At 43.7% G+C, this 288,358-nt stretch overlaps 2 protein-coding genes and 2 pseudogenes across 2 annotated transcripts; 3 read left to right on the top strand and 1 right to left on the bottom strand.

Annotated features, from left to right (window-relative positions):
- Window positions 1–119,375: 119,375 nt before the first annotated feature.
- LOC124620039 lies at window positions 119,376–200,971 on the top strand. The gene is made up of 3 exons (XM_047146705.1): window positions 119,376–119,911; window positions 177,290–177,390; window positions 200,505–200,971. The coding sequence occupies exons 1-3, from the start codon at window positions 119,751–119,753 to the stop codon at window positions 200,969–200,971; spliced, it is 729 nt and encodes a 242-aa protein (XP_047002661.1). The 5' UTR covers window positions 119,376–119,750.
- On the top strand, window positions 123,558–123,675 carry LOC124620571 (annotated as a pseudogene).
- A 2,771-nt stretch (window positions 200,972–203,742) lies between the features above and the next one.
- Window positions 203,743–203,860, bottom strand: LOC124621136 (annotated as a pseudogene).
- A 10,225-nt stretch (window positions 203,861–214,085) lies between these two features.
- Window positions 214,086–278,975, top strand: LOC124620038 (formin-like protein 14). Its single transcript, XM_047146704.1, has 6 exons — window positions 214,086–214,639; window positions 222,476–222,625; window positions 230,658–230,850; window positions 241,401–241,549; window positions 258,653–258,811; window positions 277,936–278,975. The coding sequence occupies exons 1-6, from the start codon at window positions 214,086–214,088 to the stop codon at window positions 278,057–278,059; spliced, it is 1,329 nt and encodes a 442-aa protein (XP_047002660.1). The 3' UTR covers window positions 278,060–278,975.
- The last annotated feature ends 9,383 nt before the right edge of the window (window positions 278,976–288,358 follow it).

Genomic DNA, 288,358 nt, shown 5'->3' with positions numbered 1-288,358 from the left:
TTAGTTTACATTGAAATCACCACAGATTAATAACTTCTTCTTTTTGTCTGACAGACAGCATAATAGGGAGTCAAACTTTTGAATGAACAGCTCCCAGTCTCCTAATGGGGACCTGTACACTGTTGCTAATATCAGTATTACACTATCTAGCTGAAGTTCACATGGGCAAACCTCAAAGTGCTGAGCAACACAAAATTTGCTTACTTCTACCGTTTTGCATTTATACCCTTGTTTTATGAAAATGGCAACTCCCCCTTTATCCATCCTAGATACTAAATTATACCCACTTATACTGACACTATCCATGCCCACAGTTAGATGGTGTTGAGACAGACAGAGTATATCAATCTCATTCTTATTTTTGAGATCATCTAAACACACTAATAGCTCATCTACTTTATTTTTTATTCCCCTCGTATTTTGATGAATTAAGTTGATACTGTCCTTAGCTTTACCCCTGTTTACTGTACATGAAGTTTGTTTTATTCTATTTATCTTGATTGTCATTTGTCTGGACTTTGGCTTTAACCTGCTTCGTAGAGTATTGAATGGTGTTTTTTCGAACTTAAATGCTGGACCACTTATTGGGAGACAATAATTTTTTGGAGTATTTTATTTATTGTTCCTTCTTTTGATTTACTTCTGCTGCATTTCATTATAATGCTTGCACCATAAACATACAGCAACACATCTCTTTTATTTGTGTAAGAAGAGCGGCTGTCTCAATATTCAACACTGTTAAACACTAGCAGAAAGCATTGCTTCTGCTTTATCTGAGTGAGATGCAGGTTCTTTTATATGTAGGAAGACCAAGAGTGACCCAGATACCAGATCATGTGAAACACCAGTTGTGATTTGTCCATTCTCAAGAGAAGATGCAAACTGTCTGAGCTTATAACACAAAATTTTGTTTCCTAGTGGGTGAGTGCGAAGTGAACCATTTATACATTACACCTTTAATCTCACAAAATGTCAGTATCTTCAAAAGAAAGTTATCTACACAGTCAAATATCTTAAACTGGTCACAAAAAACCCGATAGGTGTAATTTTGTCACCTGCAAACTGTTAGACACGATTGATGAATTCGTAGTTGGCATGTTCAGTGGGCACACCTTTCTGGAGTCCAAATCGTTTCTCACTCAGAATTTCGTAATTTTTTATATAGTGTAACCCATTATTAAATACATTTCTTTTACCAAAATTTTTAAAGAGGAATTTAGTAGGCGATTGATATCCATCCTAATACCTACACTGAAGAGTAGTCTAACATGGCACAGTTTTAGAGAGTTAATGCTTTCGCTGCTTTCCTTAGTTGCAATGACTTCTGCACTGGAGTCAAAACGATTTTCATTCATAAATTTCTAAATAAGTAGGAGTAGCCGGAACAAAATGGCGCCGAATTTGGTGAATAGGGCATATGATCCAACGATAAATACCCCAGATGCCTCAGATTTCCCGTGGTGGAAGTATGCACATAGACAGGAGATATTTTATTTTTCTTCTGCAGTACAGGCCTCTTCTCACACGTTCCTTTTTATTCAGTTGACCTAAAAGGGGTCAGTTACTGCATACAATTATTTTCAAAACAATCCATAGAAATTCCAGAAATTCCATTCGTTTTTGTCACATGACATCTTGGAAACCACTGTTAAAGCATTTTACTCAGCGCCACATCAATGCTTATTAATCAAAACCCGATCAGACGGGATATTAAACGAAATAATGACTGGTTTGTGGATTGTTCGGCAGAGAAGACGCAGCATGTTATATTGGATGGAGGAAATCGACAAATATATAAGTAACTTGAGGAGTGTTTCATCAACATGTGTTGGAACTCTTGTTATTCACGTTATATATTGATACCCTGGCAGATAATATTAATACTTACCTCAGATTTTTTGCAGATGTTGTAGTTACCTAAACGATCTGAAAAAGTTGCATAAATATCTGACCTGATCTTGGTGATTTCAATGTGTTGCATAGATAAAGAACTTATTTTAAATATTCACAAACATAAAATTATGCACTTCATAAAACTCAGAAACTTAATATCCTTTGACTACAATATTAATTACTCATAATTGGTAACAGTCGACGTATAGGAAATGATGTGGAAAGTTCGCGTAGGAACAACCTTCCGTGAAGCAAGAGTCAGTCTTGACTTTACTGGAAAGATTTATGAGACTAGTTATAAGACATCAATTCGACCCATCCTTGAAAACTATTCAAGTGTCTCGGGCCCATACTAAATAGTACTAACATTGATATTGACGGGCAACACGAATTTTTTTCTTTGGGAGAGCTTCATAGAGATGCCGAAAATCCTGAAATGGCAAACGCTACAGGATGGACGCCACCTGCCCCTTAAAAGCCCACTTAAAAAGTTTCAAGAAGCCGCAATGAGTGAGGAATTAAGGAATACACCACAGCCTCTTACGCAACGATCCCGTAGTGGCTTACAGAGGCACAGAGCCATTTAAGGAGTCTCCCGCCTTCCCAACACGTTTAGAAACAGAATATGTAGTACTATGGAAAGTATTGTCTGCCATTTACTACGCATTGGTTTGCACAGTATGGATGTAAATCAGTGTCTAACAAATACTGGTTCTTGTAATGTGCTGATCCTATTAGTTATTTGACACACCTGTAATTACCTGCCGTGCAGCACCGTATTTTGCACATTTTACGCTTTGTCCTACAGTATTTCGACGTCAATCACGTGAATTATCTTCATGGCGAATACCAAGAATAGCCACCTTTTAATTCAGATACCCATTTCGTAATTGTTAAAAAGATGGAGCCGACTGCCTCTACACTTTACAATTTTAGATGAGTTTCAGATGGAGATAAAACCGTCCAACACAAGAAGTTTTATGCTTGCACGGTATTCCAGTTTGTCCATCTGACCTAAACACACACAAAATGGTTAACACAAACTATTCCGCACACCAGGTTGTCACTTCAGATCCGGTATTGCCCAGCATATATGACACATTAAAAAATAGAGTTATATTGACATCAGTGCCATCTTTGTGCCAGCCGATAAACTCTCACCTTGCCCTCCTACAAAAAAGAAGAATGATTAGGGTTTACTGTACGTTCAACAATGAGGCCTTTGCATACAAAGCTGCCTCAGATTTGGGAAAAATACCAGTCGTGTCGTCCTCATTCGGACCATCACGGCGATTACCCTGCTATATTTAGGGAAATCACAAAAAATACCTAAATGTGGTTGGTCAAACTGGATTTGAATCGCTGTCCTCATATGTGTAAGCCCATATCTTAACCGCTACACCATCTTCCTCATTGGCATCAGAGTCTACATACGATTAACAACTAAACACATCGCCCGTTCAAAAATATTGGAGACTGGTTTTATTCCTGGCGTATTAGCGACGTTAGCACAGTTACTACGGTTGCAACTTGAAGTAACAACTGTGAACAACAGGCATGCATTCGACCAATCAGCTGTGAGCAGGCAGTGTCAAGTAAAGGACATGTGTGCGTCAGCATAGTTGTGTCACAAATCGTAATGAAGCATCGTCTCAAACGGGAGTCTTGAAGATGTTCTCCAGAATGTTTTGAAGAAGAGAAATCTATGTGCAAAGTTCGTCCCGCAAACCTTGACTTACGAACGAAAACGACAACGCGTGGACCTCTGCCGAGACTTGACTGAAATGCAAAACACAGACAACTATTTTCTGGAAAAAATGATGACGGGTGATTGGACTTGGCGCTGCCAATAGGAACTTACCACAAAACGACCAATTGACGACATATCCGACATTCCAGTCCACGTGACGCGCGAGTTGAGAAACATCCCAAAGGACTTTTTGACAGCTTTACACGGTTATATGAACGTTCTGCACGTTTTAATCAAACGGGGAGGACTATGTGGAACACCTGAAACGTTGGAACCACCATCTTAAGAGTTTCTCTGTTCTTCATAAATACAGTCTTGAAACTTCTTGGACTGACGGAATATACAGTGTGTTCCACCTAACTTTGCCACGTCATATTTTTCCGAAATGAAACAAAATATGAAAAATGCAATTGGTCACGAATGTACCCATGTCAGGGGTTCACACAGTGTGGAGGAATACGCAGTTCATAAATGTAAACAAATATCAAATGGCTCAAATGGCTCTGAGCATTATGCGACTTAACTTCTGAAGTCATCAGTCGCCTAGAACGTAGAACTAATTAAACCTAACTAACCTAAGGACATCACACACATCCATGCCCGAGGCAGGATTCGAACCTGCGACCGTAGCGGTCGCTCGGTTCAAGACTGCAGCGCCTTGAACCGCACGGCCACTCCGGCCGGCTAAACAAACATCACTTTCAACACAAGGTCACGTTTCTTTGAATGGCAGGAGTAAGTTTTTTTGAATGAAATGAAAACAAGAGATACAATTAGTAATGGTAGGCTTGGTTTCACTACTCTAAACCTTATATCTTCTGGAATATGTAGATTTTAAATAATGGAAACTGTGCCACAGTTACTGCTGTAGTACCGTAATGCGGGTTGCCTGCACTGTCCTCAAGCCTTTTGTAGGCAACTCTCGCTCTGTGCATTACGGCAGAAACTGTGACGCGCCATTGGCATCCTTCACAGTCTATGTGTTTCAGAAAGTATAAGATTTAGAGCAGTGAAAACAAGTCTGCCGTCACCAATTGTACCACTAGTTTTCATTTCCGTAGAAGAAATGTACGTGTGCCATTAAAAAAAAAAGTAACTTTGTGTTGAAAGTGATGTTTGTTTACATTTCTGGGTTGTGTATTCCTGGCCATTGTGTGAGCCCCTGGCATAGGTACATCTCTGGTCATTTTGCATTTTCCACATCTTCTGTCGTTTCGAGAACATATATGAGGTGAGTCAGGTGGACGCCCAGTATATAAGGTCTGTGTCCCTAGTATCTTCCCTGTTCTGTTAATGGAAGAACTTGTAATTTGATGAGGATAGCCTGGAGGAGAACCAAGATACGGTTCTTTACTGAACGAAATCAGACAGATTAACTAAATCATTTTGTAGTGAGATCTTCTTGTAGGAAATTTCAGTTTTAATACGAAGAATGACACTATTGCTGGTGAGCCGAAAGTTGAACATGAGATATTCGACAAACCAATTTCCCTTACAGGTATGTATTCTGTGTGTTTCAGGAGCAAGCAGCGCTGTCCCGGCCCACGAGGAGGCGACACCGTTCTCCTGCCATCACGTCCGTTCCACCCGTTGTCAGCAAAGAGTGAGTATCGCCATGTGTTCCCAGATTATCAAAAGGTATTATGTGTTAGGATGCCTTTTCTGCAGGTATTTGTAAGGTGTGTAGTCTTATACAAAAGTGAAAATTCACGATAAACCATTCAGACAATAAGGTAATAGAACATTAAATAATATCGATGGCCAGTGGTAGACGACATCATAGAGACTCTTTGAAATAATGCAAAGATACTAATTTCACATGTTGGCTATTTTCGCAGGAAATCAGTATGCTTACGTAGTGCATCCATGCACCATATGTCTTACAAGAATTAAAATACAATTGTTATATTTGCCCAAGAACATCGACATTTAGCCATAGACAATATTTTTAGAATGCCAGAATGTGGGATGATTGTAGAAATCTTTGTTATTTTGGACAGACTTCTACGTGTGTCGGAATGTGGCGGAAGCAGTGCAAGTGCTAAGGGCGTCCCTACCGTTGGGACAGCGCTGGAGTGTGGATGTGACCACTTAACTGGAATAAAATAATATGTTTTAAAAGAGTGATTTTTTATTTAGCCCAGCCAGCTGATTTAAGTGAACAAATATGATGTAACGCTAGTACTGGCAAGATGGTAAGCGAAAACGTCCCTAGAGAGCCAATAAGTTAACAGAAAACAACGACGAGATTTTTCGTAGTCAGCAGGGGTGATTAGCGTTACAGTAATAAAACTTTTTAGAAATGTGATGCCGCAGAACAATGCTGAAGATTAGGTGGGTAGATCGAATAGCTAATGAAGAGATACTGAATCGAAATGGCGAAAGAAAGATATTTATGGAGTAACTTCGCTGGAAGGAGAGATCGATTGATAGGACTCATCCTGAATCGTCAAGGAATCTATCCTGTAAGCAGGTTCAAATGGACGTAGGCTGCGGTAGCTAAGCAGTGATGGAGAGATTTTCACAGGACAGATTAGCGCGTGTACCTGCATCAAACCAGTCTTCGGACTGAAGACCACAAGAACGATGTGTGGAAACCGCTATAAGTAAGGTGAAGTGAGCAAGTGGTAATTAGAGTAATCTGCACTGCACTGCAACCTTGCTGGTATTGCTGATGCTAAAAACCGCTCGGCCATAACGGGGGGTAGTCATTGTTCCGCGGCTCTTATTATTCCCTGTTGCTGCAGAACCAGCAGCGGCGCGATAGCAAACTTCGCCGATAAGCACCGCGCCTATAGCTCTTAACACAGGAAGGGACTAACAGGTGATCACGCGAAGCGTGAACCGTAGCGCCAAGGTCACAGCGGGCGCATCGATCCCCCCCAGCATGTATCCTTCACCTTTACCTGCAACGGTGAGGGAATAATGAAACCTGTCCGCCGCGGCGGTCAGCAAGCAGGCGGGAGAGCTGTTCACCGCAGCGCCGCTTTTCATCCGAAGCCGGCCTCTGCTGACAGGCTAAAATTATCGCCTGCTCGAAAGCCGGCAATCGCCGCTGCCACAAAGACGTTGTGGCTCGGAACCTGCGTCATGTCACCAGCACTGCAGCTCTGCACTGCGCTAAGGGAAGTCCTACTCGTATTCGAAGACTGCAAAACTGGAATGTGACCTTCGATGTAGTATATTCTCCGCACAACATATTCTGCAGCTGATTATACAGGTGCCTTTCCTTGGTAGCGAACAGTTAGTGTATATTCTTTACTATCTGTATAACTATTATTAATTAGAATCAATCTAATACTAGAAATAATCTAATATTTTATTAGAAATAGAGTACATATAGCCACTCCGACTTGTTCAAATGGCTCTGAGCACTATGGAACTTAACATCTGAGGCCATCAGTCCTCTAGAACTTAGAACTACTTACACCTAAGGACAACACACACATCCATGCCCGAGGCAGGATTCGAACCTGCGACCGTAGCGGTCGCGCGGTTCCAGACTGAAGCCCCTAGAACCGCTTGGCCACACCGGCCGGCTATAGCCACTCCGACTGTTTACTATTGTTATTAACGCTTCTAAACATTACACACAGACGCACACACACAAACACACACACAGGTGTTCAACTGTACATTACATCGCTGGCCGTTGTGGCCGAGCGGTTCTAGGCGCTTCAGTCTGGGACCGCGCGACCACTACGGTCGCAGGTTCGAATCCTGCCTCGGGCATGGATGTGTGTGATGTCCTTACGTTAGTTAGGTTTAAGTAGTTCTAAGTCTAGGCGACTGATGGCCTCAGATGTTAAGTCCATAGTGCTCAGAGCCATTTGAACCATTTTTGTACATTACATCACACCAAAAATTATTTACGTGTAGGTTTCAGTCAACTTACATAGCCTCATCTACAATACTAAACCGTTATCCCAGAACCCAGAACACCGAGCGAGGTGGCGCAGTAGTTACGACACTGGAGTCGCATTCGGGAATACGACGGTTCAATCCCGCGTCCGATCATCCTGATTTAGGATTTCTGTGATTTCCCTAAATCGCTCCAGGCAAATTCCGGGATGGCTCCTTTGACACGGCTGACCTCCTTCCCCGTCCTTCCCTAATCCGATGAGACCGATGACCTCGTTGTTTGATCTCTTCCCCAAAACAATCCCAGCCCCCCCCCCCCCCCTGCCAGGATCTAGAACACTTCCAGTTTAGCTATCTATCGTCTCCCACCGGCAACAAAAATGTTATTTCCAATATTTCGCGTAATTTTTGACCTAATTTAAAATTCTGTCATAATCTACTCATTAAGAGGTATAGTATTACGTTAAGACAGTCAGAAACTGTGTCTCTTGGTGCAGCATAACATAAGCCGCGCGCGTAAATATCCAGACTTTATTCAATCAGTATTTGAGAACGAGAGCACGTAGCGACGTGCAACAGACTTTACACGTGTTTTCAAACCTGCACGAAACCTTTTCTACTTGAGATCCTACAGAATAATGAGAGGGAAAAAGTCTTTCGCTTAACACGTTTTTTCTGTTGATTCTATGAAATTCCAGCACAGGTCGTGACGTTTTAATTTATTTCTTCTTTACTAATAACCCCATCCGCAACATATTTTGCAGACAGTATACACATATATCACTTAACGTACTTATTTGAGGACTTACGACGATATAAACATTTACGTGCGTGGAAAAATTAGTTTCTCTTTAAAATGGAGCGCAAATTACTCAAAATATATTTGTACATTGCTTCATAATTAGAGTGCTCAGCGAGTTCGAACAAACTTTCAGCATAATTTCGATCCTTTCCTACACGTTTTCTCTCTTAATGCTTAAAGGGGCGTTCAAAAAGAAACGAGCCAGAGGCATAATTACAGAAACCTCTATGTTAGAAGTTGGCTGTTGAGACGCTTGTCCCACTGTGACACAAGGCGGTGAATGGATGTCTCACAAAATTCCCGGGGCTTCGATGTTAACCAGTTCCACAGGTACAGCTGGACGTCGACGTCCACACGAGTGCAGGAAAGGCAATAATAATAATAATAATAATAATGAGCGTATGGCATTGGTGGCCGGGTGACCCCTCGTGGGGCGGCTCGGTCGCCGCTCCACAAGTTCTTCAACGCCACTCCGGCGACTTGCGAGTGAATGAGGATGAAATACACACAACACCCAGTCATCTCGAGGCAGAGAAAATCCCTGACCCCACCGGGAATCGAACCCGTGACCCCGTGCGAGGGAAGCGAGAACGCTACCGCAAGACCACAAGCCGCGGATGCTGTAAAGGTTATGCTAACATACTTCTTTGACCAAGATGGCCGCCTTCTGATTCACTTCCTGCAGCACGGGCCAAGCGATCAAATCAAAACGACAAGGCAATCTCACCCGTGCGGTTATTCTGCTCCACGACAATGTAAAGCCTCATACGGCCAACACAGTCACGGCACTCCAGCAGAAATTCAAATGGGAGGTTCTCGGCCACCTTCCATACAGTCCGGACCTCTCTCCCCGTGATTACGCCATTTTTGGTCCCCTTAAAAAGGCTCTGAGGAGCAAACGATTCACCTCGGATGACGACGTCCAGCTGTACGTGCGGAACTGGTTAACATCGCAGGCCCGGGAATTTTATGAAATAGCCATTCACCGCCTTGTGTCACAGTCGGACAAGTGTCTCAACAGCCAGGGTTAATACTTCTAACTTGCAGGTACTGGTTTCTGTACTTATGCCCCCGGCTCGTTTCTTTTGAACTCCCCTTATATTTAACTCATTAACTGTTTTATACATGGTAGTTCGATTCTTTAGAGGATGGGGGCCAGAGGCAGAGGGAAGTGGCGGCGGGGGGTTACTGGTTGCATCTAACATACAATGTTCACCATCATGCGTGAATTCCAGAATTACGTACATTATTTTATATTGATGAAAACTGGACATGATGCAAACGGAAGATAAATCACGATAACTAATTATTAGTCTAACGTTTTTACTGTTGTCCAGTGTGGCACTATTCTTTACAATGAATACTGGTTTCTTTCAAACTCTGAACACCTTTAAATTTACAGTAGTTGCGAAGCAACCAGTTAGTTTTATCTGTCGTGCTGTTTTCTTAACTGATTAATACCACAATACATTACAATAAAAAACATTAGATTTTAATTTACTGTGTACGACTTTAAAATTTTGGCCATCGATAGTTGAAACAGCACAATTCAAACTAACAGGAGATTTTAAGAAACCAAATAGAAATTATTTGCTTCTTCTTCCTCTTCGCCACAGGAGCCATATAGTGTATCCACCATGCCTAGTGGGAACAAATGTTCGTTGTAGCACCCTTGATTATTGTATGCCTCAAAATAGGAGCAAAAATTTTCTGGTACATTAAGGTTCAAATACCACTGTTGTCGTGCTATCACTGCCTGTACATATCTACGTTGCTCTCCTGTACCTAGGCTATTTGCCAGTCTTCTGAGCACTTTTTTTGAGCTTTCGTTCTTTGCGCGACAGTCCAGTGTTGGAATCTGACTGCCATATTCTAGTCCTTCGCCTTGCGTGGGCCTTCGTATTTCCTTGAATGTTGCTATGTGCCTTCAGTATTGTGAGTAACGTCATGTTTCCAATAAATTCCACTCTCGTTGCATCTCGCAAAATCTGAGAGAGCAGATAGGAATATTATAGTTACGCTTAACGTGGATTTTTACCCGAAATAAGTCTGATTGACCTACATCATAACAAAACCGTTTGATGCTTTTTTCCATATCTGAGAGCCTCCAACATTGTTATCAGTTCTGTAAATGCAGTAGCAAGTTTGTGCAATCGAAATTGCGTGTTTGGCACACCGATTCAAGCACTTACTGTCGATTGACCAAATTTTGTGCCTTCTGTGTGTAAGGAGCTGATTGTTTTGCGCATGTTGACAAGTTCACATAGCACGTTTTTTATAGTCAACGGAGAAGGTCACCGTGAAGCGTTCATTACTTATTTGAAGTTCAATTATATTATCCGTAAATTCAAGCTGATAGTAGTTCAGAATAACAACTATGATGAGCCATCGGTGAGATGTTTAATTTCATTATATGTTATTGCCCTCTGGGGGAAGTTTACTCAGATTACGCAGCAAGGCATTGTTTACATAGATTATGAATTGAAGATTGATGTGTTACCTAATGTAGGTTGATTCTTGCAAAGAAGACAGCAACCAGCCACTACTAATACTGCTATTTATTTAAGTAAATAGCGCCGTAACCGGTTTCAAACTGACAAGTTCATCATCAGACGGCTGTTCACAAGATTTACAAGATGCAGTTTACATAATCGTCAGTTTTCGATTTTTATTCTTCCACTAGGGTGAAATGTTCTTGGTGTGTTGGTGACCTACGGTAGAAAACAGTGTTAGAAGCGCCCTATATTTGAAAAATACAATCCTGCAACTTCGCAACAAAATTGCGCGGGATTTTCGATGTAAGTACCATAACCACTTAACCTCACGTATTTGTTTACTCTGTGTTTCATAGTTTGGAGGTCGACGATTATGTAAAGTGCATCTTGTAAATCTTGTGAGCAGCCGTTTGATGATGAAATTGTCAGTTCGAAACCGGTTAGGGAGCTTTTTACTTAAATAGCAGTATTAATAGCGGCTGGTTGCTGTCTTCTTCTTTGTAAAAATCAACCTACATTAAGTGTACACAGCCACGGCCTCACCATGACAGTTTTAGACAAAATAGGATGTGTTACTCACTTACCTTATAGGTATCTGTGACGAAAAAAGAACTGCAGTTTCAACGCCTCAGTCTAGAACTGCATAGATGGACATTGTTAAGACCTCTGTGGACGAGTGCACTAGGGCAGGAAAACCCGTCTCGCTAGACAATCACTTCCAGGGCGCTCCTAGTTAGTTCAGTCAACGGAAGAAAATTAGAGGAAAGAATTCGTGTAGTCCCAAATTTTCCTACAGTGTTAGGCTGCTGTGCCATGTAAAACATATTAAAAATCCTGATCAATAAGGTGTGAACATTGTGGTGGGGGTGAAGGGTGGGAGAGGGGGGCAGGAGAGGGAGGGGCTGCGTTTAAAGGGATTTTATGATTTTCTTGAATGCCTTAAAACCGCTGTTGTGACCAACAGCTTTCGTCCAACCACAACTGTAGGTTCTTTGATTGCTATGGAAGAAGGATCAAATGGTTCAAATGGCTCTGAGCACTATGGGACTTGACTTCTGAGGTCATCAGTCCCCTAGAACTTACAACTAATTAAACCTAACTAACCTAAGGACATCACACACATGCATGCCCGAGGCAGAATTCGAACCTGCGACCGTAGCGGTCGCGCGATTCGAGACTGTAGCGCCTAGAACCACTCGGCCACTCCAGCCATCGAAGAAGGGTCATGAAACTACAACACATGAAGCATTAGTTCACATTATTACATAAATGAATAGAATATTTACTTAATTTCGACACAATTCTTTGCCACAGGACTACTGGATAATTTAAAACTATCATGGACTAGTAAAGCATCACTTGATGCATTAATGAACAAACTGTTCTCTTGAGGTACAATGTGCAACATTAACGACACTATAAGTTCATCTGGAAGTTAAGCTACTCATTGGGCCTAGACGATGGTACTGAACTGGGCCAGGCCCCTGCGTGCTTGACACTATACTCACCTCAGTGCGAGAGCGCTGCTACACTGAAGAGGGCGGCGCGCTCTTCTGGAACGCCTACCATTCGTCGTTGCGGATCGTTGCCAGCCTCTCTGATGTCCGTGGCAGCGATTCGCATTGCCAACTTTGATGTGGCACCGCGACCTCTAGGCAATACTACAAACGCTGCTTCTGTGAAACTGTTTCCAACTTCGAAATTAAACTGCATTTCCTACAAAAAGGTCTATTCATTTTCTCTCTGGGACTAATAGTTTCCAAATTGGATTGGATTGGATTGTTTGGGGAAGGAGACCAGACAGCGAGATCATCGGTCTCATCGGATTAGGGAAGTACGGGGAAGGAAGTTGGCCGGGGCCCCTTCAAAGGAACCATCCCGGCATTTGCCTGGAGCGATTTAGGGAAATCACGGAAAACCTAAATCAGGATGGCCGGACGCGGGATTGAACCGTCGTGCTCCCGAGTGCGAGTCCAGTGTGCTAGCTTTCCAAATTGCAAAGGATGGAAAAAATTCTAGGTTATTAAGAATATTGTTCTTACGGTATAAAATTTGTGTTTATCTTTAAATGAAGTAAGTTAAATACTATATGCAGAAGAGCGATAATAAGGGATATATTGTTCCAGGATGTGCGGAGTAGAATTGCAAGGGTGCTCGTGCAGTTCCCCTCTCCATAGGTCTGCAAACTGAAGATCGAGCAGGGGATTCCCCATACTGTCTGCTCCATAACGTTGGAAGAAGCAACTAGAGCGCGCCTTACGAATCACTGGCGAAGTTGGTTGTGTTAATGTTACCAAAATGCGTTAACACTACATAGAAAGCAGATATGAGGTTCTAATAACACCAATGCAATATGTTCCACACTGCTAGAGGGTAAATTGATCCTCAGTCATCCTCTACGACAGCAGTAATTTTCTTCCGGAAAAGGCAACTTCCCCCATCACGAGCGCTGCTCGCTTTTCAGTTTTCAAAAAAATAGTTCAAATGGCTCTGAGCACTATGGGACTTAACATCTGAGGTCATCAGTCCCCTAGAACTTAGACCTACTTACACCTAACTAACCTAAGGAGAGCACACACATTCATGCCCGAGGCAGGATTCGAACCTGCGACCGTAGCGGTCGCGCGGTTCCAGACTGAAGCCCCTAGAACCGCTCGGCCACATCGGCCGGATTTTCAGTTTTCAGACAGTCTATACCTCCCCAGAATTTCCTCTCCAGTTCTCTTACGTGAGCAGACGAAATAACTTCACTGAGCACGTGTTTATACAGTGGAGTTATTTTCACTTTATTAAATGTGAACTTATTCATAGTTCATAATTTTCTATGTAAAATATGTATCTGTAAACGGTATATTCCCAAAGTAGTCCCCATCTGACGCCAAGTGTTGCAAGGGGTCCATGTCAGCGAAAAAGCGATTGGGGTGCATTCGATGTAAATGGGGATCCGCGTGAGTGTACCCCATTTAGGCAGGTCGCAACCAAGATTCCGTTCTCTTCTCACAGAGCTGCAGGTTGCGTCTGTGTACGTCACTGTCTATCTCATCGGCTGAGAGAGAGAGAGAGAGAGGATGGATCTCTTTATCGTCGCTAACCTGCTCACAACACTCTGCGACGTTATGAATTATGCTTTTAACTCCACTCAGTAAAATACTATCACTTACGCTTCTCCGAAGAGTGTGAACAGAATCTGGCGCTGCCCGTCATGGGTGAGGAAACGCTTCGTTAGTCAAGAGATGTATTAATATCCGACTGAACACAACACGAGACAACAATCACTTCTTAACGAGGCAAGGTTCCGTGTTGTATCGCTGAGATTGGCAGCGGCTGGACATAAAACGTGGGCGGCCCGGAGTCGACCGACTTGTATCGACTTCTGCCGACCCAGAACTATGGCGACCTCATTAACCTTTTTGTGAACTGATTACACCTAGGTATCATACAAATATCATGTTGCTTGTGAGTGCTGGAGAAGTGTACCTTAACTATTTTTTATCAGATTATCTTTTTGCAGTGCCTTCGATTGAGATGAGACGAGCCAATCATGAGGGTTGATTGTGATATTATCGGCTATTTACTTAAACAGCTTAATTTTTGCCGCCGGCCGCGGTGGTCTAGCGGTTCTAGGCGCTCAGTCCGGAGCCGCGCTACTGCTACGGTCGCAGGTTCGAATCCTGCCTCGGGCATGGATGTGTGTGATGCCCTTAGGTTAGTTAGGTTTAAGTAGTTCTAAGTTCTAGGGGACTGATGACCATAGATGTTAAGTCCCATAGTGCTCAGAGCCATTTGAACCATTTTTAATTTTTGCCTACAGATAAATAATACGAAACATGGCCGAATGTAAAAAGGAATGTAGACACTACTGTGTTGATTACTAGAAGTTCGGCTTCATTCCATCATTGATGGACAAACGATTACCTACGTCCCATTTACGCAGCAGAGTGTTATGAAACGATGCTATGAAACTGTTCAAGCTGGATGATTTTCTGAGAAGCATCACCCTGATAAGACAGGTTTAGATGGGAAATACAGTACTTTCAGAAACGTCAAAAGACACCCACGGTGGACAGTAAATTCGCTTAAACCTCACAAAGAGATGATTTGTTGGCGCCTTAACAATATCTCGCTACTTATAGCAAAATCAGGAAAACCGCGTAGTATTGGGAGCGATTTAATCTGGCAGCCATTGCAGAGGTTTTAAAAACCGTTATGCAAAAAGCTGATTACGACAAACTCAAAAGAATTTCTTTGAGCAACAGCACAGTTCTAAGGCGTATTGGTTAAATAAGTCATGATTCTGAAAGCATCTTGTGTAATTGTCTGCGAACCACCCATTCCTCCATACGAATTGACTTTACCTGGTAATTGCCTTTCCCGGAAGAACTCTATTGCTGCTTTACTGGATGTTTAAGAATCAATTTCTTCTCTCGTAGCGTAGAATAGTGCGCTGAGAAGTACGTAGATTATGTCCATAAGCTTTACTTACGTTAGTGTTATTAGCAGTTCATATCTGCCTTCCAAGTAGTATTTCCGCTTTTTGTGCAAAGTAAACACTGCTTCCGCCAGTGAATCATAAGGCGCACTTTGGAGGGTGGGTACCGCTTTGTGAAACACCCTGTAGTTGCTCCTAGTGGAGTAGTGGGCTAGACAGAGTGGGAAATTACCTGCTCGATCTTCAGTTTGCAGACCTGTGAAGGCGAGAAGTGCAAAAAAACACAATCCGACTACCTACCTCCCCTTGCACTACTCCTCCACAGATTCCCCGCCTCCCCCCCCCCCCTTTCCACCCTCTCCACCTTGTTGCAGCCTCAGAACACAATTTATCTCTCAGTACCGCTCTACTCCACTTAGACATACCAGATGGATTTAATATTTGCTTTTAAACCACTAAATGTAAAGATAAACATTTATTGTATACCATCAAAACAATATTTTTGATAATCTGCGCTTTTTCCAACCCCTGCAATGCGAGAACTCGTAGTCGTAAAGAAAAAAATGAATGGGCTCTTTTTCGTAAGAAATTTAATGTAATTTAATTTTGTGCTGCGGAACACATCCGTTAGATGCCGCAGTTTTCAAGTTATTCAGGAAAAAAATTTAAAAAAACCTTTAAACGCCGACCATCCTCTCCAATGGCCACATCTCATCGGTCAGGACTTTTAATATGTTGTTGATGGTACTCCTTCCGACCACTGTACAAAAATCTGCGACTAAACGAATTTTTTCCCCACGTCGACGTTTTTTGGTCTTCGTTGACTGGCCTGAAAAGCGCTATCGTAATTGTGGGAGGAACCTCGGAACCTCAGTCTTCTTTGTAGTCATCTGAGGAGCAAGAGTACACAACGGACAAGCAAAGGCTTTGTATAGGATTCGTGAAACGTGACCACACTATGAGATATTGAGTTCTGTGAGAGATCACCAAACTAAGCATTTCTCCGGACCGCTATTAGGGGCCTGTTGTTTTGGTAAGTGTGTGTTTTTAATGTGGGAAAGGCGGGTGAAACTCAAAATCGACAAAAGTTACTAAAAAGTAATTAGATTGGTGGTAATGGTAACTGGAGCTGACCAGTCGAAAGGACATGTCCAATCTGCTAACAAATAATTGGTACTGCTCGAAACCCTAGTTGGCCAACCAAAGCACACATCGCAGGTAAACCTTTGTAGAATGCCAGAGAAAAATTAAACTTAAAACTTTGGCCCTTATAACTGCCCACGTCGGGTTGTGCCGACTCCACTGTAGCTTGAATGGATTTTTAAGTTTGTTTACATGCCCGACTTCTAATTTCACCACACAAGTCTCCAGGATTGAGCAGTTATTGCCCGATGACGACACACAATACAGTTTGTTAAAGCGGAGTTCGCCGTTATTAATTATTTTTTTAGTTTTAATTTTATTAGTCGTACAGAGACTCAACGTTCCTTTGTTTAACAGCGCGTCGTCAAAATAAGTGTGAAATGCTAATTTCTTTGCAATACATAATGTCGACTATTGAGTTAAAGTTCGTACCTATTTTGCCATTTTAGAGGAGAGAAACCTTAAGCGCTTCTGCTTCTATAGTCTCAGTATCAAATGTTCACTAATTTCAATTTACTTCCTATCTCGGTTCAGTATTTAACACAAATTATATATCAATGTCATTTCAGAGATATTATGTCCGTTCCACACTAACGGAATAACACGTAATTGTCATTTGACATCACTTTTATTAATAATCCTTTTTCTTATGACGTAAATGTTAATGAATGATCACTATCTAGGAGGAAAGAGGGATTGATCGTAATCATAAGATAATAGCTTTTAATGAGCCCGCAATCGTGAATTAAATAAAAAGTCACGTTCAAGGATGATATGCGAACAACTTTCGTTACGTCCGTTTCCACGTATCTGTCAAAACTAATCCTGTCGCCCACAATTCAAATTAACACTGACGTTAACCCCTTTTGTCGGAACATCGAATCGTAACTATTATGTGAAAGTTTATTTTAGTCCCCGAATTAATTCCTTTCAGATACGCGCACGACCGAACAGCAGAACGGAACACAAACGATTTCTTTCAAAACCGAACAACGCAATGACGTTACATTACGACAATGTCCGCCCAATGAACATCTCTTTGACTTTGTCTTCTCTACTCTTCTTAATTAAATTATTCCTAATTACAATTTATTCAGCTATTTAACGAAAACATCTAACAAAAAATCAAATAAATTTATCCCATCGTAAAAGATCCGTTATACCCTGTAACTGATGGTAGGATCGTTGAAGCCATCTAGATGGCCAGTCGAGATATTTGTCATGAGCGTAAGCCGTAAGTATTGATCATAGTGACCATTGAAAGATGCCAGGTCCAGTTCAATGTGGCCGCTAGCAAAATGCACACGATAGCTGCCACCCACAAATCCTGCCGTTTCCCACTCACTACATTAAAGCCACGCATTGTCCACATCTGTCATCAATCGGTACTGAGTGATAAGCTGCGCTAACCTACCTCAGTAGTGATCTTCATACCAACATTTGGTTTGTTTCAAAGTCGTTCACAACTATCCGTTAGGAAAATGATCTTGATATTTTTTTCTTGGCAAGCCAGGGACCCAAAGTCATTAAAAATTCTTCTCTTTTGCTCTTTTTTGGTCTTCCAACATTCCTTCATCTTTTAACAACGGCTCTTTTCTTTCTTTAAACACTTCCCACCGGTTCTGTTATTGTTTCTAACTTCCTGTTAGGGCTTCTGCGTGTAGTTGTCCAGGAGAGGGGGACTAGGCCACAGTAAGGATTGAACATCATTCGTCACCAAAATATTTATTTATTTAACAACATATGCTTAAAAGATCAACCAAATCAATTACGAAAAATTTCCTTGTAAGCTTACAACAATTAATTAATTAACACGTTAAGAACGATAAAGATAAGCCTCAAAGGTGATAAAAAAAAGTGTACATCCCCGAACATATCTTGCAGTGTTTATTTTGCATTCCAGTAAGTCTTTAATACACCGTCACACTGACACATTCTGCTGTTAAAACATAAGAAACCGAAAACGTTGTATATGGTTATGTTCACAGACAACAAATGAGCTTTGCGCCTAACTATCACATTTATGGAAGCAAATACTTTCAACAACATTCAGAGCCCAAGAAATTTGTTGCAATTCCTTGAGAACTAATCTCTTATCGCTAAATTTCAATTCCAGTAATGGGGTACCATGTAATTATTAGGACACAGAAACATTTTTAGTACAAACTAATGCGACAGAGAACGATTCAAAAATTTAATGTACTATCTATGCTTCCCCAACCCCCCAGCTACAACAAGAAGAATTTGTTACACAAACAATTTGGCAATTCGGGTTGTATTTTCTGACAACCTATTTACTGATTTACAATTGCGTGGTATCACAGATTGTTAAACAACATTACTTACTAAAGGAATGAAAATTTACTAAAACAATGACCTTAAAATTTACATTCAGTTCCCCAAAAGGACACACACACACACACACACACACACACACACACACACACACATTTCAAAAAATACCTAATTTTTTTTAAAAAAAACAAGACAGGTACAATGTTGTATCAAGAAATTTTTTTGGACACGCGAATGCTGTTGATCAAGAGGGAGCGCAACCGGCGACCTCAGAATCCAACCGGCTGCACCCAGGCACTTACTCAGCACAGAGAGGATATAGACGCTTCCCGGATGGCGCTAGCAACTGCTAGTATTAACTGGCAAAAAAAAAGGATCTTTAAGTTCAACAAATACTCTAATCGCAAATGATCTTTAACCGCTCAATAATGGAATTGAACACAATACGACTAAGAGTGTAATTACACACCCACATATCAATAAAGGGGCACAAACCAAGCCTTCCAGTATTAACAGCAAAAAAAGAATGAAAAACAAACAGTCGGGGCCTTATTACGGAACAGAAACCAAAACCTCAACAAGGAGATCAAACGTTAGCCTGCCGACAGCAATTCAGTTTCAAAAACAAGTTTTGAATGGATCCAGACGGTTGGTTCAAATGGTTCAAATGGCTCTGAGCACTATGGGACTTAACATCTTAGGTCATCAGTCCCCTAGAACTTAGAACTACTTAAACCTAACTAACCTAAGGACATCACACACATCCATGCCCGAGGCAGGATTCGAACCTGCGATCGTAGCAATCCCGCGGTTCCGGACTGCAGCGCTAGAACCGCACGACCACCGCGGCCGGCAGACGGTTGGCAAACGAACTTCCATCACATTAGTAGACAGTACCCTAAATATCAAGAAATAGGCACGAGTCCTTTTCTCCCAGAGTTAACAAGGTAACTAGAAACCACCAAAGCCACTCACAGCAATAACTGACGTAACTTAAACCAAAGTCCACAAAGCTGTCACACACAAGAAGGGAAAACACAGCCTTAGTTACAGGAAATCATAAATTTGCGCTGGTAAAATAAGCAGTTGGTACAAACAAGTGCAGACGTCTTGAACTTGTTCTGAGCGTACCCACAACTGGAGCTTAAGCAAGGACGAAGACTGAGCAGGTATTTTTATAGTTGGATTAGGCGTGAAGGCGGGTAAGGGGCATAAGACGACTGCGACGCACTGAGAAAGACAATGGAAAAGAACATTTCGCGAACCTCACGCCGTCCACAAATTCACTGAGCAGAACTAAGGGACCTCACCAGACGTTAAGACGGCGCGATTTCCTCCTAACAGAGGCGACGCAACCGCGGACTTCCGCAGTAGGAACAGCTTCGGCCGCCTCGTGTCTTCCTGAACCGCCAGGAAGAATCTTGTTCTCGGGGCCCCAAGTGGAATACCAAAGTCCAGTCGGTCGACAGAGAAATCGCACGGCTCCAATGAGAAGACGCCGTGTCAAAACGGCACGCCTTGCGCTAGGGGGAGAGATGGCATGCGGAAGACGTGCCGCGGCCTCTCGACACGGTACGGCTCACCTGCATTCCTCATAAATGTAACACGTTACTTCTAAAAATTCACTGCCTCACAAAGAACGTGAATCGCCTAGAAGATGAGGAGGTCGGATGCCAATTTAACTCTGAACACGGATACACCACCGCCGGCTACGTAAATGATCAGAGTTACAGTTCTCTGTGAGAGAACAGCCACTAGAGTGCATTAGTGACGTTGGTGTGTTGTAGTGTTACCAGGCCTGGTAGGGTGTGTAAGTGGGGTGAATAGCGTCCGGTGTGTAGCGATCACTGTCTGGAACACGGAAAAGCTGCTTACTCTCGTGATACATTGTTACCAGCACATCACAGAGTCAGAAATTGGCCTCATTCTCGGCCTCCAGCTGGCCGTCAAGTCGGTTCGTGCAATATCCAGACTTGTGGTGCATTCAGATGTGACTGTGGCCCGATGTCGAACGGTGTGGGAACGCGAGGGCAGGTGTATTTGTCGTCCAGGTGCCGGTTCGAACACGTCTGACGGGCGTTAGGGAGGTTCGTCATATCGTGTACTGAACACAGCGTTGAATCATGGGTCTTAGGGAAAACAGGAAAAGGTGTGGACGGGGCCTTACTCAGTTGCACGGTAAACACATACACTCTATTTAAGGTAGTAATTTTCAGCAATCATTTTAAAAGGAATTGCTGTAACACAAACTGCACTGATGGCTGAAGGCCTTATTAAGAAAGAATTCAAATTATTTGTCTGCTGAAGGCCACAAGCAATACCACAGACAACACTGACGGCTGAAGGCCTTGTTAAGAAAGAATTCAAATTATTTATCTGCTGAAAGCCACAAGCAAAACCACAGAACTATTAACGGCTGAAGCCTTGAATTACAAATAAGGAAGTTGAAAATATTAAGATAAATTTTAAAACAATCATAAAATTACTGACTGTAACAGAAGCTACACAGACGGCTGAAGGTCTCATTAAGAAAGAATTCAAATTAATTGTCCGCTGAAGGCCACGAGCGATACTTCAGAACAATTAACGGCTGAAGGCCTGAATCACAAATGAGGAAGACAATTAAACGTTAAAAATACCAGACGCAGCTGTAGGGACTTTTTTCAGGTCGATCTTTGGAGCACTGTCTGTGGATCACTCCCTTCTGTATTTGGTCTAATTGTGTCAATTGTTTAAAAATAATATTTGTTTATATTATTCTATTGACTGTGGCCTTCAGCCGACAAATAATTTGAATTCTTCTTAATAAGGCATTCAGCCGACAGTATAGCTTGTGTTACAGTCAATTTTTTAAAATGATTGTTTTAAAAATTATTTTGGTATTTTCAACGTGTAGTTGTCTTCCTCACTTGTAATTCAGGCCTTCAGCCGCTAATTGTTCTGAAGTATTTCATGTGGCTTTTCAGCCGACAAATAATTTTGAATTCTTTCTTAGTAAGACCTTCTGCCGTCAGTGTAGCTTGTGTTACAGTCAGAATTATTTTAAAAAATCATTGTTTTTTTTAATTATTTTCTTAAATAAAGTGTATGCGTTTACTGTGCAACCAACGGTAACTGATTAGGCCCCGTCCGCACCTCTAACCACGTCTCAGTTTAAACTCGATAAAATCATTGCAATTGGCAATGGCTTTATCCGGTTTACATAGAACCTTAATCTTTTGACTGTAAGTAGACGCAGACGTTGTCGCTTTTATTTGTCCGTTTCTAGGCGTGGGCAAATTTCCGATAAGTTCTTTTATTCCTTTGTATACATTGAAGCACCTGAAGATGTAAGTTTAATTTCTCGAAACCGGTCGTGTTCTCCAATAAGGAACTGTAACAGTCGCAGCAGTCTTCTTTATTCAAATCGTGGAATATCTCGGCTGTGTTTCCCTTACCTATAAAGCAGTGTGTACAGACGGCGGAGTCTGGAGTGCTGCCGTGGCCGGGAAGCACGTACTGCTGACGGAGAGCGCCACACTGCCTTCAGCGACGGTCGCTGCGCCGCGCTGCCCCCGATGACCGTCGCCGGTGAACGTGGCGGTGTCCTGGGCAGACACGACCCGCTGTTCCAGTGCTTTGGAGCGGCACAGCAGTGTCACTCCAGGCGGCACGGTGTGCGGAGCCGTCAGGTCTGACCGCACGTCACGGCTAGCAGGGACTCGAGGAACTCTGGCTGCAGAACGGCACATCACGAAGAGCCTGCATCCACGTGTCTTACCTCTCATTTTTCAACAGGACAATGCTTGTCCGCACAAGTCACGTGTCTCTATGAAATGTCTGCGTGATTTTGGCCAGCAAGACCCCCCCCCCCCCACATTTTTCCCCCGATAGCAGATTTGTGGGACCAGACTGGACCTCAACTCCGTCCCAGAGCCAGTACCCAGGATATTATGAATCAGTTACAGCAGTTGTGGGCCAGCTTCCCCTAAGAGACCATACAAAGGTTTTAAGACACCCTCCCCAATCTGCATCCAGTGCAGAAAGGGTATAATGTCATACTGATAAGAGGCGTCATACTGTCAAATTCTTTGTAAATCTGACTCGATACTACAGTCGCTGAAATATCATCACATACCCTCCCAGCCGTGAAGTTTCATTTCGTTTCGTGCCCCCTTCCTGACTGCTTTGCTTTCTCTTCGTCAGGTAGTGCGTTTGGTAGACTTCCTACTACGTCAGTATCTGGTTTAGCGTGTCGCGCAACCGTGACCAACATTCTTAGATGCACTTCCAAGTCGCTAAAATTCAATTAGTTCCTGCTTGCGACATACCGTCATTAACGAAGAATCTCTATTCCTCTCCCTAAGCACCAGCTGCGCGGTCTAGGGCACCTTGCCACGATTCACGCGACTCCCCTCGTCGGAGGTTGGAGTTCTCCCTCGGGAGTGTGTGTGTGTGTTGTCCTTAGCGTAAGTTAGCTAGATTAAGTAGTGTGTAAGCCTAAGGACGATGACCAGAGCAGTTTGGACCCATAGGACCTTACCACCACCACCGCCGCCGCCGCCGCCGCCTAAACACCAGGAGATCTGTCACGCTATTGCCGACCAGAGTGGCCGAGCGGTTCTAGGCGCTTCGGTCTGGAACCGCGAGACCGCTATGGTCGCATGTTCGAATCCTGCTTTGGGCACGGATGTGTGTGATGTCTTTAGATTAGTTAGGTTTAAGTAGTTCTAAGTTCTAGGGGACTCATGACCTCAGATGTTAAGTCCCATTTTGTCAGTCGGCTGTCGCACGTCTTGTAAACCGTACAGCAGTCACCGTTAATTAACGGTATTACGCGTCTATAACTTCTCTTTCCTTACACGAGATATATACAAAAAAAATGGCTCTGAGCACTATGGGACTTAACTTCTAAGGTCATCAGTCCCCTAGAACTTAGAACTACTTAAACCTATCTAACCTAAGGACATCACACACATCCATGCCCGAGGCAGGATTCGAACCTGCGACCGTAGCGGTCACGCGGTTCCAGACTGTAGCGCCTTTAACCGCTTGGCCACACCGGCCGGCGAGAAATATACAGTTGCAACTTATAATAGCCTAGGGTATATACTGAGTGAACATGAAATCCACCGACAAAATTTCGGTCATTCGGAGATATATAGGGTGCTTCCGTAAGAGCGTACAAAAATTTAACAGGATATAGAGGATGATCCACTGAACAAGTTGAGGTAGATAACCTGGTGTCGGGGAAACCAGCTTAAGGAGGCAATAGGAGTAAAATTATATTACTGTGTACTTTTTTATTTACATTAGTTAACTGAAAATACCATCACTGGCACTACGATCGTATCATCTGTACTTTATCTTATAAAATGTGCTGAAACTGACGCCGTCAACCTCAACGCAAGCATGACATCGGCGAATAAGATTCTGACGCACCCGGGCCAATATCCCTGATACGTTTCGAATCACAGCACAGGCAGCCACAATTCTGGCAATTCTTGTTTCCCTGCAGGAAATAGAAAATTTACATGTAAATAAACAGCACAGTACATGTAAACTTGTACGGATGTTACTTGTGAATAAGCTGGAAAACAGTAATGCTAGACAAAGCGGTAGACAAATTTATTTCATATTTCCTTAAGCTGGCAACTCCGACCACAGGTTCCCTACCTCAAATTGTTCAGTGGCGCATTCCCTATGTCGTGTTATATTTTTGCACGCTCTTATGGAAACAGCTTGTATTCTGCGTATTTTGGTGTATGGGATGCGTGGTTTCTGGTTTCCCGTTAATAACGCGAGTATTATTTATCTGTTTTGCTATCGCAGTTCTTTTTCTTGTTGAAAATAGTCAGAAAAGCGAAAAGCCTGCAATATCCAATCACGGAAACGAACAATAACAAAAAAAAGCAGCAACCTTGAGACGGAACTGTGACGTGGTTGGCGCCATTGCGGGGAACAGCTCACCGCAGCCCAGCTGTACCTCTGCCATGCATCCAGTGAACATGAGCTCGCCGTCTGACAACTCTCCATCAGTCAAAATGGTTCAAATGGCTCTGAGCGCTATGGGACTTAACATCTGTGGTCATCAGTCCCCTAGAACTTAGAACTACTTAAACCTAACTCACCTAAGGACATCACACACATCCATGCCCGAGGCAGGATTCGAACCTGCGACCGTAGCCGTCGCGCGGCTCCGGACTGAGCGCCTAGAACCGCTAGACCACCGCGGCCGGCCATCAGTCAAAATGTCCGAAACCGCTGTGTATCGCCATTAAGGTACAACTAACACAGCCAGAAAAACTAATCCGAGACAGGACAGAGAAGAACTGAAGGCAAACTTGAGGGCGAAATATAAAATAGACCTTACTGTTGCCAAACAGCAAGTACCGTGAGTGCGTGGAACAAGTTCGTTTCCAAACAAGAGACACGATGCATGCCGTCGACATTTGCACTGTTGTGCAATATTGTACGTGCTACACAGTTAGAAATGTAATTGGGGGTAAGAAATCAAACTAGATGCAATTAGCACACTATAACAAGCCAGCCGAGACCACGGGTCCCTAATACCACAACGCTCAGATAATATCCCTGAAGAACCTCCAAAATGTGGCCAATACAGTTCGCGTTCAACCTGGAAAGTATCAAAAAAATGGCTCTGAGCACTATGCGACTTAACTTCTGAGGTCATCAGTCGCCTAGAACTTAGAACTAATTAAACCTAACTAACCTAAGGACATCACACACATCCCTGCCCGAGGCAGGATTCGAACCTGCGACCGTAGCGGTCACGCGGTTCCAGACTGAAGCGCCTAGAACCGCACGGTCACACCGGCCGGCCTGGAAAGTATTAATGTACTTTAATATTACCTTGACAAAAAGAGTACCTGTCCAACAGACTTATTCACAATCCCGATATTTGTATCCTTTCTGGATACTCGCTCACTTGCAGACTGTATATGCCTGATAGGTCAACCCACAAATCCGGATCCAAATGCCAACTACACCAGATGGCCCTTCCACACTTGTACGGCTTCCGCATTACGCCACGTTACGGCATTATGGCGTTGTTTCTCACGAAGACTCTCACCGGTCCAACAGCGCAAGAGCTGCTCCACGGTCATACAAATGGTTATCTAAAGAATGATTCTCAGAAACAGTCTGGGACTTGATTTGTTAACAGAGAGACAACAGGATGGCGAACGATAAAGTAATCAAAGGGAGGAAGAGAAGCTATGGACAGCAGAGAATTAATAGATAAGTAACTGAAGTATAGTAGTTGTCAATTTATTGCCAGTTGATGACCCCACTGATGTTGAAGAACGTGGATACGTATTGAGCAGTCAGTTCGGTATTCGACAGTAATATTACCGTATTTAAAAAAGTGTTAAATAACTGAATTTTAAAAAGAAGAAAGTAGTAATCAATTTTTATCCAAGAAAGCAATAATACCGTCATAAAATTGAGTGGACGACGTATTTCTGTTCCCTGTCTATAAACGAACGTATAGCTGCCCTAACATGTGTCTCACAGTTGCCGGTACGCGGTGTACTTGAACATGCACATTACTTAAGGACGCAAATTTTAGTTTTTTGTTTTTTTTTTGGGCGCCTCATAACTGGCTACATATTCAGTGTCCCAAAATAGCGTCACATTCCCGGTCACGAACGCTAATTGATTCAGCTGGCGTGACTGCTAAAAGGAGACCGTTGAATAATTAATGAATTTGTCACCGGCCATGAACTTCGCGCATTTTATCGACAGTCGTACTGGAACAGAAGCCTAGCGATGAGATACTCGTTTAATTTTAAATCAGCCGTTATCTGTAGAAGACTGGTTGTCTGCCTCCACATTTAGAACATTTTTTTTTTAAATTATGTGAGCTCTTACAATCCGAACCAAAGTGAGGATTATGAGAGCACGCAGCAGCAATCTGCTCATAGAACAGACGAATATCTCATCGTTATTGTTTATTTAACAGAATAAATAAAGCCACCTCATATGACGCTCACTGACACTCCCCTACAATGGATTATTTCATTTCACTTCATTTGTTTCTTGAACTAACAGAAACAGCTTACTATTGCTTCGTAAAATACTCAGATGTACACTCACGTGACAAAAATAATGCGACATCGGTACGCACATATACATATTGCGGTAGCGTTACGTACACAAGATATATAAGGGGCGTTCAAAAAGAAACGAGCCGGAGGCATAATCACAGAAACCAGTACCTGTATGTTAAAAGTATTGACCCTGGCTGTTGAGTCACTTGCCCCACTGTGACACAAGGCGGTGAATGGCTGTCTCACAAAATTCCCGGGACTGCGATGTTAACCAGTTCTGCACGTACAGCTGGACGTCGTCGTCCACGCGAATGCAGGAAAGGTTATGCTGACGCTCTTCTTTAACCAAGATGCCGCCTTCTGATTCACTTCCTGCAGCACGGGACAACAGTGAATGTCCAGCTTTACTCGCAATCCTTGACCACCCTTCGCCAAGCGATCAAATCAAAACGACCAGGCAATCTCACCAGTGGGGTCATTCTGCTTCACGACAATGCAAAGTCTCATACGGCCAACACAGTCGCGGCACTCTTGCAGAAATTCAAATGGGAGGTTCTCGGCCATACTCCATACAGTCCGGACTGTGATTACGCCATTTTTGGTCCCATTAAAAAGGCTCTGAGGGGCAAACGATTCACCTCGGACGACGACGTCCGGTTGTACGTGCGGAACTGTTTAACATCGCAGCCCTGGGAATTTTATGAGGCAGCCATTCACCGCTTTGCCTCACAGAGGGACAAGTGCCTCAACAGCCAGGGTCAGTACTTCTAACATAGAGGTACTGGTTTCTGTAATTATGCCTCCGATCCGATTCTTTTTGAACGCTCCTTATATATCTTGTGTACGTAACGCTACCGCAATATGTATATGTGCGTACCGATGTCGCATTATTTTTGTCACGTGAGTGCACATCTGAGTATTTTACGAAGCAAAAGAACAGTGTAATGGCGGAGCTGCCATTTGTACTCAGGTGAGTCATGTGAAAAGGTTTCCCACGTGATTGTGGCCTCTCCTGGGCTCGTGATCATGTCGGTCGGTTGGGCGCTAGACGACTGGAAAACCGTGGTCTGGTTCGAGAGTCAGTTGGAATGAACTGATGGTAGGGTTCGAGTCTGGCGCAGGCCCCATGAAGCCATGGACCCAAGGTGACAACAAGGAACTGTGGCACCTGATGGTGGCTCCATAATGGTGTGGGCTGTGTTTACATTGCCTGGAACCGATCACTGAGTCGAAATGGTTATGTTCGGCTATCTGGGGCCCATTTGGAGCCATTAGTGGACTTCATGTTCCCACGATAATGCGCCTTGTCATGGGCGACTGGTTTGAAGAACGTTCTCGACAATCCGAGCGATTGATGTGCCTACCCTGATCACCTAACATGAATCCCACTGAACATTTATGGAACATAATAGAGATGTAAGTTCGCGTACAAAATCCTGTACCGGCAACATTTTCACAATTATGGACGGCTATAGAGGAAGCATGGTTCAGTATTTCTCAACAGGACTTCCAACGACTTGATGACGTACGCCACGTCGAGATGCTGCACTACGTCGGGCGAAAGGAGGTCCTATACGGTATTAGGAGGTACCCCATGACTTTCGTGACTCAGCATGTATATTACACTATATACTTATCAATAAAATTATCAGAGTTGGGACTAGTAATTAGGGCCACACAATATGCTAACAGACATGCCAAACCTTGTACCGTACATGCAAATTGTAAAAATATTCTCTCACTGCCACTACTTTCAATAATATTGTCGTATTTTGTTGTCCTAGAAGGAAAAATTCATGTCTTTCATTTGAATAACATAGCATAGCCTTTGATATGTTATATCATCTTTAGCGCAAGTTTCTGAGGATGGCCGCATGGAACACGTCAAAAAGGAAAGTTACATGCAACTTGTAGCTGTTACGAAAAACTTCATTAGAGATTCAGGGAAAACTTTCGCGCGAATTTTCATAGCGAAACGTGGAATTGGAAATGGACGAATGGGGTATGAAACTGACCAGCGTGACGTCTGGTTTTGCCAAAAAGGATGTAATTGCTTTAAAGTAAACAGGGTAATTATGAAAAAATTAATGGGTAATCTGAGGAAAAAATGAATATTCCAGGAACAGCTGCTGCTAGCTATGTAAATAAAGTGTCAGAAAGTTCATATCTGCGAAGCCTAATCATTTTGCACTAAAAACTTACTTTGTTTTGAAATTTAATTTAAAAACTTGAAAATTAAAAGAAAAATACACTCAAATGTTCTGTGAACACTGGTAATTTGTTGACAAATCTTGTTCAAAACAAAGCTATATCTTATGTTATAGTTAGTGAATCGTTCCTCGACAGCGGCGAAGCCTGCAATGCGCCCCCCCCCCCTCCCCCCCGACTATCAGCGAACCACAAAGACCCATTCTGCAAGAGACAGGAACTCACCTCGACGGATCCACTTCCTCAAAACGGTTCAAATGGCTCTGAGCACTATGGGACTTAACATGTGAGGTCATCAGTCCCCTATAACTTAGAACTATTTAAACCTAACTAACCTAAGGACATCACACACATCCATACCCAAGGCAGGATTCGAACCTGCGGCCGTAGCGGTCGCGCGGCTGCAGACTGAAGCGCCTAGAACTGCTCGGCCTCAACGGCCTGCCCACTTCCTCCCTCCACATGACAAGTTCTCAGCATTCTTACATTTGTGTCTCAGGATAGTCGACAGTGTAGGCTATATGACGCTCTGAAGCTACCATCGGCTCCAAGAAGTACGAAGTAGTTACGTAGTGTATTTACGTATGCATTAAGTTTACAATGTAATTTCGTTATACGTCCATTTACACATAATTCTTCTTCAATTTTTATAGCGCTATTGAAACCAATTTGTCTGTCGAAATCGATTTAGTGATTACCGATAAACTCCTATAGCCGATTCTTTGAAGAAGCAAACTCGCATGTATAAAGCGTAATACATTCCGAACTACGTGCCGTACAAAGATATAATCTTGCAGGTACATTTACTGGCATATGTTGATGTCTGCAAAATGCGTTGCGAATAGAGTTAGTAGTGAGAAATTAAAAATTTCATGCCTGATGCTGCAGTTTTACTACAAGAACAGCGAAAATGTACTAAGCGATAGACGTTTAACCGTTCATTATTTTGCAAACGATGTCAGCGAGAAAAAGTTTCGTAAACGTTTGAAATTACGTGTGAAATTTGTTGGAAGTCGCTAAGCTTCCTCATTCCCAGATACTGGATAAATGTGTGTGGGTAACTTGTGACCTGTGAGTTGCGCTAGCACGAAACATATGCCTGGTCTCTAACATTAATACCTGACTTATTGTGTTAATCCTTTAACATTAGAATTTACTTTTAGTGAACAGATTACGACCTTATATTAAAATTTTAAATTCAATCATTAATTGTATAAAATACTGTAAACTTTTGTTGTACCTGGAATCCGTTAGGTAGACAACGTTCACAATGCGCCAGGTTAGCCGTTGAGTAGTACAGATATAATTAAAGGGAACATTTGACTGCAAGTAAAGTCATTGTTAGCAGTATCGTGTTCGCTTGCTACTCTCTGTAAGTAACAAGGCAAATATGAACCAACAAGACGTTTGAATTTTTGGTGGACTGAGCTTCAGACCCGTATTCTGCATTTTAATGTATGCCAGTGATGCATATGGAGGAAGTCAACGGACCAGGGAGATATTCGCCGGAGTTATGCAACAATACATATAAGCTCTAAGACAAAAATAAATAAATAAGAAACGACGCATTACGAAGGAATTATCCCAAAAGCACGCAAATCGATAGATGTGATGTACATGTACAGACGAACAAATGATTACAGTTTCAGAAAAAATGGATGATTTTTCCAAGGGAAATAGCTTCACAAGTTTTTGTATCCCGCCTGGAAGGCGGCGCTTGGATCTGCTCCTGCAAACTGAAGGGTAGGCCGAATGAAGAAACCGAGTAGGAGCAGGAGGGGACAAGCACTTCGGTACTGCGATTAAAATATTAGATGTTTACTACAGGCAAAAACAAGTTAATAAATGGTTACATAACTCTGCGTACATCCCGTCGTGAGTAGTACAAGGTCTCAATAGCAAGTCAACACACACTGCAGTTTAAGCGATGTTCCAGGCCGTCTGCTCTCGATGAAATGGACTGACTCTGCAGTCTTACTCGTAGAGCTGAACAGCGCCTGCCAGAGGGCGCTGTCGTCGTTGTCTGTCGTAGTGTCAACTTAACTGGCAGCAACGCCGTGGCATCCTAGCTATCGATATCACACAAACTGAGCAAGTGAATAACACGCTGATCCACCACTGGCCATTATGTAAGCATTTATAAGGCTTGCCATTGATTCATAGAGTTGTTGCATGTCCTCTTGAGGGATATGGTGCAAAATTCTGCCCAATTGGTGAGTTAGACCATCAAAATCTCTTGAAGGCTGGGGGGGGGGGGGGGGCGGGGGGGGGGGGGGAGACTTGCCTATAATGGACCAAATGCTCTCAGTTGGGGAGAGATCCTACGACCTTTCTGGCTAAGGTAGGGTTTGGCCAGTACGAAGACAGGCAGTAGAAACTCTCAGCGTATCCTGACGGCCATTATATTGCTGAAATGCAAGTGCAGGGTGACTTAACATGAAGCGCAACAAAACAGGGCGTGACGTGTCTTCGATGTACCGCTATGCTGTAAGGTTGCCGCGAATGACAACAAAAGGGTGCTGCTATGAAATGATATGGCACACGACCATTACTGTGGGTTATCGGGGCTAGCTCAGTTCTAAGCAGGACTCATCACTGAAGACAATTGTACTCCAGTCAACGAGATTCCAGTCGAAATGTTTCCGATACCACAGTAAACGGGCTTGTTGGTGGACGGAGGTCACTGGCAGTCGACTCCCCCATTCTGTGAGCCGCCTGCCAATCATTCTGTGGTCACTGAAGCACCAGTTGCACGTCGGATCGGTGATAATGATGAATCCGGGGTTCTTGAGTACCTCTCTGACAACTGCCCGGTCCGCTCGTTCTGTGGTCTCGCTAGATCGACCTCTTTCTTCTTGACGCCGTGTTCAGCCAAGGCCTACCCGTTCATGTCAACATCGTCGAATAGTGGCACCGCACCTATTCAAATGTTGAGCGATTCGACGATTACTCCAATTGACTTCTTTGAGCCCAATTGCTTATCGTGTCGCAGGTGATGACATCTGCGTGTATTATCACACGCCTGTTCCGAGACATAGTTACCGTCCAGCTGCGTACACGGAATGAAATTCGCAAATCTTTACGCCCTGGTATCGACATGTCCTCTGTTTACTATCCTTGGCAGCTGCGCGGTAAAAATTGCGCTGCAGCGTCACACATTCATCCATCGGCTGCCAAAGTTTACAAGTTTGCCTTCTCCATCGACACCTGTATGAAGGTCGGTTTGTGAGCAATTTGCGTAACTTCTTCCGTGCTGCGTCGCTTTTTTGTGTTACAGCGTACGGCAAGAAACGAAGAATGAATTGATTGTTGGTGTTAATAACGATTATCCTCCTTTACCTCCTCTGCATTACTGCACATTTGTTCTGTGCATGCAGTACACGTGAGGCGCCTAGTTGTTTCCACTGCACTGTGTGGAATACGAAGGTTCTGTTACAGTTCACTAACCTGCTGTCTTCAAATTGATGTCCCCAGCGCAGAAAACAGCACGGAGGTCGTACGTTCTGTATCTTGAGGATGGAACTGACTTTTAGAGAGGTTCTGTTCTGAAATAATGTTTCACTTCTTTGGGATGCCATTCGCGTATTTAATATAGCCACACGAGAAGAGACGGCCGGAGTGGCCGAGCGGTTCTAGGCGCTTCAGTCTGGAACCGCGCGGCCGCTACGGTCGCAGGTTCGAATCCTGCCTCGGGCATGGATGTGTGTGATGTCCTTAGGTTAGTTAGGTTTAAGTAGTTCTAAGTTCTAGGAGACTGATGACCTGAGATGTTCATAGTGCTCAGAGCCATTTGAACCATTTTTTTACGAAAATGTATCTTTACACTAGTTGTGGCACGTGACTATGCCTCATGACTAGCGGAGTGAATCTTTTAATACTGAATACTGGCAAACACATCCTGCCACAGACACCATGACTGTACATCTCGACTGCCTAATCCAGAGTGACGAACAGGAACTTGAATAAAAATTGGAAACACATCCTACGACAGACAACATATCTGTTCTTCCCAACTGCCTAATCTAGAGTGACGAACAGCCCGAAACACTTCGCGTGCCATACCAGAAAAGGCGTGACCCGAACGCTTCCGAAGTGCTTCGTCTGCAGTTTCGTCAGTGTTTTGTTTTTGATTTAAATTGTTTTTAATAATTCTAAAATGACTGATTGATAGTCAGCTGTTGAGAGATATTTATATTAAAAAGTGAAGTTATTCCAATGAGTAGTTTAACTAATAATAATAACTATACTTCAAAGTTTTGTCGCCCTTGCTCCGAACACAGCAGCCAATCACAGAGCAGTAGCATTATGTAGGCGGTCTTTCTCACGGGAATGGTACCGAATCTAACATCTGTCACAGGTACCTCACACCACATTTCGTCATCTATATATTTCCTGCATCTCCACTGCTCTGGGAACAGCTTATTGGACCCTAATATGATGGCAGACTAAACCAGAAATATTACAAGCGTATTACCATAGACCGATGCTAGTGTTGTTGAAGATAGACATAAAGGACTTACGTTTAGTGAAAAAAAATACGAGCTTACGGAATATCGGACCAGGTTTGTGATTGGATTCAGGATTTCCTAGAAGAAAGAACACAACATGTCATTCTTAACGGTTCAAAATCTGCAGATGTAGAGGTAATTTCGGGAGTACCGCAGGGAAGCGTGATAGGACCTTTATTGTTGACAATATACATAAATGACTTAGTTGACAACATCGGTAGCTCCGTGAGGCTATTTGCAGATGACACGGTTGTCTACAAGAAAGTAGCAACATCAGAAGACTCGTACGTACTCCAGGAGGACCTGCAGAGGATTAATGCATGGTGCGACAGCTGGCAGCTTTCCCTAAACGTAGATAAATGTAATATAATGCGCATACATAGGGGCAGAAATCCATTCCAGTACGATTATGCCATAGGTGGTAAATCATTGGAAGCGGTAACGACCGTAAAATACTTAGGAGTTACTATCCGGAGCGATCTGAAGTGGAATAATCACATAAAACAAATAGTGGGAAAAGCAGGCGCCAGGTTGAGATTCATAGGAAGAATTCTAAGAAAATGTGACTCATCGACGAAAGAAGTAGCTTACAAAACGCTTGTTCGTCCGATTCTTGAGTATTGCTCATCAGTATGGGACCCTTACCAGGTTGGATTAATAGAAGAGATAGACATGATCCAGCGAAAAGCAGCGCGATTCGTCATGGGGACATTTAGTCAGCGCGAGAGCGTTACGGAGATGCTGAACAAGCTCCAGTGGCGGACACTTCAAGAAAGGCGTTACGCAATACGGAGAGGTTTATTATCGAAATTACGAGAGAGCACATTCCGGGAAGAGATGGGCAACATATTACTACCGCCCACATATATCTCGCGTAATGATCACAACGAAAAGATCCGAGAAATTAGAGCAAATACGGAGACTTACAAGCAGTCGTTCTTCCCACGCACAATTCGTGAATGGAACAGGGAAGGGGGGGATCAGATAGTGGTACAATAAGTACCCTCCGCCACACACCGTAAGGTGGCTCGCGGAGTATAGATGTAGATGTAGAAAGGACAAGAACCGAAGAGTTTGGCTCCGAAATGGGGTCAGTTTTGGACAGTGCGTGAGTGGAAGCGAGTGAGTCGTAGACAGTGCGTAAGTAGAACTGGCGTCGATGTACTCCCGCTGTGCCTGCATATGGAGAACGTGTCGTGCATTATGTATGAGGCACGCCCGTGCGTGATGACGAGGAGAGGCCCACACGCCGCGCAAACTGGAGTGCGTGGCAGTGGTAGCAGCCGGCAGATTAGGTCGGTCTCGCTTCCACTCCTGAGGGCACCACCAGCTGACAGCCCATGTAAGTACTTAAACACCGCCAAAGCTGCTTTCCTTGTTAGATCGGAGACCCTCATAACGAAACTCGACCAAAACGTCAGTCGCACTCATTGTGCTGGCAACATTAACCCAGTTCACATCATAGCTATTTAAAGGCACATGTTCCCCGGAAGAGTCGTGCTGCTACATTTTGCCCCTTAAAACATCTCACAACAATCTGGTATCGGAATAACTCAAAACTAACATAGTATAAGTCTCATTAATCAACACTGATTTATTCGTTTATCTTTTATTGTATTCGACTTATATCGATGATACTGTATGGAACGCATCAGTACATATCGAGACTTCTGTAACACAACAAAATCAGACTAATAATTTCTTTCTGAGCAAAAAGGAAGTAGCGGTGATACACAGGACTACCGTGCTATATCATTCGAATTTGTTTGTAAGAGAATCCTAAAATGTGTCCTGGGTTCAAACATTGTGACCTGCCTGAAACCGGCCTCCGTAGCAGAGGTCGCTAACGCACGCCTATACATTGGAGCTTGACTCGGAGGTAAGCCGGTTCGAATCCTGGCTCGTGGAGTATTTTCACTGCCTGTATCTGGCCGGCAAAGGAAAAAGAGATGGTGGCGCACAGTTTCTGATCACCAGACTTCTCGCCTGTGTCCTGGATTAAATCCCAAACCTCTTCACAGTGTATCGTGAAGTGAGGGCATGTGACACAGTTGTTGGTGATGGTTCCGTCGGATGGGAACTTAAAAGCTCGGCGACTCCTCCTCGGGGCTGTTCGAGACGAGTAGACAGTGAGGCACACTGGGTTTCACCCCCTTGCTACAACAGAAACATAACACTACACTACACACGCATCCATTACACTCACCTACACTCTACAGATACAGATAAGACACGATTCCTTCATCTCCGCAAGTAAAGGGGCCAATGTGCACGTAGTAAGTACATCGATTCCAAAAGGTGGCAAGTCCATCCCATCAGATATCCCTGGCAACAATTCCGTGCGACGTTTGCATTTTTCTACCTGCCTGGAACATCCAACCTCCTCCACGAAAATCAATATGTGCTCCTAAAACATGGAACAATCAAAACTCAGCTCTTGAGATAAAATGTCCTCAGTGCTAGGAACAATAGGAACAAGACTGATTGTTTCTAAACTTTCAGCGAGCTTTTCTTTCAGTTCCACAGGGACGTCATCTAAAGAAAATTCCTTCCACAGGTACTCAAAAGCTCAGTCTGCTACTGGAAAAATTTCCTAACAGCTACGACTCATCACTTTGTCTTCGATTGAGTGTCAACCATAAATCTGGCGTGCCCCAGAGGGGTGTAATAGGAATGTTGCTGCTCATCTTATATGCTAATGACATACTGAGAAGTACCAAGTGCACTCTCGACTTTCTGCAATTGACACCGTTATCTATGACGAAATTTTATCCTGTAAAAATTGTGAGACTATCCAGTTAGATCTGCACAAAACGTCAGCCAGTGAAAATTCTGATAGTTTAACCTTACTGTAGGAAAGTTCCTCGTTGTGTACTTCACGAAACGTAGAAGCGTTATACCTTTTAACTATAGGAGTAACTAGTCTCAACTAGTGTCAGCCAAGTCATACAAATATTTGTATTTAGGACTAACAGTGTGTAGAAATACAATCCTGGAAATGGAAAAAAGAACACATTGACACCGGTGTGTCAGACCCACCATACTTGCTCCGGACACTGCGAGAGGGCTGTACAAGCAATGATCACACGCACGGCACAGCGGACACACCAGGAACCGCGGTCTTGGCCGTCGAATGGCGCTAGCTGTGCAGCATTTGTGCACCGCCGCCGTCAGTGTCAGCCAGTTTGCCGTGGCATACGGAGCTCCATCGCAGTCTTTAACACTGGTAGCATGCCGCGACAGCGTGGACGTGAACCGTATGTGCAGTTGACGGACTTTGAGCGAGGGCGTATAGTGGGCATGCGGGAGGCCGGGTGGACGTACCGCCGAATTGCTCAACACGTGGGGCGTGAGGTCTCCACAGTCCATCGATGTTGTCGCCAGTGGTCGGCGGAAGGTGCACGTGCCCGTCGACCTGGGACCGGACCGCAGCGACGCACGGATGCACGCCAAGACCGTAGGATCCTACGCAGTGCCGTAGGGGACCGCACCGCCACTTCCCAGCAAATTAGGGACACTGTTGCTCCTGGGGTATCGGCGAGGACCATTCGCAACCGTCTCCATGAAGTTGGGCTACGGTCCCGCACACCGTTGGGCCGTCTTCCGCTCACGCCCCAACATCGTGCAGCCCGCCTCCAGTGGTGTCGCGACAGGCGTGAATGGAGGGACGAATGGAGACGTGTCGTCTTCAGCGATGAGAGTCGCTTCTGCCTTGGTGCCAATGATGGTCGTATGCGTGTTTGGCGCCGTGCAGGTGAGCGCCACAATCAGGACTGCATACGACCGAGGCACACAGGGCCAACACCCGGCATCATGGTGTGGGGAGCGATCTTCTACACTGGCCGTACACCACTGGTGATCGTCGAGGGGACACTGAATAGTGCACGGTACATCCAAACCGTCATCGAACCCATCGTTCTACCATTCCTAGACCGGCAAGGGAACTTGCTGCTCCAACAGGACAACGCACGTCCGCATGTATCCCGTGCCACCCAACGTGCTCTAGAAGGTGTAAGTCAACTACCCTGGCCAGCAAGATCTCCGGATCTGTCCCCCATTGAGCATGTTTGGGACTGGATGAAGCGTCGTCTCACGCGGTCTGCGCGTCCAGCACGAACGCTGGTCCAACCGAGGCGCCAGGTGGAAATGGCATGGCAAGCCGTTCCACAGGACTACATCCAGCATCTCTACGATCGTCTCCATGGGAGAATAGCAGCCTGCATTGCTGCGAAAGGTGGATATACACTGTACTAATGCCGACATTGTGCATGCTCTGTTGCCTGTGTCTATGTGCCTGTGGTTCTGTCAGTGTGATCATGTGATGTATCTGACCCCAGGAATGTGTCAATAAAGTTTCCTCTTCCTGGGACAATGAATTCACGGTGTTCTTATTTCAATTTCCAGGAGTGTATTAAGGGTCAAGACCACATAGACTCATGGTTGAGGACATAACGTCTTCGTCAAACGGTGATCTTCGTTGGTATATTGAAAAATACCATCACTTATTATTTTTATTCAAGCTGCCACTTTCAACGTAGTTCTTAGGCGATCTTCAGACCCAAGAAGTTAGTACTGTGAAGTGTAGTTTGTCAAGAGGGCGACGATCCTACAGCAAACTCTGTTCGTTAGTTACATGTTCCTTAGAGCATTTGAAGGATTCTTTTATTAAAATTATGTGGAACGAGTCAGTGTACAGGATATGTATACATGATTAATGCTGCATTAATTACTGATGCAACTGCGCTTAGAAACAAGTTTTTCACTTCGTCTAGTTGAGAAACTACACTTTGCAGCACAAGTATTTTTTAGGTATGAAAATGACCGGTGCACCAGAAGAAACCGGTTATCTAAAGAAACAAAACAAACAGCAAGTACCCCAGACGCTATCCTCTATCTTTTTTTTCCATCATGTAGGCTCAGGTGCACGTGAAAAAAAAATGGCGCGCTACGATGCAGTAAACTGCAGGTCGTCTACAAAAAGTTACACGGTCTACGTCTGATTACTGATCAACTTTATGGGCCTCTATCAGGTAGGAGTTGCAGAGAACACTGAATGTGCGCGAAGAAGATGGCCACTGGTTTGTCTGACTGACGAGTGAGTAACATACGTGTCAAAAAATATCAGCTGTAAGACATTCGAAGCAGGGTTTGATATACCTCACGAGAACCTACTTATAAGACTTCAAGAGTCCTCTCTCAGGTAGAAACTACAAATATTCTTGAGCACTTCGTATCCATCCCACAGAGACGGCGCACATGAAATCAGGCAAATAGCAGCTCGTACAGAGGCGCACGACCATTCACTCTTACAACACTCCATCCGTAAGTTGAACGGCTAGGTACTCTAATATATATTGTAATTAAAAAGTACACTCTGTTTTGCTCTTCAATGATTGGCAAAGTGTAAATGTATATGTTGACCACGAATACTTAAAATCACAATAACGGTATAAAAGTAATATCAGCAATACCAACGTAATACAGAGAAAGAATTTGCTTCATTTTACAAAGCTTAGTTATGAGGAGCAAAAGGGATGTCAAATTATGGTGGTTGGATCAGGTAAACGAGAATGAATCGTGCTTTTCAGTACAAATTAGCAAGTAACAGATCCTAATGCACAGATAGAAACAGATAAAGTAGTCATACTTCAACACTTTCTTCTTTACCGCCCCTATAACGCAAATAAATGAACGTAAAGTATTTGTACTGGAAAATGTCAATGTCAGTCATTTGCTAAGGCAAAATCCTTGAAGTCGGTCTTAAATCACCTGCTGTTTCTCATGAATTGCCTTAAGCTGTCGTAGAAGGCTTAATAAAGTTGTCCGTTACTAACTGCTGCACACCTTATTGAACAACACTTAGATCGCTTGCAGTATAAAGATCGATAGTTCGTGTTGGGTCCACTTAAAGCACGCTGTTTGTCTTTTCAGAGAAATTAGTAGCAGTTTTTAAGTGGACTACTTTGTATTGCTTTTCCTTGTAGTTATTTTGCTCTGTGTTGTATTAGGATACCCATAGACATGTTGAGTGGTGCACCACACAGCACCAAAACGACCTTTATCAGACTTTGTCGAGATGTGTACTTGTGTGCTAAATTTAAAGAAGGAAGTAACTTTCGGATGACTTCACCGCCAAGTAACATGGCTCCATTAAACTTGGACCGTAAATAGAAAGAATTGCTACAGCATAGTACAAAAGACAACAGAAATAAATACACAATGAGATAAACAGAAATGACACTTTTATTTAAAGGTAGTACTTACAGTGACATCACGGCGACTAATGGTGTTCTCCTCGACATTACAAGAAGCGGGACATGGTTCTTAATAGGATGTGTGATCATCATAGAAGACAGCGCAAGCTCCGCATGGTGCTCACATGCTTGCCACAAGTTTGGTAAAGAGTTCTTGTCGTAGGACGATCCATTCTTCCGCCAGTGCAGTAGACAACTGTTGGATGCTTGTTAGTACATGTGGACGTCAACCGAGTCAACGGAACGGGCAGGCCAGTGCACTCGCCGAATACCCAGTCGTTCCAAGAGCTGCTCCACCTGCGCCTTTCGGTACCGTCACTTTGTCACCCACAAAGAAAGTGAAGCCAGGCAGGAACGCATCCCCCAAAATATGCACGTGGAGAAACAGTCCAGTGTCATATTGACGCTGACCGGTGAGTGTGTTCGAAGATTTGGAGGTCAGCACGACCATGGAACACTATGCCTCCCCATACCGTACACTTGGACCACCAGAACGATCATGTTCGACAACGCTGGAACTACCGTCATGTGGCGAGAGGTGTGAAACGTAATACGCCCAGGAACATTGTAAAATACGATCATGTTGGTGGCCCTCTTACATCTACTCTACATCTACATCATACTCCGCAAGCTATCTAATGGTGTGTGGCGGAGGGTACTTTCGGTACCACTATCTGATCCCGCCAACCCTGTCCACTCGCGAATAGTGCGTGGGAAGATTGTCGGTAAGCCTCTGTATTGGCTCTAATTTCTCCAATTTTCTCCTCGTGGTTAATACGCGAGATGTATGTGGGGGATTGTAATATGTTGTCCGACTCCTGCTGAAAAGTGCTGTCCCGACATTGAAATAGTAAATGTCTCCGTGATGCACAACGCCTCTCTTGTAACGTCTACCGGTCGAGTTTGTTTAGCATCTCCGTTCGCCAGCTAAACGATCCCGTGACGAAACGCGCCGCTCTTCGTGGGATATTCTCTATTTCCTCTATCAGTCCTACCTGATAGGGATCCCAGACAGATGAACAGTACTCAAGAAGCGGGCAAACAAGCGCCCTGTAAGCCACTTCTTTCGTGGATGAGTTACATTTCCTTAAGATTCTTCCGATGAATCTGAGTCTGGTGTCTGCTTTTCCCAGTACCTGTTTTGTATGGTCATTCCACTTAAGGTCGCTCTGGATAGTTACGCCTAGATATTTTACGGCAGACGCTGTCTCCAGCTGTTTGTCATCAATAGTGTAGCTGTACAGTAGTGAATTTCTTTTCCTATGAATTTATTTACGTTCGGGCTCAACTGGCAGAGTCTGTCCCATTCATCAATTCTCTGCAGGTCGTTCTGCAAATATTTACTATTTTCTGGCGTTGCTTCTTTGGTATAGACACTGCATCATCTGCCAATAGCCTTAACGAGGATCCGACGCATTCTACTAGATCATTTATATATATTAAAAACAGAAACGGTCCTATCACACTTCCCTGTGGTACTCCGGATATTACCTTTACATCTGTCGATTTAGTTCCGTTGAGAGCGACGTGTTGAGTTCTATTCTCCGATACTCCGTAAGCTCGTATTTTCTTTTCTTTTTTTTTTTTTTTTCATCAAACGGCAATGCGGGACGGTGTCAAATGCCTTACTGAAATCAAGGAACCTGGCATCAACCTGAAAGCCGTTGTCCACTGCGCTGAAGATCACAGGGAGGAACACAGCGAACTGAGTTTAGCAGGATGTCTGCGGAATCCATGTTGATTCAAATAGAGCAGATGTTCATTGTCCAAAACCGTGATAATTCTTGAGCATAAAACATGTTCCATAACTCTACAAGATTGACGTCAACGATATAGGATCTGTCCGACGGCCTTTCTTAAAAACGCGAATGACCAGCGCTTTTTTCCAGTCGATAGGTACCTTTCATTGGTCAAGCGATCTACGATAAATTACTGCTAAAAGGGGAGCATGGTGTTTCGCATACTTCTTACGAAGTGAGGAGGCAAAATATAAAATAAAAAAGGGGGCTTTGCTGGCGACGGACGTGCCTTAAGGTCACGCACATATGACACGCGTGGGCGAGCGTTGTCCTGTCGAAGAATGGCACCATGATGCTGCCACCTGAGAGTTTACACACTAGGAGGCACGGTATCAATGATGTACGGCTGGGCGGCCATGGTGGCCGAGCTGTTCTAGGCGCTTCAGTCCGGAACCGCACGACTGCTACGGTCGCAGGTTCGAATCCAGCCTCGGGCATGGATGCGTGTGACGTCCTTAGGTTAGTTAGGTTTAAGTAGTTCTAAGTTCTAGGGGACTGTTGACCTCAGATGTTAAGTCCCATAGTGCTCAGAGCCATTTGAACCAATGTACGGCTGCGCCGCCAGAGTTTCCTCGATCACTGTTAGTCGTGACCTGAAGTCATACCCGCTGGCTGCCCACCCATGATGCCATTAGCATCGCCCCTGTGCCTCTCCAAAACACTGGAAGAATGGGACCACTCTCCAGGCAGCGGCTATAGTCGGCCACGGTGGTGATCTAGGGAAGTGCAGAACCGCGATTTATCGCTGTACGTAGTGTGCCGACGCCTATCAGCACTCCACGCTTTCCCATTAAGGCACCAGTCGGAACGCAGCTGTTTGTGGTGCGGTGTAAACGGCAGCGAAAGAATGGGGCTGTAGTTCCGCGGTCTGGCTGCTGCTAGCCTCCGATCAGTGTCGAGGAACGACACCGGGTGTTGCACGGAGACCTAACTCGCTATCGGATGGCAGCCGCACATGTAGAGAGGCTAAGACCTGCCTGGCGCACGGTACGATGGCCGTCGCTTGTGGTGATCGGGAGTGGTCGGCCGGATCCTCGACGACTGACGAGGGGAAGCCACGACGTTTGGAACGCGGATTCACTGCAAACTTCGTACACTCGTGGTACTCCATGAGGACAACAAAATGTGTAAGCAGCAGCGCGTACTTCTCAAGCATTATTGAGAAAATCGCAAGATAATTTCGGTCGTCAAATATATATACCTGTGCGTGGCCTTTTTTTACCACGAAGCGGCGGCAGCTTGGTAGTTAGCGTTCAAGCCCCGTAATCGCTGGATTGCTGGATCGAGTCCCGTTCGTCAGGTTTTTTTTTTTTTTTATTTTCAACAGATTCATTTTCGTTACTATTTACATTACAATTGATATAATGGGAAAAATACATGTAATCGGATGAACTTTTATCAAATTTACAATGTTATTTGGCAGTCTACAAAGTTTTACAATCACAAATAATATAATATTCATAACTATCGACTAGTAAACGACCAAACGCATAAAGTGATACAGAAAATATATGCTTGTCCGTGATTTGAGAAATCCCTTATACCTGGAAGTACTTGTTACCTCCAAGTTTTGACCGCCACAGACGGCTTTCGAATGATGTACCATTAATCGTCGCTTTCGACATTACGAGTACAAGTTGCAGGATGGTATTTTTCGTAAAAAAACAGGAAAACATAAAGTTAAACGGTGCCAGCTGCATTGAATAAATGCTATGTTTCCGCATAAGCGAGGTCTTTTGAGGTTTTCCGTGCAAAAACAAACCTCGTTAACATTTTCGAAAACCTCTATTTCAGACGATAATTTGGAAACAAACCATGCATAACGCAGCATTTCCTTAAATATCTGCGCTGATAATTGGTCATGCAGTATCGACTGTATTTTAATAGCATCTTCACGAGAAGCAATTTCTCGTTCTCTTTCGATTAAATACGAACAATTTTGAAGACAAGCATACATTTTCAGTATCACTTAATGGATTTGGTCGTTTACCACACGATAGGTATGAATATTATATTATTTCTGATAATAAAAATTTGTAGACTGCCAAATAACATTGTAAAATTCATAAAAGTTCGTCCGTTTACAAATATTTTCCCCATTATATCAATCGTAATATAAATAGTAAAGAAAATGACTGTGTTGTAAATAAAAAAAATGACGAACGGGACTCGATCCAGCGATTACGGGGCTTGAGCGCTAACCACCCGGCTGCCACCGCTTCATGGTAAAAATGGCCGCCCACAGGTATATATTTGACGACTGAAATTATCTTGCGATTTTCTCAATAACGCTTGAGAAGTACGCGCTACTGCTTACACGTTTTGTTGCCCTCACGGAGTACTACGAGTGTACGAAGTTTGCAGTAAACCCGCGTTCCAAACGTCGTGGCCTTCCGTTGTGAGTACACCTGCCTGCCTCCAGGCTACACTGAAGCCCAGCTTCAGCATCCGAATGCCCCTCAAATCTGGGTACTGCACGATTAGACTATCCAGCCGGATGGAGACCAACAGTGAGGCCCCTTTCAAGCTCTGTCAGGTGCTGGTAACACTGCCTCACACAAGTACGTGGCATCCCTGTGTTCTTCACAACGACCAGTCCGCATCTCAACCTGTTCGCGTGCCCTGTTTACCCTTACCGCACTGGTGACAGTACTAAACAGGAACAACAGCAATGAAATCTGGTGGTCATTCTGTGTGTCAGAGAGAACTCCAGCTCTGATCATTCACATACCCACTGGTGGGTTACACTGATGTCCGAATGGTCCAATGGCTCTAAGCTAACATCTGAGGTCATCAGTCCCCTAGACTTAGAACTACTTAAACCTAACTAACCTAAGGACATCACACACATCCATACCCGAGGCAGGATTCGAACCTGCGATCGTAGCAGCAGCGCGGTTCCGGATTGAAGCTCCTAGAACCGCTCGACCACAGCGGTCGGCACTGACGTCCAACTATGCCTGCAGGGGATTCATTTTTTTTTTTTTTTCAGGCAGTGTTGTTGTTGTGGTGGTCTTCAGTCCATAGACTGTTTTGATGCTGCTCCCCATACTAGTCTATCCTGTGTAAGGCTGTTCATCTCCGAGTAACTACTGCAACCTATATCCTTCTGAATCTGCTTAGCGTATTCATCTCTTGGTCTCCCTCTATGATTTTTGACGTCCACGCTTCCATCCACTTCTAAATTGGTGATCCCTTGATGCCTCAGAACGTGTCCTATCAAGGGATCCCTTCTTCTAGTCAAGTTCCTCTCCTCCCCATTTCTATTCAGTACCTCCTCATTAGTTACGTGATTTACCCACCTAATCTTCAGCACTCTTCTATAGCACCACGTTTCGAAAGCTTCTGTTCTCGTCTCGCCTAAAGTATTTGTCGTACATGTTTCACTTCCATATATACGAGGGGCCTTTGAAAAGTCCATGCAAAGTCCGAGAGATGGAACCACCAGAGCTTATCGAGGTTATGTTTAGTTAGTGGCATCTTTGGAAAGAACGCACACCAAAGAATTTCGTGTGGTGATTAAACATTACTTTTTAAAAGGCAAAACGCCTCAGGAGACTAAAGAGAAGCTTGATAAACATTACGGTGACTCTGCACCTACGATTAGAACAGTTTATAAGTGGTTTCAAAATTTTCGGAGTGGTCATATGGGCACAAGTGATGCTGAACGTTCTGGACGCCCTGTGGAGGTTAGGACTCCAGAAACCATTGATAAAATCCATGATACGGTGATGCGTGACAGAAGAGTTAAGGTGTGTGAGATTGCTAGTGCTGTGGGCATCTCGAATGAACGGGTACATAATATTTTGCAAAAACATTTGGACATGAGAAAGCTATCCATAAGATGGGTTCCACGATTGCTCACGCTTGACCAAAAACGGAATCGTGTGAAGTGTTGCAAGGATGGATTGCAGCTTTTCAGGAAGAATCCGTAGGACTTTAAGCGTCGTTTCGTCACTGTGGATCAAACATGAATACATTACTACACTGCTGATACCAAAGAACAATCTAAACAATGGGTTACCAGGGCAGTATCTGCACCAAAAAAGGCCAAGACCATTCCTTCGGCCGGAAAGGTTATGGCGATTGTCTTTCGGGATTCGCAAGAGATAATCCTAATCGAGCATCTGGAAAAGGGTAAAACTATTACAGGTGCATATTATTCATCGTTATTGGACCGTTTGAAAACCGAGCAGCAAGAAAACCACCGGCGGTTGACCCACAAAAAAGTCCTTTTCCATCACAACAGTGCACCAGCACACACCTCAGCAGTTGTGGTCGCAAAATTAATGGAAATAGGATTCCAACTCGTTTAAAATCCCCCCCCCCCCCCAATTCTCCAGACTTGGCTCCCTCGGACTACTATTTGTTCCTCAATTTGAAGAAATGGCTGGCGGGACAAAGATTTTATTCAAACCAGGAGGTGATTGCAGCAACTAATAGCTATTTTGCAGACTTGGACAATTCCTATTATTCGTAAGGGATCAATAAATTAGAACAGCGTTGGACTAAGTGTACAAGTCTAATAGGAGACTACATCTAAAAGTAAAGAAAGGTTTACGCCAAACACGTAAGAAGTTTTTATTTTTGCACGGACTTTTCAAACGCCCCTCGTAACTAGACTCCATAGAAATAGTTTCAGAAAGGACTTCCTGACACTTAAATCTATACTCGACGTTAACAAATTTCTCTTCTTTGGAAAAGGTTTTCCTGCCATTGCCAGTCTACATTTTATACCCTCTCTATTTCGGCCATCATCAGTTATTTTGCTTGCCAGACAGCAAAACCCATTTACTCATACACAGGCAGTGGCTGTTGCGCAATATGGAGTAATCAAATTTTTGTTCACATTCGTGACAAAAGGCTTACAGCAAACTAAACTTGCCAATACTGATACTCAGAGTATAGAAAAATTTTGTCTTCATCATTATCGAGTGCCAGGATTCAGTATGTAGGACTGCTGCCACCTTGCCAGTATTACTGTCAGTCTGGTAACCTACTTTCAGGGCTGCCTCCTCAGTATGGTTCGCTACGTGGTTTCCTCACTGCGTAACTGAGGGTAATGCAGTGCCTTTAAATGACTCCATGTCGCATGACTGTTAAGTGATAAAACGCTATAAATTTGTGCTGAACTAACGGCAAGCGCCTAGATACAGATCTCTGTCGCCCCTCCAAACAGCAGGTGGTGCGCGGCGGCCTTCCTCGTAATGCGCAACAGCCGGCGGAGTGCGTGACTGGGCAGCACGGCAGGGCTGGGCTGGCTGCACGCCTGCAGTGCGGCATCACGGCGGCGGCTGCCCACTTGCCACTCACTCACTGCTGTCTGCTTTCGCAACGAGTGCCGAGGTCACTCTCACGCCCACCGAGCCCTAAGAGGGCCACCCACGAAAACTGGCAGCCAGACACTTGCGACACCCCATTTCGCCTCTAGCGACTACACTGACAAGACACCCCATGCGACATACAGGGGGTGGACAAAAATATGGCGACACCAAATACATAACACACTACCACACCTGACAATGTGTAGAAAACGAGTTAGCGTTGACAACAGCTTCCAGTCGTCTGAGCAGTGATTTATCACCAGGAGGAGGCTCCTGCTCATACAGCATTTTGGTCTGAAGATGACCACAGGGGTGGTCGAAACCGGTTACCAGAATAAATAAATCTGTGATCTAGGCTGATTTTAGTAGTAACCGTTAGTAATAACATTGATCACTGTCTGCTCCCACGATGTATTCTAAAATAGACCACAAAGGTTCGATAAGGTTGAGATCTGGTCACTGTGGTGGCTAGGTGAGATGCGACAGTTCATCCCCGAGCTCCAAAAACCAGTCCTGGACGATGCGAGCTGTGTGAACAGGGGTCCTGTCGTCACGGAACAAAGCATCAAAAAATGGTTCAAATGGCTCTGAGCACTATGGGACTTAACTTCTGAGGTCATCAGTCCCCTAGAACTTAGAACTACTTAAACCTAACTAACCTAAGGACATCACACACACCCATGCCCGAGGCAGGATTCGAACCTGCGACCGCAGCGGTCGCGCGGTTCCAGACTGTAGCGCCTATAACCGCTCGGCCGGCAACAAAGCATCACCATTGCTGAACGAACATTGTACCATGGAATGGCTTTTATCAGTCAAAATGGTCACATGATCCCAGGCAGTAATGCGAACCTTGCAGAATACCATGGCACCCGTGGCATACAACAGTAGGGCCGCCTAAACCATCACTGAAGACCTGCTGCGTTTTATTTTGGGACGTAACCTCATTCACAAGTTGGAAGCAGTGTGCAACAAATCCATCCGAACTAATGACTTTGTTCCTTTGCTGCATACACCAGGTTTTACGTCTTCGGCGTCACGTTGTCTGCCACGTGGACCTGCTTCACTGATGAGTGCCTTTGGGGAATTCCAGCTCACCTTACGGTTCCCTGCGTATGGCGCTCACTTTGTGACGTTTTCGTGCTGACAGGGTCCGCGAGTGCAACATTCACATCATTTTAATTTTTTCATTTTATACGTCCAGTTCCGTAGCACAAAACTGAGGAGCAAATCTGGAAGGTCATGGAACGTGTCAGTACATGAAATTACAACATAAAAGTAATAACAGATAAAATGAAATGTTTATAAACCCCAAAAAATTCAAGGCATAAGTTTATGTAAAAGCAAATAACAATGTAACACTGGAATCAGCTTAATTTTTCAAGGAACTCGTTGACAGAATAGAAGCAGTGACTCCTGAGGAAACTCTTCAGTTTAGATTTGAAAGCGCGTGGATTACTGCTAAGATTTTTGAATTCTTGTGGTAGCTTATTTAAAATGGATGCAGCAGAATACTGCAGGCCTTTCTGCACAGGACTCAAGGAGGTGCGATCCAAATGTAGATTGGATTTCTGCCTACTATCAACTGAGTGAAAGCTGATAAATCTTGGGAATAGACTGACGTTGTTAACAAGAAACGACAGTAAAGAATATATATATTGACAGGCCAATGTCTGAATACCCAAACTAATGAACAGGGCTCGTCTAGAGGTTCGCGAACTTACACCACCTATTGCCCGAACTGTCCGTTTCTGAGCCAAACATATCCTTTGAGAACGGGAAGAGATACCCCAAAATATAATACCATACATCATATGCGAATGAAAATAAGCAATGTAGACTACTTTTCCGTCGAACGATCACTTACTTCAGATACCGTTCGAATAGTAAAAATGGCTGCATTAAGTCTTTAAACAAGATCCTGAACATAGGCTTTCCAATACAGTTTACTATCTATCTCAGCACTTAGAAATTTGAGCTGTTCAGTTTAACTAATCATATGCCCATTCCGTTAAATTAGAAGGTCGGGTTTTGTTGTGTTAGGTGGCGCATGAAAAATCGGCCCCGAGTTCTAGACTACTGATTGTCGCCTACCAATCGTCATCTGTGGTTTCGAAGTTGTTGTTTGCATTAGCTTATTTGTTATTTCTTCAATGCCTAATTATTACATGTTTATCTATTTTGCTCGTAGTGGTCAACAAATCCTGCGTAACTGGCGAGCAGTCTGTACTCGGGGCCGGTTTTTCGTTCACCACCTTATATTATTTCACTGCGATCAGCCACATAACGCTTCAGTTGGCTAAACGAGAGGTTTTGCAGAATCACGAAAATTACAAGTGTGTGAGAATGTTGTTATTAATAAAAACTCTGTACTCCAGGGCGGAGGCAAGTTCCCCCTCTTGGCGCTTTCCATCTTCAGTCACCTATGCTACTAATTTTCAGTTTTTCATAAGAACCGTGTACCAAGCACAAGTGAACGGTGAACGAGTAACAATGAACGGTTCCCAAAAAAGAGCGATCACCAGTGAACTGGTTCCCAAGGATGAACGAGTTTGCCCATCTCAACTACGTACAAAGTAGAGAGCTGTCATTGATTTTTTCTTTTTTTTTTTTTTTTTTGGCGGAAAACCGGAGCATTGTAGATATTCATAGACGCTTGACAGTCCAGGCAAATAAGTAAAAATGGCGGAAAAAAATTATGAAGTTTTGAAACTTTGGGAAAACACTCTTAGGGGATGAAGAAGTAAAAAACATAAAAGTTCCCTCCCCTATCCGGGAGCTTCCCCCTCCCCCACCCCTTGATGTAATTTATTTTCCTTTTTCCAAACTTTACGAAAAACGGTTAATTTAACGAAGTTATCTGTGTGACAGAAAATGTTTCTGGCGAAATTCTACTCAGAGAAGGTCAAATGCATGTTTGGTTGGTTGGGTTGGCTTGTTTTGGGGAAGAGACCAGACAGCGTGGACATCGGTCTCTCGGCTTAGGGAAGGACAGGGCAGGAAGGTAGCCGTGCCCTTTCAAAGGAACCATCCCGGCATTTTCCTGGAGGGACTTAGAGAAATCACGGTAAACCTAAATCAGGATGGCCGGTAGCGGGATTGAATCGTCGTCCTCCAGAATGCGAGTCCAGTGTGCTAACCACTGCGCCACCTCTCTCGGTAAATGCATGTTTAAGCAAGGTAATTAGTTTATGAGTGCTAAAAATTGTAGTTAAAAAAAGTGAAATTATTTTAAAACAGACTTTTATTTATTCGGAACAATTTTGCTTTATAGTCTTTTACTTTAGATTTATGCAACTTAAATAATTGAAATGAAAATCATTTTTCATGAAAATTAAGAATTACTGTAAAACTAACCAACAATTACTTTTATTGCAATATATTTACAATCATATGTACAGCATGTAGACAATGAAAATACCACAATATCTATCAAACAATGTAAATATTTTTTGGCATAAAAACATCACCCAGATCTTCTGTAAAATCACTGCGAGGCACATTAGTGCAGCTTTGTCCACGACAGTTTTTGCACATAGTTGTGCAATGCCAATCAGCCTTCACTCATCCGCACTTTCTTCCGCAGTCTTGAGCGCAGCCGCATGAAATTAGTAACAGTATTTTCTCAGGAGCAGGTGGTAGTTTCATGTGAATCGGGGACAGGGATGAGTTTGATTTCCTCCAGCCCCAGTTCCTGGGATCCAAGTTGTTCCCCAGCCATAGCTGGACTTGTAGGTAAACACGGTTAAGAGTTGAGGCGTCTTGCAATAGTAGTCGGTGGCAAACGAGAGAGTATGAGAGCATCGTTTGCCTGACCCACAAGTACATTAGAATATTTAAATCGAATGGCATTTAAGTTATCATCAGGACTCCCTACTGTTTTTGTGTAGAGAGAGAGAGAGAGAGAGAGTATGAATTTCTCTCCTACTTTTGGAATGGCATCAGAAGAGGAACTAGGATCGTTGAATATCTGTAGAATATTATGAAGTTGGAGATACCGGTTGAATAGTTAGAAAGCTTGCAGCTTTCTTTTCTCAAACAAGGCTGCAAGTGCTGTCGCAACTACTTACTGCATGAAGAAACAGTATTGAATTCTTGCATTCATGAACGAGTGAGGAGTTACGTGTATCTTTAGAACTGTAACACCTTGTTCTAATGTTACGTTATCTTCCTTCATTAGGAATATGTCTGTGTCGTCTGGAGCAAGAGCGAAAAGTAGCACAAGAAGATCTGCATCTTGATCCACTATAATCATTTTCTGGTAAAATTTTAGGCATTTATTGTTTTTGCAACAATTTCAACATCTGCATCGTCATCCGCAATCCTGGTTTCAATACGAAAACTGTCTAGTGTTTGCACAAGCTCTGTAATAAACATTTCCTTATTGCTGAGGTTACTAAGAAAGGCAGATTGTGATTCAACGAATAACGTCTCCTCATTAAAGAAAATTTCTCGTGACGTCCGCTTCATCGTTCGTCTTTGGCGTTCAATAGTTTTTATGTTCAGAGAGCTTTCTGAATATTCGTCAAATACAACAGCAATGTCACCTTTATAATGCCTCTGAGTGTAAGATATTAAGGTTTTATAAATGTCACCAAACGTTCCATTCTCGGGCCATACGTCGTGGTGGATAAGAAATCCTCCTTCTATAACAAAGAACTTAGATTCATTGTTGTCAATATTCCTTTCAGGTACTTGACTGAAAAGATTGTACAGTGACGACTTTTTTGTTTTCTTCGTCAATCCACTGCTGTCAAACAGAGACATTGGTACACTCGATAATTCGTACGTGAAGCACTCCTTTAAATCATCAGGTGAATGAAACGTGCACAGTATTCTCTGAAATAACTGTGTTGTATCTCTTCAGTTATGTTATTTTCAAGCCTAACAGTTGACATACACATTGTCCTAACCATGCTGGATCGCTTAAGCTTCAGAGAACCAGATTTTGGCGAGTCAGTAACTAGTGTTCGAAGAGCCTCTTCACCAACAGACACAGCTTCGTAGCAGTTTACTTCCTGAGAAGCTGCTAATCCAGATCCTAATTAATACAGTCGCACCTTATAAGCAAATGGAGTATGTTGTCGCAACCATAGCTGAAATCTTCTGCGAATTTTCTCAACTTCTATCCTCCCACTCCTCAGTTCAACATATTGACCACTTGAAACCGAATGTAAATTGCAGAACCGTTCCATAGCTTCATATATGTGATGGGCTATTCGTATACCGCAAATCCATCGGTTCAACACACTATCTGTGCAACCTCTTCCATGTGAAACACCTCCAACACCCTTCAGGTTCTCCATAAGAGTTTGTTCTATCGTCATGCTGGTTCATACTCCACACCAATACTTACCAGTGCGTCGAACCGTGAAGAAGCTGTCCTTGGTGAATTTATCGAACTCCGCGGGTTTCACAGTTTCTTTCAGTTTTTCCATGTCCTGAAGGTACAAATGACACGCCTTAGCTTAAGAAAAGTGTCCAGCTACATGGAATACTGGGAGCATAGCTCTCACACATCCTATATGGAGTTCCCAATTCCCCATACGCTCTGCTTGGATGAAATTCAATGCCAAGATGAAAAGCTGAATGTACTGTATCCGTAACTGGAAAATTTTTCCCTCTTTGCTTAATATCATCCTTTGGGTTGTAAAATTTATTTTGCACCTTTTCAATCACTTGATCTTTTTCCAAATGCCGAAAGATGCACCATTTCCACTCATATCAGTAATACACTCTTTCATATGTTGCTCCTCCTCCTCCATGACTGCCGTTTCTTCTAGTATTATGATGGAAAGAGCACACATTACTGCATAGTGAGCTTGAATTGTCCTCTTGTATGCAAGGCCAGAAAGTATACGGGGAACGGAAACTGCAGCATACACAGTCTCCAAACGTCGAGACAGTCCACTGTCTCTCATTAAGAACCCTATTGCTCCTAGAAAAGACATAGTCAAGTGAAAGCCTCCTAATCGAATAACTATATTAGTGAGTAGCTCATTCCCTCCATTAGCCTCCAATGCAACTATATCCTTAGCTTTCATGTAGAGTGGTTTGATCAAACGTCACGATACATGTTTGTTGTGTGATCTTCTTACTCTCCGTGATGGCATAAGTTAAAGCTGTTAAAATAGTGCAATAACCTGTGGGTGGGTTGTTGACGAATGGAAGCGCTAATACATTTGATTGTGTATAAGGTTCTCTAGTTGCAATTTTCTCCATAAAACCTTGTCATGCAGTAATAGAAAGCTCTAAGAACTTTCCTTTCATCCAAGTAAAATCGTGATTGGTAGGCACTGCTGCTTTAGCGAATGATTCTTCTGAGTAGACGTTTTGCAGAACAATTTCTTCAATGCTAACTTTATTCTGCCTTCGGAACGTTAGCAGACTAATTTTCTGGGTACTTGCTGTTTCTGTAGAGCTCAGCATGACAGAGTTTCGTCACTTTCTCACGTTCTATTGCTCTCCCAGTAGTCACATGCCTGATTCCACCCATAGCATGGAATGTACCTTTGCCCGTCATTGTTACAATAGTAAAGCCAGCATTATCGAAATTTAGTTGAATTTACACCCCTCACATTTGTGTGACTTATCGCGTAATTGAAATTTAGCAGATTTCTTTTAGAACTCATGTGTATAACTTCACATTTTTCTTTATCCAGGGTCAATTGCCACTTTTCGCACCATACAGATATCTTATGTAACCATTTTGCAAGTCGTTTTGATCATGTGATTGTTTTACAAGACGGTAAATGACAGCATCACCTGCAAACAATCTAAGACGGCTATTCAGATTGTCTCCTATGTCGTTAATATAGATCAGGGACAATAGAGGGCCTATAACACTTCCTTGGGGAGCGCCGGATATTACTTCTGTTTTACTCGATGACTTTCCGTCTATTACTACGAACTGTGACCTTTCTGACAGGAAATCAAGAATCCAGTCGCACAACTGAGGCGATACTCCATAGGCACGCAGTTTGGTTAGAAGACGCTTGTGAGGAACGGTGTCGAAAGCCTTCTGGAAATCTAAAAATATGGAATCAATTTGACATCCCCTGTCGATAGCACTTATTACTTCATGAATATAAAGAGCTAGTTGTGTTTCACAAGAACGATATTTTCTGAATCCGTGCTGACTATATGTCAATAAATCGATTTCTTCGAGGTACATCATAATGTTCGAATACAGTATACGTTCTAAAACCCTACTGCAAACCGACGTTAGTGATACAGGCCTGTAATTCAGCGGATTACTCCTACTACCCTTTTTGGGTATTGGTGTGACTTGAGCAATTTTCCAGTCTTTAGGTACGGATCTTTCTGTGAGCGAGTGGTTGTATATAATTGCTAAATATGGAGCTATTTTATCAGCATACTCTGAGAGGAACCTGACTGGTATGCAATCTGGAGCGGAGGCCCTGCCTTTATTAAGTGATTTAAGCTGCCTTGTTACACCGAGGATATCTATTTCTATGTTTCTCATCTTGGTAGTTGTTCTTGATTGGAATTCAGGAATATTTACTTCGTCTTATTTGGTGAAGGAGTTTCGGAAAACCGTGTTTAATAACTCTGCTTTAGTGGCACTGTCATCAGTGACACCACCGTTTTTATCGCGCAGTGAAGGTATTGATTGCGTCTTGCCACTGGTGTGCTTTATGTATGACCAGAATCTCTTTGGGTTTTCTGCCAGATTTCGAGACAGAATTTCGTTGTGGAAATTATTAGAAGCATCTGGCATTGAAGTGCGCGCCATATTTCGAACTTCTCTAAAACTGGGGATTTTGCGTTCTTTTAAATTTTCATGCTTTTTTAGTTGCTTCTGCAACAACGATCTGACCCGTTTTTTGTACCATGGGGGATCAGTACCATCACTTATTAATTTATGTGGTATATATCTCTCAATTGCTGTTGATACTATCTCGTTGAAAACATTCCACAACTTTTCTACACTTACATGATCAGATCGGAAGGAGTGAAGACTGTCTCTTAAAAAGGTGTTAAGAGCATTTTTATCAGCTTTTTTAAATATTTATCCTTTGCGTTTCTTTTTGATGGCTGTAGGTGTTACGGTGTTCAGCCTAGCAACAACTGCCTTGTGGTCGCTAATCCCTGTATTCGTCGCAACACTCACTATTTGTCCAGGATTATTTGTAGCTAAAAGGTCAAGTATGGTTTCGCAACCATTTATGCTTCGAGTGGGCTCATAAACTAATTGTTCAAAATAATTTCCTGAGAAAGCATTCAGTACAATTTCGGGTGACGTTTTATGCCTGCCACCGGCTTTAAACGTATAATTTTTCCAGCATATCGAGGGTTCATTGAAGCCATCACCGACTATAATTGTATGATCGGGGTACTTATTTGAAATGAGACTCAAGTTTTCTCTGAACTGTTCAGCAACTATGTCTTCTGAGTCGGGGCGGGGTGGGGGGGGGGGGCGGTCGGGGAGGGGGCGGTAAAACGATCCAATTAATAGATTAGTCCGATTGTCAGGTATAACCTCTACCCATACTATTTCACATGAACTATCTACTTCAATTTCGCTACGAGGCAAACTACCTCTGACAGCAATAGATACTCCACCACCAACTGTATTTAATCTATCCTTTCTGAACACTGTTGGATCGTTTGAAAAAATTTCGGCTGAACTTAATTCCGGCTTTAGCCAGCTCTCTGTACCTACAACTATTTGAGCTTCAGTGCTTTCTATTAGGGCTTGGAGCTCTGGTTCTTTCCCAACACATCTACGACAATTTACAACTACAATACCAATCGTTTCTACAACTACTTTACTGTGTTTTACCTGCTCACTTTTACACGGACGCCCCTTCTGTGGTTCCCTAAGACCCTCTAACCTAAAAAAACCGCCCAGTCCCTTCCACACAGCCCCCGCTCACGTGTAGCGCTTCCTGTGTGTAGTGGACTCCTGACCTATTAAGCGGAACCCGGAAACCCACCACACGATGGCGCAAGTCAAGGAATCTGCAGCCTACACTGACATAGAACCGCCTGAGCCTCTGATTCAGACCCTCCACTCGGCTCTGCACCAAAGTACCACAGTCGGTTCTATCAACAATGCTGCAGATGGTGAGCTCCGCCTTAATCTCGGAAGCAAGACTGGCAGTCTTTACCATTTCCGCTATCCACCCGAAACCAGACAGAATCTGCTCCGAACCAAAGCGACAAACGTCATTGGTACCGACATGAGTCACCACCTGCAGTTGGCTGCACCCTGTACTCTTCATGGCATCCGGAAGCACCCTTTCCACATCCGGAATGACTCCCTCCGGAATGCACACGGAGTGCACACTGGCTTCCTTCTCCTCCTTGGCAGCCATGTTCCTAAGGGGCACCATTACGCGTCTAACGTTGGAGCTCCCAACTACTAGCAAACCCACCCTCTGTGAACGCCCAGATCTTGCGGGACGAGAAGCTTCCTCTGGAACAGCGTGAACGACTGCATCTGGCTCACAGACACCGTCAGCTACAGATAACGTCCGAAAACTGTTCGTCAAACGAATCGGAGAGGCCCTACAATCGGCCCCTCGGAAATTCTTTCGCTGCCTGCCAGACTTTGGAATGATCTCCCACTGCCTGCCGGGGTGGCCGAGCGGTTCTAGGCGCTACAGTCTGAAACCGCGCGACCGCTACGGTCGCAGGTTCGAATCCTGCCTCGGGCATGGATGTGTGTCATGTCCTTAGGTTAGTTAGGTTTAAGTAATTCTGAGTTCTAGGGGACTGATGACCTCAGAAGTTAAGTCCCATAGTGCCCAGAGCCCTTTGATTTTGATCTCCCACTCGACCACGGGCGAGGGGTCAACCTCTGTGCAGGCAGCGCCCGGGGAGGTCACAGCAGTGGACCGATCGGAGGACACGTGGGACGTGCTCGGCGTCCCTCGCCCCTTGGCAGCAGCCTCAAGCTGTGTGACGGAAGCGAACGCAGTCTGAAGCTGTGAGCGAAGGGTCGCCAGCTCAGCTCGCATCTGTACACAACAATCACAGTTCCTATCCATTGCTGCAGTCGCTCCTGTTTGAAGCTCGTAAAAATATATAACAAGCGAACGGTGTACTCGCCTTATTAGCAGCAGGAACTAGCGATGCTCTCTCGCTGACGGTCTAACAGACACTGAGCCGTTCTAACCAAACAAACAAAAGCCTGCACGATACGAGAGTTGACACAACGGTCGATAGCAACAGCGGTACTGTACACTACACTGTTATTGAAATAAAAGGTTGTGCCTACTAAGCACTCGAACACGCAATAAATTACAAAAATAAACTAGTATATACACAGGTAACTGAAAATAAGTCGCTCCTCTTTGAAGCTCGTAAAAATATGTAACAAGCGAACGGTGTACTCGCCTTAGTAGCAGGAACTAGCGGTGCGCTCTCGCTGACGGTCTAACTGACTTAAAATCACTGTGTCTCATTCTGGGAGACATTCATTAACTTTCTGCAACATTCGATCAGTACAAATTGAGATTCCTCTGAACTATCTACAAATATGCATAATTCTTGAAAAGCGGCATCAAAGTTGACACCTTGAGGGCTGCCTCTTTTCCGAACAGAGGAGGGGTTCGACATTAATTTGGCATATAAATCTTGATAATAACGGGCTTCTGCAGCTACTAAACACAAAACACTGTTGATGTGTTCCGCAACCTTTATACCGAAATCATCATTGCGTTTCTCTGCTGTCTCAAGCAACAATCGTTTCACAGTTGAAGAGCGAACTTCAAACACTCCACGCCGTTTGTGCAGTGTTTTTTTTCTTTCTTTTTTTTTTTTTTTTTTTTTTTTTTTTTGTTTCCGCCTCTATGTCACACTTTTTAGCACATATGAAACAGTCTTTTTTTGAACTGAATGGATAAAAGGAAGAGGATCTCAAACTTTTATCGTCTGCTTGTGTTAAAATTCTGATTAATTACTTTCCTTTCCTTATATTACGTTCCTTAATATATTCACGTCGACATACCTTACGCACTTCAATCAATCCAACATTCTGTAGAAGACTATGAGCCCCATCCTTCCCTTCCTTGATGATGCGCCGGCCGCTGTGACGGAGCGGTTCTAGGCGCTTCAGTCCGGAACTGCGTGACCGCTACGGTCGCAGGTTCGAATCCTGCCTCGGGCATGGATGTGTGTGATGTCCTTAGGTTGTTATGTTTAAGTAGTTCTAAGTCTAGGGGACTGCTGACCTCATATGTTTAGTCCTATAGTGCTTGGAGCCATTTTGAACCTTGCTGACGCCTGTCAGTGTTTCCAAGCCCTTCGTCACTATTGATATTTCCTTCCGAAACAGATTTACCACAAACGAAACCAGTAGTAGGGTCCACCATTATTGTTTTCCAAGTCCAGACAAAATAAATGAGACTAAGAAGAAGCACTTCATAACACCACAAACTGATGAATACTGTCTTCAAAACAGAACTCTCTGGCACTACTTTGACAGTTCATAACATTAACTCAACTGAATTGGACACTAGGTAGGAAGAAATGGCAGCGACAATAGTCGTAGGGGAGCGCTGACTGAATGGGTAGGGGAACTTGACCTTTCCATCGTTGGCATGTACTCCTTATTTCAACTATACTGATCGCAAAAGAAATATCTTCAAGTAGAATATATAGGATACTAAATATTTCTATACACTTGATTACGCTTTACATTTAAATACTTTGCTAGGCAGCAAAAACTGCAAACTATTAGTTTAACAGAATTCTATTCCAATTCTTATACCTTAAATACCATTCGTGTAAATAAAAGATGCACAAGATCATTTTCGTATACAGTTTTGCGAGGAATATATTTACTACTAAGAGCTCTGTTCGAAAAATGAGCCTTTTTGCGTGTAAATCTACAATGTGGTACAAATTGACTTTTGGAGGGGATTAAAGGGTGACGCGCCACCCCTACGAAAGGGAACTTTTCTGTCTTATTACTATACGCCGTATGAGTAGTTTACCGAAGTTTCAAAACTTAATAAATTTTCCCCCAATTTTCTGATTTTCTTACTAATTTGCCTGAGGTACGAAGAATGCCTATGGAGACGTGGCAGTAACAAAAGCACGTTGAGTCGTTGTGCGAGACGTCTGTCACCATTGCAACAGAGTCGCCAGCCGGCTGCACACAGCTGTAACTCCTGTAGTGTTGGAACATGTGGACACTCTCATTCAATGTGATCGACTGATCAAAAGTCAAACATCTTGCTGCACAATTTGACGTCTCTGTTGGTAGTGCTGACACATTGTTCCACCAGTTTGGGTGTGTGCCCGCTGTGTTCTAGAACACAGCGGGCACACACCCAAACTGGTGGAACAATGTGTCAGCACCTAAAAGAAGACCATAAAGATCAACGAAGGACCATGTGCGTGGAATTGCTTCCGTGTTGAGAAGCTGATGGTGACACTTTTTGTCGAACATCGTCACAGGCGATGAGATATGGATTCATTAGTTCGAACCCGAAACAAAATGACAATCCATGGAGTGCTGCCACACCATCTCTCCTCCGAAGAAAAAGTTCAAAGCTGCACCCACAGACGGTAAAGTTATGGCGACAATATCTGGAACTCTGAAGGGCGTATTCGTTTGATGTAGTCCCTCGTGGGGCAACCATCAACTCTGAATGGTATTGTGCTACCCTCAGGAAATTGAAGAAATGACTCCAGCGTGTTCGTCGCCGCAGAATGCTAACGATCTTCTGCTTCTCCGTCACAACACAATGCCCCACACCAGTCTGCGCACCCGAGAGGAGCTCACAAAACTTCATTGGACTTTTAATGTTCATCCGTCCTACAGCCCGGATCTCACACCTTCCGATTTCCTTGTGTTTGGTCTAATGAAGGATGTACTCTGCGGGAAACAGTACGTACATGATGGGAGGTTCCTGGTATAGGAAGACGTTGGCTCCAACGTCGACCAGTAGAGCTGGTTCAAATACACTACTGGCCATTAAAATTGCTACACCACGAAGATGACGTGCTACAAGCACGAAATTTAACCGACAGGAAGAAGATGCTGCAAATGATTAGCTTTTCAGAGCATTCACACAAAGTTGACGCCGGTGGCGACACCAACAACGTGCTGACATGAGGAAAGTTTCCAAACGATTTATCATACACAAACAGCAGTGGGCCGGCGTTGCCTGGTGAAACGTTGTTGTGATGCCTCGTGAAAGGAGGAGAAATGCGTACCTTCACGTTTCCGACTTCGATAAAGGTCGGATTGTAGCCTATCGCGATTGCGGTTTATGGTATCGCGACATTGCTGCTCGAGTTAGTCGAGATCCAATGACTGTTAGCAGAATATGGAATCGGTGGGTTCAGGAGGGTAATACGGAACGCTGTGCTGGATCACAACGGCCTCGTATCACTAGCAGTCGAGATGACAGGCATCTTATCCGCATGGCTGTAACGGATCGTGCAGCCACGTCTCGATTCCTGAGTCAACACCTGGGGACGTTTGCAAGACGACAACCATCTGCACGAACAGTTCGACGATGTTTGTAGCACCATGGACTATCAGCTCGAAGACCATGGCTACGGTTACCCTTGACGCTGCATCACAGACAGGAGCGCCTGCGATGGTGTTACTTAACGGCGAACCTGGGTGCACTAATGGCAAAACGTCATTTTTTCGGACGAATCCAGGTTCTGTTTACAGCACATGATGGTCGCATTCGTGTTTGGCGACATCGCGGTGAACTCACACTGGAAGCGTGTATTCGTCATCACCATACTGGCGTATCACCCGGCGTGATGGTGTGGGGTGCCATTGGTTATACGTCTCGGTCACCTCTTGTTCGCATTGACGGCATTTTGAACAGTGGACGTTACATTTCAGATGTGTTACGACCCGTGGCTCTACCCTTCATTCGATCCCTGCGAAACCCTACATTTCAGCAGGATAATGCACGACCGCATGTTGCAGGTCCTGTACGGGCCTTTCTGGATACAGAAAATGTTCGACTGCTGCTCTGGCCAGCAAATTCTCCAGATCTCTCACCAATTGAAAACGTCTGGTCACTGGTGGCCGAGCAACTGGCTCGTCACAATACGCCAGTCAGTACTCTTGATGAACTGTGGTATCGTGTTGAAGCTGCATGGGCAGCTGTACCTGTACACGTCATCCAAGCTCTGTTCGATTCAATGCCCAGGCGTATCAAGGTCCTTATTACGGCCAGAGGTGGTTGTCCTGGGTACTGATTTTTCGGGATCTATGCACCCAAACTGCGTGAAAATGTAATCACATGTCAGTTCTACTATAATATGTTTGTCCAATTAATACCCGTTTATCATCTGCATTTCTTCTTGGTGTAGCAATTTTAATGGCCAGTAGTGTAGCTCTAAGCACTAAGGGACTTAATATCTGTAGTCATCAGTCCCCTAGACTTCGAACTACTTAATCCTAACTAACCTAAGGACATCACACACATTCATGCCCGAGGCAGGATTCGAACCTGCGACCGTCGCAGCAGCGCGGTTCCGGACTGAAGCGCCTAGAACCGCTGGGCCACAACGGCCGTCTACCAGTAGGGTGCTACCACGCGGGCGGTCTGGTTCTCCCAGCGCAGTGGGCGTAAGACCGTCTCACTGAACGGAGATTATGATGGAAAATAGGGTTTTGTAGCCAAAATAGTGGGGCATAATATGGTGTATTGGAATCATGAATAAAACTAGCTGCTTTTAGGAGAAAATGTTTTGCATTATTTATTGAACGCCAGTTTTATTTCAGTCAAAGATATGTAGTAAATGCAGCATGCCCTCTAAAACACATGTATCTGTATTCGAAAATTAGGAATAAATTATCAAATCTGAAAGATATATATTGAACGAAGAAAAATTTAGCTTATGTCAAAAGTCACGTTTCCTGTAGTAAACCTGTTCCGAGCTTTGAGATAATTTACGAGGACGGGCTAAAACGTAATGCCTCTGGTTTTTTTATGTGAAAATATTTAAAGCTTTTTTAATAAAACAGCCTTAGTAATTGATCTGTCCTTATTGAAGATTAACTTTATTAACATTGTGTATCTTTATTCATTAAACGTACATATGTATTTCTGAACATAGTCACCTTGGCAAAGAACACATTTCTCCCGATTAGAAACCAGTTTATTGATACCGTCACGCGCACATGTGCTTGCACCGCATCATCAGTATTAAAATGAAGACCTAGAAGGTATTCTTTATGTTTTGGAAGCAAATGAAAATCAGATGCTACCAAGTCGGGGCTGTATGAAGTATAATCGATGACAGAGAAATCAAGACATCGGATTGTTGTAGATGTTGTCACATGGCTCGTGTGTGGTTTGGCATTGTATGCTGAAGCAGAGGTCGTCCACGTGTGGGCGAGTTTTCCTACAAACTCGACTGCAGCTCGCTGTTCCTCACACACCGCCGTGTTACACGCTAGAGAGTCTATATAGAGGAAGAGAGTGGCCAATGGTGATAGCGTCGCTCATTGGCTGAGAGCCGAGGACGCCATGTTTTTACCAAACTGACGCTGACTTGGCACGAGTATAAATAGGTACTGTGTGTGATTCTGTACTATTGGTTCTCTTCGACGCTTCGAACGTCAATTCCATTGTACAGTTATGTACAGGTTGTAATGCGGAAAGTATTGAAGGACTTTAGCGTGTGCTCTGCCGATTCCATTTATGTAAATTACCTTACAGTCACTCTGTTGCTGGGATCTATGACGATACTTTTAGAGCTTCACAGCAATTTTAGAGGCAAAATTTTTATTTAAAGTGATTTACTGAGTGTTACTAATAATATGAATTACGAAATCATTAAGGAGAGTCAAGAGGAATGCCTGGTTGCTCCGCTGTTGGGTGCAAAAACCGAAGTGAAGATGGATGTACGATGCTCGTTGTAATCCGAACGTCGTGAGTCGGAATCCTATTCAATCTAGGCTTTCTTCAAACGTTATTTTCTAGACTTTGAATGGTTCTTGAGTGATACGATGTATTTTAACATGTATACGGCACCCTAAGTCTACGTGCTTCCGACTGGCGACTCGCACTTGGCTCTGTAGTCTTGGCTATTCACATTACCGTAAATTATAATTATCGTGTGGATATTCAGTTACCTATTTTGAATTACTTTCTGCTGTTTCAGTAGAGTAAATAAGTATTGATATTTTTCCCATTTTCTGTGGTACAGAATTCCTAAAAATGTGTACAGAATGGCGTGTTTTGCCAGCATAAGAAAATGTTATAAGATCGACGTACGCTTAAAATGGATTATGTTGGGACGGAAAGAGACAAAAGTTTACCAATTTCAGCGATGAATATCCGCACGGAAAAATCTGAAATAGCACCATGTACTCTGAGGTACATTAAATGAAACTTCTTTTTCTTATTAATCAGTTGTCCATGTTTGTATAGCATCATAAAATACAGCTGTTGAAATTCGGCAGACATACACACTACTTCACGATACTTCCATTTGCTCACAGATTTTTTAGGCCTATATAAACATAGACGAATGGAATTTGCTTTGATCATGTACCGAGTATTAAGCTAGAAGATCTGCTTTGGTCTCATGCGTCAAGCACATGCCGTAATTTACTCGTGAAGTGGCTAGCTTTCTGCTTGCGTAGCTGACAAATTGCAAGTCCCGCGCGCAATCTGGTAAAAACATGGCGGCCACGGGCCGATTGGCCACTCTCTGGCTCTCTATTGCACGCTACCGTTCGGAGCCATCTAGCGGCAGAGGGTTGCAACTTGAGTCACCGAAGCGGGAAAGTCGACAGAGTAGTATGCAAGACATGTAATACCTCAACCGATATTGAGGACAGAATGCAAAATTCGGAGGCATTACTTTTCAGCAAGGCTTCGTATTACGCATCTTCACACAGGGTTATTCATAAGTAACTCCAAGGTTTCGGAATACGTATTCAAAAGTTGAATACGCAGTATTAATGTTTCACAATATTATTTCTTTAATAATTCGTTATGAACCGGCTTTTGGCTTCTTAGGCCATAGTCAGACAACTTCATACTAAACAGATAATCCACACAACTTCAGCAAGAATTCATAGGTGTAAGAAAACTGTTGTACAAATACACTCCTGGAAATTAAAATAAGAACACCGTGAATTCATTGTCCCAGGAAGGGGAAACTTTATTGACACATTCCTGGGGTCAGATACATCACATGATCACACTGACAGAACCACAGGCACATAGACACAGGCAACAGAGCATGCACAATGTCGGCACTAGTACAGTGTATATCCACCTTTCGCAGCAAAGCAGGCTGCTATTCTCCCATGGAGACGATCGTAGAGATGCTGGATGTAGTCCTGTGGAACGGCTTGCCATGCCATTTCCACCTGGCGCCTCAGTTGGACCAGCGTTCGTGCTGGACGTGCAGACCGCGTGAGACGACGCTTCATCCAGTCCCAAACATGCTCAATGGGGGACAGATCCGGAGATCTTGCTGGCCAGGGTAGTTGACTTACACCTTCTAGAGCACGTTGGGTGGCACGGGATACATGCGGACGTGCATTGTCCTGTTGGAACAGCAAGTTCCCTTGCCGGTCTAGGAATGGTAGAACGATGGGTTCGATGACGGTTTGGATGTACCGTGCACTATTCAGTGTCCCCTCGACGATCACCAGTGGTGTACGGCCAGTGTAAGAGATCGCTCCCCACACCATGATGCCGGGTGTTGGCCCTGTGTGCCTCGGTCGTATGCAGTCTTGATTGTGGCGCTCACCTGCACGGCGCCAAACACGCATACGACCATCATTGGCACCAAGGCAGAAGCGACTCTCATCGCTGAAGACGACACGTCTCCATTCGTCCCTCCATTCACGCCTGTCGCGACACCACTGGAGGCGGGCTGCACGATGTTGGGGCGTGAGCGGAAGACGGCCTAACGGTGTGCGGGACCGTAGCCCAGCTTCATGGAGACGGTTGCGAATGGTCCTCGCCGATACCCCAGGAGCAACAGTGTCCCTAATTTGCTGGGAAGTGGCGGTGCGGTCCCCTACGGCACTGCGTAGGATCCTACGGTCTTGGCGTGCATCCGTGCGTCGCTGCGGTCCGGTCCCAGGTCGACGGGCACGTGCACCTTCCGCCGACCACTGGCGACAACATCGATGTACTGTGGAAACCTCACGCCCCACGTGTTGAGCAATTCGGCGGTACGTCCACCCGGCCTCCCTCATGCCCACTATACGCCCTCGCTCAAAGCCCGTCAACTGCACATACGGTTCACGTCCACGCTGTCGCGGCATGCTACCAGTGTTAAAGACTGCGATGGAGCTCCGTATGCCACGGCAAACTGGCTGACACTGACGGCGGCGGTGCACAAATGCTGCGCAGCTAGCGCCATTCGACGGCCAACACCGCGGTTCCTGGTGTGTCCGCTGTGCCGTGCGTGTGATCATTGCTTGTACAGCCCTCTCGCAGTGTCCGGAGCAAGTATGGTGGGTCTGACACACCGGTGTCAATGTGTTCTTTTTTCCATTTCCAGGAGTGTATATGACATTTTTATGGCTATATCGATAAAAAACACAAATATAATGTAACATCCACAGACTCTGAACAAGAAAATCTTATATTGCAGTATATTCAAATATTGAAACAACAAGAATGTATAAGCGAAAGATGTTGTACAAGTGAGTAATGGCACAGGCTACTATGTCATAGGGTCAAACTAGTGAATGTGATTAGCAGGAGAAAAAAAGGGGGCGCGTTGGTGTGGGTGGGGGGGGGGGGCAAAAAAAGAAGTCTATGGAATGTAGTCGTGGAACAGTTATAACAAGCTTGTTATCTAATGCTGAGAGAAATAATAACCGGCTGCTGCTACTTTAGTAAGGGTGAGGTGTGGAACTGTATTTGGTCATTATGGAACCAGGCCACGATTCTTTGCTTGAGGTTTATTAATGGCCAGACTTTCACGTGATGTTAGTTTTCTGCCTTTAGTTCCTCTACGTTCATTCAGAGCATGTTGAGCGAAGGTGGAATCTCTCTTTTTCAGTCTCCAACTCTTTTCATTCTGTCAGTCAGTCTAGTAGCCTGTGCCATTACTCACTTGTGCAACACACCGAGCGAGGTAGCGCAGTGGTCAGCGCACTGGACTCGCATTTGGGAGGACGACGGTTTAAATCCGCGTCCGGCCATCCTGGTTTAGGTTTTCCGTGATTTCCCTAAATCGCCTCAGGCAAATGCGGGATGGTTCGTTTGAAAGTGCACGGCCGACTTCCTTCCCCATCCTTCCCTAACCCGATGGGACCGATGACCTTGGTGTTCGGTTCCTGCCCCAAACAACCAACCAATCAACCAACGTAATTGCCTTATACATTCATATAGTTTTAATATTTGAATACACTGTAATGTAAGATTTATTTTTTCATTGTCTCTTTAGGCAGTATATCATGCTTGCGTGTTCTATCGATATAGTCATAAAATGTCACATATCTTTGTACAACAATCTTTGTACAGCTATGAATTCTCGCTATTGTTGTGTGGACTATCTCTTTGGTATTAAGTCATATGACGATGGCCTTAGAAGCTGAAAGCCGATTCATAACGAATTATTGAACAAATGTTATTGTGGAATATTAATAGTGTGTATTCAAGTTCTTAATATGTCGATGTTCCTCCCAGAACCGACGGAATATTCCATACATATTTTGGAATGCAACTGCGTGAAACTCAACGTATTCAGTGGATAGAGCATTTATCCAAGTTTTAAATTCACATTACAGGTGCTGAGATGGACACAGTTTGTGATGTGACAAAGGTCAGTACGTGATTGCGACTCACAGAAGTGGCTGCTGCAGTTGCGGGGAAGCAGCAACGACAGTAGCCCGTTTGGGTCACCTGGCCACTGGGTTTCCTGTCTGCAGATGCGATCTACTGTTAGTCGAAACGCCAATACGTAGCCAATGATTTGTCTACGTGATGTGACACGTCTGCCCCCTAGTAGTGTGCTCTTCAACTAAGCTACGAAGTGTTTCACGAATCTACACTTGCAGAGTTACTCTCACTTATGAATAACCATGTATGTTTTATTGCATCCAATGTGTTCTTTCTACATCCACCAACGAAGACATTCATAACGTTGTCACAAAAATCGGAAGCATTACCGTCTCCTATATTTATAAGCTGCTTGCTACATCTTGGCCAGCCCACGTTCTTCAAACTCAGCCACATCCTGCTGCATACGTTGGGGATTTCAATAGTCATCATGAACAGTGGAAGTATAAAGACAATGATGCAAATGGAGAAGCACTAGCAAAATGGGCAGAAGACGAATACTTATACCATGTATTAGATGCTAAGGATCGATTTACGTTTAGATCAGCTGCCTGGAGACGGGAATACAACCCTGACCTGTGTTTCCTCTCGTCCAACAACAGAGACCAACCTCTCATGGCCTCGCGTAGAGTTCTGCCCGACTTTCCGCACCGTCCAATCATAATAGAGGTAGGAACTCAAATTCCCCTAATTACTTCTATTCCTCGCCCACCATGGAATTTTAAAAAAGCCAATTGGACTGGGTTCTCCACAGATGTGGACAAATGTTTGGGATGGATACCGCCTACTAGCAAAAATTACCAAAGATTTGATGCTGCCATGATAAGCACGGCCAAGAAGCACATACCAAGAGGGTACTGCAAAGAATACATCCCTGGATGGTCCCAAACCAGCGAAGAACTATACCAGAGTTTCCGTGAATCCGGAGATCAGGAAATAGCGGATGAAACGCTTCATATCTTGGATGCTGCCAGAAGACAAAAGTGGACGGAAACTGTAGAAAGCCTCAATTTCCAAACATCTAGCAGGCAAGTATGGTCACTGCTGAGAAAACTAGGTAGCAGCCCACCAGCACAACGACAAAAAGCAGCTGTAAGACCAAATGCCATAGCCGCACATCTAGTTAACACGCCTAGGACACCAAATGATAAAACGCATACAATCCAACCGAAGCGAGAACCCAAAATCTTAAAAAAATGAAGCCACAGAAACTGAATACTCTCGCCCTTTCTCTAGCGAAAACATTTCTGCGTAAAGTGTTGAACGTTTAATATGTTCTGTAGCTGTTGCGGCATTACGTACAATTCATTCACACTCGTACACGTATTTAGCTGTTACTCGTCTTAGTACACAAATGACATTCATTTGTTGTACTATTGTAACTGTGATCGTGGGCTGCGAAATTTTACTGTATTCAGGTGCCCATTATAAGTGCTAGTTTGATACTATGTATGTATGTGTGTGTGTGTGTGTGTGTGTGTGTGTGTGTGTGTGTGTGTGTGTGTTTGTGTGTCAGAGTGCGTGCTTATACACTGAAGAGCCGAAGAAACTGGTGTACCTGCCTAATATGGTGTAGGGTAGCCGCGAGCAGGCAGAAGTGCCGCAACACGACGTGACATGGACTCGACTATGTCTGAAGTAGTGCTGCAGGGAACTAACACCATGAATGTTGCACGGCTGTCCATAAATCCGTAAGAGTACGAAGAGGTGGAGATCTCTTCCCAACAGCGCTTTGCAAGGCTTCCCAAATATGCTCAATAATGTTCATGTCTGGGGAGTCTGTTGGCCAGCGGAGGGTTTAAACTCAGAAGTGTGTTCCTGGAGCCACTCTCTAGCAATTCTGGACGTGTGAGGAGTCGCATTGTCCTGCTGGAATTGCCCAAGTCCGTCAGAATGCGCAATGGACATGAATGTATGCAGGTGATCAGACAGCATGCTTAGGTATATGTCACCTGAAAGGGTCGTATCTAGATGTATCAGGAGTCTCATATCACTCCAACTGCACACGCTTCACACCATTACAGAGCCTCCACTAGCTTGAAGAGTCCCCTGCGGACATGCAGGGTCCATGGATTCATGAGATCGTCTCCATACCCGTACAAGCCCATCAATTTGAAACGAGACTCGTCCGATCAGGAAACATGTTTCCAGTCACCAAAAGTCCAATGTCGGTGTTGTCGGACCCAGTCGAGGCGTAAAGCTTTGTGTCGTGCAGTCATCAAGGGTACACGAGTGGGCCTTCGGCTCCGAAAGCCCATATCGATGATGTTTCGTAGAATGGTTTACACGCTGACACTCGTTGGTGACCCCGCATTGAAATCAGCAGGAATTTGTGAAGGGGCTGCACCTCTGTGGCGTTGAACGATTCTCTTCAGTCGTCGTTGGTCCCGTTCTTGCACTATCTTAATCCGGCCGCAGCGATGTCGGAGATTGGATGTTTTACCGGGTCTTCACGGTACACTCGTGAAATGGTCGTACGGGAAGATCCCCCCTTCATCGCTACCTCGGAGATGCTGTGCCCTATCGCTCGTGCGCCGACTATAAGACCACGTTCAGACTCACTTACATCTTGATAACCTGCCATTGTATCAGCAGTAACCGACCTAACAACTGCGCCAAACACTTGTTGTCTTACATGGGCGTTGCGACCGCAGCGACCTATTCTGCCTGTTTACACATCTCTGTATTTGAATACACGTACCTACAGAAGTTCCTTTGGTGCTTCAATGTATGATAACACTTCACTGAGAGTGCCCTAATAACATGTTTGTACATCGGGTGATATACAAGTTGTAATTCCTGTGGTAATGAAACAGATGTATCTGCATACAATCTTTGTGAAAATGTTTATCGTTACCCGTGAATTAGATTAATGGCTCTCGCTGGAGACGTGGTCTACTTCCAGCGGTTTGAGAGGTCAAAGTTCGCGCAGCGGTCATTTGCCGGCTTATTTTGTTCCGCTTGAGTTATCGCAGTTGCCACGCGGGAGCTCATACACGGCCGCCGGCCAGTATTTGCATGCGGAGCGTAATGCACGACTAACGACGTTTTATCGCAGGATCGGTCGTTGCCGCTAGGCAGCAGAAGACTGCATTACCATCTTACACGTCCGGTAGCGAGGAGTTCCATGAATAAGTACAGTATCTGAAATCTTAAACGCGTTCTGTTCACTCAGAGATGAGATCGCATGGCGACTTCCTGTACTTCCACCACCAACAGAAATACGGCACAACCGCGATTTCAGCACTTGAGGGCAAATGTGGAGCAATGTTGCCGACTGGATTCAGTCACGAAAGGTACCGTTGCCTTTTTCCGCAATTTCATTATTTACTCTGAAAGTATCCGGTCGCCAGTAATGCCTGGCGCTCAAGATTTCCTGAGTTGCAGTAACTAGAGCAGGGCCGGCCAGAAATTCTGCACGCGTGCGGTGCTCTTGCACATGTGCAACTTCCGGGCCACAGCGTGCACGCCGCAGCCGTCAGCGTTCATGCAGTTCATGTTTCTATGCACAGATGTCGCTCCTCTGTTACACAAAATGCGTTATTGACACCTCGTATGTATATCACAACCTGGGCTGTAACTGTAAGAACTGTTGCTTCATCGAGCGCAACAGAGAAAGCAACAAAGTATTTAGCCTTATTTATTAGCTGCCTGTGCAGATCGCCGCCCGTGGCACTGATACGTCTTGTCACTGTTTGTTTGGATCGTCTGATTTCTTGAGACCTGCTAACGTTCGTGGGACACACAAGTTCTGCAGCATCAGTCAGACACCCTTTCACAAACTCCCCTTCGGAAAAGGGTTTCCCAGATTGTGCAATTCTTAATGGGATTTTAAAACCTGCTCGCAGTGAAGATTTAGAGTGGTTGTCTTTCTGGAAAATTGAAAACAGTACATTGTACAGCGTACAGTAAAACAGACATAAATGTAACACAAGAAACTAAGAGTTCAAGAAGTATCAGTTACTTTGACGTTCAGTAAAATCGAGTTGATGTGTGTCATCCATTTTCTGAAGGACATTTAACTTTCCTTGCCGTTCTTCACTGTTGAGTACACTACACTCGTTTTTGTGATATGTACTACAAAAAAGAATTGCAGTTCCCAGTCATTTTTAAACGACTGAGAACATAGATCTCCCGTCCTTTGCTTTTTCACAGTACTTGCCATTTCTCAGTACTTCTCTGTTAAGGTTACGGTCACCAGGGATAAACGAGACTGGATATGTTGCGTTCTTACTTGTACCACAGGGAAGTGGAGTCGCCGCCGTTCATGTCTAATAACAGATGTCGCTGTCGCACACGAGCGCACATGTACAGCACTTCCGCACGTCTGCACACTGTGCAGCGTTTGGCCGGCCCTGAACTAGAGGAACCAAGCAAATCAATAACACTCTCCCTTCTGCTACTATACTATGCAGGGTCATACTTTTGTGACTAATTAGTCGTCTCTAGAAGGCGTAGCAGTGCTTCTTTTTAAGTAGACACACACACAAACACACACACAAAGCAGAGACATTTGCATGTACAAATGTAAATGAAAGGCAATGGCTAATTTTTTGCCTATGGTTTCGTCCAGTTACGCATATGTCACATACTTTCAGCCAAATTACCGTAAGTAAAAACCAACAAATTGTTAACGACCAGTTTTTCAATCTTTAAAGCAAACCAAATTGTAAATATCATTAACGACAGAGCAATGACAGTGCCTACTTCAATAAAGCGAAACGCATCTTGTGAGAAAGATACACGTTTTCTTGTAGTTGTAACAACAGAACAATTTTAAAGCAACTACGGACAATATGGCCACACATATGCGTTTCTTCCATGAGTGATCAAGCTCATTTTCTCTGTTGTTTCGGCAGATATTTTCAATTTCGTTTTGCAATGTTTAGCTGAATTGAGCCCAAAAAATAGTGATCAACACTTCTTTCATGTGACGCCCATTGACGACGGAAAGGGTCGGTTTGGTCCCCTTACGGACAAAATGACTTTTAAAGAGAAATTTTACGTAATAGGGGGGCCAAATTTGCCTAGTGCTATATTCCTTAATTGATGTATATTAACAGGAACAGTAAAACGTGAGGAGTAACGAGTCCACCAGCAGCGCCATGGCCGCCATGCAGCAGCGCTACTCAGTCGCTGCTGTAGTACTGGTCATTCTTGGTGTTTTAATCTTCCTATTAATATGCATCGATTAAAGGAATATCGCACTAGGCAAATTTGGGAATGCTCTCACTAGGGGTGTTCCACTACTTTTGATCAGACAGTGGCCGGCCACTGTGGCCGGCCGAGCGGTTCTAGGTCCTTCAGCCTGGAACCGCGCGACCGCTACGGTCGTAGGTTCAAATCCTGCCTTGGGCATGGATGTGTGTGATAGCCTTAGATTAGTTAGGTTTACGTAGTTCTAAGTCTAGGGGATTGGTGACCTCATATGTTAAGTCCCATAGTGCTTAGAGCCATTTGAACCATTTCAGACAGTGTACACACCTATCGTACCGTTTCTCTGCGATACATCCTCATTTCCTACCATTCCAATTACTTCTCAGCACCCTCGTCTAACATCACATCTCTGACGTTTTGACTCTCCGTTTGTTCGATTTTCCCACAGTCCATAATTTTCTGTGGCTAGGATCGAGGTTTTTTTCGCCAGTTTCTGGCTCATATGCCGCTGCCCTCCCACGACTTCGTGTCTTGTGCCAAACTCTCCATCCCAGATCAGCACTTATACAGGGTGACAATTATTGAACAACGTGAAATAAAGTCATCAAAACTTCTGAACGGTTTGCGTTAGGACGTTCAAACAGCGGGGTTGGCCGTGGGAATTTTGATGTGAATATGGTTTGGTTTAGTGACGAGGCCCACTTTCATTTGGATGGGTTCGTCAGTAAGTAAAATTGGCGCACTTGGGGGACTGAGAATCCCCATTTCACGACCGAGAAGTCGCTTCACCTTTAACGGATGACTGTGTGGTGTGCAGTGTCCAGTCGCGGAATAGTCGGCGCTATATCCCTTTAGATTAGATTAGATTAGTTTTTCGTTCCATAGATCCTTGCTGAGGAGATCCTCGTGGATGTAGAACATGTCAATAATTTTTTTAAGCTGAAATAACAATGCTAATAGTATGAATATCTACAATACATCATTTGTTTCTATTAAAAAATTCGTCAATGGAGTAGAAGGAGTTGGCCACTAGTAAGTCTTTCGGGCTCCTTTTAAACTGATCTTTATTTGAAACTAATTTTTTTATGTTTGTGGGCAAATTATTGAAGATGAGTGTTCCTGAGTAGTGGACCCCTTTTTGAACTAAAGTAAGTGCTTCTAAGTCCTTGTGCAGATCATTTTTGTTGTTGGTATTGTATGTATGAACTGAGCTGTTTGTTGGAAAGAGAGATATATTATTTAGAGCAAATTTCATTAAGGAGTAAACATTCTGAGAGGCAGCATTTAGTATACCCAGATCTTTGAAGAGGTTTCTATGGAAAGCCTTAGAAGGGCTGCCCTGGGCCACCAGTGGAGGAACATCTTATCTCCTCAATCATTTAAAAAGCACGGCGACGGCAACTTATCCCCGAAGTTATTTCTTGCAGTCCTTGAGATGGGAAAATTCTGTGAAACAGGAGGAGGAGGTTAGTGTTTAACGTCCCGTCGACAACTACACTACTGGCCATTAAAATTTCTACACCAAGAAGAAATGCAGATGGTAAACGGGTAATCATTGGACAAATATATCGTACTAGAAGTGACATGTGATTACATTTTCACGCGATGTGGGTGCATAGATCCTGAGAAATCAGTACCCAGAACAACCACCTCTGACCATAATAACGGCCTTGATACGCCTGGGCATTAAGTCAAACAGAGCTTGGATGGCGTGTACAGGTACAGCTGCACATGCAGCTTCAGCACGATACTACAGTTCATCAAGAGTAGTGACTGGCGTATTGTGACGAGCCAGATCCTCGGTCACCACTGACCAGACGTTTTCAGTTGGGAAGAGATCTGGAAAATGTGCTGGCCAGGGCAGCAGTCGAACATTTCCTGTATCCAGAAAGGCCCGTACAGGGCCTGCAACATGCAGTCGTGCATTATCCTGCTGAAATGTAGGGTTTCGCAGGGATCGAATGAAGGGTAGAGCCATGGGTCGTAACACATCTGAAATGTAACGTCCACTGTTCAAAGTGGCGTCAATGCGAACAAGAGGTGACCGAGACGTGTAACCAATGGCACCCCATACCATCATGACGCGTCATACGTCAGTATGGCGATGACGAATACACGCTTCCAATGTGCGTTCACCGCGATGTCGCCAAACACGGATGCGATCACCATGATGCTGTAAACAGAACCTGGATTCATCCGAAAAAATGACGTTTTGCCATTCGTGCACCCAGGTTCGTCGTTGATTACACCATCGCAGGCGCTCCTGTCTGTGATGCGGCGTCAGGGGCAATCGCAGCCATGGTCTCCGAGCTGATAGTCCATGCTGCTGCAAACGTCGTCGAACTGTTGTCTTGCAAACGTCCTCATCTGTTGACTCAGGGATCGAGACGTGGCTGCACGATCCATTACACCCAGGCGGATAAGTTGCCTGTCATCTCGACTGCTAGTGATACGAGGCCGTTGGGATCCAGCACGGCGTTCCGTATTACCCTCCTGATCCCACCTATTCCATATCATGCTGACAGTCATTGGATCTCGACCAACGCGAGCAGCACTGTCGCGATACGATAAACCGCAATCACGATAGCCTACAACCGACCTTTAGCAGAGTCGGAAACGTGATGGTACGCATTTCTCCTCCTTACACGAGACATCACAACAACGTTTCACCAGGCAACGTCGGTCAACTGCTGTTTGTGCATGAGAAATCGGTTGGAAACTTTCCTCATGTCAGCACGTTGTAGGCGTCGCCACCGGCGCCAACCTTGTATGAATGCTCTGAAAAGTTAATCATTTGCATATCGCAGTATCTTCTTCCTGTCGGTTAAATTTCGCGTTGTAGCACGTCGTCTTCGTGGTGTAGCAATTTTAATGGCCAGTAGTGTAGGTTATCAGAGACGGAGCACAAGTTCGTATAAGGCAAGGATGGGAAGGAAAACGGCCGTGATGTTTCGAAGGAACCATCCCCGCATTTCCATAAAGCGATTTAGGGAAATCACGGAAATCCCAAATCAGGACGGCCGGAGCCGTGTTTGAGTCGTCGTCCTCCAGAATGCGAGTCCAGTGTGATAACAACTGCGCTACCTCCCTCGGCGTATATGGAAGAAAAGAGGAATTAGAATAAACGAGAAAAGACTCAGTAACTCGAGATGTGCAGGCGATGTAGTAGTGCTAGCCGCCATTGTGAGAGAACTGCTGTCTGTGATGGTAGAGCGAGTGCCAGGTACGAGAGGTGCGCATGACAACAAATAACCTGTTTTTATTAAACAACATAGAAACCCAAGCGCTAAAGTGAATACCCAACGAAGAGGCGAGTGACAGAATTACTGTTTTACAATAAGCATAAAAAACAATGACGCCCAAAACGTTGAATCTTTTAAAACGATACAAATGGGATCTCTCAGGAATTTTATAATGACCTTGCATAACGACCCCCAAAATACAAACTGATTTAAACAATACAAGATACCATTACTCAGGAAGTTGCTCAACCCTTTCAAAAATTCATTAAATAAGATCGAGCCAAGAACTAAATTAAGGAAATAACCTGGCACCCGCATTCGCTTAAAACATAACGCTCTCAAACAGTTTAAATATCAAGTTAACAATTACACTAGTCACTTCAAATCGGCCCCCACGTTAAATGTGACAGAAACTCAGTTTAAATAAAGAGGGCCAGCAACGTATACAAAGATCAAAATTAATCTTAGCAGCAACTGACATTGTTGAATGTTCTCGAATTAAGGCATACTGACAGTCATCCAGAGGGCAACACAAGATAATGCCAGCCTCTTAAGGGGGGTAGGACGTCAAACGGGCCGACTTGGAGCAGGAGAGACACCACAGGACATTTCAATTTCCAGTGTCTATACTTTTACAAAGAAATTCATAAAACTTTGTCATCATGACCAGGAAGGATTCAGAATTCACACTCATAGCAGTGGAAGTTCTAAAACATAACGAAGTAGTTTCTTTTACGTGTGAAATTTCATCATTTTTTTCACCTACTAATGGCAGCATTTGCTGCTATAGGTACACTTTTCTTCATAAGTAAGAGAAATTCTTAGATGAATTTTGCACAGCGTACAAACCATACTTAAAGGTGTGTGAAACTCTAGAATTTTCCAAATCTATTCAAAATTGTGGTAAAAATTGAGGTAATTAACTATAAAATTTATGTTTTTGCTAAACATGAAGTTTAAAATATAACAGTTCATTCGTTTTTTCATAAATTAAATAAATTCTAGAGTTTCATACACCTGTGAGTATGGTATGTATGCTGTGAAAATTCATCGAAGAATCTCTGTAACTTATGAAGAAAAGTGTACCTATAGCAACAAATACAGTCATTAGTAAATGAAAAAAATTGTTAAAGTTTCGGACGTAAAAAATTTATTTTGTTATGTTTTCGAACTTCCACTGCAATGGGTGTGAATCCTGAATCCTTCCTGGTGATGCTGACAACGTTTTATGAATTTATTTGAAAAAGTATGGACACTGGAAATTAAAATGTCCTGTGATGCCTCTCCTGCTCCAAGTCGGCCCGTTTGACGTCCTACCCCCCCCCCCCCCCCCCCCTTAACGTCAATTAGTGATAAATGGCTGCAGTCTGAAACGTGCACATCTTCGTTGTGTGATTAAAAGCCATCATCAGTAACACAGTGCAGCTTGGCACTGTCCAACTTTCCAGTACGCCAAAACTCGCATACAGACAAGAGGAACAGAGCAGGCTAACGTACCGACGCCTTATCCTGGGTGGTGGATCCGTTAACGACTCGCAGTTCACGTCGAGCCGGCACCTCCGGCGAGACGCGCCCTCGCAGTGCGATCTGCCTCTGCCGGGTTCCGTGGGCTGCCGCCACACAGGAACCGAACTGAGAACACACCAGAAGGAAGGCGGCAGCGCCGGAGCGCCCCGTTGACACGTGTGGCCTACTACAAGTGGACGCTTCCTTGGCGACGCGCGCTGGCTTCGGCGGCGCTGTTAGGCGGGCGTTCAAACCAGCTCGCGCCCGTGACGCAATCGAAACGTTACACACTCCTCTGTAAAAGATTTATCCGGTACCTGTGAAAAAGTCGCCATTAAAATACAGGGTGTTTATAAACGAATATCGGGGTTTCAAGGCTTTATAATATTCATTGTATTAAACTTACAGTTATAAATGATATGTCAAATGAAAAAACAACTCAAACAGTTTTACCAAGAACCTTATAAATGTTCAATGTGAGCACCATTGTCGCACGTCACACATCAAACCTATAGCCGAGCTCTTCCCAAACGTTAATAAGTGTGTCTTCAGTGATTGTAGCAACAGCTGCTTAAATCCGGTTTCTTAATACAGGGAGGTCTGCTGGTAGCGGAGGCACGTACACTCTATCTTTGATGAAGCACCAAAGGAAAAAATCGCATGGCGTTAGATCGGGTGACCGTGGAGGCCATGGAAAGCAAGTCCTGTCATTGGACCTTTCTAGCGCTTGGGTACAGTGAAGTTCAACCAATTGCGGCGGAAACATTGCGCGCTGCGCATGCACACTGGTGCCAAACACAACTGTTTGAGTTACTCTTTCATCTGACATATCACTTATAACTGTAAATTTTATGTATTAAATATTATAAAGCGGTAAAACCCCGATATTCATTTATAAACACCCTGTAAATTAGCCCGAAATAAATATTATAAACAACAAGTGCGTTACTGCAAGACAAAGGTAATGTGTTTCATTGGGCCGTTAATCGATATCCGAGGAGATTGAAAACCTGATTAAAACCGAATCTAGGTCCGTTTGACGGATTAAGAAAGAGACGCAACCGTTTTTTTTTAAATCTAATGTCCCATAAAATTTTGAGAACAGGTTGTTCTCGAACAATGTATCTTTCCCGTACAAACATATGGCTTTGAAACTTGGATTTTGAACGAGTTTGTCCGAAGAAGACTTTGAACAGCGCAGAGAGCTATGTAAAGGTCACTGCTAGGTCTCAAAAGATCGGAAAATAAGTTGAGACATAACAGCGTTCAGGATGTTGTGGAAAGGGTAACGAAACTAAAATGAAAATGGTCACGACATATCGTACGAAAATGGCGTAACACGGACAAAGCCAGTGCTAGAGATAAGTCAAGTGGAATACGGAGGTCACAAGGCAGACCACCCGACGGCCGGAGTAAAGAGCTGAAGAAAGTCGCAGGCTACAACTGGCAGAGAACTGTGGGAGACAGAGCGGCACAGAAACAGTGACTGAAATTGTACTTGTTAGCATAAGATCGAAGAAGTAAAGGCTGAATTAGGTGAACCGTTTACACACTGAAGATCCAAAGAAAATAGTACACCTGCATAATATAATGTAGTACCCCCGCGAGCACGCAGAAGCGCCGCAACACCACGTGGCATGTAGTCGACTAATGTCAGAAGTAGTGCTGGAGGAAATTGACACCATGAATCCTGAAGGGCTCTCCGTAAGAGTACGAGGGGGTGGAAATCTCTTCTGAACAGCACGTTGCAAGGCATCCCAGATATGCTCAATAACGTTCATGTCTACATCTACATTTATACTCCGCAACGGTGTGTGGCGGAGGGCACTTTACGTGCCACTGTCATTACCCCCTATTCCTGTTACAGTCGCGTATGGTTCGCGGGAAGAACGACTGTCTGAAAGCCTCCGTGCGCGCTCTAATCTCTCTAATTTTACATTCGTGATCTCCTCGGGAGGTATAAGTAGGGGGAAGCAATATATTCGATACCTCATCCAGAAACGCACCCTCTCGAAACCTGGCGAGCAAGCTACACCGCGATGCAGAGCGCCTCTCTTGCAGAGTCTGCCACTTGAGTTTGTTAAACATCTCCGTAACGCTATCACGGATACCAAATAACCCTGTGACGAAACGCGCCGCTCTTCTTTGGATTTTCTCTATCTCCTCCGTCAACCCGATCTGGTACGGATCCCACACTGATGAGCAATACTCAAGTATAGGTCGAACGATTGTTTTGTAAGCCACCTCCTTTGTTGATGGACTACATTTTCTAAGGACTCTCCCAATGAATCTCAACCTGGTACCCGCCTTACCAACAATTAATTTTATATGATCATTCCACTTCAAATCGTTCCTCACGCATACTCCCAGATATTTTAAGAAGCAACTGCTACCAGTGTTTGTTCCGCTATCATATAATCATACAATAAAGGATCCTTCTTTCTATGTATTCGCAATACATTACATTTGTCTATGTTAAGGGTCAGTTGCCACTCCCTGCACCAAGTGCCTATCCGCTGCAGATCTTCCTGCATTTCGCTACAATTTTCTAATGCTGCAACTTCTCTGTATACTACAGCATCATCCGCGAAAAGCCGCATGGGACTTCCGACACTATCTACTAGGTCATTTATATATATTGTGAAAAGCAATGGTCCCATAACACACCCCTGTGGCACGCCAGAGGTTACTTTAGCGTCTGTAGACATCTCTCCATTGATAACAACATGCTGTGTTCTGTTTGCTAAAAACTCTTCAATCCAGCCACACAGCTGGTCTGATATTCCGTAGGCTCTTACTTTGTTTATCAGGCGACAGTGCGGAACTGTATCGAACGCCTTCCGGAAGTCAAGGAAAATAGCATCTACCTGGGAGCCTGTATCTAATATTTTCTGGGTCTCATGAACAAATAAAGCGAGTTGGGTCTCACACGATCGCTGTTTCCGGAATCCATGTTGATTCCTACATAGTAGATTCTGGGTTTCCAAAAACGACATGACACTCGAGCAAAAAACATGTTCTAAAATTCTACAACAGATCGACGTCAGAGATATAGGTCTATAGTTTTGCGCATCTGCTCGACGACCCTTCTTGAAGACTAGGACTATCTGTGCTCTTTTCCAATCATTTGGAACCTTCCGTTCCTCTAGAGACTTGCGGTACACGGCTGTTAGAAGGGGGGCAAGTTCTTTCGCGTACTCTGTGTAGAATCGAATTGGTATCCCGTCAGGTCCAGTGGACTTTCCTCTGTTGAGTGATTCCAGTTGCTTTTCTATTCCTTGGACACTTATTTCGATGTCAGCCATTTTTTCGTTTGTGCGAGGATTTAGAGAAGGAACTGCAGTGCGGTCTTCCTCTGTGAAACAGCTTTGGAAAAAGGTGTTTAGTATTTCAGTTTTATGCGTGTCTTCCTCTGTTTCAATGCCATCATCATCCCTGAGTGTCTGGATATGCTGTTTCGAGCCACTTACTGATTTAACGTAAGACCAGAACTTCCTAGGATTTTCTGTCAAGTCGGTACATAGAATTTTAATTTCGAATTCACTGAACGCTTCACGCATAGCCCTCCTTACGCTAACTTTGACATCGTTTAGCTTCTGTTTGTCTGAGAGGTTTTGGCTGCGTTTAAACTTAGAGTGAAGCTCTCTTTGCTTTCGCAGTAGTTTCCTAACTTTGTTGTTGTACCACGGTGGGTTTTTCCCGTCCCTCACAGTTTTACTCGGCACGTACCTGTCTAAAACGCATTTTACGATTGCCTTGACCTTTTTCCATAAACACTCAACATTGTCAGTGTCGGAACAGAAATTTACGTTTTGATCTGTTAGGTAGTCTGAAATCTGCCTTCTATTACTCTTGCTAAATAGATAAACCTTCCTCCCTTTTTTTATATTCCTACTAACTTCCATATTCAGGGATGCTGCAACGGCCTTATGATCACTGATTCCCTGTTCTGTACATACAGAGTCGAAAAGTTCGGGTCTGTTTGTTATCAGTAGGTCCAAGATGTTATCTCCACGAGTCGGTTCTCTGTTTAATTGCTCGAGGTAATTTTCGGATAGTGCACTCAGTATAATGTCACTCGATGCTCTGTCCCTACCACCCATCCTAAACATCTGAGTGTCCCAGTCTATATCTGGGGAGTTTGGTGGCCAGCGAAGTGTTTAAAGTCAGAAGAGTGTTTCTGAATGTGTGGGGTGTTGCATTGTCCTCCTTCAATTTTCCAAGTCCTTCGGAATGCAAAATGGACATAAATGGATGCAGGTGATCAGACAGCATGCTTACGTACGTGTCACCTGTCAGGGTCGCATCTACACGTACCAGGGGTCCCATATCGCTCCAAATGCACACGCCTCACACCATTGCAGAGCCCCCACAAGCTTGAACAGTCACCCGTGACATGCAGGGTGCATGGATTCATGAGGTTGTCTCCATACCCGTACATGTCCATCCGCTCGATACAATTTGAAACGAGGCTCGTCCGACCAGGCAACATGTATCCAGTCACCAACAGTCCAATGTCGGTATTATGGGCCCAGGTGAGACGTAAAGCTTTGTGTCGTGCAGTCATCAAGGGTACACGAGTGGGCTTTCGGCTCCGAAAGCTCATATCGATCATGTTTCGTTGAAAGGTTCGCACGCTAACACTTGTTGATGGCGCAGCACTGAAATCTGCAGCAGTTTGCGGTGGGATTGCACTTCTGTCACGTTGAACGATTCTCCTCAGTCGTCGTTGGCCCCGTTTTTGCAGGATCTTCTTCCGGCCACAGCGAGTCGGAGATTTGATGTTTTACCCGATTACTGATATTCATGGTACACTCATGAATGGTCGTACGGGAAAATGCCCACTTCATAGCTGTCTCGGAGATGTTGTGTCCCATCGCTCGTGCACCAACTATAGCACCACGTTCAAACTTACTTAAATCTTGATAACTTGCCCTTGTAGCAGCAGTGACCGATCTAACAACTGCGCCAGACAATTGTTGTGTTATATAGACGATGCCGACCGCACAGCCGTATTCTGCGTGTTTACATATCTCGGTATTTGAATACGTACGCCTATACCAGTTCCTTTGGCGCTTCAGTGTAGAAAGGATGGATTGCTAACTGACGATATCGTAGAGTAGTAATCTCTATGTAGTGAGTTACTAACCTATCCTTTTCACAATATTTTTGACATAGACACACACTAAAGACCAACGCCAACTTGGAATTTTATTATTTTTTTTCGTTTCATTCCCCCATGTGACGTTGGGCTGGCAGCAGCGATACAGCAGATTTTCAGTCTACATAATAATGTAAAGTTTTAAAACATAGAAAGATGAACAAAAGATGATTTTTGAAAATTACTGGATGACACTGATGCTGTGGAGTTGGTGTTTTACGGCGAGCTGCTGGGAGGCGACGAGTTGCAGCAGATGATGATACTGATGTGGCGTCTGCTTGACGACCAGCTCCAGGTACGAGACTGTGGTAGCGTGATGGAGAGTGAAATAAAAGGTGAGGACAGGGAGCTGTCATTGAAGTTACGGAGAACAAGAAAAGTTGTCGGTCCGGTTGTGAAAGCGGTGGAGATGGAAGGGATATTGGCTGCTGTGGGTTGGAGGGGCTGCTCAAGGGTGGGATGAAATGCATTAAACTGGGGTGTCTACTCGGGAAAAGAGGAAGTGACAGTACTTCAGGGAATATGTGGCAGTGGCGTTTCAATGAAATATGGAGTGGGCCTGCCAGGGTAACCTGACAGAGGATACATGAAAGTTCAAAAGGATGGATGTTTTGAGCACAGTGGTGATGAAAAAGTATGATGTCTTCAGCAGTAGGTATAGGATGTTGGGAGTTGTTTGGAGGAGTGGCGTGTCAATAGGGCGACTGGAGACGGTCAGTTCAGGGGAAGATGTTTGACTGTACACTTGTAGGAGTAAGTGAGATGGGACTGGTTGCAAGTATTGCAGGTGGATGGGCCCAGAGGTTGGGACAGTGTTGGTATGGATGGTTGGCTTTGCAGTGACAGGTAGGAGGATTTTCGCAGCCAGAAGTTAAATGATCGTTGTAGATGATGCATTTGCCGCAACGGTAGGCTAGGGTTTCGGATTGAGAAGGCTGAACTTTATGTTTGCGATGATAGGTGAAGGCTCCATTCTGAAGGTGATCTATAATTAAGGGAACTTTGAAAGAGATGTGCATGAGGAATGTAGGACCAGATGTTGATGAAGTAGAAGGGCTTTTCGGATATGGGAGTCAGGATTGGAATTTATCTCCCACTCAACTTGCACCACTGTGGTCTCGGTGTCCACTTCTTGATCACAGCATTAAGAGCTGGTTGGCGGCGGAGGGAGGGGGGGGGGGGGAGCAAGTTTGCCTGGGTCGTGGTGGGCTGAGTGAGAGCAGGGAGGGAGGCATGTGGACCAAAGGTGATGGAATGTACTCTTGTAGTAGGTGGGTTCCGAAGTCAGGATCAGAGGCTTTTATGATTACGGAGTCTTTTCAGGGTAAGAGATGTGATATGTTGAGGTTTGAAAGGTACTTTTTTATTTCGAGGGGAAGTGTTTTAGAGTTGAGTAATTTGGTACTGGTATGTGCTGAAATGAAGGAACGTGTTGTAGGAGATGTCTTGGGTGAAATGGAAGTGGACTCCATAGATTCTGGCGTGTGGGGCTGAATGGGCAGCAGTTGACTATCAGAGATAGGTGAGATATCTACACTTGGTGGTTGGCAGGGATCGTTTGAGAATGGGGTGTCACAGGATATTGACGACATTTTGTACCACTTTTCTTAGTTTTCTTGCCTGGAGCTAGTTGGGTTGAAGCTGATGCAGATGCTCCTGACGCAGCCACAGCTTTGGTATATGTTGTTGGTACTGGTCTGGTTGTTCCTGGGGTAGGTGTGGCTGGTGCTTCTGCTTCTTGATCCAGATGTAATGATGACAGCGGTGGCAATAGAGTAGTAGTAGGGACTGATGGAGCAGCTGGCAGGTGCAGTTCTGACATTGATGACAGAAGTGACAGTGGTGGTGACAGCACCGGTGGCAATGGAGCTTTAGTATATGCTGAAGTTATGACATCGATAAATCAGGAGTTAATTAGGTCTGAGGATGTAGTGTGTGAGAGTGGGAAGGTGGATGATGTTGTCGGAATGGTGCGGAAGGAAGGAAAGGAGGGAAGAGCAGGAGGGGTCAGCGAGTAGGGAGTAAAGGAGTAAGTGGAGGTGGGTGTGGAGTACAGGTGCGGGTAGATGACTGTTGATGTCATAGTTGTAGGTTCACACAACGTCAAATGAGGGTGGCGATGGTGGTGACTTGATGATGGATGATTAGACTGGTAGTGAAGATGTGGGGCTGGTGATCACTGGCGCCGTTCAGCAGTAAGGGCAAGGACTGCTCGAATGTGCTGACAGACAATGAGGACTGGCAGCAATGCAGGACGGGCAGTAAAGACTGGCAGTAACGGCGCCGTCTGGCAGTGAGGGGATGATGATGACGGTAGCGAGGACTGGCAGCAATGGCCATATCTGGCAGTGGAGGCGATGACGATGATGGACAGCAGAGCCTGCGGGCAATAATGAAGACGTAGACGGCGTCGGCTGGAAACGTATCCCTAAGGAATTTCAACACTGAGAGCCGCCGAGGTAGTTGTTATTCCCAATTAAAAGAGGAATTTCAACAGTCAGATGCCAGCGGGTAGCTTAAGTATCTAAGTCCAGGCGACTTCTTTGTAATGTGAGTGCCAGACCAAACCTTGAAGTGAATCAGTACATTTATTAGTGGAAATCATATCAAAATCTTTACAGTAGTTCCTGACATTAACCTTAACATACAGATTGAAAAACGAAGTTCGTGATTTTAATTTATAATATGTAGAAGTACTGGTCAAGCTTCGCTGCTGCCTGTAGTTGCAGCGATTGTTTGCTGCTTTTGCCGCCAGATACCGCATCCTCCCTAGCTGACCATCTCGTAGCTCCCACGACTGCCGTGAAATGCCACTACAGACACCAGTTAAATATGGAACAGGCAGCAATACATACGTCATACATTCATCATTACTACAAACAATAAATTATTACACTATTGGCCATTTAAATTTCTTCAGCAAGAAGAAATGCAGATGATAAACGGGTATTCATTGGACAAATATATTATACTAGAACTGACATGTGATTACATTTTCACGCAATTTTGGTGCATAGATCCTGAGAAACCAGTACCCAGAACAACCACCTCTGGCCGTAATAACGACCTTGATACGCCTGGGCATTGAGTCAAACAGAGCTTGGATGGCGTGTACAGGTACAGCTGCCCATGCAGCTTCAGCACTATACCACAGTTCATCAAGAGTAGTGACTGGCGTATTGTGGCGAGCCAGTTGCTCGGCCACCATTGACCAGACGTTTTCAGTTGGTGAGAGATCTGGAGAATGTGCTGGCCAGGGCAGCAATCGAACGTTTTCTGTATCCAGAAAGGCCCGTACAGGAGCTGCAACATGCGGTCGTGTATTATCCTGCTGAAATGTAGGGTTTCGCAGGGATCGAATGAAAGGTAGAGCCACAGGTCGTAACACATGTGAAATGTAACGTCCACTGTTCAAAGCACCGTCAATGCGAACAAGAGGTGACAGAGACGTGTAACCAATGGCACCCCATACCATCACGCCTGGCGATACGCCAGTATGGTGATGACGAATACACGCTTCCAATGTGCGTTCACCGCGATGTCGCCAAACATTGATGCGACCATCATGGTGCTGCAAACAGAACCTGGATTCATCCGAAAAAATGACGTTTTGCCATTCGTGGTCCCAGGTTCGTCGTTGAGTACCCCATCGCAGGCACTCTGTGATGCAGCGTCAAGGGTAACCGCAGCCATGGTCTCCGAGCTGATATTCCATGCTGCTGCAAACGTCGTCGAACTGTTCGTGCAGATGGTTGTTGTCTTGCAAACGTCCCCATCTGTTGACTCAGGGATCGAGACGTGGCTGCACGATCCGTTACAGCCATGCGGATAAGATCCCTGTCATCTCGGCTGCTAGTGATACGAGGCCGTTGGGATCCAGCACGGCGTTCCGTATTACCCTCCTGAACCAACCGATTCCATATTCTGCTGACAGTCATTGGATCTTGACCAACGCGAGCAGCAATGTCGCGATACCATAAACCGCAATCGCGATAGGCTACAATCTGACCTTTATCAAAGTCGGAAACGTGATGGTACGCATTTCTCCTCCTTACACGAGGCATCACAACAACGTTTCACCAGGCAACGCCGGTCAACTGCTGTTTGTGTATGAGGAATCGGTTGGAAACTTTCCTCAAGTCAGCACGTTGTAGGTGTCGCCACCGGCGCCAGCCTTGTGTGAATACTCTGAAAAGCTAATCATTTGCATATCACAGTATCTTCTTCCTATCGGTTAAATTTCGCGTCTGTAGCACGTCATCTTCGTGGTGTAGCAATTTTAATGGCCAGTAGTGTAATACAAGCCTTCCTTGTGAATCGCCTATCTATTAGTGAAAATGTTAGTGGAATCAACGTCTGCGTAGACCAAGCGCATATTGCGACATAAACTGAAATTCGTTTTATTTGTGCAGCTCCTAAAATATTTAATACCGTACACTTATAAATTTGCAGTTATTTTAATGTAGCAAGATGTTTAATAATGAAGAATTAGCTGACAATTTACCAAGTGAAGGTAACGGATAAAGAACAGTAAAATTCATCATTTGAAAAATCCAAGAGCTGCATTGTACTACAGTCTCCACTCGTAAGGATGGTGCGGGCTCCTGCAGATCAGGTCTTTTAAAGAGTCTTGGCCCTTCTCAACCGAGAACCAGGCGACATGGCAGTGCAGCAGAGGGATTTCCAGTTGGGAACAAATGGGAGGAGCTACCAGTTACGACTTTTGCCTTACAACGAAGAGGAGTCTCCAGGAAACCGTCATGTGAAATGGGTGATTATAACAATTTTTTAATTAAAATTATAGTAGTTCAAAAGAAAAACGCCTTTCGTATGCTGCACATTAAGTTGTTTTTCATTTATCTTCTCTATGTCCTGAAACATTACATGGTTTTTCTCTTTTGCACATAAAAGTTATCATTTCCACATATAGGTTAAAGATGTAAAACAGTTCATTGATGTTTTTTATAATAAAATGGAAAAGTGCTTAAAAATCAATGCCTAGTTCATGATTTTTAAGCCAAACAGATTTCTCTTAGGTGACAAACTGGCTGAAAGTTTGCAGTTCTTCTTTCGGGCACTGTTTGCAACGTATAGCACATTAACTGCCATTTTCTGTTGTGTAGTGCAATTCATCTCTGTAAGTGTTGCCAACATTCTCGGATTTTACTTTCAATTGTTTTTTCTGTCATTATACGTGTTCTGATGTAAGTTGTGTGTGTGTGTGTGTGTGTGTGTTCTTTTTTCACATTCCTTTATTATTGAGAGAGAAATATTTGTGATCATCTATTTGGATTACTGTCTATTATACGATCAAGCAGTGTAAACGCCGAGTAGTTAGTCACATTCACTTAGTCATTTAGTAGTATCTTCCTTCTTTTCATCCTTTTTTTTGTATATGTGATAATTTTCTTGTAATATTTTCATGTCTTTCACTCCTATAGTATGTTTGTGATTATTTTATCTTAAGTGATCTGTATAAGCTGAGTGGCTCCTCCCATATTTCCATGCTCTGGTATGTTCTTTATCCCGTGTGTCAGGTGTACTGCTGTTTTGTCCTAGATATCGTCCATCACACTGATCATGTAACAGACAGTAATCCCAATAGATGATCACAAACCCCATTTCTCTCCCAAGAATGAAATTGTACGTGAAAAAAATAAAAAAATAATAAAGTAGTACACAAAGAGAGAGAGAGAGAAAGAGAGAGAGAGAGAGAGAGAGAGAGAGAGAACTTACATCAGCACACAGATAGTCAGAGAAAAAAAATTGAAAGCAAAACCTGAGAAAATTGGCAACACTCACAGAAACGAATCACGCTATACACATATAAAATGGCACTTAAAGTGTTATTCGTTGAAAACAGCGACCAAAAGGAAAACTGCAAACTTTCAATCAGTTTTCCACCTGAGAGAAACCTGTTTGACTTAACAGACGCTGCTTTTTAACCACTTTTCGATTTTATTATAAAAATCTTATTGAATTGCTTTAAATCTATAGCCTATATGTGGAAACTATAAGCTGTATGTGCAAACCAAAAAAAATCCCAGAATATTTCAGGACACCCACTGAAGAAGCCTTCTAAGGCAAACGTGTCTGGTGCACAAGAGAAATGAAAATGCAAAAGGAATTTCTCCATTGAGCTATTGTAATTTATAGACAGCGGCAGCGAAAAGGGCCAGCACGAGAAAATTGTTATTTTAAGATTATGACATACCACCGTGAACATCCAGAAATGTCCTCCTATCAAGCCTTTACCACTAACATGTTCGGAAGGACAACTCCGTTTCTCGACGGCGCCTATGAAGCACAGCGAGTGCTGCATCGCGGGCCTGTCTGCCTTTAGGAGACCAGTGCTCTTAGAGACGACAGACTCTTCTTCCAGCATCTCTCGCCTCGTCGAAACACATACTAATAGTGAAAGAAAATGTAAACCTGTTCAGTTGGGAGGTGGGACTGAACACCACAAGGCTTTCTTCGGCGTGGTACTACTGAAGGTGGGCGTTTTCAACTGATCGCGCTTACACGGCCAGTTATAAGAGGGGAGGGGTGAGAGGGGGGGTGGAGGAACCAGCGCTCGTGCATTTAGAACTATATACAAATCATCAAAAAGATAAAAGAGGTAACATTATTAGCAAAATTATCAGGACCTGCTACAAATTAAGGCTTAATTTCGACTAATCAAGTTGGTTTGTAGAATATGTGAGACTGGATACATACAATCAGACTATCAGAAAAACGTCATCCACACAAAAGTTGAGTGGCTCTCGCCATATTTCCATGCTCTGATATGTTCTTTGTTCCCGGTGATTTGTCCTACATATCTCTCATCACATTGATCGTATAAAAGACACTAATCTCAATAGATGATCACATATACCAAGTCTCTCCCAAGAATATAAATGCGAAAACATCTTACAGTTAGCTTAAAAACTTCAGTATCAAAATTTCTGACAAGAATGATATGCAGAAGAATCGCAAGATAAATTTAGGACCTGTTAGATGACGATTAGTTAGGCTTTAGAAAAGATAAAGGCACCGCAGAGGCAGTCCGGATGTTGCGTTTGATAATAGAAGGAAGACTTAAGATAAACTGAGAAGCGTCTTTCGGATTTATCGACAAAGATAAAGCATTCGACATGTGAGATGGTGCAATATGTCCGCAATTCTGAGAAAAGTAGGAGTAACCTATAAGGAAAGACGGGTAGTAAACAGTATGTACAAAAACGAAAAAGGAATAATAAGAATGGAAGACCAAGAAGCAAGTTCTCAGATTACAAAAGATGTAAGAAAGGGACACAGTCATTCTCCACGACAGTTCAGTCTTCACATCGACGAAGGAAAGGAAATATTCAGGAATGGGATTAAAATACTGGGTGAAAGGATATCTTTAATAATATTCCATGTCGACATTGCTATCCTGAGTGAAGGTGAAGAAGAATTTCAGGACCTGCAGAACTAAATGAACAGTCTATTGAGTACATGATATAGATAGATGGTAAACCGAAGCAAAACTAACGCAATGATGAGTAGCGAACCAAAAGGTAGATGAAGTTAAGGAATTCTGCTGCCTTGAAAGACAACAGAAAAAAGCCACAATGGCCAAAGCAACCAAGAAACAAAAAATAGACTAGCACAAAAAAAGAGAGCCCCCCCCCCTACACGATGAAAATAGGTCTACTATTTATCAAACAGCAACCTTAATTTCAGCAAAAGAAATTCTAAGACTGTACGTTTGGAATATAGTGAATCATGAATTCTGAGAAAACAGCAGAAGAAACAGAATCGTGGCGTCTGAGATGTGGTGCTATAGAAATACGTTTAAAATTCGGTGGACTACACTGACAAGGAGGAGGAACAAGCAGATACGACATGTGCTGAGACATTAGGAGATAACTTACTTGATACTATAGGCAGCTGTAGAGAATGAGAGGGGCAAGACAGGGACTGGAACATATCTAACAACTCATTAAGGATTATATGTGCACGTGCTCTTCAGAAGACAAAAACGATAGTGAACAAGACAGTTTCTACAAAGACCTAGAATCAATATATGAAGAAGCACCTTTGTACGATGTGGAAGTATTCTTAGGTGATGCCAGTGCCTAAGTAGAAAAGAGGTCTTTCTGAGACCCTACACAAGACCCTGAAATCTACACGATTCCTCCAACAACAATGGAATGAGACTAGTCCATCTGGCAACTTCGAAAAACCTTACGGTTGTGAGTACATACTTCCCTCCAAAAACATTTATAAGATAACTTGTAAATCACCCGATTAAAACATTCAGAACAGAACAGACCACATGTTAGCACATGCTACATACAGAAGTGTTATTGAGAAGGTAAAATCTCAAAGGTGCAGAAATAGGATCAGACCACTGTCTTGTGCGCGTAATTACTCGTGAAAGGATACAATGCGGAAACTGCAGGAGAAGAGAAGTAGTCCGGAAAATAAACACAGATCCAGGAGTCAGATATGCAATTCAAATTCGAAACAGATTTGCTGCCCTGGAAAAAGACGGAGATTATGTAGACAAATTATAGTTCGAACTGGAGATAGAAGTCAAACACGACGCAGATGAGATGCTGAAACAGTCAGAGAGGAGGAGGAGGAGCAGAGGATTGTTTGCGATAGGTGTAGAGATGCAGACAATAAGAGGAAAGCGGCTGAAAGATTATGGCTGAAAAACGAACAAGATTATAGAACAAAGCCGGGATAGACGGAAGCAGCTAGAGCAACAAGAAAAGTCCTCCGAACAGAAAAGCAAGAGCGTATAAACAGGAAGATAGCACTGGCAGGAAAGGAGCGAACAGTAGCCAATACAAGAGACGTTTAGGGGACAGTCAGGTTCTTCAAGAAAGGATCTAACTCCATGCCCAATGTAGATCCAGTGAGATACAACAGCTACAGAGGAATTGTCTTACTATGCACAGCTTATAAGATCCTTAACAAGTTGTTGCTGAAGCGGCTAACACTATCCAAGATTCCAACAATCAGTATTTAGAAAGGTAAAAATCAACCGTAGACCAACTACAATAATAAATCAAATGCTACCAAAGAGCTGGAATTTCGCAGAGATATTCACTGTCATTTTGTTGACTTCCAAAAGCGTATGACAGTGTGAACAGGCAAGCAAAATGGCAAGAACTGGAGGAGCACAGGTTCCAAGAAAGATAATAAAACTAACACAAGCGTGTATACAAGAGACAACATGCACAGTGAAAGTGAATGGAAAGGTGTCAGAGAAGTTCGAGGTGAAGACTAGAGCTAGGCAGGGAGACAGACTTTCTTTTATTTAATCTGGCTCTGGAAAGAGCTCTGAGAAAAGAATCTAGCCTGGAGATAGGAATACAGATGGGTAGAAGAATCAATACTCTGACCTATGCGGATGATGCAGTTTTAACAGCACAGAATGAGCAAGATCTGGTTCAGATGGCAAGGGTGTTGATGGAAAAGGCAATGGGAGCAGGCTTGAAGATAAATATGGATAAGCCCAAATACGTCGTGGAGAGAAGAAAGAACAATAACAGATCTTTAAATGTAGATGACAGACTTTTTGAAAGGGTAAAAGAGGTCAGATATCTTGGGGCAGTACTCAGTGAAAGGAATGGGACAGACCAGGAAATAATGGCGAGAATTCAAGCAGGGAACAGGCCAAGGCTTGCACTCGGACAGCTGCTCAAGTCCCTACTCGAATCGATGTCCACGAAGGTTAAGACCTGCAGGACAGTAACCCAACCTGCCGTCCTATGCAGAGTAGATACCTGCACTCTAACACAAAAAGTAGACTGACAACTCCTGACAGTTGAAGAAGATGTTCTGAGACAGATTTCTGGACCATTCAATGATAGAGACGACTGAATAAAAGGGTAAAATCGCGAACTGCAGGACTGGTATAAATCGCTGGTCAATATGGTTGTGATTAGTGAGAGGAGACTGAAGTGTCATGGCCACGTAATGCGTCAAGAAGAAGACGTCAGAGGCAACAGTTCTCGGCTGAGATGGATTGACAGGATCAGAGGGGATATGAACACGACGGAACTGGCTGGAGACGGATACATGTACCGAGGAAGATGGAGGAGGCTATGTGGCGAGGCTAAAGACCGTCTGTCTACGGTTTGCGTGGCCAACGTGGTAAGTAAGTGAGGTGCAAGTCCTGTTCTGGGATGAAAAGCCAGGTACAATAGAGGAAGTCGTGGCGGAACGCACAAAACCAGTCAGAAGACTGGCGACCGAAAGAAAAAGTCTACTTAGCCGGCGAGCCACATCGTTTGTAGTTCATCTTGGATCCAGAGTCTCATGTGAAGAGAAACGTCTGATAGGGCACACCCAAGGCTTAGAAAAAGAACAACAGTAACTTCAGTTGGCTGCTGTTGTTGCATATCATGGCATGGCTCTTGCACATAATTACTAAGGAACGTGTTATCCTGGTATATCCTTAAAAAAAAGAGAAAGTATTCTCATTGTGTGTAATATTCCTTCAAACTTTGTCGTTGCAGTCCTCAATTTTCCTGTACAAATGAACTCGCTCATCTAAGCAACACACTTTTATCGAGATCTGAAGATGGGAAGCATGCTTACCGAAACCGGCAATCGACAATAAACGTTGTTTACAAACGATCTTGGCTAAAAAGTTCATCTTCTCTCAAGTCATACACAAGTGCTTCTAATGTGTCATTAAAGTTTCATGCTATTTCCATACTCTCATAAATCTTATGCTATTTTCAGGCAGTCTTAAATGATAGATCGCAGAGGAGTGTCAAATGTTACGGATGTGCGAGCTGTGTGGAGTGTTGTTCCCAGGAGACACACCTTCAGGTGGTTTGGTTACTATTTATAACGTCTTAGCCAAGTAATGATTTTGTATTGTTGTTTGTCTCTTTCACATCAGGTTAATTACCATAATTTTGGTATTGAAAGTTGTTCACTGTGTCCATTGAACTGTTTCTACGTATCATAATAGTTTAAATGGTGATTAAACTTCATTGTTTTCCTGTGACAAAGTTTTATCATCTTAATAGTTTCTTACATCTGTGGCAGTGTCTGTTAATTGAAAATTGCAGAGAGTATGCGAAAACTGATAAAAGAAGAAAATACAAGTGTTTGGAATGATGGGTGGACCGAGGGGAGGTTCTTCGCAGAAGTGGTAAGGAAAGGAATGTGCGGAGAACAAGAAGGCGGGACCGATGATAGGACACGAGGTAAGACACCAGGGAATAGCTTCCATGTTACTAGAGGGATTCGGAGTCCCTGTTAAAGCACGTCCCACTGTAATTGCCTAGTTAAGTTAGGTCAAAGCTTGAAGGAAGACAAGTACATGTTTTTCGTGTCGTCATTCTTCTGACTTTTGTTTGATGCGCCCCCCTCCACTCCACGACGTCCACACCTGTACCAAACATTTCATCTCAGAGAAGCAATTATGCCCAACGATCTCAATTATGTTCCAACATCTTTCTTAGCCTATAGTTTCTATCCTTTAAAGTTCCCTCTAGTAAAAGCTATTCCCTGATGTCTTACCTCGTGTCCTATCATCGGTCCCGCCTTCTTGTTCTCTGCACATTCCTTTCCTTACCACTTCTACGAAGAACCTCCCCTCGGTCCACCCATCTTTCCAAACACTTGTACTTTCTTCTTTTATCAGTTTTCGCATACTCTACGATTCACTTCCATACAACGCGGTGCTCCGAACGAACAGTCTCCGAAATTTCTTCCTGGTATTGAGGTCGATGTTTAATCCTGCCAAACTTCTTTTGTCCAAGAAAGCCCACTTTACCTGTGCTAGTCTGTTTCTTTTTTGCATTTAATGGCCCCCTTGCTTTTCCCGTCACGTGCTATTTTGTTTCGAAGACTACAAAATTCCATCGCTTCATCTACTTCCAATTCTTCCTCCCGTACGGATAGCAATACCATCGTCGGATCTTATCACTGATACCATTTTGACCTTGAATTTTAATACCTGCCCTGAAACTTCCTGTCATTTCTCTTAGTCTTCTTCGATGTTCATTTGGAACTGAACAGTATAGAACAAAGACTACCACCCTGTCTTACACCTTTGTAAAACGAGCACTTATTTGTTCTAATTGCCTCCTCTTGCCGGCCGATGTGGCCGAGCGGCTCTAGGCGCTTCAGTCTGTAACCGCTCGACCGCTACGCTCGCAGGTTCGAATCCTGCCTCGGGCATGGATGTGTGTAATGTCCTTAGGTTAGTTAGTTTTAAGTAGTTCTAAGTTCTAGGGGACTGATGACCTCAAATGTTAAGTCCCTTAGTGATCAGAGCCATTTGAACCACTTTTTTGCCCCCTCTTGGTTCCTGTATGTATTATTATATACTACCCAACTTTCCCCATAGCTTACTCCTGCTTTTCTCAGAATTTCAAACATCTTGCACCATTTTACATTGTCCAAAGCTTTTTCTAGGGCGACATATTCTATGAACATGACTTGTTTTTTACTAACTCTTGACCATTCCCAAATCCGAATCGATCGTCGCCTGACAGGTTCTGACGCTTCTTTTCCATTCTTCGGTGTATTATTCTTGTCAGCAACAGCGATGTATGAACAGTTTTGCTGACTCTGTGTTGCGAGACTTCATGCATTTTTTTGTCCTTGCTTTCTTCGCGAGTTGTTTTTCCGAGGGCAGGCTTCAATAGTCGTTTTGTTGCATTTCCCCCAACGATTTTAGAAATTCTGAAGTTATGTTATCTGTCCTGTTACTTCAGCTTTCTTTCTTTGCAAGTTCTGATAAACTCTAAGACTGAACCTAATATGACTTCCTAATTAACATCAATTTCTCCTTTTATAATGCAGCAGACAGTTCCTCATCCTCACACAGGACTTCAGTGTGCTCTTCCCGCCCGTCCGCTCTCTCTTCTGTGGTAAACAGCGGAATTCCTGTTGCACTCTTAATGTTGATTCCATTGCTTTTAATTTCACGGGAGATTCTTTTAACTATTCTGTATGTTGAATCTGTCCTTCCGACAATCTTATCCACCTCTATTTCTTCAAACTTTTGCTGCAACCATTTCACGTTCGCTTCCCTGCAGTTCCTATTGAATTCATTCCTTACTGATTTTTAGTGCTCTATTCCTGTAGCCCCCCCACCCCCACCCCACCCCATGGACCTTGCCGTTGGTGGGGAGGCTTGCGTGCCTCAGCGATACAGATATCCGTACCGTAGGTACAACCAAAACGGAAGGGTATCTATTGAGAGGCCAGACAAACGTGTGGTTCCTCAAGAGGGGCAGCAGCCTTTTCAGTAGTTGCAGGGGCAACAGTCTGGATGATTGACTGATCTGGCCTTGTAACACTAACCAAAACGGCCTTGCTGTGCTGGTACTGCGAACTGTTGAAAGCAAGGGAAAACTACAGCCGTAATTTTTCCCGAGGGCATGCAGCTTTACTGTATGGTTAATGATGATGGCGTCCTCTTGGCTAAAATATTCCGGAGGTAAAATAGTCCCCCATTCGGATCCCCGGGCGGGGACTACTCAGGAGGACGTCGTTATTAGGAGAAAGAAAACTGGCGTTCTACGGATCGGAGCGTGGAATGTCAGATCCCTCAATCGGGCAGGTAGATGAGAAAATTTAAAAAAGGGAAATGGATAGGTAAAGGTAGATATAGTGGGAGTTAGTGAAGTTCAGTGGCAGGGGGAACAAGACTTCTGGTCAGGTGAATACAGGGTTATAAATACAAAATCAAATAACGGTAATGCAGGAGTAGGTTTAATAATGAATAAAAAAATAGGAACGCGGATAACCTACTACGAACAGCATTGTGAACACATTATTCTAGCCAAAATACAAACGAAGCCCACGCCTAGCACAGTATACAAGTTTATATGCCAACTAGCTCCGATAAAAGCGATAAAAGCAATTATTCAGATAGTTAAGGGAGACGAAAATTTAATAGTCATGGGGGACTGGAATTCGATTGTAGGAAAACGAAGAGAAGGAAAAGTAGTAGGTGAATATAGACTGGGGTAAAGAATGAAAGAGGAAAGCGCCTGGTAGAATTTTGCACAGGGCATAACTTAATCATAGCTAACACTTGATTTAAGAATCATGAAAGAAGACTGTGTAGTGGAGGAGGCCTGGAGACACTGGAAGGTTTCAGATAGATTATATAATGGTAAGACAGAGATTTAGGAACCAGGTTTTAAATTGTAAGACATTTCCCGGAGCAGATGTGGATTCCAACCAAAATTTATTGGTTATGAACTGTAGATTAAAACTGAAGAAACTGCAAAAAGGTAGGAATTTAAGGAGATGGGACCTGGATAAACTGGAAGATCCAGAGATTGTAAAGAGTTTCAGAGAGAGTAATACGGAACGATTGACAAGAACTGGGGAAAGAAATACAGTAGAAGAAGAATGGTGAGCAAGATATATGAGACAAGCGAAATACCCTTACACTTCAAGAAGTATATAATAATTCCAATCACCAAGCAGGTGTGAAAATTACCGACCTATTAGTTTAAAAAGTCACGGCTGCAAAATACTAACCCGAATTCTTTACAGACGAATGGTAACACTCGTAAACGCCGACATCGTGGAAGATCGGTTTGGATTCCGTAGAAATGTTGGAACACGTGAGGCAATCTGACCCTATGACCTAACGTAGAAGGTAGTTTAAGGAAAGCCAAACCTACTTTTCTAGCATTGGTTGACTTAGAAAAAGCTATTGACGTGGTTGACTGGAATACTTCTGAAGGTGGCAGAGGTAAAATACAGGGAGCGAAAGGCTATTTACAATTTGTACACAAACCAGATGGCAGTTATAAGAGTCGAGGGGCATGAAAGGGAAGCATTGGTTGAGAAGGGAGTGAGACAAGTTTGTAGCCTATCCCCGATGTTATTCAATCTGTACATTGAACAGCAGTAAAGGAAACCAAGAAAAAATAGGAGTACGAATTAAAATCCACGGAGAAGAAATAAAAACATTGAGGTTTGTAATGACATTGTAATTCTGTCAGAAACAGCAAAGGACTTGGAAGAACAGTTGGACGGAATAGATAGTGTCTTCAAAGGTTGATATATGATGAACGTCAACAAAAGCAAAACTAGGATAATTGAATGTGGTCGAATTAAATCAGATGATGCTGAGGGAATTACATTAGTGAATGAGACAAAGTAGTAGAAGAGTTTTGTTATTTAGGAAGTAAAATAACCTAGGATGGTCGATGAAGAGAGGATATAAAATGTGGACTGGCGATGCCAAGAAAAGTGTTTCTGAAGAAGAGAAATTTGTTAACATCGAGTATAAGTTTAATTGTCACGACATTTTAGTATTTTCTTCTTTCCTTGAGCATTTGAAGTATTTTTTACGTTACCCAAGGTTTCTCCGCAATTACCTGGCTTGTATCCGTATTTTTCTGTCCATTTTCTGAGATTGCCCTTTTTAGGGATATCCATTCCTCTCTAGCTGAACTCTTTCTGTGGTACTGACTAGCGCTGTATCTGCAACCTCAAAGAACTTCAAAAACACATTTTCATTCCTCAGTATCACAATATCTACTTCCGTACACGCTGATTCCTCCAAACGATTCTCTCATACTTCAATATACTTTTCATCATTACTAAGCTGTAATATCTGCTTCTGGATACGCCTTATAATCCCATATTTGATTATGGAATCTTTGTATGACCATGTTGTTACCCGGTTGACCATCACATATTTCCTCCTCCTGCGGTTCTTGAACAGTGTACTTGTCGTCACTACCTAAATTAATTTTAGGACTCAACTTGTATTTCTCCTCTACCTTTTCTACAATCGAGCCCATAGTATACCGTAACTTTGTCCTCCGTTTCTTCAACTCAGCGATCCAACGATTATTAGATTTTAATCTCGCTTTACATATTGTTTTTATCCTTTCAGTGTTCTCATATATATATATATATATTCTCTCATCATCATCATCTTCTGCTAGTGACGACGGAACGTGTACCTAAACTATTGTTGTTGGCGTTGCGGTCGGTTCTGATGAGAAGAATCTTGTCACCGAACTGTTTACAGTCCACTGCTCTGCCTTCCTATTCACAAAGGATCATACTTCCGTTATATCATCTTCCATTGCTGTTGATACTACTCTTTATTCACCTGACTACAAATACTTATTTTCGTTCCATTTCATTTTACTGACCCCCACTATATCTAAATTGAATACTCGCATTTCCGTTTTCAGGTTTTCTAGGTTCCCTACCACTTGCAGACTTATGACATTCCACGCTCCGCTTCGTCAAATGTTCGTTGAGGTTTCGTTGGTTATTCAATCTTTTTCTCACAGTTACCTCCCAGATGGTAGTCCCCTCGCGGATACCTGACAGGGGAGTAACCCGATATCTTTTGTCAGTGTAGAGATCATTATGACACTTCTTCAGTTATAGACCACGTATCGTGCGGATACACATTCTGTTTAATGCAGTGATATCCATTGTCTATTTTATTTTCATGCAGTGATCATTGTTGACTGTTCCGCCATTTGGTGCAGATTCCAAAAGCATGGTCAAGAGGGTGCCTTTAACCACTGATCGCTATTCTGCCCTCTTTGACAACCTCATTGTTGGTGATTTTTCTTAGAAATTTATGATCGTTATTCTGCCCTCTTTGAAAAACCCATTGTTGGTGATTTTTCTTAGAAATTTAATCATTAACTTCGCCGAACCGAGGATTTTTTCCGTCCTTTTTCTAGTGGTAGTAAAAGTCAAAGAGATAGACCTCTGGAGTTCGCAGCAAAGACGTACTGCCTCCATCACCACCGTACTTACTAAAACACTGTTGTTTGTACAAACTTTTTGGTTGTGCACACTTTTAACTTTCATGAAAGAGTCACTGTGTCGCCAGAGCGATTGTGTCATAGTGGAAGAGATCTCGTCTGTTAGAAAACCCATGTATAGTCTGCCTTTAATTTTAATTCAGGTGAAAATATATGGCGTTAATAATCAATAATATTGGTTAACAGATTCGCAAGAAAGGTCCACACGTTCATGTCGTCCAGCAGTTAATACCCATAGGAAGAACCACCATGGCCGATTCCTCCATCGGGGAGAAACATGGACTTACAGCTCATCTGCCAGCGCTGCATAAAAAGAGCCCGCTTAATATCTGCAACTCGCCGTACTTATATGTATTATAAAGGCTCCTTTGAAAAAAAATTTTTTCTTTAGTACTACTGCTACTAGGCTAATTACTGTTTAGCTCTACAGGACCTTTATACTGAAATGTTTCCCACACCACCTTGTATTGTCTTTCTATGCGTGTGAGTAACTGTACGTTCACTGTTGTGGGTAAATACATACAGCGTACACAGGGCGATGTGTGAAACTGATAGCGCTTACACGCTTCCGCTTCCGCTCCAGATGCTGCAGATACCGTGTTGAGCTGAAAGTGGTAACCAAAGTACGGAGAAATATTCTTCGGGGCTCTGTTGAATAGCAATCAGATTGCTTTCAGTTCTGAGAAATGTCCAGGTACTATTGTGGATTTGAATGATCCATGAAGTGACTTCTTTTCCGAAGAAAACATCGAACTATTTCACTAGAACTGAACGCTCCCGTCGGAACTGTTCTCAAGCTGGTATTTATTATTAAATCACAGTAGAAGCGTACGCTGGGTGTAGAATAATACGTACCTTCTTTAAATGAACAATATTTTATTGTTCTATTAACTGATTTCCTTCCATATACACATATATTTTACAATGTGAATCAAAACTCGCAATGGCGTCGATTTTTACATCACAAGAATGGCTCTCTTCTAGTAAAATTTTCTCTTAAGAAGAACAAAAGCTCTATATCCTAAGAATAATTATGTGAGCGCAAACAGCCACAGAGTAATAAACAATATCTTTGTCTCTCTCTCTCTCTCTCTCTCTCTCTCGCACTGTCACAGCAAGTTACGCTGCCCGAAACATCACAGTATTAAGAACCACACGGACACTGAGTATCTGTTATCTTACAGTGCTGGCTTGAGGTCGCAACTGACACGTGGTCTGTAAACGAACTGATCATGTTGATTCCGAGCTATCAGAGGCTGTGGAACTTAAAAGGTACATGGTAGAACATGTAATCCCGAAAAAAATTATTCGGAAATGTCTTAACGAGCATGTGAGAAACTGCAATGAAAAATAGCTGAAAATATTAAAAGTAATAAGAGTTTGAAGGGTGCAAATTGTGTTTCATCACTTAATGTGACAAATGATCAAATAAGACTTCAAATAAAGAAAATTTTACAACTACTTCAAGATTTAACTGCTTATGTAGCTCACGATATGAATCAGAAATGCATACTCAATAATAAAAGTAGCTTTCTCTAAGTAATGCCAGATGAGGTTCTATTAAACCATCGACACATGAAGGAAGGAAAAGTGCCATTAGATGGTGGTGTCTCGATAAAAATTGGATGTCTAAGGAAAAAGTAATAAACAGTAACTTATAAATTTTTATCACAGAATTTCTTGTAAGAAGACGATTCCATAGAATGCAGTATTTTATGTATTCCATAATGAAGAAAACAGACATTACCGCCAGTATAGAAAATATATTGCCTTTTAATCGGGAAAGGAATTATCTGCCCCTAGAAGTGCATGTAACGGAATAGTCCACTCGAAAATCACAATTGAAATTATTGAAACTTAACAATGAATCTGAATTAACCAATGGCCTGAGATTCACAAATTTTGAGAAAGCAATTGACTCAATCGATGTTACAATACTGCGGAATATGTGCGTCGTTTATGGAGTCTCCAGTAGACTTCATCACTATGGCGAAGATTTGGAAGTAATCCATACGAGAACATCAAAATCATTCTCAGCAGTCCTACAGGAAGTTTTCATATAATTAAACTGTATAAATGGAAAAATAATGTGTTTAATAGAACGTTTTGAACCAAATTCGGGCCGCGCGAGATAACCGCACTGTATGAGTAGCCTTGTCACGGTCCGTGCGGCTCCCCACGTCAGGGGTTCGAGTCCTTCCTCGGACATGGGTGTGTTTGTTGTCCATAGCGTAAGTTAGTTTAAGTTAGATTAAGTAGTGTGTAGGCTTAGGGACCGATGACCTCAGCAGTTTGGTCCCATAAGTCCTTCCCACAAATTTCCATTCACCAAATTCGATTTGGTCATAAAACTGTACTGTTTGCCTTTCAGTACAGATAAACTCCAATTAAAATGGTAAGAGCACAATAGAACAATTTTAAAAGTTGTCAAGAAAGTCAGTAACAAAGAAGTAAAAATAGTGTATAGCCAATATATAGGAAAGAAAATAGTGCAAATTAGCAGTGAAGTCGAAAGAGTTTCTTCATTTAGGGCAGATGAAGGCAACGATTGGACTGACAAAAAAGGTAACAAAAAGGGGTGCGGAACTGGTCTGGAAGTCTTTTAGGTTAATAGTGATATCAAAAACAAACTTCCAAATCGTTTGAATCGAAATGTCTCCAATCAGCGTGTATTTTCAGTTTTAATTTACGGTAACCATCTTTACAGGGTGACGACATTCGTAATGTACCGGAAAATTTATGCACAAGGTGAATAAATAATAAGTAGTACACCGCTTTGCGACCCAAAGTTTCCGTTCCAAAGTATCCTACTCCAGACCAATATTATTATTAATTTTCAATTTTCAATATTTCTGTTTTCCGTAAAGTTACGGATTTCTGTGCTTCTTCTTACTGAAAAGTATAGCCCCAATCGAAGTTTACCTGCTATTATGTGTAATTTAGACGTATACGTTCTGGGCACACTTGTTGGTACTGCCTTCGTTCTTCTTTTGTAAGTTCGATACAGCTGTATTGATCTTCCACGTTCAGTAGTTAGCATATTACATAACACAGCATAGAGTTAGAAGCATGTATGCTAGAATTTTTCTTATTCTTACGTGACGGAACCGCTTGTCGTTTCCTCTTCCATTCACTTATTCTTGTATCGATAGACATACTTATTTTGCTGAAGTCCGCGGCAGATTCTAACAACTGTTATTAACTTTCTATATCGAAGGAAGAGAACATTTCGTATCAGGGAGAGAGTGTCTGATTGTTGATTACTTTCTATATCGAAGGAAGAGAACGTTTCGCATCAGAGAGAGGGAGTCTGGCTGTCCCACAAAAGAGAAAATCAAACCGGTATTAATCCACTAGGTATTTTGAAAAAGCTACGGGGTTATATCCGTGGTGGGCGTTGCACCGAGGCTAGCGTTTTATGATCTGAGAGTGGTCGGTGACGGCTGCAATCGGTCACTTCGTTTTGACATTAGTGAGTGTGCGGGACAATAAAATGTTGTAACCTTCCGTCGGAGGTTCGAGTCCTCCCTCGGGCATGGCTGTGTGTGTTGTCCTTAGTGTCAGTTAGTTTGAGTTAGATTAAGTAGTGCGTAAGCTTAGGGACCGATGAGCTGAGCAGTTTGGTCCCTTAAGCCCTTACCACAAATTTCCAATTTCCAATTGTTGTAACAACAATCACTGTTCGTCTCTAGTTTGGCTTAAATGCCGTTCTTTCCGAAATAGTTTAAAAAAAAAGTTCTGCAATAGAGGACGAAACAACAGAGCAACCAAAGGACAAAATCTGTATAAGAAGTATCGCAGAAAGAAACGACACCTTGAAATGTTACTTGCTTACCTCATGTCGCTAAATAATCTCTGTGTAATGTCCATTGCACTTAAATAGTGCACATGTCAGACGACAGCAGACAACGTTCAGTCCACTTCTTCAATACGCCATAACATGGACATACATTTCGAAACACGTACGCGCTTTCTCTCTGTGATTCTAGTCACATGCGTATCACACTCTGTACTAATTTTTCTTCTTCTTGGGTCGGTCAATTAAGTACCATGTGCCAATTCCAATTCCTTATTCGTTGTTCTTTTATTCCTGTGCTTTATTTATCTATTTTTTCTACCTGTTTTCTGAACAATTCAGATCATTTTTTTTCGCTCTCCTGGCTTGTAATCATTCGATATTACGTACTTTTCTAAACACATCTTCGTCAGTTGTTTCTTCAACTTTTATATTATTTTTTCCTAAATCATTTTTTTACTTTGTGGGTCCAATTTCTTATTGACATTTTATCCTACAAATATGAAGATCTTTTTGGTTAATCTACTGCCTTGCATTCGATATAAATGTCCAAAAAATTTGTCTTGTTTTTCTCGTTACTTCTGATATGTTTGCTATGTTACGATAAATGTCATCGATACTTTGTAATTTCCAACCTTCCATAGTTTTTCGTCGGCCTAATATTTCCTAGTGATTCGTTTTTCTAATATTTTTGATTTATCTAAATTATATTTTAATGCTAGACATTCACTTGCATGTAGATCATTCGAATACACTACTGCATTTAAGGCCTTACGTTTGCAGTTTTCAACAGGCACTGTTTTATTGCAAATGTTTTTATTTATACCATATGCCCTTCCCATTTTTTTCATCGTTTCTGATATAGAAGCTTTTTTCAAACCATGTTCTTGGATTACCTCCCAAAGATATTTAAATTTTTTAACCTTCTCTGTTCGCCAATATCTGTTTTTAGAAATTTTTGTGCGTTTTTAATGTCCGTTAAAAACTCTTTTTTCTTCCTGAATTCCTAAACTGTTCCTAACGGCTATTTCTCGTACAAAAGTAATTTGCATTACAGCAGATGTCACATTTTAGGAAATATACCAAAGTCATCCGCAAATGCGAGACAGTTTACTCTAGCCGCGCGGAGTGTCCGCGCGGATAGAGGTGCCATGTCACTGACTGGGTGGCCCCTCCCATCGGAGGTTCGAAAAAAATGGTTCAAATGGCTCTGAGCAATATGGGACTTAACTTCCGAGGTCATCAGTCCCCTAGAACTTAGAACTACTTAAACCTAACTAACCTAAGGACATCACACACATCCATGCCCGAGGCAGGAATCGAACCTGCGACCGTAGCGGTCGCGCGGTTCCAGACTGCAGCGCCTAGAACCGCTCGGCCACCTCGGCCGGCCGGAGCTTCTAGTCCTCCCTCGGGCATGGGTGTGTGTGTTGTTCTTAGCATAAGTTAGTTTAAGTAGTGTGTAAGTCTAGGGACCGATGACCTCAGCAGTTTGGTCGCTAAGAAATTCACACACATTTGAACAGTTTATTATAATAATTTTGTTGGCTGGTCCCGGCGGAGGTTCAAGTCCTCCTTCGGGCATGGGTGTGTGTGTTTGTCCTTAGGATAATTTAGGTTAAGTAGTGTGTACCCTTAGGGACTGATGACCTTAGCAGTTAAGTCCCGTAAGCTTAAAAAAAAAAAAAAAAAAAAAAAAAAAAAAAACTAATTTGGTTTCCTACCCCGAACTTCTATCCATTCAGTTTTTCATTCCAAATTTTCTGTGTTCTGTCTAAGACACAGTTAAAAAGAACTAATAATAGGCTATTACTTTGCGGTACACCTGTGGTTATTTTGAAGGGATGAGATATTTTTCCAAAAAATTCAACTTCAAGGATTGTGTCCGTGTATCACGAACGTCATTTAGAAATTTAGACTTTACACCAAATTCTCGGTTTATTTTATCGATAGTTTCTCTGTCAACAGACCCAAAGGCCTATTTGAAATCAATAAACATTGCTACAGTGTCTTATGAAATCCGTAACCTGTAGCGAACGACTAATTTCATATTAAATATTTGTTCAGAAAATGATCTGTCCTTCCTAAGACCAATTTTATTTTTGCCTAAATGACTGTCCAGTGCTGTTTCAACTCTAAAACTAGAATCTTGGAAAGTATTTTATGTGCAGCTGGAAATATTTTTTTTTTTTTTTTTTTTTGAGTTGTTAACGTCTTGTTTATTGCCTTTCTTATGAACTCTTCCTTATGCTTCTCATCTGAATTTTATTTTAGTTGGAAAAAATATCATTTCTTCAGGGTTATGCAATTTTCATAATATTCACAAACCCATGCTTGGTTCCATCCTACGCTGCCAAATAACAACAGATCTTTGTAGCATACAGTAACAAAAATGCAATATTTACAAATATTTCTCTCCAGTCTGTACACTTAGCTTGAATGCAATGTGGGATCATCCTGCTGCCACGCCAACCTACAATTCGTGAGCGCTTTCTGTTATTAAGGAGACTTGTTTATCCCAGGTCACAACCTTCCCGTCATATATTAGGTCACGTATTTTAAAACATATAAATGTCGTCCCGAACGAAGAAACATTACCTCACAAATGTGGAGAACATCATTGCCATCCGAAGTCACCAATGCTCCATTCCAGAGTTTTCCGTAACTGTCGGATAGACGGCTCCAAACTACAGTACTGGCCATTAAAATTGCTGCACCACGAAGATGACGTGCTACAGACGCAGGAAGAAAATGCTGTGATATGCAAATGATTAGCTTTTCAGAGCATTCACACTAGGTTGGCCCCGGTGGCGACACTTACAACGTGCTGACATGAGGAAAGTTTCCAACCGATTGCTCATACACAAACAGCAGTTGACCGGCGTTGCCTGGTGAAACGTTGTTGTGATGCCTCGTGTAAGGAGGAGAAATGCGTACCATCACGTTTCCGACTTTGATAAAGGTCGGATTGTAGTCTATCACGATTGCCGTTTATCGTTTCGCGACATTGCTGCTCGCGTTGGTAGAGATCCAATGACTGTTAGCAGAATATGGAATCGGTGGGTTCAAGAGAGTAATACGGGACGCCGTGCTGGATCCCAACGGCCTCGTATCACTAGCAGTCGAGATGACAGGCATCTTATCCGCATGGCTGTAAGCGATCGTGCAGCCACGTCTCGATCCCTGAGTCAACAGATGGGGACGTCTGCAAGACAACAAGCATCTGCACGATCAGTTCGACGACGTTTGCAGCAGCATGGACTATCACCTCGGAGACCATGGCTGCGGTTACCCTTGACGCTGCATCACAGACAGGAGCGCCTGCGATGGTGTACTCAACGACGAACCTGGGTGCGCGAATGGCAAAACGTCATTTTTTCGGATGAATCCAGGTCCTGTTTACAGCATCATGATGGTCGCATCCGTGTTTGGCGACATAGCGGTGAGGGCACATTGGAAGCGTGTATTCGTCATCGCCATACTGGCGTATCACCCGGAATGATGGTATGGAGTGCCATTGGTTACACGTCTCGGTCACCTCTTTGTTCGCATTGACGGCACTTTGAAGAGTGGACGTTACATTTCAGATGTGTTACGACCCATGGCTCTACCCTTCATTCGATCCCTGCGAAACCCTACATTTCGGCAGGATAATGCACGACCGCATGTTGCAGGTCCTGTACGGGCCTTTCTGGATACAGAAAACGTTCGACTGCTGCCCTGGCCAGCACATTCTCCAGATCTCTCACCAATTGAAAACGTCTGGTCAATGGTAGCTGAGCAACTGGCTCGTCAGAATACGCCAGTGACTGCCCTTGATGAACTGTGGTACCGTGTTGAAGCTGCATGGGCAGCTGTGCTTGTACACGCCATCCAAGCTCTGTTTGACTCAACGCCCAGGCGTATCATGGCCGTTATTACGGCCAGAGGTGGTGTTCTGGGTACTGATTTCTCAGGATCTATGCACCTAAATTGCGTGAAAATGTACTCACATGTCAGTTCTAGTATAATATATTTGTCCAATGAATACCCGTTTATCATCTGCATTTCTTCTTGGTGTAGCAATTTTAAAGGCCAGTAGTGTACATACGGTCAGCTCTATCGTCTTGTTAGCCGACACATAGACAAAATGCAGGACGTTGCTGTATTTCCTCTACACTCTTAAAGGACTTGATCGAGTAGCCGGAATACTGAAGACAAACCAGTGCACGGAAACGTATCGTTTACGCCTAATGGAATGAATACGTAACGCCATGTACACGGTTTGAACAGCGATATGGAAACTCGGATCAAAATACGTGCTTGGACGTAATTGCAGATGATAGCCAGGCCTGCAGGTTGCTCATTTGTTCTTGACCACGGATGGCGTCTCTGTAGTTCAGGTGTCAGTCGTGGTCAGAATAGTGGCCTGTGTAATTGTGAGTGCTTTATATCGAAGCTAAGTGGCTTCGAAAATGGGCAGTGTGTTGGTACTCATAAGGTAGGCGCTTCCGTAACCAAGGTAGCCGAACTGTTTGCTGTTTCAAGAGGCACTCTATCGAAGATCTATACGGCATATAGGAAAAGCGGAAGAACATCATTCGTTAACTCACAGCTCGGACGAAAGTCTGTGTGTTCCGTTGTCGTGACGCACAACAATTAAAGAGGATTCCGGGGAGAAATAAGTGGACGACAGACGCAAAAGACACTGCAGAGCTGATTGTCGTCCTCGGGCACCCTGACATCCCCAAAGCGACACCAGGTGACCTGCGTAAGCTGGGAACTGCAGGGTGACTTGGAACTCCAAAACCACTCGTCAGCGATGCAAACGCCCGTGAAAGGGAAACACGTGGTGTCGAAGGCGTAAAAAGTGGACTACGGAAGAATTGTTGGCAGTCGTTTGGTCGGGTGAGCCTTGTTTCACACTTCTGGCCGATATTACGTCTCAAGAGTAAAACATGGAGGAGGTTTGGTGAAGATTTGGGCACCCATATCGTGGTCCTCATGGTCCCCATGGGTACTTAACAAGGTCGCATTGCTGCCGCGGATTCCGTAACCATTCTGGATGACCAGATCCATCCCACGGTACAATTCCCGAATGGTGATGCTGCGTTCCAAGACGGCAGGGCTGCATCGTCCATGACTTGTTTTGTGAGCACCAGGATGCATTTCTCCATCTCCTCTGGCCGCCACACTCACTAGAACTCAATATTATCGAGGCTTTGTGTTCTGCTTTGGAAGGAAGAGTCTGTGACCGCTGTCTTCGTTACCTGAACTTGCCGCTATTTTACTGAAATAATGGTGTGGAATTTCCTTGAAAACCATACAGGACCTATAAATACGTATTCCGAGACGACCGCAAGCTGTTTCGAATGACAATTTTGCTGCAGCATATCGGGCGTGGTGATGTATTGCGTTTTTGGTGATTCTATATTATTGTCCACCCCCTGTGTATGATTATCACAAATCAGCTAGGTGAAGGAGCTTAACTCCTGCAGTTATTACTTTTTGAACAGGTAATGCCTCTGGCACTTCATCCCAAACCACAGCCGTGGGTGTGACAGACTTCCCTCTCAGTTTTAGTGCATTTCCCTAACAAGTGTAGGAAAAGTTTCAGGGAGAATATTAACAAGCGTTACATAGCTGTCGTTTTCTTCTCGTTGTTGTTGTTGTTGTTGTGGTCTTCAGTCCTGAGACTGGTTTTCTTCTCGACAGCCATAAAAAGTGCTTCGTTCGCTGTTTTGAAACTTGCGCCACTATCCCGATTGATCCAGAAGCTAACACTACCGACTGTGTAACAAAATTACGTGTCCCTCTGTGTACTGTCATTTGCCAAAAGTCTCGTTACATCATGAACTGCTCACAAAATGAAAAGGTTGTTACATCTTCCTGCAGTAATCCTGCACAATCTACTTGTTCACTCTGCAAGCCACCTTACGGCGCACGGCGGAAGGTTCTGGTAGCACTGCCTTCCCCTCCTTCCCCGCTACATTCATAAAGGGCGTGCGGAAAGAACGGTTGTCTGTAAACCTGCGCATGAGCTGCAGTTTCTCTGATTTACATGTTGTGATTATGTGTGGGAGGAAGTAATACGTTTTCCGTTCCTTCCTGAACGTTCTCTCTCGAAATTTGAACAGTAAAGGTCTGCGTGATACGAAACGCCTGCCACTGGAACATCTTGAAGACCTCCGTAACGCTCTCGCTCCAAGTGAACGGTCCCGTCACGAAACGCTCAACTCTTCGTTGGATGTTCTCTATCTTCGCTAATGATCCAACAAGGTGAGATTCCCAGATTGATGAACAGTATTCAAGAATCGGCCCAAGAAGTGTTTTGTAACCCACTTGTTTCTTGGGTGAATTAGATATCCTTAAGATTCTTCCACTGAGTATCGGTCTGCTATATGATTTCTTGCAGTTTCTCTTTATGTAGACACTCCACTCTGGCCCGTTACCAAAGGTTACCCATAGGTATTTTACGGCAGTTATGGTTTACAGTGGTTTGTCGTATATTTTGTAATTGTGTAAGTGTACTGTTCTGTGTATCTTCATCTATTTACGCGTAATTTTCCACTTGTTCTTCTACTGCATGTGCTTCCTTCATTTTTCAGTCTCGTTATTAGATGAGCACTGTTACTTGGGAGGCGGCAATGTTAGCGGTAGCTTGTGGCCGGATATCGTTCCCAAAGCCATCAATTCCCCTCGGGACAGAGAACAAATATATATATTTGTGTATGGAGAGATTATAACACACAACTTGTATGAAAAACCTGCTTGGCAAGAAAGAACCAATAAAATACAAAAGTTCAATAACTAACATGGTCTATGCACAGTAAGAACTATCAATTCAAACAAAATTAAAACAGTACAATACGGTGGTTCAGCCAGAGGTAACATAAGCAAGCTAGACTCTTTTTAAAGTCACTCAGAGAAACAGAATCGACAAAATACAAAACTTAGAGGGAAGAATACCTAGAACATGCATAAATAAAAAATACCAGAAGGAAGGACAGTGGCGGATAGTGCCGAATGAAGTAGTGTACAGGGAACTGGAGCCCATAACAGATACTATACGTGAGATACATAGTGAGGAGACCAGAAACCAGAATAGCGAGAAAAATTATGCAGAAACTGTAGAATCTGAAGCAACAAGTAGGATGGATCAAGGAAATTAAAGAGTATATGGGAGAACTAGATATAACCTTGGATGATGTGCAAAACAAGACAGAAAATCTCGAGAAACTCAAAGACAAGAAAGTAAGATTTAAACCAAAAGTAGACAAACGACACACAATGGAAAGGGTATTTACAGGTGAGGAAAGATAGGAAAGATCAGAACGAATGAAAAGATACTGGGCAGCTGAGAAAGAACGAAACATGTGCTTCTTGACGAAGAGGACCAGGAAATGATTGACCAAAGTGGTCCAATGAGGCCGTAAAAGCAAATAATAATTACACTACTGGCCATTAAAATTGCTACACCAACAAGAAATGCAGATGGTAAACGGGTATTCATTGTGCAAACATATTATACTATAACTGACATGTGATTACATTTTCACGCAATTTTATCCTGAGAAATCAGTACCCAGAACAACTGGTCGTAATAACGGCCTTGATACGCCTGGGCATTGAGTCGAACAGAGCTTGGATGGTGTGTACAGGCACAGTTGCCTATGCAGCTCCAACACGATACCACAGTTCATCAAGAGTTGTGATTGGCGTATTGTGACGAGTCAGTTGCTCGGCCACCATAAACAAGACATTTTCAGTTGGTGAGAGATCTGGAGAATGTGCTGGCCAGGGCAGCAGTCGAACATTTTCTGTATCCAGAAAGGCCCGTACAGGACCTGCAACATGCGGTCGTACATTATCCAGTTGAAATGTAGGGTTTCGCAGGGATCGAATGAAGGGTAGAGCCAGGGGTCGTAACACATCTGAAATGTAACGTCCACTGTTCAAAGTGCCGTCAATGCGAACAAGAGGTGACCGAGACGTGTAATCAATGGTACCCCATACCATCACGCCGGGTGATACGCCAGTATGGCGATGGCTAATACACGCTTGCAATGTACGTTCACGGCGATGTCGCCTAACACGGGTGCGACCATCATGATGCTGTAAACAGAACCTGGATTCATCCGAAAAAATGACGTTTTGCCATTCGTGCACCCAGGTTCGTCGTTGAGTACACCATCGCAGGCGCTCCTGTCTGTGATGCAGCGTCAAGGGTAACCGCAGCCACGGTCTCAGAGCTGATAGTCCATCCTCCTGCAAACTTCGTCGAACTGTTCGTGCCGATGGTTGTTGCCTTGCAAACGTCCACATCTGTTGACTCACGGATCGAGACGTGGCTGCACGATCGCTTACAGCCATGCGGGTAAGATGCCTGTCATCTCGACTGCTAGTGATACGAGGCCGTTGGGATGCAGCACAGCGTTCCGTATTACGCTTCTGAGCCCACCGATTCCATATTCTGCTAATAGTTAACGGATCTCGACCAACGCGAGGAGTAATGTCGCGATACGATAAACCGCAATCGCGATAGGCTACAATCCGACCTTTATCAAAGTCGGAAACGTGATGGTACGCATTTCTCCTCCTTACACGAGGCATCACAACAACGTTTCACCAGGCAACGCCGGTCAACCGCTGTTTGTGTATGAGAAATCGGTTGGAAACTTTCCTCATGTCAGCACGTTGTAGGTGTCGCCACCGGTGCCAACCTTGTGTGAATGCTCCGAAAAGCTAATAATTTGCATATCACAGCATCATCTTCCTGTCGGTTAAATTTCGCGTCTGTAGCACGTCATCTTCGTGGTGTAGCAATTTTAATGGCCAGTAGTGTATATATGAATGCAACGTCCAGGCGCTAGCAGCGTCACTTGGCCAGGAATAACTGCTAGTCAGGCTCGCGTACGGTGAAGTGAGCCTACTGTCCGTGTGTAGAATGGGGAAGGCGCGCGATCTATCTGAGTTTGACCGAGGACAGATTGTGATGGTCCGGAGGCTCGGCGCGAGCTTTTCTGAAAACTGCACGGCTTGTCGGATGTTCGAGGAATGCTGCGGAGAGTGCCTTAACACGTGGCGTAACCAAGGTGAAACCACGTCCAGACGCCGAGGGGTCGGGCGGCCACTGCTCATTACAGATGTCGGACGTCGCAGGCGGGGCAGACTGGTAAAACACGACAGGCAGCTAACATCGGCGGAACTAAGATCTGACTATAATGCCGGGCAGAATACAAGTGTGTCTGAACATACAGTGTATTGTACACTCCTAACGATACGCCTCCGCAGCCGACGATTCATGCATGTGTCAATGTAACACCACGACATCGGCAACCACGACTGAAATGGACACGTGATCATCGACACTGGACTTGGGAGCAGTAGCAGAGCATTGCATGGTCTGATGTATCCTTCTTCATCATGCCGACGGGAAGGCACTAATCCATCTTCTCCCAGGGGAACAGCTCCTTGACACCTGTACTGCGAGGCGGAGATAAGCTGGCAGCGGCTTCATTATGCTCTGGGGAACATTCACGTCTGCACCCGTAAGTCTAGAGGAGCTCGTGCAAGGCACCATCACAGCCAAAGAGTATCGTACACTGGTTGCAGACCACGTACACCCCTTCACGACGATCATGTTGCCCGACGGCAGTGGCATTTTTAGACAAGATAATGCGCCATTTCACAAGGCCAGGAGTGTGAGGGAATGGTTCGAGGACCACAGTGGCGAGTTGCAATTGATGTGCTGGCCCTCAACTCCCCAGATCTGAACCAGATTGAAGACAACTTGGATGTGACTGAATGTGACGTCAGAGCTAATCGCCCCTCTGCCCGGCATTTACGGGAATTAGGTGACTTCCGTGTGCAGATGCGATGCCAGCACTCTCCAGCGACCTACCAAGGCCTCATTGCTTTCATTCCATGACGCTGTTATCCGTGCCAAAGGCGGACATAGTGGCTATTACGATGCGAACGTAAGGACAATACAACGCCCAGTCCCGGAGCGGAGTAAATCACCGACCCGGCCGGGAATCGAACACGGGCCCTTTTGCTTAGCAATGCGCAGCGATGACCACGCAGCCACCGAGGCGGACAGACGACAGAATTTGTGTGGCACATCTATCTGTCTGCGTCTAGAGTAAATCTCCTATTCAAATATGGGAACGTTTTTGAAACTTTTGCGTAGCGTGTACCCGAGGCGGGCCTTGGATAGCAGAGCGGTATTCACCTAGCTGGACGTGGGAAACCGCCTAAAACCCACGTCCAGGCCGGCAGGCTCCGCATCCCTCGTCGTCAATCCCCGACGCGTATTCGACTAGGGGCAGGCTCGCCTACCCGAATCCCGTAAGCGGCTCGTTAACGCTCCCGGCTATCCGGACGTATTTGAATTTACGCGCAACAGTTACATTTACGAGGGCTGCCCAGAAAGTAAGTTACGATCGGTCGCGAAATGGAAACGACTATGAAAATCCGATAAAGCTTTGCAAAGATGTGTTGGGCAGTGTCTCTAGTATGACTCTAGGTAGAATTATGTCGCTCTTTTCATTCCTGAGCTCCTAGTGAGGGCGTAAAGATGTTATAGAAAATAGTGTATCCCGCCAAGTACGAGGGCCGGGTGAGAATTTTCCCCTGAAGCTATGCAACCAACATTACATAACTGTCGTGCGGTTTCTTCTTCAAGACAGTTCTCAGACTCATTCTGCAGGGGCAATGAAGATGTTCCTGCATCGTTTCAATTGGAAATGTTTGGTTACCCACAACACAGCCCGTAATTGTCTCCCACTGAGTTTCATCTCTGCTCAAACGAACCGCTGGCTATGAAGACAACATTTTGGCACAGACAACGAGCTTTAGGCCAGCGTAGAGAATTGACGGAAAGCACTGGCGGCTGCCTTATGATGAGGGTATTGGAAAGTTGGTACAACGCTACGACGAATGTCTGAGTCAGAACGGCGACTACGTAGAGAAGTAGCTGAAAGGTGTAGCTAACTGTTACAAATGAAACATATCTTATTTTCACTGTGATTTTCATTTCGCGATCAATCGTAACTTACTTTCTGGTTAAAGGCGCTGCAGTCTGGAACCGCAAGACCGCTACGGTCGCAGGTTCGAATCCTGCCTCGGGCATGGATGTTTGTGATGTCCTTAGGTTAGTTAGGTTTAACTAGTTCTAAGTTCTAGGGGACTAATGACCTCAGCAGTTGAGTCCCATAGTGCTCAGAGCCATTTGAACCATTTTTTACTTTCTGGCAGCCCTCGTATTTGCGGTCGGGGTCACTGCGAGCCCCTGCAGCTGCTGTCTGCAGCTCGGCTGACATTTCGTTACAGGCTTCAAGCGTTGCTGCCTTCCTACAGAAAACTGCATCCTCTGCGAACTTCGAACACTTCACGTATAAGTGAAAATCACTTCACAGTGTACAATGTTCTATTATTTGTAGCCGGTGGGGATCTCAAAAGAAAAGCATATACAAACATCACATCACAAAGAAAGGAAAGTTTGGTAGGTTAATAGGTTTGTAGCACCACACAATTACAAGAATAGACCCAGTTCGCTGTTTAATGAACTTAGTCCTTTGCATTTTAGCTTAAGAGAGCGCCATGATGCTTTTTAGGGTCCACAGAGTCGGTTTAGTCTCATCTGCTTCATCATCAGCCGGCTACTCCTCTTTTTTAATCTTCATATCTACTGATTCCTCTTGTACGTGTTCGTCAAATCTCTCTTTTGACTCGATCTTGCATTTTTCGTCTTTCATCTTGCACACCATCTCCGGGAGTTCAATTTTGCACTATTTTCGCTTTCCCCAGAGCTAATTCCATGATTTCCTCCAAAAAAAAAAAAAAAAAAATTTGACCTGCTTCTTTCCTTTCGTTTTACAGTCTGTTCTATTGTATCCAGTTAACCATACAAGAGCCATTCCCATTACTTTCAGAAACAGTTTGACGTCTGGTTGTAGCACGTACTTAGCTGTTATATTCCCTGGATTGCTTTTGTTTAAGACGCTATTATATTCTGGGAGAGTTGCACATTTCTTGTATTTTACTTGGTTCGTATATTTTAAAAAGCAAGAGTTTCTCTCCTCTTTAGCAACGACGATGTTTTAGAGCATAAAAATAATAAGAAAGACAACAAAATGTTACACTTATGATAGCAGGGACGTACTTTGATGTTTTGGTGCTGTACAGATTAGTTCTTATCCCTGAAAACAGCGACGTGTAGTATAAATGATTTTTTGAACCTATATCCAGCGTCTAATTTTTTAAAAAAACATTAAAATGTTCTTGCAATTTGAGTTTCTCTTGGTTGCCTTATCTACAATCCAGGATCTCCGCGTCAGCAGTCAACTGTACTAACTACTCGTAGTATACCAAGCAGTTGGCTTAGCTATACTAGTTGGGGTGCAGGAGAAACAGTGAGATGACTATAGGGTAGAAAGCGCCGAACTGACAGACACTCAGAGCTAGGGACGGCGCCATTGTGGAGCTACGTCCGTAAAACCGCAGTTAATCAGCGACGAGTGCGCGGTGAAGGTGTTGTAAGTAGGCTGTCTAGATTCTTATGTTGGTAACGCCACGTAGCGCTCTGTATGAAAATCGCTGACTGTGCTGTGTACGCCTGTGGCGTGGAATATTCACTATTGTAGTGTTGGGCAGTTGGCTGTGAACAGCGCGTAGCGTTGTGCAGTTGGAGGTGAGCCGCCAGCAGTGGTGGATGTGGGGAGAGAGATGGCAGAGTTCTGAGAGCGGACGATCTGGAAATGTGTCCGTCAGAAAAAGGAAATTTCTAAGACTGGATGTCATGAACTGGTATATATATATTATGACTTTTGAAGACTGTTAAGGTAAATACATTGTTTGTTCTCCATCAAAATCTTTCATTTGCTAACTATGCCTATCAGTAGTTAGTGCCTTCAGTAGTTAAAATCTTTTATTTAGCTGGCAGTACTGGCGCTCGCTGTATTGCAGTAGTTCGAGTAACGAAGATTTTTGTGAGGTGAGTAATTCATGTAAGGTATAGGTTATTGTGAGTCAGGGCAATTCTTTTGTAGGGATTATTGAAAGTCAGATTCCGTTGCGCTAAAAAAAAGAAATATTGTGTGTCAGTTTAGAGTTGATCAGAATAGGTAAAGAGAGAAATGTCTGAGTACGTTCAGTTTTGCTCAGCTGTTTCAAAATCAAATAACGTAGAGGTTTTCCAGCACTGTCATTTATAAATTTTTCTAAGGGGATGTTTCAGTGTGTGCATTTAACTTGCCTCGGTCAGTATCTTTCGTGTTTAAGCTGAACAGCAAAGAACTAAGAAAACTTTCACTTTCTACTCGTGGCTGGTGACGTTAAACGGGACTTTATTTCCAGTAAACATTGGACAAGTATTGACTATTATACACTATCTGATCAAAAGTATCCGGACACCTATTGGTGGACATTAACACACTGAGGTGACAGAAGTCATGGCATAGCAATATGCACATGTACAGATGGCGGTATGGCGGTGGTGTCGCGTACACAGGGTATAAAAGGACAGTCCATTGGCGGAGCTGTCATTTGTGCTCATGTGATTCGTGTGAAAAGGTTTCCCACCTGATTATGGCTGCATGTCGGGAATTGACAGACATTGAACGTGGAATGGTAGTTGGGACTAGGCGCTTGGGACATTCCATTTCGGAATTCCTTAGGGGTTTCAATATTCCGAGATCCACAGTGTCAAGAGTGTGCTGAGAAACCAAATTTCAGGCATTACCTCTCACCATAGACAACGCAGTGGCCGACGGCCTTCACTTAACGACCGAGAGAGCGGAATTTACCTAGAGTTGCCAGTGTTAAACGGACAAGCAACACTGCGTGAAATAAGCGCAGAAATCAGTGTAGGACGTACGACGAAGTATCCGTTAGAACAGTGTGGCGGAATTTGGCGTTAATGAACTATGGCAACAGACGACGAACACTAACAGCGCGACACTAACTGCAGCTCTTCGCCTGGGCTCGTGACCATATTAGTAGGACCTTAGACGACTGGAAAACCGTGGTCTCGTCAGATGAGTCCCGATTTCATTTGGTAAGATCTGATGATAGGGTTCGAGTGTGCAGCAGACCCCACAAAGCCATAGATCCAAGTTATCAACAAGGCACTGTGCCTTGCAAACAAGCTGACGGTGCCTCCATAATTATGTGGTCCACGTCTACATGGAATGAACTGCGTCCTCTGGCCCGAGTGAACCGATCATTGACTGGTAATGATAATGTTCGGCTACTTGGAGACCACTTCCAGCTATACCGGGACTTCATGTTCCCAAACAACGATGGCCTTTTATGGATGACAGTGAGCTTTGTCACTGGGCGACAACTGTTCGAGACGAGAGTGGTTTGAAGAAAATTCTCGATAGTTCGAGCGAAACATCTGGCCACCCAGACCACTCGACATGAATCCGATCGAAAATTTGTGGGACATAATGCAGAGGTCCGTTGGTTCACAAGATCCGGCACCGGTAACACTTTCGCAATTTTGGACGTCTATAGAGACAGCATGGGTCAGTATTTCTGCAGGGGACTTGCAACGACTTGTTGAGTCCATGTCACGTCAAGTTGCCGCAGTACATCGGGCAAAATGAGGCGCGACACGATGTTAGGAGGTATGCCATGACTTGTATGACATCAGTGTACGGGGAGTATTCATCTTTCTCCTTTATGCTCAGTGCATAGCTGCTCGCTGCGATTAGTTCCTGGCAGCTCTCGCGGCCTACCGACCTCGTCCACCCAGCCTGCTGTTTCTCTTCAACTAAGTAATGTAGAGTCATGATTGGGTACTACGGTGCTATAGTTTTATACTTGACATGGCCAAACTTTGGCACGTAATAGTTTAGTGTCAATAGCTTCTGGGGAAGGCCAAATTTGGCTGAAACTTAGGTAAAGATTTATTTCTATTTGCAACTGAGACTGACTTGTTATATGTTTAATTGTCACAGTTGTTGACGGGGCTACACGATGTTAAAAGTTCTTAAGTTCTAATATGAAAACAAGCCTACATGTGTAGAAGTCCTGCCACTTTATTGCCTGACGTAGCAACCAGTAGGTGACAGACGTTAGCATAGTAAGCGTATATTTAACTTAGGATTAAGGGAAAAAAATTTTCTTCTAATAGAAGATTTACTGACTAAGGAGCAAAAGACCGTGCGTGGCTATGTAAATAGCTCACTGGAAATGGCCTCTTTCTAATCTGTTACCCGGATTGGGCTACAAATAGGGCTGACAACACATCTCAGATTCCTCCATCGTGAGTATCTGCACCTGTCTACTATTTCAGCGGTACACCAGTTCGTTGCGTAGCAAACGACAGTGTTTTTGAGGTTTCCTGGTTGTCGTCGAACTATCGTAAAAAGCCATACTAACAAACCCGTTTTCTGCAGATCAATGTGCTGTTTCTATGAGAATATATAGACAGTTTTAAAAAAGTGTCAAATATTTCTACAGCAGGTAGACTTGATTAAAATTAAAATCGTCCGTGACAGACTCATAAGGGCCATACACTTCATCAAACAGATTAACAAGCACTGTATATCTACGATTTTTGCGACACGAATTACCAGCGGTAATGGAGAATGTGGCCGAGAGGTTCTAGGCGCTTGAATCCGGAACCGCGCTGCTGCTACGGTCGCAGGTTCGAATCCTGCCTCGGGCATGGATATGTATCATGTCCTTAGGTTAGTTAGGTTTAAGCAGTTCTAAGTTCTAGGGGATTGATGATCTGCCGGCCGAAGTGGCCGAGCGGTTCTAGGCGCTACAGTCTGGAAACGGGCGACCGCTACTGTCGCAGGTTCGAATCCTGTCTCGGGCATGGATGTGTGTCATGTCCTTAGGTTAGTTAGGTTTAAGTAGTTCTAAGTTCTAGGGGACTGATGATCTCAGAAGTTAAGTCCCATAGTGCCCAGAGCCATTTGAACTGATGACCTCAGATGTTAAGTACCATAGTGCTTAGAGCCATTTGAACCATTTGACCAGCACCAGCCCCTGTAGGAATATGTGACACCTTTCTTTGAGACGCCCTGCACTCACAGCACGTAAATTATAACACGAGAACCATGTGATGCCGACTGAACTGCGTACGACATAATCCAATATGGCTTTTCCCGGAGCTGTGCTTGTGACGTAGAAAACGACCATACACGTCAGTGGCCACGTTCCTTTCCACTCTGCGGGAATCTGACGTGTCTGATTCTCCTTTCCACTCTACGTGAAATTCCACTCTGTGACATCGCAAAACTCGTCCCACTGCACGGGCGCTTCCCCCTTGACGTCCCGTCAGTGTCGGCTTTAACTGGCAGACGTGTGAAGAGCGAGAACGTCGTCCGCGCGCTGGGGCGCCGGTGCCCTCCCGCCCCCACCTCCGCCCCTCCGAGCAACACGGCGTGCTTGCGTGGGTGGCGGCGGCGGCCGCGTGTCACGTGACCCGCCGACGCCGACGCCGGCTTCCGTCGCGACGGCGCGGCCGTGCGTCAGTCAGCTGCGACGCCCGCACCGGGATGCCCGCAGCCGGAAGCCGGGCGAGGAGGCGAGAAACAGACGACACCTGCCCGAAGCAACGCCAGCTACGCCCTGCAGTCTATGCCGGTGCGACGGACGAACCTCAGCAGTTCTCGCAAATCTATTGCCACAGTGGTGTTTCCAGATACTGAAAGGCAAAAATCTCCCATGTAATTCATTACTTACTGTGCAGGCTCGCAGTTATTTCAACGCATCTGGACGCTGAACGACCAACGACTCTGGAAGACTGCAGGATGGCGAGGTGACACGGCTCAGGATTCTCACATGGAAGCACATTTCCGAAACCACTTGCTGTCACTACTCTATGGCGCGCACACTTCTCTTGTACCAATACAGTCCAAGCAGATCTTCTGAACTTACCATATCCGCTCGATTGAGAGTCGTATAAAAACCCGCCAGTAATTGAGAGTTACGAACTACACATCGAGCAAGAGACGCCTCCAGATGACAGCTACTGTGAGATGTGTTTCGCTAGTGTAATCTGCACGCAAAGGTGTCACTTCTCTTGGGAATCGTATAATATTTTCGTACCCCCTGTCGGTTCATCTGCTAGTGTCTGTAATTTCAGCCAGTGACGGATAATCGTTTGATTTAAGCTTTTCCATCTGAGAACATGAGTGAACAACCCAACGATAATACCGTATCATTCGTTGGAGAAACCTACGGAGCTACGTAAAATTCTCAACAACGGAGGTGACAATCAGTGATACTAGCGTGTGTTTTCGTGGCGCCGGTCCGCTGGAGGAACGAGCAGAACTACGTAAAATTGTCCTGATCGACGCAGTAGACAGTCAGTGCTTTTCACGCGTGTGTGTGGCCGTGGCGACTGTTCGCTGGAGAATCTTCCAGACGAACATACAATTGTTTTGGTCGACACAGTAGACGAGCAGTGTCTCTCACGAGCGTGTGTTTGTGGCTACTGCTCCCTGGAGTAACGTGCGGAACTACGTTTAGCCGGTGCGTGTGAGACGTGCGCTGGCCGTCGTAGCGCGACGCCGGGACGTCGGCATGCTGGCGGCGGCGCTCTGCTGCCGCTGGCGCCACCGCCGGCATCGGCGCGTCGCCTTCCTCAAGAAGTCGCAGGTGTTTCCGGTGACGCCCGCCAAGGCAGGCGGAGACGACGCCAACAACAACATGGGCCACGGCGTGGGCGAGCCGCCGCCGCACAGGTATACAGCAGCCGTCCACACACACCACCTGCCGCCCGCCCGCACTCGGCCGGCCGCCATCGATCGCGCGTTGACGTCACGTGACGCCACGCCATGCCGCGCCGCGCTCTTTGCCACGGCACCGCTCGCGCACGCCACGCGTCCACTCGATACCCCCGCTCGAGCCAACCACTCTGACAGACTCTTGCGCGCGCGTGTCGGATTTGGTTGTGGTAACTGAAGCGAGAGCACCTCTTCAGAAGAGGATCTTCACTACAGGATGAAATTTTCACTCTACGGCAGAGTGTGCGCTGTGAAACTGTGTGCCGGACGGAGACTCGAACTCGGGACCATTGCCTTTCGCGGGCAAGTACCGACAGAGCTACCAAAGCACGACTCACGACCCGTCCTTACAGCTGCAATTCTGCCAGTACCTCGTCTCCTACCTTCCAAACTTCACAGAAGCTCTCCTGCAGAACTTGCAAAATGGTTCAAATGGCTCTGAGCACTATGGGACTTCTGAGGTCATCAGTCCCCTAGAGCTTAGAACTACTTAAAACTAACCTAAGGACATGACACACGTCCATGCCCGAGGCAGGATTCGAAACTGAGACCGTAGTGGTCGCGCGGTTCCAGACTATAGCGCCTAGAACCGCTCGGCCACCCCGGCCGGTCTGGAGCCGGGCGACCGCTCCGGTCGCAGGTTCGAATCCGCCTCGCGCATGGATGTGTGTGATGTCCTTAGGTTAATTAGGTTTAAGTAGTTCCAAGTTCTAGGGGACTGATGACCTTAGACGTTAAGTCCCATAGTGCTCAGAGCCATTTGAACCAACCCCGGCCGGCGCAGAACTTGCAGAACTAGCGCTCTTAGACGAAAGGATATTTCGGAGACATGGCTTAGCCACAACTTGGGGGATGTTTCCAGAATGAAATTTCACTTTGCAGCAGAGTGTGCGCCGATATGAAAATTCGTGTCAGGTTAAAATTGGTGGTCGTGCTTGGGTAGCTCAGGTGGTAGAGTACTTTCCCGCGAAAGACAAAGGTCCCGAGTTCGAGTATCGGTCCGGCACACAGTTTTAATCTGCCAGGAAGTTTCACACCAGCGCACTGGGAATATCCCCTAGGCTGTGACTAAGCCATGTCTCCGAAATATCCTTTCTTTCAGGAGAGCTGGTTCTCCAAAGTCTGCAGGAGAGATTCTGTGAAGTTTGGAAGGTAGGAGACGAGGTACTGGCGGAAGTGAAGCTGTGAGGACGGGTCGTGAGTCGTGCTTGGGTAGCTCAGTCGGTACAGCATTGGTCAGCGAAAGGTAAACATCCTGAGTTCGAGTCTCGGTCCGGCACACAGTTTTAATCCGCCAGGAAGTTTCACGACATTCACTGCATGCATATCCTCTTCCTCCGTCATTTCGGCTATCTAGTGACCGCGTCAATTCGACCGTCTCCTTCCACGTGCTTCAACTGCCGCCCTGTGTTCCCGCACTCGTTTCCGGCGCTGGTATTTTCTCTCTCGGACCCACGCATTCCTTGCCTTCAGCGTCGGCCTTTCCTGGAAATCTTTGAGTATTCTTAGTTTTTCCTTAAACGGATCTCGCTCCTGCATGAATTTAGGAGAAATTCCCACTTCTCTTACATCTTTTACAACTTCTGTGAACCCTGCCCCTTTGCTTTCTTATCCTGAAAGAACGTTAACGTATTACTGCATCCGTCGTAGGCTCATTCGCGTCACATGGCCAAAAAGGCAGTCCTTCTTTTCCGAATCGTGTCACATACCTTCTCCACTTGCTTATATGGGTGAATTGGGGGGGGGGGGAGGTACATGCTTTGAGGGATGATAATATTGTTGATCCTGTACAAAAAATTGCAAATAAACTTATATCCTTTTCTTAACCGCACACAGCATACAACTGTTTGAAAATCAGGGGCATCAGTCGCATATTCTTCTTCACCACACTCACATGCGGATACATCCGCACCAACATTAGGCTACGTAGTGTTGTCTTTACAGATCATTCGTCAGAAACCACGTGTTTTTCCTCAACATATACATTGACTTAGTTGGCCCGCTGCTTCCAGCAGTAGGATTCCAGCCTATCTTCACGAAAATTGACTTGTACACCATGTGCGCTCATTCCTCCAGTTACTGACATTTCGACAAAAACATCAGCCAAGACTTTCTTTATTACATGCAACTTCTCGCTCGTATTTTACACGCACGTACTCAAGCCCAACCACAGCGGTAGCACCAGTTCCCAACAGCCCGTCGAAGTTAAGTGCTGATGGGCTTGAATACAACTTCGACTGGTGACCGTCCGGGTCTGACCGAGCGCTGTTGGCAATCAGGGTGCACTCAGCCATTGTGATACCGATTGAGAAACTGCTTGACAGAGAAGTAGCGGCTCCGGTCACGAAAACTGACGACGGCGAGGAGAGCGGTGTGCTGACTACATCCTCCTCCATGTCGGCGTCCGGTGACGCCCATCGGCCGAGGATGACATGCGGGTCTGTCGGTACCGTTAGGCCTTTAGTAAGGGCTGTATGCTTGAGTTCAGATCAAGAACACAGCAACTGTCAAAAGGAGCTGCAAAATGCACTGCAGTCACGGTGGAGTTTTTGAACGTCAGTTGTGAGGAAATGTACACATTTAAACAAAACATTAGATCACAATATATCATTTATTATCATCTACATTTCTTCAGTTCCCCATTGTTTTCATTAGTTTCCTCGGAAACTGTTTAGAACTAGACATACGTTCATCTGACGTTTTTTGTTCAAAATCACTAAATACTGTAACCCATAAGAGCATGTACCTTTCCACCCAACACACACCGTGCGGTTCGTAGTTCTGTCGCTGTTTATTATATACGACCCGGAATTTTTCTCAAAATCTTTCTTTCTTTGGCCTCAAATTTATTGTAAGAGTCCCTGCCCCATAGAGAGCTCTAGTCGAACAACAGTGGATTAGTGTCTAATTTTGATGTTTGGGGGTATTAATCACTTGTTGTAGGTGACTTTAGCTAGTTAACAGACCACTTCCATAATTTTAACGTATGACACGAAGGTTTCCGTCTCTGACAGGTTATCCTTCATTCATTCATCTAGGTATTTAAACTTTTCTACCTGTTTAACTTTACCCAGTCCTACCTACGGTTCTCTTGGCGCTGATTTTGTTTGTCATAAACTGCACGTTCTCAGAAGAGATTTAAAGCCCCGCCTTCGTTGCCTGTGTCTTCAGTTGTTGAAGTTGTTTTGCTGCCGCATGTATGGAGCGTGAAAGATGGGTAGATTATCTGTAAAGCCTTGACAGTCGATTGTAAGATTCATATACTTGTAGTCTAGCTTTACCCCATTTTCTACCCCTGAATTGTCCATTTCTTTCCACCATTCTCGGAAGACTTTTCCAGAAAAAAAAATCCAGTTGTAGAGCAGAGGCGATAGTTGAGCTCCTTGTCTCGCTCCTGTCGTGGTTTGAAAGGCAGCAGACAACTCTCCTCTGAACCTCACTTTCAAGGTCGTGTTAGTCGCGGTTTGCTGAATAATCACTTCTGTTTCGTTATCTAAGACACTCTCTTCAAGAATTTAAAATAAGGTGGTTCGATCACTTGAGTCTAAGGCCTTTCTGAAATCGACAAAGATGATCACGAATTTCCCGTTCCTTAGTTTCAGATGCCAACGGCCTTGCCGCAGTGGTAACACCGGTTCCCGTCAGATCACCGAAGTTAAGCGCTGTCGGGCTGGGCTAGCGCTTGGATGGGTAATCATCCGGTCTGCCGAGCGCTGTTGGCAAGCGGGATCCAGTCAGCCCTTGTGAGGCAAACTGAGGAGCTACTTGATTGAGAAGTAGCGGCTCCGGTGGTCTCGCAAACTGACATACGGCCTGGAGAGCGGTGTGCTGACCACATGCCCCTCCATATCCGCATCCAGTGACGCCTGTGGGCTGAGGATGACACGGAGGCCGGTCGGTACCGTTGGGCTTTCATGGCCTTTTCGGGAGGAGTTTTGTTTAGTTTCAAATATGAAAGGATGGACTTCAGTTTCATAATCTGCTGAGTAGATTCCTAATCTGCTGAAACCCGTTTGGTATTACATCATTGAAATATGTTAATTTCTCTCTTCCATGGAGTACTACTCCAATAGTACTCCCCCCCCCCCCCCCCCCCCCCCCCACCGCCACCATTTTCGTCAACGGACATTCTCTACAAACCGATGTGCCGCGCGTATTTTGCATTGTACTACACGTTAGACTTTCTTCGCATTTCATTCGTGTATGTAGCGAGATTGCAGTGACTGCTTAAATGCCTCCTTGAGTGCTATAATTACTCTAATTTTGTTTTCGTAGTCCCTAACAAAACGATATGCAGGGGCACACGATCTGGTCAAAGGCATCCGAACACCTGTTGACAGACGTTAATATGGGGTGGGTCGAACATCGCCTTCACGATGACCTGAACTCTGCCAAGGACGCTTCCAGTTACGTGTCTGAATGTCTGTGGAGGAATGGCGGCCCATTCTACCTCAAGGGCCGAAATCAGAGAACGTAGTGGTGTTCTAAGCTGCTGTCCGAAGAGAAGTCGACGTCCTAACACATCTCATTGCGTTCATCTACATCTACATTTATACTCCGAAAGCCACCAAACGGTGTGTGGCGGAGGGCGCTTTACGTGCCACTGTCATTACCTCCCTTTCCTGTTCCAGTCGCGTGTGGTTCGCGGGAAGAACGGCTGCCGGAAATCCTCCGTGCGCGCTCGAATCTCTCTGATTTTACATTCGTGATCTCGGGAAGTATAAGTAGGGGGAAGCAATATATTCGATACCTCATCCAGAAACGCACCCTCTCGAAACCTGGACAGCAAGCTACACCGCAATGCAGGGCGCCTCTCTTGCAGAGTCTGCCACTTGAGTTTGCTAAACATCTCCATAACGCTATCATGCTTACCATATAACCCTGTGACGAAACGCGCCGCTCTTCTTTGGATCTTCTCTATCTCCTCTGTCAACCCGACCTGATACGGATCCCACACTGATGAGCAATACTGAAGTATAGGTCGAACGAGTGCCTTATAGGCCACCTCCTTTGCTGGTGGACTACATTTTCTAAGGACTCTCCCAATGAATCTCAACCTGGCACCCGCCTTACCAACAATAAATTTTATATGATCATTCCACTTCAAATCGTTCCGTACGCATACTCACAGATATTTTACAGAAGTGGGGACTCGACTCAGGGCAGGCTAGACCATTTTAAGAATGTTGTTACTGCCCACAAACCACTGCCTCACAGATACTGTGTCATAGGGTGCATTGTCCTGCTGACACAATAATTGTATCTGAACTGCTGCCGTCCGGAGTGGCCAAGCGGTTCTAGGCGCTTCAGTCTGGAACCGCACGACCGCTACGGTCGCAGGTTCGAATCCTGCCTCGGGCATCGATGTGTGTGATGTCCTTAGGTTTGTTAGGTTTAAGTAGTTCTAAGTTCTAGGGGACTGATGACATCAGCTGTTAGTGCTCAGAGCCATTTGAACCATTTGAACTGTAGCTCTAGTATACGCAGTACGCATTGCTGTGAAATGTGTTCACGTCCTTTCGCATTTAGCGTTTTCTTAATAGCAATAAGGGGACCACACCCTAACCACAAAAACACCCTCACCTCCTCGTACCTCACTGTTGGCAGTTTACACGATCACAGGTTACTTTCTCCAGGAATTCGCCAAGGCCACATACTTCCATGGAATTGGTGCTGTATATAGCGTGGTTCAAATCACTCGTTTCCAGTCATCCACCGTCAATTGTGTCTTTCTTTACGCCACCTCAAGCGTCGCTCAGCACTGGCTACAGAAATGTGTGGCTTACGAGGAGCTGGTCGTCCATTGAATACATTCTTTTGAACCCCATACGCACAGTCACTGTGCTAAATGGACTGCCGGCAGCAGTTTGGAATTCACGAGTGATTCCTTCCACTGATTTCATGTGATTCTTTCCAACCACCCATCGCGACGCTCGACGGTGGCTGTCCGTCAGTTATTGATGTCTTCCTTGGTCTTGGTTTAACTGTGGTTGTCCCCTCGCGTCTCCACTTCACAGTCACATCACCTACAGTGGTACTAGGCGGCTTTAGAAGGACTGAAATATCCCTGATGGATTTGTTACTTGGTGGAATCCAGTGACTAGTCCACAATCTACAGTAATTCACTGATCTCTCGTGACCGAACCGTCCTGCGGTTGTTGCTTGTTTACTGACAGCACAGTACTCACCGCATCCTTTTACACTGGCAGCTGCGCCCTCGTGACACCTGGTGGTCGGTTCCGCGTTACGCGGGAGTCTCCTGATACTTTTCATCAGGTAGTGTACACGCTCTACAAACCGCTGCGCAGTGCGTACATAGCATGTTAAGATTTCTTCCAGGTCCACTCTGCTTCCATACATTGCGAACCGCTGAGAAGTACATGGCGTTTCAAAAAGGACTTTACAACTTTAAAAATTCATATAAATTTATTGAAAGAAGATACAGAGCAGAGTTTAGTGTTATTTTGTAGGGAAACACACCAAGTTTTTTTTTTACTTTACACTAAACGTGTTGTATGTAGCTTCCGTTGGTTATCCTGCTCACATACCATCGGAGTCAATTTTTTCCCAAACTCGCTGTAGCATTGCAGGTGTAGCCTGCTCAGTGGCGGTGTAAATTCTTTCTCTAAGTTCAGGTAGAGAAGCCAGCGCAGAAGGTTCAAACACGATATCCTTGATGAACCCCCACAAAAAAATGGAGTAGTGTCAGGTCTGGGGAACGTGGGGGCCATGCAATTGGCGGATCACGACCTATCCATTGACCTGGAAAGCCGTCACTGAGAAAATCTCGGACGTCAGCCAAATAGTGGGGTGGTGCACCATCTTGTATGAAGTAAACATTTTGTTCTTGGTCATCCACATTGATCTGTGGAATCAAAAATTGTTGTAACTTATCCAGGAACACTATCTCGTTGATGGTTCTCTCACGGAAGAAAAGGGGCCGAACATTTTGTTCTTGCTCAATGCACAAAAAACGTTCAGTTTAGGGCTATCACGAACATGTTGCAATGTTTGTTGTGGATTTTCACTGTCCCAAATCCTACAGCTGTTGTGTTAACCTTGCCACTTAAGTGAAAAGTCAACTCGTCAGAAAATATGATTTTGTCCAAGAAATTTTCATCCTCATGTAATCGATTTCACGTACCCGTACAGAAGTTCTTGTGAGCAATTTTATCAGTGTCTTTTATTGCTTGTACGATCGTCAGTCTGTACGTTTTCAAATGCAAACAGTTTCTCAACGCTCGCCAAACAGTCGTATGTGGGATTTGCAGTTCGCGAGATACACTCCGGGTCGATTTCGTAGGACCGTCGACAAAACGAAGTCTCACTCGCTCAACGGCGTCGTCAAATGTGCTTGGACGACCTAAAGATTTTCCACGTCTTGCCGATCACCCTGTTTCTACAAAACATTTATGCCAATCATAAATTATAGGCCTACTAGGAGGATCTTTAGCATACTTAGTAGGGAAATTACGCTGAACTGTTGTCGCCGACTTCGATTCTTCAAACCAAAACACACAGCTAGCACTCTCGGGTCCAGTGAAGGCAGTCATCTTTAACGCAACTGCCGCTAACGCTCCTTATGGTGCGATTCGGCACTAGCGAACTACGCGAGACAAAACTTGATGTATTTCCCTACAAATCGACACTGCAATCACATCTGTAGGTACTATGAATTAATTTATATGGATTTTCAAAGTTGTAAAGTTCTTTTTGAAACACCCTGTATTTGGCGGAGGTTATTTTCCTAACTACCACATATGAGGGTTTCGCCCCATTCCATTCCTGCATATAGCGCGCGTACAATGCCTGGTTAAATGCGTCTCTGTGGGTGCAGAGAGGAAAAAAAAAAGTGGTCCGAAGCGGTCAGAAGACAGGAAGAAAAAACATAGTGAACAGACAGAGCACTGCAAGAAAAGAAAAGAACACGAATGATGAATTGAAGTTGACACACTGTTCTTAATTGGCCCATCCAAGACAAAAGAAAAAAAAGATCAGTATAGCTTGTGTTACAGATATGACTAGAATCATAGATCGAAAGAACATGCGAGTTTCCAAAATAAAGTCCATGTTATGGCGTGTGTCTCCAAAATAACGTCCATTTTATGGCGTGTTATAGAGGAACGCTGAACGATGTTATCGTCGTCTAAAAGGTGTAAACAGCGCAACGGGCAGACGATGGCGATTTTTTAACGGAATGCACGACGAATGCAACACTTTATCGTGTCATTTCCTTCTGTGATACTGCTTATACAGATTATGTCCTCTGGCTGTTCTGTTGTTTGGTCCTTTATGCAGAACAAACTTATTTGAAACTACTTTGCAGGGATGATGTTTAAGTCAAACTAGGGATGCAACAGTGATTGTTGTTACAACAGTTTATTATCCGGCACATTTGCACTAACTTCTAAATGAAACGACCGGTGTGAAACGTCATCAACTAGTCTCAGATCATAAACAATTGCCGCGGTTCAGACCCACCACTGCGAAAAACCACGCAGATTTTTTTAAAAATACCTAGCGGCTTAATAACAGTTTGATTTTCTCATTTTTATGACAGCCCTATCCACACTCCACGTGATGTAAAAGGTTTTCCTTCGATATAGCTGATTAGCAGCAGTCATCCGCACGCGAGCAAAGTAAGTGTGCCTACGGATAGTCGAGAATCGGACACCAGGACAATACGCGCTTCGATCACACAAGAATAAGGAAAGTTCTGTCTGATTTTAAGCTTCTCCGATTAATGGACTGTTTGTATGTTTCTGGTATTTTCGGGTGTCCAGCAGGGCGCAGTCTTTTCGTAATATGATGTTTCTTGAATGGACTGTTTGTGTGTTGGTAGTATTTTCAGGTGTCCAACCGGGTGAAGTCTTTTCGTAACACGATATTTCCGTCACACGTGCTTCTTAATCTGATCTTGTTTTCGCAGTCCTTCGGAAGGACTGTAGTACATTCCCAGATTCCTCACATGACTTTGTTTTTTGGAACTATGTAAGTAGGCTTTCGCAGACCTGGTACGTCTAACTAGGAATGTCTGCCACTTCAGGTTTTCCGGCATTTTCGTGACGTTATCTCCACAGTCAAACAAACCTGTCTCCAGTCACATGGTCCTCCTCGTTATACATTCAATGCCCAAAGGCCCAATGTTAGTCCTATTTCGGATAGGCTCCACACACTAGTGTAATATTCTAGGATGGGTTGCACTAGAATTTTGTAAGCAATCTCATTTTTAGATTGATCACATTTTCCCAGTACGAAAAACACTGTACACTCATTTTCATTTTTCACATGAGGGAACAAACAAATGTCGTTAGGCGATAAATCAGGCGAATATAAGCAGTGAGACATTACTTCGATTTTTCCTTCATGAGTCTCGTAGAGGCACGGGATGAACGGCTGCTTAAGTGTTTCTTTGCGTGCTGCAATTATTCGAGAAAAAAGAACACCTCTGTAAACAGAGTTTTCACGTATAACCATTTTAATTAATTCAGCTGTTCGTCCTTTGTGAAACACTATATATTGTATTAACTAAACGAGACCCCTTTTGCCCTTGTTTCGACCTGTTTCGTGTTATAAACCCGCTTCCCAGTACGTAACTTAGTCCAAGGATGGCAACCAAACGAAAACTAAGACAAATGAACTTCCTAATCTGTCAAGTGACGACTGTTGTCTGCTTTGACACCGTTACATTAGTATTGGACAACATTTACTGTAACTATGAATAAGCTTACACTGGAGTAAAGCTATGTGCGCAAGAGTGGTATTTGTACGATGAACTGTTTACAAATAAAGACACCAAGGTACCCCTCCTATGCAGAAGCTGCAACATTATCTAAAAGAATGAATAATCGAACTGAGTCTTCTCATTCCACTTCTAATGTTCTAAAAATGGCAGTAAAGTATATTCCCTTTGTTAAAAAAATCTCTTATGTTTTGATAAATATACTCAAGTAGCATTTAGTTGTAACTCTAGCCTTGTTGAAACTGTGGTCTTTTCCTCTACTAAGATTTGTGTCGGTTGTCTAAATTTGTTCCGCAGCTGTGTGTTTCAGAAACATTTACTTCTAAAAACCACTTTTGAAAATACCCTACAGTATGATGCAACCAAGGAAGAGGGACAAAAGTCATATCTGACTGTGATTGCCTCAACTTCTTAAGCAATTGTCTACCGCAGCATTCCATTTTTTTGAGTGGATCCGTTAAAAAGTAAATCTTTAAAAGCCAGCTTCCTTTATTCGTGCTCGTGAACAAATATTGTATCCCTAAAATAGGGATAACGTTGCTCTCATCCGAATCGACAGCAAACCGACACCGACAAAGATAGTTCGGGTACACATGACAACGCGGCAAGCCGAAGAGGAAGAGGTAGGAAGAGTGTATGAGGATATTGAACGGGTAATTCAGTACATAAAGGGAGATGAAAATCTAATAGTCATGAATGATTGGAATTCGGTTGTAGGGGAAGGTATAGAAGAAAGGATTACGTGAGAATATGGGCTTGGTACTAGTAATGGGAGAGGAGGAAGACTGAGTTTTGCAATAGATTTCAGCTAATAATAGCGAATATTCTGTTCCAGAATCACAAGAGGAGAAGCTATACTTGGAAAAGACCAGGTGATACGGGCAGATTTCAGTCAGATTACATCATGTTCAAATAGAGATTCCGAAATCAGACACTGGATTGTAAGGCATACACAGGGGAAGATATAGACTCAGGTCACAGTTTAGTGGTGATGAGAGTAGGTTGAAGTTTAAGTGACAAATCAGGAAGAGTCAACATGCAAAGAAGTGGGATACGGAAGTGCTAAGGAATGAAGAGATACGCTTTAAGTTCTCTGAGGATATAGATATTGCAATAAGCCATAGCTCAGTAGGCAGTTCAGTTGAAGAGGAATGGATATTTCTAAAAAGTATAATAACAAAGTTGGAAACAAAAATATTGGTAAAAAGAAGGTAACTGCAAAAACCATGGGTAACTGCGAAAAACTTAAAAATACTTAAAACATGTTTAGGGAAATTCAGGAAGACAGAAATACAAGCCACTTAGGAACGAAGTAAATAAGAAGTGCAGGGAAGCTAAGGAGAAATGGCTGCATGAGAAAGTGAAGAAATCTAAAAATAAATTACTGTCGCAAGGATTGACTCACCATACAGAAAAGTCAAAACAACCTTCCGTGAGTTGTCTGATTAGGTCCCTTATGAATTCACACACATTTGAACATTTCAACTTGCCTGATAATGTGGCAGAAGAAGAAACAGTAGTTGATATGGAAGAGATAAGTGATCCAGTATCATAATCAGAATTTAAAAGAGCTTTGGAAGGCTTAAGATCGAATATGACAGAAGGGGTGGATTACATTCCATCAGAATTTCTATAATCATTAGGGGAAGTGGTAACAAAACAACTATTCACGTTGGTGTGTAGAATGTATGAGTCTGGCGGCACACCATCTGACTTTTGGAAAAATATCCTCCACACAATTCCGAAGACTACAAGAGCTTACAAGGCGAGAATAACACTGAACAACAAATTTGAAGTGAAAGTGTATAAATTGCATGATTTTGAGTTAGTTCTGTTTATTTCAGTACAAAATCATCATCTACTTAAATATTTAGCTCTAGTTTTTTAAAAGTAATCTACATTTTTGTATAAATAACTCACTATCTAAATATGCATTCATGTTCCAAGATTCAGCATAACAAATTTTAAGTGATTAATTACTTGAACTATGTTATATGTTATGCATTGACAAATTTCAGTGCCATTCTGGAAGTACAACAGTAAAATATTAAGAAAAAACGAAGATAATATTACGTGAATGAAAATACTTTGTAAGTCTACTTTGTACCAGAACTATATAAAGCACAAAAGAAAAATTACATATTTTGTTCAGAGATAAATTCAGAAGACTACCGTTTTCGCTTGGCTTGACGTTTATACACACACTCGGGAACATACCTTATGACAGTCCAGCAGCAATCTCCTAAAATAGTAAGGCTCCACTTTCCGGCATACCTCGTCACAAATGTGGCAATATCTTGATGAAATCGCTCCCCATTTTCATCACTTACTGCACCACAGTCTTTGGGGAAGAAATCAAGATGACTATGTAAGAAACGCATTTTCAGTGACATGTTGCAACGACGAACCACGTTTTTCATAAAATGAAAACATGTTATCTACAATCTCCTTGTAATTTATTGCTCGTTGTTTCCCTAAGAACTGTAAACAGACTGTCTTAAAACATTCCCATGCATGCTTCTCATCACCTTGTATGATTCCATCAAAAGTATGGCCTCCAAAGAGCTCTCGAATCTGTGGGCCTACAGAGATGCCCTCCTTTACTTTGGCATCACTTAAATAAGGGAATTTTTGCCTTAAGTACTTAAACGCGTCACCATCTTTGTTTATTCCTTTAACAAAGTTTTTCATGAGACCCAACTTGATGTTGCAAGGGCAGGAGCAGAATCTTTTTAGGGTCTACTAGAGGTTCACTCTTAATGTTCTTTATACTTGGTTGAAGAGATTTTCTGATGGGATATTGTAACCTCCCCACCGTAATTTTAAAAGAAAAAAAATACAATACTTAATACAAATGGGAACCAAGTGTAACCTCCCCACAAAAATTTTAAAAGAAAAGGACGATACTAATTAGAAATGCTGATGGACATGGCTCTATGCGTAACCTGCCTACAATCAAATGTACTGACAATGGCAACAAATGTGAAATTCGCAATCTGACTCAATTATAAATCCTTCAAAAAATTAAAGTCCATTCAGTGACAAGAAAATTCAATTAAACCGAAATATCGGTTTTTCGCCCTGTGTAAAAACAATCAGAATTAAAGTCTTACCTCAGAATAAATGGATGTCACATATCTGCTCTTGTTGTTGTGCACCACTTGGAGGAACTACATTGCAAATAATAATATTCTCCTTTTTTTTTGTAATTCTAGTGAAATTTTTCTTCAAAAGGAAGTGGAATGAAATGGGAAGTGCAACGAGATCTTTAGTTCAAAAAAAAAAAATTAAACTTTTGAGAAAATGCTTTTGAAATAAAAAATTATTATTGGGACACTTGTTGGAGAATAATTACAATAAATAAAATTTTTCATTATCTAATGATTATATTAATTAACAGTATACCTTATCCTTATTCCTCATCTTGACCATTGTTGCCGACCGCCTACATCACACAACCGCACTGGGCTGCTACTACTGACCGACCGCTCTGCATGACGACTACAGACTGAGTACTGCTCTCAACTAGACAGAGCTACAGACTCGCAACGACTGACTGACTGCTACTCTGCATAGCGACAACTAACTCGCAAAGACTACTACTGACTGAGAACCGCTCGCAACACTCGCGCGGTCAAGCGCATACTCTCTGGTCACAGATGCTACAATGCCTCGCCATCGCTGCTGCGTTACATACGTGTTTCATAACCCTCCACTCGGGGGGCAAAAATTTGGCAGCGATGGTGAGTCATTTGGACTTGCCAAGCGCGGCAAAATTTTTCTTTAATTAACAAAATCCTACAACTTACAGAATATTTAAATGTTGTGCACACGCACTAAGTACAAAATATATCAGACAAGGACAAAATGTGAATACTAAACATAGTAGCAAATCAGAAAAAAGTATATACAAACTTTTTGACAGATAAAGTGCACAGGCACTGAAAAAATTCTTTAGCATATGCAGAACAAATAAACAGACTGGCAAGAATAATTAGATGTAGTACATAAAGTAAATGTTGTGCACACGCACTAAGTACAAAATATATCAGACAAAGACAAAATGTGAGTACAAAACATAGTAGCAAATCAGAAAAGTATATACAAATTATTTGACAGATAACAAAGTGCACAGGCACTGAAAAAATTCTTTAGCATATTCAGAACAAATAAACAGACTGGCAAAAAATATTATGTTGACAAGTGTACATGCACTGAAAAATGTCTTTAGCATTTTCACAACAAATAAACATAATGGCAAAAAAAAAATTCATGTCCAAAGTGCACATGCACTGAAAAATGTCTTTAGTATTTTCACAACAAATAAACATAATGGCAAACATCATGTCGACCAGTGACATAAGTGTACTCACACTGGAGTTTAGCGAATCGAAAAATGTATAACCTATGAACATAAATGATGTTACCAAAAAAAATTTTTTCTTTATGTGACAAGAATCAGGATAGGAAAGGGAAGGATTGCATCATGGTTGTAGCACTTTAGATTGCACACAGCTGCTCTGAAAGTCCATATCTTTCCACAGTAGTACAACACCAAGTGACACAACTTGAAGTTCTTTTCCCATCAGAATTTATCAGTGTAGCCAAGACACTGAACTGTCGTAGTAATGTTCCATGTTTTCATTTTGGCAGTACATTAGGTACACCAAACAGTGGGACCATAATAATGTCTTCATCGCTCATGGTGGTGGACAGCATGTCGTGTCAACACCACACTCTTACAAGGCACACCAACGTAGAATTAGTGCAAAACCAAATATAGTGCTCCATGATCACTGGGATAAACAGGACAAATGGACATTGCAGTAATTCAGGGTAGTCAGCTTATGAGGTGAAGGACATCAAGTCACATAATATTGACAATTACAGTCTTCATTGATAGTTCGTGGCATTCATAGCCCAGTTATTGAACATTTCTGTACCAAGTATGTAGTATTACAGAAAAATGTTCATTAATTGTTTTACATAGAATCAGTAGCCTTCTTTTCCTGGTTACAAAATATTATGAAATAATCGCATTCTTTTCAGTTACAGAGTATAATTAAGAATCATTAACCGTTTCCTAATTACAGTTAATTAATCATTTGTCTTTAATTAATCATTTGTCTAATTACAGTTAATTAATCATTTGTATAATTACAGTTAATTAATCATTTGTCGTTAATTAATCATTTGTCTAATTACAGTTAATTAATTAATCATTTGTCATTTCAATATACTAAGAATTATTAGCCTTAATTAATTACAAAGCATTATTAAACAGTACCATAGTTAATTAATTATGTGTCATTCCAATCTATTAAGAATCATTAGTCTTTTCCTAATTACAAAGCATTATGAAACAGTCACATTTATTTCCAATTACAAAGTATGAACATTGAAAACAAGAGTTAATTAATGGCATAATTAATAACAATTTCGTTGATTGACAATAATTATTGGCACTCAGTGGCCATCAAGTATTGAATAGAATAAAACATAGTTCATCATTCAGTATTATTCAGATCATTACAAAGTCATTATTAAAAATCAGTTAATTACAGTCAAATCATTAGTAATCACAGGCATTACAATAAACAGTGGCAGTTATTAGCTAGTGACAAAGCATTATTTTGAATATAGTCTCATTAAGAGGTCATTACTCGAGTGACATGCTATTCAGAGTTGATCAGTATTATTCAGAATTATCATAAACTAGTGACATTATGTGGGACTGGTAATACATTTTTTTGGTAGCAATGCATTGCGTTGGGATCGATAATTAATTGCTGAGGCATAATACTTTTTGCTTTTGACCTATTGCTGCAAATGAGGATAGGTAACGTCATTCGTCATGAGTCAGCTGTAGCAAGATTATGTAACAAGGCAGTACATGTGATCACATTTATAAATGATAAACACAAATGGGTAAAAAATATAAAAATGCAAGTACTAGAACAGGTATAATAAGTAACAGGTTTAGTAAGTGTCATGAAAAACTTCTCCTGGAAAAAATACAAAAACGGATTATTGACCTGAAAGAAGAAACGCACACTATGCTGAAAAGTAGTGAACTTCGAATTAACAAGTAGTGAAATGTGTATAAAATGTGTTCCATAGCTGTCCTTTCCAAAACTTTCCGTCATCCTACTATGCAATGTAACACCTGCTGTCAAAGCAAACCGCAACAAATACTTAAATAACTACGTGGCATAAAGAAAAAAACTTCATTATCCATATCATCATAACTTCACCATTATCATCACCTGTAAAGAAAAACTTCATTATTCATAATACCATTTCCTTCATCATTATTCATCAGTATTCACTATCATCTGCAAAAAATCACTTCATTACTCATTACATAACTATTCCTTATCTCTAGCATATTTCATCACTAAAACTAAGATGTGTAGTTCTCTCTGACAGCCTGCATCAATCACCTTGTATTCTGAAAGAAAAAATTAGTTAAGACTGCTATTCTGTGATGAGTATAGTATAGTCTTGTTAATGCTTGTTAATCCTGATCCCTTTACTCTTCCTCATAAAGTTATTGCATCTCCTTTCGTTTATTCCGTAGGTGAAATTCCCATTTATGTTAAATTTATTTCTTAGAATCATCATTCCTTTCTGAAATTGATGAACAAAGATTAATGTCTTGCATTTAAATCCTATACCCACTAAATAATGACTGGTTTATGGTGACACAATTAACCATACAGCATAACATGACAGAAAACGTAATATGTCCAAGACATTGACAGTGTTCGGATGCGAAAAAATGTACACAGAATAATACAATGCAGTAGCAAAAAAAATGTGAAACAGTCACGATGTTGAGATGTCATAAGGCAAAAAAAAAAAAAATGTCAAAGTCGACTGTTGTGTGTTATATCTTAACTATTTCACAATACATACAAACAAAACTGGAGTACAGTCACATACACAAAAAAATGGAAAATGTGCACGGTCTGATGTGTAACGACAAGAAAAGCGACCTGCTAACCTTACCTTGCCGGGCACTTGCCAAGAAAAAAATACGATAATCATCAATAAGTAGTCACATAAATATAATTGCAGAAATAGTCGTAAATGTGTAAATTCATCTGGAAAAATATGCACGGTCTGATGTGTAACGACAAGAAAAGCGACCTGCTAACCTTACCTTGCCGGGCACTTGCCAAGAAAAAAAAATACGATAATCATCAATAAGTAGTCACATAAATATAATTGCAGAAATAGGCGTAAATGTGTAAATTCATCTGGAAAAATATGCACGGTCTGATGTGTAACGACAAGAAAAGCGACCTGCTAACCTTACCTTGCCGGGCACTTGCCAAGAAAAAAAATACGATAATCATCAATAATTAGTCGGGTGAATTAATTGCATTAGTAAATGGCATCATAGTGTGTTGAATCATACAGTGGTTTCACTCAATAAACGGTTTAATGTTTGAGATATGGTGATTGCCTTTCGATTTTCTGGTTCTCAAAGTTTCGACGTGTACAACATTGGGGTGAGGGATACTGCGAATCCGATACGGACCTGCGTATAGAAGTTCAAATTTACTGCACTTACCTTTTAATTTGCTGGATAAATAGTGTGTACGTACTAATATCTTCTGTCCAACGTGAAAGTCGCGGCGTGTACAAACCTGTTTTTGCTGTCTTCTCCGGCGCTCTGCGGCACGTTTGATGTTGTTCAGCGCAATGTCAATTATTTCGTGGTGTCGTAGGCGACGATTTTTGGGGAATTCTATTAATTCTTTAATTTTGTTCGGTGGTTCAACGTTTTTCAGTATAACAGTCGGAGATAGCATAGTGGATTCATTTGGAATGGAATTAATTACATCTTGGAATGAGAGTATGTGTGTATCCCAATCAATATGTCTTTTGTGGCAGTATATTCTGCACAGCTTACCAATTTCCTTCATTAATCTTTCACAAGGGTTCGAAGAAGCGTGGTACTTGGATATATAGATCGGAGAAATGTTTCTAGCTCGTAACATGCGTGTCCATACACTACTACGAAATTGAGATCCATTATCAGAAATTACTTTCATTACATGCCCTACATGAAATAGAAAATGTTTTACAAATGCTTTCGAAACAGTTTTAGCAGTAGCTTTGCGTAACGGAGTGAAAGTAACAAATTTTGAAGTGAGCTCAACAGCGACAAAAATGTAGCAAAAACCTCTGTTAGTTCTCGGAATCGGACCAAAAATATCTACTGCGGCCATGTGTCTTAATTTCACAGGTATAATGGGATATAAAGGAGGAATATGTGAAGTGGTGTCTGATTTAGCTTTCTGGCAAATTTTACAAGACGCTAAAACTCGTCGTATACGTTTTTCCATGTTGGTAAAATAACAGTTCTGTCTCAGTATAAGAAAACATTTTCGTGCTCCGTAATGTGCGTAACTTAAATGAGTGTACCAAATTAGTTTGTTAACCAGTTCGTCAGGAATGCATAATAACCAAATGTTGCTGTCAGGATGAGAGCGGCGAAACAGAATGTCATTGCGTACAGTGTAGTGGTTCCTAATCGTAACATTTTTCCTATCTTGCCAAAGGTGTTTAATTTCTTTCCACACATTGTCCTTATTTTGTTCTTGTGCTATGTCCTGTAATGACGATGAAATAAAATTTTCAAATGCAACCTGCTGAATGTACATGACACTGAAATTTGCTTTGCAGAAGTTGGTTGCTACGTCTTGCTGATTGTTACTGAGAGAACGCGATAGTGCGTCTGCTATAACATTTTGCGTACCGGGAATGTGAACTATTGTAAAATTAAATTCCTGTAAATATAGTTTCCATCTGCTTAACCTGTCGTGAGTGAATTTAGCTGAAAGTAAAATTGTATCGCTCTATGGTCTGTGTAGACGGTGGTATGTCTGCCGTAAAGAAAGTGCCTAAATCTCGTGAAAGCCCATACAACACACAATGTTTCTAATTCTGTAACGGAGTAATTTCGCTCAGCAGGTGACAGAATGCGACTTGCAAATGCGATGTTTTTAATTACTGTAGAGCCATCTTGTTCTATTTCCTGGAAAATATGTACGCCTAAAGCGGTGTTAGAACTGTCGGTGGCAATGGAAAAATTTCTGATAAGATCTGGGTGCGATAAAACTGGAGCATTCAACAGAGCATGTTTCAAATAACATTCTCGTGAGCAAAATTCTGCGTGTCAAAAGTAATGTTTGCGTTACTGTAATATGCAATCTGTGCTGTATCTGGTCAAAATCTATCGTACGTGCTGTTATTTACGGGAGAATATTGTGGCATATCCACTATATGAACTGTTCTGTTATTTCTTACTGACGTGTTACGCTATAGATGACACCTATTGTTTGGATCATTCATGATAATGTGTTGTTGCTGATGTTCTTGCTGCTGAAAAGATCGACTGTTATTAAATGTACGCTGAAAATTGTACTCGTTATTTTTACGTCTGTCAAGATAGTAATTTCTATACGGCGTATTGCTATGCGAGTTGAAATAGTGTGTTGTTTGTACGTAGTTATTTCTTTGCTGCCATGCGTTACTATTTGTTGGAGCTGGGACTATACGTGCACGCGGCGAAACATTAAAGTTTGGTTGACCTTGTAAACTGCATTGTTGGTTAGGTATGCTAAGCGGCTGACTTTCATGCTATTGTGGTGAAAAACATCTATTGTTACAAAAATATGGTTCCTATTGCTGATAATTTTACACATACTGATGATTACGATTTTATCTGTAATTAAAATTACGGCGGTACTGGAGTGCCTACTGAAAATTGTCACATTCGGTAAAAGATTTGTCGTATCCGGTTTTCATTACATACGTTTCTTAATACTAGGTAGAGCAATAGTTAAAGAGCAGTTTGGATAGATATAAAGGATAGTAGAAGAAAAGGCAGCAGTGCAGAAAACTAAAGATGAAACAGCACTACTACAGCTCGGGGCCCTATGCTCGCTACGGCACATATTCATTAAAGCGTAATGAATCCCCTGAGGTCCATTACGCACTGCAAATAAATTTTAGCTTTTGCGTTGCACGCAATAGCGGTAAAAATTCAAAAGCAAATAGTTGTATCCATGTTAATTCTAGTTTCCTCATTACAGGCAATGCTGATGAAAATACAATAGCAATTTGTCGCTTCAGGTTCAAAGCTAGTTTCTCCATTACAGATAATAGCGGTGAAAGTACAAAAATAAATTGTCGTATACAGTGCAAATCGTGTATCTGTGTTCTGCCATTATTAAATTCCTTACATTTTCTTACAAATGCAAACTGCTTATTATCAACGTTCTCGTCACTGAATTTGAGAACACGTTCGGGTTTGTGTGTGAATCTGTTCGTCTCTGTCATTTCGGTTTTCAAGTTGCGTAGCTTTTCAGATTTTAATTCGCGTGGCTTTTCGGATTTTAAGTCGCGTAGTTGCTGTAAATTGCTCACATTATACACGCTGCGTGACTCTGACACATGTTCATAAAGTGGCGTCTGTTGTGTATTATTAACAGAAGTGTTTTTCATTTCTGTTACTTCTTGTTGTAAATTTGATAACTTCCTACGTAACGTGTTGTTAGATGAATCGATTTCATTAATTGTCAGCTGTAAATTTTGAAATTCAGGTGTTTGGATAAAAGAAACCGGTGCAGTATCGTCTGATTTATTGTCATTAGTATTTTCGATAACATCAATACGACTGGCCAATTCATCACATTTTTCAGTCAGTATTTTAACCTGATCATCGGTTTTAGAATCAGACGCATTAATCTGTTTTTGCAACTTGCGCGTAGTTTCGCTCAGTTTTTTAACATCAGCTTTGATGACATCGCAATCCTGTGTTAGATCTAGTTGTTCGAATCTATCTGTCACTGTTTGAATATTTACTGTGTGTGTATCTGTTTTTGCTTTAAGATCAGAAATTTCATCCTGTAATTCCGCGTTCAATTGTTCTATGGTATTAATTTTGTCGGACACTGTAGTAATATTATTGTCTACATACGTCTTCGCTTTCGCGAATATTTTACGTTTGTCCTCTTGTCTCTGTGCAGTGATTGTTTCCATGACTTGTCGTTTTACTTTGTTTTGATCTTGAATAAATCTGCGGAAACGCGTATTACTGTTCTGTATGTGCTGACTAAAGCGCTCGTTAATCTGAGTGTACTGCTGTTCGAATTTCGCGTCTATCTTTGCGTCCATAGTGCGCGAAAGTTCTACCGTCATTGCTTTAAACTCGTCCCGTAATTGTGCAGCTTTTTCAGAGCATTGTTTAGCGACTCCGCTAATTTCGTCTCTGAGTGTTTCTGTTGCGACTGTTTGCATTTCTCTTAATTCTTGCGCAACAGATTTAATTTCTTCGCTATTTTTTTGTGAACACGCCTCAATTTCCGCGCGCAATTGTTCCTTAGTGTCATGGCACTGCGCGGCAACGTCTCTAATTTGTTCACTAAGCTGTCTGTTATCTTCCCTAAGTTGTTTGAAATTTTCACTCTGTTGTTTATTATCTTCCCTAAGTTGTTTAAAATCTTCACTCTGTTGTCTGAAATTTTCCCGCAAAAATGCCATAATTGGATCCGAGCCAAAATTACCATTTCTATTATCTGTACTGTTCAATAGTGGATCTGGAATTGTTTCACTTTCTGTAACCATTTGGTCATTCTGAAATTTACAAAAAGGTTTGTCAGTCAAATGTATACTATCAGTCATTGTTTCGGAATTAAATACATCTGTCCTACTTTGTGTGATCTGTTCATTTTCATTAGACAGATTTGACTGTACATTACTTGAATTTTCCAAATCGGGTGTGTTAAGCTCTACAGCGCTCATTACCATAGAGCATTCTGCGTCATCAATTGTCGTCAAGTTAACAGACGAGACAATTGAGTTCGTTTGTTCATCATTAAGGTGACAGTCATCATTAGTGGTTGGAATGCACTGATTGTTAGTGAACGCAGGATTGTCATCATTACGTTGCGTATCACAATTACTATCGGTCACGTTGTTTAAGTCGGTAATTTCATTCACAATACTTCGCGATACACTATTCACAGTCTTTCGCGGCATTTTTACAATAGTCAAAATTTTTCACAAAGCAAATAAGCACAAAGCAAAAGCAACACACAAATACAACAAAGCAGCAAATTGCCGTTGACCTGTAGAAAGAAAGTCACAATATTATTAAAAGCGTTGCGCCAAATCCTAATTATCTAAGCAAATAAGAGCAGATATCTGACTGTCGCTCAAAAGACTCTCAACGAAATACGATCCTGGACTGGGTGTCGCCAAGTGTAACCTCCCCACAAAAATTTTAAAAGAAAAGGACGATACTAATTAGAAATGCTGATGGACATGGCTCTATGCGTAACCTGCCTACAATCAAATGTACTGACAATGGCAACAAATGTGAAATTCGCAATCTGACTCAATTATAAATCCTTCAAAAAATTAAAGTCCATTCAGTGACAAGAAAATTCAATTAAACCGAAATATCGGTTTTTCGCCCTGTGTAAAAACAATCAGAATTAAAGTCTTACCTCAGAATAAATGGATGTCACATATCTGCTCTTGTTGTTGTGCACCACTTGGAGGAACTACATTGCAAATAATAATATTCTCCTTTTTTTTTGTAATTCTAGTGAAATTTTTCTTCAAAAGGAAGTGGAATGAAATGGGAAGTGCAACGAGATCTTTAGTTCAAAAAAAAAAAATTAAACTTTTGAGAAAATGCTTTTGAAATAAAAAATTATTATTGGGACACTTGTTGGAGAATAATTACAATAAATAAAATTTTTCATTATCTAATGATTATATTAATTAACAGTATACCTTATCCTTATTCCTCATCTTGACCATTGTTGCCGACCGCCTACATCACACAACCGCACTGGGCTGCTACTACTGACCGACCGCTCTGCATGACGACTACAGACTGAGTACTGCTCTCAACTAGACAGAGCTACAGACTCGCAACGACTGACTGACTGCTACTCTGCATAGCGACAACTAACTCGCAAAGACTACTACTGACTGAGAACCGCTCGCAACACTCGCGCGGTCAAGCGCATACTCTCTGGTCACAGATGCTACAATGCCTCGCCATCGCTGCTGCGTTACATACGTGTTTCAATATTCATGTTTAATGTAATGAAATGCACGAGCTCGGCTATCCCATTCACAGAGAAAGCAGCAATATTTGGTATACCCTAACTGCATACCGTATAGCAGTGCAACCACTTTCAACTCACCAAAAATCTGTCATTGAGAGTCATTATGCTCGATGGCTTCTAGTAAAATTTTCATGTTTTGGTAACTGGAATAGAAGGTAGCTCATTACCACGAGGTAAAAGCACTGCTCTTAAACTCAACTTTGACGAATCAATAAAGAGTCTCCACTCATCATGGTTGTAATTAATTCTCAGAGCCTCCATTAGACCATTTATGTCTACACATGCCACAAGACTATCTTCTGCTCTCTTCTGCGGTAGAATGAAACATTTGCATTGCTTTCCAGAAACTTGCACTGCTACCATCTTGGTGCTAAAATCTCAGCCCTAGCTTTAGAGAGCTACAAATCTCTAATGAGCTCATTTAACTCATTTTGAGACAATTTTTGTGAATCATCAATTGATGATATATTTGGAAGAAACTCTGGATCTTGTTATGTGCATGGTTCAGGACATTCAGAATCCCCATCAGAAGTAATCTCGTACATTGTCGGTGGTTCACGTTTTGGCAGTCCTTCCCCATGTAGAACTGGTCGTATAGCAGATGGAATGTTAGGATAGATCACTGTCCGCTTCTTCTTCGTAGATATTCCCTTCTTGATAAAAGGAGCCATACAAAAGTAGCAGTGACTGACATGGTTAGTTGGCTCACGCCAGATCATGCGCACTGCAAAGGGCATAGAACTCCTTTCCCATGCATCCAATTCCTGAGGTTGCTGGCACAACTGTTGCATCTACATCTACATCTACATCCATACTCCGCAAGCCACCTGACGGTGTGTGGCGGAGGGTACCTTGAGTACCTCTATCGGTTCTCCCTTCTATTCCAGTCTCGTATTGTTCGTGGAAAGAAGGATTGTCGGTATGCCTCTGTGTGGGCTCTAATCTCTCTGATTTTATCCTCATGGTCTCTTCGCGAGATAAACGTAGGAGGGAGCAATATACTGCTTGACTCCTCGGTGAAGGTATGTTCTCGAAACTTCAACGAAAGCCCGTAGCGAGCTACTGAGCGTGTCTCCTGCAGTCTTCCACTGGAGTATATCTATCATCTCCGTAACGCTTTCGCGATTACTAAATGACCCTGTACCGAAGCGCGCTGCTCTCCGTTGGATCTTCTTTATCTCTTCTATTAACCCTATCTGGTACGGATCCCACACTGCTGAGCAGTATTCAAGCAATGGGCGAACAAGCGTACTGTATCCTACTTCCTTTGTTTTCGGATTGCATTTCCATAGGATACTTCCAATGAATCTCAGTCCGGCATCTGCTTTACCGACGATCAACTTTATATGATCATTCCATTTTAAATCACTCCCAATGTGTACTCCAAGATAATTCATGGAATTAACTGCTTCCAGTTGCTGGCCTGCTATATTGTAGTTAAATGATAAGGGATCTTTCTTTCTACGTATTCGCAGCACATTACACTTCTCTACATTGAGATTCAACTGCCATTCCCTGCACCATGCATCAATTCGCTGCAGACCCTCCTGCATTTCAGTACAATTTTCCATTGTTACAAGCTCTCGATATACCACAGCAATATCCGCAAAAAGCCTCAGTGAACTTCCGATGTTATCCACAAGTTCAATTATATATATTGTGAATAGCAACGGTCCTACGACACTCCCCTGCGGCACACCTAAAATCACTCTTACTTCGGAAGACTTCTCTTCATTGAGAATGACATGCTGCGTTCTGTTATCTAGGAACTCTTCAATACAATCACACAATTGGTCTGATCGTCCATATGCTCTTACTTTGTTCATTAAACGACTGTGGGAAACTGTATCGAACGCCTTGCGGAAGTCAAGAAACGCGGCACCTATCTGGGAACCCGTGTCTATGGCCCTCTGGGTTTCGTGGACGAATAGCGCGAGCTGGGTTTCACACGATCGTCTTTTTCGAAACTCATACTGATTCCTACAGATTAGATATCTAGTCTCCAGAAAAGTCATTATACTCGAACATAATACGTGTTCCAAAATTCTACAACTGATCGACGTTAGAGATACAGGTCTATAGTTCAGCACATCTGTTCGACGTCCCTTCTTGAAAACGGGGATGACCTGTGCCCTTTTCCAATCCTTTGGAATGCTACGCTCTTCTAGAGACCTACGGTACACCGCTGCAAGAAGGGGGGGGGGGGCAAGTTCCTTCGCGTACTCTGTGTAAAATCGAACTGGTATCCCATCAGGCCCAGCGGCCTTCCCTCTTTTGAGCGATTTTAATTGTTTCTCTATCCCTCTGTCGTCTATTTCGATATCTACCATTTTGTCATCTGTGCGACAATCTAGAGAAGGAACTACAGTGCTGTCTTCCGCTGTGAAACAGCTTTGGAAAAAGACATTTAGTATTTCGGCCTTTAGTCTGTCATCCTCTGTTTCAGTACCATTTTGGTCACAGAGTGTCTCGACATTTTGTTTTGATCCACCTACCGCTTTGACATAAGACCAAAATTTCTTAGGATTTCCTGCCAAGTCAGTACATAAACCTTACTTTCGAATTCATTGAACGCCTCTCGCATAGCCCTCCTCACACTACATTTCGCTTCGCGTAAATTTTGTTTGTCTGCTAGGCTTTGGCTATGTTTATGATTGCTGTGAAGTTCCCTTTGCTTCCGCAGCAGTTTTCTAACTCGGTTGTTGTACCACGGTGGCTCTTTTCCATCTCTTGCGATCTTGCTTGGCACATACTCATCTAACGCATGTTGTACGATGGTTTTGAACTTTGTCCACTGATCCTCAACACTATCTGTACTGGAGACAAAACTTTTGTGTTCAGCCACAAGTACTCTGACATCTGCTTCTTGTCACTTTTGCTAAACAGAAAAATCTTCCTAACTTTTCTAATATTTCTATTTACGGCTGAAATCATCGATGCAGTAACCGCTTTACGATCACTGATTCTCTGTTCTGCGTTAAGTGTTTCAAATAGTTCGGGCCTGTCACCAGAAGGTCTAATACGTTATCACCACGAGTCGATTCTCTGTTTTACTGTTCAAGGTAGTTTTCAGATAATGCTCTTAAAAAAATTTCACTGAATTCTTTGTCCCTGCCACCCGTTATAAACGTTTGAGTCTCCCAGTCTATATCTGGCAAATTAAAATCTCTACCCATAACTATAACATGGTCAGGAAATCTACTCGAAATATTTTCCAAATTTTCCTTCAGGTGCTGTGCCACAACACCTGCTGAGCCAGGGGGCCTATAGAGACATCCAATTACCATGTTTGAGCCTGCTTTAACCGTGACTTTCACCCTAATTATTCCACATTTCAGATCTCCATCAATTTCCTTCGATACTATTGCACTTTTTATCGCTATAAACAGGCCTCCCCCTTCACTGTCCAGCCTGTCTCTGTGGTATACATTCCAATCAGAGTTTAGAATTTCATTACTGTTTACATCTGATTTCAGCCAACTTTCCGTCCCTAGTACTATGTGGGCATTGCGACCGTTTATTAATGAGAGCAGTTCTGGGACCTTTCTATAGACGCTCCTGCAGTTTACTATTACCATATTAATATTGTTATTCCCTGTTGCGTTTTGCCTTGTCATGTCTCAGGAGGCATCTTGTCGGGCCTAGGAAGGGAATTCTCTAACCTAAAAAACCCACATATGCACTCCACACGTACTCCGCTATCCTTGTAGCCGCTTCCGGCGTGTAGTGCACGCCAGACCTATTCAGGAGGACCCTACATTTCTCCTCCCGATAGCGGAGGTCGAGAAATTTTCTTTGCACCCAAAATAACAACTGTAAGCTTTTTTAATCAATGTAGTTATTTGCTGTTTTTGTGAAGCAAATGTCACTTCTCCACACACATAGCAAAATGTGTTAGCACTGTTAACACAAACTCGTGGCATTTTTGTTCACTTCAATAGCAGTCAACTTGAACAACTGGTAGTTAATCTGGAAACAAATGTGCAAAAAGTATTCACTGAAGTTGAAGAAGAGGGAGACAAAAAGATCACTAAAATTGGTATCAAAATGTTTATATCCAAAATATTGCACGCAAGTAAGACCAGGGACAATAATATAATCCATTGTTACTAGTTATTATGACTTTGACAAACCATTATACTATTTGATTTTAAACTTAACATAAAAATCCGTTTATAATTATCTCACCGTAATAAAACAGTGTAAAATGACAACTAGAGCTAAATTTGAATTGTCTTTGTGATATTCGCGATCAGCACATTAGAATTGATAGGAATTGGCTATTTTCATTCTATTTACATTTTCATTGTTTCACAGTGTTATTGCACAATCAGCTTAACAGCTCATGTATCAAAGTACTTACAAGAATAATACACAGAAGAATGGAAAAGAAAATTGAGGATAACGATCAGTTTCGCTTTAGGAAAGATGCAGGCACCAAAGAGTCAGTTCTGACGTTGCGGTTGATAATGGAAGCAAGACTAAAGAAAAATCAACACACGTTCATAAGATTTGCTGACCTGGAAGGAGCGTTCGACAATGTAAAATGGTGCAAGGTGTTGGAAATTCTGAGAAAAATAGGGGTAAGCTATAGTGAGAGACAGGTAATATGCAATATTTGCGAGAGGGAACAATAACAGTGGACGACCAAGAACTAAATGCTCGGATTAAGACGGGTGTAAGACAGGGGTGTAGTCTTTTATCCCTACTGTTTAATATATTCATCGAAGAAGCAATGACGGATACAAAAGAAAGGTTCAAGATCGGAATTAAAATGCAAAGTGAAAGGATATCAATGGTAAGATTCGCTGATGACATTGCTATTCTCAGGGAAAGTGAAGAATTACACAGTCTCCTGAAAGTAATGAACAGAATAATGAGTACAGAATATGGACTGATATTACATCTAAGAAAGACGAAAGTAATGAGAACTAGCAGACGTGAGAACGGCAAGAAACTTAACATCAGAATTGGTGATCTTGAAGTAGATGAAGTTAGGGAATTCTGCTGCCTAAGCAGCAAAATAACCCATGACGGACGGAACAATGAGGAGGTAAAAAGTAGACAAACACTGTCAAAAATGGCATTCATCACCAAGAGAAGTCTAATCGTATTAAACATAGCCTTTAATTTCAGGACGAAGTTTCTGAGAATGTAAGTTCGGAGCACAGCGGTGTGTGGTAGTGAAATATGGGCTATGAGGAAACCGGAAAAGAATATAATCGAAGACTGATGACTCAGAAAATAAAATAAAGTAAAATAAAGGGGTACAACACAGACACCGAAACGTATATGCAGCCTGTAGAGAAACCAGACTGCAGTTATAAAGAGTCGAAGGACATGAAAGAGAGCAATGACTGAGAAGGGAGCGAGACAGGGTTGTAGCCTATCCCCGGTGTTATTCGCTTGTACACTGAGCAAGCAGTAAAGGATTGAAAAGAAACATTTTGAGCAGAAGTAAAACTTCAGAGAGAAAAACCGACAACTTTGAGGTTTGCCGATGACATTGTAGTTCTCTCAAGGACAGCAAAATACTTAGAAGAGCAGTTGAATGGAATGGATAGTGTGCTGAAAAGAGGTTATAAGATGAGCTTCAAAAAAGTGAAACAAGGGTAATGGAATTCAGACGAATTAAATCAGGTGACGTTGAAGGAATTAGATTAGGAAATGAGGCGCTAAATGTAGTAGATGAATTTTGCTATTTAGGCAGAAGAACAATAGGCGATGGCCGAAGAAGAGGCGTTGCCTCCTGTGCTGTCGAGAAAGAAATGGCAATATCGTGAACAGGTCTTTCTGTTTTGCAACTGGTAAACATGGCTGCTCTTTCTGTTGAAGTACTGCATGATGCACTTCAACCACGGTCTTTCCTGTTTTGTAATACGTTGAAATTTGCCCAGTCTTGTGTTTCAGAGTAAGAATTTGTAATAGCTGTTTGAGATGGACTAGTATGAGACAATCTTATCATACTGCATTTGAAGATCTTACACGCCTGCATTGACAACAATGCACTCCGTCTTCAGGGCACGGGTAAGAGTGCTACAAACAGCGTGCAGAATGGCCTGTAGGTGGCAGCATAGTGCAGATGCACACATACCGCCGCAGTATCATTATAAAGATGACCGCCCCACTTGCGACTTGCACCAGGGAAGAACAGCGTTCTCTTTTTTTTTTTTTTTTTTTTTTGCGTTGTGAAGGTGTGAAACCTATTGAAATTCACCGACGGATGAAGATTCAGTACGGTGATGCATGTTTGTCATAGCAGTAAGTCTATGAATGGAGTAGGAAGTTCGCAAATGGTGTGACTTCAGTGGAAGATGCTCCTAGTCCAGGTCAGGCACAACGAGTTGTGACTCCACAGAACATTGCAGCAGTTGAAACCATAGTGAAGGAAAACCGCCGAGTGACACTGAATGACGCAATGGGAGGAAAGAAGTTCCGTTCCGATGAAGAGGTACGCCACACGGTGCATGAGTGGTTGTGCGGACTACCAGAAGAATTTTTTTCTAAGGGAATTTATGCGCTTTGTAAGTGCTGGAGGACTTGCATTGAGCGTGGGGGAGATTATGTTGAAAAGTGATACAGCTTTCTACCACTTCTGCACAATAAATAATACTTTAAAAAATATTTAAGGTTTTCATTTGACTCACCCTCGTAGTTTTTCGTAGCTCTATTAATTCCAATTGTTGTTGTTGTTGTGGTCTTCAGTCCTGAGATCGGTTTGATGCAGCTCTCCATGCTACTCTATCCTGTGCAAGCTTCTTCATCTCCCAGTACCTACTGCAGCCTACATCCTTCTGAATCTGCTTAGTGTACTCATCTCTTGGTCTCCCTCTGCGATTTTTACCCTCCACGCTACCCTCCAGTACTAAATTGGTGATCCCTTGATGCCTCAGAGCATTTCCTACCAACCGATCCCTTCTTCTAATTCCAATTAACTTAGTGTTAAACTTGCCTAAAATGTGTCATAATTTACACAAATGATGCGGAAAGACCACAAAAAAATACCAAATGGTATTATTCTATTTCCCAGAATAAATGATTTTACATTAGCGTCTACAGAAATGTCTTCGAGTTTCATCAGGTCTCGGTTCGAAACTGAATTCGTGACTATATCTACTCCTGTCTGTGAGATTGCGATATAAAGCTAAGACGTGTCTGGAGACGCCCCAGAAAACTGTGAAATAACAACCTGACTGTCGTCTGCCATACGGCCCGACAACTGGGAGAGATGGTTAGGGGTGCCATTTCTAATTTCATTGTAGGACCCTTTGGGTGTCATCAGCGGCACGCTGACAGCAATGTGATTTGTTGACGAAATTCTACGCCCCATTTTGTTGCCCTTCATGGCACGCCATCCTGGGCTTACATTACAGCAAAATAATCCCCGCCCTCACAGGGCGAGAATTTCTATTCCTGTTCTCCATTCTTGCCAAACTCTACACTCGCCAGCAAGGTCGCCAGAACACTCCCCACCTGAGAACGTTTGGAGCATTATGGGCAGGCCCCTCCAACCAGCTCGGTATTTTGTCGATCTAACGCCCCAATTGGATAGATTTTGGTATGATATCCCTCAGCAGAATATCCAACAATTCTATCAGTCAATGCCAGGTGGAATAACTGCTTGCATAAGGGTCTGAGGTGGGCCAACGAGCTACTGACTTGGTCAATTTATGAAGCTCTTTCTCATGAATAAATCAATCAATTTTTCTGAACGTGTTGCCATTTGTTTATACGAGTGTTGTCCAGAAAGTGAGTTCTGAGTTCTGATCAGTCGCGAAATGGATACCACAGTGAAAACTCGATGAAGCTTTGCACAGATGTGTTGGATAGTGTCTCTAGTATGACCGTCGATCGCATCAAGACGCTCTTTTCAGTTGTGAGCGCACTGTGAGAGAGTAAAGATGCCTAGAACCACGACGTCTCCCGCCAAGGAGGAGGGCTCGTTGAGAGGCTTCGCCTTAATGAATGCAGCCCACCTAACACAACTGCCACGCACTTCCTTTTTCATGGCAATTCGCAGCCGAACTCTGCAGGGGCAGTGAAGACGCTCCTGCAGCCATTTCGATGGGAAGTGTTCGATCACCCACAACACAGCCCTAATTGGCTCGTCCTGAGTATCATCTCTGTTCACATGAAACGCTGGATACGAAGACAACACCTGGGCGCAGGCTACTTGCTATAGACCAGCGTAGAGAATTATCAGAAAGCACAGGCAGCTGCCTTCTAAGACGGTGATTTAGAAATTTAGTATAATGCTCCGACAAATGTCTCTGTCGGAGCGGCGACTATGTAGAGAAGTATCTGGAAAGTGTAGCTAACTCTTGCAAATAAAATGTTTCTGCTTTTCACTGTCGTTTCCATTTAGCAACTGATCGGAACTTATTTTCTGGGCAACCCTCGTATTTTTGTCTGTACATGCAAGTAGGTATCCTCGGAGTAGTAAAGCAACTTAAATCACTAAATAAAATCAAGTCTTGTGGTCCAGAGTGTATACCAGTAAGTTCCTCTCACAATATACTGATGCAATAGATCCATACTTAACAATCATATACAACCGTTCGCTCGACGAATGATCCGTACCCAAAGACTGGAAAGTTGCATAGGTCACACCAATATTCAAGAAAGGTTGTAGGAGTAATCTGCTAAAGTACAGGCCCATATGATTAACGTCGATAAGCAGTAGAAATATGGAACACATATTGTGTTCGAACAATATGAATTACCTCGAAGAGAACGGTCTATTGACACACAGACAACATGGATTTAGAAAGCATCGTTCTTGTGAAACACAACTAGCTCTTTACACACACGAAGTGTTGAGTGCTGTTGACAAGGAATTTCAAATTGATTCCGTATTTCTAGATTTCCAGAAGGCTTTTGACACTGTACCACACAAGCGGCTTGTAGTGAAATTGCGTGCTTATGGAATATCGTCTTAGTTATCTGTCTGGATTCGTGATTTCCTGTCAGAAAGGTCACAGATCGTAGTAGCTGACGGAAAGTCATCGAATAAAACAGAAGTGATTTCGCGCGTTCCCCAAGGTAGTGTTGTAGGCCCTTTGCTGTTGCTCATCTGTATAAACGATTTAGGAGACAATCTGAGAAGCAGTCTTATGTTGTTTGCAGATCATGCTGTCGTTTATCGACTAGTAAACTCATCAGAAGATCGAAACAAATTGCAAAACGATTTAGAAAAAAAATCTGAATGATGCGTAAATTGTCAGTTGACCCTAAATAATGTAAAGCGTGAGGTTATCCACACGAACGCTAAAAGGGTTCTGTTAAACTTCGGTTACATGATAAATTAGTCAAATCTAAAGGCAGTAAATACCTAGGAATTACAGTTACGAACAACTTAAATTGGAACGAACACGTAGAAAATGTTGTGGAGAAGGCAAAGCAAAGACTGCGTTTTATTGGCCGAACACTTAGAAAATGTAACAGATCTACTAAAGAGACTGCCTACACTACACTTGTCCGTCCTCTTTTGGAGTACTGCTGCGCGGTCTGTGGTCCTCACCAGATAGGATTAACGCAATACAGAGAGGACGTTGAAAGAAGAGCAACATGTTTCGTATTATTGTCAAATAGGGGAGAGAGTGTCACGGGCATAATGAAGGGTTTGCGATGGACACCATTAAAACGAAGGCGCTACTCGTTGCGACTGAATCTTCTCAGGAAATTTCAATCACCAACTTTCTCCTCCAAATGCGAAATTATTTTGTTGACACTTTGACCTATATAGCGAGAAACGATCACCATAATAAAATAAGGTAAATCAGAGACCGCACGCAAAGATATACGTGTTCGTTTTTACCGCGCGCTGTTCGAGAGTGGAATAATGAGAATTATTGTGAAAATGGTTAGATAAACTCTCTGCCAGGCACTTAAGTGAGATTTGCAGAGTAACCACGTAGATGCAGATGTAGATGTACATCACATCTACGTATTTCCGTCTCATTCAAATAATTTCTTTGTGGTGAGTCTAGGTCAGAAATATTATGTTATTGGGCAAGTGATAAAAGATGTCTGAGTCCGTATGTTGTGATTCTTGCTGAACACCTGGCAGGATAATGAAGATGAAACGAACTTATTCGTACTAGTGCTAACTAAGCTACACAGACTTAACATTTGCCGAACGGTTCTAGGCGCTTCAGTTTGGAACCGCGCTGCTGCTACAGTCGCAGGTTGAATACTGCCTCGGGCATAGATGTGTGTGAAGTCCTTAGGTTAGTTATGTTTAAGCAGTTCTAAGTCTAGGGGACTGATGACGTCAGATGTTAAGTCCCATAGTGCTCAGAGCCATTTGAACTTAATATTCAATCTGCAAGCAGACACATTCAATTTTTGTGTGAATTAAGACCGCTTTCATTAGTGACATGGTAGTTAATACCACATTGCGTCACGCGAACTGTATGAGCCGTTGCCCAGATACATGTTAGCATCAAATTCGATCGCCTTAAAACACACTTCAGAACGCACAGTTACGTGCCATTTTAATTTCACTGAGAGTAAATACCGGTTTCCTATAGCGGTTACAGAAACAGAGCACACAAGAACCGAGCTGAACATGGAGGTAAAGGTTTCGATTATTCACGTGACTGCCTAAGGTAAATCGACGTTGGTCTTTGATTTCCGTATCTGCAGGCAACTTCGTGAGCTGTACTTCCTGTTTCTCTAGTTCACTGGCAATCTCGGATGCACAAAGCGAACGCGACCTGGAGCGATGCCAACTGTTTGCTTGCTTCCGTTCGGGTTGCGCAAACGCTGAGTCACGCTGTGCTGGTGCAACGGCCAACGCGCGGGTCGTTCCCCTGCGGACTCGCGTGATGTGCGCTCCACATCCGGCATCTTGTATCCAGAAGTTCAACGTGCGGGAACTGTTGTGAAAGATTCAGAGGCCCTAACGCCCGGGTTGAGACTGGTGGCCTTGTCAATTCCGTCTTCTGAAAGATTTACATTCAGGCACACTTGTGGAGTCTTCTTGGTTTTTTGTGTTTGGATCGTTTAAACTTTATAACTTGATGTTGGGTCGGGGAGGGGGACGGGTGTAGCATGAGGGGGAGACGTATCCTCCCCGCTGCAATCTATGTTTCAGACTTAATTCATTACAGAATTTTCCTACATCTCTAGCTAAGACTGTTTGTTGTAGTTCTACTAAACCAAAGATTTAGCGTTACTGTGCACAATGAGAAATACTGGTTGGTTTAACAATCACTACATAACTTAGGTTTGCTGCTCTGTCAGGCTGTTCACGAGACATCGTGCTGTTTGCCTGTGACGGTGGCAGCTTCGGCGTTGTTTGTCTTGTGAACCTTTGCAGAACAGTGTCTAAGTAGCCCAAGACACTTCTTTACTCCCTCTCCAGTACTACATAAACATGTCTATAGTATACCGAGACATCGGTCCCCGATTTCCACAAGGAGACTTCCTTCTTGTCGCTGTATATCAGTAGTTGGCCTATTCTCAGCGCGCAAACAAGAGCTGTGTTCAGTTGGTAAGACTACATTCAGTTCTAGGCGGAAGACCAGTTTTTAGTAGTCTCTGAAAACCACCGCCGTTTTATGTAGTAACTATCTGTGTAGACCAAAACGCAGCAGTTTTAGAAAAAGGAAAAAAAATCATTTTCTACTCCCGAAAACTAATCTAATTTGTGAAATTTCGAGGTTGCAAAAATTGTCTGGCCCAGGAGGTTAGCATCCCCTCGAATTCTGTGTAATGTAATACAGTCATACACTTACAAATTCTGGAACCCAGTTCGCATGGCTGCACAATATAGTATCAAACTGGGGACACAAGAACCGCCGTGATTCAGTCGTATGTCAGTTTTGGGGGGGTTTTGCGAAGTTTCCCACATACATCCAGTTGAATATTGGCCTAAGTTTACACTTTGCGCAAACACCCAAAAATGTAGCTTTTACGTTACATTTTGTTCGACTTTAATTATATCAGTCAATATTTAAAAAAAATATGAGGCATGACAATAATCAAATAAATCTAGTGACATGATTTTGTAAGCAAACAAAGCATTATAGATAGTATCAATGTTGTAAAAGTGATTTTGTAAGCCTTATTTCTTTTTAAGTTTGCTGCGAAGAGTATTAAACAACAGCATTTTTTATGAATATTTTAACTAATATCCGGCAATATTTGTTCGTACTAATTCTTTTTCTAATTACGATTTTTAATTTCATCTTCTTATTGGTGTGTGAATGGAAATATATTTTTTGAATAATTTACTTTTTAACTCGACGAATACATTTGAATCAATGATATGGCGATGTAATGATCTGAAATTAACTCAAAAAGGTGGTAACAAAAGGCAAGTTACTGATATAAGCGGGTATGCGTTGCGTAGACTTATGAGATGTCAATAATTAATAAATAATTTACCGTCAAAAACATACTGAATGAATGACGATCAGTGGTCTAGTATACAGTACGATTTCTGTACTTCTGAAATTTTATTCTTGAGACACGAAATTTCTTCAAATTCAAAGCATCCGTTGTATAAGAAATTAACGATTATATAACCTTGCTCCCCCTTGGATAAATTTCTGTGGACGCCCGTACTGCTGTACTAAATACGCTATTTTAGCGCGCGTCAGTCAACCTCTACAGACATCACAAAGAATTTAGCGAACAGCCAGAACTACTGCCACGACTGGTGGAAAGTTACATTTTCTATGAATGGCAGAGATCCCATTTCTAGACCGTGTGACGCACAGGTTTAAGCTGTTAGGAGGTCTCGTATTAACACAGTGTGCTGCAGCGAGAAAATTTCATTGTACTCGTAGATTCGAAACAATACCCTCCTAAAATGGTCACTTACTAAGTTATCAGTGGAAATATAATAACCAACGACGTCAACCTCTAATATTCATATGTTATTGCGATACGAGAGCTATTTGAGCCCCTGTGAGCGGTGGTCAGATGTAATAAAATTCTCGCATCAGTTGTCTTCCTCTTAAGTGAGGTGCAGTCGCAGCAGTGTGCGCTCCGTTTACAAAAAAAATTATGTGATAAACTCAGAAAATCTTGAATTAAATAGTGAATTTAAGAAAGTAGAGAATACAAGAAGCTTAACAGACGATAACACTCAATGACGCTATGTTGACATTTAATGTTGACATTTGCACTTCAGGTTAGCACATCACTTTTCTCACGCTCACATATTCAATAAAATAAATCCTATAATAAGAGTTAATGTCAGACCCAGCTTTTAATTTGGTGTACATCTATTATAGACAGAACCAGTCTTTAAAATTATTGAAATAACTGGGGCCAACGAAGTCATCCTCAGGCAGTCAGTGACCTTGTCAATGAAAAAAGGGCGAAGGAATGGATGAAGATTAAGGGAACCCTCGTGTCCTTGGGATGGAATGCTGCCTTTAAAGACCGAAGAATCAGCTATGGTAAACACCGTGGGGATACAGAAGACCGTGGAAATAACTGCATCCACAGGAAATATTGCCTGAAAATCTCACGATGATTTCTCCATTCGCAAAAGATTTGACAGCGAGCGGTTAACGATCCAACCGAACACCTGCTGTGTCCTAGTTCCCAGCTGACTGCAGTGACGGCGCTGGTGACAGTCTGGACTGAGCTCATGGGTGAACCCAGCAATTGCGCTGTTGCCTGGACTTCCGTCTGGAGATCGGTTTAATGCACCACTCGACGCCAGTCTGACCTGTGCAAACCCATTCATCTCTGTTTCACTAATGCAAGCACTTCAGCCTGTTTATTGTAGTCAAAAACTAGTCTATCGCTACAATTTTTACCCTGAGTACTGCCCTCCGTTACCAAAAAGACGACTGCTTTACGCCACAGGATGAGGCCTATCAACTGACGCCTTACCTTTGTGAAGTTGTATAGCAAGTTTCTTTCCTCGCCAGTTGTGTCCAGTATCTCTTCATATGGCCTGTCCACCCGTTCTTCAGCATTTTTCTGTCATCACTTTTCAAAAGCTTCTGTTCTCTTCTTGTGTGAGTCGTTTATCATCCATGTTTCACATCCACACAAGACTACACTCCAGATAAACACCTCCAGAAAATGCTTCCTAACACCTAAATTTATATATCTCTTTTTCAGAAACGCTTCTCTTGCTATTTCCAATCAGTATTTTGTACTCTCTCTCTACTTCAACCATCGAAAACGTATCTTATTTTACTGTCTGGTTTCCTAATATATTTCTCTTAGCATCGCCTGATTTGATTTGCCTACATTCCTTGGTTGATGATCATTTTATCTCTTTTTAAGACGACATCCATTCCGTTCAACCGATCTTCCGAGCCCTTTGCCGTCTCTAACAGAATTACAAAGTCGTCGGTAAACCTCAAACCCGTGCGACCACTACGGTCGCAGGTTCGAATCCTGCCTCGGGCGTGTATGTGTGTGATGTCCTTAGGTTAGTTAGGTTTAATTAGTTCTATGGGACTGATGACCTTAGAAGTTAAGTCCCATAGTGCTCAGAGCCATTTTTTGAAACCTCAAACATTTTTATTTCTCCTCGCTGAACTTAAATCCCTTTCCAAATGTGTCGTTGGTTTCCTTTACCTCTTTGCTCAATGTACGGACTGAATAACATGAAGGATAGTCCACAACATCGTCTCACTCTGCCCCCTGTCCCTGCTACCCTCTCATGCCCTTCGACTACCATCTGGTTGCCGTACAAGTCGTAAATAAGTCGTAAATAACCTTTCACTCCTCGAAGCCCTCCTACCTTCAAAATTTCAACGAGTGAATTCCAGCGAACAGTTTTCTCCAGATCTAAAAATGTTGTAAACACGAATTTGTCTTTCTTCAGCCTATCATCAAAGAATAAATCGTAGGTTCAGTACTACCTCGCAAGTTTCAACATTTCGCTGGAACCCAAATTGTTCTACTACCAGACCTTCGATTCGTGTGTGAATAATTCTTGACAGTATTCTGTAATCATCAGTGATTAAACTGTTGATTCTATAATATTCACACCTGTCTTTCGAATTGGAATTATTACGTTCCTGTTTATGTCTTGGAGTATTTTGCCTCATATATATTACATACCAGGTGGAATAGTTTTATCACGGAATGTTTCCCAAGGGTCTCGGTAATACTGAGGGAATGTCGTCCACTCCAGGTACCTTGTTTCGACTTGTGTCTTTGTCATCATCCTGCTCTATAGTATGGAGCCCCTGGCTCGGTCTCTTTGGAACATACCGCTCTCCATCTGTTCTCCCACCACTTTCTTTCTCCACTCTGTGCCATTCTTCTCATGTCTTCTTCAGAAATTCCTTTACTCCCACGAGCTATCTGTCTCGTGATCTTCCTCTAGGTCTCTTGCCTTCTATTGTCTTTTCGTGAGCCTGCCCACACGGAGCGAAGGGCCATAAACGAATGTTTCAGGCGGTACTAGAAATGTGTGTGAAGAGCGTGTCTGCACATTTCTCATGTTTTTGCATCGACATTGTTTTTTCCTGTTTTTACATAGTCGTTGATGTATGAAACCCGAGTAAAAAAAGGAGAGGAGCAGACTGACAGACTTATAGCTGCCTGTTGGATGTACAATAGGCAACATGGACATTTGACAGACTGTGGCTTAATTTTATACACTATTCTTCTTTTTTTTCATAGACTTCTCACTGATTTGGTACGGCCCGCCACGAATTCCTCTCCTGCACCAAACTCTTCCTCTCAGAGTACCACATGCACCCAACGTCCTCAATTATTTGGTGGACGTATTCCAATCTCTCTCTTCTCCTACAGGTTTTGCTCTCTGCAGCTCTCTCTGGTACCATGGAGGTTATTCGCTGATGTCTTAACAGATGTCGTATCATACAGTCCTTTCTCCCTGTCAGTGTTTTCGGTATGTTCCTTTATTCACCGAGTCTGCGCATAACCTTGTTGGGTCACAACAGCGGTATGTGGGCGAGCGTTATCATGTTGGAAAACATCTCCTGGAATGCAGTTCACGAATAGTAGCACAACAGGTCGAATCACCAGACGTACATACGATTTTGCATTCTTGGGGGATAACAACGAGGGTGCTCCCCCTGTCACATGAAATCGCATCCCAGACCATAACTCTAGGTGTAGGTCCAGTGTGTCTACCACGGAAGAGGGTTGGTTGCAGGCCCTAAACTGCCCTTCTTCTAACCAACACACGGGCATCACTGGCACCGAGGCAAAACAAGCTATCATCAGAAAACATAACGGACCTCCTCGCTGCCATTCAATGAGCTCTCACTTGACACCACTGAAGTTGCAAATGGCGGTGGTTTGGGGTCAGAGGAGTGCACGCCACGGGGCGTCTAACACGGAGCAGTCCTTGACGTAATCGATTTCCAACAGCTCGTTTCATCACTATGGTGCCAACTGCTTCTCATATTGCTGATGCAGATACAGTACGATGCGCCAGAGCCACACGCCGAAAAAGGTGATCTTCCCTCTCGGTAGTGCCTCGATTCCGCCCGGAGCCCGGTCTTCTTGCGACTGTAGATCCTCGCGACCACCGCTGCCAGCAGCATAGAGTGGCCACATTCTTGAGAAGTCTGCCTGCAATACTGCAGAAGGAAGATTCAGCTTCCCGTAGCCCTATTACACGACCTCGTTCAAACCCAGTGTGCTCCGGTGTGTCCTACCTGGTCTGCAGTGATTCGCTGAGTTGTTTACAGGCCATTGATCAGTGCTACCCACGCCATCCTCTGGTAGCAACTATCCAGGACTCGGTTTATGCCATCGAACGATCTGGTCGTTCAGTAGCCTTTGTATGGACTCCGGGGCATGTTGGAATCCCGGGAAATGAGCTCGTTGACAAGCTGGCCAAACAGGCCACTCGTAAGCCGCTTCTGGAGATTGGTGTACCCCAATCTGACCTCCGATCGGTGTTACGCCGCGAAGTTCTCGGGATTTGAAATGCCGAACGGCGCAGCTTATTCACGCCCAATACACTCCGCGCCATCAAGGAGCCCACAACTGAGTGGAAGTCTTCTCTGCGGGCTTTTCGCAGGGACTCTGTGGCCCTCTACCGCCTTCGCATCGGCCACACTTGGCTGACGCATGGCTATCTTCTCCGGCGTGAGGCCCCATCACGTTGTCGCTACGGTTCCCGTTTGACAGTCGTCCACCTTTTGGTGGACTGTCCACATCTAGCCGCTCTACGACGGAATTTTAATCTCCCTGACTCTCTTCCTTCGATTTTAGGAGAAGATGCCTCCACGGCTAACTTGGTTTTACATTTTCTCCTTGACGCTGGTTTTTATTCTTCGGTTTAAATTTTAGTTCTTGTCCTTTGTCTCGCTGTGCTCTCTACCCTCATACTTTCAGGTTAGAGATTTTAATGTGTTGCAGAGTGGCTGGTTCATCCTTTTTTTATCCTCGTGATCAGCCAGCCCAGGACATCTGCTCTGCTGTTGTTTCACTTCTGCCTGTTTCTTGTTTGTCTGTGCTTTTCTTGTCTTCTGTTGTCCCTAGTGTGTTCAGCTTTGTGTTTTTTTTTTTTTTTTTTTTTTTTTTTGTCCATTTAGAACTCCTGTGGTGTGTCCTATGTCCTGTTTGCTTTCCGTTTTATCAAATTCAAATGGCTCTGAGCACTATGTTACTTAACTTCTGAGGTCATCAGTCGCCTAGAACTTAGAACTACTTAAACCTAACTAACCTAAGGACAGCACACACATCCATGCCCGAGGCAGGATTCGAACCTGTGACCGTAGCAGTCGCACGGTTCCAGACTGTAGCGCCTAAAACCGCTCGGCCACCCCGGCCGGCTTCGTTTTATCCCATGGACTTAGTTCAATGGAACAAGGGACCGATAACCACGCAGTTTGGTCCCTTTCAGCATCAAACCAACCAACTAAACCCAGTGAGGTTCCCCACCACGTGCTGTCTCATAGGTAACTATCGTTCACGACCGTTACAGTGAGATTTAAAGCAGACCTGGTTTCCATTTTCATAGTGGCACTACCAGCGCCACTCTTATGCGACTGGCGCGAAAACCGAATAGACATCTTCTTTCAGAGGTAGATACGTGCCTACGAACATTCGTTTACGTCGCGCAACGCCTTGTTGGTGGTGCGATTTTTATTCCGTCAGTGTATGTTGTTTGCAGGTGCCGGTTCAAGCTGTCAGCCTAGTTACGCCGATGGCACTTATACGCCAGGAATAAAATCAATCTCGGAACTTTTTAGGCGGACGATGTAACTGTAAATAATCTTTGACAATGTCCGCTGTGCATTGCTCGAATTCGCAGTTCTGTGCAGAAACGGCGTTCGCGATAACACGCCTTTCTAGGACGATCGTGCGCAGTGCTATCTACTGATGGCTAAAATGCTGCCCCTAATGGAAAGATGGCGGAGTGCAGATTGTACTCGGCAAACAGTCGCAGTGCGCCGTCGCTCGGCCTATCTCCACACTGCCAGCCGTCGCTGTAAACTGCGCCGCTGAGCTGGCGTCCATCCGTCGCCCGTGCAAACGACAGTCTAACGACGCTAACGACGGGAAAATTAACCCTCGTATCTCGGGTCGTAAACGGCGTACGTTTACTGGTAGCCGTAAAGACCGTCTACTGCGCAGCTGTTTCACCTGTGTGTACAAACACACGTAGAGCGAAAGCATGAGGGTTGCACTATTCGTCTATCGCTCGTTGTTATTGTTATTTATTATCAGAATGTTCTCGTACGCAGGAAGGAGGATTATACTTTCACGTCTCAGCGATAAAGAGGGCTTGTGATGAATGGCAGTAGTGCGCTTGCACTGAAAAAGTGTGGGAAAAGAACTGGTTGTTGTTGCTGTTGTGGTCTTCAGTCCTGAGACTGGTTTGAAGCAGCTCTCCATGCTACTCTATCCTGTGGAAGCTTCTTCATCTCCCAGTACTTACTGCAACCTACATCCTTCTGAATCTGCTTAGTGTATTCATCTCTTGGTCTCCCTCTACGATTTTTACCCTCCGCGCTGCCCTCCAATTTTAAATTTGTGATCCCTTGATGCCTCAGAACATGTCCTACCAACCGATCCCTTCTCTTTGTCAAGTTGTGCCACAAACTCCTCTTCTCCCCAATTCTATTCAATACCTCCTCATTAGTTATATGATCTACCCATCTAATCTTCAGCATTCTTCTGTAGCACCACATTTCGAAAGCTTCTATTCCCTTCTTGTCCTAACTATTTATCGTCCATATTTCACTTCCATACATGGCTACACTCCAAATACTTTCAGAAATGACTTCCTTACACTTAAATCTATACTCGATGTTAACAAATTTCTCTTCTTCAGAAACGCTTTCCTTGCCATTGCCAGTCTACATTTTATATCCTCTCTACTTCGACCATCATCAGTTACTTTGCTCCCAAATAGCAAAACTCCTTTACTACTTTAACTGTCTCATTTCCTAATCTAATTCCCGCAGCATCACCCAACTTAATTCGACTACATTCCATTATCCTCGTTTTGCTTTTGATGATGTTCATCTTATATTCTCCTTTCAAGTCACTGTCCATTCCGTTCAACTGCTCTTCCAAGTCCTTTGCTGTCTCTGACAGAATTACAACGCCATCGGCGAACCTCAAAGTTTTCGTTTCTGCTCCATGGATTTTAATACCTAATCCGAATTTTTCTTTTGTTTCCTTTACTGCTTGCTCAATATACAGATTGAATAACATCGGGGAGAGGCTACAACCCTGTCTCACTCCCTTCCCAACCGCTGCTTCCCTCTCATGTCCCTCGACTCTTGTAAGTGCCATCTGGTTTCTGTACAAATTGTAAATAGCCTTTCGCTCCCTGTATTTTACCCGTGCCACCTTTAGAATTTGAAAGAGAGTATTCCAGTCAACATTGTCAAAAGCTTTCTCTAAGTCTACAAATGCTAGAAACATAGGTTTGTCTTTCCTTAATCTTTCTTCTAAGATAAGTCGTAAGGTCAGTATTGCCTCATGTGTTCCAATGTTTCTACGCAATCCAAACTGATCTTCCCCAAGGTCGGCGTCTACTAGTTTTTCCATTCGTCTGTAAAGAATTCGCGTTAGTATTTTGCAGCTGTGACTTATTAAACTGATTGTTCGGTAATTTTCACATCTGTCAACACCTGCTTTCTTTGGGATTGGAATTATTATATTCCTCTTGAAGTCTGAGGGTATTTCGCCTGTCTCATACATCCTGCTCACGAGATGGTAGAGTTTTGTCAGGACTGGCTCTCCCAAGGCCGTCAGTAGTTCTAATGGAATGTTGTCTACTCCCAGGGCCTTGTTTCGACTCAAGTCTTTCAGTGCTCTGTCGAACTCTTCACGCAGTATTGTATCTCCCATTTCGTCTTCATCCACATTCTCTTCCATTTCCAGAATATTGTCCTCAAGTACGTCGCCCTTGTATAGACCCTCTATATACTCCTTCCACCTTTCTGCTTTCCCTTCTTTGCTCAGAACTGGGTTTCCATCTGAGCTCTTGATATTCATACAAGTGGTTCTCTTTTCTCCAAAGGTCTCTTTAATTTTCCTGTAGGCAGTATCTATCTTACCCCTAGTCAGATAAGCCTCTACATGCTTACATTTATCCTCTAGCCATCCCTGCTTAGCCAATTTGCACTTCCTGTCGATCTCATTTTTGAGACGTTTGTATTCCTTTTTGCCTGCTTCATTTACTGCATTTTTATATTTTCTCCTTTCATCAATTAAATTCAATATTTCTTCTGTTACCCAAACATTTCTAGTAGCCCTCGTCTTTTTACCTACTTGATCCTCTGCTACCTTCACTACTTCATCCCTCAAGGCTACCCATTCTTCTTCTACTGTATTTCTTTCCCCCATTCCTGTCAATTGTTCCCTTATGCTCTCCCTGAAACTCTGTACAACCTCTGGTTCTTTCAGTTTATCCAGGTCCCATCTCCTTAAATTCCCACCTTTTTGCAGTTTCTTCAGTTTTAATCTACAGTTCATAACCAATAGATTGTGGTCAGAGTCCCTGGAAATGTCTTACAATTTAATACCTGGTTCCTAAATCTCTGTCTGACCATTATATAATCTATCTGACACCTTCTAGTATTTCCAGGCCCTTTCCACGTCTACAACCTTCTGTCACGATTCTTAAATCAAGTGTTATCTATGATTGAATTGTGCTGTGCGCAAAATTCTACCAGGCGGCTTCCCCTTTCATTCCTTATCCCCATTCCATATTCACCTACTACTTTTCCATCTCTCCCTTTTCCTACTCTCGAATTCCAGTCACCCATGACTATTAAATTTTCGTCTCCCTTCACTACCTGAATAATTTCTTTTATCTCGTCATACATTTCATCTATTTCTTCAACATCTGCAGAGCTAGTTGGCTTGTACTACTGTAGTAGGTGTGGCTTCGTGTCTATCTTGGCCACAATAATGCGTTCACTATGCTGTTTGTAGTAGATTACCCGCACTCTTATTTTTTTATTCGTTATTAAACCTACTCCTGCATTACCCCTATTTGATTTTGTATTTATAACCCTGTATTCACCTGACCAAAAGTCTTGTTCCTCCTGCCACCGAACTTCACTAATTCCCACTATATCTAACTTTAACCTATCCATTTCCCTTTTAAAGTTTTCTAACCTACCTGCCCGATTAAGGGATCTGACATTCCACGCTCCGATCCGCAGAACGCCAGTTTTCTTTCTCCTGATAACGACGTCCTCTTGAGTAGTCCCCGCCCGGAGATCCGAATGGGGGACTATTTTACCTCCGGAATATTTTTCCCAAGAGGACGCCATCATCATTTAACCATACAGTAAAGCTGCATGCCCTCGGGAAAAATTACGGCTGTAGTTTCCCCTTGCTTTCAGCCGTTCGCAGTACCAGCACAGCAAGGCCGTTTTGGTTAGTGTTACAAGGCCAGATCAGTCAATCATCCAGACTGTTGCCCCTGCAACTACTGAAAAGGCTGCTGCCCTCTTCAGGAACCACACGTTTGTCTGGCCTCTCAACAGATGCCCCTCCGTTGTGGTTGCACCTACGGTACGGCCATCTGTATCGCTGAGGCACGCAAGCCTCCCCACCAACGGCAAGGTCCATGGTTCATGGGGGGAGGAAGAACTGGTTAGGCCTGTTGAAAGAATGACTCCGGCGTTCGACTCATGAGATTTAAGGATAACCAAAGAAAACCTGAACATAGTACACTGCTCGCCGCTGCAATTGCAATATCGTGAAGGACAGATAACGACGAAATTTTTCTTACTGAGCGTATACAATGTAGAGGGCAGAACACGTTACCAAACCACCTCCGCAGCTTCAGACGCGGTCGCTAATGAACGACGCATGTTCGGTGGCGATCGTCTTGAAGGGTTAGTTAGTTACGTGTTCCAATGATCAGTCTCATGGTAACCGTTATGACGTGGAACGTGTCTAGTGCATAAGAAATGCACACATGAATCAAGGTTCCCATTTTTTTAAGCTTAAAATTTTTATTACCTACCCGTTTCTCTTAAATGGCACAAAGTGCATAGTCATGAATTCATCCATGGTATAGAAGGAGTTGTCAAGGTAGATACGATTTCAGTTTATTTTTGAAACTATTACTGCTGTCTGTCCGACAATTTATTTCATCTGGTTAATTTATCGAAAAGTTTTATTACAACGTGTTTTACCCCTTTCTGCGCCAAAGATAGATTGAGTAGAGGATCGTGTAAGTCCTACTTTCTTCCGGTATTATAATCATGAATGTCACTGTTGTTTATAAAGAGGTCCATGTTGCTGAGAACAAATTTCATTACAGAGCAAATAGACTGTGAGGCTGTTGTAAGAATTCCTAGCCTTTTAAACAGATGCCTACAAGATGTGCGACTATGAGCCACATACATTATTCTAACTACTTTCTTTTGAGCAGTGAATACTTTTTGCCCAAGCGTTGAGTTACCACAAAATATTATTCCGTATGGCATCACAGAGCGAAAGTTTGCAAAGTATTTTAGCTTACTAATTTCTGTATCCTCAGAATCGGCAATTATTCTGATTGCAAAAGTTACTGAACCTAGTCACTTTAGGAGACCTAAAATATGAATTTTCCAATTAAGATTATCATCTATATGTACACCCAAAATCTTAGCATGCTCTACCCTGGCTCTGACTTCTCTTGATATGTTATATTTATGCAGCAGAAAATTGGATGTACTATGTGAATGTAGGCTTCCGCGGCCGTTGTCACAGTCAATAAATTTCTTCTGTGTTTGACGCCGCGTTGTCAACTACAAAATTCCGACGTTTCGGCGACTATTGCAAGACGCCTTCCGGGGTATTGCTAACTGCAATTTTATAGTTGACAATGCGGCCTCAAAAAGAGAAGAATTTTATTAAGCCGATATGAATTGTGATTGATTATCACTTAATATCGAGTATATTTATAAGTATTTTTCAATTGAACTGTCCAGTGTAGATTGTGTCACTTCTGACACAGGCCTGCAACTGTCACAACTTGAGAAGCCAACTTTCTAACCGACTAGAATAACTATTATGCAATTCCTGTTAAAAAAATCTCACAGCCCAATCAATCCAGAGAGCAGGAAATAGCATGACTAGAGTATTCCGGGGAGATGAACTAGATATGCTGTTAATGCTGTCAGGAATAATGTAATTCTCCAGGCAAACTAAGGTGAAGCTTCCCATACCATGCTGGAACATTTTGTCCAATTCATCATCATCATTATCAACTATGATCCAGCCATCTACAGTAGTGAACACTCTCTGAGAGGAGCAATTGTGGCTTCAGTTCCTCGAGAGACAATATCTAAAGCAATTCTTCATGGCAATGTCTGGAATCATCCTTACCCTCTTCCTCTACTATATTATAAAAATTTTACAATGCTTCCCAAGGCAGAGTCGGAAGTTCCGTTGCTCTTCATAACCCTTTGCAATTTGTAGTTTACTTACATGTTACTGTCAGGTGGAGGTAAGAGTCATGCTACTGTTCCTTCTATCAATTTTCACATGAACACTGAATGACTGGATGTACTGTGTTTTGTTAAAGTTCAGAGCAAGCGCATTTGCAGAACACCAATTAATAACTTTTCCATTGTGATGATGGACGAAATTTTCACTGCCACTATATGGTTGGAAGGGGGAGAAGAGGTGGTGGCGTTAAGTTTCTCATCACCAGCGTTCGCGACCATATCCTGGGTTGAATTCCGACTTGCTCGCAGCGTCTCATAAGTGGGAGCATGTGACACTGTTGATGATCATCCATCCATCGATTGGAGACGTTAAGGTCGGCCCTCCCCCCTCCGCTGGTGCTGTTCGAAAAGAGTACGCTGTGTGCCGACCCCTGCTTTCACCCTCTCCCTCCTCTTATTATCGTAACAGAACAGAGGCGAAACAGCACACTATACAAGCACCCATTATTGTCACCTATACTCTAGAAATACGTGTAAGACACAAGTTTCACAAGTCCGCAAGGGAAGATTCCATTAGACCGCGAAGGAAGGAAACTCTTTCCGCTTACGTGGTTGAACCTACTCCTTGGGGTGTCGCAGCCAACATAGCCATACGACTTTACTTAATACATGATCATATTTGTAGCAGATTTTTTTTTGGCTCTGTGTGTATGATTGGGGTGGGGGGTGGGGTGGGGGGGTGTACAGGGATCATAACTGGGTACGCGGCGCTACTACCTCTGACAGCGACGACGTGTCTAACCAGGTTGGGCGTCGAGTCGACCTGCACTTCAATGAATGGTACGGCTACATCATCGCGTGATGCTTCGATTCTGTCAGAGTTCAGTAACCGAGGTTGTTGGCTACTGATGGCCTGCCACTCTCTTGGCAAACCGTGACTAGATTTTTTCAGGGGGTGAGAGATGTGAAGACTGTGCTTGTCAGCGCAGCAGTCGATCACCCTCTGTATCGAGGCGGAACAGGACAGCACGGGGAACATGCGGTCCTGCGTTATCTTGTTCAAAAATGCCTCAGAGACCTCGAGGGTACGGTACAGCAACCAATCTTGAAAAAGTGACGACTGCTGTCCATATTATTGGCTATGTTGACACGAGACGATCGTGTGGTGTACCGAAGGGTACCCCGTACCGTCACGCCAGTTTGTATCGGTGGAAGGACCCTCCAATGCGTGGTACTTGTGTCGTACAGGCCATAGTGCGCCACATTTTAGTAGATTGTGTTTTATTTTCAGACGAGAGGGCATCGGCTCATGTGCCAACGAATTCGCCCTCTATTTCAATTCACAAACGAACTAATGTGGTAGGACTTTTTAAGGTTTTGTCCATTGCCCGAAATGTTCCTTGCAATTTTAGGGAGACGTTTTTAATCTGTTAGCCGGCTGGTCGGTTCATTCATGGTTCTTGTAAGTGGTCAACCAGTCACATTCCCTTGTCTAGTTATTTTATCTCTTCTCATGTAGTCCTTGTTTCCAACCAAAGTTTTAGCACATTTCAGGCATTTTATGTTAACTTAAGGGATGTGAGATTATTGATTTAAGAACTTAGGGTTCCGCGGCCAGTGTCATAGTGATTAAAATTCATCTGGGTATTATGCCGCGTCATAGCTAAAAAACTAACAGCAATAATAAACTAAAACCGACTTTTCGGCCGAATTGCAACGGCCTTCCTCAGGGCACGACTGGTTTTTCATGGGGATAGGTGCTTCTATTTATTACAGACTATCGATGTCTGACGTCACTGTTGTAAAACTTTTAATTGGCCCTCTAATATGACTGGCCAGTCATGACGTAAGGGAAGATGGAAAGAAAGAGGCTATTCGTGGATGTCCATGTCGTCGACGATTGGTAGCTGTGCGCCAATCAGCGTTCGGCTTCTGGTCGGCAAGTTTTCCTCCTGGTGTGCGCAGAAGTGGACTGACAGTTGCACTACAGATGTTTGTGCAGATACGTCCGAGTCCCATGTAGCTTCTGCCCCGCGGCCGCTCGCGGCCCGTTGGACTGGGATGGCCGGCAGCCAGGACGCCGGGAGTTTGTAGCCATTTTCTCTGTTGATGTTGTCAGGCTGCTTAATAATTTCGATCGCCTCCCGTATTTTGTGTTCTCGCATCCACGATTCTTTCGCCAGTACTCGGGCTTCCTGGAACCTGATAGGTTGTCCACAGTCACGCTGGTGTTCCGCTATCGCCGATCTATTATGTTGTTGTAATCGTACATAGCGTTCGTGTTCTGCTACTCGTAAGCTGACAGGTCTCCTGGTTTCTCCTATGTAGGCAGCTCCGCACTCACACCGTAGTTCGTAAACACCTGCAGTGTTAAGTTTGTTGTCTACATCCTTGGTGGAGCCTATCATTTCGTGGATCCTGAGACTGCTTCGAAAAATCGGTTTGAAACCTCGTCGGTGGAGGACGTTGCCGTTCACTGACGCCTTCTACGTATGGTAAGTGTACCAGTGGAAGCTTCTCTTCTTTGCCTTCTTCTCGTGTTCTGCTCCCTTTGGTTTTAGCTACCTTTCTTATGATTTTTTTTCAGTTTAATATTGCTGTTAGTTTTTTAGCTATGATGCGGCATAATACCCAGAAGAATTTTAATCACTACGTGAGATTATTATATGACGACATTTTTAGCCATTTTAACCGCTTAATTTTCGTACGGGCGCTGATAGCCTTGCTGTTGAGCGCCCATAAACTGCGAAGAGACACAAGCCAGGTGTTTATGAGGATAACGAATGCAGTGTGGCAAAATTCGTTCTCCTCGGCGTCTCCACATGCGGACACGTCCACCGCGGTAATGTACGCGGGATCGCGACACGGTGACTGCCATTCCTGTGTGCCGGTGCTGGGCATCTGGCGGCCCGCCGTCAGTCCGCGCCTTTCCGCTGCCGCGTCAAGAGTGGCCGCAACGCTGGGCCTCCGTGCTGACTGCTGACAGCGCGCGGCGCTGCAGACGTCGACGTGCTGTCCTTGTGGCTACTTGCCTCGCTGCGGACAAGCCCGTGTACACTGGCGTCCACAATTAAGGTTCAAATGGTTCAAATGGCTCTGAGCACTATGGGACTCATCATCTGTGGTCATAAGTCCCCTAGAACTTAGAACTGCTTAAACCTAACTAACCTAAGGACATCACACACACCAATGCCCGAGGCAGGATTCGAACCTGCGACCGTAGCAGCAGCGCGGATCCGGACTGAAGCGCCTAGAAACGCACGGCCACAACGGCCGGCGGCCACTCTGTATAACGTAAGCCGACGCATACCAATTTATACCTGAATACACATAGTTTCCATCATCCTGCTCAGAAGAGAGCCGTTTTGAACACTTTGGTATATAGAGCAAAAACTGTTTCTGACGAGGACGACTCAAGGTCCGAGATCAACCATCTGAAGTACGTGTTCCGAAAGAATGGCTATGGTGCACGTGATATAAGGGCAGCGTTCTCCAAAGAAAGGAAACGTGAAAAAGCTGCACACTCACAGGATGAAACACCGATTACGGTTCTTCCTTTTTGTGGCGCGATTTCCAGCAAAATAGGAAAAGTCCTGCGTAGAAGAGGTATAAGACCGGTTTTTTGACCTCCTAAAGAAATTAAGGAGATGATGCGCCCAGTTAAGGACAATCTCGGCCTCAGGGTCCATCGAGTTTATAATATACCCTGTGAGTGTGGAAGTAATTATATAGGTCAGACGATTCTTGTCGTTTCCGACCGCTGTGCAAAACACCAACGCCACATTAAAAATAGAGAACTGGAGAAATCGGCAATTGGGGAGCACAGCCTCACGAACAAACATAAAATTTTGTTCGATGAAACAAAAATTCTGTCCCATGCCTCCACGTGCTGGGATTCTGTTATTAAGGAGGCTGTTGAAATAAGAATGAGCATAAAGGACTTTAACCGCGATAGCGGATACCATCTGAGCTGTGCGTGGATACGAGCGCTTGATGCAGTGAAGCAGCAGAGACGTTCCTTCCAAGGTTTACGTTCCAACGGAAGCGGTGGCGCCACCGGCGCACACAGTGACATAATCTGCGACGGCAGTACGTAATCGCCGACCAATCATAAGCTGTCCACGGGCTATAAAGAAGGCTACCACAGCAGCAGTGAAGACAGTCAGCTCCTACATCTACATCTACATTGATACTCCGCAAGCCACCCAACGGTGTGTGGCGGAGGGCACTTTACGTGCCACTGTCATTACCTCCCTTTCCTGTTCCAGTCGCGTATGGTTCGCGGGAAGAACGACTGTCTGAAAGCCTCCGTGCGCGCTCTAATCTCTCTAATTTTACATTCGTGATCTCCTCGGGAGGTATAAGTAGGGGGAAGCAATATATTCGATACCTCATCCAGAAACGCACCCTCTCGAAACCTGGCGAGCAAGCTACACCGCGATGCAGAGCGCCTCTCTTGCAGAGTCTGCCACTTGAGTTTATTAAACATCTCCGTAACGCTATCACGGTTACCAAATAACCCGGTGACGAAACGCGCCGCTCTTCTTTGGATCTTTTCTATCTCCTCCGTCAACCCGACCTGGTACGGATCCCACACTGATGAGCAATACTCAAGTATAGGTCGAACGAGTGTTTTGTAAGCCACCTCCTTTGTTGATGGACTACATTTTCTAACCAATCTCCCAATGAATCTCAACCTGGTACCCGCCTTACCAACAATTAATTTTATATGATCATTCCACTTCAAATCGTTCCGTACGCATACTCCCAGATATTTTACAGAAGTAACTGCTACCAGTGTTTGTTCCGCTATCATATAATCATACAATAAAGGATCCTTCTTTCTATGTATTCGCAATACATTACATTTGTCTATGTTAAGGGTCAGTTGCCACTCCCTGCACCAAGTGCCTATCCGCTGCAGATCTTCCTGTATTTCGCTACAATTTTCTAATGCAGCAACTTCTCTGTATACTACAGCATCATCCGCGAAAAGCCGCATGGGACTTCCGACACTATCTACTAGGTCATTTATATATATTGTGAAAAGCAATGGTCCCATAACACTCCCCTGTGGCACGCCAGAGGTTACTTTAACGTCTGTAGACGTCTCTCCATTGATAACAACATGCTGTGTTCTGTTTGCTAAAAACTCTTCAATCCAGCCACACAGCTGGTCTGATATTCCGTAGGCTCTTACTTTGTTTATCAGGCGACAGTGCGGAACTGTATCGAACGCCTTCCGGAAGTCAAGAAAAATAGCATCTACCTGGGAGCCTGTATCTAATATTTTCTGGGTCTCATGAACAAATAAGGCGAGTTGGGTCTCACACGATCGCTGTTTCCGGAATCCATGTTGATTCCTACATAGTAGATTCTGGGTTTCCAGAAATGACATGATACGCGAGCAAAAAACATGTTCTAAAATTCTACAAGAGATCGACGTAAGAGATATAGGTCTATAGTTTTGCGCATCTGCTCGACGACCCTTCTTGAAGACTGGGACTATCTGTGCTCTTTTCCAATCATTTGGAACCCTCCGTTCCTCTAGAGACTTGCGGTACACGGCTGTTAGAAGGGGGGCAAGTTCTTTCGCGTACTCTGTGTAGAATCGAATTGGTATCCCGTCAGGTCCAGTGGACCTTCCTCTATTGAGGATGACGATGGAGGTAATCGTCTAAAGCTCGAGTTTTATCCGGAACTGACACGGCAAGAATAACGAGAATGTTTTACATATAAGTGCCGTCGCGAAAAACTTCGTTCCCACGTACGATGTTGTCCCGCACGGAAGATGGCGTTCTGGTCAAAGGACAACTAAGCCAACGATGGCGTCAGAGCGCCTATCAAACGGGATACTGATGTCCTAGGCCCACAATCGCTGTGTACATAGTCACAGACGGTGCAGCATGGCACAGAGAAGACGCCTACCAGACTCTCTGCGGTGGAGGGCCATAGAAAGAACGGAAGCAGCACAGTCACAAGCTGATGTGGCCCGATGGCTCAATGTGAATAGTTCCACTGTTTTTCGGGTGTGGCAACAATTTATAGAGATCTAAATTGTATCCCGAAGACCAGGGCAGTGTCGACCACGTGTAACATCAGAAAGAGAGGGCCGTCATTTGGCTGTAAGAGCACAACGGTAACGACTTAGTGCTGCACGGTAACTGGCATCTGACCTCGTGGCATCCACTGGAATTGTTGTAGATAGACAAACGATGTACAGAAGGCTTGGGCAGACTGGCCTTTGTTGTCGGAGACCTGCTGCATGTCTACCTCTGGCGCATCTTGCAGAAGGGAACGTATAGAGTGGGGCCGTCAACATACCACCTGGACGGTCGGACGGTGGGCCAATGTTCTTTTCGCAGATGATTCCCGTTTTAGGCCGGACAGTGATTCTCGACGTATTCCCATCTGGAGGGAAAATGGAACACGATTTCGGGACACAACCATTGTGGAAAGAGACTGATATCGAGGATGATCCCTAATGGTGTGGGAAGGAATTATGTTGACCACTCAAACACCTCTTCATCAAATTCTACGGTTAAAATGGTTCAAATGGCTCTCAGCAGTATGGGACTTAACTTCTGAGGTCATCAGTCCCCTAGAACTTAGAACCACTTAAACCTAACTAACCTAAGGGCATCACACACACCCATGCCCGAGGCAGGATTCGAACCTGCGACTGTAGCGGTCGCGCGGTTCCAGACTGCAGCGCCTAGAACCGCTCGGCCACCCAGACCGGCTTCTACGGTTAAATCGGCAAATTTTAATGCTGTCGGTTATTGTGAAGAGATATTGGCACTCAAGGTGCAGTTGCTGCGAGGTTCTGTGGGCCCAGACATCATATTCATGGACGATAATGCTCAACGCGTGGTTGATGTTTTCCTGGAAACGGAAGATATTGCACGCACGGCGTGGCCTGATCGCACTCTCAATTTGAGTCCCATAGAGCACGTCTGAGATGCACTAGGGACACGGGTTGTATCACGACAGCATCCACCAACCACTCTCCAAGATTTGCGAGCAGTGCTGCAGAAAGAATAGGCGTTATTCACTCAACATGAGATTGATGACATCATTCACAGCATACCTCGTCGTTTGTCAGGCCTGTATTTCTCCAAGGGGTCGTCACACCCCATAATGAGCGATTTAACCAGCTGTCGGAATGTGTATGTAAATCCGTTAAGTTAGGAAAAAACGAAGAACGTTTTTGTCTAGCGTTACGCTTGTTGCAGTTTTTAAGTTCCGTATTCTTTACATTCTACTATACTATGAGCTGATTATACTGTTTTGTGGCAAAATAAATGCAGCCTTGCAAAATGTCGGTTTGTTGTTTTAATTTTGGACACCAGTGTACGTGACGTAGACGTACGATCCTACCCGGCCGAATAATAAGTCTGTCCTCTCGGCCGCTAGCCGTCTGCCACCCCGCATTTCCTCCACGGGGTTCACTGTCGTCCTGGTGAAACCATCGACTGTACACTGAACAGCCAAATAAACTGCTACACTATCCTAATATCGTGTAGGGCCCATGCGAGCACGCAGAAGTGTCCCAACAGGACGTGGTATTGATTCCATTAATGTCTGAAGCAGTGCTGCAGGGAACTGACACCATGAATCCTGCAGGGCTGTCCATAAATTCGTAAAAGTACGAGGGGGTGGAGATCTCTTCTGAACAGCACGTTGCAAGGCACCCCAGGTATGTTCAATAATGTTCATGTCTGGGGAGTTTGGTGGCCAGCGGAAGTGTTTAAACTCTGAAGAGTGTTCCTCGAGCCACTCTGTAACAGTTCTGGACGTGTGGGGTGTCGCAATGTCCTGCTGGAATTGCCTAAGTCCGTCGGAATGCACAATGGACATGTATGGATGCAGGTGATCAGACAGGCTGCTTATGTACGTGTCACCTGCCAGAGTCGTGTCTAGACGCATCAGCGGTCCCATATCACTGCAACTGTACTCGCCTCACGCCAATGGAGAGCCTCCACCAGCTTGAACAGTCCTCTGCTGACACGCAGAGTCCATGGATTCATGAGGTTCTCTCCATACCTGTACACGTCCATCCGCTCGGTACAATTTGAAACGAGACTCGTCCGAGCAGGCAACATGTATCCAGTCATCAACAGCCCAATGTCGGTGTTGACGGGCGCAGGTGAGTCGTAAGGCTTTGTGTCGTGCAGTCATCGAGGGTGCATGAGTGGGCATTCGACTACGAAAGCCCACATCGTTTATGTATCGTTGAATGGTTCGCACGCTGACACTTATTGACAGACCAGCATTGAAATCTGTAGCAATTTGCGGAAGGGTTACAATTCTGTCAAGTCGAACGATTCTCTTCAGTCGTCGTTGGTCCCGTTCATGCAGAATCTATTCCCGGCCGCAGCGATGTAGAGGGTTTGATGTTATACCGGATTCCTGATATCCACTATACATTCGTGAAATGGTCGCACGGGAAAATCCACACTTCGTCGCTACCTCGGAGATACTGTGTCCCATCGCTCGTGAGCCGACTATAACATCACTTTCAAACTCACTTCAATCTTGCTAGCCTGCCGTCTAGCAGCAGTAACCGATCTAAGAAGTGCGCCAGACACCTGTTGTCTTATATGGACGTTGCCGACCGCAGAGCCGTATTCTGCCTGTTTACATATCTCTGTATTTGAATACGCATGCCTATACTAGCTTCTTTGGCGCTTCAGTGTATCTGGCGGCTGCATCAAACAGTTTCGGGTTTCAGTACTGTATGATGACAGACGTAACTAATGGCGGATGTGTCGCAAATATGAATTGTAGCAAAAAGTAGTTCCTGGTATGAGCGCCCTCTAGGAGGCGCCGTATTATTATGCTATACTCTGATACCGCAAGCTGCGAGGCGCCCTCTGAAGATAACGTTGTGCAGAGCGTCTGCGCATACGCAGCAGTGTGTATCCTTGACACGACAGCTAATGGAGTTGCTACCGTTCACGTGGACTAGAAAATTCCGTACCATTGGCACGTGCCCAATACCACTGAGCAACATGAATGTGTCCTCATTATATTAGAAGGAATTTAGGTCCTGACACAGCAAAAACCATTTAAAAGCCACTGATGCACCTGTTTTATGGGAGAATTACTTCATTTATTCTATAAACGGCAGACCATGTTACAGGGTCAGGCAGAAGATACGTCTGCTACATTTTAGCAAAGTCCTTACCACGGACACTTAGTTCATACACTGAAATCTGCCAAATGATGACGCCACATCGAAACGAGTCACAGAAAAATAAAGTTCCACGTAATATGAGCTTTAGTTGGTATAAGAATGTCTTTCATACTTTTGGTTGCCTCTTTTCCTGGTCGGGTTACGAACGGCATGCGAAGAAGAAGCGACAGTCAGTAAGCCTTTGAATGAGCTCTAATTTCTCTTGTTTTTCCATCGTATTTATTTCTCAAGAAGTACTCAGGAGGACATAACATGTCCCCCTATTCTTCTCGGAAAATACAGTCTCTGAATTCTCACTTGGTGTCCTTCACTTTTTTTTTTTAATAAGGATTTGGCTGGTAATTCACTTTCCGTTTCAGCCAGCCTTCCGTTCCTAGTACTACGTGGTCACTATTACTTTTAATAGGTTTATCTTTTTGGGACCTTACCGTGGACTCTCGTGCAGTTAACTGATACCATATTATTGGTTTCTCTTTTTTTAAGGATGAATGTTGTCATATGTGATTACCGTGCCTCATCCACTCCTTTTTCAGATTCATCATCGAGTCTACAGAGGAACTTCTCAAATTTAAAAAAAGAAAAAAAAACACGTCTCACGTACTCTGCTACCTTGACAGTGGTGGTGAAGAAATTTGCATCCGAGATCGTCACATTATTTTCTGAGGCTCCGGTTTAGGTCTTCCTCTCGACTCCAAACCAAAGGTCTGCTACAGGGTCTGTGTAAGATAACTGCAAATTGTGGAACGTGCTTCTATGCCACGAGTGAAGCAAGCTGATTTAAATATCAGTTCAGTCAAAAATCAGAGGAGAACGAGGGAGCGCTCAGAATACAATAGGGAGGCGACATTCGTGCCGATATGAGCTACGATACAATTTGCGGCCTGCTGTACACGATGGGTTCCATGTCCGTTCGCAGAGCCTCTTCCACATTTAGCACGAGACCTCCCGGTGTGTTTATACCGGCTACAAACTGGTATCCACCGAAAATATCTGGAAACTGTTAGGTTGATCGCGATCCACCACAGTTGATGCTTTGCCGTCTTGCGTGCAGGGCTATTCCAAACAAACATATTTAGATCTTCTTTGATTTTATGTCACGCCTTTTAATGGCATTAATGATTGCAGCATAATGTGCATGTACATCATATGAAATCTACATCATACATCAAATACAGTTCTGAAATCCGAATAACTAAGGCACTGTCATGAACCTAATACGTCACATTTTTTTTCAGTTTGTTGTAACAGTTGTAACTAACATTAGTGTTGTTGTGATGGAGACAGTGACACCACAGATACCAGCAGTATTTCTGCAACTGTAATGGAAAACACTGAATTTCTACACAACTACAGACGTTGACGCAGCACTACACGCTCTGTTGGTTAATACAGCAACATCTTTTGCATTTTCAGGGACTCACGCAGCACCACAGTCGAGGAGTTCGCCATACCGCAGAAACCGGTGCTGGCTAGAGCTGGCAACGTCCGCCAGGACACATCCATACTGCTCACTGGTAAGTAGCAGTCCCTTTCAATACAACACAGGTACTTCTGCTCATACACACAAAAAAGCTTCTTTACTGGCCTCTGAAGTTCCCCATAATAAACTAGTCCTCTTCTACTATATTCACTCAACTTAATTTTTGTGTTTTGTACCAAAATATCGCCCAACCTTACACCTACTTGGACTTCCTATCCTCACAAACACGTTTTTATCAGATCAACCCAACTCTCCCCATTTTTCGTCACAGAAGAAATCCTAGGCTTTCTTCTTCTTTCCGGTGTCCACTTTTACTTCTTCATCTTTTTCTCTTTTCTTTGGTTCGTCATCTTTCTCGCCTTCTCCTATTATTTCATCTGTCCCTGTTCTTTCTTCCACTTTTCCCTCTTCCACTTTTCTTTCCCCTTTAATTCCAAATTCCTCTCACTCTTTCATTATCCTTCCGTATCACACTTTCGCTCCCCTTTCTCCTGCTGTTTTCCCTTTTCCCATTTCTCATAATTCCTCATATTGCGTATTTTTCCCCTTTCTCCTGTTCTTACCCATTTTCCTCTCCTCTCCCCCTGTTTCCTGTTCTTTCCCCATTTCCAGCTCTTGCCCTTTATTTCCTGTCCTTTTCCGTGTTTCATCTTTTTCTTTTTTGCTTCTTACCTGTCTCCTTTTCCTTTTTTTCTGCTATCTCTTCTATCCTTCTCCTTTTTCTTTTCCTTTTTCTCTTTCCAGCTTTTCTTTTCTTAAACAGGACATCATCTCCATCGCAATTACACTTATCCCAAAATACCATGTACTCACACCACTAATCTTTCCATAGTATATTCGCCTCACCCCTGTATAAAAATCTAACTGCTCCCTTGCTGGCTACACTTCGACAGAAACACTCAGTCTTCCAACTCTTTAATCACCATTTCGTGCAGTAGATCCTTTCACTTCAATACTTTATTATCTTCATAGCTGCAGCTAACAGCTCTTTAAAAAACTTTCTTTTAACCATTTTTATTCTCAGCAGTGTTAACCATCTCCTTAGTTTCAGAAAAATAATACTGCATCCTTTTTTTAAATATATATATATAAATCTAGTTTCATTTTTGTTTTTGCTGGGGAGAAACATTTGTGATACTTCCAGCCTTCACTGCGGCATAGGGATGAAAGGATAATGGGAAAAGCAGTGTGTTTTGTAGATCATAATGTGGGACAGAAGGAACTATGCCAACATATTTTCAGATTATTCAGAAGTGCTACTCGAGCTATTTTACTTCAGGAATACACATGGTTGAGTAACTAATATCAGCGTATTAATATTCCCTCATTTTTGTTTCCTTTTTAGTAAAAATGTAAATGTCGTGTGGTTAGGGCCTGACGTCGGGTAGACTGTTTGCCAGGTGCAAGTCTTTCGATTTGCGCCACTTCGGCGACTTGCGCGTCGACCTTTTTAGTTAAAGTCTATATCCTGGATTAACTCATCACTATCATGTGCAGATATCATTTTATTTCATACATTGGAATTATAAGTAAAAATGTCACAAATTAATTGTATTTAAGTATTCATCATCAGTCTAGGAGCCATACCAGTACGGTTTGACAGAGACAATAGAGAGGACCAAAAAAAAAAATGGCAGCGCGTTTTGTGACAGGATCGTTTACTAAACGCGAATGTGTCATGGAAATGCTCATGCAGAGACTCCCATTGCATGAGATATATCTCGCGATCAGTCCACGAAGGTAAAATGATAGGGATTAAAGTTCACATGTAGGCTTCCCAGCATATTTTCCCGCGCACCGTTTGCGACTTTAACAGGAACGGGAAGAAGAGTCAGTGGTACAGAAAGTACCTTCAGCTCCGCACCATAAAGTGGTTTCCAGAGTATAAATGCAGATGATTGCGTGTTTCTTACGTTAAAAATACATTTCGGCCCCTTCGCTCTGAAATTTGATGATTATTAGTGACCACGTACCATGTAGAATTGTCAAAGGATGTAACTCGTAACAGGGCGATCTCAAATACAATCAGAATACACGTGCGACAATGCATACTATTTAACCCACCTGTGGGCGTGCTTTGTCAGTACTGATCTCTCAGGGGAACTTCTAAGCAGCGCCCCGTAGCGTTGTGCGCGGGCACCAGACACGCGTAGACGGTTCTCCTGCTGGTCCCGTCGCACAGTGAGTCATACAGTCGACAGTGATCTGTAAAACCACAACATAACTGCTACATATCTGAGTACTACGGTCGCCACTGAACCTCAAGTTTAACACTGAAGTGCCAAAGAAATTAGTATACCTGCCTAATATTGTGTAGGGGCCCCGCGAGCCGCAGAAGTGCCGCAACACGATGTGGCATGGACTCGACTAATGTCTGAAGTAGTGCTGGAGGGAATTAACATGATGAATACTGCAGGGCTGTCCATAAATCCGTAAGAGTTCGACGGGGTGGAGATGTCTTCTGAACAGCACCTTGCAAGGCATCCCAGATATGCTCAGTAATGAAACTTCCTCGCAAATTAAAACTGTGTGCCCGACCGAGACTCGAACTCGGGACCTTTGCCTTTCCCGGGAAAGTGCTCTACCGTCTGAGCTAACCGAAGCACGACTCACGCCCGGTACTCACAGCTTTAATTCTGCCAGTATCTCGTCTCCTACCTTCCAAACTTTACAGAAGCTCATATCAGAAGTTTCATATCAGCGCACACTCCGCTGCAGAGTGAAAATCTCATTCTGGAAACATCCCCCAGGCTGTGGCTAAGCCATGTCTCCGCTATATCCTTTCTTTCAGGAGTGCTAGTTCTGCCAGGTTCGCAGGAGAGCTTCTGTAAAGTTTGGAAGGTAGGAGACGAGATACTGGCAGAATTAAAGCTGTGAGTACCGGGCGTGAGTCGTGCTTCGGTTAGCTCAGATGGTAGAGCACTTGCCCGCGAAAGGCGAAGGCCCCGAGTTCGAATCTCGGTCGGGCACAAAGTTTTAATCTGCCAGGAAGTTTCATATCAGCGCACACTCCGCTGCAGAGTGAAAATCTCATTCTGGATACATCCCCCAGGCTGTGGCTAAGCCATGTCTCCGCTATATTCTTTCTTTCAGGAGTGCTAGTTCTGCCAGGTTCGCAGGAGAGCTTCTGTAAAGTCTGGAAGGTAGGAGACGAGATACTGGCAGAATTAAAGCTGTGAGTACCGGGCGTGAGTCGTGCTTCGGTTAGCTCAGATGGTAGAGCACTTGCCCGCGAAAGGCAAAGGTCCCAAGTTCGAGTCTCGGTCGGGCACACAGTTTTAATCTGCCAGGAAGTTTCATATCAGCGCACACTCCGCTGCAGAGTGAAAATCTCATTCTGGAAACATCCCCCAGGCTGTGGCTAAGCCATGTCTCCGCTATATACTTTCTTTCGGGAGTGCCAGTTCTGCCAGGTTCGCAGGAGAGCTTCTGTAAAGTTTGGAAGGTAGGAAACGAGATACTGGCAGAATTAAAGCTGTGAGCACCGGGCGTGAGTCGTGCTTCGGTTAGCTCAGATGGTAGACCACTTGCCCGCGAAAGGCAAAGGTCCCTAGTTCGAGTCTCGGTCGGGCACACAGTTTTAATCTGCCAGGAAGTTTCATATCAGCGCACACTCCGCTGCAGAGTGAAAATCTCATTCTGGAAGCATCCCCCAGGCTGTGGCTAAGCCATGTCTCCGCTATATCCTTTCTTTCAGGAGTGCTAGTTCTGCCAGGTTCGCAGGAGAGCTTCTGTAAAGTTTGGAAGGTAGGAGACGAGATACTGGCAGAATTAAAGCTGTGAGTACCGGGCGTGAGTCGTGCTTCGGTTAGCTCAGATGGTAGAGCACTTGCCCGCAGAAGGCAAAGGTCCCGAGTTCGAGTCTCGGTCGGGCACACAGTTTTAATCTGCCAGGAAGTTTCATATCAGCGCACACTCCGCTGCAGAGTGAAAATCTCATTATGCTCAGTAATGTTCATGTCTGGGGAGTTTGATGGCCACAGGAAGCGTATCAAATGGTTCAAATGGTTCTGAGCACTATGGGACTCAACTGCTGTGGTCATTAGTCCCCTAGAACGTAGAACTACTTAAACCTAACTAACCTAAGGACATCACACACATCCATGCCCGAGGCAGGATTCGAACCTGCGACCGTAGCAGTCGCACGGTGGAAGCGTATCAACTCAGAAGAATGTCCCTGGAGCCACCCTGTAGCAATTCGGGACGTGTGGGGTCCGTATTGTTCTGCTGGTATTGTCCATCCGAATACACAATGGACATGAATGGATGCAGGTGATCAGACAGGATGCTTACGTACGTGTCACCCCTTAGAGTCGTGTCTACGCCCCACACCATTACAGAGCCTCCACCAACTCTAGCAATCCGCTGCCGACATGCAGGGTCCGTGGATTCATGAAGTTCTCTCTATACCCGTGCAGGTCCATCCGCTCGATACAATTTGAAACGAGACTCGTCCGACCGGGCAACATGTTTGCAATCACCAACAGTGTAATGTCGGTATTGAAGGGTCCAGGCGAGGCGTAAAGTTTTGTGTCGTGCAATCATCAAGGGTATACGAGTGGGCATTCGGATCCGAAAGCCCATATCTATTATGCTTCGTTGAATGGTTCGCACAGTGACACCTATTGATGGGCCAGGTTGAAATCTGCAGCAATTTGCGGAAGGGCTGCACTTCTGTCACGTTGAACGATTCTCTTCAGTCGTCGTTGGTCCCGTTCTTGCACGCTCTTTTTCTGGCCGCAGGGATGTCGGTGATTTGATGTTTTACCAGATTCCTGATATTCACAGTACACTCGTGAAATGGTCGTACGGGAAAATCCCCACTTCATCTCTACCTCGGAGATGCTGCGTCCCACCGCTCGTGCGTTGACTATAACACCACGTTCAAAGTCACTTCAATGTTGATAACCTGCTATTGTAGTAGCAGTAACCGATCTAACAACTGCGCCACTCACTTGTCTCATATAGGCGTTGCCGACACAGCGCCGTATTCTGCCTGTTTACATATATCTGTATTTTTATACGCATGCCTATAGCAGTTTCTTTGGCGCTTCAGTGTAGAATAATTTACTCTTGTTACTTAATTTTATTTACAACTCAGAGCCCATCTGGTTATTATTCTCACAATTATTTGTCTATCCAGCACACACCGTTGTTTGTTAGAGGTGCTATTAATATACATTAGGGTGGAGGCAGGCTTCATAGCACATCTGTGGTTACCAAAACAGTCAGCTACGCTATTTTCCTTTGGATCTGTCAGAAATAGGCGCCATTCACAATTTTACACATTCACATATTTCCAGTGAATTGTCTGTGCCAACTGACTTGTTTGCTCGTCGCAGAAGCCTATGAGATACGGACGTGAGCCAGACTAAGCGACCCGTGCTGTCACACGCCGGCCAGAACTAGTATGGTTTGGAGGCGGTACCCCCGCTTCACTGAACGTAACCTGGTGTGGTCCCCAATCTCCGCCTCAGAAAACACAATAAGAAATTGTTCAAATGGTTCTGAGCACTTTGGGACTTAACTTCTGAGGTCATGAGTCCCCTAGAACTTAGAACTACTTAAACCTAACTAAGCTAAGGACATCACATACATCCATGACTGAGGCAGGTAGTTTGTAGCCTAGAACCGCTCGGCCACTTCGGCTAGCAAAACACAATACACAAACAGTTAAAACAGGATACCACTTACACCAAAGTTAACATTAATTTTGCACAAGACTTCCTTCCCTTAAATTAAATTACATCTGTGACGGCAGGACATCTCTCCACAAAATTATAATGAATAGTTGCCAAAATATGAAAATAAATAAAAGCGAATTCCGCGACCGTGGGACAATGATGGAAGGAAAACAAAATAAACAAACAAGAACATCCCTGAACAAGTCACAATACAATTGTAACGACAGAAATACGGGGCTATAAGCATGCGTTAATCGAACTGAGAAAGATCATATCATATACTGGCAATACCCTTTTACACACTCAAATATTTGCTGAGGAACTTCTGCATACCTTTCTCTGTCTCTTCCAAACTCCATCGGAGGGCGAGATTAGACCTACGATGCAACAAACAGCTCAGACACGAGGGCGATTTTTTTTTTTTTCAGTCTCCGATCGGGTGCGAAATTAAAACCACAGTAAAAATGTAGCAACTTTGCGCAGATGTGTTGCGCAGTGTCTCTGGTATGCCCATCGATAGCGTCTCGTTGCACTTATCATTTCTGAGCACACAGTGAACGTGTAAAGACGCCTAGACCAGTAGGATCTACCGCCCAAGTGCTGTCATTCGATTTCCTCGCGCAGCAGGGTTCCGCCCAATTTTATGCAGCCCACATAACGTGGCTGACATGCGTGGCCTCCTCATAGTAATGCTGGGCCGCACGCTGCAGGTGCAACGAAGACGCTCCTGCAGCGTTTCCCATGGGAAGCGTTTGACCACCCACCACACAGTTCAGACTTGGCTCTCCATCATTTTCGTCTCTTTCTTCAAATGAACCGTTGACTATGAGGACAGCATCTTGGCACAGACAACTAGCTGCAGACCAGTGTTGCGAACTGCCAGACGCTATTGGAAAGTCGGTACCACGCTACAACAAATGTCTAGCAAGTGTGGCAGTGTTATGTTGACAATTACGACAAGAAAAACAGTAACTGCTAATGACTCACCATGTGCGTCGGGAGGTCGACAGAAAATGAGTATCCAGGAGGTGTAGAGATCAACCTTCTCCGGTATGTGTGTATTACACTTCACAAAACAGACATCGTCGGCACTCAATAAATGTTCAAAACAAACCATTAACTTGAACCAGAACACCGAATGAAAAATGGCGCGCCACAGTGATCACAATGGTTCGCATCATTGAGATCGAAGGGGAGCTCCTTGTGAGTTACAAACCATGCAGGACGTTTCGCTAGGTACCCTCTCTTAAAGAATGCATATAGTAACAGGGCGATGAGAACTGATGGAATGTGATGGAAAGCAGCCGAATGCGAAACAGTCTGTCATGGAGCTCATCGTGAAACCGGATATCCTTTAAGGCGTAGTTGCAGATAGTGCTCTAATATGTTTCTTAGGCACAGAAGAAACAAACATTCAGAGACTAAAATTGTCCAGTGGTTCCAGTTGGTATGAACTTCAATATCACGCACTTTTCAGGAGGGATAGTTTTCTCTTAAGGAGTATAATTTTTATACGCAAATCAGGAATCAAGCAAAAACAAATTATTTTGACCAGCTGTTGGCCAAACGCAGTGCTCATACCATAGTTGTAATTCCCTTACCTCCATTTTCCCGCTCTTGCTTGCTATGACGTAAATATTATCTACTGTATACGTAAGACCACGCGCACGAGAAGGAATCGTATTAGGCAGAGAACGTCCAGTTTCTCGCAGCACAATAAACGACTTTCCAGCCAGTTCACCACCTAGATTAGTCCTCGGTATAATTGCATACGAATGCGCTAACGCATTGATGTTGGTTGATCTTGCTACAGCTCTCTTGATACCTCTAATTTCCAGGGTTTATTTCACATGCATTCCCTCTTCAAATCACGATTGGTAGGAGCTGAAAACAAATTTCTTGCTTTACGATGGGATAAGTTTGTTTATCTCATCTACAAATTTTCTGGCCTGTTCCGCAGTTTGCTATGCATCATCAAGTTGACGCTTGGTTTGAAATTTCCTGATCTTACGTCTTACAATTCTGTAGCATTGTTTGAAGTCGTGTAACCATCCACTTCTTCCCTTGAATTGACTGCAATCTATGTCGCGCGTAATTTGATGTGCATTACGCAGTAGGTCACCACCATGCACATCATGTAAATTGTAACAAATGGCTCTGAGCACTATGGGACTTAACAGCTATGGTCATCAGTCCCCTAGAACTTAGAACTACTTAAACCTAACTAACCTAAGGACATCACACAACACCCAGTCACCACGAAGCAGAGAAAATCCCTGACCCCGCCGGGAATCGAACCCGGGCGTGGGAAGCGAGAACGCTACCGCACGACCACGAGCTGCGGACTGTAAATTGTATCGAGCATCCTTGAAACGCACAAACACCAGTTTTTGTAACAAGTGGGCCTTGTCCTCTCTTAAACATCTGTAGTTTTTCTTATGCACTATACTGCCATATTGCTGCGGACTTATTCATACCCTGTTCATAATTGTTTTTTTTTACTATGCTGCGGATGATCTTCCACGTACGTAATTATGTCCAGTACCCGCTCCTCGGACGACTATAGTGCTTTACTACGTTTCACTGGAGATGGGAATTGTGGCTCCCCATCCGCAAGAATGATGAACTACATGCTTCGACTATCACTTGTTAAGCATGTATCATCATAATACTCCTCGTGTGCATTGTCTGCACAGCCGAGCGTATACGACAACACACTTTCCACTGACTCATCTTCCAGAAACGCTAAGATTTCATCTTTTTTCTCACTCTGCGAAGTTCCTTGGGTTTCTTTCTGACGAAATGTCAACTTCGGTAACTGTTGTTGTAGATATTGTTGTTGTGGTCTTCAGTCCTGAGACTTGTTTGATGCAGCTCTCCATGCTACTCTATCCTGTGCAAGCTTCTTCATCTACCAGTACCTACTGCAACCTACATCCTTCAGAATCTGCTTAGTGTATTGATCTCTTGGTCTCCCTCTACGATTTTTACCCTCCACGCTGCCCTCCAATGCTAAATTTGTGATCCCTTGATGCCTCAAAACATGTCCTACCAACCGATCCCTTCTTCTAGTCAAGTTGTGCCACAAACTTCTCTTCTCCCCAATCCTATTCAGTATCTCCTCATTAGTTACGTGATCTGCCCACCTTATCTTCAGCATTCTTCTGTAGCACCACATTTCGAAAGCTTCTATTCTCTTCTTGTCCAAACTGGTTATCGTCCATGTTTCACTTCCATACATGGCTACACTCCATACAAATACTTTCAGAAACGACTTCCTGACGCTTAAATCTATACTCGATGTTAACAAATTTCTCTTCTTCAGAAACGATTTCCTTGCCATTGCCAGTCTACATTTTATATCCTCTCTACTTCGACCATCATCAGTTATTTTATTCCCTAAATAGCAAAACTCCTTTACTACTTTGTCTCATTTCCTAATCTAATCCCCTCAGCATCACCCGATTTAATTTGACTACATTCCACTATCCTCGTTTTGCTTTTGTTGATGTTCATCTTATATCCTCCTTTCAAGACACTGTCCATTCCGTTCAACTGCTCTTCCCAGTCCTTTGCTGTCTCTGACAGAATTACAATGTCATCGGCGAACCTCAAAGTTTTTACTTCTTCTCCATGAATTTTAATACCCACTCCGAACTTTTCTTTTGTTTCCTTTACTGCTTGCTCAATATACAGATTGAATAACATCGGGGAGAGGCTACAACCCTGTCTCACTCCTTTGCCAACCACTGCTTCCCTTTCATGCCCCTCGACTCTGTTGTTGTAGATATAATGTAGTGTTTACTTTCTGTATCGTTGCCATTACTCTGCTCTGTATGAACACAGGTAGCACTGTAGCTCTGTTGTGAGTTACTCATCGACTAAGCAGTTCCACCATGCTCCGCACCCTCATGTTGAGCTCACCACTGGATACCTCCAGTCCCACCCCTGTTGCCATTACAGTCGATATTGTGGTTGCATGGTAAACAATATGGGTGTGGGATATCGAATGCCGTAACATCATTGGCTTTTGCGGCTTCACACTCATGGGGTTCCTTGAAGTCGGAACTGTGACTATGTAGAGAAGTAACTGGAAGAAAAAGATTGAATAATCGACGAAAGGATAACTTTCTACGAGTCGGGGCGTGGAATGTCAGAAGCTTGCACGTGGTAGGGAAACTAGAAAATCTGAAATGGGAAATGCAAAGGTTCAATCTAGATATAGTAGGGGTCAGTGAAGTGCAGTGGAAGGAAGACAAGGATTTTTGGTCAGATGAGTATCGGGTAATATCAACAGCAGCAGAAAATGGTATAACAGGTGTAGGATTCGTTATGAATAGGAAGGTAGGCCAGAGGGTGTGTTACTGTGAACAGTTCAGCGACCGGGTTGTTCTAATCAGAATCGACAGCAGACCAACACCGACAACGATAGTTCAGATATACATGCCGACGTCGCAAGCTGAAGATGAACAGATACAGAAAGTGTATGAGGATATTGAAAGGGTAATGCAGTACGTAAAGGGGGACGAAAATCTAATAGTCATGGGCGACTGGAATGCAGTTGTAGGGGAAGGTTACAGGAGAATATGGTCTTGGGACAAGGAATGAAAGGGGAGAAAGACTAATTGAGTTCTGTAACAAGTTTCAGCTAGTAATAGCGAATACCCTGTTCAAGAATCACAAGAGGAGGAGGTATACTTGGAAAAGGCCGGGAGATACGGGAAGATTTCAATTAGATTACATCATGGTCAGACAGAGATTCCGAAATCAGATACTGAATTGTAAGGCGACCCAGGAGCAGATATAGACTCAGATCACAATATAGTAGTGATGAAGAGCAGGCTGAAGTTCAAGACATTAGTCAGGAAGAATCAATACGCAAAGAAGTGGGATACGGAAGTACTAAGGAATGGCGAGATACGTTTGAAGTTCTCTAACGCTATAGATACAGCAATAAGGAATAGCGCAATAGGCAGTACAGTTGAAGAGGAATGGACATCTCTAAAAAGGGCCATCACAGAAGTTGGGAAGGAAAACATAGGTACAAAGAAGGTAGCTGCGAAGAAACCATGGGTAACACAAGAAATACTTCAGTTGATTGATGAAAGGAGGAAGTACAAACATGTTCCGGGAAAATCAGGAATACAGAAATACAAGTCGCTGAGGAATGAAATAAATAGGAAGTGCAGGGAAGCTAAGACGAAATGGCTGCAGGAAAAATGTGAAGACATCGAAAAAGATATGATTGTCGGAAGGACAGACTCAGCATACAGGAAAGTCAAAACAACCTTTGGTGACATTAAAAGCAACGGTGGTAACATTAAGAGTGCAACGGGAATTCCACTGTTAAATGCAGAGGAGAGAGCAGATAGGTGGAAAGAATACATTGAAAGCCTCTATGAGGGTCAAGATTTGTCTGATGTGATAGAAGAAGAAACAGGAGTCGATTTAGAAGAGATAGGGGATCCAGTATTAGAATCGGAATTTAAAAGAGCTTTGGAGGACTTACGGTCAAATAAGGCAGAAAGGATAGATAACATTCCAACAGAATTTCTAAAATCATTGGGGGAAGTGGCAACAAAACGACTATTCACGTTGGTGTGTAGAATATATGAGTCTGGCGACATACCATCTGACTTTCGGAAAAGCATCATCCACACAATTCCGAAGACGGCAAGAGCTGACAATTGCGAGAATTATCGCACAATCAACTTAACAGCTCATGCATCGAAGATGCTTACAAGAATAATATACAGAAGAATGGAAAAGAAAATTGAGAATGCGCTAGGTGACGATCAGTTTGGCTTTAGGAAAAGTAAAGGGACGAGAGAGGCAATTCTGACGTTACGGCTAATAATGGAAGCAAGGCTAAAGAAAAATCAAGACACTTTCATAGGATTTGTCGACCTGGAAAAAGCGTTCGACAATATAAAATGGTGCAAGCTGTTCGAGATTCTGAAAAAAGTAGGGGTACGCTATAGGGAGAGACGGGTCATATACCATACGTACAACAACCAAGAGGGAATAATAAGAGTGGACGATGAAGAACGAAGTGCTCGTATTAAGAAGGGTGTGAGACAAGGCTGTAGCCTTTCGCCCCTACTCTTCAATCTGTACATCGAGGAAGCAATGATGGAAATAAGAGAAAGGTTCAGGAGTGGAATTAAAATACAAGGCGAAAGGATATCAATGATACGATTCGCTGATGACATTGCTATCCTGAGTGAAAGTGAAGAAGAATTAAATGATCTGCTGAACGGAATGAACAGTCTAATGAGTACACAGTATGGTTTGAGAGTAAATCAGAGAAAGACGAAGGTAATGAGAAGTAGTAGAAATGAGAACAGCGAGAAACTTAACATCAGGATTGATGGTCACGAAGTCAATGAAGTTAAGGAATTCTGCTACCTAGGCAGTAAAATAACCAATGACGGACGAAGCAAGGAGGACATCAAAAGCAGACTCGCTATGGCAAAAAAGGCATTTCTGGCCAAGAGAAGTCTACTAATATCAAATGCCGGCCTTAATTTGAGGAAGAAATTTCTGAGGATGTACGTCTGGAGTACAGCATTGTATGGTAGTGAAACATGGACTGTGGGAAAACCGGAACAGAAGAGAATCGAAGCATATGAGATGTGGTGCTATAGACGAATGTTGAAAATTAGATCGACTGATAAGGTAAGGAATGAGGAGGTTCTACGCAGAATCGGAGAGGAAAGGAATATGTGGAAAACACTGATAAGGAGAAGGGACAGGATGATAGGACATCTTCTAAGACATGAGGGAATGACTTCCATGGTACTAGGGGGAGCTGTAGGGGGCAAAAACTGTAGAGGAAGACAGAGATTGGAATACGTCAAGCAAATAATTGAGGACGTAGGTTGCAAGTGCTACTCTGAGATGAAGAGTTTAGCACAGGAAAGGAATTCGTGGCGGGCCGAATCAAAACAGTCAGTAGACTGATGACCAAAAAAAAAAACTGGAAGATGTAGCGAAATGTTGTGCGGCAGGGCGGGGTCGTTCGGTCGTTCTTTCGTCTCCTTACTCTCTCTCACTCACTTTCATCGAAGAGTTCACCTACCTCCGTATTTCTTCCTTCCGACGTCCCTTCACTCTGCAGTAGTAGAAACACACTAGGCAGTGTACGGCAGCGTTGATGAAACCACTACCTAATACCTACCACACAGAGGCCGCGTAACTCAAGTTGCAAATCAGTTCCTGTAAATTAATTTAACAAATTTCGGGCGGTAGGAGAATGCAGTTTAATTGCAGTAAGCATTTGAAAATTCTATTAGTCTTTTTATTCATAAGGAAGCACATGAAATAGCTACCAAGTCCGTATTTAATAAGGCAAATTCTCTATCATTGCAACTTCACCGTCTATACAACATATTTCACACGAAAAAGCAGCCACAATTTCTGCACGTCCGACCCGATTAATTTTGCGATCTAACAATCATTGACCCACCACTATTAGCGAGTTGAACACTCGGTCATTTTAGTGGTCTCCTATGTCAGAAGTGCTCGCCAAAGTATTCCATAAAGAACACGGAATATGCCACGCCGAATTGTCTCGAGGACCAAAAGATCATACGCTTACAAAACTTCAACAAATTAATTCCGAAACACCACACTTTCCGCCGGCCGCTGTGGCCGAGCGGTTCGAGGCGCTTCAATCCGACACCGCGCTGCTGCTACGGTCGCAGGTTCGAATCCTGCCTCGGGCACGAATGTGTGTGATGTCCTTAGGTTAATTAGGTTTAAGTAGTTCAATGTCTAGGGGACTGATGACCTCACATGTTAAGTGCCATAGTGCTTAGAGTCATTTTTGAACCTGGCTTGCATGAAGACTTCTGCTTCCATGTTCTCGTAGTTCCTAAATTAAACAAACACTTGGTGACTCCACACAGCACACCACAAAAACTGCCTACTCCATCGTCTTTCGCTCACAGACAGCTACCTACAACTGCGCGCCCAGCGCTCTCTTATTCCAACACTCCCATAATCTGGATCTGGAGACTTACTGAGGCAGCGATATAAAGCTTATCAAAGACATACATGGTTTATAAAATCATATTCGAGTGCCACATACAAATGTGCCCCAATCGACTCCTCTCACAACCTTCCAGCGGGGTTTAACAAATTTGACACACAAATTTACCACAAAAGTGTGGTAAATTTATCTAACCGTATAACATCATTAAACTCGAAAGAATTGATAGTGCTCAGGTGCACTAGTATAAATCATAATCTGGATATATAATGAGTAAATTGTCTCGTAAACAAGGTTGCTGACAAATAAATCATGTAAAGCAAAATCAGAATACAATTCTAATCGTCAAGATAATGGTATAGGGTTGGGCCAGGGATAGGAAGAGTCAGGCTGAAGCCTATGACTATGTTGAAGTGACTGCATCATAAAGTCCATTTAGTTTTGTTTTGTGCAGGTTCAACAACTTAATAATGACCAATGTGGATTGCCTTCAGTGTACCAATACATCTGAACTCCACGTAATTTTCATCAGTCATGTGCAGAGATACAAGAGGTACTCGGCAACAAACTACTAACAACCATAGTTGGCGATTATGATAATGTCAGTAATGTGATGACCAGCATCATCACTGCTTTCCATAGTGGAGATTCTCCTGAGATCCAAAGACATATACTGGGCGGTCCACTGATAGTGACCAGGCCACATATCTCACGAAATAAGCATCAAACGAAAAAACTACAAAGAACGAGACTCGTCTAGATTGAAAGGGGAAACCAGATGGCGCTATGGATGGCCCGCTAGATGGCGCTGCCATAGGTCAAACGGATATCAAATGCGTTTTTTTAAATAGCGACCCCCATTTTTTATTACATATTCGTGTAGTAAGTCAAGAAATATGAATGTTTAAGTTGGACCACTTTTTTCGCTTTGTGGTAGATGGCGTCGTAATAGTCACAAACGTATAAATACGTGTGATCACGTAACATTCCGCCAGTGCGGACGGTATTTGTTTCGTGATACATTGCCCGTGTTAAAATGGACCGTTAACCAATAGCGGGAAAGGTCGATATCGTGTTGATGTATGGCTATTGTGATCAAAATGCCCAACGGGCGTGTGCTATGTATGCTGCTAGGTATCCTGAACGACATCATCCAAGTGTCCGGACCGTTAGCCGGATAGTTACGTTATTTAAGGAAACAGGAAGTGTTCAGCAACATGAGAAACGTCAACCACGACCTGCAACAAATGATGATGTCCAAGTAGGTGTTTTAGCTGCTGTCGCGGCTAATACGCACATCAGTAGCAGATAAATTGCGCGAGAATCGGGAATGTCAAAAACGTCGGTGTGGAGATTGCTACATCAACATCGATTGCACCCGTACCGTATTTCTTTGCACCAGGAATTGCATGGCAACGACTTTGAACGTCGTGTACAGTTCTGTCACCGGCCACGAGAGAAATTACGGGACGATGACAGATTTTTTGCACGCGTTCTGTTTAGCGACGAAGCGTCATTCATCAACAGCGGTAACGTAAACCGGCATAATACGCGCTATTGGGCAACGGAAAATCCACGATGGCTGCGACAAGTGAAACATCAGCGACCTTGGCGGGTTAATGTATGTCGAAGCACCATACCATGGCCCGCGCGTTCACCGGATCTGACGTTCCCGGATTTCTTTCTGTGGGGGAAAGTTGAACGATATTTGCTATCGTGACCCACCGTCAACGCCTGGCAACATACGTCAACGCATTGTCAATGCGTGTGCGAACATTACGGAAGGCGAACTACTCGCTGTTGAGAGGAATGTCGTTACACGTATTGCCAAATGCATTGAGGTTGACGAACATCATTCTGAGCATTTATTGCTTTAATGTGGTATTTACAGGTAATCACGCTGTAACAGCATGCGTTCTCAGAACTGATAAGTTCACAAAGGTACATGTATCACATTGGAAGAACCGAAATAAAATGTTCAAACGTACCTACTTTCTGTATTTTAATTTAAAAAACCCCTGTTACCAACTGTTCGTCTAAAATTGTGAGCCATATGTTTGTGACTATTACAGCGCCATCTATCACAAAGCGAAAAACGTGGTCCAACTAAAACATTCATATTTCTTTACGTACTACACCAATATGTAATAAAAAATGGGGGTTCCTATTTTAAAAAACGCAGTTGATATCTGTTTGACCTATGGCAGCACCATCTAGCGGGCCAACCATAGCGCCATCTGATTTCCCCCTTCAAGCTAGACAAGTTTCGTTCTTTGTAGTTTTTTCGTTTGACGCTTATTTCGTGAGATATTTGGTTCGGTCACGATCAATGGACCACCCTGCATAGTCACTTATGTTGAAGTATAAATACTAGTAGTAAATTGCTCCAGTACCGTGAACAGAGGTAGTAGAACCCTGACGCCGTCTATAAGATCCGACCTATGGTGGTCAGACATGATCGACGGGAACATTCAAGACGAGTCACCCTTATGCTATGGTGCTGGACAGCGACAGGCCTCTCTGATATCCGAATGTCCCACAAATTTGGACATTGCACATTTCGACCAGCTTGCTAAATGGAGACGCACGAAGAGGCCATTTTCAAATTCTGTCAGGTGCTGATAACATCGCCTCATACGAACACGCGGCATCTCCGTGTACTTCACGATGCTCACTGAACATGTGATGCTTTTCACGCGCCTCATATACCCTAAGAGGCCTGGTAACAACACTAAACACGAACAACACTAATGAACTCTGTGGCCGTTCTGCCTGTCACAGAGGATTGCAGCTCTAATCATTTACATTCCCACTGACGGTGTGTACGAATACGAAGTTACAGTGATGTCCGATCACGTTTTCTGGTGCTTGACTTTTTTGTCATGCAGTGTACGTGCAGAGCTGTTTATAAATAAAAGTGACTCATCAATAAGGAAAGTAGCGACAAGTATGTGGAGCCGTGCCGAAGCTGCCTAAGCGGTATGATAGCGCCGCGACCCGACCGTTTGTCTTTATCGTACTTGCGCTTCTTATCATCCGTCGGCATTTATCTCAATCTCAATAATCCCAATATTTACTGCAACTTTGATTCACAAGAAATTCCACCCACCTCCCTTCGCACCACGCCCCCGTGCTTACTCTCGCCTCCTACACACTCTGTGCCTACTGTCTACTTGAAAATGCGTGTAAGTTCGGATAGAAAAAGTCGCGTTGTCTACACGGCACTGGCCAACGAATGTCCGTCTCCCAAAGAACTTAGCGCACCCTGGTCGATATGGTAGACTTAGACTGTTGAGCTCTATCTCTACTAGCGTGCGTGTAACGCCACACGCCATAATATCATTATGTAACGATCCGAGAACGGCGTCTGGTATCAGTACGTTCAGCACAGCACTCTCGTCTTTAAGGCGCTTGACCACTCGTAAATAACTTCCGCAAGTAACTTCTGCAAGCCCTTGCTGAGTCGTTACATTAGAACATAAACTTGGCGCTACTTTACATCTGCAAGCCACTTTCACAAATTTCTTTCAGGAACCTGCTGCAAGCATCTGCTGAAGTGCTTCCGCTAGAGTCACTTCATGTTAAAGGCTAGTCGAAGAAGAGTCGCCATGGTCTTGCGTTCTCACTATTAAGGAAAAATCGTGAAAAACGAAATCTCGAGGAAAAAAGGAATGTTCGTGCGAAGAAACGGATACAAAGGCGTACATATTTATGTTATCAAGAAACACAACTGAACGAAGTAAAATTAGAGGACATCGTTCAGATTCAAAAGTTTCTGAGAATTTCGTGTGCAAGTGCGAACACACCATATTACTGTACAGCCAAATATTCAAAAAGAGGATACAAAAATGCGGCACGCTGTATCAGCAACAGATCGCCTTCTAATTACTCTTCGATTTTTGCAAACAGTATTTACTATTTTTATTAAAACTGCAATACATTTATGCTTGCGATAACATTAAATAATAAAAATAAAAATATGGCGTTTCAGTCTGTGATCGCTACTCTTTATTTTCAATGACCGGTTTCGGGCTAGCTGCCCATCTTCAGATCATATATTGCAATTACAGAGTAACTCGTCAGTTCAGAACAATCAGTTCGCTGTCATAACAGCTAGCTCGAAACCGGTCATTGAAAATAAAGAATAGCAATCAAAGACTGAAACGCCATATTTTTATTTAATGAACGATCTCGGAATTCCCATTAAACCAATCATGTCTAGTTTTGATTAAATAATCAACTAAAATTCAGAGGCGTCTATACAGCCATTCTACTTCCCCTTGTGGTGAAGCAAGATAACTGGTAAATTCATTTCGCACTTCTGTGGCTGACTGTGGCGAATTATGTATTTTTTTATGGATGGCAATGCTACATTTTTTACGGTCCACGAGTCTTTGCGCTATTCCCCTTCTCGACGCTGACGTATTCGTACGAGTACGGAATATACAAAACTTGTGCAAGTTTGAGAAAATCTTCCAGCATCTCGCAATTTCGGCAAGTACGTGCAGCAAGATGCAAGAAACAACACCAGCAGAAAAACAAATGTAGCACGCTCAAGGACAAGGTCATCGTATCGTCAAGTGAGGCGACAGGTAATTCTTCACTAAATGAGTGTCTGATAAGAACTTTACCCAAATGAAACACACATATCACAGTGAAGGGTGCCCAAACTGTCGTATCAGTACACAGTGTACACATCGCCCACCTTCTGGCGGCAACACAGGCGTGTATTCCCGCATGCAAACGATCGTAAAGGTGCAGAATGGCATCCTGCGATAGATTGCCCCAAGCACTGTTTGTTGCAGTTCGGCAATGGTTCCTGCAGACAATGGAGAACGAGGTAAGTTCCCGCTTCATCATGTCCCACACTTGTTTACTTGGCGAGAGATCTGATGGTCTTTCTGGCCAGGGAAGCACGATGTGCCCCAGTAGACGTATGAGGACGTGCATGGTCCTGCTGAAAAAGCACATCATTTTCCTGCCGAAGAAGTGGCAGCAGCCATTGCCAGTGCATTGTGGCGGTCACTCGTCACTTTACCCTGCAAAAACATCGAATGTTGTAACTGACGGCCCCACACAACATGAAGCCTGTTGGGATGGGACCCGCGTGTCACGGGCGAATGAACTCCGGAACAGGCAGCTCACAAGTCTGCGCCATACATATGTATGTCCTTCATTCGCATACAGATAGAACTCAGTCTCATTACTGAAGACAATCCACTCCCCAGTCAAATCCTTCACAACACCAGAGTGGCCATGGTCGACGGTATCGTGGTATCCTGGCCACAGAAACACATGATCTTAACCCTGCAACAAGCAGACGGGTCCTATGGTCCCTGATGACACAGTAGGTGCAACACTTGTCCGGATTTCGAACATGTGTGCCGGTCGATCGACCACTGCTGTCGCACAGCGCGTCGATCTTGACCTGCGTCTGTACTGCGGATACGTCCAGAACCTGCTCTACATGTGTCGGAAATGTTCCACGCATTACAGTTGAAAACAGCGACACACCACCGGTACATCCTACACACAGTGCAGCATCCGTCGATTCCTCCATCCAGCTTCCCAAAGGCGCACAATGCAGCCTCGTTCAAATGGCGGAATCTGTTCTACTGGAATAAGTACTAGTCGGTGGGGTGTGGCTGGACCTAGAATGAATGTTACAAAAATTCTTGATCTATAAACTCAGCACAATTACTGCCTGCAGATTCAAAACACGGGGTTCACGGACAGGCCTATTTAGCGCCATCTGATCACCGGTGACTGTGACAAATGAATAACTAACATCACGATTCTCTAATATGCAGTTATTACACCCTTGCGCCAGTCAACGCAGTCGTTTCAGGGTGTTGCATTTTTTTCCGACAGTGTATTTCTACTCTCTTGTGGGAGATACTTCTCAAACTTGCTTGCGTTTTACAAAAAAAATGTTCTAATGGCTCTGAGCACTATGCGACTTAACTTCTGAGGTCATCAGTCGCCTAGAACTTGAAACTAATTAAACCTAACCTAACACATCCATGCCCGAGGCAGGATTCGAACCTGCGACCGTAGCGGGCACGCGGTTCCAGACTGAAGCGCTTAGAACCGCACGGCCATACCGGCCGGCTTGCGTTATACACTGAAGAGTCAAAGAAACTGGTACAACTGACTAATAACTTGTATGGACATTGCGAGCACACAGAAGTGCCGCAGCCGCAACGGGACATGGCATGGACTCGAATAATATAGTGCTGAAGGGAACTGACAACATGAAACCTGCAGGGCTGTCCATAAATCCGTAAAAGTACGATGGAGTGGAGATCTCTTCTGGACAGCACGTAGCAAGGCATCCCAGATATGCTCAATAATGTTCATGTCTGAGGAGTCTGCTGGCGAGCGGTAGTGTTTAAATTCAGAAGAGTGTTTCTGGAGCCACTCTGTAGCAATTCTGGACGTGTGGGATGTCGCATTATCCTGCTGGAATTGCCCAACACCGTCGGAATTCAGAATGGACATGAATGGATGCGGGTGATCAGAGACGCTGCTTACGTACGTGTCGCCTGTCAGAATCGTATTAGACGTATCAGGGGTCCCATATCATTCCAACTGCACACGACCCACACCATTACAGAGCCTTCACAACCTTCAATAGCACCTGCTGACATGCAGAGTCCATGGATTCATGAGGTTGTCTCCATACCCGTACACGTCCATCCGCTCGATACAGTTTGAAACGAGACTTGTCCGACCAGACAACATGTTTCCAGTCATCAACAGCCCAATGTCGTTGTTGACGGGCCCAGGCGAGGCGTAAAGCTTTGTGTCGTACAGGCATCGAGGGTACACGATCGGGTCTTCGACTACGAAAACCCATATCGTTGATGTTTCGTTGAATGGTTCGCACGCTGACACTAGTTGACGGCCCAGCGTTGAAATCTGCAGCAAATTTGCGGAAGGGTTGCACTTCTGGCCCGCTGACCGTTCTTGCATGGTCTTTCTCCGGCAGCAACGATGTCGGAGATTTGATGTTTTATCGAATTCCCAATATTCACGGTACACTCGTGAAATGGTCGTACGGGAAGATCCCCACGTCATCGCTACCTCGAAGATGCTGTGTCGCATCGCTCGTACGCCGACTATAAAACCACGTTGAAACTAAATCTTGATAACGTGCCATCATAGCAGCAGTAACCGATCTAACACCTGCGCGAGACACTTGTTGTCTTATACGGGATGGTTCATTGATCGTGACCGGGCCAAATGTCTCACGAAATAAGCGATAACGAAAAAACTACAAAGTACGAAACTTGTCTAGCTTGAACGGGGAAACCAGATGGCGCTATGTTTGGCCCGCTAGACGGCGCTGCCATAGGTCAAACAGATATCAACTGCGTTTTTTTAAAATAGGAACCCCCATTTTTTTACATATTCGTGTAGTACGTGAAGAAATATGAATGTTTTAGTTGGACCACTTTTTTCGCTTTGTGATAGATGGCGCTGTAATAGTCACAAACATATGGCTCACAATTTTAGACGAACAGTTGGTAACAGGTAGGTTTTTTTTTTAAATTAAAATACAGAAAGTACGTACGTTTGAACATTTTATTTCGGTTGTTCCAATGTGATACATGTACCTTTGTGAACTTATCATTTCTGAGAACGCATGCTGTTACAGCGTGATTACCTGTAAATACCACATTAATGCAATAAATGCTCAAAATTATGTCCGTCAACCTCAATGCATTTGGCAAAACGTGTAACGACAATCCTCTCAATAGCGAGTAGTTCGCCTTCCGTAATGTTCGCACATGCGTTGACAATGCGCTGACGTATGTTGTCAGGCGTTGTCGGTGGATCACGATAGCAAATATCCTTCAACTTTCGCCACAGGAAGAAATCCGGGAACGTCAGATCCGGCTTCGACGACCAATCCACCTGTCATGAAATATGCTATTCAATACCGCTTCAACCGCACTCGAGCTATGTGCCGGACATCCATCATGTTGGAAGTACATCGCCATTTTGTCATGCGGTGAAACATCTTGTAGTAACATCGGTAGAACATTACGTAGGAAATCAGCATACATTGCACCATTTAGGTTGCCATCGATAAAATAGGGGCCAATTATCCTTCCTCCCAAAATGCCGCGCCATACATTAACCCGCCAAGGTACTGATGTTCCACTTGTCGCAGCCATCATGGATTTTCCGTTGCCCAATAGTGCATATTATGCAGGTATACGTTACCGCTGTTGGTGAATGACGCTTCGTCGCTAAATAGAACGCGTACAAAAAATCTGTCATCGTTCTGTAATTCCTCTTGTGCCCAGTGGCAGAACTGTACACGCCGTTCAAAGTCGTCGCCATGCAATTCCTGGTGCATAGAAATACGGTACGGGTGCAATCGATGTTGATGTAGCATTCTCAACACCGACGTTTTTCAGATTGGTGATTCTCGTGCAATTTGTCTGCTACTGATGTGCGTATTAGCCGCGACAGCAGCTACAACACCTACTTGGGCATCATCATTTGTTGCAGGTCGCGGTTGACGTTTCAGATGTGTCTGAACACTTCCTGTTTCTTTAAATAACGTAACTATCCGGTTTGGACAGTTGGTTGATGTCGTCCAGTATACCGAGTAGCATTCATAGCACACGCCCGTTGGGCATTTTGATCACAATACTCATACATCAACACCATATCGACCTTTTCCGCAATTGGTAAACGGTCCATTTTAACACGGGCAATGTATCACGAAGCAAATACCGTCCGCACTGGCGGAATGTTACGTGATACCACGTACTTGTACGTTTGTGACTATTACAGCGCCATCTATCACAAAGCGAAAAAAGTGGTCCAACTAAAACATTCATATTTCTTTACGTACTACACGAATATGTAATAAAAAATGGTGGTTTCTATTTAAAAAAACCGCATTTGATATCCGTTTGACCTATGGCAGCGCCATCTAGCGGGCCAACCATAGCGCCATCTGGTTTCCCACTCCAAGCTATACGAGTTTCGTTCTTTGTAGTTTTTTCGTTTGACGCTTATTTCGTGAGATATATGGCCCGGTCACTATCAAATAGCTTGGTTCAAATGGCTCTGAGCACTATGGGACTTAACTTCTGAGGTCATCAGTCCCCTAGAACTTAGAACTACTTAAACCTAACTAACCGAAGGACATCACACACATCCATTCCCAAGACAGGATTCGAACCTGCGACCGTAGCGGTGGCGTGGTTCCAGACTGTCGCGCTTAGAACCGCTCGGCCACTCCTCCCGGTCACTATCAATGGACCACCCTTTATAGGCGTTGCCAACTGTAGCGCCGCGTTCTTCCTGTTTACATTTATCTGTATGTTAATACGCACGCCTGAACCAGTTTCTTTGGTGCTAGAGTTTATGACGCTGGTGTTTACTCAGCCAGCTGCTCACGCTGCACCGACGCTGACACTGACTGTCTGTGTGTTGCCCACCGTTCAGCTCCGCCGGCCTCTGTGATGACGCCGCCGGCCGAGCTGTCGTTCCTGCCGCCGGTGGAGCCGCCGCCGAGCGCCGCAGTCAGCCCGCGGCCGCCGTCGGCCGCCACGCAGCTGGAGCTGGAGCTGGACGCGTCGCTGGACTGCCGCAGCCTAGACGAGGCGGAGGCGGCGCAGTCGCAGATCCTGGAGCCGCCGCACTCCTCGGGCAGCTCCGCCGAGGCGGCGGCCGCCCTGCAGCAGTCGCACCGCTCTGCCAAGCTGCGCGCCCTCAGTGGCAAGGTAGCCGAGCCGGCGCGCCTCGCCTGTCTGTCCCACTCGCAAATAGGTCGGGGCAAAACTGGCCGCCTGAACCCCTCAGCCTTCCTCTACTCCTTCTTTTACTCCGGCTCTACAATAATTCTCCGCCACTTATCACGATCCAACACTCAAACCTTCCATCCACTACAGCCCAGTCCTGCTCCTCCGTGACCTTATCTGTCCATTTGGTTCTCGGTCGACTCCAAACTCTTTGAACCTCACCCGCGCCGTTTCCCTGTCACATGTGCCCCACACATTTTAATCTCACTGGTTTCACTACTCTTCAGTAGGTTATTTATTTATTAATCGTGTCCAAGCCATAGACAACCCAAATATTACATATACACACAAATACAAATACAATACATATATGTATAAATAAAACAAACCCAAAATGGGGAGTCACATTACAATATAAAGACAAACATAGTATATATATCATATCACGTCCCGCCAAAATTCAAAATGGTTCAAATGGCTCTGAGCACTATGGGACTCAACTGCTGAGGTCATTAGTCCCCTAGAACTTAGAACTAGTTAAACCTAACTAACCTAAGGACATCACAAACATCCATGCCCGAGGCAGGATTCGAACCTGCGACCGTAGCGGTCTCGCGGTTCCAGACTGCAGCGCCTTTAACCGCACGGCCACTTCGGCCGGCCCTGCCAAAATTCAGCGCATTTAACTGCCACTGCCGTAGCGTTTGCCAGATCTTCTTTCCTGCACACTTCCACCATGTTGCTGCATTCCAGGAGGTGGTCCATTGTTTGGGTCTGTCTGCACTGGCACGTGTCCGTCCCGTTTCGGTATCCCCATTTACACATGTTTACGTTGCATCTGCCTACCCCAGTTCGTAGGCGGTTGAGGGTTCTCCATAATGACCTTAGTTCATTTCCAGAGGCCAATTGTTCGTTGGGTGAGATTAGAGGTGCCTGGTCTCCCGTAGGCAGTGTTGCTTGCCATTTTGACAATCTGGCCTTTTGTTTTGAGGTTTCGAGCGGTTGAACTGAGGAAACTCCGTCTTGATTTTAGACGTGTGTGTGGAGGGTTTTGTCCAAAGAGAGGATGGCGCTGGTCGCGCAGCTGCTTGAGGCGCTCTGCTTCGCTTGCTATAGCCTGTCTGATGTTGGGTGGAACTATGCCACTAAGCAAATAAAGTTGGCTAACCGGGGTGTGTCTTAGCCATCCCGTAGGTGAAGTACTATATACACTGTCTGACCAAAAGTATACCGACACCCATTAGTGGACATGAATATGAGCTGTATCAGTCCTTCACCTTCATGACTACTTGAACTCTACTGGGGACACTTTCAGTGAAGCGTCTGAATGAGTGTGGAGGAATGGCAGCCCATTTTTCCTCGAGAGTCCAAATCAGAGGTTTTAATGTTGGACACTGGAATCTGCAACGAAGTCGACGTTCTCTAATTCATCCCAAAGGTGTTCCATTGGGCTCCACATTTAAATCCCTCCACATTTAGCATTTTCCTAAGAACAGTGAGGGAACGACAGCACAACCACGTAGTACTCATGCTTGCCCCAACACCATCTCCTTTGACAAACTGCCTATTGGCTTCTGTCTCGGGTTCTTCGGCCGACGTTTATCTAATGATTTTTCTGACGTTTCGCCAGCACGAGTGGCCGGCATTGTCAAAGCTTCACCCTCCATTGCCGGTGGTGAACTGGAGCAGAGCTCGTGGCCGCAGACTATATGTACCTGGCGCGCCAACGTCCGAGGGCTTCTCCGCGGTCATTTCCGGTGCGGTTCTCCTCTTGCTACCTGCGACGGTCGTTCGCTGCAGAACTGGAAGCCAGGGTCCGTTTACCTTAAGGCTTTCCTCTTTCTTGTTGAAACTGTTCGCGTGTTTTTGTATTTCTACAGCTTCTCTGAACAAGCGCGTGTGATAGTGCTTCTCTACAGCCAGAGCTTCCGTGTCGGCGAATTTTATTACGTGGTCGGTCTCATTCAGTGCGTGCTCTGCCACGGCCGATTTCTCCACGTCAGAAAAATCATTAGATGAACGTCGGTCGAAGAACCCGAGACAGAAGTCAATAGGCAGTTTGTCAACAGGTGGCCACGAAAGCCTTAACAATTTTGTACCATCTCCTTTGTACTTCACTAGACATGTAACGTTTTCTAGGCATTCACCAAACCCAAAGCCTTCCTTTGTATTGCCAAAGGGTACAGCGTGATTCATCACTCCAGATCACTCGCTTCCAGCCATCCAGTGTCCAGTGGCGTCGCTCTTTGCGCCATCTGAACCGTCGCTTAGCACTGACTAAAGAAATTTGTGACATACTAGGACTTGCTCGACTGTTGTACCCTATTATTTTTAGCTTGCCACATACAGCCACAGTACTAGCTGAACTCCTGTTAGCACTTTGCAACTCACGACTGATATCTTCCAATGATTTAATTCGATTTTACTCAACCACCCTCTGCAACGCTGCGCAGTCCCTGTCCGTTAGTATGTGAGATCTCCCTGGTCTCCATTTACCCGTAGTCATTCTTTCACGTTTCTATTTCCCAATCACAGAACCAGCAGTGGACTTAAGCAATTTTAGAAGCACTGAAATGTCCCTAGTGGATTTGTTAGTCAGTGACGTCCAATGACCAGTCCACACTGGAAGTAACTGAGCTCTCCTGATCGACGCATTATGCCGTTACTGCTCCTCTACTGGCAACACAAAACTCCCCGCCTTCTTTCAGTCTGGCGGGTCCGCCTCTCGTGGCATCCAAAAGCACTCCGTCTTCAGGCCACAAATGGCCCATCGGGACCATCTGACCGCCATGTCATCCTCAGCTAAGGATGCAGATAGGAGGGGCGTGTGGTCAGCACACCGTTCTCCCGGTCGCTACAAGGGTTTTCTTTGACTGGAGCCGCTACTATTCGGTCGAGTACCTCCTCAATTGGCATCACGAGGCTGAGTGCACCCCGAAAAACGGCAACAGCGCGTGGCAGCCCGGATGGTCACCCATCCAAGTGCCGGCCACGCCAGACGGCGCTTAACTTCGGTGATCTGACGGGAACCGGTGTATCCACAGCGGCAAGGCCGTTGCGCTCGTGGCATCCAGTGCTCAGTTTTTAATTATATGAGGCTATCCGATACTTTTGATTAGATACTGTACAGCATACATCCTATGATTCTACTTCTTCTACATTCCTCGTTCATAGGGTTGGCCCAACGATTCTTCTTTCTCTCAAGAGCATCTAAAAACGAAAAACAGCGTCCAAACAGGCCTTGAAGGCCCAACGGTACCGACCGGCTGCCGTGTGATCCTCAGCCCACAGACGTCCCGGATGCGGATGGGCATGTCGTCAGCATACCGCTCTCCCGGCCGTTGACAGTTTTCGCGACCACTGTCGCTACTTCTCAGTCAAGTAGCTCCTCAACTGACCTCACGAGGGCTGAGTGCACCCCACTTGACAACATCACTCGGCAGACCGTGGCGGTGTCTCATCCAAGTGCTAGCCAAGCCTAACAGTGCTTAACTTTGGTGATCCGACGGGAACCGGTGTTACCACTGTGGCAAGCCATTGGCCTCGACGGCATCTAGCTTTCCAATATCTTTTGACGTTAATAACCAAGCTTCCGAAGCATAATTTAGCATTGGTCTTATACGTGTTCTATAAATATCTCAGGATGGGTCTTAATTTCCCTTATTTTGTGAGCATTGGTCTTATAAGTGTTCAATAAATATCTCAGGATGAGTCTTAATTTCCCTTATTTTGTGATATCTCAGGTAAGTTTGGCACGACTTATTAATGGTGCACTTTCGTGTATTCGGCGGAGTTGTCCTTTCCATTTTTTCTGCACAATATTCCGACGACCGAGCTAGTTATGTGTGCTGCGAGTTGTTTTGTTATGGTTACTACCTGGACTCTGACCAGACTGACGTATTGCTGATGGACCGCCACTTCATTATAACTGAGTTTGACTGCTGCCGATTTTATACAACTACCCTCTGCAATGCTCTGCAGTCCCTGTCCGTCAGCCGGCCACGGTGGCCGAGCGGTACTAGGCGCTTCTGTCCGGAACCACGCCGCTGCTACGGTCGCAGGTTGGAAACCTGCCTTTTTCGGAGCCCGCACTCTCGTTCCGTGACACGCTCATTCTCTAAGCACCTTCCTGCTCCTGTGGATGAGGCGACTGGCGAGATCTTAGTAAATTTAGGGCAGAATTCCAACATTTCCTTAAACTTAACCCCCAATCCCACATTATTAGGTTTATATTTGGATAGTTTCAATAATTAAGCTGTCCCAGAAACCTGGCGTTCGTCTCGCCTCATTTCATTCCTTGTTTCTACTCGAGGCGAAGCTAGGGTACAGGTGATTTGTGCGTGGTTGTTTTATCGAGTGCGCCATTGATGATTCTTGCACCTCTTCGCGACGGTTGCAATAGCCTGCCCCACAAAAGCCATATTCACATGGAATGTGATCCTCGCGCTACTCTGCTTTCGGTGTTTCGAATGACGTTGTCTGCAGACAGACGTTAGTCCTCCGAAAAAAATCGTGAAAAGTGCGACGACTCTTCCCAAGGCGTGAGGCTCGTCACGTATTACACACTTGTATGCAAAACTTTAGCATGACGCGTCACTGTCAAGTGACATAGTCCAATGAAAGTGGACCATACATAAAGAAACTGTTACGATACAGTACAGAAAGCAGACCAAAACAGATGACACTTTTATTTAACGACAATAATTACACTGAAATTTTGTTCTTATGTCAAAGCGGTAGGTGGATCAAAACAAAATGTCCAGACACTCGGTGACCAAAATGGTACTGAAACAGACGATGACAGACTAAAGGCCGAAATACTAAATGTCTTTTTCCAAAGCTGTTTCACAGAGGAAGACTGCACTGTAGTTCCTTCTCTAGATTGTCGCACAGATGACAAAATGGTAGATATCGAAATAGATGACAGAGGGATAGAAAAACAATTAAAATCGCTCAAAAGGGGAAAGGCCGCTGGACCTGATGGGATACCAGTTCGATTTTATACAGAGTACGCGAAGGAACTTGCCCCCCTTCTTGCAGCGGTGTACCGTAGGTCTCTAGAAGAGCGTAGCGTCCAAAATATTAGAAAAGGGCACAGGTCATCCCCGTTTTCAAGAAGGGACGTCGAACAGATGTGCAGAACTATAGACCTATATCTCTAACGTCGATCAGTTGTAGAATTTTGGAACATGTATTATGTTCGAGTATAATGACTTTTCTGGAGAGTAGAAACCTACTCTGTAGGAATCAGCATGGGTTTCGAAAAAGACGATCGTGTGAAACCAAGCTCGCGCTATTCGTCCACGAGACTCAGAGGGCCATAGACACGGGTTCCCAGGTGGATGCCGTCTTTCTTGACTTCCGAAAGGCGTTTGATACAGTTCCCCACAGTCGTTTAATGAACAAAGTAAGAGCGTATGGACTACCAGACCAATTGTGTGATTGGCTTGAAGAGTTCCTAGATAGCAGAATGCAGCATGTAGTTGTCAATGGAGAGAAGTCTTCCGAAGTAAGAGAGATTTCAGGTGTGCCGCAGGGAAGTGTCGTAAGACCGTTGCTATTCACAGTATATATAAATGACCTTGTGGATAACATCGGAAGATCACTGAGGATTTTTGCGGATGATGGGGGAGTGTCGTAAGACCGTTGCTATTCACAATATATATAAATGACCTTATGGATAACATCGGAAGTTCCCTGAGGCTTTTTGCGGATGATGCTGTAGAATATCGAGAGGTTGTAACAATGGAAAATTGTACTGAAATGCAGGAGGATCTGCAACGAATTGACGCATGGTGCAGGGAATGACAATTGAATCTCAGTGTAGACAAGTGTAATGTGCTGCGAATACACAGAAAGAAAGATCCTTTATCATTTAGCTACAATATAGCAGGTCAGCAACTGGAAGCAGTTAATTCCATAAATTATCTGGGAGTACGCATTAGGAGCGATTTAAAATGGAATGACCATACAAAATTAATCGTCGGTAATGCAGATGCCAGACTGACATTCATTGAGAGAATCCTATGGAAATGCAGTCCGAAAACAAAGGAAGTAGGTTACAGTACACTTGTTCGTCCACTGCTTGATACTGCTCACCGGTGTGGGATCCGTACCAAATTGGGTTGATAGAAGAGATAGAGAAGATCCAACGGAGAGCAGCGCGCTTCAATGCAGGATCATTTAGTAATCGTGAAAGCGTTACGGAGATGATAGATAAACTCCAGTGGAAGACTCTGCAAGAGAGACGCTGAGTAGCTCGGTACGGGCTTTTGTTAAAGTTTCGAGAACATACCTTCACCGAAGAGTCAAGCAGTATATTGCTCCCTCCTACGTATATCTCGCGAAGACACCACGAGGATAAAATCAGAGAGATTAGAGCCCACACAGAGGCATACCGCCAATCTTTCTTTCCACGAACGAGATTGGGATAGAAGGGAGAACCAATAGAGGTACTCAAGGTACCCTCCGCCACACGCCGTCAGGTGGCTTGCGGAGTATGGATGTAGATGTAGAAGTCATCGCGATTTATGATGACTCCTGGACTTTACAAAAGGCGGAACATGGTTCTTAATAGACCGTGTGATTCCCGCGGACAGTAGTGCGTGCTCTGCGATTCTCCGATGCTGACATCAAGGTTCGTAAGGAGTTCTTGTAACAGGGTCTTCCATTCCTCCACCAGGCGATTGACAACTGCCGGATGATCGCTGGTGCGCGCGGACGTGCTGCAATATGTCTGTTCAGTGCACCGCACGCCTGTGCGACGGCATCTGAGTCGGGGGAACTGGTGGCCAATCCATTCGTTGAATGTCCTGTCGTTCCAAGAGCTTCTCCACGTACACAATTCGATGCGGTCGCGTGTTGTCATCCACAAAAATTAACTTATGGCCGGAAGCACCTCTGAGAAGACGCAAATATGGAAGGATTACCCTGTCATAATATTATTGATGTGGAGTGAACCGTTTTCAAAGATTTGGAGGCCAGTATGCCCACGCAACAGTAAGCTTACCCACAAACGATCACTTTCGACAGTGTTCCTGGGTGCATTACGTTGTCTCAAAACATGCACCTCAGTGCCGTGATTACTTTGATGTGATTGGTTTTGCTATGCGTCATTTCTGTGAATCATTGTTTAGTCTTAAAGAATCTAAGTATCCCCAGATGCTTCACCAGCTTCGTTCGAGTAACGGTATCACAACCGATTGCAATCGTTCTCAAAGCGTGCCTACGGCAGATGCGCAGCGTCGCCATCGTTGTGGTCATCATGAAACCTTTGCGTTACTCGAAGGCAAACCTCGCGTGTTTCGTTGTTTGGCCACCTGTGGCTGTTTGCTCTCTTCGCGTGGCTCAAACGTTTCTGACTTAAATAACGAAACGGCGCAGCTGGTACGCACTTTTTTCGTGTTTAGCACTACGCCTTCCGAGAGTTTATTCTCATAGGCAAGTGCAAATATTTACGTAAGTATTTTGTGTGACATTTGTATGTGTGTTCTTGTGCCTCTCTTGCACTATACTGTATCGTCACTCATACTGTTTGTGCAGTTTCACAGTGTGTGTGATTTTCTTCATAATGGACGAGGCACAGTACCTCATTACTTCAAAAAGAGGACTGCAGTGCACGAGAGACAGATCAGTACAGAAAACACGTTAATATTTGGTCATGACTGAGAAATTCTCGAAACGCGTAGTGCTAATAATGAAAAAATACGAAAACGGTGCAGTGTTTCATTATTTAAATAATGAATGACACAATCCCGGTCTTTTCAACAATCTGTTATGATTAATGAAGGCGTCAACAGTTTTTGCTTTCCATTTTTGTTCGGCACCTCTTGGAGCAGCAGCGATACAAAATGTTAAGTGAAGCAGTTCTGAATTATTCCTGACACTTATCACTTTCCTCATTAATATTCTGTTTGTGATTTACGTGTTTTGATTACATGCACATGATGACAAGTTTGACAAGACTGTCTCATCGACTGAGGTGGCACAAGTTTTGTTGCTGATTACATAGCAGATAATTAGCAACAGTGTTAATAAACTGTAATGTAGTAAACGCCCTAGCTGGAAATTATGTGATTTTATGTGATTTCAAGATAAATTATCACTCGTTAAGGTGGTAGGGAATGGCTGCAATGCGTCCAGTGCTTATGCAGCTTAAGTCACCATTATATGTGTTACAGTATAGAGTGCATGCTTCTGCCTACGCCACCTCCACTCTAATCTGAGCCAATTTAATGTGTGCATATCGTTTGTACCAACGACTACAGTACGTGATCCGCAGTTATCGGATCTTCTGATAAGATCCTTGTATGAAAGAGGGAAAACTTATTCATTTTGAAAGTGGAGTTAACAGAGGATAGAGCGATCCTTTTGCTTTCGATACCCCAAGATTAATATATACAACACATTTCTGGTGAAAAATCCCACAAGGGAATAAAATTACATGAGGATGTATTCAATTTACACAAGGCTGAGAAGTACCGTCTCTTTAAAAGGCTGAGAGGGACCTGGTACCTGTTTTCTTCAACGGAAAGGCTTCGAGTCTAAATGTGTTGTAGTCCATCTGGAAGGGACAGCGCCTACTCTCCTTGCTACTCTGTTGTCCAGAGTGCATCTCGTCATTACTGATTCTGAAGTCATCGCACTGCAGCCAACTGTCCGCGCGATCTGTCGATATGACGCTGCCATGACCCTTATGCCAGTGACTCCACGTTTCTCACAGTCCGAAAGATGCTGTGCACGTCGCACGTCCTTCAGGCACGCTTTTGCAATACGCATCTGAAAATTTCCAATAACGTTAGACGTTATAAAAAGTCATCGTGTACTCACACCATTTTACATCTGTATGAGTGACTTTTCTCTAGGGTGGCCAGACGTCCGAATTAATCCGGACATGTCCTCATTTTTAGCTCTTTGTCCGGGATCCAGGCGGATTTTTACAATGTCCGGCTTTTTCGCAAAGTTGAGCGTAATACAGTTAAATTTACAATTCGTCCTGTTCTATTGCCTCTTTCCTTAAATTCTTTGACTATTGGCACAGCCTTCGTGATTAACATGCACGAAGGCGGTGCTGGTAGGTGGCACCAGGATCGTCGATGTTACCGTTGATCTACCTATAAGCGAATGCAAATATCGATTGTTTAAAATTTTCGTTTCGTATCTTCGCTTTGTATTGGCTTGGCTTCCTGTAGTGCAAGTGTGATTTGTGAGTGTATTTTTTAACCGAGTGAGTTACGTAAAATATTTGGCTATGCCTAAACGAAAGTGTACATTTTGTGATATCCTTTCCTGCAAATATCCGGCTTTAAGAAAGGGAGAAATGAATTTGAAGCGGAATGTAAGATATGTGGAGCTGGAACGTACGTCTCAGTGGCAAATAAAGGTAAGAAATAAAGTGCAGTTTACATGTCGTCAGCTGCTGCTTGAATTGGTAGCGGAGCGTCGAATGAAGGGACGTGAATGGTCTTACGTTTTTCACTTTGTAAACAATTCCGTGTTCATGACATAACAAAACAATTGACGCCACATTGTCACCACAATCAATGTTTTTAATTTTTTTATATTGCTCAGTTAACCACCACCTGACCATCAGTAATAATTAACTAGTAGTTTTACCAGTAATTCCCGGCAGACACGTGACTTGTCCAAAGCTGACGGGTGGTAGCCTCATCTGCAGTTGACCCGTTTGATATGGCCTCTTTTTTCTTCCTTTTTCCTCCTTTTTGAAGCTGTTTTTCCTCCTTTTTAAGCAATTGCATCTGGTCACCTTAATTTTCTCTATACTGAAAGTAGGGTCACTTAAAGATGATGTTTTAGTCAATATATCCCACAGGCATGGAAGTTCTGGAGTATCAGGTTGGTAGCGTTCGTTCACACTTACATCTCCGTCAGTGTAATGTAGAAGCTGACTGCGTGCAAATAATGTCCACGATTAAGTGTATTATTGGACAGTACTGCTGTCATTTCCAGGCAAGAAACTGAGTAAAGCGACGCGTTGAAGACAACATAAAACCCTGGAAACATGTTCGGGTATATAACACAACGGAAATAGTTGACACAGATATAAATAATGTAAATGATCGTTTAATTATGTGATGACCTAAGCTCTTTATATTACCAACTTAAGTGACTAATTCCACGTGTTGAAGTCTCACCAAAGCATCAAAACTGTACGCGTGTACTTGACTTGTACCTTTACTCAAACATGAAAAACTCAGGACCAAGAAAATTAAATAAACATAGTTTTCTGATATTAAATGTCGTTACAACAAGTACATAGTGGTAGAAAGTGAGCGGACAGTGAATAACATGCTGAAAGATCTGAATGAAGCTTGTGTGGAATATGGGATGCAAATAAACACAGCAAAAACAAAGAGTTTGGTCATCAGTACAAGACGCAGACTGTCCAATATTAAAATAGGACAATCTACCATTAGCCAAGCAAGTGCATTTAAATATCTTGGAAGCACAATAACTGAAGATCTGAGATGTCACCAGGAGGTGAAAATTAGAATTGCCATAGCGAAGGAGGCATTCAACAGAAAGAGGAGACTCTTATGTGGCAAATTTGATGAAGGACAAAGGAAAAGGCTGGGCAAATGTTTTGTCTGGAGTGTGGCACTATATGGGGCAGAAACACGGACGCTGAGACGAGAGGATGAAAAAAGGTTAGAAGCATTTGAGATGTGGATGTGGAGTGGGAGAATAAGCTGGATGGAAAGAGTGAGTAATGAAAGAGTATTGGAAAGAGTTGGTGAGAGAAGATGTCTGCTAAAGGTTGTAAGAGAAAGGAAAAAGAACTGGTTGGGACATTCATTGAGAAGGGAGTGCTTGCTAGCAGATGCTTTGGAAGGATTGGTTTGTGGGAGAAGACTGAGAGGAAGAAGGAGATACAAGATGACAGACGACGTAAAGGGAAGAGGAAATTATGCAGACCTGAAGAGGATGGGAGAAGACCGGACAGCCTGGAGAACTTCCATGTGAAAACCTGCCTTTTGGCAGAACACTGATGATGATGATGACAGCAAGTACAGTCTGTAGTACTAATTTTGTTGAATAATGAGAGTACATGCCCCCATAAATGCGCTCAGTTACTCCCAAACCAACCCCAAACGTGTGAACACCAACTGTCAAAATCGAATGACGCGCGAGCTACAGTTCGCAGCCTATCAGAACAAACCTTACTTACGATAGGGTCACGCGCACGCCGTACAATGGCGAGTTGCAAATTTGTTCATTCGACAGTTATTTATTTCTTACTTGAGAAATTAGGATCTGCGTAACATGCAGGTACATTGAATGAATTTTACTAAGTAGTAGAAAATGTTTAGTGAGGAATAGGAGCGAACACTACATTGGTTACTGTTGCAGTAACAATGGTGTCGCAGATTGAGAAAATGTATAATTATGACTGGAAGAATATTGTATTTTTAGCAGAAGGTAGATACTAAAGGACTTTTTCAACTGGAAGCCCTTGATTTCGAAGTCTTTATAGAAAGTTTGAGCAATAGCTGCACCTCACCTCGTTCCAGGATTCCGAGATAGTGTGGTAGCGACGGTGCGACATGCTGGAACTTGCAATCGGCAATTCTGCATTGAAAATAAGGCCTCCAGGTCGGTTTCAGGTAGTCATGGGACTCCCCTACTGTCATAGCTGTCGTCGTGAGCTTGATGTCGCGGTATTGCAGTTTCAGAGTGTGCACAATTTGAAGTACGGAGAATATTCGTCCACACAGTATCGTCCTCCAAGACAACAGCAAAACAGTTTCACTTCACTGATTTGTACGACACAGTTCAAGGGTTGTTCAAATCAAAGCAGTATTCTCCAAATGTGGAAAACTGATATCGTGCTCACGCACTGTTTCTCCAGCGGCCTACCGATTTGAGTCCGTTGCACACGCGAAAACTGTCTCAGTTCAAGCACGCATATAACAGGGCGTTCAGTCTACAGTTTACCCATGTCATTATTAATCACTGTCTTTCTGCATAAGGTATGGTGCACATCTTGGTTTCCTTGTTTTATCCGTGTCTGTAAGGATGACAACCAACACTCCAGCCATGCCCCACGTCAATAATTAGTGTTGCTCTCGCCATCGCCCTCGAGTGTTCCGTTTCGATAGTCGAAAACAGGCTCTCTTGTAGCAAAGATATATGCAGATGCATTGAAATATTTATGTTCTTGTAATATATGAATGTATTGACATTTATTGCTAAACATAAGGAATGAGACAAAATAATAAAGAAAAAATATTAAAATAGGCCCTCTAGAGCTATTACATTCCGTACTACTGTACAAACACAAGTCGTAGTTTAACGTTGCTATCAAAAACCTAGGAAAGTACTTGATCGATTTACTTCAAGTTGTTACACAATACTCTAATAAACTTTCGGACGGATGTGGGCAACATATACTTTAAATATACATGCTATATATACTACATAAAGGGACAAAGTTTTCATAGAAAAGCTTGAAAAGTTCTTGACTGATTTCCTTCTGATTTTTCGTAATACTTCAATAACCCTTTGGACGAACATATGCTACACATTTTTAATGTATATGGTACATAAAAATACATTTAAAAACTGTACTACTATATAAAAGAAGTTACATTGAAGATTGTTACCAAAAACATCTAGAACTTCAAGGCCATCTACTTCAGGTTTTTACACGTTACTCTAATAAAAGTTCGGGCGGATATAGCATACAGATTTTATATATATATATATATATATATATATATATATATATATATATATATAGAGAGAGAGAGAGAGAGAGAGAGAGAGAGAGAGAGAGAGAGAGAAAGAGAGAAAGAGAGAGCAACATTCTTAGCAAAAATCTCGAAAAGTTTTTGATTGATTTATTTGAAATTTTAAAATGATAACTAACGAACATTCCGATGGACATAGGCTACATATTTTTAATATATAAATATACAGATAAAGCCGAAACGTTGTTAGCAAAAAACTCGAAAAGTTCTTGACCACCTTGCTTCAAATTTTTACGCAATTTTCTAACGATCATTTTGACAGACAACCTCTATACAGTTTCTGTTATTGTAATACGTAAATACATATGTGATATACAAAGGGGAAGTGTTGTTACCAAAAATCTCGAAAAGTTCTTGATCGATTTACTTCAAATTTTTACACGATACTCTACAAGCATTTGGACAGACATAAGCTACATACTTTTATAATGTGTTATAAAGATAGCCTGTTGTTCTGTATAAGGCAGCAGCTTTGGCTAACATTACGCAGACCCATAACGACTTCCATTCTCAGAATGTACACTTTACGCCTCTCGCAGCAGCAGACCGCCTCGCCGCAGCCGCAACTGGAGCCGACGGCGGGGGTGGCGGCGACGCCGCCGCCGGCCCCGGCACCGTCGGCCACGCCCACTCCAGCCCCCGCGGCCACGCCCACGCCTGCAGCTACAACAGCGGCCACGCCCACGCCGACTCCGACGCCCACGCCGCCGCAGGCGGTGCCGCAGCAGAGGCGCGCGCCCTCCCCGCCCCAAGACGAGCCCGCCCGGCAGGAGGAGCACCGGCAGCCGCCCTCTCCGCCCCCAGAGGAGCCGAAGGCGGAGTCCGCGGCGGAGCCCGCGCCGCCCCCGGCCCCGGCGCCCACTCCTGCCCCCGCCGCCGGGCCCGTGCTGCCGCCCCACGCTCCCTCCGTCACCCGGCCGCCGGTCATCGACCTCCGCCTGGACGTGGAGGGTCCTCCGGCAGCCCCGGGCGGCAGCAGGAGGCCGCAGCCGGCGGGCAGGCGGGCTGGGGCGCTGCTCGTCAAGCCTGCCGCTGCTCAGGGCAGGGGGACGCTGACGTCACGCTCCAGGTCAGATGAATAACTTCTCAAACATGTAGTCCATATACACCACTGGCCATTAAAATTGCTACACCACGAAGATGTGCTACACGCGCGAAATTTAACCGACAGGAAGAAGACGCTGCGATACGCAAATGGTTAGCTTTTCAGAGCATTCACACAAGGTTGGCGCCGGTGGCGATACCTACAACGTGCTGACATGAGGAAAGTTTCCTACCGATTTCTCATACACAAACAGCAGTTGACCGGCGTTGCCTGGTGAAACGTTGTTGTGATGCCTCGTGGAAGGAGGAGAAATGCGTACCATCACGTTTCCGACTTTGATAAAGGTCGGATTGTAGCCTATCGCGATTGCGGTTTATCGTATCGCGACATTGCTGCTCGCGTTGGTCGAGATCCAATGACTGTTAGCAGAAAATGGAATCGGTGGGTTCAGGAGCGTAATACGGAACGCCGTGCTGGATCCCAACGGCCTCGTATCACTAGCAGTCGAGGTGACAGGCATTTTATTCGCATGGCTGTAACGGCTCGTGCAGCCACGTCTGGATGCCTGAGTCAACAGATGGGGACTTTTGCAAGACAACAACCATCTGCACGAACAGTTCGACGACATTTGCAGCAGCATGGACTATCAGCTCGGAGACCGTGGCTGCGGTCACCCTTGACGCCGCATCACAGACAGGAGCACCTGCGATGGTGTACTCGACGACGAACCTAGGTGCACGAATGACAGAACGTAAATTTTTCGGATGAATCCAGGTTCTGTTCACAGCATCATGATGGTCGCATCCGTGTTTGGCGACATCGCGGTGAACGCACATTGGAAGTGTGTATTCGTCATCGCCATACTGGCATATCATCCGGCGTGATGGTATGGGGTGCCATTGGTTACACGTCTCGGTCACCTCTTGATCGCATTGACGGCACTTTGAACAGTGGACGTTACATGTCAGATGTGTTAGGACCCGTAGCTCTACCCTTCATTCGATCCCTGCGAAACCCTACATTTCAGCAGGATAATGCACGACCGCATGTTGCAGGTCCTGCGCGGGCCTTTCTGGATACAGAAAATGGCCAGCACATTCCCCAGATCTCTCCCCCAATTGGAAACGTTCGGTCAATGGTGGCCGAGCAACTGGCTCGTCACAATACGCCAGTCACTAGTCTTGACGAACTGCGGTATCGTGCTGAAGCTGCATGGGCATCTATACCTGTACACGCCATCCAAGCTCCGTTTGACTCAATGCCCAGGCGTATCAAGGCCGTTATTACGTCCAGAGTTGGTTGTTCTGGGTACTGATTTCTCAGGATCTATGCACCCAAATTGCGTGAAAATGGAATCACATGTCAGTTCTAGTATAATATATTTGTCCAATGAATACCCGTTTATCATCTGCATTTCCTCTCGGTGTAGCAATTTTAATGGCCAGTAGTGTACATATCGCACTGCCACACCCCCACGTCGCAAAGACTGACGTTCCTTACAACACGAGGCCAGACCGTGAGAGTCATTGTACTAGTTAGTTACTCAGTTATTTGTATGCTTCGAGGATCAAATTTGCATCAACACATTGTAACGTGGCGCCACGGTTGCCAGGTTTTGCTAAAAAAAAGAAGTCGGTTTTTTCGAAACTGACATCTCCAAAGTTACAACTAACACTTGCACTGTTCAGGAAAACCATTATGAACGCTGAAACTTCCTGGCAGATTAAAACTGTGTGCCGGACCAAGACTCGAACTCGAGACCTTTGCCTTTCGCGGGCATGTGCTCTACCGACTGTGTTACCCAAGCACGAATCGCGACCTCTCCTCACAGCTTCAGTTCTGCCAGTACCTCGTCTCCTACCTTCCAAACTTCACAGACCCTCTTCTGCGAACCTTACAGACCTAGCACTCCTGGAAGAAAGGATATTGCGAAAACATAGGTTAGCCTCAGGCTGGGGGATGTTTCCAGAATGAAAGTTTCACTCTGCAGCGGAGTGCGCGTCGATATGAAATTTCCTGCAAGGTTCGCAGGAGAGCGTCTGTGAAGTTTGGAAGGTAGGACACGAGATAGTGGCAGAATTGAAGCTGTGAGGGAAGATCGTGAGTCGTACTTGGGTAGCTCAGCACCTTGATACGGGAAAGCGCGCACTGTGGTACCAGGTGGTAAATGGGAAGTACGTGACTCGCTCCAGGTTGCATACAATTAATATGGCGGGCGAGCCACTGTGTCCGCAGTGCAATGTTATAATAGACACAGAGGAACATCGCCTGATATCGGGCCTTCGGCGGACGTATGGTGTTTGGTCCAAAAAATAATTGCCTTCCTCCTTCGGGTGGTGTCGCAAGCAATAGAACCACGGAAACTACTTCTCCCAGATATGACCTATTATCCCAGAACAAAGACAAGCCCTGTGACTTGGATTCGAGGTTTGACTGTGCTTTATCTTTTCCGAGACGGCAGTAAGAACATCACTCACAGCTTATGAGACATCCGAGATATCGAACATTTTTAGGGAGTGCCTTGCTTGATCCCCCACCTAGTTGGGGTATCCCGGGTAGGAGAATGCAATTATTGCCTATAAATATCAGCACAAGAAAGAACCAGGACAGTGGAGAGGATCCACCACCACAGGTGAAGATGTACTCGGCACTAACGCGAGGTACGAGGGCTATCCACAAAGTACATTACGTTTTGGAATTAAAAATAAATAAAGTATTGGAAATTTTTTTATTATATACAGATGAAAGCCACACTTAAATACTACTTTTCTACATAGTTGTCATTTAAATTAAGACACTTATCGTAGCGATGGACGAGCTTGGAAATTCTTTCGTCCTAAAATTCGGCCGCCTGCGCCTTCAACCACGCGGCGACTGTCTTTTGGGACAGAAAAGGTGTGATTTTTGTGGATTTCCTGGAAAGAGGCACTACAACAAACTCTCAAAGGTATTGCCAAACTCCGCACTACCTCAGAAGAGCAATACAAAACAAGCGCAGGGGAAAGTTGGGCTCAAAGATCTTGCTGATTCATGACAACGCCCGGGCCCACACGGCAAATGCCACTCGTGAAGTTCTCGAATCTTTTAAGTGGGAGTTGTTTCCTCATCTGCCGTACAGTCCCGACCTGGCACCGAGCGACTTCCACTTATTCCCAGCAATGAAGAAGTGGTTGGCTATGCAGCGTTTTGATGACGACGCATAGCTTCAAGAAGAGGTAAGCACATGGTTGAAGGCGCAGGCGGCCGAAATTTACGACGAAGGAATTTCCAAGCTCGTCCATCGCTACGATAAGTGCCTTAATTTAAATGGCAACTATGTAGAAAAGTATTATTTAAGTCCGGCTTTCATCTGTATATAATAAAAAAAATTTCCAATACTTTATTTATTTTTAATTCCAAAACGTAATGTACTTTGTGGATAGCCCTCGTATAACGGGATTAGCAAGGTACGTGTCCAAGAAGAGGAACGTGGTCCGTTATTGTTTTGTACTGACAGAAGCAGGATTTTTTTTTCACTGTAACGAAAAAGTCCACTTATTTACTTTTCCCAGAAATATTTTATTTTACAAGGTCATCGTCTTATAAAAAAAGAGATAGAAGCAGTTTATGTTTGTTATTGTAACACCATTATGTAAAAAAATAGTCCACTTATTGACGTTTCCCAGGAATATTTTGTTCTATAAAGGTCATCGTCTTATATACTTAAAAAAAAGTCGATAGAGCACTTGCCCGCGAAAGGCAAAGGTCCCGAGTTCGAATCCCGGTCCGGCACACAGTTTTAATTTGCCAGGAGGTTTCATATCAGCGCACACTCCGCTACAGAGTGAAAATTTCATTCTGGATTATGGACACTGCCCACCGCGAAGTTCGTAAGCCGCCTGGGCATGTGACGCGGTATCAAAGCGGTAAGCCTAGCAGACACGGACGGCGATTACCCTAGCGAAGATATGGGCTGCAGATGGGGAAATCGACTGAGATAAGCGACTTTGACAAAGGGCAGATTATTATTACACGGGGCCTGTGAACGAGTATTTCGGAAACGACGAAGCTGGTTGGATGTTCACTTGCTAATGTCGTGAGCATCTGCGGAAAGAGGTAGAAGGACTACCACTAAGCGCTAAATGGCTGGACATCCACGATTCTTCACAGAACGTGGGGTGCGATGGCTTGCATTCTCTGTAAAGTAGACAGAGGGTGACCTGTGGCATCTCTCCCGAACGAGTACAATGCTGGTGTACGCACAAGTGTTTCGTAGCACACCGCTCATCGTACGTTGTTCAACGTGGAGCTCCGCAGCCGGTCACCACCACATGTTCACACGTTGACCCAACGAATCGTCAGTTACGATCACATTGGGCACGGGACCATCGCGATTCGACCGTTGATCAATGGAAACGCGTCCGCTCTTCGGGTGAATCATAATTTGGTACACCAGGTCGATGGTCGTCTCCACAAACGCCGTCATCGAGGTAAATGGAGGCTCGAAACGTGCAGCGCGCCACGGACACAGGTTGGTGGGGAGCAGTATTACGCTATGGGAGACATCCTCCTGGGTCGCTATCGAGCGCCATCACAGCGTACGCGAACCAGAGGTCTGTTATTTACGCGTGTTACATGCCCTCCACAAACCTTCTAACAAATTGTCGGATCCCTAGTACGCAGAATTAGTGATGCACTTCGTTCCAAAGACGGACATACAAGCTATTAAGCAGATGGTCATAATGTTGTGGCTCATCAGTGCACATGTATGTAATTGATATATGTATGCAAAATCATTTCTCCTGGACAACTGCTCCATGGACAAATTTCTGTTTAAAAAACAGGTAGCCTGCAAAAAATATAAGTTCATAAAAAAACTAAATGGTTGCCTGAGTAGGACTAAAAAAAATGTGTTCATTAATCTAATCATGTATATATATCCTGTAAACTTAGTCGTTCCACATAATTTCGATAAAATAATTAATGATCTATGGGACATTTAACTGACTAACTAACTAAGTAACTAAGAAGACATCTGTCTCGCACTCTCTAATAACGTTAGAGATCAACAGTCACTATATTTATCAGATCAGACATCTCGTTCATCCTTTTATCTTCGGTCCTGCTGTTCACTTACTTACTTACTTCCCACAGGATACGCTTGTCTTCAAAATTAGACTTTATTTTTTTATGGCAGTGGTGAACTAGTACGTGAGAGGGACACAGATTTCCCGATATTTAATGCCAGTCTTACAAGACCAGAGCCGCAAGTTCTCTTTAGGTTACTTCTTCTGGTTAAGTTCAGTGGATTCCATTCCAGACCTCCCTGAAATTCTAAGTAAAGGTCCTTGGCAATACTGGTCATCGAACTAAGAGTCATGCTGATATTTCCGAGGCACACGTTCTTATTATTTCAGCTCAAGTACTCCCTGGCGCTAATAACCCCATTGTGGCACACAGTTAACATAAAATCAGCCGATGTACGCAACTTGACTATACAATGAAATGGAAATGAGCGTTTGGCGTCATTGGCCGGGAGACCCCTGACGGGGCAGATCCGGCCGCCTTGGTGCAGGTCTTATTACATTCGACGCTACATTGGGCGACCTGCGCGTCGGATGGGGATGAAATGATGATGAAGACAACACACCACCCAGTCCCTGAGCGGAGAAAATCCCCGACCCAGCCGGGAATCGAACCCGGGCCCGTAGGACGGCAATCCGTCGTCGCGCTGACCACTCAGCTATTGGGGCGGACTGAGTATACAATTAGAGGACAATAATAGATAACCCCAGGCGCCAGTAGCATCTACGTAGCGCGCCCTAAACCTAAATGTAACTCAGGTTCAGAGGACAAGTAGTTGACATGACAAGATGTTGCGTGTGTGTGTGTGTGTGTGTGTGTGTGTGTGTGTGACTGCTACGACAATTAACCTGGTCAGCAGTCACTTGCTTGCCACTCAGAGCGCTGGTCTAATACCAACCCTAATTGTACGGTTAGTGGTGATTACTCGCGTGAAAGCACCGTTTGTACAATGCGGGAGAGGTTTTCTACTTCATAGCTTTATCGTCAGAAATACTGCGTCGTATGATACATAACTATGGGAAACGTAAGGTAGGACATTCTTTAAGGATGTGATTGGATTTGCAACAGGGAGAGTTTAGCGGATATTTGAAACCGTGGGTTAGGCTGACATTGTAGGTAAGACATTTTGGACGCTATGCTTGAACTTGGGATCGGAAAAGTGCTATGAGGTTTCCTTGAAGTCGTCATGAGTAATGAGACAGTTGTCAGGCCTGGGAGTCAGTGGCAAAGTTCGTGCCTGGAAGCGGAAAAATGGCGGAATCGATCCCCAGTCGGAACACGAAATGTTTCAGTGTGTCTTTAACGTAGCCTTCAGGTCTCAGTGATGAGAAGTTTCGACAGGAACGCAGCGAGGTCCGTATTCCTGTTCAGCTGTAAGTCCCGTTCCCATGTAACTTTACAGGGGTCTGAGAAGGACATGTACGGACATGCAAGTATCCAAGGAGAATTATAAATGGTAGATTGCACCAGAACGTTGAAACTCACAAAGTAATTATTGTTATACTTGCTGCTATTATTACAAGAGGAAGATATTTAAAGGGGATCCAGAAAATGTATGGAAGAGGAAGGTATGAGCAACATTCTTGTGGATGTGGAGGGCTTTTCCCATTTGGGATTCAGGACTGGAGTGAAGTTTCTGGTTGGCTGTAAACGCAGTCTACACTTCTGATCTCAGCACTGAGAGCTGGCGGTCGCACGGAGTCGGCCGTTGTGGCCGAGCGGTTCTAGGCGCTTCAGTCTAGGACCACGCGACCGCTACGGTCGCTGGTTCGAATCCTGCCTCGGGCATGGATGTGTGTGATGTCCTTAAGTTAGTTAGGTTTAAGTAGTTCTACGTTCTAGGGGACTGATGACCTCAGATGTTAAGTCCCATAGTGCTCAGAGCCATTTCAACCATTTTATAGTGATAAGTGTACTTTCTAAATCTGTGCAATTGTGAATGAGGTAAGAACTGGCTGTGCTATGACAGTTACAGTATCGGTAAATGTGGAGCTGAACATAATTCAGTGAGATACTTTAAACTGACTGTCATTAGAATTCGTGAGTGCAAATACTTTTGTGCATGCATCACTTCTAGACATCAGCAGGGGGATTAAACGCGGGAAGGTCGTGTGAAATTAAGGACTGCGGACTTCATGATTACGGAATACCTTTGTGGGATACGTTTGTGCACAAAGCAGCCAAGCAGAAACTTCAATTCTGAATCCCAAATGGGAAAAGCCCTCCACATCCACAAGAATGCTGCTCATCCCTTCCTCTTCCATACATTTTCTGAATTCCCATTAACTATCTTCTTCTTATAATAATAGCAGCAAACGTATTCCACAAAGGGATTCCGTAATCATGAAGTCCGCAGTCCTTAATTTCACACGACCTTCCCGCGTAAATGCTAAAGAGATACTCTTTCATTTTGAGAGATTGTGTCACAGTCTTGAGGCGACAAGTAGGAGTTTATTGAACGTTTCAGATTACCAAAAGACGGTTGAGCTACTTGTTGAGGACTGCAGTATCGGTCGGAAAGAACATGCGACAGGTTTGTTTCTTTTGGGACTTACAGAAACAGCGTGTTTGTGTTCGGTGCCGGCCGCGGTGGCCGGGCGGTTCTAGGCGCTTCAGTCCGGAACCGCGCGACCGCTGCGGTCACAGGTTCGAATCCTGCCTCGGGCATGGATGTATGTGATGTCCTTAGGTTAGTTAGGTTCAAATAGTTCTTAAGTTCTAGGGGACTGATGACCTCAGATGTTAAGTCCCTTAGTGCTCAGAGCCATTTTAACCATTTTTTGTGATCTGTTGCAGCGTGGTAAAGGGCGCCGGCCGCTCTTCGTCGCAGCTGCAGCTGCAGGCCCAGTCTCAACAGCTGCAGCTCTTCCCGCCGGCGCTGCCGCCTGTCGACACGCCGAGGGAATCTCTCTCCAACTGCTTGCAGAACCTCGACAGCCACGAGTGGTGAGTACAATGCTGCTACAGGTACCGGGGACGTTTTTACACAAACACAACGCGTTGGTTTAGCTCAATGCTTCAGACTTCTAACATTCAACGGACGATGTTGACTTTATAACGATCTAGACACAATGCGAAGTGATAAACATCAAAAACGATTACGTTCCCCACAACAGCGTCGCAGATGGATCATAGATGGGAGCATCAGACAGTATCAGTATTTCCAAAAGTGGTTGCACACCTTCCTGAGAAGCGTTGTATAACTATCTGCAGTTTGCTTTCTCACACATCTACTGCAGTTTTAAGATCCAGAGACGCCGCTGAACGACCTTGGAGTCCATCCTTTAGCCTGCAAGATATTTTTTCAGCAAAATAGTCCGAGGCAGACGGGCATTAACTTATACGAGAATAACGTCTGCACATCTGTCAGTATGTGTGTGTAGTATCTCATCTGTTTCCCTGTGGTTCGATGTCCCATTCGCCCACCAAACGTGACGCTAACTCATACCAGTCCCCATTCCCCACCACCATGGAGGTACAGACTAACATTTTAACATACGGCGAATAAAGAATGTTTCTGAAGACTGACTAAGAATTTACCTGCGAATAGAAAACGTATCCCTTTAGTAACGGTCCAACTCATATGATAGTGATTCCACACTATTGGGCGAGACGCAGTCAATCGGCATAAATAATGACAGCTCAAAGTCTCTGATAAAGTTCGCTGGATTGCGTTGTATACTTTCAGACAAATGTCGGTTATGTTGCAAGATAGTCAGATGATCACTCTGGATTGCCATGTATTTGGATGTCTTACACTATTGGCCATTAAAACTGCTACACCAAGAAGAAATGCAGATGATAAACGGGTATTCATTGGACAAATATATTATACAACAACTGACATGTAATTACATTTTCACGCAATTTGGGTACATAGATCCTGAGAAATCAGTACCCAGAACAACCAACTCTGGACGTAATAACGGCCTTGATACGCTTGGGCATTGAGTCAAACAGAGCTTGGATAGCGTGTACAGGTACAGCTGCCCCTGCAGCTTCAACACGATACCACAGTTCATCAAGGGTAGTGACTGTTGTATTGTGACCAGCCAGTTGCTCGGCCATCATTCACTAGACGTTTTCAATTGGTGAGAGATCTGGAGAATGTGCTGGCCAGGGCAGCAGTCGAACATTTTCCGTATCCAGAAAGGCTCGTAGAGGACCTGCAACATGCGGTCGTGCATTATCCTGCTGAAATGTAGGGTTTCGCAGGGATCGAATGAAGGGTAGAGCTACGGGTCGTATCACATCTGAAATGTAACATCCACTGTTCAAAGTGCCGTCAATGCGAACAAGAGGTGACCGAGACGGGTAACCAATGGCACCCCATACCATCACGCCAGGTGATACGCCAGTATGGCGATGACGAATACACACTTCCAATGTGCGTTCACCGAGATGTCGCCAAACACGGATGCGACCATCATGTTGCTGTAAACAGAACCTAGATTCATCCGAAAAAATGACGTTTTGCCATTCGTGCACCCAGGTTCGTCACTGAGAACACCATGGCAGGCGCTCCTGTCTGTGCGTCAAGAGTAACCGCAGCCATGGTCACCGAGCTGATAGTCCATGCTGCTGCAAACGTCGTCGAACTGTTCGTGCAGATGGTTGTCTTGCAAACGTCCCCATCTGTTGACTCAAGAATCGAGACGTGGCTGCAGGATGCGTTACAGCCATGCGGAAAAGATGCCTGTCGTCTCGACTGCTAGTGATACGAGGTCGTTGGGATTCAGCACGGCGTTCCGTATTACCTTCCTGAACCCACCGATTCCATATTCTGCTAACAGCCACTGGATCTCGGCGAACGCGAGCAGCAGTGTCGCGATACGATAAACCGCAATCGCGATAGGTTACAATCTGACCTTTATCAAAGTCGGAAACGCGTTGGTACGCATTTCTCCTCCTTACACGAGGTATCACAACAACATTTCACCAGGCAACGCCGGTCAACTGCTGTTTGTGTATGAGAAATCGGTTGGAAACTTTCCTCATGTCAGCACGTTGTAGGTGTCGCCACCGGCGCCAACCTTGTGTGTATACTCTGAAAAGCTAATCATTTGCATATCACAGCATCTTCTTCCTGTCGGTTAAATTTCGCGTCTGTAGCACGTCATCTTCGTGGTGTAGAAATTTTAATGGTTAGTAGTGTATAATTAGACCTCTTAGGTGACTAGTTGTGCTGTGTGGCATATCTGAACGTGAACTGCCTCAAGGCATTCGAAGATTAAATCCTGTAAAACACTGTCTATACATCATTTCTGTGGCGGCCTGGAATCTTTTTGACTGGAGTATAATTGTTTTCAGTGATGAGCCCCGCTTCAATCTGAGCCCTGATGACCAGAAAACACGTGTCTGGAGACGCTCCACACAGCGGTGAGGTACCAACCTGACTGTCGCCCGCCAAACCGCCTGACAGCCAGGAGTGATGGTCTGGGGTACAATTTCTTTTCGTAGCTACGCCCCTTTGCTTTTCGTCTACAGCACCTTTACAGCACAGTGGTACATCGACGATATTCTTCACCCCATTTTGTTGTCCTTCATGGCAAGCCATCCTGGGCTTACATTTCATCAAGATAATGCCTTCCCGCATATGGCGAGAGTTTCTACTGCTTATCTTCATGCTTGCCAAACTCTACTAGGACCGGAAAGTTGCCAGATCTCTTCCCAACTGAGAACGTGTGGAGCATTATGGGCAGGGCCGTCGAAACAGCCTGGGATTTTGACATCTTACGCACCAGTTGGACATAATTTGCTACGATATCCCTCTGGAGAACATCCAACACCTCTGTCAATCAATCTCACGCCGAAAAAGTGCTTGCATAACGGCCAGAGGTGGACCAACGCGTTATTGACTCAATTTGTGAAGCTCTTTCTCTTGAATAAAAATCCGATTTTTCTGAAATTGTAGTCATTTGTTTGTCTTGTAGTGGCAAATTCTGCCACCGAATGTAGCAGCAGCACCAAATATAGCGGGAAGAGGTAGAAGGCAGCGTATTAAGACTCATCTGAGTTTTCCAAGTGATTTATTGTTTCCAACTACAATGCCTCCATTCCTCTCAATCTGCGTCACTGGGTCCCACAATGCTGAGGACACCACTTCGCTGTCTGCAAAATGGCTTCACGCAGAATGGCTTCCTCAGTGACCCGCACACACACAGCTGTGAGTCAGTCTTGTACGGCAGCAGATTGCGGCCGTCGTCAGGATGCCAGCAGTTGACTCAGTGGTCTGCGACCCTGCCGACTCAGCGCTGCTCGGTGGGAGCTGCAGGCGGCCAGCTGTGTGCTTCTCACCAGCTTGGCTAAGATCGCAGCGAAAACAAGCGCCTGCGATCCAGAGTCCGAATCTGTGTCCCTCGCCTCGGAATGCCTCTGGCGTGTGTTGGAAGCCAGGACGACTGTCCATGGTAGTGAGCCGTGGAGTGGCTCGCCACTGGCTGGCTATGGACCCTGCGTCGTCCTCAGAGGGTCGAACCAGCGGCCCACCGTGGACTGGAATGCTGGAGCCCCATCTACTGCTGCGTGTAGCCCCGCCGTCCAGGAGACCTGCCACACTTGAATGAATCCCGTTAGAAACCCGCACCTATTTATATGCAGCTGTGCGCCTCTGTTTTTCCTTATGCACCGCTTCGCGTCACATACTCATAGCATGCTAGGTTGGCCAGTGGGCCCCTTCCGCCTGTGATTTGCGACATGCAAAACCACTACGTATACTCTTGCCCTGTGGCCTCTATTCAACTTCACAACTGTTGGTATGCATAACTCGCTGCAATCCTGCCCACACCTGGCTGTAACTTGTGCTCAGAATATTGGAAAAAACTAACTTTCCCTATCCTAAACAGTGGTGCCGCTACAGTCTGTACATGTACATCATATCTACCGATTTACATCCCATACGGAAAATTCCTTTGTGGTGTGTCGACTTTTTTTTGTCTTAGGGGGCATAATAACAGACAACACAGCTGATGTAGACTGTGTGATGGGGATTTGCTGCTGTGAGGTGCCCCCCTTCCCCTTTCTCCTGTGTTCCACTGCACTCGGCCCATGTGAATTCATTGACTATCCTGACAGCACGTATGAGGCTAGGCATGAGGTGAAATTTAAATAGAATTTTTACTGTTTCATGGAATTCTTTTTTCGTTTACAACCACAGAACGCTCAGATAATAAAGCCATTTTACAACAATTACGTTGCATAGCAGTCTGACATGGCGTTATGAGGAACAATTGAGTGTGAATGTGCTCTAAAAGCGAAATAACCATTGCACCGCGACCAAAATAATAATGGCTCTGCGGGTCTCGCAATATTCGTGGATCACATGTCGCCTGCATATTAACGATTGCCTACCACTGGATTAGACGATTTCAGTTTGTGAAGAAAACTTGAGAATGGTTTACAGTGTTTCTTCACTTTTCTTCCCATTCTCCTCTTTCTCCCGAGTCTGCCTATCTTCACAGTGCTAGTTTAGAGGGAGTTTAATGATATAATTACTTTTAATTTATTGATCATTTAATTCCCCCACAACTGGCAGCAACCATATTGTTGCTCTTCAGGCGAATTGCATATACAATCAGCTCCACAAAAGAGTGTACGCAGTTATCTGTATGAAGTAAAAGACAATATCTTAAATATATACATTTACACGAAAATACATTTTATTACTAATCGCACAATTACCTAACAGTTAATCCAATCGCTGCCATTATCGATTATAGCTTGGCACCTTTTTGGGATGCTTTTCACGAGATTTTCTGCATATTCTCTCGGTAACTATCTCGATATCGTCCTGATTTTATATGGCAGCTGCTTCGAAACATATATCGACTTTTCTTTAAGGTTCCTCTTAATGTTCGATCAAATATTTCGATCGGATTTGCGTCCAGAGACATTGCAGGCCAATCCATCATCGACACTCCAGTGTCTTGTTTCCACCCTGTTTGGAGTTGGCTGCTATGATTCGGATCATTATCCTCTTTCAAACCAAATAGCTCAGAAAACATTTTTGCTAAATATTGCACACTTTTCAAAGTTTAAATTGGCTTTAAATAAACGCAAAATATTAAACTGCAGCCATCAAAACAACACATTCAACTCTCACACTTTATGTATACACTGCGCAAAAGCGCAGTGATTGCAGATTCAAGACCACTACCAGCGATGTCACTGCAGACGTTGCATTTAAAATTATGGCGTACACTTTCTTGTGGAACTGGCTATAGACAGGGTACTGCAAAGTCTTTACATCAGACATGTTGGTTACGTCGTGTGCAGCAACTTTTTGTGACGCTGGGTGTCTCTTTATTGTTGACTGGCAGCACGGCGTAGGGAACCCGTGGTGTGTGCGTGCAACGTGTGTTGCCTAGTGTGCAATCACTTAGTCTGCGTGAACGGAGACAAGATGAAGTGGCTAATACGTTCCTAAAATATCTTAACACTCTCAGAGATACTCACTCTTCCGTTTTTCTTGTTGAAAATCACTATATCGGTTTACTGGTGTAGGTAGTATGGAGATACAGCACACTAGTTTGGTGAAATCTCGTCGTTCCAGGACTAGCGAATTCAAATAAAAGTGGCCTAGCGTCGCTGGGAGTGTCGATATACATTTTGTCTCTAACTAAAGTCTTTTCCCCATGAGGTGATCTATAATCTCTAGAAATTTTTTATGCAAAGACTTTGAAACACTAGGCAGGGTGTCCCAGGAGGAATAGTCAAAACTCGGGGGTATGGTAGGAATGAACATCTGAATCTAGTAAACATGGGCTCTGAAGTGCATATCCTAAGAGCTATGAGCACTTCTACATCTTTGATACTATGAAACTAATCTCTTCTATAGCAAGATTTTTGCTTTCCATATTTTAGGAGCATGTAGTAAGCACCAAAACATAAAAAAAATTGTCTAGTACACATGGGCTTTAAACTGCACGCCTTAAGTCCTATGAGTACGTTTTCACTACAAGAGACTTGTTTCACAGATGTGAAGATGAACAAGTGCTCATAGCTCTAAGTTATGCATTTTAGAGAACCTCTTTACTAAACCGTTTTCCTTCAAGCAATTGTTCCTGTCATATCCCTGGATACGGAACATTCGTCCTTTCTTTAGAATTAAAAACAAAATAAAGATTACTGCTGTTGATTATTTACAAGTGGTGACAGTGTGTCTAGTTCAATCATCATGATGATGTTGATAACAATGATGATTATGGCGATTATGATGATGATGATGATAAATTTTGCAAGTCCCTCAAGTTCAGTTTGCAGTGGTAAATGCTATGTTGGCGGGAAAGTTGTGGGGATGAAAGGCAACAGGGTGATACAGATAAAGATTAAGCTTATCCATTACGGCGATACAGATAAATTTATCGCTGTTTCTGGGGTTAGGGGATAATTTTGGGCTGGGAAGTGGAATATATACGAGGGGCGTTTGGAAAGTCTGTGCAAAAATAAAAACTACTTACGTATTTGGGGTAAACCTTTTTTTTATTTTTCGACATAGCATCCTTTTAGGCTTATGCACTTCGTCCAACGCTGTTCTAATTTGTTGATCCCTTCCGAATAATAGGAATTGTCCAAGTCTGCAAAATAGCTATTAGCTGCTGCAATCACCTCCTCATTTGAATAAAATCTTTGTCCCACCAGACATTTCTACAAATTGGGGAACAAATAGTAGTCCGAGGGAGCCAAATCTGGAGAATAAGGGGGATGTGAAACGAGTTGGAATCCTATTTCTATAAATTTTGCGACCACAACTGCTGAGGTGTGTACTGGTGCATTGACGTGATGGAAAAGGACTCTTTTGCGGTCCAATCACCGGCGTTTTTCTTGCAGCTCGGTTTTCACACAGTCCAATAACGATGAATAATATCCACTTGTAATAGTTTTACTCTTTTCCAGATAGTCGATAAGGATTATCCCTTCTGAATCCCAAAAGACAGTCGCCATAACCTCTCCGGCCGAAGGAATGGTCTTCGCCTTTTTTGGTGCAGATTCTCCCTTGGTAATCCATTGCTTGGATTGTTGCTTGGTCAGTAATGTATCCATGTTTCATCCACAGTGTTGAAACGACGCTATAGGTCCTGTGGATTGTTCCTGAATAGCTGCAAACCATACTTGCACGATTCCGTTTTTGGTCAAGCCTGAGCAATTGCGGAACCCATCTTGTGGGTAGCTTTCTCATGTCCAAATGTTTATGCAAAATATTATGTACCCATTCATTCGAGATGCCCACAGCACTAACAATCTCATGCACCTTAACTCTTCTTTCATCCATCACCATATCATGGACTTTATCAACGATTTGTGGAGTCGTAACCTCCACAGGGCGTCGAGAATGTTCAGCATCACTTGTGCCCATATGGCCACTCTGAAAATTTTGAAACCACTTACGAACTGTTCTAATCGAAGGCGCAGAGTCACCATAATGTTTATCAAGCTTCTCTTTAATCTTCTGAGGCGTTTTTCCTTTCATAAAGTAATGTTTAATGACCACACGAAATTCTTTTTCGTCCATTTTTTGACAATCACTCGACTTTCTTGATTGACACGAATGCCAAACACAAAGAAATGGACCAGTATCGCTGAAACTTGGTGTGCATTCTTTCCAAAGATGTTACTAACTAAACTTGACCTCGGTACGCGCTGGTGGGGCCATCTCTCGGACTTTGCACGGACTTTTCAAACACCCCTCGTAAATGGAAGCTTGAACAAGAAGAAGTGAGAGTGGTAGAGGAGACTAGGAAAGGTATTGGAGGGCTGAGCTGAGGAAAGTATATGGGAACTTGGCTAAAATTGGTAGGACAGGTAGAAATTCTGGGTCAAGAAGAGGGAGGCTGTCTAAGTTGCCCTGTATGGGGTGCCTGGAGGTGGAGGGATATATGTGTCAGATATAAATACGAGTGGCCTCAGCCCACCCGGTATATCCCACTGACTGTTACCGGTACGGAGTACTCGTCAGGTGTGGCCCACGCCTGTGTTGCAGGGAACAGGTGCTGTCGGCCATGCCGGTGCTGGTGCGACTGATGCGCCACCACCCGGACTCGGTGCTGTTGCAGGCGCCTGCCGTCGCGGCAGCACTGTCGCGCCACGTGCGCAACCTGCGCTCACAGGTGGCGCGAGCTGCCTGCCAGGCGGCGGGCGAGTTCTTCGTGGGGCTGCGGCGCACGCCGGACCTGGTAGGACGCGAACTTTAGTTCGTACTTGCCATTTGGATAGTTCACTCGCAAGCAGCGGAATCTGTGCTTTGGAATTTGTGATGTGAATCGAAAGTTTGATCGTTTGTTAGTAACATTACAGAAGTGCAGTTACTTTGGGATGGAAACTGATGGAGGCAGTGTGACTTTCTTGCCCACTTACATGTCTCAGGTAAGCTTTAGATATGTATAAGAGTGATAGTGTATCATATATAAGTTGAAAGATATCCAATATTACCTTCTTTCTATGTCGATGCTGTTCTCACATTAAGGTCGACTCAGACTGAAAGTCGTAGAATAGAATGTCAAAACATTCCACAATACATTTCAGATCCCAGAATGCATACAGTCTGTCAGTGTAACAAAGCAAATCAGAATGAGAAATCGACTTCAACCATTATAAGGAAGAAAGTTTTGATTTTAGCGTTAGTGGTATGAAACTGGTAGCATCTGTTGACACTGAAAGTTAACCTGTTCCCACTGTGTTCACTCATAGTAGTGTATTTTGTGCTGTTGATTGCTTTGTTTTGGTTATCCTTTACGACGATTCCGTGAGGACTTTGATACTTTTGCTACGTGGTTCATCCACAAAAGAAGCCAAATATCTGAGAACAAATTGTTGCAACCCCCAAGCTCAGGGGTTCCAATATGTCAGAATGACTTAGAGGTGCGGTTTGGGAGATAGGGTTGACTCACGCCGAATAGAAACATCGGCAAGTGGGTCATTGACTTTATTGCATTGAAGGTACACAGCCAGCCTCCCACAGCTCCCAGAAAGTGGCGCCACACAGAGTATGTGTGTGCGTCAATGCCAATGCCAATGGCACAATCTGCTGTATCGGCGTCCAATCGCCCAGCCTTCCAGACATAGCACTCTTACTAACGCCATGGCTAAGTTGCCGCCGTATGTGTTGGCTGCACCAGCAGCCCATGACACGACTGACTGATCCCTCAAGCACGATTTGTGCACCCCATGTAGAGTGCTGAAGGGAAACGGCCAACTGCCTTCGTTGTAGTAAGCCTTAGCAGCCGTGGTCGTCTGCCCAGGACAGCTCAGTAAGTGGCCACAGACAGCTCTGCACCTGGGAGGCCGCGAGTTCACGCCCTGCATGCAGCAGCTTCCGGTCCACCGGCCGATGTCACCCAGAGAGCAGAGGCTAGCAGATCTCTCGCTCCTCGCGCCAGTGCAGCTTCAAGGTGCGGCCAGTCCTGCCAAAGATATGGTGCATCCGTGCAACAGTGGTTAACGGTAGTTTCAGGTAGTCAGTTGGCCACCAATATCCATCACCAGAGGTCATCGTGGTTGGCCTACAACTTAGACAGTCGTCATTTTCTCTTGTCCTAGGTGCAGAAAGAATGGCGACAGGACTGACTGAGCCTCCAGGCTCGCTTATTTATACGTTGTTTCCCTGTGCCTCTGATTTAGTTTCTCTGGAGCAGGCAAGTGGAGTGCTCTTTGATAATTACAACGTCAGCTTCCCTCAGCCTCCTTCTGCCCCTACAGGTTACTCGGCACTGTTGTAGCTGTGACATATAGATTCTTCACAGCACATCTGTGCCCTATGCTGCCCTGATATACTCTTGTATACAATGCCCGCCAGGCCGTGCCGTCTCACCTGCTGTGAGTTAACGAGCATTTCGCTCTCATTTAAGTAAAAGGCCGAAAGAGTCAGCCTTCAGGAAATGTGAAACGAACCCTGTCGTCCAGGACCGGATGCCACAAAGGGTGCAGATTCACTACGAGAAGGGGAAACTCACAGGCGTCTCTTAAATATGGTGGACCCAAGCTCAGCCATAAAGGGAAACATTTATGGAAGATTTTTAATTCTGTAGTAATGCAAGGAATCAAGCCACAGTAATTTTAATTTGCCATCCCCCCCAAATTTTCATAGAAAAAAAAACAGTGGGTAAGGTAAAAAGACTCTGTGTACTGCCTTCTGAATATTTCTGATATGACCGTATATGTCTCCTCGAGTGAATAAAGATCGATGTTTTAAGATCTTTGGACTTCATTTTTCCTGTGCTTTCACTTCTCAACAGAATGGAACCTTCACCACATAACCTTTGTCAAGAACATGCATTGTGTACTTTGTTTTAGCCATTGAAACATTCTATTATTGTATCATTCTGATACTATATTCCAATTCTGCAATATCCTGCGTGTGTGAACTTGGAAATCCTTACTGGAGTCAGAAACCATCTAGACTCCAATATACCCCTTAAGACCCAATGATAATACACTTAACAAAATGGAACTACGCTATCCGAAATTTGGCTGTAACTTGGGGTGGGGAATTGCTACAAAATCAGTTAATAACTGTATTTTAAAAATAATTGATGATTAAAATGATGTGAAGGGAACACTACCTACTTTAAATGAAACTGAAATCAAAGTATAATGGTTATTTATTGCAAAAGTTCGACTTCATATACAAGAAAACCAACAGACTGGCAATACAAATCTAACATGATAGACTATTTATCAGTACAAATATGACGTGCAGGGAACTATAATGGACTGAGCTGCACATCTGTCACTGATGTGAGTAACCACAATAAGTATGAATTTCGCTACACAGTTGTTGGTTGTCCAGACTAAAAGTAAATGAAACTATGATGATTAAAATTCTTCTGCATATCATAACATGTCATTGTATAAATTACTTTACTTAAAAACTTAAAACCAACGATTGGACAGTATTACAATGGCCCTCCTCAGGCAATTGCTGCCCTGAGGAAGGCTGTTGTGATCGAAACATTGGTTTTAAGTTTATAATTAAAATATTTTATACAGTGACACGGTACAATACCCAGAAGAATTTTAATGATCATGATACCGGCTGCAGAAGCTTGTGTAGTTATGTCAAAAGAACCTATCTTCATAATTGGAATCTAACAACACTGTGGCATCGGTGTGCCCTTATAAAATGGTAAACTCCCATTTATCAAGCTGGTTCTGCACAAAATGCTCATGAATCTCGTGTTGCGTCAATGGACGTGAAGATGGGATCAGCACGAGATCTGCACCAGCCCAGAATCTGTGGGTCACACTAAGTCATCAGCATGACGTCCCGGCGCAGAACACCAGAATGATCGTCCCCTCACCAATCGAGCAAGTGAAGTCTCTTCTAAGACCAGTGATTCCAGAGTGTTCACAATCATGCGTCCCTGCAACCCATCCCCCATTTGCACCTGCACTGCAGCAAACAGCAATCAGGCAAAATGTTATTTACTTCTCTCCAATGGCGTGAAACTACAATGTTAAATAATTTCCCAACTTACAACATATCAAGTAGAGTGCCAGTTAGGCCACACTCCCCTCTCAAAGTTTGTAATGGAAATCCCTCTGTAATATCAAGCGGCAATAGGCAAGTCGGACCACTGTTCGTACATTGCAGAATTTCCAACACACCAAGCGAACGTGACGGTAACTGCTCTAGGTCCCATTCCCACAGAAACAGGCTTGGTCTCTTCAAGAACAGTGAGTCCTCTCCAGATGCTAGCAGCTGGTAGGCCAACCCATAATACTCAAACCTACTAGTTGGGCTCTGGACAGTACCATACAGCACAACACTGAAAATCCCGTCCTTCTTTGAGTGACTCAGGACTCCTGCAAGCCTCACTAGAGTGTCTCTACCACCTGTGAAATCCAGGGATCTAACCGTCTGAGTGGCGAGCGGACTGCCTCATTATTCCCAGTGTTGTGTGCCTCTTTATATGGTCCTTTAAATATCACTAGCCACGCAAATTACCACTACAAAGTGCACAGAAGGGCTCCAGGGCACCATATGCTAGCCACAGCTATATCACCACTTGTGCCTCAGTGCGGCTTATACGGTAGAATACGAAAGGCAAAGGTCAGGAGTTTAATCTGCCAGGAAGTTTCATATCAGCGCACACTCTGCTGCAGAGTGAAAGCTTCGTTCTGAAATAACGTTGTTATTTCAAAGTCGTACCAATTTAGTCCAAGCATTGCAGCCATACAAACCAACTCATGTCGATATTTCTTCACTCTGCGCTTAATTCATTAAATTAACACAAAATCAGAAGTTTACAGGCTTGAATGACTTTCGCTAACTATCCCTCGGGGCTCATAGAATAGCAGACAATGATTTCATCCACCCAAGCCTCTGCAGTAATTGCGTCGTTCTGATGTCTTACGGATGAGCACAGGTTGTATCACTGTAAATATTTGCAAAATCATTCCTCGCCAGGAGATTAGTCCTTCCCAGTTCAAAGCCAGCAACTGAGTTTTTAATTTTTTCCGGCACATCTGCAGCTATGTTGGCTCTTTCTCTTTCAGTTAATCAATGTGACACAAACCATTGACGTAACCACCATAGGTCGAAGCAAATATTAATTGGCAGGCCCACTAGCGGTCTGCGGTCTTAGCAACTTTAATCTTCGAGACAGAGTGATCTGAGTGATGGCAGGTATAAAGTCGTCTCACAGTACTATCACCAGCCACTTAAGAGGGCACGTTTTTTATTAACTGCGACATGTCTTTTTGTCTTCTCAGTATTTTCTTTCCATTCTTCAAAATGAGAAAACGATGAGAGCTGCAAATTTTCTTTAGTAATCTAAACATAATGCATCACGTCTAGATAGCCTACATAGCACTTTCCTGATGATGCTTCAAAAGCAAAGACAGCACTTTACTTTCTTCCTTCCAGATGCGTTGCTTGAAGTCTCACCATGATAATCTCACAGGTGGCGCTTGAAGCTCAATTCATAGTTGAAATTTTTATTACTGGCTTTACGCTGACCAATTTAAGACTGGTGACTTTTTTTGGAAAGATGTGATTACATTCAAGTTTTCAGGGTGAATCTTCGAAGCGTGTTCTCTCAGATGTTTCTTAAATTTATATTGCTTCTCGTATGCTGAACTGCTTGCCCTCTTTCACGTCAACATAGAAACAAAAGATTTTTTCACGAATGCCAAACAGGTAAAATCTGAGTTGCCGTTTGACCATTGGTGGGTTTGTTACTGGAAGTTATTGAATCTAGTTGGTTTTTGGCCCCACTGCACTAGACTTTGTTGGTTGCATGTGCTGGCGTAAGATGCTTAATAATGTGTACTGTTTCCATTTGAAGACTCCGTTGGCCTTTATGATTGTGGTTAGTACGTTGACGGCAGATTACGCCTCGGGCCTGAAGATGACACTTCTCTGCGTAGAAACTCATGCATGTTTTGAAGAAACGACGTTGGATTACAATACAGCTGTTGATTTCAATTATGATTATTCAAGTATGTCAAACACTAAGTCACTGGGAACAGAAAATCTGACACAACTATTTCGAAGAACCCATTCTGGCATTCTCCTAGATTATTTAAGGAAACCATAGAAAATCTAAATAATAACAGTGACTTGCAATGCACTCCTACGAAATACGAGTCCATTGTCAAACCAGTACAGCACTTCGTTTGACCTCTTACGAGCACTGTCATGATGGAAATAAAAGAAAGGTTCAAGAGTGGGATTAAAATTCAAGGTGAGTGATGTCAGTGATAAAATTCGCTGGTGAGACGGCTGTCCTCAGTGAAAGTGAAGAAGAATTGCAGGATCTGCTGAATGGAATGAGTACAAATTATAGATTGAGAGTAAACCAGGGAAACACTAAAGTAATGAGAAATAGCAGAGATGAGATCAGCTAGAAAGTTAACTTCAGGACTGGTGGTCAGAAAGTACATGAAGTTAAGGAATTCTGGTACCTAGGCAGCAAAATAACCTAAGACGGACAGAGCAAGGAGAACATAAAAAGCCAACTAGCACTGATAAAAAGAGTATTGCTCACCAACAGAAGCCTACTAATATCAAACATAGGCCTTAATTTGAGGAAGAAGTTTCTGGGAATGTACGTCTGGAGCGCAGCACTGTACGGCAGTGAGACATGGACTGTGAGAGCAATGGGACAGAAGACCATAGAAACATTTCAGACGTGGTGCTACAGAAGAATGTTGAAAATTAGGTGGACTGATATAGTAAGAAATGACGAGGTTCTCTACAGAATCAGTGAGGGAAGGAACGTATAGAAAACACTGTCAAGAAGAAGGGAAAGGATAATAAGACATCTGTTGAGACATCAGGGAATACACTCTGCAGAACTCAATGGAGCTGTAGAAGATAAAAGCTGTAGAGGAAGACAGATATTGTAATACATCCAGCAAATAATTGAGGATGTAGTTTATAAGTGCTACTCTGAGATCAAGAGGTTGACACAGAAGAGGAAATCATGGCGGCACACGTCAAATCAATCAAAAGACTGATGACTCAAAAAAAAAAAAAAAGAGAGAGAGAGACTGAGAGAGAGAGAGAGGTATATCAGCAACTGTTGTAGCACATGAAGATAAGTTGGTAAACTGGGTAGATTGCTCTACACTTTCGGTTGCACTTACTGATGGAATGTTGAACATGAAGAAACATTACTCACCTGCTCAAACATTTAAGTTCAGCAACTTTTGCTCTTCGTATAATTGCTAGCCCTGGAAATAAACGAATTAACCTTCTTACGTATTTCACGTATGTCCACTCAGTAATGTCCTATGGATTAATTTTAAGAGGTAAAAAGTCCTGATTGCACAGAAACGAGCAGTAAGAATAAAGTGTGCCGTTTACTTTTAGTCGTCACGCAGGCGCCTCTACACGGAGTTGGTCATTTTGACTGTACTATCACAATACATATACTCCCTAACTAAATTCGTACAGTATTATCCATCACAATTTGAGAAGAATAGTGATGTCCATATCCACAACATTAGCGGAAAAGATCACCTTTATTATCTATTCAAAATGGTTCAAATGGCTCTAAGAACTACGAGATCTAACATCTGAGGTCATCAGCCCCCTAGACTTAGAACTACTTAAACCTAACTAACCTAAGGACATCACACACATCCATGCCCGAGGCAGGATTCGAACCTGCGACCGCAGCAGCAGCAGCGCGGTTCCGGACTGAAGCACCTAGAACCGCTCGGCCACAGCGGCCGGCTATTATCTACTATTACAACTGTCACTGGCTCAGAAAGGAGTTCAGATTGCAGCTACAAAAATTTTTGATCATTTTCTCAATACTGTAGAGGTCTGACAGGCAACAAAGCAAGTTTTAAATCTACAAATCTACCATAAAATCATTTTTCCCAGACAACTCCTTCTATTCCGTGGACGACTCTTCAAAAAAATCAGTAACCAAAAACAAGGACTAAAAGTAGTTTTCAAGTGTTGTTGCTTGATAAGGACTAAAATATTACATTTCCATTGATGTTAACACTAATCATGTGTACATATGCTGTAAACTAGCTCGTTCCTCATCATTTCGATAAAAGAATCATTCAAATGATCTATGGAACATGTAACCAATTAACTAACTAATAAACCGCCAAGGAAGATGGCGCTTTGGTAGGAGGGTAGACTCACAGTCAACAGCCTGATTTCATTTCCCAGTCCGAGCTTCCACTCTGTCTCTAATGGCCTCGTCGTTGATGGGTCGCCAAACTCTGACCTCCCTTGTGGGATCCACTCTCCAACAAGACATTCTTATTTTCATCATGGTATCCCTAAATACCTTAAGATGGATGCCAGGTTGAGACTTCACTCATTACTTGTTCATATGAACAAATGCTACGTATTTAATAACCTCAAATTTGATGGGACAATAATACACAGAATTCGTTTTCTTTGCGACCATAAGTTTTATTGGATTTTAAGGAGACCACACCATGGTTCAGGCCGAAAAAAATCGATTTTCGGTTTTCATCATATTTCGATAGATTAAGGTTTTATTCAACTACTCTGAAAAGGATTTTGCTGAAAAATTTTTTTCGAGCATTTAAAGAGCATTTTCCTACCACGTGTGTTTATGTGCCACGCCCACTTTTCTGTCACCCACTTTTCTGCATATATTTTAGATATTTATATCCCCTACATTGCACGTTAGGGAACGTTTTTTTATTCCTGAGTGAGTTGGCTATCCTTGGAATGCAACGGTCGGTATTCTTTTGTTTCTGCTGTTTGTAAACAATACGCTTTCAAACACACGGTTAGTTTTGTTCAAGTGTGATTGCGAGTAGTTGTTATACTTACGTTTGCAGGGTTTGTTTACGTGTGTTTTGTTGTGTTTATTTAAGATGACGAAACGTAAAGCCATTTTCGAGAAACGACAAATTAGAGGAAACAAGTTTAGAAAGCTTTCTGTACAAGAGGTTATGTCGCCTGGCAACGATGTTTCTATTTGTAATTCTTCAACAAGTGCATCATCAAAGAAGCTCACACAATTTCAAGAGAGTTACAACGAATTTATTGTAAGTGACAAGGGGTGCAGTAACATTATTATAAATTTGAGAATATTATCAGATGTAATTTCTAAATTTGTACAATGTAGACAGTGTGGTGAGTCACAGAGTGTGAAAATTTGTGAGAGTGCCAGTGGGAGAAAAGGCCTAGCAATTGCTTTGAATTTAATTTGCCCTCAATGTTCAGCTGTGATTTTATTTATGAGTTCTTCAAAACCAGATGCAAGTGGCTCTTATGAAATCAGTACTAGATTAGTTTATGGCGTATGATCCATTGGCAAGGGCATGGCTGCAGGGAGAACATTTTGTTCAGTGATGAACTTACATCAACCACGAAATAAATTTGAAAAACTGGCTGCAATATTAGAGAAAGCTGTATGTGAGGTCAGTGAGGAAAGCATGAAACTGGCTGCTAGGGAAGCAGTGGAAGAAAATGATGGAAGTTGGCAGAAAAGAGGACATACTTCTCTGAATGGGGTAGTGACTGCCACGAGTATAGACACCAGTAAAGTGTGATGTGGAGATATGTCTAAATACTACAAATCTTTTAAAGTCAGTGAACATAAATATCACAACTGTGTGGCTAATTTTAGAGGAACAAGTGGTGGTATGGAAGTTCATGGGGTACAACAAATATTTCATCACTCCATAGAAACAAGAGGTGTACGGTACACCAAATATTTGGGCGATGGTGACAGTAAGGCATACAACAATGTGATGAACTCTAAGCCATATGGAGATGCCATTATTAGCAAAATAGAATGTGTAGGCCATGTTCAAAAACGTTTGGGATCAAGGCTGAGAAAACTAACTGTTGATATGAGAGGAAAAAAAATTAGAAGATGGAAAATTGTCGACTGGACAGGGTCGGTTAACTAAAACTGAAATAGAAAACTTGCAGGTATACTATGGGCTGGCAATTAGGAGAAATAAAGACAATCTGGAGGCAATGAAGAGAGATGTTTGGGCCATTTTCTTCCATAAGTCCTCTACTGATGATAAGCCATGACATGGATTATGTCCATCAGGAGAAAATTCGTGGTGCAAATACAATAGGGCACAGGCAACTGGAGAATCTTATACTCACCAGCATCCTCTTCCTGCTGCTGTTATTACAGCAATTAAACCTATTTTCAGAGACCTGGCTCATCCTGACCTTCTAAGTAAATGTCTGCATGGGCATACACAGAACCCAAATGAATGTTTCAACAGCATAATTTGGAACCGCCTTCCTAAAACTGTATTTGTAGGCATGCATACAATGAAACTAGGAGTTCATGATGCTGTTATTACATTCAATTGTGGTAACATTGGAAAGTGTTGGGTACCAAAAAGCTGGGAATTAATCCTGGTGAAAATATGATCACTGGGCTGCAACATTGTGATAAAATGAGGATAGCCGATGCAGACAGGTCTGCATCTAATATGGCCAAGAAAGCAAGACAAACATCCAGGAAGGTGAAAAAGAAGCTCAAAGACCTGCTAGAGGCCAAAGAAGGGTCATCATATGCAGCAGGACAGTTTTAATTAACTGTAAGCAACAAATTTCAAAAGTTTTTTCTTTAAAGTCAATTTCCCGCAAACTAAAATTTTCAGTACATATGCCCCATTATCCTATCGTAGATAACCGAATGAAGTTTTCAGAGACTCTGCATAACATAAAAAGCCACCTCTGGTACTACATTCATTATTATTCCCCCATTAGGAAGTTTACAAAAAATATTTTCTGCAGAAAAACTTAATATTTTTTGTTAATAAATTTAAAAAAGTGTTTCTTAAAAATTATAAAATGGATAAAGTAGATTTTATTACAGTTGACTCTATTAGCATCATGTAATATACAGTAAACATATTAAGGTCCTCCATCAAATAGCTTTTTTTCAGAAATGGGTCAAATACTTGCCTAAATTAACATAAGTTAGACAGGCAGGGTGTGGTCACCTTAAGTGGAATATTAACTTCTCCAAAAAAAAAGTGTGTGAAATCTTACGGGACTTAACTGCTAAGGTCATCAGTGCCTAAGCTTTCACACTACTTAACCTAAATTATCCTAAGGACAAACACACACACCCATGCCTGAGGGAGGACTCGAACCTCCGCTGGGACCAGCCGCACAGTCTAACTTCTCCAATGTCTGGTTTCACGTACCTCTTCTGTCAGGCCCACATACTTGCTAAGTTAGTGATGATGAAGACACAATGGCTACACTGACCAGCACTGAGACTACTTTTGTGTTCCGCAGGATGTGGAGGAACTGGTGGGCTCGCTGTTTCACCGATCCGCAGACACAAACAGGTTCCTGCGAGCTGACTGCAACGCCGCCCTCGACAAGATGGCGGATGTATTGCCTCCAGCACGTGCCGTCCAACTCATTGTCTCCAAAGGTGCCAGGTAGGTTCCGACACAGCCTAACGGTAAAAGTATTTGAGGTTGCTCCAAACAGCTGTCATTGGAAACAAATTGCACCTCGTTAGCCAAGTATTCTAATGTTATGATTATTAGTGGGTCCAGATATGTGAAATCTGGTTTTATCACATAACAAAACCTTTTCCTTAATATCAATGTACAGGGTTATTACAAATGATTGAAGCGATTTCACAGCTCTACAATAATTTTATTATTTGAGATATTTTCACAATGCTTTGCACACACATACAAAAACTCAAAGTTTTTTTAGGCATTCACAAATGCTCAATATGTGCCCCTTTAGTGATTCACCAGACATCAAGCCGATAATCAAGTTCCTTCCACACTCGGCGCAGCATGTCCCTATCAATGAGTTCGAAAGCATCGTTGATGCGAGCTCCCAGTTCTGGCACGTGTCTTGGTAGAGGAGGTTTAAACACTGAATCTTTCACATAACCCCACAGAAAGAAATCGCATGGAGTTAAGTCTGGAGAGCGTGCAGGCCATGACATGAATTGCTGATCATGATCTCCACCACGACCGATCCATCGGTTTTCCAATCTCCTGTTTAAGAAATGCCGAACATCATGATGGAAGTGCGGTGGAGCACCATCCTGTTGAAAGATGAAGTCGGCGCTGTCGGTCTCCAGTTGTGGCATGAGCCAATTTTCCAGCATGTCCAGATACACGTGTCCTGTAACGTTTTTTTCGCAGCAGAAAAAGGGGCCGTAAACTTTAAACCGTGAGATTGCACAAAACACGCTAACTTTTGGTGAATTGCGAATTTGCTGCACGAATGCGTGAGGATTCTCCACCGCCCAGATTCGCACATTGTGTCTGTTCACTTCACCATTAAGAAAAAATGTTGCTTCATCACTGAAAACAAGTTTCGCACTGAACGCATCCTCTTCCATGAGCTGTTGCAACCGCGCCGAAAATTCAAAGAGTTTGACTTTGTCATCAGGTGTCAGGGCTTGTAGTAATTGTAAACGGTAAGGTTTCTGCTTTAGTCTTTTCCGTAAGATTTTCCAAACCGTCGGCTGTGGTACGTTTAGCTCCCTCTGCTTGCTTTATTCGTCGACTTCCGCGGGCTACGCGTGAAACTTGCCCGCTCGCGTTCAACCGTTTCTTCGCTCACTGTAGGCCGACCCGTTGATTTCCCCTTACAGAGGCATCCAGAAGCTTTAAACTGCGCACACCATCGCCGAATGGAGTTAGCAGTTGGTGGATCTTTGTTGAACTTCGTCCTGAAGTGTCGTTGCACTGTTATGACTGACTGATGTGAGTGCATTTCAAGCACGACATACGCTTTCTCGGCTCCTGTCGCCATTTTGTCTCACTGCGCTCTCGAGCGCTCTGGCTGCAGAAACCTGAAGTGCGCCTTCAGCCGAACAAAACTTTATAAAATCGCTTCAATCATTTGTAATAGCCCTGTATTTGTGTGTTGTCCAGTACACCACGTGCATTACAGAATACATCATGAACAGGTATTTTAGGAATCCAGAATTCTCATACTGTCTGTTGAAAATATTACATAATTTTGAAAGTTATTTGCTCAGACTCTATCGTTCGTTCGTTCAAGAGAATTTAAATGTTTGCCTGTTTTTTACTCAAAACTGAATGTACTGTCCTCTGTTATAAAAACGTTGAACTGAATGTGAACAGCATGTCTCAGTGCACACATTTACGTAAAGACTAACCTAACTGGCGTTTACTGCGCAGGAAATTATATCTACATGGATACTCTGCAAATCACATTCAAGTGCCTGGCAGAGGGTTCATCGAACCACCTTCACATTTCTCTATTATTCCAATCTCGTACAGCGCGAGGAAAGAATGAACACCTATATCTTTCCGTACGAGCTCTGATTTCCCTTATTTTATCGTGGTGATCGTTCCTCCCAATGTAGGTCGGTGTCAACAAAATATTTTCGCTTTCGGAGGAGAAAGTTGGTGATTGGAATTTCGCGAGAAATTCCGTAGCAACGAAAAACGCCTTTCTTTTAATGATTTCCAGCCGAAATCCCGTATCATTTCTGTGACATTCTCTCCCATATTTCGCGATAAACGTGCTACCTTTCTTTGAACTTTTCCATGTACTCCGTCAATCCTATCTGGTAAGGATCCCACACCATGCAGCAGTATTCTAAAAGAGGACGGACAAGCGTAGTGTAGGCAGTCTCCTTAGTACGTCTGTTACATTTTCTAAGTGTACTGCCAATAAAACGCAGTCTTTGGTTAGCCTTCCCCACAACATTTTCTACGTGTTCCTTCCGGTTTAAGTTGTTCGTAATTGTAATAGCTAGGTATTTAATTGAATTTACGGCTTTTAGATTAGACTGATTTTTCGCGTAACCGAAGTTTAACGAGTTCCTTTTAACACTCATGTGGATGACCTCACACTTTTCGTTATTTAGGGTCAACTGCCACTTTTCGCACCATTCAGATATCTTTTCTAAATCGTTTTGCAATTTGTTTCGATCTTCAGATGAGTTTACTTTATAAGTCGATAACCGACAGCGTCATCTGCAAACAACCGAAGACGGCTGCTCACATTGTCTACAAAATCGTTTATATAGACAAGGAACAGCAAAGGGCCTATAACACTACCTTGGGGAACGCCAGAAATCACTTCTGTTTTACTCGATAACTTTCCGTCAGTTACTACGAACTGTGACCTATCTGACAGGAAATCACAAATCCAGTCACATAACTGAGACGATATTCCATTAAATCAAAATTGTTACTCAAAAATCACAATCACAACCAAAATCAAACTGCCCACTGCCCAAAAAAATTTGAACACTGAAATCATGTAGTAACTGTGTAGAAATATACACTGTTCATTGGTCCATTAAAAATCTGAATTACAAAGAAAATGCTTAGAATTTGCGCAATGGAAACGTGAGATGAGAAACGGAAAAACTAAAAAAAATTAAAAGAATCTCACCTGAAAAATTACAGCGTAATCAGCATCAAGAGCACAGGACGAAGAAATCGCGTCATTTGACAGATGCTAAAGTAAAACTAAGCTACTGGGAGAAAGATTGGGACGATTTTCTCATACTAAAAAAACTTCTTACTTGCAATGAAAATACTAATCTCTTCATTATAATGACAATGCTGTATTTTAAACTCTTATTTCACATGAACAAAACACTCACAGAAAACCAAAAACATTACTTCCTTTACAGAAGTCTTACAAGGCAATGCTTTTACTATTATGCAAATTGAAATTAATTAAACTGAAATAACCTAAACTGAGGTGGGAAATGGACTATTCTGTTGCAAGAATCTCTAATATTATCAGTACACGCAGCAAAAAAATTATTACCTTACAAAACATATTCATAATCCGAATCCAGTCTCTGTTTTCCATAAATGCTGCGTCTGTACGTCCTTCCATCAGATTAATAATACCCAACAATTTTCTTCAGTAAAATCCTTCTCCAATATGCACTATGCTAAAAGTTCTGCCACCTTACTCCGTGTCCAACACTCGACTACTCTCCGCCCTACCATGGTACCTAGAGAGGTTGGCCATTCCGGCAAGTACATTCTCATTGGTCAGCGACGTGTTGCGTCACTTGGCAGCCAGCGTTCACGCAGTCGCGCACTCGCTAGTGGGTATCTCAGAGAGTAAAATATTTTTCGTGTCTCTTTTCATTCGATTTTGAGCATCTCGTTGATGGGGATCAAGATGGTTCGAAATAATCACTATTAGAAATATTCTAAAGGAAAAACAAAGCGTAAAGAGCATTGATGACAACACTTCTCAATATCCAATGTTAGCTGTAGGTGCTCTTCACCAATAATTCCAGCTTAAGAACGTGACTGCGCAGAATATCTTACAATTTTGCGATCGACTTTAGTTGAAACATACACTCCTGGAAATTGAAATAAGAACGCCGTGAATTCATTGTCCCAGGAAGGGGAAACTTTATTGACACATTCCTGGGGTCAGATACATCACATGATCACACTGACAGAACCACAGGCACATAGACACAGGCAACAGAGCATGCACAATGTCGGCACTAGTACAGTGTATATCCACCTTTCGCAGCAATGCAGGCTGCTATTCTCCCATGGAGACGATCGTAGAGATGCTGCATGTAGTCCTGTGGAACGGCTTGCCATGCCATTTCCACCTGGCGCCTCAGTTGGACCAGCGTTCGTGCTGGAAGTGCAGACCGCGTGAGACGACGCTTCATCCAGTCCCAAACATGCTCAATGGGGGACAGATCCGGAGATCTTGCTGGCCAGGGTAGTTGACTTACACCTTCTAGAGCACGTTGGGTGGCACGGGATACATGCGGACGTGCATTGTCCTGTTGGAACTGCAAGTTCCCTTGCCGGTCTAGGAATGGCAGAACGATGGGTTCGATGACGGTTTGGATGTACCGTGCACTATTCAGTGTCCCCTCGACGATCACCAGTGGTGTACGGCACACCATGATGCCGGGTGTTGGCCCTGTGTGCCTCGGTCGTATGCAGTCCTGATTGTGGCGCTCACCTGCACGGCGCCAAACACGCATACGACCATCATTGGCACCAAGGCAGAAGCGACTCTCATCGCTGAAGACGACACGTCTCCATTCGTCCCTCCATTCACGCCTGTCGCGACACCACTGGAGGCGGGCTGCACGATGTTGGAGCGTGAGCGGAAGACGGCCTAACGGTGTGCGGGACCGTAGCCCAGCTTCATGGAGACGGTTGCGAATGGTCCTCGCCGATACCCCAGGAGCAACAGTGTCCCTAATTTGCTGGGAAGTGGCGGTGCGGTCCCCTACGGCACTGCGTAGGATCCTACGGTCTTGGCGTGCATCCGTGCGTCGCTGCGGTCCGGTCCCAGGTCGACGGGCACGTGCACCTTCCGCCGACCACTGGCGACAACATCGATGTACTGTGGAGACCTCACGCCCCACGTGTTGAGCAATTCGGCGGTACGTCCACCCGGCCTCCCGCATGCCCACTATACGCCCTCGCTCAAAGTCCGTCAACTGCACATACGGTTGACGTCCACGCTGTCGCGGCATGCTACCAGTGTTAAAGACTGCGATGGAGCTCCGTATGCCACAGCAAACTGGCTGACACTGACGGCGGCGGTGCACAAATGCTGCGCAGCTAGCGCCATTCGACGGCCAACACCACAGTTCCTGGTGTGTCCGCTGTGCCGTGCGTGTGATCATTGCTTGTACAGCCCTCTCGCAGTGTCCGGAGCAAGTGTGGTGGGTCTGACACACCGGTGTCAATGTGTTCTTTTTCCATTTCCAGGAGTGTATGTAGAGAATGTTATGATAAAGATGACGAAACTTACCTTACGATGTTGACCCGTAAAATTTAACTCTGTTGCTGAAAGCGGTGCAGTCCAGAGCACATTAAATGAAACAACAAGTTTACTGTTACCAGTCACTGTTTATTTATCTCCACGACGCGTTTCAGTGGTTTAAACCTGCATCATCAGGTGGATTTACATTTGTTAGTATGACATTTGTGTGCCGGCTGGTGTGGCCATGCGGTTCTAGGCGCTTCAGTCTGGAACCGCGTGACCGCCACGGTCGCAGGTTCGAATCCTGCCTCGGGCATGGATGTGTGTGATGTCCTTAGGTTAGTTAGGTTTAAGTAGTTCTACGTTCTAGGGGACTGATGACCACAAATGTTAAGTCCCATAGTGCTCAGAGCCATTTGAACCAATTTTATGACATTTGTGTGCGTGTCGTGTTACGATTTCTTGGAGGAACTTGTGGCACTGTCTAGTGCAAAAAACAAAACACTATTTCAGAATATAGTTTTGGGTTTCTGTCGACAAAAACTAAACGTATTTCTAACGGTAAACATAAGATCAGTAAAATTTCCTTTCGCCGATGCCCTCTTCATTACATTTAATTTGGCTCCTTTATCCAAAAATCTAATGCGGATGAAAGTTCTCTTTCTTACACACAAATCAATGATTCCCTTTTAGATTTCGGGAAATCTTGGTTGTAATAGTGCTGCTAATGATTCCATCACTCTTTTGCAACGTGAAATATTTGCTCCATGAAAATAGGCAAAAATAAATTCGAAATCTTATATTGTAATAAACCACTCTGGTGATGGAGAAGTAAGCCGACGTTACGAAAGCACACTTATCCAGTCTTGTTTCGCTGTTAATTTTGCATCGAATGTCATTTTGCAGTTGTAATTCCTAATGAACTGTCGATGCTTTTCCACTTGAACGCGATGTATCCTGCCAAGTATTTTAAGGCATTGCGACGTCTTCACTGGAGCTCGCTTAATCACCAAGATCGCAACCACCAAACAAATCATCATATAAAATACTGTGATGTTATGTGTCAAATACTTTGTTGCACAACTCGCTAGAAATAAAGTTCTGGAACTCTCACACTACTTCTGCAGAATTTTGGTCTCTGTCCTCTGCAATGGAAGCATCAAGGGACAAAGGTATATTAGGCGCATTATTAGTCAGTATTAGTGGACGTATTCTATTTTTCACTTCAAAGGGCGTGGTATATTGTAAAAACCACCAAGATCACGAATTTTAGAAAAGAAATTTTCGAGACAATCTTGATTCAACCTGACAATCACGATGTATGTTGCCCCAGCATTTTTCACATCTGTAAAAATGTCCAAAAAGTGAATTTATTGATGTAGAAAATCCTTTTTGAAATGGGAGAACCTATTTCTTTTCCCTACTCGCATATTCGAGGAAATTTCGAAAACCCTCTTCAGGAAATTTTCTTGACTTCTGAGGTTTAAACCATAAACACTTCTAAGAGGTACTTTCTGACCTAAGGTGTACCTCGAGTTTAACACATCGAAAACGTTGTATGTCATTTCGTTTGAAACTTCCTTCACGACCTTTATGGAGGACATACCTCACAGCTTGTGCAGTGCGACGTGGAAATAGCTGTGCAGCCAATCTGACGTTTTGATGTATACGTCCTCTCACATTCAAGTCACCTTCCTAAGTGTGATAGGTGATCGAAAGATCACTTGTCTTGTACTGCAGAAGATCTTCTATTACAGTTTTGTAAATATGGTACCATCACGCAAGGTGATTCTGTCGTCAATAAAGTAATTTCTTAATAATTTTAGCAAATGCTGTACATTGTAAAAAAAAATCTTCCTTGTCCACAGGGTTCGAAAAATTCATCTTACTTGTGGATTCATCGGGTTGTTTCCACAATACTGAATTTTTCGCTCCCATATCGCATGTAACTGCAACAGCGCGAATGCCAACTCCTTCAAGTTCGACCGGCAAACGCGCGGAAATCCGGGATTCAATCACCTGCGCTCTACAATTGAGCCAAAGCTACACAAGTTCAGAGATACCACTCTCACTGCCGTAAGTCGACTATTCCACAGATGTCACACACGACTATTTCGCTCTCGTAACATGAAATTTCCATTCATTCTTAAATTATCTGCAAAATAAATGTCCAGTTCATTTATATATTCCACCTTCCAATTTCCACAACATTATGTGGCACATCACCTGGAAACCTTTAAAACACCAGAGTTCGTCTAGACCAGCGTGTCTGCATTCTCTGAGAGATGTTTACTTCCAGAAGTATAAAGAAAAAGAGAGATAGAGAGATCTTACACAATATACTGGGTCCATGCCATAAAATGGGATCTACGAACAGAGATAAAAACAAGAAATTTAGTCTAAAACAGAAAAAAATATGGAGACACTAAACTGATGCAGAGTTCGCTTTTATGGCTGAACGCAGGACTCCAAATGAATGAAAGACGTGATCAACATTTTTTACTCGAAACCAAAAACAAGAATGCTGTGGTACAAATATCAAAAAATATCTGGAAGAAAAGGATATAGGAGCAGAAGACACATGCAATCAGAACACCGTCAGGACAACTGTAGTAACTTTTGGGACCTTTCAAGACAGTTGAACGACTGGTGCCAAGTGGTGTGACGAAGGTCTTGCTAGATGCAGTGTATTAGTGAAAAACATCCGGCTTGAAAAAGAAAATGGAAGGATAACACTTATCACAATTGTTGTAAGCTTATTGTGGTCCCTAGATGGCCAAATAACGAAATAAACAAGTAAGTAAATAAATGAACAAATAATATAAACAACTTCCTGGCAGATTAAAACTGTGTGCCCGACCGAGCCTCGAACTCTTTCAGGAGTGCTAGTTCTGCAAGGTTCGCAGGAGAGCTTCTGTAAAGTTTGGAAGGTAGGAGACGAGGTACTGGCAGAAGTAAAGCTGTGAGTACCGGGCGTGAGTCGTGCTTCGGTAGCTCAGTTGGTAGAGCACTTGCCCGCGAAAGCCAAAGGTCCCGAGTTCGAGTCTCGGTCGGGCACACAGTTTTAATCTGCCAGGAAGTTTCATATCAGCGCACACTCCGCTGCAGAGTGAAAAATCTCATTCTGGGAATATAAACAACCTTTGACATGGACGACATTCAGCAACCGTATTTAAGGATAAAATCAGAAAACGTTGCACAAATTTTAATGCACTGACCTGATTTTGATTCCAAATAATATTATCTTCATTATAATAAATTACAGTTACTCTTTTGTAATAATTTTCTTCTTATGTCTTGTATTTCTTGTCCGCATCCATTGCCTTTCGATGTCTGCATGTCTCTGTTCTTCAGAGTATCAAGGTGCTACCATTATTTACACTGATTGCTCTAAATCCATGGATGAGATGGGATATGTTGTTACAACTCATGCTGGTCAGGAGCAACATTTGATGCCAGGAACGTTTCATGTATTTACAGTGAAGCTGATAGTCAAAGACAGAGCACAAAGTTTTAATAAACAGACGCCTCTCGACGGTGTATTTGTAGTGACTCAAAAAGTACTCCAGGCCACTGATCGATGTTGCTCTTATCATCCTGTGATATCTGCTATTCATGACCTTCTCTCTGACCTTAGTCATACTATCTGTTCAGTAGTCATTCTCTGTGTCTGATTTCGTGTGGGTATTGTACCAAATGAAATGGTCGACCATTTCGCAAAAGAAACGATTACTTGCCCAACACTCGCTTCGACCAGCCAAATTCCGAATTTGTAGGTGCAATTACGACCTCTCCTCACTCATAGATGGAATGACATCTGCTGGGGTACTGTCCACTCCAATAAATCCTGCACTGTCTAACAACACTACCACAACAAAGGTCAAAAATTAATTATGATTGTACTGTTGCTCACGCTACTAAATATTGCATTTTCAGGCAACAAAAAAGTTATATTATGTGGCAGGTGTTATATTATGTGGCAGGTGTTATATTATGTGGCACGTGTCATTAGAGCACACTTAATAAAGTCATTTCTTGAAATAATGGATAATCTAGCCACTCATCTATTCATGTTTCCCACGCTGCTCTCGTTGTGAACTCATGGCTCAATCGTCGAAAATATAGGTAGTGATAATTCCAAGCTCGGATGCAAAGAGGCCTAGGTGTTATTCTGCGATATTCAAAAGTTTTATAGATGTGTTTCATCAACCATTCTTGAAGATTAAACTTTTGCAAGTTAGGACAATGGTGATGTAAAAAAGTAATCAGCACTCCGAATTTAAGTTACACTTCTTTTTTATTACTTTTGTTGCAATATCACGTAACTCGTTCCAAAACATCACTTCACAATATAAAACACACCTGAAAATATCTTCCTCACTGTTAAAGTTCACATTTCATAAACTGACTACAATTTGCGTCTTTTTAACATGACGACCAAAACTTGACTCTCTAATAACCGCTTAAACGCCCAAAAATCAGAGTTACAAGTATGTCAAAGATCGTAGTGACAAAAGAAAGAATACACATAAGAATAATATCATTGCAATATAAAAATATCGATGTATCGAAGTACCTCTACATTATTGAAATCAAATCTGAATGTTGTCACAGAAATCTGTTAACTATTTTACAGAAACACAGTAGGATATTGCTGGCATCGAGAGGTTGAGGTGAGGTGCTGTAATGGTTACGTAATTCAAGTACCATTACAACTGCCATGGAGTCTAGTGCTGCATGCCGCTTCTCCTTCTATTCACCGAGCGAGGTGGCGCAGTGGTTAGCACACTGGACTCGCATTCGGGAGGACGGCGGTTCAATCCCGTCTCCGGCCATCCTGATTTAGGTTTTCCGTGATTTCCCTAAATCGCTTCAGGCAAATGCCGGGATGGTTCCTTTGAAAGGGCACGGCCGATTTCCTTCCCCATCCTTCCCTCACCCGAGCTTGCGCTCCGTCTCTAATGACCTCGTTGTCGACGGGACGTTAAACACTAATATCCTCCTCCTCCTCTATTCCTCACAGAAGGAATCCCATCTCTTATATCGCATTCACATCTCTCATACCAGATTAACCCATGGCGTGGAGGGTAAAAATCGTAGAGGGAGACCAGGAGATGAATACACTACGCAGATTCAGAAGGATGTAGGTTGCAGTAGGTACTGGGAGAAACTTGCACAGGATAGAGTAACATGGAGAGTGCTGCATCAAACCAGTCTCTGGACTGCAGACCACAGCAACAACAACAACGAGCCAACCTAATGTTGTGGTTGTGGGGCCTTACAGACAGCAGCTCACACCCTGCTGGAATGCTCCCTCCTTCTGGCTCCCCATGTTAAGTGAGGTCTTCCAGATTCTTTGCCTCTAATATTGCTGAACGACAAAAGGACACTGGAAGTCGTTCTCGGTTTTCTCCCTGAAAATTGTTTTTATTCTCAGATATAATATCTTAAACTGCATTTGAAGCAGGTGCAAAGTGGCTGGGGATGGTGCACCTCTTGTCACATGCTGGGTTTGAAAAGCACTTGACACTGCTTCGTTCATCAGCTGTCTTCGTCATCTCTCTTTTCTTCTCGTTGAATTGCACCCTATTTTCTATTTTAGGGGTGGCCTTGCGATGCATGCTGTTCGCCTCTTAGACTACAAAGGATCGGAGGTGGGACAGCAATGGTAGGGGCTGCTCCTGCCGCATACAGAGCCCTTGGGGAAACTTGCCTGGCTCCACCCACTTGCTGACCTGATTATTTCTGTCACCTCGTTTTATTATTATCTGCCCAACTGTAGTTCAATACTTTGAGCCTTCACCTGACTAGAAACGATTATTTACTCTGTAACTGTCTTCACTCTTAGTCAGGTTGGCAGCAGGTGTATGTGGCCGGGGGTTCTCTCTACACAGATGAGCCCTGGGAGAACCTTCCTCTGCTCTGTCACACATAATTTTACTTCTCCTTAAATCATTTCTCAGCTCTGGCATCAATATTGCTTTCAGCGCCTCAGTTTTATCGCTCTTACATACTTTCATAATCTGATCAATTTTCTGATGGACATCAATGATTGAAGAAGAGAAATTTGTTAACATCGAGTATAGATTTAAGTGTCAGGAAGTCGTTTCTGAAAGTATTTGTATGGAGTGTAGCCATGTATCGAGTGAAACATGGACGATAAATAGTTTAGACAAGAAGAGAATAGAGGCTTTCGAAATGTGGTGCTACAGAAGAATGCTGAAGATTAGATGGGTAGATCACATAACTAATGAGGAGGTATTGAATAGAATTGGGGAGAAGAGGAGTTTGTGGCACAACTTGACTAGAAGAAGGGATCGGTCGGTAGGACATGTTCTGAGGCATCAAGGGATCACCAATTTGGTGCTGGAGGGCAGCGTGGAGGGTAAAAATCGTAGAGGGAGACCAAGAGATGAATACACTAAGCAGATTCAGAAGGATGTAGGCTGCAGTAGGTACTGGGAGATGAAGTAGCTTGCACAGGATAGAGTAGCATGGAGAGCTGCATCAAACCAGTCTCAGGACTGAAGACAACAACAACAACGACAGCAACAACAACAATGACTGCAGATTGGTACCTCTTGAACATGGGACTGATATCACTGTTTAGTCCCTTAACCTCCAAACAACCAACAACTGAAACTGGGCTTCATCAGATCTTGCTGTACGCCACCACTGGTCACTGATCACAGGCCCATACCAGTCATTGCATTCTGTGTCAAGATGTCAACATAAGAATTCCGACATCCACTTGTGAGTCAGCAGATATCTAAGTTACAGTACAGCTCTGCAAAGGTAACAGGACATCCGGTCACCGAACTTTTGCAGTGCTCCAGTGCAGTGGTTTACACATGTGGAACCACTGTCTCTGCCACACTGAATATCTACTCTAGACACTGTTGACCTTGCAAAGCCGTATCTTGTGTAATTTTAGATACGCTGTGAGCTATGCATCTTGAAGCAGTAATCATCCAACATTAAAATTCTGTAAAATCATGATGTGCTGCCATATTTATTAACACTTGTTTGTAACAGATTACTCAGAGACTGTATCTACGCCTGTGCCATACACCACATCCAGCAGCAACATTTCAGCGTCATACACAGCACGTTTCAAGTGGAAAAACCCTTCCTGTGACTTTTGGCCATTCCATTTAGAGCAGTATGAAAACACAACACCTGTCTTTCACGTGTGTTTGCATAACTAATCTGCAATGTGGTTGGCTGCTGATGTCTAGAAGTGATGCATGCACAAAAGTATTTGCACTCACGAATTCTAATGACAGTCAGTTTAAAGTATCTCACTGAATTATGTTCAACTCCACATTTACCGATACTGTAACTGTCATAGCACAGCCAGTTCTTACCTCATTCACACTTGCACAGATATAGAAAGTGCACTTATCACTATAAAATGGTTGAAATGGCTCTGAGCACTATGGGACTTAACATCTGAGGTCATCAGTCCCCTAGAACGTAGAACTACTTAAGCCTAACTAACTTAAGGACATCACACACATCCATGCCCGAGGCAGGATTCGAACCTGCGACCTTAGCGGTCGCGCGGTTCAAGACTGAAGCTCCTAGAACCGCTCGCGCTCGGCCATTTCACTATAATATATAGACTTTTTTTTTTTTTTTTTTTTTTGATGCGTTGTCACAAATGAATTGGGCTCCAAACAAGTGATAAATGACCGCTTATCTTTTGTTATAGATTTTCTTTGATGTGGCTGTGGATTAGAGCGTGAAACGTCCCCTTAGAAAAATTTATGAATTACTGTGCTGATAAATCTCTTACATTATTTGATTTTCAAACAGCTGAGCAAAACTGAACGTACTCAGACATTTCTCTCTTTACTTATTCTCATCAACACCAAACTGACAAACAATATTTTTAGTGCAACGCAATCTGACTTTCAAAAATCCCTACAAAAGAATGGCCCTGACTAACAATAACCTATACCTTTCATGAATCACTTACCTCACAAAAATCTTCGTTACTCGAACTACTGCAATATAGCGAGCGCCAATAGTGCCAGCTAAATGAAAGATTCTAACTGCTGAAGGCACTAACTACTGATAGGCATAGTTAGCAAATGAAAGATTTTGATAGAGAACAAACAATGTATTTACCTTAATAGTGTTCAAAAGTCATTATATATATATATATATATATATATATATATATATATATATATATATATATATAATTTCATGACTCCAGTCTTACAAATTTCCTTTTTGCTGATGATGGACACACGTCCAGATCATTCGCTCTCAAAACTCCGCCATCTCTCTCCCCACATCCACCACTGCTGGCGGCTCACCTCCAACCGCGCGACACTACGCGCTGTTCACATCCAACTGCCCAACAATACAATAGCGAATGTTCCAACAATGCCAACCAGCCACAGACTGCACACAGCACAGCCAGTGATTTTCATATAGAGGGCTACGTGGCGTTACCAGCATAAAAACCTAAACAGCCTACTTACAAGCGTAGGTACATTCATATGACAGACAGAACCAGTCTTTGTGTTGAAATATAATGTGGTCAGAAATACAGCACGAAGCACTTTCTCATAACCCTGTTGTTCACTAGTAGCTCATCATCGTAGCACTGTTCAAAGACAAAGTTCACAAACATATGGAAGGACTTCCAACTAACTTGAAGAGTCTAACTGATTCTCTCTAACCGTGTTGTAGCCAGACACGGTGCTCTTCTTGCTGCTCTCTGAGGACTAGACGTTGACTGGAATGTAGCCCGGCACAGAACTGGTCTCGTGTCGGTGCTTCAGTCCGTTTCGAGACAGGCTGCCGATGGCGACGCAGAGAACTTCGGTGGACGTGTCTCACTACTTCCGTCTAATCGGTGTGGCCAGCGACGCTCCAATAGCGAGCAGCGTCCTTGTGATGTCGATAGCAGGAACCGGCGGGACTCCTGTTGGCTACACCACACTTTCACTGATGAACACTGATGTAAAAGCAGACATCTAGTGTAGTGAAAAGTGTTAAACATTTTTGGCAACGCAACACTCGTCCGTTAATATTCCTAGTCCCCAACCCCAAAGCTCACAAATGACTGATTAACAATCATTATCCATACTGGAATGAGATTTTCACTCTGCAGCGGAGTGTGCGCTGATATGAAACTTCCTGGCAGATTAAAACTGTGTGCCCGACCGAGACTCGAAGTCGGGACCTTTGGCTTTCGCGGGCAAGTGCTCTACCGTCTGAGCTACCGAAGCACGACTCACGCCCGGTACTCACAGCTTTACTTCTGCCAGTATCTCGTCTCCTACCTTCCAAACTTTACAGAAGTTCGCAGGAGAGCTTCCAAACTTTACAGAAGTTCGCAGGAGAGCTTCTGTAAAGTTTGGAAGGTAGGAGACGAGATACTGGCAGAAGTAAAGCTGTGAGTACCGGGCGTGAGTCGTGCTTCCGTAGCTCAGATGGTAGAGCACTTGCCCGCCAAAGGCAAAGGTCCCGAGTTCGAGTCTCGGTCAGGCACACAGTTTTAATCTGCCAGGAAGTTTCATTCTCCACACTCTTTCAAGAGGCAACTATCGATGGCAACATCAGTATGTCAAGTACTCTTTGGGAGACTGTCAAGTGTGTCACAGTCAGGGGCGGATCCAGGATCTCGGTCAGGGGGGGGGCCAATTTTTTGGTACCTGCCTTCCAAAAAATTAATTCCAAATAAAAGCATTAATACTCTATATACGCGCGCGCACACACACACACACACACACACACACACACACACACACGTATATATATATATTTTAAATGGAACCACGTTAGTTTTGTTAGCACATCTGAACATATGAACAAATACGTAATCAGTGCCGTTTGTTGCATTGTAAAATGTTAATTACATACGGAGATATTATAACCTGAAGTTGACGCTTGAAACCTCCGACGTTCAGTTGCGTGTTGTAACAAACACGGGCCACGGTCGGCGAGCAGCATCTGCAGGGACATGTTAACGATGACGACCGTGTTTACGAGTGTGGCTGTAGTGCACTGTTGTGGTTTGGTCTAGCTGACGCAGTGTCCGCATGTAGCACTTGCTGCTATTGTTATTCTGCATTCGTCTCCGCACGCAGACCAACTGTAGTACACCGTGTTACCAGACGTCTGTGATAGTGTAGTGTTGTAGGAACTGTGACCATGGTGTATTCGAACTCTGAAAAGGCGGAGATGATACTCATCTATGGCGAGTGTCGACGAAATGGAGCTGAAGCCTGCAGGGAGTATGCAGAACGGTACCCGGTCAGAGAGCATCCAACGTGCCGCACATTGCAAAACATCTACCGCCAACTGTATGCAACAGGTATGGTCGTAGCACGCAAACGGGTCCGTAACAGGCCCGTCACAGGAGAAGCGGGGGCAGTTGGTGTGTTAGCTGCTGTTGCCATGAACCCACACATGAGTACACGGGACATTGCGAGAGCCGGTGGACTGAGTCAAAGTAGTGTCATGCGCATACTGCATCGTCACCGCGTTCACCCGTTTCATGTGTCGCTACATCAGCAATTACATGGTGATGACTTTAATCATCGAGTGCAATTCTGTCAATGGGCATTAACAGAGAATGCGTTGCAGTTCTACCTGTTTACCGATGAAGCGGGTTTCACAAACCACGGGGCAGTGAAACTACGGAACATGCATTACTGGTCCGTGGACAAACCTCGCTGGCTCAGACAGGTAGAGCGACAGCGACCGTGGACTGTAAATGTATGGTGCGGAATCATTGGCGACCACCTCATTGGTCCTCACTTCATTGCAGGGGCCCAAACAGCTGCAACATACATCGCGTTTCTACAGAATGATCTGCCAACGTTGCTCGAAAATGCCCCACTGGAAACGCGTCGACGTATATGGTATCTGCATGATGGTGCACCTGCACATTCCGCAGTTAACACTAGGCTGATCCTTGACAGGATGTTCGACGGGCGTTTCATAGGACGTGGAGGACGCATAAATTGGCCAGCCCGTTCTCCTGATCTTACACCTCTGGACTTCTTTCTGTGGGGTACGTTAAAGGAGAATGTGTACCGTGATGCGCCTACAACCCCAGAGGATATGAAACAACGTATTGTGGCAGCCTGCGGCGACATTACACCAGATGTACTGCGGCGTGTACGACATTCATTACGCCAGAGATTGCAATTGTGTGCAGCAAATGATGGCCACCACATTGAACATCTATTGGCCTGACATGTCGGGACACACTCTATTCCACTCCGTAACTGGAAACGGAAACCACGTGTGTACGTGTACCTCACCCCTCATGGTAAGGTACATGTGCGTCAGTGAAAAAGACCAATAAAAAGGTGTTAGCATGTGGACGTAACGCGCTGTTTCAGTCTCTTCTGTACCTAAGGTCCATCACCGATCCCTTTGGATCCCTGCGTAATTCGGTGCTTTCCGATACACACGATCGAACAGCGGAGAAGTGGTACTCAAGCGTCAACTTTAGGTTACAATATCTCCGGATGTAATTAACATTTTACAATGCAACAAACGGCACTGATTACGTATTTGTTTATATGTTTAGATGTGCTAACAAAACTAACGGGGTTCCATTTTAAAAAACGTACGTTTGTGTTAAAAAACATACTTCCGTGCATTTTTGTATGGTTTGTATTAACCAGTTACACTAGCCCCTGGTCACAGTACAGTGTACGGACTTTGTTGAAGTCATGTGTGTCATGTGTGTACTGACTGCTTAGAGAGACTGTGTGTGTGTGTGTGTGTGTGTGTGTGTGTCAGTCAGAATGCTAGCTCACGCTGTTCCCGCTTCCCGGCAGCCACCAGAACGCCGTGGTTCGCACAGTGGCCGCGCGGCTGCTGGCGGCGCTGACGGCGCGCCTGGGCGCAGACCGTGTGCTGTCGGCGCCCCGCGACCTCCGCAGCCGCCTGCTGGTCACCGGCTCCTCGCTGCTGACCGAGGGCAGTCTGGACACCAGGTACGTCACGCGTGCGCGACGACAGCGACCTCGTGTCACTCTCCGAGGAAGCTATCTGCAAAGTTTACAGTACGTCATACAGTTACGAACGAGATGAAAACACCGACCCCTGCTTCTCACTGCTGGACAATGGTTTCGTCCATTTGTTTTCACCACAGTGCTCGCTTCACGTGTTACGATGCTCGACTACAGTATTCTGCGCAGAGTAACAGAGAGGTCGGAATTTAACTGCATTATACATGGGTATCCAGCTGAGCTCAGATACTTCCTGAACTGGTTAAGACACCTTAATCCTGTTTTCGCCCAAATACACTACTGGCTATTAAAATTGCTACACCATGAACATGACGTGCTACAGACGCGAAATTTAACCGAGAGGAAGAAGATGCTGTGATATGCAAATGACTAGCTTGTCAGAGCGTTCACACAAGGTTGGCGCCGGTGGCGAAACCTACAACGTGCTGACATGAGGAAAGTTTCCTACCGATTTCTCATACACAAACAGCAGTTGACCGGCGTTGCCTGGTGAAACGTTGTTGCGATGCCTCGTGTAAGAAGGAGAAATGCATACCATGACGTTTCCGACTTTGATAAAGGTCGGATTGTAGCCTATCGCGATTGCGGTTTATCGTACCGTGACATTGCTGCTCGCGTTGGTCGATATCCAATGACTGTTAGCAGAATATGGAATCGGTGGGCTTAGGAGGGTAATACGGAACGCCGTGCTGGATCCCAATGGCCTCTTATCACTAGCAGTCGAGTGACAGGCATCTTATCCGCGTGGCTGTAACGCATCGTGCAGCCACGTCCCTATCCCTGAGTCAACAGATGGGGACGTTTGCAAGACAACAACCATCTGCACGAACAGTTCGATGATGTTTGCAGCAGCATGGACTATCAGCTCGGAGACCACGGCTGCGGTTACCCTTGCCGCTGCATCACAGACAGGGGCGCCTGTGATGGTGTACTCAACGACGAACCTAGGTGCACGAATGGCAAAACGTCATTTTTTCGGATGAATCCAGGTTCTGTTTATAGCATCATCATGGTCGCATCGGTGTTTGGCGACATCGCGGTGAACGCACATTGGAAGCGTGTATTCCTCATCGCCATACTGGCGTATCACCCGGCGCGATGGTGTCGGGTGCCATTGGTTACACGTCTCGGTCACCTCTTGTTCGGATTGACGGCACTTTGAACAGTGAGCGTTACATTTCAGATGTGTTACGACCCGTGGCTCTACCCTTCATTCGATCCCTGCGAAATCCTACATTTCAGCAGGATAATACACGACCACATGTACAGGTCTTTCTGAATACAGAAAATGTTCGACTGCTGCCCCGCCCAGCACATTCTCCAGATCTCTCACCAATTGAAAACGTCTTATCAATGGTGGCCCGGCAACTGTCTCGTCACAATACGCCAGCCACTACTCTTGATGAACTGTGGGAACGTGTTGAAGCTGCATGGACAGCAGTAGATGTACACGCCATCCAAGCTGTGTTTGACTCAATGCCCACGCGTATCACGGCCGTTATTATGGCCAGAGTTGGTTGTTCTGGGTACTGGTTTCTCAGGATCTATGCACCCAAACTGCGTGAAAATGAAATCACATGTCAGTTCTAGTATAATATATTTGTCCAATGAATACCCGTCTATCATCTGCATTTCTTCTTGGTGTAGCAATTTTAATGGCCAGTAGTGTAAATTATGAACAAATCCTCGCCCAATGATGTATTGTCTCCTTTCATAGCCATATTAATTACAAGGATATCGGTATCAGCTTCACTTTTTCAGATACGAGAACTGTAGTAATTTCTGCTGCTAGTACCGTATTTCTAAAAGGGAAAAATTCAATGGTATTTCACTCTTAAAAATCCGATTAGTAGTTTCGGAGAAATCACAGTATTCACAAGGGGACGCTACGACGTTGGGATCATGGATTTATTTCTAACTTTGTACACCTTCAGTAGGCCATTAAAACAACATAATGTTCAAGTAGTAAGGTGCCCTTCTCTGACAATTCCGGGATAATCACAAGAGAAGTTTTACACGTCTACTATGTGGCTTATGTACCTGTGTATAGGTGTCGGACGTTCGAGTTCGTGGTGGTAAATCGATGTTCGCTGTCCTCTGTAATAAAAAAACCGATTGAACAGATCAATGATTAACTTGAACAGACGTCCTGGGACATCCGCCCTGAGCAAATGCAACGAACAATAACGAACAAAATTAGATAAAAAAAAAGTGATTGGCATTCGAGCTTCGTAAGCCGAAAGTGCTTGAGGCGAGGGTTCGACTCTTGCTTCAAAACTGGTTCAAATGGCTCTAAGCGCCAAGGGACTTAGCATCGGAGGTCATCAGTCCCCTAGACGTAGAACTACTTGAACCTATCTAACCTAAGGACATCACACACATCCATGCCCGAGGCAGGATTCGAAACTGCGACCGCCGGGGGTGGTCGAGAGGTTCTAGGCGCTACGGTGTGGAACCGCGCGACTGCTACGCTCGCAGGTTCGAATCCTGCCTCGGGCATGGATGTGTGTGATGTCCTTAGGTTAGTTAGGTTTAATTAGTTTTAAGTTCTAGGGGACTGATGACCTTAGAAGTTAAGTCCCATAGTGCTCAGAGCCATTTGAACCATTTGAACCTGCGACCGTAGCAGCAGCGCGGTTCCGGACTGAAGCGCCCAGAACCGCTCGGTCACAGAGGCCGGCGACTCTTGTTCAAAATTAATTATTAATCTATTATTTTTCATCGCTGGTCGTATTATTTAATTTGTATGACATTTGAGAGGTAATATAACGAAAAAAACACGTGTCTTTGCATGAAGTATTTACATCAAGTTTCAGTTTATGTTTACCGTGTCTGTATGATAAATATCATCCTGCAACGAGTGATGTCGAGAGCACATCCGACGGGTAATCGTGCATTACTCTTTTGGTCTGGCACATTGTGACTTACTATATTACTGATTGTGCGTAACGTCATTCCTATCATTACTTATCGAGGTTTGACTTCGGTTTTCCAAGCCTGGCCCTCCTCCTTGAAAATTTAATTACAAATGGTAACTAGTCAAATAACACATGGAATTTACTACAACTTCATCAAAATACATGTGATTTTGTTCTCTCAGAATCATATAAATTACACCAGTGATGAAAAACGAAAAATAAATTAAAATATAAGTGTTAGCAGTATTCGATCCATAGCTTCGCCCTACTTGCCAAGCGCGAACGCTAATCACTTGACCATAAAGACTTGCTACTATCGGCACATTCGTACAAATTCATCAGTTACATAACAGACGCCTAAAATTTCTCTTGCGATTTTCTCGGCGTTGCCAGAGTACTACACCTTACTGCTTGCACATTATGTTGTTTTAATGGCCTACTAAAGGATTACAAAGTTTGAAGCAAATCCGTGATCCCAATATCGTGGACTCCCCTTTTTACACAGACATGAATCCGACTGCTGTCTTATGAGGAAGTTCGTGTTGTTACACGAAACTGTCGCATCAGGCTGATGGGGTACTCCAGCTTGACACAGCTAAAATAGTCTGCTCATAAAAGCGAAATAGTGAAACAAAGATTTAAAAACTGACGCTAACGACACTTGACTGACAAACCAACTGGAAGGCAAAGGACGTAGGAACTTGGGATTGTTCGTCAGTTAAGTACAGTAAGAGTTCTGCTTCCGCTTCTGTGCCAGAGTCTTCAAGGAAAGGTCCCCGTCAGAAACTGATCAGTTTGTGAAACAAGAAAAATGTATAAAGGTTGTTAAAAATAATAACTTCGCATTTCGAGTCTAAAATCGAGATGTACACTTACGTTACAAAATTACATCAGTAACAGCAACAAAAGGGAAATCACAGAAGAATGTACTCATAAACACTTCCTTGATATTCCATTTATGTCATCAGTTGTTTGAAATCCCCACCGTCTACTGCAGCTCGTGAGCAAGGAACCTGTACTACCAGAGGAGGTTCCTTCTGTGTCATAACGCTTGCTGCAACACTGCGATGTTTTATTAGGTCGTCGGAACTTGTGCACAGGCTTCATGTTTGGGTTTACCACAGAGTCAAAATTCCAGGAGCGCCTAACAGGCACGTGCTATCCAGCGACGAAGGAGGCGGGTGAGCGAAGCGGGGCACCCACGTACGTCTACATTTCCCAAGTGATACTTCCTCATTGACAAAGGGCAACATTTCGGTTACAAATTGTGCATATCTTTTAACCTTAAAGGTTTCTTCGATGAAGGAAAGACGAATCATGCAGTCTCTAACAATGCACCAACAAATATTCGCACTCCACTTCCTCAGATGTTCACCTACCTCAGCCACTGCGGGTTCTCAGCGCCTAATAACACGTATTTCTTACTGTGTTCTTACACTTTTTTAGTCTTGTTCGACAAACTTTATTACGCTGTACGACATATGTTTCGCATTATAAGCTCATTTTCTAGCACACAACTAATCCCAAAGATGAGAACCGAGGAGAGGTAAACATACAAGTTCTTAATTTATCTGTTGTTACTTAAACTACAAAAGTTACCTCTGTTGGCAAATTTGACGCAGTTAGATACGGATTTAAACATTTATTACGTTCAAAAAATGGTTCTGAGCACTATGGGACTTAACTTCTGAGGTCATCAGTCCCCTAGAACTTAGAACTACTTAAACCTAACTAACCTAAGGACATCACACACATCCATGCTCGAGGGAGGATTCTAACCTGCAACCGTAGCAGTCGCGCGGTTCCAGACTGAAGCGCCTAGAACCGCTCGGCCACTCCGGCCGGCTATTACGTTCAGCTGTCCATGATCTGTAAAGGTAACTGCATCGCTAAAGATAATTCTTTGAAGAAAAAACCTATTATCCTGAAGTTACAAGAGAACCGAGTAACAGTTCTCCTGGTGAAGTCACGCGTGAAACGGATGGAAGCTGTTTGCGCGCAAAATGCGAACAAAGCTGGCCTCACTTACTGCAGAGGCACTCGCGGTTTCTCTGCAGTTGACTTGCGAACAATGAGTGACAGCTGCCAGAACACCAATTTCGTTCGCTCCGCTCGTTGCACACTATATTCTTTCCCTCTGCGTAGTATTCCAGTGGCCTTCCAGTAACAATTTGTTGCACGTTTGCTCAGTTGTCATTCACGCCGGACGCCGTCTGTGGGACATCTTTGTGCAACCAACTCAACACTTCTCTTTGCGTTCCTTACACGTTCTTGTGAAGAACAAATAGCACATGTAGTACGAGGGCAGTTCAATAAGTAATGCAACACATTTTTTTCTGAAACAGGGGTTGTTTTATGCAGTATTGAAATACACCAAGTTATTCCCCAATCTTTTAGCTACACAACACTATTTTTCAACGTAATCTCCATTCAATGCTACGGCCTTACGCCACCTTGAAATGAGGGCCTGTATGCCTGCACGGTACCATTCCACTGGTCGATGTCGGAGCCAACGTCGTACTGCATCAATAACTTCTTCATCATCCGCGTAGTGCCTCCCACGGATTGCGTCCTTCATTGGGCCATACATATGGAAATCCGACGATGCGAGATCGGGGCTGTAGGGTGCATGAGGAAGAACAGTCCACTGAAGTTTTGTGAGTTCCTCTCGGGTACGAAGACTTGTGTGAGGTCTTGCGTTGTCATGAAGAAGGAGAAGTTCGTTCAGATTTTTGTGCCTACGAACACGCTGAAGTCGTTTCTACAATTTCTGAAGAGTTGCACAATACACTTCAGAGTTGATCGTTTGACCATGGGGAAGGACATCGAACAGAATAACCCCTTCAGCGTCCCAGAAGACTGTAACCATGACTTTACCGGCTGAGGGTATGGCTTTTTCTTGGTAGGGGAGTGGGTGTGGCGCCAGTCCATTGATTGCCGTTTTGTTTCAGGTTTGAAGTGATGAACCCAGGTTTCATCGCCTGTAACAATCTTTGACAATAAATTGTCACCCTCAGCCACATGACGAGCAAGCAATTCCGCACAGATGGTTATCCTTTGCTCTTTATGGTGTTCGGTTAGACAACGAGGGACCCAGCGGGAACAAACCTTTGAATATCCCAACTGGTGAACAATTGTGACAGCACTACCAACAGAGATGTCAAGTTGAGCACTGAGTTGTTTGATGGTGATCCGTCGATCATCTCGAACGAGTGTGTTCGCACGCTCCGCCATTGCAGGAGTCACAGCTGTGCACGGCCGGCCCGCACGCGGGAGATCAGACAGTCTTGCTTGACCTTGCGGCGATGATGACACACGCTTTGCAACGACTCACCGTGCTTTTGGCCACTGCCAGATCACCGTAGACATTCTGCAAGTGCCTATGAATATCTGAGATGCCCTGGTTTTCCGCCAAAAGAAACTCGATCACTGCCCGTTGTTTGCAACGCACATCCGTCACAGACGCCATTTTAACAGCTCCGTACAGCGCTGCCACCTGTCGGAAGTCAATGAAACTATACGAGACGAAGCGGGAATGTTTGAAAATATTCCACAAGAAATTTCCGGTTTTTTCAACCAAAATTGGCTGAGAAAAAAAAATGTGTTGCATTACTTATTGAACTGCCCTCGTATCTCTTGGTTTGTGAAAGACGTTTATTTACGAGGGTTGTCCAGAAAATAAGTTCCGATCGGTCGCGAAATGGAAACTACAGAGAAAACCAGAAACGTTCCATTTGCAACAGTTAAGCCGTCGGCACACGGACCGTGCTGTCGAACGTCAACGTTGAGCGTGCCAAGTTGAACGTGCTGCTGAACGCTGAGGGACGATGAGACTTGTGCATACGGTACGTGGGCCCCTACGTGCTATACGCAATCGCAACGCACTCCGGCGGCAGTTGAGGGATGTTTCTAGTTAGTAAATCACACTGTTTACTCAACGGGCGAACGCAAAATTTTCACGTCGGCTCTATTAAAATGCACATTTCCTTCATCGTCCGCGAAAAGGAAAGTACCATGTCCAATCAATAAGGACACAGGCTTATAAAAGTTCCGTTACAAACAATGCGGTACAAATTTGAAATACTTCTCCGCACAAGATAAACGTTATTTCATCATTCCCACATTTTAGTAAAACCCCAAGGTCAGTCTTACTTGATCACTATTCCTACCCAGTAGCAGAATCTTTGCAACATGTGAATTACGAAGCGTAAAAGAAAAAGGAGCAAAATATCTTTATAGAAGTAGCGCAAGCTGTCCTGTAGATTAAGCCAATCGAACAAAGTCACCCCTCAAAGAAAGGTGAGCGTATATTTACATAACATCAAATATTATAACATATACTTATATTAAACTAATAATAAAGTATGAGAACCTAATAAAAACGCGAATGTTAGGAAAAAAAATTTGGAAGTCCTACGACGCGAGCCACCGACCAAATCTATACTGTTTAGTGGAAAGAGACGCTACTCATTACGCTACACCAACAACTCGTTCACTGCACTTAGCCATACTATATTACCCTTGCTAAAAACGTTAATCGTAGATAATTATGTTACTAATTGAAATTTAATTATAACAAATTGTACCAAGTACAATGCGTTTTGCGTGGATCTTCAGTGTGTCGCTGCCTTCAAATAGCATACTCTCATAATACGCAAGTTACAATAATTCTTTTGCCACGAATGTCATGTTTCTCATTATTTTATTAGAACGAACCACACAATTAACAACGGGTTTCCCAGTGATTCTCAATTTGCTGGTGCTCAGAAACAGCATATACACATATAGGCTTGAGATGAATGCCAATATGGCGCCTCACAACTCTGTACTGAAAGGAGACGCGTGCGTGTGACGTATGTGGCGTTCTCCCATCTCATTGGTCAACGCTCAGACACACGCTCAGAATATCTGACATGCCAGATATTGCTCTGCACGTTCGGAAAAACTCCCGAACGTGCTATTCCACGCTCTGACGTCAGAAACTCGGCACGCTCAACGTTCGGATGCACGGTCCGTGTGCCGACGGCTTTAGGCACACTTTCCACCTACTACTCTATGTTGTATCCACGGACCCAACCAACCAACCAACTCGCGCACGCGCGCCCTGACCGTGACATCGCTGGCCACAGCTCCTGTCGCGGCCGTCGGCGTCTCAGGGCGTTACCGCCGACGGAAGAGGTCGCGCCATGGCTGAGCTCGGGCCCGCAGCGCCCTCTGCCTTTCGCATATGAGGAGGAGCGCTGGCCCGAGACGGACAGTCTATTGTCGATTGTGTATTGCTAGCCTTTCGCGGAGTTTATAGCGGAGCCATTGCAGTGTGATAATTGCTGTTGTATTCGACTAGGCTCAGTACACGGATTACTCTTGGATATTACTTGGACTTGTATTGCTGGTGCAAGTTTCGTCAGAAATAAAGATAAGTTATCTCTTCATTCTAGCCGGCGCAATTCTTGTCATTCATTATTTTTCGGCCAGCAGACATAGCTACATCCTGGTCACTACCCACGCTTCATACAATGGCTGCCCCACGAGTACCGCCGAGGACCTTGGGTTTGGGAGCCGTCACAAAACTCTACATAGTTGTAGCTCCAACTTCGAATTCTGTCGTAGTGTTCTATCAACTTTCCAATATACTCGTCATAGAAAGCAGCCGCCTGTGCTTTCGGACAGTTATCTGCACTGGTCTGCATCTCGTTGTCTGTGGAAAAATTTTGTCTTCATAGCCAGCGGTTCTTGTGAGCAGAGGTGAGACTCAGGGGGAGCCAATTACGTACTGTATTGTGGTTGATCAGACACTTCTCATCGGAAACGCTCCAGGAGCATCTACATTGCCCCTGCAGTGTGCGGCCGAGAATTGGCACGAAGAAGGAACTGCCCGACAGTTGTGTTATGTGGGCTGTATAACACAGGCGAAATCTCCAACCAGACCCTCATACTTGGCGGGAGACGCTATTCCCTACGTACCTTTACGTGCTCTCTGTTCACTCAAAACTGAAAAGAGCGACGCGACACGATCGACAGGCATACTAGAGACACTGTCCAACACATCTGCGCAAAGCTTTACCGGATTTTCCCAGTGGTTTCCATTTCGCGACCGATCAGAACTTACTTTCTGCGCCGGCCGGTGTGGCCGTGCGGTTAAAGGCGCTTCAGTCTGGAACCGCGTGACCGCTACGGTCGCAGGTTCGAATCCTGCCTCGGGCATGGATGTTTGTGATGTCCTTAGGTTAGTTAGGTTTAATTAGTTCTAAGTTCTAGGCGACTAATGACCTCAGAAGTTAAGTCGCATAGTGCTCGGAGCCATTTTTGAACCATTACTTTCTGCACAACTCTCGTTTTTTTTTTTTTAACTAACTAGCACTCGATACACGTAAGCAACACAGACACGTTTCCTGTGTGCCCCTTTTATCTAAACCTATGTCTGCATCTACATCTACATAGATAATCCGCAAGCCACCGTAAAGTGCGTGGCGGAGGGTACCCTGTACCGCTACTTGTCATTTCCCATCCTGTTCCACTAGCAAATAGAGCGAGGGAAAAGCGAATGTCTGTACGCCTCCGTATGAGCCCTGATTGCTCGTATCTTGTATTCGTGGTCCTTACGAGCGATGTATGTTAGCTGCAGCAGAATCGTTCGGCAGTCAGCTTCAAATGTCGGGTCTCTAAATTTTGTCGGTAGTGTTTCCCAAAAAGAACGCCGCCTTCCCTCCAGAGATTCCCATTATCAGACTGCTGCCCACACTGTCCACCAGATCATTTAGATACGTAGGTTGGAACTTAATAGTGGATACACTGCTGTGGAGACACTATGCAATGGAATCTACTATTGTCATTGATGGCACACGCTGTTGGCACACCTACCTTACCTCCGAGCAAACGGACTCGCCCTTCCCACGTCACCGGCGTGCGCACAGTCGAGGGAAACACAGTCACTTGTGTCGCTATGTTTTCGAAAGAGGAACAACGGAGTTGGATCAAGATTGAGTGTGCCAGAGGTCGTACAGCACGACAGTGTCACCAAGGTTACAGCACGACAGTGTCATCAAGGTCAGAGGCGTGCCGGAAATCGGCATTGCCGTACAGAACAGCGGCACGTTGGATAAAAGCCTTCAACGAAGGGTTGGTCGTCCTAGCGTCTCTGAAGAAGAAGTGCATGCTGTTTCCGCGTTAGTGGACAGTGATCGACGCCATACGATTCGTGAGCTCGCCCACGAAACCGGATTAGCTCATACGATTGTGCTTCGCATCCTGAAGGAACGCCTAGGCATGCGAAAAATTGCATCACGATGGGTTCCGCATGACTTGACGGAAATGCAGAAATGGATGCGTTACGACGCTGCTCAGACGCACTTGGAGCGCTATGAGCGCTAGGGAGAGGCTTTCTTACGCCGTATCGTAACATTGGATGACACGTGGGCCACATTGTACGAGCCAAAACTGAAACGCCAATCCAACTAATACGTCATTAGGGGTCGCCGCGAAAGTCGAAAATGCGTCAGAGCTCCATTCTGGTGAAAGTTACGGTGATTCTCGTGTACGACTGTGATGGTGTTATCCTAACCCATTACGTTCCTCCACGACAGACCGTCAATGCACAGTATTACTGTTCGGTTTTGGAGCATCACCTGCGACCAGCTTTGCGAAAGAAGCGGCGACATATACTGCGCAACCCACCCATCATTTTGCACGACAATGCGCGGGCGAATACAGCGCAATCTGTGGCTGCTCTGTTCGGTCGATGGGACTGGGAAGTACTGCACCATCCACCATACTCCCCGGACTTGATTTCGAAGATGAAGGAACCACTTCGTGGCATTCGTTTCAGAACTGTTCCAGAGATTCGACAGGCAATAGACCGCTCCAAACAGAACAGGCTCTGCTAACGGTATACTACGCCTTCCACATCGCTAGTAACGGGTTCTACACAACTCTGGTGACTACTTTGAAGGACAGTAGCAGCTGCAAGCATGTAACTCTTTTGTGTCGGTTGTGTATAAATAGTTGCCATTGTTTAAGTTCCAACCCTCGTATTTTTCCTGGGGCACTCCTGACGGTACCCTTGTCTCTAATGAATACTCGGAGTCGAGGACAACATACTGGGTTCTATTATTTAAGAAGTCTTCGAGCCACTCACATATCTGTGAACTTATTCCATATGCTCGTACCTTCCTAACAGCCTGCCATGGGGCGCCGTGTCAAATGCTTTCCAGAAATCTAGAAATACTGAATCTGCCTGTTGCCCTTCATCCATAGTTCATGTGAGAAAAGGGCAAGCCGTGTTTTGCACGAGCGATGCCTTCAAAACCCATGCGGATTCGTTAACATAAGCTGCTTAACCTCAAGAAAGTTTATTATATTCGAACTGAGAATATGTTCAAGGATTCTGCAGCAAACAGAAGTTAGGGATACTGGTCTGTAATTTTGCTGCGGTGCAGCGCACTATGTCCTCTTTATTGGACCGCCGACATTTCTTTATTTGCATATGAGATCACAAACTTCCGCCTAACAAACCAATCACTTTCATACTCAAAACAGATAAATCCTAAGTTCTAAATATTGTAATTACTTCGAATTAAGCGACCGAATTTTAAAGAGTGAAACGCCACCGAATCAGTTTCATTGCGTAATACAATACTAGCAGCAAAAAACTGGTACAATTTCATATCGAAATTCGAAGTTGACACCGACAGTCCTCGAATTCATATAGCTATGTCGTTTGTTGAGGACTTTCTCACTGTTCAACAAGGAGCAAACACAATTATTACGATATCTTGATCTTTTCCGGAAATATTTCAGATGAACAGTTAACGGAATCACACCATATCACTCTCTTTGAATAAAATCTAACACTGGGTGAGCCAAAAGTCACGTAGGGTTTATAATTGTGAATAACTTTTTTGGTTTTTCTTTAGTTTCCATTGATATGACATAAAGGCTAAAGATGAGAGACTGTTTACAGATATGTGTGGAATAATCTCACATGGCTGTCTGACGTCATAGGTTTCACAGATACGGGTCTCGTGTAGCGCATGACAGGGGTCAATACTTCTGGTGCGACTGCCCGTATTTTTGCACGAATGTTTTCCTTCATCTCCTGTGCTATTTGTAGTTTGTACACATACCCTTCGTCCTTCAGATATCGCCAAAGAAAATAATCAGGTGGAGTGAGGTCAGGCAAATGGGGGGGGGGGGGGGGGCTAGTTCATGTTATTGTGATGTGATGGCTGAAAATCGTCTTCAGAAGCCCAAAGGAGGCCCCTGCCTTTTGCGTCGTTGACCCGTCTTGTTGAAGCCGTGTCTCAAGTCTGTTCTCCACTGCAGGACGCACGGTAGTCGCAGCCATATTTCGATATCGATCACCAGTCCCGTCATGCTTCGACTTCATCATCTTCAAAGAAGTATGGCCCAGTGATCACTTCTGACGTCATACCACATCACATAGCGCATTTCAGTGGATGCAGTTCCTGCTCATGTATGGAGTATAGGTTTTTACTGCCCCAAAACCGATAATTTTGTCTGTTAACAAAAATCCATTGGGTGAAAACTACGCCTTGTCGCTCAACAACAACTTGTGGATGAAATAATTGTTTTCCGTGGCCAACAACTGTATTGGGAGTGCACATACAAGGCTTTGACGATAATCCGTGTGTGTTTTACTGTTGCACCAGTTGGATTCAGTCGAGAAAGAGATCCAAATCGAATTTCAGAATTCGCTAACGTAGCGTCCTTGCCAACTCCAATCGTCCAGAATGTCTTCGTACTGAAGTTCCTGTATCCTCACCAACACTTTCTCGGGCTCGGCGGATGTTGTCCGCTGAATAGGCTGAACTGGGTCTGCAACGTCAGGATAGATTGCACACTGAACGCTGTTCATCTGAAGCGTTGAATCAAGCGACGGAGGATGGATTTCCAGTCCTGGTGCTGAAATGTTGCCGATATGCTCATCGTGTGAGAACAATTGGCATCTGGTTTTTGAAGTAAAGCTCCAGAAGTCTGGTTCATTGAACGGTGGTCATTTTTTCCATGGTCAGTCTCCCACTCTTCCTCTTTCAGAATCGGAAACAAAAGAAAGGTGAAAAGAAGAAATACTTTTACGACTCGAACCAGGGTCGTGTTACTGTCAGGAAGTCGAGCGAAGAGTGGAGGTGAGTGACCCTGTGGAGCGCCGAGTTGCCAATGAAACATTATTCAACTATCAATCATTTATTGGCGAGAGTTTTACAGTCACTCTGTCTTCTTCTCGACTGCCTAGCAGCCGTGCTGAGTCTGCACTGCTTGAAAGTGCGAGGTAGCTCGTCAGTGTCCAGCAACGAACTTGCTGAGACTCACCAGCAACACAAAGAACAGCCTGAGTGGCAGTGCCAGTAATACATCCGGTAAGGCAGTGCTTGTACGAGGGTCACTCCAAAAGAAATGCACACTTTTTTTTTAATCCATCTTTTAATCTACATGTTTGATAGTTTTACAGTGTGTAGATACATACTTTAGGAACAATATTTTCATTTCTCCACATAATTTTCATCCCTCTCAACTGCCTTACGCCATCTTGGAACCAGCGCCTACATACCCGCATGGTAAAATTCTGGACCAACCTGTTGGAGCCATTGTTTGGCAGCGTGCACAAGGCAGTCATCATCTTCAAACCTTGTTCCACGAAGAAAGTCTTTCAGTTTTCCAAAGAGATGATGGTCACATGGAGCCAGTCAGGACTGTAAGGCGGGTGTTTCAGTGTTGTCCATCAGAGTTTTGTGATCGCTTCCATGGTTTTTTGACTGACATGTGACCGTGCATTGTCGTGCAACAGCAAAACATTCTGCTTTTGCCGGTGTGGTCGAACACGACTCAGTCGAGCTCGAAGTTTCTTCAGTGTCGTCACATATGCATCAGAATTTATGGTGGTTCCACTTGGCATGATGTCCACAAGCAAGATTCCTTTGGAATCAAAAAACACTGTAGCCATAACTTTTCCAGCAGAAGGTGTGGTTTCGAATTTTTTTTCTTGGGTGAATTTGCATGATGCCACTCCACTGACTGCCTCTTCGTTTCTGGTGAAAAATGATGGAGCCATGTTTCATCACCTGTCACAATTCTTCCAAGGAATTCATCTCCACCATTCCCGTAATCTTCCAAAAGTCCGCTGCATACCGTTTTTTTTTTTTTTTTTTCTTAGCCACTGTCAACATCCTGGGAAGCCACCTGGCACAAACCTTTTTTAACGCCAACACTTTCAGTATTCTGCGACGTAGCGTGACAATTCGTTTACTGTGGTGTGTCTGTCAGCAGTCATCAATCCGTTAACTCTCTGCACATTGTCTGGAGTGTGTGCAGTACGAGGCCTGCTGCTGCCAGGACAATCCTCAATACTGCTGTGCCCGCTTTCATCACGTAACCTGCTTGCCCACCGACTAACTGTACTGCGATCGACAGCAGCATCTCCATACACCTTTTTCAACCTCTTGTGGATGTTTCCCACTGTCTCGTTTTCACAGCACAGGAATTCTATGACAGCACGTTGCCTTTGACGAACGCCAAGTGTAGCAGCCATCTTGAAGACATGCTGTGACAGCGCCACTCACGGGAACACGTTGAACTAAGTTTGAAAACAAGCGGAAAGGATGTATCTAAACACTGTAAAACTTTCACACATGCAGAATGAAAACTGTATTTTTACAAAAATAGTGTGCATTTATTTTGGATTGACCCTCGTACTACCCCAATAGTGGTGACTCAGGCGCCCAGAGCCGAGGTTGAGCAGCTTGTAGATAGGCAGCCCAGTTCTTCATCCACAGAAGATCGGCCTGGCCCCCATCCTCAGTCAGTCACCATTGTGACCGGCAGCACTGCAGCTTGCACATCAGAAGTCCCCTCTGCAGACAGATGGCTCCAGACTTGCATAAATGGACTCCAAGTTGGTGGCAGCTTGTAGACAGTTGTTAAATTAACCAGAGCTTCCTGCAACTTAACAAAGCTAGTCTTCCATCAGTATCTGTGTTGCAGATGGAGTATCCTCACCCTGATAATGGGCTTGAGGGGACCAGAGGTTTTATGGCAGGCAGATAACTGAATCCTCTTCCCCCCCCCCCCCCTTTCTCTCTCTCTGGTGACTGAATTTGTTCTCGTTTTCTGAGCCTGTCAGTGCTGTTGGGTGCTCTAGTATGTAACTTCAATGTTTCAGAGCGCTTCTTTATACGAAGTCTGTGTCCTGAATGGCGTCCTTATGGGATCTTTAACTGAAGTTACTAACTTTAGCTTCGCTACAGTAGAGCTTTATGTCTGCTCAGCACAGTCGTCAAAGATCTGAGTAATTGTCTTGGCATCCCTGTCACATAGTCTGAAAAAACGATCTTCCAGCTTGTTTATACTTCAGGCCTCCTGTGTTGACATCTGATTAAATTACCAGGTCCTGATGGGATTCCAATTCGGTTTTACAGAGAGTACTCTACTGCATTGGCTCCTTACTTAGCTTGCATTTATCGCGAATCTCTTGTCCACCGTAAAGTCCCGAGCGACTGGAAACAAGCGCAGGTGACGCCTGTATATAAGAAGGCTAGAAGGACGGATCCTCAAAATTACAGACCAATATCCTTAACATCGGTTTGTTGCAGGATTCTCGAACATATTCTCAGTTCGAATATAATGAATTTCCTTGAGACAGAGAAATTGTTGTCCATGCATCAGCACGGCTTTAGAAAACATCGCTCCTGCAAAATGCAAATCGCCCTTTTTTCACATGATATCTTGCGAACCATGGATGAAGGGTATCAGACGGATGCCATATTCCTTGACTTCCGGAAAGCGTTTGACTCGGTGCCCCACTGCAGACTCCTAACTAAGGTACGAGCATATGGGATTGGCTCCCAAATATGTGACTGGCTCGAAGACTTCTTAAGTAATAGAACCCAATACGTTGTCCTCGATGGTGAGAGTTCATCGTAAGTGAGGATATCATCTGGAGTGCCCCAGAGAAGTGTGGTAGGTCCGCTGTTGTTTTCTATCTACATAAATGATCTTTTGGATAGGGTGGATAGCAATGTGCGGCTGTTTGCTGATGATACTGTGGTGTACAGGAAGGTGTCGTCGTTGAGTGACTGTAGGAGGATACATGATGACTTGGACAGGAATTGTGATTGGTGAAAAGAATGGCAGCTAACTCAAAATATAGATAAATGTAAATTAATTCAGATGAATAGGAAAAAGAATTCCGTAATGTTTGAATACTCCATTAATAGTGTAGCGCTTGACACAGTCACTTCGATTAAATATTTGGGCGTAACAAAGGGGACCGTTTATAAAACACTAATGCGACCTATTCTTGAGTACTGCTCGAGCGTTTGGGATCCCTATCAGGTCAGATTGAGGGAGGACATAGAAGCAATTCAGAGGAGGGCTGCTAGATTTGTTACTGGTAGGTGTGATCATCACGCGAGTGTTACGGAAATGCTTCAGGAAGTCGGGTGGGAGTCTCTGGAGGAAAGGAGGCGTTCTTTTCGTGAATCGCTACTGAGGAAATTTAGAGAACCAGCATTTGAGGCTGACTACAGTACAATTTTACTGCAGCCAACTAATATTTCGCGGAAAGACCACAAAGATCAGATTAGGGCTCGTACAGAGGCATATAGGCAGTCATTTTTCCCTCGTTCTGTTTGGGAGTGGAACAGGGAGAGAAGATGCTAGTTGTGGTACGAGGTACCCTCCGCCACGCACCGTATGGTGGATTGCGGAGTATGTATGTAGATACAGATCTAGAAGACACCGTTGCATAGCCAGCAGACTTAGGAGCGTCTCTCTTCGCTTTTAACAAAATTTTATTCCTGCTCTTACCTACTATTCTACAGTGCAATAATAAAAAACGTTATTCGTAGTTGTATCTCCTTTGTGACTTTCAGTCCACCTTTTATATACCGCTGGTAACAATGTGTGATTACAAAAAAAAATGTTGTCGCTTCACCTTTGAGGCAAAAATACGAAAAATAGCTTCAAAATAAGACAAAGTATGTTAATATAATTGACCAGGGTTTATTGCAAACAGTCCGACCTCTGCCTCCATCTTCAGCTAACGGAAACGGGACGTCTTGTTACTATAGCACTAATTTCTGCACATAGTAATATTTAACTACTCTTGAGTATAATGAGTGCACCTCACTGGTATCGTTATTCATAGTACTCAGCTCTTACCAATGTATGCGACTTACATGTACTGGCACAGAGCTCAAACAGTTACCAGGGGAAGCTGTGTTGGCCGGCCAGAGTGGCCAAGCGGTTCTAGGCGCAACAGTCTGGAACTGCGCGACCGCTACGGTCGCAGGTTCAAATCCTGCCTTGGGCATGGATGTGTGTGATGTCCTTAGGTTAGTTAGGTTTAAGTAGTTCTAAGTTCTAGGGGACTGATGACCTCAGAAGTTACGTCCCATAGTGCTCAGAGCCATCTGAACCATTTGAAGCTGTGTTGATGCAAATTTTGGAAATTTAGGAGACGCTATAATATCTAATACTATGCCAAGAATGACTGCCCTTGTTACTTACACCTCTAAATGAATTGGCATTTCAGACTAATAGCGCCAGACACATATAAGCAGCTATTGGGAATGGGAATTAACCAAAAGTACAGGAAGCAAGTTTCACCGAAAGTCTTACTTTATTAATTTATAACAGCTTCTAATTTTATTTGATCCAGCAGTTTCAACAATTTCTAATGCTCTAATGATATGGATGTGGTGGTTACTTCAAGACTGTCGTAGCATATACAAAAACTTCTCTCCTGTGTCTGTCCTATGAATGGATTTTAATCAAGGAAAGGAAAATGCGAGGATGCTTCATTGTTCTCGAAGCTTTGTACGATAAAGTGAGGAGAGATGTTGCACATTTCGAAAACATTGTCTAAATCCTGTTAAAGTGCATATGTAAAAATATAAATGGTTGCCAAATGTTTGGCACTCATTACCCATTTTTGAAGAAAGATTGCTTCTACAAACACATCATTGAAATCGGAATTTTAAGAAGTTTCTAATAAGATTCTATTCTGCCAGCTCTCCTCCTATGGTAGTTAAGCTGAAGCACCATGGGTAGAAGAGACGGCTCTTGGTTGTGCTCTGGAACCAGTTCATTTCATTATCAAGGCAAGTTTTGCCTACTGGTTTACAACTGGCTTAAGAAGCTTTTATTACAATTTCAAGCCAATGGAAACAATGAAGATGTCAGAATAACACTTAGAAATTACAAGATAGAAAGTATTTTCTTCTTTTGTATAACTGTAATTTTTCTTGCTGTTTCTTTTAATTTCTTCCACAAAGGGCACACATATTGTCATAAACTGAAATATCTTCTCGCAACTACCGTTTGCACATTACATACTGTAATCATTCAGCTTTAGATAGGGTTTCAGAGTAAAATTCCAGACATTCTACACATTTATCCTCACTGAATTTTTCTGACTCATTGCAGCGTTCACCACATTTCTCAAATCACCTTCACTCCAAGAAGCTCGATTCGTTGGCATGATGTATTTAACCTGCAAGCATAACACAGGGGATTTAGGCAAACTATACTAAAAGCGTGAAACTGCTTCACAATAAACTGATGCCTGTTTTTAGTTATGCTGCTTCTCTCATACTTCTTTCATGCATCAACCGTTCTAAAGCAATATCGAAGGAGACACACCTTGCCTTTTTAGTGTAAAAGTGTCTGAATAGCATCAAAAACTCCACACGCTGTTGTCGTTAATCTGTCTATCACTTCCATCTTTCAGTTTTTCGTTAACTCGTTGGCATGCACATCATATAAGAAACTGTACTATGCTCATGAAACTTCACATATTCAGCACAGCCAGTCGGTGAGAAAATTTCTTCCTAAAATTTGCGAATTTGTAGCATTGCTTTCCTCTATAACTACTAACTCACTACTAACAGATTGTTTCCGCCACATATCAGCAAGTACGTAAACAGAAAGTGAGTCTTCTCTCCCATGCATGTCAACTCTACTACTTGATCCTACTGTATATTTCATTCTCCAGTGCGACAATGAATCCATTGATCTGACGATTACATCCATGTCTGCATGTTACCAGTAGTATGATATGGAAATGTAGATATGTATTGACATTATAAGATACATAAACTCTAACTTCCAAATTTTACACAAGAAATATACTAATATCGTCACTTTTTTTTGCAGATGTCACGCGAAATCAATGTTCAGGCACCTTGTATTCCACCCAAACTTTGCAACTGTTCTCTCAGAAGTAGTACCACAACAGGTACTACGAAACATCTCGAAAACTCTCCAGAGCCTGAAATAATGTGGATGACTGAAGATGCTGACAGATTTAGGTTGTTAACAGTTCTATGTCTGTGAAGTAATGTAAATAATTTCTGTTGGGGCTAGAACGGAGTAATGTATCGAATGTTTCTAATAGGGATAATATAAACATCCCTTCCATGATACTTTTCTACATAAATTCCTTTGTTAACACGGTAGTGCCATTTTGTCATATCTTGCTATGCCAGTTGCAGTATATGCACATATAATGTACAAAACCTATCTATAACATAACATTTTGAAACAGGTGTTTAGTTTAACACTTAATGAATGTGATGCTTCATTATCTCATAATATTAATGTGATACTTCATTTTCTAATTATATCCTGTCCTACAGAATTTTTCAGCTTAGTTTAAGAAAGCTCTAAATGTACATATAATTCCGTCCATATATGTGATACTGTTGTTAAGTACATTAATATATTGAAGAATAGTATATATTGTATAAGATACATATCAAATGATCATTCAGTATCGATAAAGAACTGTACAAGCATCCTATAATGGACAAGGAAGTCCAAATACAGCATACAGTAATACAGCCATTATTTTGCCAACAGAAAAATGAGGAATTTTTAGATCAAGGGTAATGTATAATTAATTATGAGACCTTTATCAAATACGTTTGTTAAAAGTTAAATTGGCTGATGTAAGTCAAAGAATCTGTTATGTGATAGTTTATTTTCATTTAAATACACCTAGAGAATTTTGTGTATCAAGAAAGCTATTTTTAATGTTATTCATGTATGTCAAAATATGTTACAACGTATTTTCTATGATAAGCTTATATGCATTTTGTACAAAGAAATGTCAAAATATTCGTAATATTACCACAGAAAAGTAAAGTTAATTCCTCACTGTAAAGAGATGTTGCAGGATATTTATCTTATATTGCTGTTGACTTATTTGCATTGTTTCTGTGATGTTACTGTTGATAAAAATTGTTTACAGTTGTTATATGATGTTACATAAATTCTGACATGAGTTAGGAATTTTAGGCACTGTATCCTTTGAGTTGTTGCTGATAAAATGTCCATAATTAACTTATTGACCAAAGGCAAAATGAAATAAATACTACTACTACTTATGTTTTAGTTGTACTTTTCTGTACTTTTTTGATAGGTCAACTTTTTTCTACACATTTAAAATGTGCAGACTAATAGGTGCTACCATCTGTTGTCCAACTACTCGCAAATATTATCTTATGACCTACCTGACCACAGCCTGAAGTATCAACTGCAAACTTTTTCTTGCCTATTTCCAGAAATGAAGGACGAAATTTCCAAGTATTGTGTCTGTAAGGATGGTAGAGTGATGAGGGGTTTGATTCACTTGTACAAATACTTCCACAACAATGATTTCTGATTGGTGACGGTATCTGCTGATGCTAAAGCTAATAAGGATTCATAATGTTTCTCCACATAGCACCAAGTAAATTTTGAGGTAGTATGATTTAGCTTAAAATGACATCTCAGTGAAACAATAAGTAGCACGTTTATTGTTTCATCCTTCCACATGCCCACAATATTTTACATGGATTGTGGATCGAAGAAACATAAGCAGAAAACCATGAGCAGCATTACGCCTTGTGCTCGGTCGGCCACTAAGGGATCTACCGTCTAAACAACCCGTGGCTTCGAACATCGAAATCATTCTCGCCACAGCTGCATTTGTCAATGGACCTTTACCCGTTTAAATCCCCTTCATATGGCGGTAGGATGGTAACGCTGAACTAGCACATTCCCCATTCTGATAATACAGCTTCACTAAAAGCTCCTTTTCAGGTAACGTCAACATGCTGCGACTGCTGACGCATCTGATTCTCTCTCTCATTACAGCTCCTTTCATACACGATTGTCATGCGCAGTCACTGACGTTTTGCTGTCCAGCGCCATCTGTCGAACATTTTTTAAACTTCTGTATTTTTTTGGTTCTAATAAAACTCCATGTCATTCCAAGCATATGTGTCAATTTGTACCTCTCTATCTACATTATTCCGTGATTTATTCAGTTTTCAAATTTATACAGGTTTTTGATCACCCAGTGTGTATCATATTTGACTGTGGATATTCTTGAGTCATCTACAGCCGAATATTATTTCTTATTTATTCGTTTCGCCTTCTGAGGAGCACACGAACCATTAATTAGCACTGGTCTTCTTAGCTTTCTTGTTCTTCTTTTCTTCCCAAAACTTCCTCATCCTATCACTATGTGTCTGTCTTCTTTCTCATGTCCATGCGTTTTTCAATTTCAGATTCTTTTCCGTCGAGTGTTTGGTTGTGAACTTATGAGAGTTGATATTTTGTCTGTACGCAGTCCATGTGGTTCCAAGTGGGTCAATACTGAGTTCCGTGAGGTCATTTTGGCTTTCTGTTAGCCAGTGTGCTCTGGTTTGGCGAGTTCCTTTGATGATAAGAAAGATTTTCTTGGTCATTCTACAGGCGTCCATTTTTGCTAAATGTCAGTAGAGTTTCAATCGTCATTTCCATGCAACTGACACGAAAAGTTCAGTCTTTGCGTACAGTTCTTCAGAGCTTTTGCGCATCCAGATACCATCTTGAATATTGGGTCCAAATATTTTCGTAAGTATTTGTCTTTCCCTTCTCTCAGTGTTCTTAATGTTGATGGTTAATGATGTTGTTTCAGTTGCATAGAGCGCTTCTGGAAGAGTGACTGTATGATGGTGGTGAAGTTTGGATTGGGTGAATAGCGATTTCTTATTGTATGTGTTCCAGGTCATTGTATAAACTTTACGCAATTTTTCTGCTCGTGTTTTGTGAGCTACTTTTTCGTTGCCAGTGTTGCTGATCGTTTCACGCAAGTACTTGAAGTACCTAACTTGTTGATGTCACCATATTTCATTGCAAGTGGTTTCAGATTTGAACTTTTGGAGTCAATGAATTGTGTTTTCTCGTAAGAAATTTGGAGTCCAGTTTTGATGGCAACCTCATGAAGTTTCTCAATAGCATGTTTGGCTTCCTTGGGAGTCCACGTATTTATTGCTAGGTCATCAGCAAAAGCAAGGCATTTTATATTGATTCGTTTGTCCTTTGTTGTCATATTCATTCCAGGTATTTCTTTCTCCTACATCTTGATAATCTTGTCCAGTACCAGGTTAAAGAGGAGTGGGGACAACCCATCTCCTGGAAAAGAGATCAATGAAGCAGGCTGACACTATTATACCACAAGACAGGTCGTACAGGGCAGCCTATGCATCAGCTGTTTGACAACTTTTCTGCCACTGATGTGTGCGCTGCCCTACAAAGCAGGTCGATTAGGCAGGTCGATACAGTTCCCACACATCATGCCTGTTGGGCAGCATAGCCTACATGTCACTGGCTGAAAAAACTCAGTTTTGTCCATATCTCTGCTCCTATTGGAGCTATGTTACAAATGTGTGTGTGTGTGTGTGTGTGTGTGTGTGTGTGTGTGTGTGTGTGTGTATGAGTGTGAGTGAGTGTGTGAGTTTGTGTGTGTGTGTGTGTGTGTGTGTGTGTGTGTGTGTGTGTGTGTGTGTGTGTGTGTGGTGTGATGTATAATGTGCACATCTCTTGGTCCATCTCTTCCTCTCCACTCTCTCTGCCCATCAATTCTTCCTGCCCCTCTCTCACTACCCCTACCCCTCCTTGTAATAAATCCATTGTTGCAATTTATGTGTGACAGACTGCGCCATCTTGCTGAAATCAAAGCTCTTGAGCATTCACACAAACGTTCAGAGCATTAAAACGCTCTTAAGCTATTGCGGTAGCGTTCGCCGCCCACTGCTAATGCGTTTCTGGCATTATCTTTGGAAAAGTAAAGCCCAATTACTCCCTCAGCCCAAATGCCACATCACGAAGTCACTCATTTTGGATTTAATGGTATCTCTACAATTGCTAGACGGTTTTCTGTGCCCCAAATTCTGCGGCTATGCTTGTTCATGAAGCTGTTTAACAGAAAATGAGCCTCATCAGTCAACATAATATTTTTGATGAAATTTGCAAGCAGCCAGTGGGCCTTTCGTGATCGTTTGGCTTCATTTCTGGTGTTAGTTGAATTTTATAGCCCAAAAGGTGCATATCTTCTTTCAGAATTCTATGAATACTGGCTCTGGGAATTATCAGTCAAGAAGTATATTTCGCCAGACTTACAGCGACATTATCATTCACGAAAGTTACGTTCCTTACAGGATACCCCTTTATAACACCAGTACTAGCCACAGTAATAGAGTTCATAATGAAAGATCAATTATTGAGTTATTTTGAAGGAAATAACTTAGTTTATGGTTCACAGTATGGCTTTTAGAAGGGCAGGTCAATGAAAACAGGACTACTTGGCTTAGTTACGAATACAAGTCAGGGTTAAGATGACGAAGAGTATAAAGCACTAGAAAGTCTGCAGATGACACAACGATGTTCTCAGAAATGGAGTGTGTCATTCATGCTATTCACCCAGCAGAAGTCCTATCCAGTCAGAACAAGGCTTGGGTTACCTTGAACAATATGAAAATTAACGAAGACAAAACGAAGATGATGACATGTAGCTTCAGTGATAATGCATCGCTGGATGACACAGCGGCCATAAAGCTTCTGGGCATTTTCACTGGAATTAAGTTAACCTGCAACAACATACTGAACATGTATGCTCCAAAATTTCATGAGTCCTGTGTCTCTTGAGGAAACTACAAAGTATAAAAAAGTATAATATCGAAAAAGTACTTCCAGTGAGTGTACACAGCCTCATCGGCCACTGCTGTAGGAGTACTCTGCAGTGTGCAATAATTTTCTTTTATTGTAAAAGAAAGCAATGAGAATTAGTATTTCAAGCAAAAAACCTTACCATTGTATACTAATATTTCCCAGACTAGGAGTTCTGACCGTCTCTAGCCAATATACAATGAGAAAGATGAAAAAAATGAGTACACTGTTTATTATTTCAAAATTAATCGCCATAAGTGTTAGTACACTTATACCACTCTGAGATGGTCAATACCTTCATGGAAAAATGTCTGTAGTTGGCTACAGAACCATCATTGTACTCATACGTGCGCCTCTTCATCTAAAGCAAATTGACAGCCAAAAATGTTTTAAGCTGTAATTCCTCCCATGCTCCACATGTGATTGGAATAGGAATAAAGTAGAGTCTCGATAGTTCGAGGTGAACGGGACCGGAACCATCTCGAACTATCGAAAACTCGGACTATCAAAATTTAAATGGGAAAAAGAAATATTATGTTATTGTAAGTAATACAGGTCAAAATATGAACTTTATTAAAATAAAAGTATTTACACATGCATTTGCATTGGCAGAATAACAATAATTATTTATTTAGACAAGTAATAGTGAAGTTTCTTTTGTTTGGCGAAGCTGCAATGTTTCCTCGTGCCAATGTCACGCCACCGTCTCAGGAGAAGTAGGTCAGTTGGTGTCGCAGGAGGCTGTTGTTCCACGTAGCATATGGCGGCCTCGAGAGCAGCGTAGCCATCGGTGTGGCTCATCATCGGTGCAGCCTCTGCCTCGTCATCCTGGTCACTCTCACACTGCGATGGAATGTTAACTATCTCAATTATACAAGAGTCTGTCACTTCCAACTGTTCGTCCGAATTTAACCACTCGCCTACCTCCACCTCTTCTGCCTCTTCACACCCTGGCAATCTTCTGATTAAATTACACAATGGTTGATCGTCCTCATCTGCTAAATCTTCAGTTTCTGTGTCTGGCATACTTTCCTGTAGAATTTTCCTCCATGACTTAGAAATTGTGTCTGACTTTATTTCGCTCCAAGATTCGCTAATCCAGTACACGACGTCCTTCAAAGTCACTTTCTTCAAACCTCCTACAATGCTTTCGTTTCCTTCGGAATGCAGGATTGTAGCAATCACCGTCGATACTTTTTTTTAGACATTCCAGAACGCCCTGATCCATGGGCTGAATGAGACAGGTAACGTTTGGTGGGAAAACAAGGCGCAGATACCGTCGCACTGCAGTTCTCCTGCATTTGGATGTGAGGACGCATTATTCATGAGCAAAATTGCTTTGTATGACAGTCCCCTTTCTTTTAAAAAATTTTTGCAGTCAGGTACAAATGAGTTAAAAAACCAGTTCTCAAAGATTTCCTGATTCATCCAGGCATTATTCTGATGTGTATGGACAACCGGAAGAGCTGAGATGGATACATTCTTGAATGCTCTTGGCTTGGCAGACTTCCCAATCACAACTAGTTTTAGTTTGTGGTTTCCAGTTGCATTTGAAGCTGCCATAACTGTGAGCCGCTCTTTGCTTTTTTTGTGCCCAGGAGCACTTTTTTCTTCACAAATTTTCGTCAGTTATGATTTTTTTTAACTCGGCGATAAATTTTGAAACGGCCTGAGCGTCACGAGAGAGTTTTTCTCCACATACATCTTAGTTGACGCACTCCATACCTCTTCTTTCACTTGTCGAGCCAGCCCACACTAGCGGTGAAATTTTCGTCTCCTTCCTGCAGCTGGTTTCTGAAAAACAAAGCTTTTTCTTGCAAGATTGGGCCAGAAATCGGAGCACCCTTCTGTCTCTGTTGGGTAAACCACATGAACAATGCCTCACTTGTTTTTTTTTTCGAAATCTGACTTCTTTATACTTCTTCGACTGAGAGATTCGTGTGAGCATTACTGTGAAGATAACTGTTCCAATTTAAGTCGGTTTCATCGCGAGTACCAACAGTAACTTCACCGACACCATATTCGAGAGCAAGTTTTTTTTATTGTTTCTCCTTTGTCAAGTCATCTTAGTGCTTCTAATTTTAGGTGCAAAGTCACAAGTCTCCTCTTTTTTTGTTACAGCACTCATCTTTGTAAGATGTACAACGGAACACACAGTCAACAAACAAACGCCGGCCTGGGTGGCCTAGCGGTTCTAGGCGCTACAGTCTGGAACCGCGCGACCGCTACGGTCGCAGGTTCGAATCCTGCCTCGGGCATGGATGTGTGTGATGTCCTTAGGTTAGTTAGGTTTAAGTAGTTCTAGGGGACTGATGACCTTGGAAGTTAAGTCCCATAGTGCTCAGAGCCATTTGAACCATTTTTTGAACAAACAAAACGACACACTACACTGTACAGTACAGGTACTGGGAACTACAGCAGCGTATGAACCCCACAGTTTTGATCGGTAGCACCCGGCAGCAGTCGGGGTATTTCATGCCATACTGACAACAGATGTACGTACAACAGGGCAGCGAGCTGTCGTGACATCAGCTTATCACGCGAGAACTGTTATTCAAGATTGTTCTGACGTCCCGAACACACCTCGCCGTCCGACAGTTGGGGAGCACGTTGGGGCTGTTGACAGCTGCCATGTCGTCTGACAGTTAGCGAGCACGTGGTACTGCCTGGTCGCCGCAGCCGGTGAATAGGCCTGCACTAATGGTAAAAGGACTCAACCCACACTAGTCTGATGGAGAGAGGAATTTGGACGCAATTTATTTAGGGGTGGAGTATATGTATCACAGAACACACGCTCTGACATGCTCCGCAGCATACAGACCTGCAAACTACTCCTACATAACTCATGTATAAGGCTCTACACACACGCTTGTTAATTGAAAACTGTCAAAAATGACGCATTACACAGCCTACAGACATGCAAACCACTTGTAAATAATGCAATGCATTTATGTACAGATAGCCAAACAACTCCTAAATTGTCAAAATAATAATCCATCTAAAAGACTCTGCTTGCTAATCGTCAACTGTTGAAATCATACATCAGCCTTTATTTAAAGAATTAGAGGTACACGATCACCCAGTGTATTCGCCACTGAGTCCAGAGCCCAACTGACTTAGTTCATATCGATGCCACTAGAGGACGCTGTAGTGACATCAGCTGATGACGTAAATACCGTAATCTAAAATGGCGCCACCTAGTGGGTTCACCACGAGTTCAAAACCCCAGCTGTCTTAGTACATTTCGTCGCTGACAGAAGACGCCTCCGTGACACCAGCTGATGGCGCAAGTGCAGTTATCCATGATGGCGGCAAACAGCGTATTCTCCACGAGGTATAGTACTCAATACCACCAGCAGAGGACGCTGTCGTCCTTTTCATGACACAAACCAAGATGGTAATGGGAAATGGTGGGGAAACGACTCAGCCTGCTCTGGTCTGCTGGGGAGAGTAAGGATCGAGTGCACTCTATTTATTGTCAAACAACTTATTTAAGGATAGATTACATCTATCACACTGATACAAAACATCCACCCTTATGTGCCTGGGGTCATGTTGCACAGCCCACAGACGTGCAACCAACTCGTAATTACAGTACATAATAGCAAACTCCTCCTAAATAATTCTTCACACAGATGTGTAGACATGATCAGTACTCATAAACTGTCCAAATAGTGAATAGCAGGGACTACAGAGCCGCTTACAAAATAATGCAATCAATGCACGCAAGCACAGTCCGCCACCCCCTGTCCAGTAGAGTATACAGGGGGTAGCAATAAGTGACGCATCCGTCAGATGTCAAACCGCGCACAGCCTGTGCTTGGCTTCCATAAACATATGTTGGTGGCACCCCCTTTCATAGATAACACATGAGAAATTCCCTTCCGCTAGACACTGATGATGACTTGGTCGCACGTATAGTCGACGAGGCCATCAACTGTCAAACCATGCACAGGCCCCACCCACGTCCCGCGAGCGATGGCATCTTATTCATATTTCATTTCTGAGAAATTCCCATCCAAATATGTGTTAACCTAGACACACGTGCTGACATGATCAGGAAGGAGTGCAGTCACGAGATGCCCCCGAAAGCAGACGAAAGTTGTATGTAGCCACCATTGATGACACGACCAGACAGGGGCGGGGGCTTATTTACATAGCATGCACTCCAAGCAGAACCAAGTGCATGGGCCGTTCCTCGCTATCTAAAATAATAACCAAGTCTAACTCTAGCAAATTCCATAGTCCCCACAGAAGTACTTAACGTGCGCTTTTGTGCTAGTTTTCGTCTGCTCTCAGCTTTTATGCATGGAAATTCATGCCCTAACAGAACCTCGTTACGAAAATTACGCACACTAACGTCCAATGCAGTCTTCCTCGTGGGCCTAACCCCATCATATTATACCAATCCTGCTCTCAACATATGCAAATGTTCACACAGTGTAGAGCCTCCCACATCCCAGCACAAAGCATCTTAATGATCCAACAATATCATTTGCCCTAATCCAATTTACTCGCCGAATTACTGATGCCGCCGGTATCAAAGCACCATCCACCTATTCTTTCTTTGACCTCCAGCGGTTATTTTACACAGATCGCTAAATTGCATTGACAGTTAAACCTGCAGAATTCTCTTCACATTATCAAATACATACCTGACTCACATGAATATTCGAAGCAAGGAACATATTTACCAGGGTAACTACAATTAAATATTATGATTACTGCTACACTATGACACCAATCAATATACAATTAATCTCTCCTCTTGACGACTGTGCTTCAGTATCAATAGCGCATATAATTTTCCACTTAAAACTCTATCTCATACCCTCGTCATTATCAATCTGCTCAATCTATACGTCTCTCATGATAGGAAACGCAGTCATCCTCTCTAGTCACGCCATAACATAAACCATACTATCTTTACAGTGCAATATATACACAGTTTACACACTGTCAACCACAGTAACTTTACAATACAGTATATACACATACCAGACTCTCAAGAATATTGGAGCATGAAACCAATCACCATCCCAGCAATATATCACCAAGTACTGTGTCGATCTAGTAAACATACAATTCATACCCCCCACCATACAAAATCACCCGTTTTAAATCAGCGATCTGAAGTCACTCTCAGAACTATTCTACAAATTGGCGAACGTTTCCCCCTCGACACAAACGTGTTACGGTCTCTGCTTCCTTGCCTGCTCGCTTTTCTACGCACATCTCCAGACTCGGGGATTACAAGAACACACATATTTCCGCCATCTTTTTCCCTATACTTCGCGATATCAACTGCAAAGCAGTAGCCTCCTGATCGCCAATGCAACATAATTCCCGACATATAGACTCGAAATCATTTCTATACAAACACTAAACTTTAGCTACGTGGAGTGTCCTCTAGACCACTGAGTAACTAGAAACAAAAACATGAAAAATCGTATTTCCACCTGCGAATACCGATCTCGCTGATCTAACATACTCCAAATCATCCATTTAATTTACAAGCCAACTAAGGTCTTTCCCATGTCTAGAGAACAGGCAATCGTATCTTCCACAGACCACATTCGATCTTCTCTCAACTAAATAAAGA

This window comes from Schistocerca americana, chromosome 6 (genome assembly GCF_021461395.2).
Source record: "Schistocerca americana isolate TAMUIC-IGC-003095 chromosome 6, iqSchAmer2.1, whole genome shotgun sequence".
Lineage (NCBI taxonomy): Eukaryota > Metazoa > Arthropoda > Insecta > Orthoptera > Acrididae > Schistocerca > Schistocerca americana.
The sequence above is the reverse complement of the archived record's forward strand: the minus strand, read 5'-3'. Positions and strand labels throughout refer to the sequence as shown.

What these genes read in the sequence shown, in the direction of transcription:
- LOC124620038 (XM_047146704.1), top strand. Translation starts at nt 214,086, where the DNA reads ATGTACACTTTACGCCTCTCGCAGCAGCAGACCGCCTCGCCGCAGCCG. An exon ending in AACCTCGACAGCCACGAGTG is followed by an intron (nt 222,626 to 230,657) that starts GTGAGTACAATG and finishes CCTGTGTTGCAG; the next exon opens with GGAACAGGTGCTGTCGGCCA. An exon ending in ATTGTCTCCAAAGGTGCCAG is followed by an intron (nt 241,550 to 258,652) that starts GTAGGTTCCGAC and finishes GCTTCCCGGCAG; the next exon opens with CCACCAGAACGCCGTGGTTC.
- LOC124620039 (XM_047146705.1), top strand. Translation starts at nt 119,751, where the DNA reads ATGCTGGCGGCGGCGCTCTGCTGCCGCTGGCGCCACCGCCGGCATCGG. An exon ending in GGCGAGCCGCCGCCGCACAG is followed by an intron (nt 119,912 to 177,289) that starts GTATACAGCAGC and finishes TTGCATTTTCAG; the next exon opens with GGACTCACGCAGCACCACAG. An exon ending in CACATCCATACTGCTCACTG is followed by an intron (nt 177,391 to 200,504) that starts GTAAGTAGCAGT and finishes CCCACCGTTCAG; the next exon opens with CTCCGCCGGCCTCTGTGATG.